The sequence below is a fragment of the Leopardus geoffroyi genome, chromosome E1, assembly GCF_018350155.1.
Source record: "Leopardus geoffroyi isolate Oge1 chromosome E1, O.geoffroyi_Oge1_pat1.0, whole genome shotgun sequence".
NCBI classification, from domain to species: domain Eukaryota; kingdom Metazoa; phylum Chordata; class Mammalia; order Carnivora; family Felidae; genus Leopardus; species Leopardus geoffroyi.
In genome coordinates, this window is record NC_059330.1 from 3268961 (window position 1) to 3507500 (window position 238540).

The 238540-nt window shown below is 51.5% G+C and overlaps 5 protein-coding genes and 1 long non-coding RNA gene across 16 annotated transcripts in view; 2 read left to right on the plus strand and 4 right to left on the minus strand.

The window, feature by feature from the left end:
- CCDC42 (coiled-coil domain containing 42) overlaps positions 1-4297 on the minus strand; it is a 12007-nt gene extending 7710 nt beyond the window's left edge. Inside the window, exons 1-5 of one of the 2 annotated variants that reach the window (XM_045490385.1) lie at positions 4180-4297; positions 3362-3622; positions 2979-3084; positions 2618-2722; positions 918-1115 (exon numbers count right to left, since the gene is read on the minus strand). In XM_045490385.1, coding sequence (XP_045346341.1) covers positions 918-1115; positions 2618-2722; positions 2979-3084; positions 3362-3444 — 492 coding nt within the window. In that variant the 5' untranslated portion in view covers positions 3445-3622; positions 4180-4297. Of the gene's footprint in view, positions 1-917; positions 1116-2617; positions 2723-2978; positions 3085-3361; positions 3689-4179 lie in introns of those variants that run through there. The other variant, XM_045490386.1, reaches the window with a different exon arrangement.
- Positions 4298-26496: 22199 nt separating this feature from the next.
- MFSD6L (major facilitator superfamily domain containing 6 like) lies at positions 26497-29329 on the minus strand. Its single transcript, XM_045490387.1, has one exon. It carries the CDS (start codon positions 28558-28560, stop codon positions 26797-26799), a length of 1764 nt encoding a protein of 587 aa, XP_045346343.1. The 5' UTR covers positions 28561-29329; the 3' UTR covers positions 26497-26796.
- Positions 29330-30714: 1385 nt separating this feature from the next.
- Positions 30715-93163, minus strand: PIK3R6 (phosphoinositide-3-kinase regulatory subunit 6). Of its 3 annotated transcripts, XM_045490388.1 has the most exons (22): positions 92470-93163; positions 89616-89804; positions 88828-88979; positions 72291-72398; positions 63547-63630; positions 63032-63123; positions 62353-62421; positions 61353-61485; positions 60243-60312; positions 58857-59040; positions 56101-56266; positions 55722-55808; positions 53964-54387; positions 53584-53662; positions 52741-52863; positions 49059-49169; positions 47162-47249; positions 46812-46882; positions 46235-46325; positions 44527-44636; positions 31998-32110; positions 30715-31418 (listed from the first exon to the last, which is right to left on the minus strand). In XM_045490388.1, exons 4-22 carry the CDS (start codon positions 72301-72303, stop codon positions 31265-31267), a joined length of 2262 nt encoding a protein of 753 aa, XP_045346344.1. In that variant the 5' UTR covers positions 72304-72398; positions 88828-88979; positions 89616-89804; positions 92470-93163; the 3' UTR covers positions 30715-31264. The 3 variants fall into 3 exon arrangements, with proteins under 3 accessions (XP_045346344.1, XP_045346345.1, XP_045346346.1); XM_045490389.1 differs by lacking the exons at positions 72291-72398; positions 88828-88979; positions 89616-89804; positions 92470-93163 and adding an exon at positions 65030-68032; XM_045490390.1 differs by lacking the exons at positions 63547-63630; positions 72291-72398; positions 88828-88979; positions 89616-89804; positions 92470-93163 and having other exon boundaries at positions 61353-61519.
- A 5439-nt stretch (positions 93164-98602) lies between these two features.
- On the minus strand, positions 98603-169649 carry PIK3R5 (phosphoinositide-3-kinase regulatory subunit 5). 5 transcript variants are annotated; one of them, XM_045490396.1, is made up of 19 exons: positions 169272-169649; positions 123591-123706; positions 121730-121830; positions 119405-119473; positions 118414-118552; positions 109949-110018; positions 107142-107316; positions 106564-106717; positions 105919-106002; positions 104918-105641; positions 104653-104803; positions 104281-104388; positions 103957-104082; positions 103748-103841; positions 103578-103654; positions 101300-101393; positions 101142-101224; positions 100590-100702; positions 98603-100474 (listed from the first exon to the last, which is right to left on the minus strand). In XM_045490396.1, the coding sequence occupies exons 2-19, from the start codon at positions 123691-123693 to the stop codon at positions 100327-100329; spliced, it is 2613 nt and encodes an 870-aa protein (XP_045346352.1). In that variant the 5' UTR covers positions 123694-123706; positions 169272-169649; the 3' UTR covers positions 98603-100326. The 5 variants fall into 5 exon arrangements, with proteins under 5 accessions (XP_045346352.1, XP_045346348.1, XP_045346349.1 ...); XM_045490392.1 differs by having other exon boundaries at positions 103957-104085; positions 169272-169647; XM_045490393.1 differs by lacking the exon at positions 169272-169649 and adding an exon at positions 168485-168784 and having other exon boundaries at positions 103957-104085.
- Positions 128360-147378, plus strand: LOC123604382. The gene is made up of 3 exons (XR_006715310.1): positions 128360-128791; positions 145612-145615; positions 147368-147378. It is a non-coding gene; the product is annotated as an uncharacterized LOC123604382 (long non-coding RNA).
- A 25639-nt stretch (positions 169650-195288) lies between the features above and the next one.
- NTN1 (netrin 1) overlaps positions 195289-238540 on the plus strand; it is a 192933-nt gene continuing 149681 nt past the window's right edge. The window contains exons 1-2 of one of the 4 annotated variants that reach the window (XM_045490402.1): positions 195289-195406; positions 212205-213286. In XM_045490402.1, the coding sequence (XP_045346358.1) occupies positions 212269-213286 (1018 nt within the window). In that variant the 5' untranslated portion in view covers positions 195289-195406; positions 212205-212268. Of the gene's footprint in view, positions 195407-211367; positions 211471-211575; positions 211736-212204; positions 213287-238540 lie in introns of those variants that run through there. The other 3 variants (XM_045490404.1, XM_045490403.1, XM_045490405.1) reach the window with 3 other exon arrangements.

The following is a 238540-nucleotide window of genomic DNA, read 5'->3' on the forward strand; positions in this document are numbered from 1 at the left end:
GGCTGTAGAAAGAGGGACAGGCTGGTGACCAGGAATAAGGCTGTGTTGAACTCCTCCGGATGAGGGATTGAGGTAACTTGGGGGTCTGGATGGGGAAGGGACAGGGGCCAGATTCCAGAAATATTTCCGGAGGCAGGAGAGGCCAGATCTGCTGATTGATGGCTGCAGGGAGGGGGGAGGGGAGGGGTGAGGATGAGTCCTATCTTATCATTTATCTGCTGCTTTGATATGTGGACTTCCCTCACTACCCGCCCCCCCGGGACGAACTGAACCATTTACTACACAACGGATCCACCTCAGAATGGAGGGCGTAACACAGATCTGGGCCTCACGCACAGATAAATTAGTTCTACATGGAAGCTGCTGGAACTTTAAAAAGCGGAGCATCCTTTGCCTCCCGGCTCTGCCCTCAGGACCCGGATCCACAACCCCCACGGAGGACACACTGCAGGACTGGCTCCCTCTGGGGAGGGGGCCCTGCCTGCTGCTGTTACCAGGGGGGCGTGGGGAGACCGGCGGCCTGGGAGGCATCCATGGGAGGTCTTGGGTGGGGGGGGGGGATGCCCAGGGAGAAAAGTGGAGGACCACTGAAGGAAGGGGCTGGGCGGAGGAGCCCGGGAGGAGGCTGAGGAGGAAGGCCCAGAGGCGGGAGGAAAGTAGGAGACAGGAGGGGAGCCCCTGTTCGAGGAGGAGGTCGGGGAGCCCCGTGCAGGCGGGTGGTGGCCTCTGTAGCTCTGTGCTGGGTTGGCATCTGCTACCTCCTCCCCCTCGTCTCCACTCGGGTCTACAAAACGCACCCGGGGGCGAGGGCAGGGAGGGTTGGGCTCGGGCCACATCCCCGCCGCAGGCAAAGCTTATCACACACACACACACACACACACACACACCCCTCCCCAGCCGCTCCCGCCCCCCCTCACCTCCGACTGCTCCACCACCCTCTCCAGGTACTTGTTGAAGACGGAGAACTCCTGCACCTTGGTGCTCAGCCGCTGGTGCTGCAGCCGCAGGGCCCCCATCTCCTGCTTGACCTTGGCCAGCTCGCGCACCCGCTGCCTCTTCAGCTCGCGCTCCTTGTTGGCTTTCTTCAGGGCGCGGATCCGTTTCTGGTCGTTCTCCTGGGTGGGAGGGGAGGGGGGGGGACGGGAAGAGGGGAGGTGGCACCTGTCACACCCTGGCGCTGCCCTTCCCCCGGCGAGGCCCTCGCCCCTCTCTTGGAAACGCTGGGGGTCCAAGCCTAGGGGGCTGGGGTAGGAGGCAGGCTGGGCGGGGCCAGGCCGCGCTCCCATAGCTCGCACTGAGGCCCAGGAGGTGGTGCCCTTAAAGGCAGACACGAGGCTCAGCTCTGGCCATCGGGCTGACCCCCCTTCTCCTTCATCCCTCAAAGTCCAACCCCCCCCCCCCCAGAGATCAGGGGCCACACCCACCCCTCCCAGTGCCCCCGTGTGGCTCCTTTCCCTCCTCGGGGGCTCCCGGGATTCCACACGGATGGAAGGTGTTTGGAAGCAGGTGAAGGCACGCGTGACATTTGCCCTGTGCCCCGGGAGCCCCCCAGAGGATCAAGGGTCCCCTAAAGCAGCGGCTCTCAAGTCCAGCTGCGTATCACAATCCCCTGGGGAGCTTTTTATTTTATTTTCATATTTTTTAAATGTTTATTTCATTTTGAGACAGAGAGAGCACAAAGGGGGGAAGGGCAGAGAGAGAGAGAGGGAGACACAGAATGGGAAGCAGGCTCCAGGCTCGGAGCTGTCAGCCCAGAGCCCGACGCGGGGCTCGAACTCACGAACCACGAGATCATGAGCTGAGCCAAAGTTAACCAACCGAGTTGCCCAGGATCCCCCTCGTCCCCCCGGGGTTGCAAGCAGACACACACCCAGGGGTCCATATTTGTAACAATTTTTTTTTTTAGGATTCCCACGCTGTGGAGCCTCTGGCAGCCATTTGGAGGACCTCTCACCCCCAAATCTCCTGCCGCCCCAACCACACGCCACTAGCTTTTCTCTGGCCAGTGGGAAGGACTGGACCCCCGGGAGATACACGCAGGCCGCCAGCTTCTTTGCCACGTGGATTACACACAGAGCAAGACTGGAAATGCTTAAGAGCAGGGGTCCCCCGTGGGATCACCCCTGGGAGCTGGGCCAGGCCCCTCAGGGCCCCATCAGTGCTGGCTGGAGCTGGTCTGGACAAATCCGGATGGTTAAATCCTCCTCTGAGGACGGATGGAGAGGAATTGGATTGTGATGCCTGGGCCTGGTCCTTCAACCAACCCCTGCCTGGTCTTTCAGTACAAGGACGGAGGGGTGGCTGAGTGGCGGGGAATGAAATTCTACCTGGTTCCCCTTTGTATCCCCATGTGCCTCACCCTGACCGTGGCACGCTCGTTTATTCGTCATCATCCACCCATCCATCCATGCATTCATTCATTCGTTCACTGGAGACACTGCGTGTACCAGGGAAACAAGAAATTACGAACAGTATTGAGGACGCGCAGGGAGAAGCCCCAGGCGTCGCTGAGCCTCAAAGAGACATTTAACCGGGGTGACGAGTGGGCAAGAGCAAGGAGAAGGAGGAGGAGGAGGAGGCCAGTTTGCGAGGGTGGGTTCCCCCCGGCCCCTCACACCTGGATGAACTGCTCGAACTTCTGGATGTGAGCCTTCAGCTGGGCCTCCTTGGTACCCAGCTCCTCCCAACGCAGATTCAGGGTTTCCATCCGGCGCCGAAACGTCTTGGGGGTTGGGGAGGGCAGAGAGGTCAAGAGGGCCCCTCCCCCCGCCCCGCCCCTCCCTCCCGGGCGCCTCTGTCCCCAGGCCTGCCCGCCCAGGGACACTGCTCCCCTGGAGGCTCAGGTCCTTCCTCTCTCCTCCCTGGGAACACAGAAGCTTCACCAGGACTCCCAGCTCTGGCCGCCCACACAGAGGAGGACTGTCCCGGGGCTCTGAGCCCCGGGGCCCTTGCTGCCCTCGGCGCCTCCAGCCCCCCACCTCCTTCTTCTCCTCCATAGCAGTGTGCATGATCTTGGCCTCTTTCTTCTTCTCCAGGAGCCGGATGGATGGGGACTCCGACTGCTCCTCAATGTTGGGGAACTTCCTGCCCAAGACATGGGCAAGACAGGCCGGTGGGTTCCGAGCGCCTGGGGCGGGCCGGGGCTGGCGGTAACCCGTGGACACGGAGGGGGAAGGGGGTCCTGTCCCCCACGGGAGTGAAAGGGACGGTGTGTTGAGAGGGGACAGGGCTGTGTTGGCACCTGGGAAGCACGCTGGGGCAGGGCGATGAGGACTGGGGGGGGGGGGGGGGGGCGCAGGGTTGTAGGAAGTGGAGGGGACGGGCTGGGAGGTGGGGCGTGGGGGGTGTGGGGGGCACTCACTGCAGCAGCTGTAGTAGCCTCTCCCCATACTGTAGCCGGAAGTACTCGGCCAGCTCGTCCTCCTCCATGATGCCCAGGCTCATGCTGGTGGCGACCCGATGGGCCAGGCGGCCGGATCCTCGCAGTGAACCGGTGGCTCGGGGTGGCTCGGGGGGGGGGGGGGGGGGGGGCGGTAGCTGGGCTCTTGCTTCTCCCTTCCTCCTGCTTGTCAGGGTCCCCCGGAGGGTGGGTGTCCGAGACCCGGGAAAGACGGCTGGACACCTGCGGTGGGCAGCTCAGGATGATGTATTGGGAAGTGAAGGGAGATCTGGTTACCTAGCAACGGATCTCCTGGTTCTGTGGACCACCCACTGGAACTCAGGCTTTGCTCTCTGACCCTTGTCCCCTCTGACCCCAGTCTTGCTGGAATCCCGCCCCCCTGCTCCTGCATTTACCCCCCAGGAGCTTGGGGACGAAGTTAGGACTGAATAGTTGCTGGTGTCCAGGCCTGGGAGGGAGGGTCTGGGTGGCCATGGCCCAAGAGGGGGTTTTGGTAGAGGGGTGTCCTTGGGGGTTCAGGTGTGTGTGTGGGGGGGGGGGGGTGAGGGAGGGACTGGAGCTGGGACAAATGGCCCAGAAGAAAAGGAGGCAGGGGTGGGGGCCTACAGGAGGGTGGGAGGAGGCCCGAGCTTGAGAACCAAGTGGTGGGCGAGGGAGGGATGCGCGTGGGGATAGGCGGGGAGCCTGGGGACCAAGGAGGCCCACTGGGGGTGGGGGGGTGGGGAGGCGGGCGCCGAGGAGTCCGGGGCGGGGTGGGGGTGGGGGGTGACGGCGGCGACCTCGAGTCGTTGCTGCGGGACACGGTTCCCGGTTCCGCACTGTCCCCTCTGCTCCCCGCCGGCGCCTCCGGGTCTGGGGACTGGGGTCCCTCCAGGGAAGGGCGGCGCCCCCCAGTGGGCGAGCCCTCCCCGCGGCACTGCCGGTCCTCTGGTGCCCCCTGCTGGCCGCCTGACGCCGCACCTTTTCCGGCTCCCCAGCGCCCTTGGCGCTGACCGCTGGCGGGGGGGGGGGGGGGGGGGGGGGGGGGGGGGCGGGGCGGGGATGAGGGGGAACACGACGGCACCCCCACCCCCACCAGCCTCTCAGCCAATACGGGTTCTCACCAGGAACGCCCCCAAAGAAACAGGCCCACAGCAGGATGACAAGAGCGCCAGTGAGGACGGGACGCTTCGCAAAAGGGGACGCTTCTCTCTTTGTTTATTCCTAGAGCCCAGCACGGTCTTCCTTTGGGGTTTACCCTCTTTCCCCCTCCTCGAGGGCTGCCTGTTTCTCGAGTCACCTGTTTGCCCTGGTATATGGGCACGTGCCTGGTTGCATCTATGGCATCAGGTGGCCCAGGGCCAGGTCGGCGCCTACAGGCAGCTGCTAAGGCATCCTCTCCTGCGCGTGCACCCCGCCTGTCTGGGAGCCCTTTTGGTTGCTTCCTCTGTACCTCGCACGGGGATCTTCCTCTCCACTACCCATCCCTCTTTGGGCTCCCCCTGCCCTTCCAGGGGCCTTGGGGAAGATGCAGGGCTGTCTGGGATTCACAGATTCCTTGCCTGGGTGAGCCCAGCTTCCCCTCCCCCCTGCCCCCAGCCCTCGTCCATCTTGATGTTTGCCTTTGAGGCATCTGGCAGGATCTCCTGTTGGCTTTAGGTTGTTGGAAAACAATTAGGCATTTCTGTGTTTTTGGTCAGGTCCCATCCTCCCTCTGAGACAATTAACTGCTTAAAAAGGAGAAGAGGAAAATATCAGGAGAAAAAAAAAAAAAAAAAAAAAGATCTAGGTTAATGTCTTAAAAAATGTTATCCCGCCAGGCAGAACAGCATAGTGCTGGGTGCACAATCAAGCTCTGGATGGGAAGAAAACACTTTTTGTCTACGTTGTATTCCATTCCACGTGTGTCTTAGGTTCCCTATAAGTGGAATCACACGGGCGAATTGTATTAAATAGGTTTCAAAATGGTTGTTACAGAAGAACTTGTATGGGTCAAGTATATTTTTGTTAGTTGCTGTAATAAACAATGGCTTAACAAGGTCAACTTTGCCCAGTGCTCCCCCCCCCCCCCCCCCCGCGTTGAGATGATCCTGTGTCTTTTATCTTTCGCTCTGTGAATACAGTGTCTCACACTGATTGATTTTCACATGTTCCACCTACCTTGCATCCCCAGGGATCAATCCCACTTGGTCTTGGGGTATCCTATGTTTGAAGAGTTGTTGAATTCAGTTTGCTCGTATTTTATGGAGGACTTTGACATCTGTGTGCATCAGAGACACTGGCCTGTAGTGTTCTTGTGGTGTCTTTGCCTGACTTTGGTATCTGTGTGATGCTGGCCTCGTAAAATGAGTTTGGAAGTGTTCCCTTGCCTTCTATTTCTTGGAAGAGTTTGAGATGGTTTGGTATTTCTTTGAATATTTGGTAGAATTCAACCGTGAAACCATGAGGGTCTTGGGCTTTTCTTTCCAATTTTCCGCTTTCTCTCCAGCTGCTTTTGGGGAAGGGTGCTTTTTCCGGATGCTCCCCTCCTCCCCAGTCTCCGTCCTCTCTCTGCCCACAAAATGGGTTCCCTACCTTTCGGGGCTTCTCGCTCCCCAAGTTCAGCTCTTCGTGTCGCGTACCTGCTGAATTCTGTGGTTCGGGTTGTGCAGATTGTTGTGTTAATCTTCCAGTCGGTTTTCTAGGTGTGTAGGATGGTTCAGTGTTGGTCTGGCTGGATTTCATCAACGCAAGACACACGAAGAGCCTCCAAGATGTTCCGCCATCTTGGCTCCTCCCTTGGCTTTTCTTTGTTTGGAGGTTTTAAATGGTTTTTTCTCCCGCCTGCAAGTTTATTTATTTTGAGAGAAAAGGTGTGAACAGAGCAGGGGCAGAGAGAGAGGGAGAGAGAGAATCCCAAGGAGGCTCCGTGTTGTCAGCACAGAGCCCGATACAGGGCTGGATCCCACGAACCGGGAGATCATGACCTGAGCTGAAACCCAGAGTCGGATGCGTAAGGGACTGAACCACCCAGGTGCCCCCGTGTCTATTTTTTGTTGATTCACTCTTGGTAAGTTGTATGTTTCGAGCAATTTATCCATTTCTGGGCTATCCAGTTTAGATACATGTAATTGTTCATAATAGGCCATTATCTTTTTTCTTTCTTTTTTTTTTTTTTAATTTTTAATGTTTATTTTTTAGAGAGAGAGAGAGAGAGCGAGCAGAGAGGCAGGGAGACAGAATCCGAAGCAGGCTCCAGGCTCTGAGCTGTCAGCACAGAGCCCGACGCGGGGCTCGAACTCACAGACCACGAGACCATGACCTGAGCCAAAGTCGGAGGCTCCACCGACTGAGCCACCCAGGCGCCCGTGATAATCTTTAAGTTTCCTTTTGATTTCTTCTTTGACCTAGTGGTTGTTCAAGAGTCTGCAAATTAAGTTACACATGGCTATTCAACTTAAATGTAAAAGTAAGAGACGTAGCAGGATATCCAGTGAAGGTGGCATGGCTCTGTTTTCTGCGTCTGCCAGAATATAGCCTTGATTCAGTGAGATGCGTAAGCCACATGTATGTCTCCGGACACTCTGTAAGTTTAAGTTCTGACCAGAAGCATTTGGAGCCTTCATTTCCCCGCATCCTCACCAACACCGTATATTACCAATCTTTGAATTGTTTGCCAGTCGGGTGAAAACGATACTCCGTTGTTGTTTTAAATTAATTTCCTCTAATTTTTGGTGAGGCTATGCACCTTTTCATACACAGAGCCATTTCTCCTTCTGTGCGTTTCTTACTTGCATTTGATGCACATTGTTGTGTTGTATTTTCATTGGCTTACAGGATATAATCTATATGAAAAATTTCAGACATATTGATTATATAGGCTGTATCAACTCTGGATAGCGATCTTACATTTTGGATGCTCTTTTCCACCAATCCTAATATTTTCGAGTCAGTTGGATTGGCATTCGATAAAACAAGAGGCAGGGAAGGCAACGAAGGGCCCAGCTGGCCAACGGCTAGTAACCCAAGCTGACTTACAAATCACCAGGAGAATGAGCTCTACCTTCTTAAGAGCAGACACGGCACCAAGCAGGAGAGGAGGAGACAACCCTGTGCCCCCATCACACGAGGTACAAGATGTGCAGTCCCCAAGAACGTTTTGAGCGCTTAGGCTCAGGGCAGACCCTTTTATTAACAAGCCTAAGTCCACCCCTTTGTGAGTTCATTCGTTGACATTGGACAGACTCTTCCCAAACTTCCGTGAGACCTTACTTGCCTCCTCGGCATGCGGTTTATGGTATCAGGGACGCCGGGAGGGGTCCTGTGATGGAACCAGGCTGGAGTGGGACCTACCCAGCTTGAATAACCGGGTTCTTGGCTCAACCACTCTGGTGGGTACAGAAACCTCAACCTTCTGTAGTCTTCTCCTCTTCCTTGCCATCTTGTTTATGTCTCTCAGTCTCTCCTCTGAATTCGTTGACTTTGGTCATTCAACATCTACTGACTATACACAGTCAATTCCCTCCTGCCATACAATAGCTTCCTCTTAGGACCAATACTGCCCAACATATATACGCAAATATTTTTTCCCAGCTTATTGTTTTTTTTTTTTTTTTAATGTTTATTTATTTTTGAGACAGAGAGAGACAGAGCATGAATGGGGGAGGGGCAGAGAGAGAGGGAGACACAGGATCGGAAGCAGGCTCCAGGCTCTGAGCCATCAGCCCAGAGCCTGATGCGGGGCTTGAACTCACGAACCGTGAGATCCTGACCTGAGCTGAAGTCGGACGCTCAAACGACTGAGCCACCCAGGCGCCCCTATTGGTTGTTTTTTAATGTGCTGGGGGTTTTTTATCATAGAAATTTAAAACATCTATCCAGCCAAATCTGTCGATCATTTTTTTTGGCAGGGGGTGGGGAGGGCTTTGATCTTTTGTTTAAAAAAGTCTTTCAGGGGCAGCTGGGTGGCTCAGTCAGTTGAGCATCCAACTTTGGCCCAGGTCATGATCTCACGGTTCCTGAGTTCGAGCCCTGCGTCGGGCTCTGACAGCTTGGAGCCTGGAGCCTGCTTCAGATTCTGTGTCTCCCTCTCTCTCTCTGCCCCTCCCCGACTTGTGCTCTTGTCTCTCTCTCAAAAATAAATAAACATGAAAAAAATTTTTTTAAATTAAAAAAGTACATTTTCCAAACTCAAAATTATAAGTGTATGCCAACCCATTTACTTTTAGAATTATGCTTATTTTAAAATGTTGTTTGGGGGGGGCACTCGGGTGGCTCAATCAGTTGAGTGTCTGACTCTTGATTTTGGCTCAGGTTGTGATCCCAGGGTTGTGGGATCGAGCCCCATGTTGGGCTCTGTGCTGAGTGTGGAGCCTACTTGAAGTTCCCTCTCCCTCTGCCCCTCTCCCCTGCTAAAATTTAAAAAAATAATGAAATGTTATTATTTTTAAAACAAAAATTTTTAATGTTTATTTATTATTGACAGAGAGAGACAGAGCATGAGTAGGAGAGAGAGAGAGAGAGAGAGTCTAAGTGAGGGAGAGGCAGAGAGAGAGGGAGACACAGAATCCGAAACAGGCTCCAGGCTCTGAGCTGTCAGCACAGAGCCCGATGCGGGGCTTGAACTCACGAACAGTGAGATCATGACCTGAGCTGAAGCGGACACTCAACCAACTGAGCCACCCAGGCGCCCCGAAATGTTATTTTTAACTGTGGTAAGCATGCATCACATAAAATTGACCATCTTGGGGTGCCTGGGTGGCACAGTCAGTTAAGCATCCAACTTTGGCTCAGGTCATGATCTCACGGTTCACGAGTTCAAGCCCTGCATCGGCTCTGAGCTGTCAGCACAGCTGCTTGAGATTCTGGAGCCTGTTTCAGATTCTGTGTCTCCCTCTCTCTCTGCCTCTGCCCCACTCATGCTCTCTTTCTCTCTCTCAAAAATAAATAAAACATTAAAAAAGTCTTTTTGAATTTTTAAAAAATATTGACCATCGTAACCATTTTTAAGTATACCGTTTAGGATTGCTAAGTATCTTCATATTGTGGAGCTACCAACCTCCAGAACGTCTTCATCTTGCAGAACTGAAACTCTGTACCTATTAATCAACATCCCCCCAGTTCCCCCTCCTCCCCAGTCCCTGGCAACCACTAGTCTACCTTCTGTTTCCATGCATTTGACGACTCTAGGGGCCTCAGATAACTGGAATTATACAGCATTGTCCTTTTGTCATTGGCTTATTTCAGTCATCATAATATCCTCAAGGTTCATTTATATTGGAGCATGTGACAGGATTTCCGTCCTTTTCAGGACCAGTAATACTCCATTGTATATATACACCACACTTGATGTCTCCATTCATCTGTTGAGAGACCCTTGACGTGGGTCCACCTTTTGCCAATTGCGAACGAGGCTGCTATGAACACGTTTGTGCAGATACCTCTTTGAGAACACGCTTTCAGTTCTTCTGGGTACATATCCAGAAATGGGGTCGCTGGGTCATATGGTAATTCGATTTCCAATATTTTGAGGAAGCACCGTACTCTTTTCCATAGCGGCCCCACCATTTTACATGTCTACCAGCAGCGCACAAGGGTCCCAATTTCTGCGCATCCTCATCAACTGTTATTTCTGGTTTTTTGACAGTAGCCACCCTGATGGGCTGTGAGGTGATATCTCCTTGTGAAATTATATTATCTTTTAATTAGAGGAGTAATACACGAGTATATTCTCGTTAGACATCATTCAGATGCTACTGATACAGCTGGAGCCCAATTTATCCACCATCCAACCTCGTTTCCCAGATGGACCGTGCACTCAACGAAGACTTATGTTGAGTACCTGTGATGTGGCTGACATTCTTCTAGGTGGGGGGGGGGGGGATAGAGCAGTGAACAATAAAAAGTCCCCATTGTGACAGCGGTTGAGGCAGGAAGCAGGGAATAAACGGACTCTAGTGATGACATCTGGGGCTGTTGTCTTCAGGGCACTTCCCTCGCTACCATCGTGGGTGACCGTGGGTGAGGAGGTGGGACAAAGGAACAGTCAGTGCCCACAGACCCAGCCACGCCCCATAAAAACTCCCCCACTGGGTTGTCTATCCTCCAGGCTCCGTGGACACAGAACCCAGGGTCTAGGAGCGTTTCAAGAGTTTGAACAATGCTCCAAGTTTCAAGAGCTTGAACAATGCTTGAAGCCAGGAAATGATTATTGGCTCTAAAATACAAAAAGGAAGCCACGAAATAAAGAAAAAAATGTTTAATTAAAAGCATACAAATGTAATATTCCAACTTCATGGGTTTTTGACTTCGGCATCCATAAGCATTTCACACATTTGAAAGTAATCTGTGCCTCTGATTTTCTCACTTCTCAAGAATGTCCAATTATGCACAGATTTTTGGAGAAAAATCAAAGCAAATTGCGAACTAAATCGGTTACTCGTTGACAATTGCCGAAGGGAAATTGTAAAGATCTTCTCACTTCCCCCCTCCTCCAAATTGTGTTTAGTGTTGACGGGAGTGCGTTTTAATTTGTTTGCTATGGCGGGGTTTAGGACTTAATTGTTTTGTTCCTTGTAGGGTTGGGTTTCTAAAGATGGGGGGGGGGAGGTTTTGCTTCACAGACTTGTGCAAGGCAGCGGCCTCGTGGAACCCAGGAGAGATTCTGTTACTCTCTTTTGGCAGTTTCTGAGGCTGAGCATGACGGGCACCCACAGTGGAGGTTTCAACTGCGTCTTGCAGCCTCTTGCAGAGAGCTTCTGCCTCTCACTGGCTAGTCACCAGCCAACCCTGATCTTGGAGCCCAGCCCCAAACCTCAGCCTGCTCCGTGGCTTGTCCTTGAAATAGTAAATGACTCCCTGCTGTGTCCTGATGCCCAATTTCCCAACGCTTGTGTTTCTGAGAACAGAATCCCCACTGGTCCAAACCAACAGCCCTGCTTGGCAGTAACTGAAATTGGCCCTTCCCTTCTGACCTTGATGTTCTAGGACTGTGGCCCTCTCCCTAGAGCGGGATGCCGGCCGATGCTCTTGGTCCATCTGTGGGAGCTTCCCCAGGGACCTTGTCACCTAGGAGACACCTACCTGAGTAGGAAGAAGGTTCTCGTGCTGGGATCCAAGTTATGCCACTCACTTTATTATCCTCCTTGCTGGGACCTGTTCATCAAGGACACTTAGCTTTACTTCAAACAAGAATTTCGGTCGTCTTCAAACGTCAAACTTGGTTTTCAAGAGGTAAAATAATTGCCTTTGAATACATACATATGTAATATGAGCATAAAGAACTATGGGGAATGGTAGTCAACAAATTCAGTTACTACCTCTTGGTGCTGATGGAGGGAGGGTTACTAGAAGTTGGTGGAAAGTAACATTTTAGATTGCACACTGGGGACACAGTGTTCGTTGTATTATTCCGGGTACTTTTGTTGTGTCAGAAATATTTAATAATACTTTTCACAAATTTTTTATGTTTATTTATTTTTGAGTGAGAGAGAGAGAGAGAGAGAGAGCGAGCACCAGCTGGGGAGGAGCAGAGAGAGAGGGAGACACAGAGTCAGAAGCAGGCTCCAGGCTCTGAGCTGCCAGCACAGAGCCCGACACGGGGCTCAGACTCATCGTGACCTGAGCCGGAGTCAGACGCTTAACCGACTGAGCCACCTGGGCGCCCCTTTAATAATAAATTGGAAAGGAAATGCTTTTTCTTCTGCTCCCATGGTGGTTAATGGTGTTTGTTATTCTCAACACTTGGTTCTCCTCTTAACCTCCTTTCTGATCACTGATTTTCCCTTTCTCTTGTGAACCTCTGCCAGCGTCCTCCCTCTTCCCCTTGTTCCTTGAAACGTGATTGACGTTCCAGCCTCCAAACTTGACATCCTCTCTTGCTAATAACGCTCTCATTGGGTGTTCCCCCCTTACGCCTCTTTATCTCCTTGGAAACTGCATAGTCTTAAAATACCGATGTCTCTTACCTGCCTCCTCTTCATTTACTGCACAGAATCACAGAATGTTAGGCTAGAACCACTTGAGATCATCTGTTCCAAACTTCTCATCATGTAGAAGAAAAAAAGAAAAAGAGGACGCTTGGAGATTTCCGTTCACTTTCAGCAACAGTAAAGCCAGGATTCCAAATGAGGCTGACTTCACGTTTCCCGTAAGATTGAAAACCAGGAGAAGGTCTTTTCTCCTGGCCCTGGAAATGCTGTTGAGGTGGGAGGGAGGCTGAAGCTTCCCTCAGCTGAACACAAAAACTAAGAGGAAAATATTTATAATTGCACCAAAAAGAATAAAATACCTAGGAATAAACTTAGCCAAGGAGGTAAAAGACTTGTATTCTGAAAACTTAAAACATTGCTGAAAGAAGTTGAAGATAACATAAACAAATGGAAGAATTAGGTTAGAAGAATGAATATTGTTAAGATGTCCACACGACCCGAAGTAAGCTACAGATTCAGCGCAATCCCTCTCTAAATGCCAACAACATTTTTCACAGAACTAGAACAAATAAGACTAAAATTTGTATAAAATTACCAACGACCCCAAATAGCCAAAGCAATCTTGAGAAAGAAAAACAAATCTGGGGGTATCACAATCTCAGATTTTAAGATCTACTACAAGGCTGTAGTAATCAAAAAGTATGGTCCTGGCACAAAAGTAGACACTTTGATCAATAGGACAGAATAGAGAGCCCACAAATAAAACCACACATATATAGCCAATTCATCTATGACATAGGAGGGAAGAATACACAAGGGGGAAAAGGTAGTCTCTTCAGTAAATGGTGCTGGAAACACTGGGCAGCTACATGCAAAAGTATGAAACCGGACCACTTCCTTGCAATAACTTCTCTGACATTGGCCATAGCAACATTTTTTAGAGATATGTCTCCCGGAGCAAGGGAAACAAAATAAAAAAGGAACTATTGTGACCATATCAAAAATAAAAAGATTTTGCACAGCAAAGGAAACCATTAGTAAAACAAAAAAGGCAACCTACTGAATGGGAGATGATATTTGCAAATGATATACCAATACCCCAATAAGGATATACATACCCCAATAAGGGGTTAATATTCCAAATATATAAAGAACTTATACAACTCACCCCCCCCCAAAAAAAAACCCCAATATGATTAAAAAATGAGTAGAGGACCCGTAAAGACTTTTTTTTCCCAAAGAAGACATACAAATGGCCAACAGATACATGAAAAGAGGTCCAACATCACTGATCACCAGCAAAATGAAAATCAAAACCACAATGAGTGGTACCTTACAGGTACCAGAATGGCTAGAATTAAAAAGACAAGAAATTACAAGCATTGGCGAGGATGTGGAGAATAAAGCAACACTCATGCACTGTTGGTGGGAATGTAAATTAGTGCAGCCACCGTGGAAAACAGTATGAAGCTTCCTCAAAAAATTAAAAAGAGAACTACCATATGATCTGACCATTCCATTACTGGGTATTTGCCTAAGGAAAATGAAAACACTAGGGGCTCCTGGGTGGCTCAGTCGGTTAAGTATCTGACTTCAGCTCAGGTCACGATCTCACCGTTCATGAGTTCAAGCCCTGCATGGGACTCTGGGCTGATAGCTTCAGATTCTGTGTCTTCCTCTCTCTCTGCCCCTCCCCTGCTTGTGCTCTCTCTCTCAAAGATAAGTAATAAACATTAAAAAATTTTTAGAAAAAGGAAAACACTAATACAATAACACTAATTTGAGGGGCACCTGGCTGGCTCAGTTGGAAGAGCCTGCAAGTCGATCTTGGGGTCATGAGTTTGAGCCCCATGTTTGGTGTAGAGATTACTTAAATAAATGAATATTAAAAAAAATATATATATATAAACAACCCCCCCAAACCCCACTAATTCAAAAAGATATATGCACCCCCTATGATTATTGCAGCATTATTTATAATTATTTATAAGAACCAAGATACGGAAGCAACCTAAGTGTTCATTGGTAGATGAATGGATAAAGAAGGTGTAAGATTATGTGTATGTGTGTGTGTGTGTGTGTGTGTAATGAGATCATGCCATTTGTGACAATGTGGATGGATCTGGAGGGTATTAGGCTAAGTGAAATAGGTCAGACAGAAAAAGACAAATACCTTAGGATTTCAATCTTATGTAGAATCCAAAAAAAAAAAAAAAAAAAAAAAAAAACAACAACAACACAACAAATGAATAAGCAAACAAATTAAAAAAAAACAGAATCAGACCTATAAGTACAGAGAGCAAACTGACAGTTGCCAGAGGGGAGGTTGAGGAGATGGGCAAATTGGGTGAGTGGGAGATACAGGCTTCCAACGATGGAAGAATGAAGTCACAAAGGTAAGAGGGACAACGTAGGCATATAGTCGGTGGTATTGTCATAGGTTGTATGGTGGCAGATGGTAGCTACACTTGTGAGCACAATATAACACATAAACTTGTCAAATCACTATATTGTACACCTGAAACTCAAGTCACAGTGTGTGTCAACGCTATTCAAATTAAAACAAAAAGTAAATAAAAAATAAAGAGGAGATTAGGGTAAAATAAAGTCATTAAGCTGGGTCCTAGTTGAGGATGATGGTGTTCTTGTAAGAGAGGAGATCAGGACCCAGGTGTGCATAGAGGGGAGACCAAGGGAAGATTCAGGAAGAAGAAGTCTACCTGCAAACCACGAAGAGATGCTTCAGAAGAAGAAACCAACTCTGCCAACACCTTGAACTCAGACGTTATTGCAAATATCTGTTGTTTAATCCAAACAGCAACAAAGCAAAAATCTGAGAGGAAAACCCTAGGGAGGCACAAAGTGATCGGGTGTCTCTATCTCTATATATCTCTCTCTGTCTCTGTCTCTCCCAGCAGTCTAGAGCAGAAGAGGGCTGATACCTAGAATAGGGGTCATAGCCTTTCATTTCTCCTCCTCACATTGCGGTGGGGACATTGCTGCATAGAGAGAACTGGCCTCTTTGTGATGTTGAGTCTACCCACCAAAAAACACGGTATGCTTTTTCATTTGTTCCAGTCTTTTTTTCCTTTTGTCCCTTCAACAGAGTTTTAAAGTTTTCTTTATATGGGTCTTGTATTTGTAAATGTATTCTCCTATATTCTATTATTTTGTTGTTGAAAGAGAAAATTCTAAAAGCTTCCCAAGAAAAAACAGATCACCTACAAGAAACAATACACGTGTTGACATCAGACTTCTTAACATCAAACTGGATGCAAGATAACAATGGAGTGGTATTTTCAAAGGACTTAAGAACTTTTTCGGGGGTGCCAGGTGGCTCAGTTGGTTAAGGGTCTGACTCCTGATTTTGACTCAGATCATGATCTCATGGTTCATGAGTTCAAGCCCCACATTGGGCTCTGCACTGGCGGTGTGGAGCCTGCTTGGAATTCTCTCTCTCCTTCTCTCTCTGCCCCTCCCCTATTCCTGCTCTCTCTCTCTCTCTCTCTCTCTCTCCCAAAATAAATAAACTTTGAAAAAAAAGTACTTTTCAAATCCTAGAATTATTTTATGCATTTTAGCTGTTATTAAACGTGGCCATGAACTAAAGATATTGTCAGGCACATATATCCTCAAGGGGTTTACCGCTTCAAGACCTTCTCTGCTTTTTTTTTTTTAAGTTTGTTTATTTCAGTAACCTCCACACCCAATGTGGGGCTTGAACTCACAACTGCGAGATCAAGAGTCACATGCTCCTCTGAGCCAGTCAGAGGCCCCAAGACTTTCTTCGAAACCATTTAACAAATTATTTTCTTAGTGGCTGCCCTGGGGATTATAATTAGCACTTTAACTGAAAACAATCCAATTTGTATTGATAATAATTTAATTTCAATAGTCGACAAAACTTTTGCTCCAGTATACCTCCAATCCCTAACTCTTTCTTTATGCTATTATTTCATGAAAATTACATCTGTATACATCATAAGCCAATCAATAAAGTTTTATAATTATTGCTTTATGCAGTTATTTTTAAATGAGATGGAAGAAAAGAGTTATAACAAAAATACATTGGTATTATCTTCTATCATTATGTATATAATTACCTTTACTAGTGCTTTTTATTTCTTCACATGTATTCAAGCTACTGTCTAATGCCCCTTCATTTCAGCCTTAAGGACTCCCTTTAGTATATCTGAGCAGATCTTCTAGTGATGAGTTCTCTATATTTGTTTATCTGGAAATATCTTAAGGACAGTTTTGCTAGGTATAGAATTCTTGACTGATGGTCTTTTCTTTTAACACTTCAAAGATATCATTCCACGGCCTTCTGCCTCCATGATTTCTGATAAGAAGTCAGCTGTTAATCTTTCTGAGGTTCTCTTGTACATGAGAAACAGTTTCCCTTTTGCTGCTTTCAAGATTCTTTTTCTCGGTCTTTGACTTTCATCAGTTGGACTGTGATGTGTCCAGGTGTGGATCTATTTGAATTATTTTACTTGGAGTTTGTTAAGCTTCCTGGATGTGTACAATTAATTGTTTTCATCAGATTTGGGATGTTTTTAGTCATTATTTTTTCAACCATTCTTTATTTCCTTTATGCTTCTCTTCTTCTGGGACTCATATTAGGTGCATGTTGCTGTGCTTGATAGTATCTTACAGGTGTCTCCGAGGCTCTGTTCATTTTTCTTTTTTCACTCTTTTCCTTAGACTGGACAATCTCTATTAACTTATCTTCAAGTTTGCGGATTCTTTCTTCAGACAGCCCAAATTTGCTATTAAGTCCCTTTAGCGAATTTTTCATTTCAATAATTGCGCTTTTCAACTCCAGAATTTCTCTTTAATTTTTTTTTTGTAATTGTGTTGTTGTTGCTGTTAATATTCTCTGTTGGTAAGACACCATTGTCATACTTTCCTTTAATTCTTAAGACATGGTGTCCTTTAGTTTTTTTAGACATATTTATAATAGCTGATTTAAAGTGTTTGTCTACTAAATGAAACATCTGTGCCTACTTGGTGATATTGTCAGTTGGCTATTTATTTTCCTGTTCCTTTGCATAGCTTGTAAATTTTTGCCTACAATTAGACATTTAAAATAATATATGGTAACAACTTGAAATCAGATTCCCTCTCCCAAGGTTTATTGTTGTTGCTGGGCTTGTTATTGTTTTTCTTGTGGCTGCCTTTTTGTTTAGCAAATTTCCTGAATGAATTCTGTTGATTCTATATTCCTTGCAGCGTGCAGGCCTTTATTTATTTATTTTCTTAAAGTTCTTATTTTTAAGTCTGGTTTTTGGGGGTTCACTCTTGGTTCAGTATCATTTAGTGGTGAGCCAATGATCCGTCTGAAGATTTCCCTGAATGCCTTGTCTATATGTATCCTGCCCTTTGACAAGGAGAGCTGTGTCCGAAGGAACACATCAAACTTCAGGCAGTTTACGAAACAGCTTTAGCTCTCATATCTTGGGTGCACAGGGCCTGAAAGTCCACCAGAGGTGACTGACTGGGGCCTTCTTCTTTCTGAGGTCTTTCCCAAGCATGCACTCTGTGCAGCCTTCTAGACCCCCAAGAACATATTGGAGCTTTTCAAAGTTCTCAGTGGTTTTCTAGTTGTCCAGAACTTACTTTTAAACTGTTGTTGGTGTTGGCCAGACTCTTGATTCCTCTAACCCAAATCACAACCTTTGGCAGCTGATGTATTGCCACAAGATTGCTCTTGTTTTCGGTAGTGCCCTAGGGATAGTTTTTATTTCCCCCCTGAGCTGAGCCGGGGGTCAAATCAAAGAACCACAGCACCTTGGCAACGAAGGTTTCCCAGGTAGCTGCTAAAGTGGACAAAATGTTGACTGTGCTCTAGGGATGCAGCTTTTACAGAACTCCAAAAGAGTCAGTCTTCTCCGTTAGCTTTGAGACTGTTGACTTTTCATGACTACTGGGCCACCAAGCTGCGGAGGGAGAAAGGATAAGAATAACCCCAAGTTGAAGTGTGACAGGCACCACTGCCTTACTGAAGTTCAGTAATTTCTCTTGGATAGATGATTCCCAGTTCATTCGGTGGCTTTGGTACCTTTCCAGAATGCTGAGATGGTTGATTTTAGTTGTTTTGTTAGTATTTTTGTTGTTTTTATGGGAGAGTGGTTCGCCAAGGTCCTCACTTTACCATTCCAGAAGTCAATCTCCCTTGAAAGCATTTTCATTGATTTATTTTTATTATCTTGATTATTTTTTTTTATTTTTAGAGAAAGAGTGTGAGCAGGGGAGAGGAACAGAGGGGAGGAGATAGAGATAGGGAGGGGGAGAGGGAGGGAGGAAGGGAAGGAGGGAGAGGGAGAGGGAGAGAGGGAGAGGGAGAGAGAGAGAGAGAGAGAGAGAGAGAGAGAGAGAGAATGAATCCCAAGTACACTCCATGCTTGGCGTGGAGCCTGACGCAAGGCTCGATCCTACAACCCTGGGACCATGACCTGAGCTGAAATCAAGAGTAGCATGCTCAATTGCCTGAGCCACCCAGGCACCCCTTGAAAGTATTTTTAAAAGAGAAGTATTTCTGCAAGATGAGGAATGAACGCAGGACAAAGCAATGAGATATACAAAGTAAAGGAGGGAACATAACTTAGAAAAGTATAATGTTACTTAAATTGGTAATGTGTCCCTCCTGAAAAAAAATGTGTATATTACAGACAACTTAGAAGTAATGCCCTAGATCAGAACCATGGCTGGGAAAAGGGATCTGGGATCTGGTGGGAGTTAGGAAAGACTTGACAGTGATGGAACCTGTCCTGTTTAAGGAAACATCTAGAGCTGTCAAGGTTAAGAAACCTACAGGGGAAAGGATAAATATAAGTAAGGGTCAAGGGTTAACTAGAGGAAAAAATATATATAACATAGTATTTCCTACAGAATAATTTTATCTTGTCAATAGGAAGCAAAAAAATCCAAACTTTCCAAACTTTCCTATTGAAGAAAGGAAATTTTGAACTATTGCGAATATGAAAAGGAGTAGAAAGGAGGTACAATAAATAGAAAACACAAAGCGAGACAGCAGAAATATGCCCTAAAATAAAGTTAATAGGTGCAAGTGAGGATGAGTCAAACTCACAGATCAGAACACAGAGAATTTCTGAGTAGATATAAGAACAAGATACAATAATATATTGTTGGCAAGGATCATGTAAACAAAGCTGGAAAACCAAGGTTAAAAAATCCTGGCACATTAAGAAAAGAACTTAACTCCAACCAGGGTAGCAATTTTAACATCAGAAGGAAAAAAAGAGTTTAGGGTGAAAATAAGGGACACATGGGGACTCCAGGGTGGCTCAGTTGGTTGAGTGTCTGCTTCGATCAGGTCATGATCTCGCGGTTTGTGAGTTTGAGCCCTCACTGTGTGGAATAATTGTCAGCATGGAGCCTGCTTTGGATCCTATGTCCCCCTCCTCTCTCTGGCCCTCTCCCACTTGTGCTTTCTCTCTCTCTCTTGAAAATTAAAAAAAAAAAAAACATTTTAAAAAAGAGGGGCACCTGGGTGGCTCAGTTGGTTAACTATCCAACTTCAGGTCATGATCTCACAGTTCGTGACTTTGAGCCCTGCATTGGGCTCTGTGCTGACAGCTCAGAGCCTGGAGCCTGCTTCACATTCTGTGTCTCCCTCTCTCTCTGCCCCTCCCCTGAGTGCACTCTGTCTGTCTGTCTTTCTCTCAAAAATAAATATTTAAAAAATATTTTTAAAAAGAAGGGACAAATGGAGAGGTTATATACTAATAAGGAATAATAAATCCAAATGAAATAACAAACAGAAGCATATATACCTCCATCAATGTAGCCTTAAAATATATAAAGCAATAAATAGCTAACACGGGGAAATGGATACATCAATAATTATATTTGGAGGTCTTAGCACACTCTTTCAGAATATGATACAGCAAGCAGACCCAAAATAAGCATGATAGAACATTTGATTAATACAATTAATAATCTTGAGCTAACACACACACACACACACACACACACACCTCTCTTTATACCTAACAAAAAAAAATCTGCATATGTTACAAAGTATGACCTTCGTTTCATTTTCCAACTCTAATGGAATAAATTTACAATTTAGTAAAAATAGAACAATTACAAATCCCATATTCCTAGGAAAAAATGAAAACTGCCTTTAGGCTGAAGGGGAAATGACAAGGGAAATCGTGAAATACTTAGAACTAAATTACGATGTCAAAGTTTGTGCTGAGTTGCAATGTCAACATTTGTACTAAAGCAATACCTAAGGGAAATTAAAATTTTTGACATTTATCGGAAAACAAGAAATACGGAGAACAAAAGAGGTGAGTGTGTAACTCAAGGTGGCAAAAAGCAACAGAGCAAACCTACAGAGATGAGAAGAAAGGAAGCAACAAAGCTAATGGCAGTAATGAAAGGAGAGAACAAAAACAATGGAGAAAATTAGCAAAACCTAAAGCAGGTCCTTTGAAAAGTCTAAACACAAATTTCTGATAAGAGTAGCTAAGCAAAAAGCACTGTGCTCAGCTAAGTATGGCTTGTTCATGCTTGTCAACTTATGGTTGCCAGACAGTTGTTTCTACTCTAAGGAAAGAAGAGGAGGAGGTGGAGCCTACAGAAGAGGAGGAGCCTATAGAGGAGGTGGGGCCCATAAAGGAGGTGGAGCCTATAGAGGGGGTGGAGCCTATTGAGGAGGTGGAACCTACAGAAGAGGGGGAGTCTATAGAGGAGGTGGAGCCCCTAGAGGAGGTGGAGCCCCTAGAGGAGGTGGAGCCTACAGAGGAGGTGGAGCCTACAGAGGAGGCGGAGCCTATGCCCAGGAAAGCAAATACTTGCCCAGACTTCCCGTGGAGATTTCCACCTGCAAGGGAATCTGGGAAGGTAAGCGTTTCACTTGAACACAGCTGCTGCCAGGAACACGGTTTGGGTGGAGGAGAGAGAGGAATGGGCGGTGAGTAGGCAAACTACAGTCACTTGGAAACTTTGGTAAAAAGGATACAGGAAAACATAAAATGGCATATAAGCTAATAGAGAACCGTATCAACGCTCGTTTATAGGAAAACTCGTTCTCCTGACTGCTGGCTACACTTCTACCATTTGTTGCCCAGACAAGTCTTATCTTATACAAGTTGTTCCATAAAATGGGAAATATAAAAGGTAAGGCTGGGATGACCATAAGGACAAAACTGGCCAAGAAAAGTGAAAGAGAAGAAAAGCAAAGGGAACATTAATGCAAAAGTCTTAAAGTATCGGTCAGCCAAATCCAAGACTGTATTTAAAAAAAAAACACACATAATTTCTCAGGATCAAATAGGGCTCATCTAAGAGTCCATGGGTTAGTTAGGGGTGTCTGGGTGGCTCAGTTGGTGAAGTGTCTGGCTCTTGGTTTGGGCTCAGGTCATGATCTCATGGTTTGTGAGTTCAAGCCCCGCATCGGGCCCTGTGCTGACAGCATGGAGTCTGTTTGGGATTCTCTCTCCCTTCCTCTCTCTGCACCTCCTTTGCTCACTCTCTCTGTCTCTCTCAAAATAAATAAATCAGCCAAAAAAAAAATTCATGGTTAGTTAAAAATCAAGAGTATTTTGATGTAAAATTCACCACACAAATGGACTAGAGATGAAAAAAATCACATGACCTTCTCAGGAGATGCGGGAAATTCTTGATAAAGTTTGCGATGAAAATGTTACAAACACCAGGAAGAAGAGGGAAGTTTTTTTTTTTTTTAACTTAGTAAAACCTTCAGTAAATATCATACTTAAAACTTTAGACGCATTTTTTTTCAAGATGCAAACATGGTTCCTTTCCCATTACTGTCCAATATGGTATTAGAAGTCCTTGCTTCTAAGTCCACACACTTCCTGCCTAGACAGTTGCAATGGTCTGTCCAAAACAGACAGCCCAGACCCCAAAAGCTCCCCCAACTCAGACCCACTGTTCACAATGCAACTGACAAGAGAGGGTCAAAAACTTTCAGCGCACCCCCCGTGGCTGGTAAAACCTTCCTAGAAAGAGCATGATGTCCAGAGAAAGGACCATGGGATTTGCCGTGGTTGGATCCGCACTCACTCCATGCCTCACCATCTAATGGTCCTGACGCCAGGCAGCTAAATCAGCTAACCTCTCCCAGCCTCGGTTTCCCCTGCTGTAAAATGGGCATTAGTGTTGTGAGAATTACAAGCATTACCATGTGCAGAGAGAGCCCAGAGAGAGAAGGCACAGTTCCCTTAGGTAGGCATTCAGGGCATCCACAATCTGGATCCCACCCATATCTCCAACCTTATTTTCCATGACTCTTCATGCAAAATCCACCTGGATTCCCGTCGCGTCCCTGCCTCCGATCCTTGCTCCCTGGCAGGGAATCAACTCTCCACTTCTCTGAGCCAGCATCGAGATTGAGAGGGCGGCTCAAACAGACCTAGCTTTGAACTCTCGCCTTTCGGAACCTTAGTTAACTTCACCTGTAAAATGAGTTAAGGCTCTGACTCAACGGGAAAATCTCTGCTGAGCTCTTAGCACAGATTCTCAGGACACTTGCCAGTCTGGGGGTGGGAGCCCAGATTTGTCCCTGAGCACCCCCTCGGCTGCGTTGCAAAGGTCACACAGAAAACTACCAACGTTGGTATTTTCCAAAGCATCTTCCGGGAAATACTAGTTCTGTACGATAGTGATTGGCGTTACCTGGAAGAAGGTTGTGATACCACGTGGGTAAGGGGAATTACAGGCCCAACAGAGCGAAACGAGTTTGTTGACTACAGGGCTCTACGGAGCCTTGATTGCTAATATGTATTGCGAGTTTCTAAAGGGTGATACTAATTTCCATCATTTTCCCAACTAGGTAGCTACAGAATGCTTTTGAATGCTCACCCGGGCCCCCCACACTAGGATTAAGTGTTCTGCAAAACTCGCTTGGAACATAATGGTCGAAGTAAGCCTGAGCGTAAAGGTTAATGGCTCATTCAATATTTGCTTTCCTCTTTGATGGAAACAGGATACGTTAGAAGTCAGTGGCTGTGGGAGCCATAAGTCTGGGAGCTAAGAATTTCATTTTCTGTTGGCTTTAGGAAGCTTCACTGGCCTACTGGAGAGTTGATGGAGTAAAAGCCGTGACTCGAGTCTTTAGGACTCGGTCCTTCCTTCGGTGTGCCTCACGCCGTGAGGGTGTGAGTCACCTTCGGGGTGACTCATGCCTGCTTCATGGTCCCCACGAGGGTTCCTTCTGAGTGGCCCCAGCACTCAACTATCCCATCTGCCCCAGACTTCCGAGGTACCACTTGAACTTCTCACTTGGTATCGTATCTAACGTGTCCTACCTTGCTCTGCTCGTGCACGTGTGTTCTGTTAGACCTTCTGGCTGGCCTTGTCCCTGGTTCCTGGGAGGTGGACTTAAGTCCTTGGAATTTTCCTGGTTATAGTCATGCCTCTGTTCCTCATGACGGGCTGCTCAGAATGCACCTGTGTTTATGCTAACGGGGGGCACCAGGATAGGGGCAGGCCATGCCAGAAAGACCAACCGCGTGGTTAGGAGTTTGGGGCTTTGGGCTATATGAAGTCAGCCTGACTTCTGGGGACGAGAGGAGAACTGAAGACCGAGATTCAAAGAATCATACCTCCGTAAAGAAGCCCCAGTAAAAACCACAGACGGGGCTGGGGAAGGACGTGACCCTCCAAGTTAGGAGCCTTCCAGAACTCACCCCATACATCTTCTCTTCTGGATGATTCTGAGTTGCATTCTTTGGCTATAAGACTGTAATCATGAAGTATGGCACTTGGTCCTGAGTTCCAAGAATCGTTCTAGTGAAATATTGAACGTGGGGGGGGGGGGGTGGCGGTGGGAAGCTCCAAATTTGCAGCCAGTTGGTCAGAAGTGAGGGTGGCCTTGGGGGGGGGGGTCTGAAGTGAATTGGGGGCAGCGGTGTGCCCTTAACCGGTGAAATTTGGCCTAACTTGGGGGAAGCTGGTGTCAGAAGTCTCTGCAATGGTGCTGAGTGGAAGGTGCTAGACGTAAAAAAATGCATCCCATAGTCTTTAAAAATGCAAACCAGGGGCGCCTGGGTGGCTCAGTCGGTTGAGCGAGTGTCCGTCTTTGGCTCAAGCTATGACCTCGGGGCTCCTAGGTTCAAGCCCCGTGCCGGGCTCTGTGCTGGCAGCTCAGAGCCTGGAGCCTGTTGTGGATTCTGTGTGTCCTTCTCTCTCTGCCCCTCCCCTGCTCACTCTCTCAAAAATTAATAAACATTAAAAAAAATTAAAAGTGCCATTACCAGTTCATTGAAAAAAATCAAAAACACAAACCAATATATAGTGACGGAAAACAGCTCAGTGGCTATTTAGGACCAGGATGGAGGAAATTTTGGGGGTGATGGATATGCTATCTTGAATGTGGTGATGGTTTCATAGGTGTATATATGCATATATGTCAACACGTATCAAATTGTACCATTTAAATGTGTGCATTTAATTATATGTAAATAGTACTTTAATAAAGCTAATTAAAAAAAAAAAAGCTCAGCATAGTCCTCACCTGTCATGACCCTCTCCAGAACCTTCCATGATTTACCCAAGTGTACAGAATCCAGACCTTCTGTGATCCGGCCCTAAGATATCTTCCCGGCCTCGCCTGTCAGCTCCGCACTACACAAATTATATTATTTCTTGCTATTCCCCCCAAGTAGACCCCATGCGTTTGCCACCTCGGTCACTTTGTCTGTTCCCTCTGCCTAGAATGCCCTTCCCTGAGTTACCACCTTCCCCGTGTAATCTTTTAGATCCTTAATAAACCATCACATCACTCAGCCTCCTCCTCTCCTCTTTTCTTCTCCTTCTTTCTTCAGGCTAAGCCACACTTAACTAACTTAACTCCTTTCTTAAGCCAGGTCCTGGTTCCTCACCTTTTGTTTACATTAGGGAGAACAAACCTGTCAAGTTTTTATTTTGGTATTACTGTGTGTTCTGTCTACGGAGTAAGTTCCGTCTACCGCCCAGATTTCAAGTGATAGCTGCCTTCAATCTTCACATTGAATTTCCCTCCTTCCCCCCCCCCCTTTTTTTTAATTTTTAAATGTTTTTATTTATTTTTGAGACAGAGCATGAGCAGGGGAGGGGCAGAGAGAAAGAGGGAGACACAGAATCCGAAAAAGGCTCCAGGCTCTGAGCCGTCAGCACAGGGCCGGACGCGGGGCCCGAACTCACAGACTGTGAGATCATGACCTGAGCCGAAGTCGGACGCCCAACCGACTGAGCCACCCAGGCGCCCCAGGCAGAGGTAACTTTTTGCTGGTTATTGATACCCTAAAGCTTTTTAGGGAAAATTTTAAGAGAATAAATTCCCTGGAACCATGTCTGACCCAGTGAACCATCGTGTGTTTCCCCCCTTCTCCAGCTATGAGACTTTTTTTTTTTTTTTTTGCATTTGTAAAATGAGACGCTTCTAAATCTGATATCCCGCACTTACCTGATTATATAAGGTGGAAGAATTGGTCTCTGGCGTCTGGCTTCTGGAATAAGGGGCCCTGTCCTGGGGGGGTTGGGAGGGTTTGAGAAGGTACCCCATCTAGTGGCTACCCACGGGCACAGCGGGGACCATCCGTGGCACTCTCACCCTACAGGGGCTGCCGCACCTGTTCCCACATGCCGACAATCTCCGTGGACTCTCGCGAGGTGCGGCATGTAAGATAGGCGTCCGAAGATGTGACATTGCCCTTGCTCTGATGGAAGTCTGGAAGGCAATTCTAGGGATCCTACCCCTGGGGACACACACGTTTGAGAGTAAGGATGAAAACGGACTAACCTGCATCCGCTCTCCCCCAGCACATATTACGTTTCCCGTCACCTCCCCTTATCGGAAACCTAAGTGCCTGGCTGTGAGTGTGGGCGCCTGTGTCTGGATGCGGACTTCTGTTTTTTTGTTCTCGTTCTTACCTGCTCTTACCGCCCTCCCCGAACAATCTTCTAGATCCTTAAACCATCACATCACTCAGCCTCTGTGTGGACGCAGGCTCGTGCTTTCAGGACCCACGGGAACACACGTGACTCACGAAAGCCAGCAGCCCCCCTCGGCCAACTGAATCCTGTGGGTCCCCTTAGCTCTTCCTGGCACCTGCCAGTTTGAGCACGCCAGTGTGGCTGAAATCAATGGCACTGGGGTCAGTACCAGTAAAGCTCTTTGCTAACCTTACACAGCAAAATACAATGAATAAGTGAACACTAAGGGCACATTTTTGTGTGTGTGTGTTTTTTTTTTTTTTTTTTTTAGCAAATGTATTCTTCCTCCATTATTAAAAAAAAAAGATTGAACGGCCAAAAGTTAAATCTCCCCTTACCACAAAAGTAAAGAGAATCATGCATCGAGGTGATCCCGTGGGACTTCTGCACACACACTCGTTTTCTCTCTCCAGGCGCCCTGCAGCCCCAGGACCTTGTCCTCGGCAGGTGAGTTTTGTCCACCCCCCCCCCCCCCGCCCCCCAGCCTTGGGCACCTTCCCCGATCAGGGCATCGTGACCTGCCTCTCAGTCCTCCTAGCCTGAATGCTCCTCCCTCATGGCCTTCACGAGCCAGTCCCGTTCCGTCCCCTGCTCAGAGTCGCTCGTGTCGCTGGCCTCCACGACCAGCAGTTTCGAATAGTTGATTCTCTGCTCTTGGGGCAGTGTCCGCTGGACGGACAGGAACAGGGCCAGCCAGAGCAACAGGCCCACGCAGCAGGCCTGGTACAGAAAAGACAGGCTGAAGGACATCACCACGAAGCCCCCCGCAAAGCTGCCCAGGCTGGACCCTCCCCCGTACAAGTGGCCTTGGAACATGGCACTCAGGGGCCTCTCCATTCCCGGAGAGGCCAGGTGCTCGACCGAGGCCTTCACCGCCCAGCCCAGAGCCCCACTGCTGATGGCGCTCAAGGTCTGAGCGGGGAGGACGGACCACCAGTTCCAGAGGAAGGCGTAGTAGAGTAGCTGCCCGGCCAGACAGCCCAGCCCTAGCCCCACGGTGCCCACCCTGGTCAGTTTCCTAAGCACTGTCGCTCTGAACGGATGGACCACAATCTCCCCCAGCCAGCCCAGCGCCACCGAGAAACCCATGACCAGCTCGCCGCTCCCGTGGTCCTTCATGTGCCAGAACAGAAAGTTCTGTACCGTGCTGGTGGCGGCTCCTATCAGGAAGACAGTGAGGGCCAGGAGGGTGAGGCGGGGGTCGCCGGCCACCAGAGACAGCGCCTTGACTGTTTGGTAGCTGGGCTCCCGCCGCCTGCACGTGGGGACGGGAAAGGCGATGCTCACCAGTAAAGCCAGCGTGCCGACCAGTGAGTAGCCATAAAAGTGCAACACACCCCGGGGGCCATTTGTCACCAGGGAGCAGTCCAGCCGTCCCACCAAGGCTGCGATGCCACAGGCCCCCGTGGACAGGCCCAGCAGCCTCCAGATCCACAGGCTTCTGTAGCGGTCCGTGGCGTCCACACAATCCAGGTACTCGTAAAGGCTGTCGTCTGCCACCCGCTCCAGAGGGGCCGTCAGCAGCTCCCAGAACACCATGGACCCCAGGGAGAGGAAGAAGGTCCACCGCAGCCCTTCCGAGGACAGGCCAAGGGCCCGGGCGTGGCCCTCGGCTGCCGACCAGTTGGCTGGGCTTCCCAGCGCTGCACCTCCAGCAAGCAAAGGGAGGGCGGTCCCGCCCACCTTAAAAGCCCCTTCCCGAGAGGGAGCTTTCACCCCCGAAGTGACAGGATGGACAGCTAGGGACGTGGTCCTCGCTCCCTCCACGGAGCCCACGGCGTGGCCAGGAGGACGACCGGACGGCTCGTGGACACTTCCCGCGGGTCCTTTCCCCACGCCAGAGGCCTCCACGGTCCCAGGACTGCTCTTGGATGCGGGGCTGGGCGCCCCCGGCGGCTGGTTCGAGGCGAAGGTCCCGGTCAGCGCGGCCCCCGGTGGCGGCGCGGTGGGGGTGGCGCCGTCGCTGGCGTTACAGGAACCCGACCGCAGATCTTTGTCCAGCGGCGGCACCAGGACCAGCAGCAGGCTGGCCCCCACCGAGCCGAGCAGCGAGCCCATCAGAAGCACCCTCCTCTTCTGGTAGCTTTTGGCCAGGAAGGCACAGAAGGGACCCCAGAAGGCTGCGATCAGGTGCTTGGTCCCCATCAGGATGCCCACCCAGGGCGCGGCCAGGCCCAGCTGCCTCAGGTAGAGGGTCAGGAACGGAGTCACGCAGGCGTCCCGGACCCCGCACACCAGGTGGAAGAGCCTGGCCACCCCCAGAGCCCTGCTGACGTCCCACTGGGGGTTGGCGCTCATGGCTGCCCGGCTCCGTCAGTCCCGGGCGGGCGGGGGGCGGAGCTGGGCGCGGGGCGGGCGCGGGGTCACGGCCATGGGCCGGGAGGGGGGCGCGGGACGCGGGGCGAGCGGGGAGCCCCCTCCGGCCTCGGGCGGCGCCGCGGTCACCGGGTCAACGGCCGCCACGCCCACCCACCCCCTCCACGTCCGGCCACCGCCCCGGAAGTAGCCCCGCCCCCTGACGCCGCACCTGGGGGGCGGGGCCGGCGCACCTGCGCGCCGCACCTGCCGGGCCCGCAGCCCCTCCCGCCGTCCGCGTGTGAGTGAGGGTGGCGGCCAGTGGCCGGCCCCGGGTCCCCCGAGAACCTGAGTCAGTTCTCTGAGTCGCTTCAGGCGAGGAAAACTGGGGGCCGGTGGGGGGCGGGGATGCGATTCACGATAGGACCTACCTGTTACCCTCAGGGACCGTCCCTGTCCACCCTCACTGACAAATCCCACCCGCTCCGCAGACTCGCGCTCCCCTCCCCTGCTTTATTTTTCTCCGCAGCACGCATCACCACCCAGCGCACTACCGGTTTCTATTTCGCGTGTTTCTCTCGTTTCTTGTCTGGGTCCATCAGAGGCAGAACTCCAGGAAGGCAGCTATTTTCGTCCCCAGGGCACAGAGCTGTTTCCTTGGATGCCAGCTGCCCCGGGGGACAGACACTATTGGTGACACGGTCTCTTCAGTGCGGACAACCCCCAGAGAGCAGGGCTGGGTCTTGGGGTAGCCCCCTGCCCCCCACGCAGGCAGCCGTCCCGGCCCCTGGAACAGTATGTACTTAGTGGTTAGTTTCAATCCACATCTCAGGGAGCTCAGTTGTCCAATTTGAGGGCACACCTCCCAGAGGCGGTGAGCTAACATTTGGGGCGGCAAATACAAACAGGTCAACAATCTTAGATCAACAGAAGTGTTTTCATTAATTGGCCTGATAGATGCTGGCAGAATTTCACTGATGACATTAGTGGTGTCTGAGTCCCATGGACTGGTTATCATTTTGCTGGAGGCCTTTCGTCTCTGGGCAAGCATTTATAAGAATCTAGAGAGTCAGGTTGTCCTGCCCTTTGACATGGTATTGTGGGCTTTACTCCCAAGTGGTCCAATGTCCACCTACTGATTCGGTGACCCTTTCATGCAAGGTTTGCTCAGAGCACCTAATTTGGCTGGGGTGGGGGTTGAGGGGGGTGGCGATTTGCCCACACAGGTCAGAATGTGTAGGGGACTTTGGTCTATGACTTGCTTTCGTTGTGAGCTGGTGGATTCTTGCAGGAGGGGCCCAGAGATCTCACCCAATTCGAACAGCTGGTAAACTCGCAAATGTTTACTTGAAGATCCTAGTAATCGCGAATGCCAAAACTGATACAAATCAGCTGATACAAGTCAGCATCCCTCACGCCAACAGCCACAGGTAAACCCACTCAAATCCAGTGATATCGGTCATTTCTGGTTTGAAACCCCCTCAGTCTCAGGCTTGCCCCTAATCCCTCTCTCCCCGGGTTCTGCAGGGGGGCAACTACAGTGGAATATCTCACATCCATCCACTCCTTGGTCTTCATCGATCCAGAGCTGGAAGGCACTCTGCCATGCTGGTGTCCCTTGGACCCACCTGCCTAGACCCCCAGGCAGCCCCTCTTGCAAGGGGTCTCGCAGACTTGCCCCCCACTGCTGGGGCGATGAGGCCAAAAGTAAAGTGCCTTCCTCTCTACTCTTGGATCCCCTCCTCCCACCATCCCCTGGGGCCCTGCCCAGGCAAGAGAGATGACCTCAGGTCCATGCTTTTATGTTTTCTCTGTTACTTTTCTTCCCACCCTACACCTAGTCCCGAGGGTGAAGAAACTGGTCTGTGTCACCGAACTTCCCTATTTTGCATCTGGATACACGTTTTAGAACTCAGGGCGCCTGGGTGGCTCAGTCGGTTAAGCGTCCGACTTCTGCTCAGGTCATGATCTTGTGGTTTGTCAGTTCGAGCCCCACATGGGGCTCTGTGCTGAGCTCAGAGCCCGGAGCCTGCTTGGGATCGTGTGTCTCTCTCTCTCTGCTCCTCCCCCGCTCATGCTCCCTCTCTCTAAAATATAAACAGTGAAAAGATTTTTTTTTGAATCCAGATGTCGCTAGGTATTAGATAAAAGCAAAAATACTTTAGTGTGTTTATTGGAACTGACAATTTCCTCTCACTCGGGAGAGACACCTGCCTGGGAATGCAGGACGAGGAGGTGGCTGGAAGGAAGAAAAGGAACAGACTCTCAGAAGGGAGAGGCTGCAATTATCTTTGCCTGCTTCCCATCCCCCACCCGCCCCCCCAGGCCACAGGGCCCTGGCCGACATAGCATCTCTCACTGGGGGTGGTTTAAGGGCCGAGGGGGGATCTTGAGCCGCACAAGTGGGAATTGAAGATCAGTGGAGGCGTGGACATTTGTGCACGGAGCCGGGTCTTGCTTGCGTGTGTGCAGCTTTGCTGGGACCTTCCTGGGGCCTGTGTGTGGGCCCTGCTCCATCACCTGCCACGGCCCAGTAAGCGCCCTATGCTCCGGTCACTCGCTGGCTCCTACTCACAGCCAGAAGCCACCCAGGGCAGCCAGGCCTCATTCCGGCGGCTGGTGTGAGTGTTTGGAGGCTGGTGGGGTAGTGTATCCGTACTCTTGGGCCTGGGCTCTCAGACTCGGCGCTTCTGCTGCCCCTGCGGGCTCACTGGACGATGCCGGAGAACGTGTTGATGGGCATTAGAAGGGGCTTGGGCTTGGCTTTGGTCCCTTCCACCTCCTGCCCGTGTGAACCGAGCTGTGATGCCTCGGACTTGTGGGCCCCGGAACATGGCTCTGGGCAGGGAGAGACCTCGAATCTGTGGGTGGAGAGAGGCCAGCTCAGGAGACCCATCTCTGGGGTCAAATCTTCCCCGGGGGGGGTTTGAAGGTAGTCCCTCTATTATAGATTATACAGAGGAGGCCTCATGGAAAGAGGAGGGAGTCAGGACAAGGAAAGAGCATCCTGGGCGGGGTGGGGGTGGGGGGGTGGACACCGAGAGAGGAGGCGTGCCTGCGCAGTCACTCGGTGTATGCCTTCCTTACCCAAATACACCGCCCCAGGGGAAACCTCTAAGCAGCCCCAGGTTAACCTTTGTGGGAGGGACTGTGCCGACACAGGGGGTCAGATCTGTGGCCGCAGACCAAGTGTATGTAGAGAAATCTCCGGAAACTTAAATAGCAGGGGCTGGCCAGAGTCAGCCATTCATTAGTTCTTCTCCCTGGATTCATAGGAAGTCACAGGGCAGTGGCCTAAGTCCATCCCACCAGGGACACCTGCCTGGCCACAGGGTCTGCCTGCGACAGGTGTCCCGGGCTAGAGGCAGGAGATAAGAGGGGCCGGCTGCCGCTCACGTGTGCCCCGTGGGGCATGCAGGGGTGGCGAGGCCCGGCCTCACCTGACCACGTCCTTGAATGTTCGCCGACTGTCCTTGTCCAGGAGCAGCGTCAGGAGCCTCTGGTCCTGGCTCTGGATCTGGATGTTGGCCGTCCGGAAGGTGTTTGTCACCATCTGCAAACAAAGAGAGCTCGTGTGAGTGTCACCTTTGTGACAGATGGGCTTGCCAACACCTCCTACCCTCTCCGGTGTTTTTGTTCAGTGCACGGGTCCCCAACTCTCTTCCTGCAAGTGACTTGGAGCAGTGACAGTATTCTGCAGAAACAGTGTCTGGGCTGCCCCGGCCCCCAGGTGTCGCGTCATTTCTGCAGTTGTCCTAAATTTCGACAACCTAGATCTTGCCAAGTTATCAAGATACCTGAGACCTCCATAGAACGGGTGCGTATATTACATGTGCAATTTTGGCGGGGGGGGTGGGGGTGGGGTGGGGAATATTTCAGGGATTTTAGGAGTCCTGACCGCTGTCCTCAGAGTTGAATTACATATGAAATGATTTCCCTGGGGCCGAGATAGAGGGTCTAGGAAGCGGCCACCTACCCTCATGACGCAGACCAGCCCTGTATCTGTTTGCACCATGGAACTGTCTAGGGACCAGGCACAGGTGGGAAAGCATCTATTCCCTGCACAGGAAACCTGGGGCAAAGGGCTTCCTGCCTTCTATGCTCCAAAGCCCTGCGTGGCTTCTCTAGAAAGTACCCAGGACCAAAGGAAAGCAGCCAGCAGGCTCAAATCCCCTGACCCGAGGGGCTGCCCGGAGGGAGGGGACCTCTCGGGAGAGGATTGGGAGCATCTTGCGTTCCAGGTGGGGCCTTCAGAGGGACTTTCCGGGTGGCTGGCCCACTCTATATGCAGACAGCAGCTTTGGGGGGCTTGTCCCCCCCTCCAACATTCTGGACCTCTAGAGTTCATCTTGCTCAAGAACTCTCAACCCTGGAAATCACCTTTCCAAAACAAAATTAGAGATTCCTACTGACGTGGTCTGGACTTGAGCCCAGGCACAGGCATTTTTAAAAAAAATTTTTTTTTCAACGTTTATTCATTTTTGGGACAGAGAGAGACAGAGCATGAACGGGGGAGGGGCAGAGAGAGAGGGAGACACAGAATCGGAAACAGGCTCCAGGCTCTGAGCCAACAGCCCAGAGCCCGACGCGGGGCTCGAACTCACGGACCGCGAGATCGTGACCTGGCTGAAGTCGGACGCCTAACCGACTGCGCCACCCAGGCGCCCCCAGGCATCTTTAATAAACTCCCTTTTGCAGGCAGGATGGAGACCGTGGAGCTAATCCAGCTTTTCCCTGTGTTAGAGCAGAGGTACAAGCAACAGCCGAAACTGGGTGGAGGTGGGGGTGGGGGTGGGGAGTCAGGCACATCTGGGCATTTCGGCCGAACATTCGTCGGAGTGGGGGTAGGACACTGACCAGGATGCTAGCTGGACAACCATGAGCATTGGGATGTCATCCGTGACCTTCCAGAAGTATCTGGAGAGACTGCGGGGAGGTTAAATTCCTGCGTGGGCTGGGGGGTGGGGAAAGCCAGATGCATTACGATGGCTTAGGGGACCCCGCTTGAACTGACCCCAGCTGGTGAGGGAGAAGACTGAGGTCTGGAGGGATTGACCGTCACCTTCTGAAGCTTTCACAGTAGTAGGCGTGGGAACCAGCTCCCTGACTCCCCACTCAGTGCTCTTTCTCTGCGTCAGGCTGTTCTAGGTATCTCCCAGCAGGATCTGGGCCTGCCTGACCTTGCCCCCCAGATAGCCAGCGGCGGTCTCCGGGCCTCCTTCCACCTGCCTGCCTTGCACACAGAGGCCTTCATTTCCCCCTTGTGGTCTGCGTGCCTCCCCACACCCGACCCTGCCTGGCTTTGGCCCTGTGACGACCACGGGGCTTCTGGATTTCATTCTATGGATGCGTTGAAAGGGCGAGACTCCGTATTGCAAAAGGTCTCAGCCTCAGCTCGTTAGGGGCTGAGCAAAATGCTGCTATTCACGGTTCACTGTCAGGGGCTTCCTGCCTCCCATGCCCCCAAAGCCCCAATTCTGCCATTCCTGCCTTATTTCCCACCGCTTTCCTCTATCAAACTTCCCAGCCAGCCCAATGAGTCTCATTGCTGCCCCTTAAACTCACCAATCCAGCCACAGTGCCCTTGCCCTGCTGTTCTCCAAGCGGAGAACACCCTCCCTCCAGCTCACCGCGAAGCTCCCCTACCACGCGGTGTTCGTCTAGCCGTGCGTGCAGAACACATAACTGACCGGCCTGGGTTCCAAGAGCAAAGCAAAGCACCTGGCGCTTCCTCCAGCAAATCAGTGCGGGGGTAAAAGGAAACACGAAGGGGTGGTAAGTTTAGAGTCTCAAAAAGCCTACAGGCAGGTTGTTTCAAGAGGTCATGAGACATAGGAACTGTTAGGGGTGCCTGGGTGGCTCAGTCGGTTAAGTGTGGGACTTCCGATTTCAGCTCAGGTCACGATGTCACTGTTTGTGAGTCCAAACCCCGAGTGGGGCTCTGCACTGACAGCTCAGAGCCTGCTTGGGATTCTCTCTCCCTGTTCCTCCCTCGCCTGTTCTCTCTTAAAAAAAACAACAACAACAAACCAAAACAAAAAACAAAAAAACTTAAAGAAAAAGAAACCCTTGTAGGGAACGGACTTGGGAAGAGGAAATACAGGAGTATTTCCTACTTGCAGCCTACTTGAGGCTTAGGTACAGAGCTGTCCAATAGGAAGGAGGTGTCCCCTCAGCTCACGTGACCTCTCAGCCAATCAGAGCTCTCCTACGGTAGACCTGTTGGCGCAGAGAAAATGCGCGCATGCGGGTTAGGGATGAGGTCCTGGAGAGGTGGGGACAGACTAGCGGGCTCAGTAGAGAGCACCTGGGGGGGGGGGGGGCAGGCAGTTCGCACTGAGTGCTGGGGAGGATGGGGAGGATCGGGACCAGGGCACTCACAGTCCATGGCTGTACAGCGATCATGCCCCTTACAGTGTTGCCCATGCCCCCATGGCTGTGACCCCAGGGCCGTGTGGGCGCACAGAGAGGGGCACCTAGCTTACCCAGGAGCGGGGTGGGGGGGGGAGGGGTGAGCGTCAGGGAGGGCCTCCTGGGGGAGAGGACCCCTGAGTTTCCTTTTGAAGGAGAAATAGGAGCTATGGAAAGAGGACGGGGAAGAGAAAGGTAGGAACAGGTTTCGGACCAGGCACGGCACACGAGCAGGACACAGAGGTGTGTCTGCAGGGACTTTTGCACGTGCTGTGCGGCAAAGGGTCCGCAGACACAGGCCGGAATTGCTTATGGAGCCGAAGGGAGCCATGCTACGCAACACTGAAGAACTTTCCTGCCCTTCAGTCATACAGCCTGGGAAATGACAGAGGGGTTTTAAGCATAGGCAGGTCCGAGTTTTATATTATTGATTTCTTTTAAGTTCATTTCTTTATCTTGAGAGAGAGAGAGAGCATGAGCAGGGGAGGGGCAGAGAGAGAGAGGGAGAGAGAGCATCGCCAGCAGGCTCCGTGCTGTCAGCGCAGAGCCCCACTCGGGGCTTGAACTCACAACGGTGAGGCGATGATCGGAGCTAAAATCAAAGAGTTGGTGGCTTAACCAACTGAGCCACCCAGGTGCCCCTCGTTTAGAAATACCGCTCAGGCGGAGATGTGGAGGTGGACTTAAGGAGTATTGCGGTGGCATCAGCTAGGAGGCTACTGTGTTTGTCCCGCAAAAGGGGATGATGGAGGTCTGGACCGAGGGTGACCAAACCCGTCCTGGTGTGCCCGGGGCTCTCCGGGAGTTAGCACAGAAGGCCACGCACCCCAGGAAGCAGTCCTGAGTCCCGGGCAAATTCGCGTGGTTTGTCAACCTAAGTGGCTCCAAAGGAGGGAGATGAGGAGAAGGAGAAAGTTCGAGAAGTGTTAAGAGAGAAAACCAGCAGGACAGGGGAAAGCGAGGGAGACGAGGCATCTGAGGGGACTCCCAGAATCCTGGCAGAGGTGATGGGTTAATGACGGTACCATTAAATGAGAGGCCGGCCATAGCGGGGAGAAATGACATGAAAATCATTCTTAGCACATATACAGCTCTTTCTTGGTCACATACTCTTTTGAGAGCTTTACATGTGACAGTCATTCCTTCCCCACAACAACTGGGTAAGGTCTATTTTATATTATATTATCTACTCTTATTATTACCTATTATCTATTACCAATACCATTATTATTGTCCCCATTTACAGATGATGAGATTGAGACATAGGCAGCCTGATTAACTTGCCTGAAGTCACATAGCTGGTAAATGGCAGAACCGAGTTCTGTACCCAAGCAGCCTTGGTCCGGCTCTGGAGAGCTCTTAGCCAAAGTCCTGGCTTTGTTTTTGTTTTTTTCAAAATTTTTTAATGTTTATTTATTTTTGACAGAGAGAGAGACAGAGCATGACCGGGGGAGGTCAGAGAGAGAGGGAGACACAGAATCCAAAGCAGGTTCCAGGCTCTGAGCTGTCAGCACAGAGCCTGACGCGGGGCTCGAACTCACGGACCACGAGGTCAAGACCTGAGCCAAAGTCAGATGCTCAACCAACCGAGCCACCCAGGTGCCCCCTGGCTTTGGTTTTGAATATCTTGTGTTTGGGGAGTTGTGGGACATCCAGTTCATGCTGAGTTGAGTGTAGGGTTGGAAACTCAGGGCGCGACTATCAGGAGATACAGATTTGGGAGTCCTTAATACATCGGACTCAGACCACACATGTGGGTTAGCTAGTCCAGGGAATGAGAAAAGAAGTGGGCCATGGATAGAAGTTGAGAATAGTAGTTATTTAAGAAACTGGTTTAGGGGCGCCTGGGTGGCGCAGTCGGTTAAGTGTCCGACTTCAGCCAGGTCACGATCTCGCGGTCCGTGAGTTCGAGCCCCGCGTCAGGCTCTGGGCTGATGGCTCAGAGCCTGGAGCCTGTTTCCGATTCTGTGTCTCCCTCTCTCTCTGCCCCTCCCCCATTCATGCTCTGTCTCTCTCTGTCCCAAAAATAAATAAACGTTGAAAAAAAAAAATTAAGAAACTGGTTTAGGAAAAGAGCCCAGGGAAAGAGGCCAAAAAGTCACGGTCAGATATGTAGAACTTTGAGAAAGTGGTGTCTCCAAATTCACAGATTTAGGGAATTTAAAGACTCGGAGAACAGGGCATCAGTTCTGGTGGTGGAACTCATTAAAAATTGATCAAAGTGGGGGGCAACTGGGTGGCTCAGTTGATTGAGCGCCCAACTCGTGGTTTCGGCTCAGGTCGTGATCGCAATGGTTCATGGGTTCCAGCCCCACGTTGAGCTCTGCGCTGATATGTGGAGTCTGCTTAGGATTCTCTCTCTCTCTCTGCCTCTCCCCTGCTCATGCTCTCTCTTTCTCTTTCTCTCCTCTCCAATAGATAAATTAAGTAATTAATTTAAATAATTGATCAAAGGAATAAAAACCTAGAAAAATTGCCTATGACAGTGTTGGAAGCCAGCTTTATTGGCATATCAACATATAAGTGGGACTTTAAATAAATATTTTTTCAATTTAAAGGTAATCATGACAGAAAAAGTAGCATATATAGCTTGCAAATTGTCAGAGGGGGAAAATAAGCTAACAGAGCTTAAGTCCCTCCCTCTCCCCAAACAGCAAAAGCATTACAAAAATCAGAAAGCACAACATAAGACAGCAGAAAAAGATCAAATAGTGCGTAAAATTAGTGTTGATGGATTAAACTATAAATCGGTAAAAAGCACAGACTTTCAGACTGAGTCAGAACAAACTCCCAACTGTATGCTATTTACAAGAGGCATATCTAAAATAAAATAAAAATGTTTTAAAAGTGAAGGATGGGGTGCCTGGATGGCTCAGTCCGTTAAGCATCCAGCTCTAGATTTTGGCTCAGGTCATGATCTCACGCATGGGTTCGAACCCCACATCAGGCTCTGTGCTGACAGTGTGGAGGTTGCTTGGGATCCTCTCTCTCCTTCTCTCTCTACCCCTCCTCTGCTCACTCTCTTGTGCTCTCAAAGTAAACAAGTAAACTTTAAACAATTTTTTTAAATAAAGGGATGAGGATTTCTGATTTCAAAATGGCAGAGTGTATATTTTCTTGTTCCTTTCCTCTTATAATTTGCCCCAAAACAAGGAGCTGCAGAATGTCCATCGATGGATGAATGGATAAAGAAGATGTGGTATATACATCCAATGGAATATTCCTTGGTGATCAAAAAGAATGAAATCTTGCCATTTGCAACTACATGGATGTAACTAGAGGGTATTATGCTAAGTGAAATCAGTCAGTCAGAGAAAGACAAATATCATAGGACTTCACTCCTATTTTGTGGTAAGACACAAAACAGATGAACATAAGGGAAGGGAAGCAAAAATAATATAAAAACAAGGAGGGGGACAAAACGTAAGAGACTCTTACATACAGAGAACAAACTGAGGGTTGCTGGCGGAGTTGTGGGTGGGGGGATGGGCTAAATGGGGGAGGAGCATTAGGGAAGACACTTGTTGGGATGAGCACTGAATGTTATACATAGAGGGTGAATCACTGGAGTCTACTTCTGAAATCATTAGAGCACTACATGCTAACTAACTTGGGTGTAAATTAAAAAACAAACAAACAAACAAACAAACAGGTGTGTTTTTCATGAAACTAGAAGACACCCAAAACCCTAAAACATGACATTTGAGGACAGAGAGAGGAAGGTCCAACACAAGGATCAAAACTCTGGAAAGCTTCTGAACGGGAGGCCACATATCCCTGAGATAGTGGTGATGAGATAGAGCCCGAATAAAGGGAACACACTGGAAGTTCTACAAGCAACGGTTAGATAGTTTCAAGTGCCCACTTCCAGCCTGAGCAGCCAAGCAACGAAACTCTCCCCCTGCCACAGACACCACAGAAGATGGACCAGAGAGACTCTGGACTTGGGGACACCACAGTTGGAGGAGGACGGTGTGAACACCATCCGTGTACTGTTGTCCAGGTAGATGGGCTACATGAATGTCTGCTCACTGAATGGTGAGACCCCTAATCCCCTTGCCTGACCCAGCCCCAGAGTACAGACACCAGCAGGCCTACTCCCCTTTAGCCCCCAAGGCAAGAGTCTGAAGGACCCTTTTCTGGGAAAACAAGACTGTCCTAACAATGAGACTTGAACATACTGACATTTGGGTTTCCCCAGGGAAAGGTCTATGGCCTTCGGAATGCCCACCATTGACTCAACTTTTTAGTACCTCAGTCTTTTTTTCCCCCCCAATCTTTTTTTTTTGAAGTTTATTTATTTATTTTTAGCAATCTCTACACCCAACGTGGGGCTTGAACTCATGATCCAGAGATCAAGAGTTGTAGGGTCTTCTGACTGACCCAGCCAGGTTCCCCTAGTGCCCCACTCTTAAATTTGAACATCAGCCAAGGATCACCAGATTTTTGGAGACAGCATTTAATGTTAAAAAGAATACTAATAAAATGAAGAAAGAAAGAAGAGAGACCCAAACAAACAGAAGGAATTTACAGGAAATAAATACAATCTAGGGGGCAGAAGAAAATTTCAAATAAACCACAGTTAATTAATATCTTCAGAGAAAGCAGATACTGCATCGATGACACAAGAATCAAATGATATTAAAAAATGAATAACCAGAGGGGCGCCTGGCCGGCTCAGCTGGTAGAGAGTGCGACTCTTGATCTTAGGGTTGTGAGTTTGAGCCTGAGCCCCACGTTGGGTATAGAAATTACTTCAAAATAAAATCTTTAAAAAAAAAGAAGAATCAGAAAACAAGAAAAAAATCTTGAAGTTTAAACATTCAGTAAGTGAGTTTGAAGAAAACTCTCAAAACTTGAAGAAAGAAAGAGAAGGATGGTGAGACAGAAAAGATTAGAAAATCAGAGTATCCCTCTAGATCTAACACCCAGCTCTCTGTAGTTCCAGAAAGAAATAACAAAGAAACAGAGGAAGGAAATAATTTTTAAAAACTACATTAGAAAATATGTTAGCACCAAAAGATGTGTTTAGATGATGTCTTTTTTTTTTTTAATTTTTTTAATGTTTGTTTAGTTTTGAGAGACAGAGAGAGACAGCATGAGCGGGGGAGGGGCAGAGAGAGAGAGGGAGACATAGAACATGAAGCAGGCCCAAGGCTCTGAGCTGCTAGCACAGAGCCTGACGCAGACGGGGCTCGAACTCACGAGCTGTGAGATCATGACCTGAGCCAAAGTCGGATGCTTAACCGACTGAGCCACCCAGGTGCCCCTAGATGATGTCTTTTATTTATTATTTATTTTTTTATTTTTTTTTTAAATTTTTTTTTTAACGTTTATTTATTTTTGGGACAGAGAGAGACAGAGCATGAACGGGGGAGGGGCAGAGAGAGAGGGAGACACAGAATCGGAAACAGGCTCCAGGCTCTGAGCCATCAGCCCAGAGCCCGACGCGGGGCTCGAACTCACGGACCGCGAGATCGTGACCTGGCTGAAGTCGGACGCTCAACCGACTGCGCCACCCAGGCGCCCCAAGATGATGTCTTTTAAAGATCCACAATAACGGGGCGCCTGGGTGGCGCAGTCGGTTGAGCGTCTGGCTTCAGCTCAGGTCATGATCTCACAGTTTATGAGCTCGAGCCCCGCATCGGGCTCTGTGCTGACAGCTCAGAGCCTGGAACCTGCTTCTGGTTCTGTGTCTCCCTCTCTCTCTGCTCCTCCCCCACTCATGCTCTGTCTCTCTCTTTCAAAAATAAATAAAAACATTAAAAAAAATTTAAAGATCCACAATAATGAATGAAAACGATTCCACCAAGGCATATGCTTGTGATATTCCAGAACCTTTTATGAAATGAAGCCTCAGAAGCTTCTAGAAAGGGAGAGAAAGGAACAGCACAAGAAGTTATCATATTTTTCAGCAGCAGTGCCAGAAACTAGAACATTCAGGTTTGAACAAACTGAGATCCCATTGACAAAATCAAAACCATACTGGGAATGTGAACCAACCTTTCCTATTTTGGATAGATGAAGTAGACAAAAAAATGTTTAATTGCAGATTAGAGTAATATGGTGTGTCTGACCTAATAATTATGTGCCATATTTTGCATTCTGTAGACAAAAAAACACACGTGTCTCCCTTCAGTTATCACAGGATATTTAAAAATTGATCATGGACCGCGCAGTGAGGCTAATGCCATAAGTTCTAAAGTTGAAGTTGTGTGGGTCAGAGGCTTTGGTTGTCTCGGGGGAATTTAGTAATCTCAGGAATCAAGGGGCTTGGGTGTCAATAGCCATGGGTGCGGGAGACAACCATGGGCTCATATGAGGCAGGGATTGGGAACTGAGATCCCCCCAACCCCAGCCCAAGGACTCTTGAACACTATGCTCTCAGCAAAACACTCTATTAGAAAAAAAATTGCAGCCTGTGCTATGAATGAGGAGGACAAATATTCCCTGGGAATTCTTAGCCACAAGTCTGTCCTTAGGTGGATCTGGGGTCTGGGAATTTCTGAGCCAAGAAATTAACTCAAAATATGGGCTTGGGCTGATAATATCCCGGGGGCCCGTGGCTAAGGCAAATACAGAATTTCTCTAGAGGGTCGCGTTTTCCACCCAGATTTCCCACAGACAAAGCCCCAACAGGTAGGAAACACACCTGGAAAACATACCTCCAGTTGAGGAAACATACAAAGAATTAAGCTGCCACGGGGTTCAGTGGACCCAGTAAACGCAGGGATTAAACTCCCGATAAGTACAGATAATGTAATTATATACATCAGACTATAAAGTGAAAATCTTTAAAATGAGCAAAGAAAAAAATAAATAAAATGAGCAAAGAAACATAAGAAGGAAAAAAACTGTATTATTAAAGGAATAAGCGTGTCATTTTGATTCTTATTTTTTTAATGTTTATTTATTTATTTTGAAAAAGAGGGTGGGAAAGGGTAAGGGCAGAGAGAGAGAGAGAGAGAGAGAGGGAGAGAGAGAGGATCTGTGCTAACAGCAGAGAGCCTGATGTGGGGCTTGACCCCACGAACTGTAAGATCATGACCTGAGCTGAAGTCAGACACTTAACTGACTGAGCCACCCAGACGCCCCTCATTTTCATTGATTCTCTCCCCACCTGCATGTTTTAACATCTCTGAAATTAGGAACTATTTTGCAACCCAGGTGATAAGAAAGCATTGCTTGTACTTCAGGAAACATTGTCTCCTTCTGATCGGTGTGTACAATTATGGTCTCTCTTCAACTTGATGAAACATAATGTTTGAAGAAGAATCAGGTGCCCTTAATGTGTGATCATAGCAGGGGCAGAAATCATCAAAGGAAAGTAACTGGTAGTTTTTGCTTCATCAAAATATAAATCTATTTTAGGTAAAAAACAAAGAAACAAACCCATAACACCAAAAGACAAACTTGAGAAAAAAATATTTCTTAAAACACATGACAAGGGCGTTTGGTGGCTCAGTCAGTTAAGCACCCGACTCCTGTCCGCTCAGGTCATGACTTCATGGTTTGTGAGATCGACCCCTGCATCAGGCTCCGCACTGTCAGCTGGGATTCTCTCTCTCCTTCTCTCTGCCCCTCCCTTGCTCTCTCTCTCTCTCTCTCAAAATAAATAAACATTTACAAAAATATGACATAAGGGGTTAATATTCTCATATCATAAAATAGAGACCACAATAGTAACATCACATGAGAACATAAACAGAAAATACACAAATGAAGAAATAGAAATTATCACTGTGTAGAAGAAACTCTTCAACTTAATTGGTAGTCAAAGACACACAAATGGAAATAATGAAAATCCTGACAAATTTACAAGGAGGAAAACATTAGTCCACGTGTTAATTGTGCAGCAAAATTGACCCTCTCAAACATCATGGAGGGCAATACATCAAAATATATCAAAAGTCCTAACATATGGATGCCATTTGACTGAGTGAGCTCACTTTTAGACATTTTTAAAAAAGGTTTAACTGTGATTTTTAGTACCTATTTATCCCTATGCATGTTCCTTGCAGTATTGCTTACAATTATTATAATTATATAACTATATAATTATCGCTTATAATACGCAAACACGAGAACTCACCTAAATGTATTATAAGCAAATCAGTTAAATAACCACACGGACCCATATAGCCATCAGAGGAGAAATATCGACCGTAACATATTTAGTGACATGAACAAGATCTCGCCCAGGCAGACTCACAAAGCCTTAGTATATTTTGGAATAGAAACGTCAAGTTTTTTACTCCGTACTTTGATAGTACGTAGCGATCCATTAAGTTAAAGACATACAGAAAAGAGGCTGGGTGTTTGCACCTCGAAATAGTAACAGTCATTCCTTTCTAGAAAATGGGACTAGAAGTAGATTTGCTTCTTTGTGGGGTGTTTTGTTTTTTGTTTGTTTGTTTGTTTTTTGCATTTCCCCCAAATCACTGAACTTTTCTTTACAGGTTAAAACATTACTTTTTTTTAAGTTTATTGATTTATTTTGAGAGAGAGAGAGAGAGAGCAAGCAGGGGAGAGGGTAGAGAGAGGGAGACACAGAGAATCCCAAGCAGGCTCTCTACTGTCAGCACAGAGCCCGACGCGGGATCTCAAACCCTGAGATCAGGACCTGAGCCAAAGTCTGATGCTTCACAGACTGAGCCCCTCAGGCGCCCCTAAAACGTTATTTTTAAAGGGGAAGATAAACATTGAGGACCAGAAAGACAGCTTTGGTCTCAGCGACCACGGAGGCGACTTTGCCACAGTGGGGAGGGTGTTACCCACATGATAGCGGGGAGGAGAGTTTTTGGCGGGAGACTGAAAACTAGGATGGAAAAGACCAGAGCATGTCTCCAGGCCACGAGGGAGGAGCGGTAGAGAAGGTCCACGCTGGAGGAAAGGAACTAGCATAGCTGAATAATGAATAAAAGCCCAGAAGACAGGCAAGAGAAGGGCGTTGGGGTACGAGGGCAGGGGTCTGCTCCTATGGACGCAGGATTTATTCCAGAAGCACTCAGCCACTGAGCATACGAACTGAGTAGCGACTTGATGCCTGGGAGCGGAGCGGGGCTGAGAACAGGGTTCAGGTGTAATCCTGGGATCCACAGCCCAGCTGAGTGGGGAAGTGAAGTCCAGAGAGGCCATGAGACGGGGGAGAGTGGGTGGGTGCTGGGTCTCTATCAATAAGGGAGTCCAAATCAATAAGTATCAATCAGGGCAAAGGGCAGCAGTCGGGGCGATGAGGTTAAGGAGCCGGATCGATGTGGTTCAAGGTTGGGCTGTTGCTGCTTAGGAGTCTGGATGCTGGGGAGCGCTCGGGAGGCCAGACCTGGGCACGTCCTCGGTCCTTCAAGGGCCAGCGGGGGGGGGGGGGCTTGACTCTTCCCGGGCCTCAGTTACACCAGCCGGTGCTCCCCGGTACTCCACACACCAGGGGAGAGCAAATTCTCTCCAAGGGGAAGACCCAGTCCGACAGCAAAGGCTCAGAAGCCATCTCCCCTTCTCCGAACAACCCGGCCCGGGCCACCTACCTCGTTCGAGTATCCCATGCTGCCCAGTACTTACAGAGAAGGACCTTCCCGCCAAGTTGGAGGACTTGATGACCTCCGTCACGCTGACGTTCAGGCACGTGTGGTCTGTCACGGGAACAGCAGGTGGCGGGGCGGGCCCAGAAACTGGGGGGAACAAGATGGGAAGCAGGTGGCTGTAATGGGCCCCCCTACTTCCTGACTGCGCCTTGGTCCCAACCGCGTTTCAGTTCCTTCCTGAACATCCACTGCCTTTCCCTGGGGGACCCACAGGGTATCCTCTGTCACGGCAGCCACCTCCCCATGCCTTTCTGCACCCCCTCTCGCACCCCTTTTCCATGGGAGAAGGTGCGGTGGACCCTTCCTGAAGCCCCCGGCACGCGATCAATGGGAGGAGCGCCAGTTAGCGTGGGGGTGGGCGGGTGGGGGGATGCTGGTGAAGGAAATGAGGGAAATACAACTTAACAATTAGAGCGAACACGATAGTTTTCTAGACGCACTTGAATGAGGACTTCATCTTCACTTGAGAAATGAAAGGACCGGTAGAGAGGTCACGAGGAACTTGCCCAAGGTCACACAGATGGGAAATGGCAAAGCCGGACCTTGAGGCCAGCCCCCATCCCGACCCAGAATCTGTGCTCTTGACCCACTATGACCACCTCTCGGCTAAGAGCTATCCCCAGGGTCACGTGTCTCCCTTGCGGTGTTAAGGGTGCACGAGTGGGGGGCGCCTGGGGGGCTCCGTCGGTTGAATGTCAGACTTCAGCTCAGGTCATGATCTCATGGTTCATGAGTTGGAGCCCGGCATCGGGCTCTGTGCTGATGGCTCGGAGCCTGGAGCCTGCTTCGGATTCTGTGTCTCCCTCTCTCTCTGCCCCTCCCCTGCTCACACGCTGTCTCTCTTTCTCAAAAATAAACTAAACATTAAAGAAAAAAAAGATGCATAAATAAAGGTGGTCTTGCTGGGTCCCCTGCTTCCTTTGCCTGAAAGCCAGCACCCGGATGGCCTGGGTGTGAATCCGGGCTCTGACCCTTCCTCACGGACGTGACCTGGCCTCCAGCATTTCCCCGCCTTCAGTTACGTCTCTGGTAAAAAGCGGCTGGTATTAACAATGCCGATCTCACAGGATTCGGAGAGTCGATGTGTTTGACACAGAACGTTGCCCGGCCTCTGATCAATGGGTTCGGTGACGTCCTCACTCAGGTCACCGAACTTTTCCTTCTTCCAGAAGACCAGGGGGCTAACGGAACAACTCATGATTATCCTTCACTCTCGGCATTTACACTGGTATCTTTTTAACATCTCTATTTTAGATTTGGAGCGTTAGATAAACTATCTTATTATCTATTAGACACGTAGCTATTATTAGGTAATTAGCTAGAATTAGAGAGTTTGGGCCGGTGGTGCCTTTGGTGAACTGGGGATTACCTGCCCCCGGTGGAGTGACATTCAGAAGAAAACATCTCCAGACGCAACAGAGGCAGGAGGGCGGCAGGACCCCCTCTGTGTGGCCCCTCTGCCTTCCAGCTGCAGGGCAGGACCGAGGCCAATGCTGTCGCATGTCCCCCCGATGGTGAGGGCAGATACCATGCCGCACCCGGGCACCCGGTGCTCAGCCCTGCACGACCTCAGGATTGGGTGGGAGGCCCGATTCCTCTGGGTCACCTCATCTACCGTCACTCACCCCTTTTTCCTTCTCCCCCCACCCATCCCCTTCTCGTGCCTTCTCTCTCCAGCTCCTTACCTTCAGTGTCACTGGCTGCAAAGGTCTTCAGGACCAGCCCAGTGGCCCGCAGGGAAACGGCGACCTCTTGGGCCCGGTGGCTGAGCAGGGCCTGGAGAAGGGATGAGGGCACCAAGGGGGTCCTTAAAACATCCCTGTCCCCCTGGGCATCCTCGTGTCAACAGTCCTGCTTCCCACCCCTGCCCTGACTGAGATTCTTCTCTGTGTCACCAATGTCCAAGGCAGGGCTGGCGGAGAGAGGCTGAGAGCACTCTTGGTCCCAGGGAGCATGGTCAGCCTCCCAAGCCCGAAGGGACATGTCTCCCATGCCATCAGTTCAAGCATCTGGTCAGCTAGGGAGGAAGGCATCCTCGAGCAACAGGACAGCCCCTTGTCCCTTAAATCACGTGGCCTCCTCGGCTGCGGGCGAGGCCGGTGGTAATCCGCTCATCCCTGCAAAACTCTCCAAAGGCTGGGGAAACTCGGGCAGGAGGTTCTGGCTCTGTCTGCTCCCACCAGCCTGTCCCTGATGCCTGCTTCCAACCCTGTGCCTCCCACCTCCTCCTGAGCAGCCCCCCGCCCCCCACGAACCACTCACCTTCTGGTAGCAAATGTTGAGCTCAGCCCCTGGGCCCTCGGCTGCGCCCCTCCTCCTGGGTGAAAAGCCATCTGAGGGAGGAGGAGGGAAGAGGCTGAATCCAGTAGGAGGCTCCTGCCCCTCCCGCCTCACCCAGGCCGAGCGGAGCTGCTGAATTGTGACAGCATCTCTCCTTGGATGGAAAGGAAGCATCTCGAGGGTTCCAGTCCAGGCAAGCTTGGAGGAGCCAAGGGCACCCCGGTGTTTGGTGGAGGTGGGGGGGGGGCATTAGGTGAGAGGCGGGAGGACGTTCCGGAAACAGGGCTTGGCCGGAGATGCGTCAGTGAGCTCTGGGAAGGGAGGATGCTCACCTTTGGGGGGCTTGGTGTCTTGAATCTTCACCTTGAGCTCAGTGAGAAAAATGTCCTCTGCAGGGTGTTGGCTCAGGTCCCTGAAGATCTGGAGGGAGGGAGGAGGTGTGGATGGTTGGAGAGCTTCTGGAAGGAAGCAGGGCCGGGGCCCCCACTGTCCAGGCAGTGACTTCCCAGACCTGCCTGTCCACAGGTGTCCAGTGATGTAATATATTTACAAATAGGGGAAGCCGCTGGTATCAGAACCCAAGCCGTCCTCGACGGTCTGCAACCACGACGGTCTAACGCGGAAGGAACAGGGCACACAATTCACACAGGGGCGGGGCCGTGTGAGAAAATCTCTTGTGGACGCCAGAAGGGCCAGAGAGGGGGACCCCATTCCTGACTTGCAAGGCGAGACCAGCCAGGACGGAAGGGCTCGAGGGAGCTGAGCCATTCTGGGTTGGGGCTGGAAATCTGGGGCTGGAGGGGCGTCCCTGGGACCCTGATGGGTCAAGACAGGAAGCAGACCCTGCCACCGTCACAAACACAGGAAAAAACAGGACCGTGTGCGGGCCCCATCCCGACATTTTTCCAATCAAAAGATTACTCAGAATTAAGAACGATCCAGATGCCCAATCACAGAACCACTCCCGGCCTCCTGACAGCTTCTGAGCCAGGGCACAGCCCTGCTTTGGGGGCTTCTCCCCCAAATCACCTGACTTGAGCCCAAAGCCACGTTATAAGTGCCTTCTAACAGCCTCTGCCCACGGTTGTCCATGCCGTGCACTGCTCCACGATGCCGGCCTGGCCAGAACCAGCAAACCCAGGTCTGCTCCAGGGGCCTCTGGCCAAAGGGCAGCGACGGGATGCCTAACCTTTCAATTTATTTGCGCGGCTGAGATGTTTACTCCCTTTACCAGCCTGAGAGGTTTACTCCCATCTGTTCGACTTGGGTTGTTTCGTTTTGCCTTTTGGAAACCAGCGACAGGAGCTAATTGCCTCATTTAGGTCAAAAAGGGGGAAGGTCATGAAGAAAATTTCCACCACGGGATGCAGAGTGAGGGACGAGAATCCAGAATGAGAGAGGAAGCAGCAGAGGCCGCCTCCCGAAATCTCAGGTTGAGGGGGACGGTCCCGGAGGCGGCGGGAACAGACCGGAAGGGCATGCATCATGGGGTTTTGCCTGAACTGGTGGAGGGGGGGGGCTTCATGTCTGCTGGGGAGGTGTGCATGCATGTGTAGGCATGGACAGAAGCTTTGGGGACACCTAATGGTCTCCACTTTCCCCCCAGCGGAGTGGGTGGCCAAGCCACTTGCTGAGAGTGAGGACTCGAGGAAAGCAGGGAAGGCGGGAACAGCCACTGCGGCAGGGAAAGGAGCAGGCTGGACACCGCGGGTGTGTCCGTGTCCGGCCAGAGGGCTCCGGCTTATTTTTTAGCAGGTGCTCAGGGGCCCCGAGCTTAGCAAGAGCTGAGGCGCACTTCAGCGCTGCCCTGGGCTCGGGTTTTGCTGGGAGGGGAGACAGAGAGGAAGCGAGGACGCAGGGGTGGGGGTGGGGGGGAGAAGGGGAGGGGGCCTCGCAGGGGGGGCAGTGTGTGATCAGAGACTGGACAGTGAGCGTTGAGGATTTCTGAGATGAAGCGATTGCTGGTGAGAACTTTCGCAGCAGCCCTATGGCCAGCCCTCCGCGGGGTCAAGGCCTAAAGCATCTTTCCACGCGAAGATGTACTTCTGCTCAGGCCGGATGTCTGTGAAGTTAATGATTATCCGATTCGTCCAAAGATTGGAAAGACACGGTTAGCAACCAGGAGCGTCTGGGTGGGTCTGTGACGTGTGCCCTGCTAACCCGTGTCTCCCCAGAGCCGGAGTGTTTTGGCGGTGGGGTCCCGGGGGGCGGGGGGAGGGCCATACTTGCCTTGACTGTGTAGATTTGGAAGTAGATGGGTTGGGTGCCCATGCGAAGGTAGTAGGTGATGACATCCAGGATGAAGGGGTCCACGGTCCGGGATGTGTCCAGGGAGGGAGGCTGTGAGGGGGGCAGGGAAGGCCTTCAGCCGCCACCCTCCGGGCTATGGTGGGAGGTGCTGTTTTTGGAACGGAGAAGCTCCAAGGCTCCCGTGTCCCCTCCGTGAGGCACCAAACCCAACTGGTCCCTCAACGCAGTCCAGGCCCTGCTGACCACCTGATGTCTACTCCTCAGGCAAATATACCTGTCCAGGGTCCCGGCCCCCCAGGGCCTCCGATGCATTCCACTTTGCACAAAGACACAGGGGGCGCCTCTAGCTGGAAGGGAAGGAGCTGGACGCTTGGGGTAAGGACCAGATGCTTGAGAACATAGCCAATGATCACAGGGGCTGCACTGAGTTCCAGGTTTGGATTAGGCGTTCACTGGCCAGGTGACCTTGGGCCCGAGAGGCGAGGTGATTTGCTGCCTCCTTTAGCTCTTGTCGTATTCAAGTATTATATCATTATCTATCGATCGATCGATCTGTCTATCGATCTATCTATCTCTCACACTGTTTCCAGTCTCTTCACGTGGAAACTGCGTTTGGACTAAGTGTGGGGGCCATACAAACTGCTAATTATTAGGGCAAAGCAAGCAGGGGGACCCCTGATTTCTACATGTGTCCTGGCATGGGGGAGGGGAAAAAGGTACCAACCAAAGAGCAGAAGTGAGACCCGCATCAGATGTTCCTCCCCTAACAGCCTCCAAGTCTTATTTATTGATTAAAAAATGTTTTAATGTTTATTTATTTCTGAGAGAGAGAGAGAGAGAGAGAGAGACAAAGCATAAGCAGGGGAGGGGAAGAGAGAGAGGGAGACGCAGAATCTGAAGCAGGCTCCAGGCTCCGAGCTGTCAGCACAGAGCCCGACGCGGGGCTTGAACTCACAGACCGTGAGATCATGACCTGAGCTGAAGTTGGACGCTCAACCGACTGAGCCACCCAGGTGCCCCAAGTGTTTTTATTTTGGGGGAGATAGAATGAGCAGGAGCAAAGCAGGGGCAGAGAGAAAGCGTGAGAGAGAGAGAGAGAGAGAGAGAGAGAGAGAATCCCAAGCAGGCTCTGCACTGTAAGCACAGAGCCCGACGCAGGGCTCGAACCCACAAACCATGAGATCATGACCTGAGCCAAAATCAAGAGTCAGATGCTCAACCAACCGAGCCACCCAGGTGCCCCTGATAGCCTCCAAGTTTTGAGGAAAAGGTATTTCAATACTCGGCTAACCAGTCTTCTGTGTATGCACAAAGACACTTTTCGGGTAAGCAATAATTCAGGAAACAGGCCCCTCCCTACATTTTTACTAGAAGGTATAAGAAAGAACCCCAAACAATCAGACAATAAAATGACACAAAGATCTCAGTGAAGTGTCAACTTAGAATATAAGGTACCTAGGAGTATTTGGGGGGGCTCAGTCAGTTAAGTGTCAAACTTCAGCTCAGGTCATGCTCTCGTGGTTCGTGGGTTCGAGCCCCGCATCGGGCTCTGTGCTGACGGCTCGGAGCCTGGAGCCTGCTTCGGATTCCGTGCCTCCCTCTCTCTCTGCCCCTCCCCTGTTTGCACTCTCTTTCAAAAATAAATAAACATTAAAAAAAAAACTTAAAGAAAATAAGGTAGCTAAACTCCATAGACTCCTTCATACAACAGCAAGTGCTACCCAAATATAAGGGGAAAGAGACACCACCCACAACTACCAAAAAAAAAAGCCATCAAACGTAAGGAGCAGATTCAGCAAGAAAAACACGCTAAAAGTGTAGCTATCCTGAGGGACATACAAGACTTTTGTAAATAAAGATAAATCCTGTGCTCCCACAGGGAGTAACTTAACACGCTAAAGAGGCTAAGTCTCTTCCAAATTTCAATCAAACTCCCAAGGTGGTGGGGGGGTGGGGTGGATTAAAAAAAAAAACTTGACAAAATTCTAATATTTATCTGGAACCAAATATAGTCTGAAACTTCTTCCGGAAGAAGAGTAATGAAGTCGGTTTATCCTGCCTGCTATTAAAATATGAAAGTACTAATGTGTCCGGAAATGAATGGATCAGCAAGAAAGAATAAAAATTTGGTAAACGAGAAAAGTGGCATTTCAGACTGATGGGGCAAGATGGCTTGTGCTATAAATAGCTTTAGGACAACTGGCTACACATTTGGAAAAAAGACATTCGCATGCTTCACACAAAGCACTGAAACCAGTCGCGGGCACGTTCATTTAAATGTGAAAACCAAGGCATTAAAAGAGTTACAGTAAATTGTCAGGGAATATTTATCTACTCTTGGATGTAATTTAATCAGCAGAGGAGAACCTTCAAAGCAGGACTCCAAAGGCAGGTCTCTCAAAGGATAAAAGTTCTGAGTATGACATAAAAATATTAAACTTCTCGGGGCGCCCGGGGGGCTCAGTCGGTGGAGCGTCCGCCTCTTGGTTTCGGCTCAGGTCATAGCTCACGGTTTGTGAGTTCGAGCCCCGCATCGGGCTCCGTGCTGACGGCTCGGAGCCTGGAGCCTGCTTCGGACTCTGTGTCTCCCTCTCTCTCTGCCCCTCTCCTGCTCATGCTCTCTCTGTCTCTCATAAATAAATAAACATTAAAAAAATTAATAAAGAAAAAAAGAAAAAATATATCAAACTTCTGTAAGTCAGAAAACACTGCTGATGAAATTCACAGGCAAATAACAGAGTGGAAAAAAACGTCGGCAACACCTGACGGCTAAAAGGTTAAGATTCTCTTAGTAGTAGGGGCACCTGCCTGGCTCACTCAGTGCGTAGAGCCAGCGACCCTTAATCTCAGGGTTGTGAGTTCGAGCCCCACGTTGGGGGGTGGGGTGGAGTTTACTTGAAAAAAAAAAAAAAAGAGATTCTCCTAATATATGAAGATCTTTTCAAGTCACTGGAAGATGAACTCACGAGCCGTCTACCTGGAATCAAGCTGTCCGGTTCCGGGTGGGAGTCCACCTCTTGCCTTTTTACTTTGGACAAGTTCCCTAATCTCGTGCCTCAGTAGTTTGGTCTGTAAAGTGGGGAGATGGCGGGGCGCCTGGGTGGCGCAGTCGGTTAAGCGTCCGACTTCAGCCAGGTCACGATCTCGCGGTCCGGGAGTTCGAGCCCCGCGTCGGGCTCTGGGCGGATGGCTCAGAGCCTGGAGCCTGTTTCCGATTCTGTGTCTCCCTCTCTCTCTGCCCCTCCCCCGTTCATGCTCTCTCTCTGTCCCCAAAATAAATAAACGTTGAAAAAAAAAAAAAGTGGGGAGATGGCTACACTCGCACCTGCCGACAAGAGTGCCTACTTGGTAGGGCCGTGGAGTGTGAGTGCCCTTGAACAGCGCCTGGCACCCGTAAGCGCTCAGGAAACACGGGCTATTACACTCATGGAGAGGCCGTCCCAGGAAGCACCTTGGCCTACACACTAAGGAAAGAATGTTTTGCTCGATGGTCTGCCCGGTGTTCCACCCTAAGCAGGTGCCTGGGGGAATTTCAACCACCAGCTTCCATGCTTCCTTCTGGCCTCATCCCACCCCGGGGCGCCCTGGGGCTGACTCTTGAGGTCAAGGGTCAAGGGTAACATCTGAAATGCCCCCCCTCCCGCCCTCGCTGCCCCCTTACCATCTCTGCCAGCTTGTGGATGGCCGGGCACAGTGTGTTCACGGTGCTCTCATACCACGGGTCTGCGCGGCCCAGGAATGTGGCCAGCTCTCTGAGCTCCGAATGTCTGCATGATGCCTGTTTCTGGGGACAAGGGGACGGGGCAGACCCATCAGGCCGGGTCTCTGGCCAGAGGGTCCCCTCCGCAAACTGGCCTTGGGATTATGGTCCGATCACTGAACCTCTTGGGGCCTCGGTTTCTCTGCCATGTGAAGCCTATTAGGTCTTACACCTCAGAGGAAGCTGGTAAACCCTTAACTGAGGACCGCTTGCTGGGGACATTGAACGATGATCTTCAGCCTTGGAAGCAGAGAGACAAATACTGCTTGGAATTGAATGCTCCCCACTAAGCAAGCAGAGCGGGGCAATCGAATAATCGAAAAGCCGCCAAGGCGAGTCTGGCCCCCAATAGATCAAAGGGCTCCCACTGCCCGAAGCTTCTTTTCATGGGATCCCAGGAAGCATGCTGTGCGTGCGTGCGTGCGTGTGAGCCCCTGTTTGAGGAGAGGCTTGCAATAAATTCCACCAGGAAAGCAAAACAAAACTCAACACTGGGCAGGCTGCCCGCCCCCCCCTGCCCCCCCCTCCCCACCGAGGGGACACTGAGCCTCCGGGGCCTGCGTCTGTGGCTTCCGGGACACAGACCCACAAGGGCTCCCCCAGCCCCGCATCCTAAGGAAGGGTGATCCTAGTCCCTGGGGCCAGGGATGGGGCTAAAGCGTGTCCCCTGCCCAGCCCCTGAGGCAGGGGACGCCCCTCCCACGTCCTCCCCGACGTGCCTCCCCCCCTCCCCTGCCCAGCCACCTCGGGTGCCAGCACGGGGATGTAGTACAGCTGCAGACTGAGCCTGGGGGTGAGGCAGCACTTCTGGGTCTCTCGTTTCCTAGCAAAGGGGGCGGAACACAGGGGTCAGGGCAGGGGTTTGCGCTTCCAACGTTCCACTTCCTGGTTCTGCTCTGTATTCTCTCTTGGCCTGTGAGCGACCTACTCAATCTCTCGGCACCCGTTTTCTCATCTGCAGAATGGGCGCAGTGTGGTGACGAGGACCGCTGGGCTCGCCAGAACGTAAAGCGCCGAGCTGGTGAGCGCAGTGCCCCCTGGCGGCGGCGGCGAGCTGGGTCTGACGCAGCCCCGCCCCCCGCCCCGCCCCGCCCCGCCCCGCCCCGCCCCCCTCCGGGCCCTACCTGAGGCTGTGGTAGGCCTGGGCCAGGCGCCCCAGCATCCTGTCGTCCCCCAGCACCAGCACCCTGGCCGTGTGAAGCCGCGACACACCGGGCAGTAGCTCCCCGTCCCCACTGGGTCTGCCCGTCCTGCGGTGTAGACCCGGGGGCCCGTCCCAGCACGCGGGCATCAAGACGTCCGGGAGCCGCACCCGCTTCTTGACGCCGCCTTTGCGCTGCAGCCTGGCGCGCTCCATCTCGGGGCTGCCGGGTAGGGGCAGCTCGTCAGCCCCCGGAGGAAGGTCCCGCTCGATGCCGCTGTCTGTGGACAGCATGGACACCCGGGCCAGCTCCTGGTCCGGCCAGAGGCCCTGCAGATCCAAGGCCTCCAAGTCGGCGCTGAGGCACAGCTGGGATCGCGGGCGCAGGAAGAGCACCAGTTCCTTCCCTGGGATGCGGGGAGCGGGGAGGAGAGGTCAGAGGAGGCTGGCAGGGCCTCACCCCTGCAAGGCCTGGGCTCCCGTGTTTCTCAAACACCGTTCAGCTGGACAGAAGCCCCATAAGGTGCCCCGCGAAGGAACAAAGGTCCTGCGGTGAACAGAGATGGCGAAGCCCGCATATTCCTGACACCTCGGGTTGAGTACATGTACTCAAGGCTCTGAGAAGTCCTGCAGTAGTCAGCTACACTCGGTACCTTCCCCTTCGCTGACCCTGGAGCCCTCTTTATTAGCTTCCTCCTATCCTCTTACTGCCTGTGGCTTCCCCTGGGACACAGAGAGCAGACCCTGCCTACTCCAGGAAAGACTTCTAGGCTTTTCTTTCTTTCTTTCCTTCTTTCTTTCTTTCGAGAAATGTTTTTTTAATTTTTATTATTTTTTTTAATGTTTATTTATTTTTGACACAGAGAGAGACAGAGCATGAGCAGGGGAGGGGAAGAGAGAGAGGGAGACACAGAATCTAAAGCAGGCTCCAGGCTCTGAGCTGTCAGCTCAGAGCCCCACGCGGGGCTCGAACTCACAAACGGTGAGATCATGATCTGAGCTGAAGTCCGACGTTTAACCGCTGAGCCACCCAGGTGCCCCTAGGCTTTTCTAATCTACTTTCATTTTATTACCCATGAGGAAACTGAGGCCCAGAGAGAACACAGAGTCAGTCTAGGATGACCCAGCCCATGCAAGGAGGGACTTGGGCCTAGTTCACCAGCCAGCATTTCTCCCCAACCCCCACCACCCATCCCCACCTCTCTTGAGAAGAGCCAGGGACAGTGTGAGGGGAAGGCCAGTGTGGACAGAAGTGTGAGGCAAGCAGATCTCTCTGGAAAGACCCCTCCAGCTCCTGGAACTGTAACTTGTGTGTGACTGCCTCCTTCTTGGGGACATTCATTGTCTGTCGGCATCAGCTTGGGCATGTGGCACTTTCTAGGTGAGGCCAGTGGCTAAGGCACCGAGCTCTTCTGGCATAGAGAAAATGCGTTCCTCCAGACGTGCAGAACAGCTCAGGGAGCAAGGCGCACACACGTGAACACACACACACACACACACACACACACACACACACACACACAGATGTGCACACACACACGCAAGGACATAAATAGATACACACACGTGATACACGCAGTCACGCAGACACAGACCTATAGGCCCATGAAAGCACAGTTGCACGCACACACACACACAAAGACACGCGAAAGCACACACACACAGTGAGAAACACACACACACACACACACACACACTCATTTCCCTTCAGCTCTGCAGGGAGGAGGTGTGAGGCACTTACAGAGCTGTTCTTCATCCGTCCACAGGTGGAAGGTGATGTGGGGGCTGGGCAGAGGGATGTTTGGCTGCGGGAACTGCAGGGGGTCGCCTGAAAGAAGGGGGGGGGGCGGGCTGTGGGATTCTCCTCTGCTTTCCCCTGCGGCTCCTGGAGGGCCTGGGGGGCGTGCAGAGACCCTCTCTCCCCCATATGGTCCCGTCCAGGCTTCCTCTCTGCCTGCTTAGCCCGGGACCGTCCAAGTTCCCCCGGGCGGCCCTCGGTCCCCAGGCCCCCCAGGAGCCGCGCAGGCCCGCCCGCCTCAGCCACGCGCGGCAGGTGCAGCGCTGCTCTCCGGCGCCCCCCTGCGGGCCCTCGCCGGGCCTCGCCGCCCCCGCCCGCTTACCGCCGCAGCGCCCCCTGGCGGCCGCCTCCGGCCCCAGCAGCGAGCAGTAAATCTCCTCCAGCCTCTCCAGGTGTCCCTCCCGGCTCGGGCTGGGCTCGCTGGCCATCTGCTCCACGGCTGCCACCACGGCGTGGAAGTAGCGCTCCAGGGCCTGGCGAGGGCTGGCCTGTCGGGGAGGGGCGCCAGAGCCTGGGTCCCGGCCCAGCCCCCCCCCCCCCCCCAACCCCGGGCTCCGAGGTTGCCCGATGCTGCCCACACCTGCGCGTCCTCTCTGTCCCCCACACGGGTCTGTCCCGCAACGGCGGGACCCCAGAGGGGCAGGGAGGGCCTCCCTCGGGTCAGTCTTCTGCCCCCGCCTGGATGTAAACTCCAGGAAGGCAGTCTGTTTACAGCGGCATCCGCAGCGCCTAGAACACGCCCTGGCGCATGGTGGGTGCTCCCTAAATAGTTGCTGTATGGTTATTTTCTCGCCCTTGTTCTTTCAATCAGCTCACTTTGGTTCCCAGCTATTTCAGAAGGACAATTTATGTTGGTAATCTATATAAAAAGGCTAGAGTCACACGTCCCACTTAGAAAAATAACCAAGATGAATATAATCATCACAAACCACTATTTTTAAGTGCCAGCCTGCCAAGGCTTTATGGCTGGAAGCTTGCCTTCTCTTTTTAAAAAGAGAAGTTAGGGGCGCCCGGGGGGGCTCAGTCGGTTTAAGCCTCCGACTTCAGCTCAGGTCATGACCTCGCGGTTGTGGGTTCGAGCCCCGCGTCGGGCTCTGCGCTGACGGCTCAGAGCCTGGAGCCTGCTTCCAATTCTGTGTCTCCCTCTCTTTCTGCCCCTCCCCTGCTCACACTCTGTCTCTGTCTCTCTCTCTCCCCCTCTCAAAAATAAATACACTTAAAAAAAAAGAAAAAGGGAAGTGAGTGTTAAAGAAGTTAAACAAGCTGAGCCTTTCTCCTTAATGGGCATGGATGGGAACAGGTTTTGAAAGCTTCTCACTGGGCAATCCCATGCTCTTCAGCTCCTCCCTCCCGTGGTGCAGCTCTGAAACCCTGAGAAGAGCCCTGCATTATGTTTTCTGTCTTCCCTCACCACCCCCCCTGCCCCGGCACCAGCCAATCCCATCCCACAGCTCAGCAGGTGCAGGGCTCCAATGAGTCCACAGGCAGGCGCACCAGGGCTTGTTTTCCTCTCTGGTCTGTGCTGGGGGGGGGGTCTGCTGAGTGGGATCCTAACTTCCTGATTAAGGGAGGGAGGGTCATTCTGGGTGGCTAGGGCCCCAATAAACACTTGTGGAGCGAACAGATAATGCAACGAGAAGATGACCGAATCAGAGTTAGAAGGGGCCATCGGGTCCATTTCATCTCGTTGCTTAATTTATAAATACACTAATACTCATTGAGCACCCACGACATGCCAGACCCTATGCTAGATGCTGGGATACAGCTGTGAACAAAACGGATAAAAATTCCTGTTCCCAGGGAGTTTATATTATAGTGTATGTCTCTCTCTCCACCCCCCCCCCCATGATAATAAACAAGAGAAGTAAAATTTATAGTACGATAAATTGCAGAGAAGAAGGATGTGAAATTGGGGGCAGGGGCTGACATTTTAGATAATGTGATCAGGGAAGTCTCACCGACAGGTGACTTTTGAGTAAAGTCCTAAAGGAAGTGAGAGAGCGAGCCATGTGGATATCTGAGAGAATGTTCCAAGCATCGGAAACGGCATGTGCAAAGGCCCTGGGGTGTAAGCATGCCTGGCATGTTTGAGGGACAGTAGGGAGACCTATGTAGCTGGAGCAGAGAGGAAGAGAGGGAAAGTACAGATGATGGAATCAGATGGAATCAGATGGAATCAGAGAGGAAGCGAGGAGGTGGGACAGATCTCGAGGGTCTTGTAGGCCATTGAGATGTCTTTGGCTTTGATTCCATGCGCAACAGTGTGATAAATGCCATGATGGCTCCCCGGATTCCCACCTTCAAGACTGAGGCACTCATTAGCCCCGCTGCTGGGAGCATTAGCAACCGTCAGCTGTCAGCTGAGTCCCTTTCCATAGTCAGCCTCCGGCAAAAAAAAAAAAAAAAAAAAAAATGCCACTCTCCACGGTCATGTCCCTTCCTGAGGACCGTCCACGTCCAATAATTAATAGGTGCGGGAGTATTGAGGCCCGGCCTCTCACCCCAATTCGGGACAACTGTATACAGAGTTTGGTATCTCCTGCTAAAAAAGGGTGGTGGGGCTGTGGGGCCGGGAGGCGGTGGAACGGAAGTTTGAGGTCGGAGAGATCTGGGTTCAAATCCTGACCCAGTCACTTTGTACCTGTGTGACCATGGGCAGGTTATCAACCTCTCTGTGCCCCAGTTTTAATGATTCTACCCATTTCACAATGTTGTGGACACGTGCTGAGCCTTTTTTAAATGTGATACATGTAAAAGTGTCTAACGCCGTGCCTGGGACACCACAGACATTCAGTCGACAGCACCTGTCCGGGTTATCGTCGTCTGTATTATTAAGGAAATAGACCAAAACGTTGACTGGGAATACATCTGGGTGGGCGGGTGTGAGCGATTTTTCTTTCCTCTTTCGGCCTGCGTGCATTCCCGCCCCGGATTTTCCTTAATGAGTGCGTACTCCTTCCGCACTGAGGGGGCAAGGGTGGGCTGAACCGGGGAGAAGGAGAGCAGACGGGGAGGAGAGCTGGCGTGTGCGCGCAGGGCCCCGGGCGCAGCCAAGGAGGGCTGGGGCGGGGCGGTTACCTGCAGCTTCCTCTGCAGAGCGCCTGCGTGGCAGGCGTCCCCCAGGGCGGCCTGCAGGGCGTGGGCGACCACGTGGCGCATGCAGGCCTCGGGCGTCTGCTGCGCCTGCGCCGCCTCGAGCTCCAGCAGCAGCGCGCTGCACACGGACGGGGACACCAGCTCGGGGTCCACGAAGAGGAATGCTCTGAGGGCAGAGGTGGGGGGGGGGGGGTTGCTGCAGAGGATGGCTGCGGCGGGGAGAGCGCCTGGAAGGGCAGCGTGGAGCCCTGCAGCCCCCGAGTATGTTGTTCCTCCAAAAACAGGAGCCTCGGATTCCAAAGTCTATGGGGGTTGGGGCGCCTGGGTGGCTCAGTCGGTTGAGGGTCAGACTCTTGATGTCGGCTCAGGTCATGATCTCGCGGTTGGTGGGGTGGCGCCCCGCCTCGGGCTCTGCGCTGACGGCTTGGGATTCTCTCTCTCCCTCTCTCTCTGCGCTGCCCTCTCTCAAAAATAAATAAACTTAAAAAAGAAGTCTCTGGGGGGACAGCAATAGGGAGGAGTGGGGACTGTGGCAAATCAGAGAGCAGGCAGGAACAGCTGGCCCCCGTTGGGTGCCCCCCTAGTCTCGTGTCCAGGTAAATCCCAAGCTAAATCCTGTCCCCCACCCCCTCAGCTCTGTGGTCCACTGACGACATCGCCCTCCAGGAGGGACCCTAATTCCTTCCTGCCCAAGCGGACTCTGGACCCTGAGTGAGCCCCGCCTCCTCCCATCACCCTATCATGCCAAGCCTGCTCTCCCTCCCACCCCTGCTCTCCTTCCTGGCTCCCGGCTCCTCTGGGTCTCTCCACCTCACCTCCCTGCACCCCCCATGAACACAGCCTCAAGCCACCCCTTCCAGGGCCGGGTCAGCAGCGGCACCCCCAACTTCACCGGCCCCTCTTCCCCACACCAACAGCAGACATTTCCTCAATCTTATCCGAAGGGCCAGGCACAGACGGAAAGCCCCAGATTTCACGGTGTGACTGTGGCCTGGACCGTAAGCAGCCGGGAGCCACCTCTGGCCGGCTGGCTGGCTGGCCGGCTGATGCTGCATCATGGCCAAGGGCGGGACGGAGGTGGAACGACAGAACTCCAGACTGGCCCAATGCTCGTATCACCTTCTGCATGTGAGCGGGAGGGCTCTGAGCCAGCCCCAGAGGACAGACCCACCACCCTGCTTCCTGTGATCTCCAGAGAAGGCGGGCCCCGCCCACCCTTGCAAATACACTCCGCCCCGGGACAAATGCCATGGACAGGAAACTCTGCTGGGGTTCCTCCCCACCCAGCCTTGTCCCCCTCAGTGAGCAGTCATGGCGTCCCAACACCTGGAGGGGACGGAAGCCAGCATGCTGTCAGGGGTCACTCACCTCTCCTGGTAGGGGTACAGCTCACTCGTCAGGTTCTGCTCAGCAATGACCAGCCTTTGGTACAGTGTCCCTGCAAAGCAGACCGCATCAGCCAACCGGCTTCTGGTCTCTGACCCCCATTTCGCACCCTCCATAGAAGGTGCTGGGACTTTTGAGCTCCAGGAACCTCGGAGGAAAAGCAAGACCGTGGATGTAGCTGCACTGCAGCTCTTATCTGAGACGGCTCTCACCTGGGACAGGTCTCACCTGGGACAGCTCCTACCTGGGACAGGTGTCACCTGGGACAGCTCCTACCTGGGACAGGTCTCACCTGGGACAGCTCCTACCTGGGACAGGTCCTACCTGGGACAGGTCTCACTTGGGACAGCTCCTATCTGGGACAGGTCTCACCTGGGACAGGTCCTACCTGGGACAGGTCCTACCTGGGACAGGTCTCACCTGGGACAGCTCCTACCTGGGACAGGTCTCACCTGGGACAGCTCCTATCTGGGACAGGTCCTACCTGGGACAGGTCTCACCTGGGACAGCTCCTACCTGGGACAGGTCCTACCTGGGACAGGTCTCACTTGGGACAGCTCCTATCTGGGACAGGTCTCACCTGGGACAGGTCCTACCTGGGACAGGTCTCACCTGGGACAGCTCCTATCTGGGACAGGTCCTACCTGGGACAGGTCTCACCTGGGACAGCTCCTATCTGGGACAGGTCTCACCTGGGACAGGTCCTACCTGGGACAGGTCCTACCTGGGACAGGTCTCACCTGGGACAGCTCCTACCTGGGACAGGTCTCACCTGGGACAGCTCCTATCTGGGACAGGTCCTACCTGGGACAGGTCTCACCTGGGACAGCTCCTATCTGGGACAGCTCTCACCTGGGACAGGCCTCACCTGGGACAGCTCCTACCTGGGACAGCTCTCACCTGGGACAGGCCTCACCTGGGACAGCTCCTACCTGGGACAGCTCTCACCTGGGACAGGCCTCACCTGGGACAGCTCCTACCTGGGACAGCTCTCACCTGGGACAGGCCTCACCTGGGACAGCTCCTACCTGGGACAGCTCTCACCTGGGACAGGTCTCACCTGGGACAGCTCCTACCTGGGACAGCTCTCACCTGGGACAGCGGTCTCGGTTTTCAGCCTTATGGCGCAGTCCAAGGCGACCGTGCAGTAGGGGGCGGGCAGAGTTAGCAACCTTGTGCAAAAGGTGTACGTTCTCCGGTAGAGCTCCTCCGTGATGCCCGTGGCCTGGGTGGGAGGGAGGAGTTGGGCGCCCAGAGCCCTAGGTCACAAAGGGTGCTGGGTGGGTGGGAGGGTGGGGTGGAGAGGAGGAAAGGCAGGTCTGACAGCCAGACCTGGGCTCACACCTCCCTCCCAAACGAACACCCCTAGTCTCTTCGCCCGGCACCTGAAAGACACCTCTCCGACACCCCACTCAAACTCGCCCCGAAGGGGATCCATCTCACCCTGTCCTGCTAGCAAATCCCCTCCCCTCCCCTGCCCTCCCCTCTGCTTGTCCGGGCAGCACATCCCTGCGGGGCTCTAGGCTGAAAAGTTGGAGTCTTGTCTCCAGCCTGCTGGGCGCGATATCCCACAGGCATGACGCTCCCAGTGCAGTGGCCACGGGGCTCCGCTTCCTCCTGCGCCTTCTGCCTTGGCCCCAGCCCAGCCCCCTCCTGCCCCTGGATCCCGGCAGCCCCCGAACTGTTCTCTCTGCCCCTCATCTCCCTCGCTGCCCTCTCCCACCCCCTGCGATCGTACACAGCTCCTGATCGCTCTTGTCGAGACATTTTCTCCGTGGCTTGTCCCTTTCCTAAGCAGGGGTCAGTGATGGCCCCCGGGGGCGCAGGGGAGCAATCCCGAGGACCCCATTCCGGCATTCGAGGCTCTCCTGCCTCCCACGCACTGCTTTCCCAACTTCCTCCCCAGTAGCCCGCTTTGTGTATTAGGGGCAGGGCACCGCGAGTGTGGGGAGGACGGTTTGGGGCAGGCCACCCAAGAGTTCTCCGAGGCGCGCCCAGGCAGAGACTGCGTGTCTCCTGCGGGAGAGGACAGTGTCTGGCCCTGCCACGTGTGGGTTGCCACGACCGCCCTGACCCTCGGCGTCACGCTCACCTTAGCGAGCACATACATTAGCGTGTGCAGCAAAGGAATGATCGCGTGCCGGATGTCCTCGCTTTCTGCCTGGAAAACAGGAGATCGCAGGGCATTTACTGGTCTGGGGGCCCGGGGGAGGGGGCATGGGGTGGTGTGGAGGGTCACTTTCGGCGGTCCAAGAACGATTTTGAAAACGTCACCCTAAGGGAAGGAGGGGAGCCCCGGAGGCGGGGCTTGCCCTGCGCCTGGGGGCGGGGATGGGAGGTGCCAGGCCACCCCCCCCCCCCACTCTTCCCCTTGCAATGCAGGAGAGAGCCAGAGTGGATATTATTTTTTTATTCAATGTTAATAAAAAATCATGTCAAAAAAAAAAAAAAAAGAAGAAGAAAGAAAAGGTCATAAGAAATAGGCATTTATGTTTATCGATATTCTGTCTCTCTGCCAGTGGGGGCTTTTCCATTTACGGTCCTGGGGGAACAGGCTAAGTCAAGTGAAGTAATGAGAGTCAGGATCAAGAAAATCTCACTGACAGAAGCGTGCAGGAGGGAGACACGGCTGGCAAACATCATGCTGACAGCCCACAAGTGACCGGAGTCTGGGGGACGCGGCTCTGATGGCCCCGAGGCCCCAGCTGGCTGGGACTCTCCCTCTCCCTCTCTCCTACCCCCGCCCGCCTCCCCGAAGCCCCAGAACCCACCTTCTCCAGTTCTCTGAGCAGAATGCGGACCAGAGCCGGACTCTTTCCAGGATCTCGCTCGACCTTCTTATGCAGGGACCATCTCCACATGCCTGGCCGGGAGAAAGGGGAGCCCGGCACACGTAGGTGGGGCAGGGGGCTCTTAGCGGGGGACCCCCGGAGCGGGACCCTGCGCCCTGGAGCCCCAGACCGTGACTCTGAGCAGCCACGAGTCTGACCCCTCAGCTGGGCATCTGGCTCTGGGGCCACGTGGCTGGACTTCTCACCCGTGGAATTCTGCTCTGCTGATATTTGAGGACAGGGGGCTCTCAGGGCGGAAAGGCAGGCAGAGGGACACTAGGGGGACACAGCTGTATGCCTGTGGCTTAGGGACCGGCGATGTTTGTAGGTCTGCGCCCGGGGCCACGTTTCTGGGAGTCTGGCGGGCGCAGAGGGTCGAGGGGAATTTGGTTCGCCAGGGGGGTTGGGCAGGTGGTTGGGAGAGATCGTGGCAGAGGCCGCCTGCTGGCTTTTACCTTGGTTGCTCTGCAGGGCCGGGGCCTGGGCGCCGAGCTCCCGGAGCACGGCCTGCACACTCCGTTGGAGGTCCAGCTCGGCATCTGGGCGGCAGGGGCGGGCGAGCATTGAGGCCAGGAGCTTTGGGGCCCCCGGCGTCCCCCTCCCCCCCACCCCTGCACTCCCTGAGACCGTCTTCAGCCACCCTTCTCCAAGCCCCAAGAGGTGCCCCGAAGTGGCCAGCTCGGAGCAGACAGCGGGCACACGGGCCCGAAACACAGCCTTTCAGTCACCATCTCCGTGCGCTCCGTAAAACCAGAGTGCTGTCAGTGTGCCCCCGGCGGTACACGGGATGGTTTTATAGGGCCCTCAGATGATCCTAAAACAATCAAATCGCTAGGCTGTTATTTTAATGTGTGCTCGAAAAAAAAAATTTTTTTTAATGTTTCTTTATTTTGAGAGAGAGCGCGAGCGAGCAGGGGAGGGGCAGAGAGAGAGAGAGAGAGAGAGAGAGGAGAGAGAGAGAGAACCCCAAGCAGGCCAGCGCAGAGCCCAACATGGGGCTCGAACCCACAAACCACGAGATCATGACCGGAGCCGGAATCGAGACTCAGACTCTCAACCGACCGAGACACCCAGGCGCCCCTGAAAAACAATATTTCTAAGGGGTTCCTCAATCGATACATGAAGTGAAAATTTAAAGCCAACCGAAAGAAACGGGTCAGATAAATGCTGGGGCAGGAGGTGACCGTGCCCCTGATCGAGTGAACTCAGGCTCTAAGTCACCTTCCCCACCCCCACCCCCCATCTTGGCCCCGGTCCTGCCTTCCGCCTGCCTGTGGACTGGTTTTAGCAGAACCCTCTCAGCAGGAACCTGCACCCTCGGTGTCTCCTCCCAGGGATCTCCCATCCACTGGCCCCCTCGCCGTCCACTGGCTACCACCCCCCCAGCCGTTTGTCTCTTTGGGGGGCCGAGCCCAATCTCCGTCCCCTGTTGAAATGGCCTCAGAGCCAGTCCTCACCATCTGAACAAGTGAGGTTCACTGGTAACGGGGAGGAGGCCCCTGGCCCATCTCCCACTACGGGGAGGTTAGCTGGGCTCTGTGCGGGCAGCCCGTCGCCCGCTGTGGGGCCACTACGGGGAGCCGTGGGCCCTCACAGGCTCCTCCTCGGACACTGGGGCCCTTCTCCGTGCCTGACTTCCACGCAGGGGTCCCCCAGCCGCCCAGCTGAGCCCTTCTCCTTCTCCTTCCCTCGGAGCCAGATGTCGGTCCGCACCCTCTCCCTTTCCTCGGTCCCCGCGTGGCCACCCTGCTTCTCGAAGGCTCCGGACTAACACAGGAAGCCCAAGAGACGCTCTCCACACCACAGAGCCCTCTTTACCAGCAGCTCCCGACAAGAGATCGAATTTACAGGCAAGCGTGTGCGTTCTTGGGTTCTCAGACGCTGCAAACCACACGCGTGTCTGGGGTTCCTCTTTTGCCTGCTTGTCAGGAAACTTACAGTCAGACTGGGGCCCAGCGTCACAAATCAGCTCATGTCAGGGGTCAGGGACCTCTCCTCCCACATCCTCTTCCTGCTCTTGGTTTACATCCTACTGAACATAGATCTTAATTGCCTCGAGCGCCTTGGGAAGCAAGCAGGATCGAGATCACAATTTTCAGAAACCAGCGCGTTGCAGTTCAGGAGTCAGAACGGGGTTAGCCGAGGACCCGGGGTGAGCCGGGGCTTGGGGACCGGCCCCTCCAAGGCTCTGGCGTGAGCTCTGTTAAGTCGGCCACCTGGCTTCTCCAAAACCCTCACCTTCTACCTGCCTCTCCCCTGTCGCCCTGGGGCACATCGAGGCCCGTTCTGGAGCCTTCCCTGAGGCTGAGAACGGGCACTGGCTGTTACACCCCACACCTGGCCACCCAGCCACCCTGCTGGGCACTGAAGCATCCCCCCACACTGGCCAGGATCACGAAGCCTGGCACGAAGGCTGGCCGCAAGCTGTCTTCCCATCTACCGGTCTCCACCTTGCATGAAGATTTAAGGAGTCAGTGCAGGCTGAGTTATGAAAACATTATGTTATGTCTACTTCCTTCCTTCCTCCTTCTCCACCCGCCTCACCAAGGACCACACAGGCTGGGAACCGTGCACGCGGTGATCTCCCCCCTGCCCCCTCACTCAAAGGGCAGTCAAGCCTTTGTCTTCTGAGCCCTGGGTTCCTCCGCTTTGCAAAGGGAGTTCAGCTTTTATGTTTCAGAGAAAAAATAGAGAAGTTGCCAGTAGCCCCAGGAGACAACCCCAAATAAAGTGTGTTTTCGAAAGTCTGGGCAGCCAGAACAAACTCTCGGGCTTTGGTCCACATCTGGCTTGCAGACGTGTTTTGTTTGGGCTTGCAGAGGGTCTCGAAAGGAAAGGAGAAAAAAGGAATCAGCTGCCGACATTGACAAATCAGGAGATTTTGCATAAAAGTTGGGTTTCTGGCATCTCTTGAAAGCCCGTTGACATCAGGCACGCATTCTCCTCACATGGGGGCAATCGATGGGCCACAGCTATTCTGGTTCCTCACAGTGCCTCCCCTCCCGGTTTCCCCCATCCACACCCTCTACCCGGCCCCTGAGTTTGAGACCCCTGTCAAGGGGACGGAGACGATGAGCTGGATTATCTCAGAGGGGTGGGGGTGAAGGCTGATGCTTTTAGTCCTAGAGGAGAGTGATAACCCAAAGGGAAGCAGAGAGGCTAGAGTCCCCTGGATTGGGAGAGCCCAGACCAGGGCTGGCTGGGACACAGCTCACCGGGGGTGGCAAAGATCTCGGCTGAAGGCAGGTGAGCACGAACCTCTGACCTTGAGGGTCACTGCTGTGGTCTCCTGGGTCACCTTTGCCAGCACTCAAGAATGTCCCCAAAGGAACCCCCTCTCTCCCTATGCACCATGCAAGCCTAGCCAACCTGCTCAGGGGGCTGCAGCTACAGAGGACTGAAGACCACGGACTTTTCCATCATGAAGACTTTGTAACCCCTGGGCTTACAAGATCACAGAGAGGGGGAACCACCCCCAAGTGAACGACATTGGAATTTGTACTGGCCGTGGCAAAGGAGAGCTTGAAGCTGGATTTGATTGCATTAAGCAAAAGAAAGAAATGGAGTATTTCTTGTCCCTGAAGCGTCTCAAGGTTGTTCATATACGACATGCACGTCTACCATCATTCTTGACTCAGAACGGCCAATAAATAAATAAACATTCCGAATTATTATCCTTCCCTCCATCCAGGAATGTGGGATATTGTCACGTTACTATTAATATCTGACATTTAAATAGCACTTGAAAGGAATACACACAGAAAGTCGTACGCAGGCATGGCAAGACGATGTCATGTGTTCATCAAACCAATCTCATGTTTGTCGCGGGTAGACGGGAAGACTACATTTCCCAGAGTCCCCTGCAGTTATGGGAGCCATGTGCTGAGTCCTGTCCAATGGAATACGGCAGACACAACATATGACACATTCACGCCTGGTCCTGAAATCCTCTGCACTAGCCTCCACCTCTCTCTTCCCATTCCGTGGTGACCTTGGAAGACATGTTCAAGGTGGCAGTACCACAAGAAGGAGGGAGAACTCAGTCCCCGGAAGACCGGAGCCCACGCTGGATGGCGGTGTGCGAAATAAGCATTTGTTGTGCTAACCCACTGACATTGGGGTTATTTGTTACGGCGGCTAGCATTCTCTGACTGACCCGTGTACTTGCAGAGCATTTTCTGGCATATTACCTCATTGAATTCTCAGCAGAACCCTGGGGGTTTGCCCTGCAAATACTCTTCTCTCTGTTTTTTAGATTCCAGGTCGAGAGCTCTTACCCTTGCCCCCATATTGCCTCTCCAAGCACAGAGGTCAGGCCCAGAGGGATTGGAGAGGCTCTCATCCCATGTTACAGACGGGAAAATGAGGCTCTGAGGGGAGAGGTGATTTACATAAGGCCACAGAAATGCGGGCACAGAGCTTTCTCTTTGACAAAGCCTCTTCTTCTAAAGCTGCACTCTTACGTGTGTCCATCCACCTGCTTACCCGGAAAAGGGAGAGGAGGAAATTCCCAGGTGAGACTATGAACGTATGTCTTATCTATGAGTGTCTGGGCTTTGAGTGCTGAAAATCAATATGCTGGATAAAGTCGCCCCCACAAAGATTCCCAGCTCTCAAACCAGGGTAGGTGTTGTGAGGCTAAGGAGCCAATAGGGAGGGATGGAGAGGTAGGGTCACAGGGTCCTGGCCCCAGTAGGACTCCCTTAGCTCAAGGTCCACTCTTCAATTTCTGGCCATTCTAGCCTTCTGTGATCCCAAACAGAATCACATCTCTCCCAAACGCTTCATGGAATGTTTTCCTTTCCTCCCCTTCCCAATCTAGGCTTCACAGGAGAATCACTCAGAAAGCTTTAAAAAACACGAATGTACAGGGCGCCTGGGTGGCTCAGTGGGTTGAGCATCTAACTCTTGATCTCATGTTTCATGAGATCAAGTCACACATTGGGCTCTGAGCTGACTGTATGGAGACTGATTGGGATTCTCTCTCTTCCTCTCTCTCTCTCTGCTCCTCCCCTGCTCTCTCTTTCTCTCTCTCTCTCTCTGCTCCTCCCCTGTGTGTGTGCTCTCTCTCTCTCTCTCAAAATAAAATAAAATAAAATAAACTTTAAAAAACCTCACTAATATACAGCTCACCCGAAACCAATTTAAATCAGATATCAGAGTATGAGAACTAATGTTTGTTTGTTTGTTTTTTAATAGCTCCCCAGGACACTCTAATGTATCATCAGGATGTGAATTACTGTCTTAAGTAAATCTCTAAAGTGATAAGCTTAGAGTTCTGGGTAATTGACCTGTTAGTCAAGAAAGGAGTCAAGTGCTAAAATGCTCAGGCTTCACAGAGGACAATCATCCCTGCATTAAGAATGAAGGTCACAGGGTCAGAATGGCTCCTTCCTGGCTGTCACGGTGGCAGAAGGAGATGCAAAGGAAATAATTGGAGAAAGTTGAAAGTTGTCATTGTTAGCTTGTTTTGCAATAGGTGTGGTGTCTGTTCAGAAATGTAACTGTGTGTGTGTGTGGGGGGGGCGACTGGAAGGCTCAGTCTGTTAAGTGTCCGACTTCAGCTCAGGTCATGATCTCACGGTCCGTGAGTTCGAGCCCCGCATTGGGCTCTGTGCTGATGGCTCAGAGCCTGGAGTCTGCTTCAGATTCTGTGTCTCCCTCTCTCTCTGCCCCTCCCCCACTCATGCTCTGTCTCTCTGTCTCTCTCTCAAAAATAAATAAACATTAAAAAAATAAAAAATAAAAAGAGAAGAAACGTAACCCTGGGAGCTGGGCAGTAGACATCAGTGCTCGAGGTCCAGCCATGACATGAAGAAAATCTTCCAAGATTTTTCCAAGCAGACCAGTCTTTGTCTTCTGCAAGTTACCCCACACCTACTTGTCATCGTTAATTTTATGTGTCAACTTGACCAGGGCCACAAGGGGCCCAGATATCTGGTCAAACATTCTTCTGGGTGTCTCTACGAGGGTGTTTTTGGATGAGGCAAACATTTAAATCAGTAGACTGAGTGGGCAGGTGGCTCTCCCTAACGTGGGTGGGCCTCGTCCAATCAGTAGAAGGCCTGAATAGAACAAAAGGCTGACACCCTCCACCCGCCCCCAAATAGCCTTCATGGTAACGTGAATAAATCTTCATAATAAATATAATGAATCTCCTTATAATAAATATATATCATAACTCTCATATAATAAATATAATAAATCTTATAATAAATCTCACGCTAGAGGTGCCTGGGTGGCTCAGTGGGTTAAGCATCTGACTCTGGATTTCGGCTCAGGTCGTGATCTCATGGTTTGTGGGACTGAGCCCCATGGCGGGTTCTGTACTGACAGCATGGAGCCTGCTTGGGACTCTCTCTCTCTCTCTCTCTCTCTCTCTGTCCTTCTCCCCTCTCTAAACAGATAGATAGATAGATAGATAGATAAATGTTAAAAAAATAAATCTCATTCCATATATGTGTGTATATCCTACGGGGGCTGTTTCTGTGGAGAAAACCTTGCTAACACAGCCACAGAGGACCACGGCATCCATCCGCATCAGGAGGAGTGGACATGTCCCTCCAGACGAAAGGGTGACAGGCAACCTCAGGTCACTCGGGACACACAAAATTATCACCCAAGTGGTTGAATTTGCGACTCCCAAGGGACGTTTCCTCCAACTAGGGCGCTGGAAAGAATTGCCCTATTCTGCCTTCTGGGCATCAGCCGCCAGAATCAGCACCCCCTCCCTGGACGGAGAGGGAGAACTCACCAACAGAGTCTTTCTGGGCCCCTCTCTTTGAAAACTAACCCCAGGGCCCGTTACTTCACGCCGGGTGAGCCATAAAACAGTCGAGGACAGCCCAGTTCACCGGTGGCCCTGTTCAGACGGGGGACTCCTGAGGCAGGTTAGTTCCGTGCAGGGGAATGTCACTTAGCAGCTCGGTTTCCATTTCAGAGGGTGACTTTTCCCCCACCTTGACCCCGGAGCTGGGGTCTGTTCTCCCAGATCCCACGAGTCCCCGCACGCTGACCACGTGGACCTCGCGGACCGGCCTCCCCACCGGGGACTCAGGACTCGCCTGAAAAGCCCCGGTGCTCCCACAGCTCCGTCTGGACGTCTCAGCTTACTGAAATCTGCCCTCAGCACCCAGACGCACCATTAGCTGGAGTCATGTGGCTCCCACTTCTCTTTTATGCCCATGCCCGGGACCCCCTGGCCCCCACGTGGAACAAGGGCTCAGATCGTTCAAAAATGGGTTGCATTCTTGGCCCTGTTTGCAGGGATGGCCAAATGACAGTAACGCGGGCGCCTTGGAGCGTTGCCTTCTGCATGCCTCTAAAGAAATACCTTCCCTTTCAGGGGCCCCTCTTCTGAACGCTAGGATGAGAGAACCCCTTAGGGCTACAGGAAGGTGGGGCAAGTTCTAGGCATCTGTAATTTGGGAAGACAGCCGGGACAACTTCAGTTCTGATCGTGACGGCGAGACGCCCCTGGGGAGCTCCCGGGGCCAGCCTCCTAACTGGGGGATGTTTTCTTTCCCCCATTTGATTCGGGGGCGGCCATCTGTCACATCTTCGGTGGAGGCTGCCGGTGGTCTCGCCCGCCCAGCAGCCCTCGCTGCTCATTGCACTCCAGGCGCCCTGCTTCGCCTTGGCCTGGAGCAGACACAAAACCAAGCTGGCCAGTGGACTCTCTCTCCCTCTGGGTGAGCCCCGTGCAGGTGATGGCCGGCAGGCAGGAACGCGGGAAGGGCACTCTTTGTGTTTGGGAAATTAAACCAGCCACATGCGTTTCTACTGCTTGTATCCAAAGGAACTTCACTGGCACACCTCTCTTCCTAAAACGCAGCATGGCGTGCATCTAATGTTCTACGTAAAGCCAGTGCAAAGTAAGTTGGTTTTGAAATGTTGAGATTTTTCGGGGCGCCTGGGTGGCTCAGTCGTTTGAGCGTCCAGCCTTGGCTCAGGTCACGATCTCACAGCTCGGGAGTTCGAGCCCCGCGTCGGGCTCCGGGCTGACAGCTCGGAGCCTGGAGCCTGCTTCTGCTTCTGTGTCTCCTTCTCTCTCTGCCCCTGACCCACTGGCATTCTGTCTCTGTCTCTCTCAAAAATAAGTGAACATTTAAAAAAAATTTTGAAAAAAGAAATATTGAGATTTTCACACTGCTGGCTCCCCTCTGCCACCCTCTGGACCGGGCAAACCCCAGCTAGTGAAAGATAACCCGGAATATTGCAACACAGGGATTTGCGGGCTTGCTCGATTCAGCCCGAGCCTCTTCCGGCTGTGGGAGACTCTGACGGTGACGGGGTGTGGAAAGGATGCGTGTCTTAGGGATAATAACGACCCGTGGAACTGCACTTGCCTTGGCTGTGCCTTCCCCTTCCCTGGGATAGGGGTCTTCTGGGGCATTAGCGTCTAAGCCTCGTGAGAAGTGCTCTGTGATTTCCTGGGTGACCATTAGGGGATCCGTATCTTGAGGGAAAGGTCATCCCTCGTCCCAGGTTGACAAAGTGTGAAGAGCGTGGGCTTTGCCATGAGCTAGACCTTGGTTCCGATCCTGGCTCTGCCACTTATTAGCTGTGCAGCTTTGAGTAAATGACCTAACCTCTCTGGGCCTCTGTTCCCCTTTTCCATAAAACAGGGACAAGGGCATTGATATTGTCCCGCACAGAACCCTTCTGACGACTGCCCGGGGAAATCCACAGCGAAATCGTTAAGGGCACGGCGCTGGAGCTAGCCTGCTGGGGTCAAGTCCTGGTCTGACTGTACAAAGCTATGTGGCCTTGGGAGCAATACCTGTCCCCGCTGGGCCTCACTTTCTCTTTCTGTAAAATGGGGGCAGCGATAACATCTATCTCAGGGGGCCTTTACGAGGACTCCGTGAGTTAATACTTGTCAAGGGCTTTTGTCGCGACTTGATAGATTGTAACTGCTACCGAGGCGTTTGGTAAATGAACCCAAGCGTCTGGCGATAGATCTTGGCTATTGTCATTGTCCTCCTCAGTGTCCAGCTCAGTGACCTGCAAGGAGCCGGGGCTCGTACAAGGGCGTGGAGGTCCGCTTCTCAAGATGTTCTCACACGGGGGCGGCTGAGATGGGGGTCTGAGATGGCAGCCCCAGGGGGGCACTGTCACCTGCCAGGGAGGTCTTCCCCTGCGAGGCAGCCGGACGCACTCGACCCCTCCCCCCCCCCCCCAACCCGGTCACACTGACCTGAGCTCTCCATGGGAGCCCGGGGTACGTGTGAAGAGGATGTGGTCGTCTCAGCAGCAGAGTGGAAAGTGAGGTGGTTGTTTTTCCGCACAGACGTGGTTCTGCAAACTAAGAGGCAGTTAGCGTAAGTGGTTGGAAGGTTACAGAAAGTGCGTCTGGGGGAACGGAGGGGCTCCTGGGGGACCCAGGCTCCCAGCATGTCGGAGGAAAGGCTACGTTTATTTAAGAAATTCCTCTGCGGTGCTGGCTCTGAGCCTGGCACTCTTCTAAACACTGAAAAATGACCAACGTTTAAACATTTGCATTGACCTTAGGAGGTGGGTACTATTTTCTCTCCATTCTATAGGCAGGGACGTTGAAGCACAGTGAGGTTAAGTAACTATGGAAGGTTTGGGCGCCTGGGTGGCTCAGTTGGTTAAGCATCCGGCTTCTGCTCAGGTGGCGATTTCACGGTTCATGAGTTTGAGCCCCACATCGGGCCTTCTGCTGTCAGCACAGAGCCCGCTTTGGGTCCTCTGTCTCCCTCTCTCTCTGCCCCTCCCCAGCTAGCACTCTCTCTCTCTAAAAAAAAAAAAGAGACTACAGAAGGTCAAATAGCTTTACCAGCTCAGTAAAGGACTGAGCACTGGACTCAGACTATCTGGTTCGAGCCTGTGCCCTCAGTCACGACCCCCACCCACCCCACCGTGACCGCAGTGGGTGACCCCCCCAAACCCTGCTTCCCAGAGCAACAAACTCCACAACTAAGTGAACTACACAATAAATGAATGAAAACATACCTGGGAAAGCTAATTTGGAGAGAGAGAACAATAAGTAAATATTAGGAATGGTAAAGGCCATATATATACAATGAAATGAAATTATAATGCACTCTGAATAATTTTAGCCTACTGATAATCACAGAATGAGTATTAAAACGTGTTATACCATTGGCAATGTTTAGAAAGAAAACACACATACATATCATATATGCATATATATATGTATATCATATACATATATCATACATCATGATGTATATCATATACATGTATCATACATGTATATGATGTATACATATATCATATATATATATATATATATATATATATATGATATATGTAGCAAAACAAAATTCTGAACCCTATATATCACACCTGGTTTTCTAGGAAAATAAAAATGACCCAAAGGCTCCAGAAGAATTAGGAAAACTACTTATGTTAGTGATCAGTGAGCAAATAAAGAAAGTTGTCCAAGAACCAGTTCTTAAAAAGTGATATATATCTCAGATGGTTCCTCTGATAAGTTCTCTCAAACCAGCAAAGAAAAATGTTATGCCGTGACAACTGTTTGAAAGCATAAAGAAAGAAGGAAAGAGTCTCTGAAAAAGCCAAGTTATCCCTGATAACAAAATCTAATAAAGATAGTTTCAAAAGTAGACGAAGCACTCCACACCCACTGGGATAGGTATTTAGGGGTGCCTGGGTGTGGGTGGCTCAGTCGGTTAAGCGTCAGACTTCGGCTCAGGTCATGATCTCATGGTTCGTGGGTTCAAGCCCCGCGTCGGGCTCTGTGCTGACAGCTCAGAGCCTGGAGCCTGCTTGGGAACCTGTGTCTCCCTCTCTCTCTGCCCCTCCTCCACTCACGCCGTCTCTCAAAAATAAATAAACATTATAAAAAAAGAAAATAACTGATACTATCAAGTGTCAGTAAGGACGTGGAGAAATTAGAACCCCTGGTGCCCTGCAGGTTGGAATTCAAAATAGTACAGCTGTGGTAGAAAACAGTACAGTGATTCCTCAAAAAGTTAAACACAGATTTACCATACGCCCCACAAATTCCACTTCTAGGTAAATACCCAAAAGAATTGAAAATAGGGATTGTAACAGATACTTGCACACCAATGTTCATAGCAGCATCATTCAAAATAGCCAAAAATTGGATACACTTCAAATGTCCGTCAACAGATGAACGGGTAAACAAAATGTGGTCTATCCATACAATGGAAAATTATTCAACCTTAAAATGGAATGCAATTTGGATACATGCTACAACATAGATGAGCCTTGAAAATATCATCCTGGGTGCAATAAGTCAGGCCAAAAGGACAAATATTATATGATTCTGTTTACATGAGGCACCCACAATAGGGAAATCTACAGAGACAGAAAGTGTAACGGAGGTTATCAGGAGCTATGGGGAAGGAGGAACAGGGAATTATTATTCAATGGGTACAGAGTATCTGTTTGGGATGTTGAAAAAGTTCTGGAAATGGACAGTGGTCATTGTACAACATTGTGAATGTACTTAATGACACTGAATTGTACACTTTAAAATGGTTAAAATGGAAAATTTTATGGTATGTATATTTTGCTACAATAAACAGATATCAAAAATATAAAATAAATATTGCTAATGAATTCACTGAATTCAAATTATAATGTATTCTGAATAATTCTAGCCCAGAAAGGAATATTAAAATGTGATTACATATCGGCAACAATTAGAAAAGATTAAACATTGGCAATGATTGGAAAAGATAAAAATATCAACTCTTGATGAGGATGTGGAAAAATTTTGCTCTGCCGTAGGGAGTTGGTGAGAATGGAAATTGGTATAGCTTCTCTGGAGGGTAGCTGGCCAATAAGTATCAAAATTCAAAATGTGCACACTCTTTGCCTAAGCCACTCCACCGCTAGGAATTATCCTAAGGAAATAACTGGCCGAGTGAATAAGGATTGTGTACAACAATGGTCATTGAAACATTGTTTATAAGGGAGAAAAAGAGAAGAAACTTAGAGGCCCGACTACAGAGTATCAATTAAGCAAATTAAAGTAGTCTGTGCAATGGAATACACAGTAGACATAAAAATGATGATGTAGGGGCGCCTGGGTGGCGCAGTCGGTTAGGCGTCCGACTTCAGCCAGGTCACGATCTCGCGGTCCGTGAGTTCGAGCCCCGCATCAGGCTCTGGGCTGATGGCTCAGAGCCTGGAGCCTGTTTCCGATTCTGTGTCTCCCTCTCTCTCTGCCCCTCCCCCGTTCATGCTCTGTCTCTCTCTGTCCCAAAAATGAATAAACATTGAAAAAAAAATTTTTTTTTAAATGATGATGTATATCTACATTTACTTACTTGAAAAGATTTTCAGAAGTATCCATTGAATTTTTTTTCATGTTTATTTATTTATTTTTGAGAGAATCCCAAGCAGGCTCCGGGCTGTCAGCACAGAGCCCGACACGGGGGCTCAGTCTTACAAACCATGAGATCATGACCTGAGTCAAAATCAAGAGTCGGATGCTCCACTGACTGAGCCACCCAGGGGCCCCTGGAAGTACTTGTTTTAAACACCAGGTAACAAAACAGTTAACACATTCCTAACACATTAATTTTAAAAAGAATACTTCTAAATTTGCTCAGATGTATGGTAAGAAGTCAAGAAAAAGTAAACATCAAAATGGGACATTGGAGGTCCTCGTTCTGGTTAAACACAGAGTAAGTACACTCCACTGTAACTCTCCAACTCAATACAACTAAGAACTCTGAATAGTATGCGTGCGATCGCTATCTGAGGATTCTGAAAGGTAAACGGTAGCAGGCAGAATGGGGAAGAAAACCAGTACTTGAAGCAAGAATAATCTGGCAATGAGTTTCCTGCACTCCCCCCACCCTCCCCATTATACACTGGCCTAGACACAAAGGCCTCCTAAAACTCACAAGTGCACACTTAGGGCAGACAGAAAGAGCTGGAAGGAAGCCTCCCTTCCTGCTGTGAGGAGCAAAGAAAGGGTCCCCAAAGGATTGGAGAGATGGGGGAATTTACTTTTTCTTTTGCATTTTGTTCTGCGATAGCCCCCAGGAAATCTTGAAATAGCAGTAGCAGCAACAGTGATGGCCATGGGGGCCATGCAGATATCTAAAATTCTGAAAAAGGGAAATTATTCCCTCTGACTAGAGGAACTATAGTTCCAAGGGCATGGGAAGAATCCTTAATACTTTTATTCCCCCCTCTATCACAGGAACAAAACCCAGAAATAACAAATAGAAGATAAATAATAAAATGGTAGACATGAATAAAAATATATCAATAGTTATATTAGATGTAAATGGTCTAAACACACCAATTAAAAGACAGAGATTATCTGGGGGCGCCTTGGTGGCTCAGTTGGTTAAGTGTCTGACTTCGGCCCAGGTCATGATTTCACGGTTTGTGAGTTCGAGCCCCGTGTCGGGCTCTGTGCTGACAGCTCAGAGCCTGGAGCCTGTTTCAGATTCTGTGTCTCCCTCTCTCTCTGCCCCTCTCCCGTTCACTCTCTGTCTCTCTCTCAGAAAATAAACATTAAACATTTTTTAAAAATTAAAAAATAAAAGACAGAGATTGTCAGCATTTAAAAAGAAACAGAAAACAGGGGCTCCTGGGTGGCTTAGTCAGTTAAGCCTCCAACTTCAGCTCAGGTCATGATCTCACGGTTCGTGGGTTCGAGCCCCACATCAGGCTCCGTGCTGACAGCTCAGAGACTGGAGTCTACTTTGGATTCTGTGTCTCCCTCTCTTCTCTCTCTGTCTCTCCTTTGCTATCTCTGTCTCAAAAATAAATAAAATAAAGTAAATAATAATAAATAATAAATAAATAAAAATAAAATTAAAAAAAGAAACAACTCTATGCTGTTTGCAAAGTTCACTTCAAATATAATGTCATAGGTAAGCTAAAAGCAAAAGAATACAAAAAATACTACCTGACTATTAATGAAAAGAACACTGAAGTAGCTGAATTAATATGAGACAAAGTCGATTTCAGAGCAAGGAAAATCATAATGATAAAAACATAATGATAAAAGACACATAATGATAAAAGGGTCAGTTCATGAAGAAGATATAACAATGCTAAATATGTTTGCACCTAAAAACAGGGCTTCAAAATACATAAAGGAAAAACGAATAAAACTAAAGGATAAGTAGGCAAATCCACGATTAGTGGGAGATGTTAACAATCCTTTCTCAGTAATTGATAGCACAAGCCCACGGAAAATCAGGAAGGACACAGAAAGAGCAAATAATACTATCAACCAACTGAATATAACCAGCATTTATGGAACAGTATACACGACAATAGCAGAATATGAATTCCTTTCAAGTGCATGTGAAATATTCACCCAGATAGACAATACCCTTGGTCATTAAACAAACCTTAACAACTTGAAAATAATTGAATTATATAAAGTAAGTTTGCTGATCATAATGAAATTAAACTTGAAATCACTAACATGAAGATAACTAGAAAATATCCAAATATTGAGATATTAAACAACACATTTGTAAATAACCCATATCCCCCCCCCCCCCAAATATGAGGGACTACTTCGCAACTCATTTTAGGAGTCTAGTGCTCTCCTGATATCAGAACCAGACAAAGAAGCACAAGAAATGGAAACAGACCAATATCCTTATAAACATATATGAAGAAAATTCTCAACAAAATATTAGTACACTGAGACTAGCAATATATAAAAAGAATAATGCATAACAACCTGATGGGGTTTGTCCCAGGAAGGCAAGACTGATTCAATATTTGAAAATCAATCAGTGTAATATACTATATTAAAGGTTAAAAAAAGAATAACCATATGCTTCTGTTAATTGATGCAGTAAAAACATTTGACAAATCTTAACATTTATGATTAAAACTTAAGAGTAAATTAGGAATTTAAGGGAACTTCCTTAATCTGACAAAGGGCCTTTAACCAAAAAACCCCACAGCAAACATACGTAATAGTAAAAAAAAAGTGAATGTTTTCCGTGAAAGGTTAGGAAAAGGCAAGGACACTCTCACCACTTCTATTCGACAAATCAACACAATACTGGAAGTCAGTGTAATAAGACAAAGGAAAAAGAAAAGGAAGTAGAAGAAGGTAGGAAAAGAGGTATACAGATTGGAAAGGAAGAGATAAAACTATTTGCAAACAATACGACCCTACTCACAGGTAACAGGTGTACAAAGAACACCCTAAGAATCTACACGGAAATCTCCTAGAACTAATAAGTGAGGGGGCGCCTGGGTGGCGCAGTCGGTTAAGCGTCCGACTTCAGCCAGGTCACGATCTCGAGGTCTGTGAGCTAATAAGTGAGTTTGCCAGTCACAGGATATAATGTCAGCATACAACCTCGGGCAATGTATGTATACTAAAAACAATTAGAAACCGAAATTTGAACCACAATGCCATTTAAAATTGCTCCCAAAGGAAAAAAAAAAAAAAAAAAAAAAGAAAGAGAAATACTTAGGTATAAAGCTAACAAAACACAAATAGGATCTGTATGGTGAAAATCACAAAATGCTGAAGAAAGAAATCGAAGAACACTGAAAATAAATACAGACACACACAGTTTATGATGTGGAACATCCAGTATAGTTGAGATGTCCATTCTCCCCAACTGATTTTTAGATTTAATGTAATTCCAATAAGAATACCATATTTCTAAAAAACAAAATTTTTAATGTTTATTTATTTTTTTTTCTTTTTTTTTTTTTTTTAATTTTTTTTTAACGTTTATTTATTTTTGAGACAGAGAGAGACAGAGCATGAATGGGGGAGGGGCAGAGAGAGAGGGAGACACAGAATCTGAAACAGGCTCCAGGCTCTGAGCTGTCAGCACAGAGCCCGACGCGGGGCTCGAACTCACGGACCGTGAGATCATGACCTGAGCCGAAGTCAGACGCTTAATCGACCAAGCCACCCAGGCGCCCCAAATGTTTATTTATTTTTGAAAAAAACAGAGCGCAAGTGGGGGAGGGGTAGAGAGAGAGGGAGACACAGAATCCAAAGCAGGCTCCAGGCTCTGAGCTGACCACACAGAGCCCGACGCGGGGCTCGAACCCACGAACCATGAGATCGTGACCCAAGCTGAAACCAAGCGTCAGACACTCAGCTGACTAAGCCACCTCTGCGCCTCTCAGCAGATTTCTTTTGTAGATAGAAGATAAGCAGATTCTAAAATTTATAAAGAACTGAACTAGCCAAACAATTTTGAGAAAAAAAAGTTTGAGGACTCATCTCTCTATTTGAAGGAGTACTATGAAGTTATAAGTGAGGGAGGAGACACAGATGGAAGGAACAGAATCGAGCCTCCAGAAATAGACCCACGTAAAAAGAGCCAATTGATTTTTTACAAAGTTGCAAAGCCAAGTCGACGGGGGAAGGCTAAGTCTTTTCAACAAATGATCTGGAACAATTGATCATCAATAGGCAAAAAAAAAAAAAAAAAAAAAGGTATCTTAACTTAAATCTCACAACTCAAACCAAGGTAAACTCAAAATGTTTCACAGATCTGAATGTAAAAGGCAAAACTATAAAGGTTCAGAAGAAAACATAGGGAGAAGTCTTTGTGCCCTTGGGTTAGAGAGAATTCTGAGATATGATACCAAAAGCATGATCCATAAGGGAAAAAACTGATAAACTGGACTTGGCCAAAATTAAAAACTTTGGCTTTGCGAAAAGGGCCTTTAAGAAAATGTAAAGACAAAGTATACAGTTGGAGAAGATGTTTTCAGATCGCATATCTGACAAAGAATTTGTATCCAGGATGTATAAAGAACTCTCAAACCTTGACAGTAGGAAAACAAATGATACCCCCGAAAGGGAAAAATATTTAAACAGGCAGTTCATCCAAAAAGTTATGGGGATGGCAAGAAAGCACAACAAAACAACACAAAAATCATGTTACTAGTCATCAGGGAACGCAGATTAAAACTGGGAGACACAAACATACACCATTGGAATGGCTACAATTTAGTCACAGGCAATACAAAGCGCTGGAGAATAGGGGCGCCTGGGGGGGGGGGCTCAGTCGGTTGAGCGTCCAACTTCGGCTCAGGTCACGATCTCACGGTCTGTGAGTTCGAGTCCCGCGTCGGGCTCTGTGCTGATGTCTCAGAGCCCGGAGCTGCTTCCGATTCGGTGTCTCCCTCTGTCTCTCTGCCCCTCCCCTGCTCGTGCTCTGTCTTTCTCTCTTTCTCAAAGGTCAATAAACATTAAATTTTTTTTTTTAATTAAAAAAAGACATTCGTTTTGATATACAAGTGCTTTGGATTACAAGCGTGTTTCCAGAACGAGTTATGCTCGCAAACCAAGGTTTTACCGTACTATCTTTGACTTTATTGGTATTACGTAACAGCTGCTGCACAGGAGCGAGCTAACGTACACGCACGTTGTGATCCCTAACGAGAAAAACGGTCACCCGTGAGCCCGCCACCCAACTCGGGAAGACCTGCTGTCACATTGCCCTGCGCGTAACGCAAAAGCAGGGTAACAACAAAATGGTAAGACTCCTAAAATAATTGCTCCTCTGGCCCGTCCCTTCCTGGGTGCCCGTGTGACCCATCCCTGACTGCTCTGACTTCAGCCTCCTTTGTGCCCCAAAGTGCCAGAAACGTCCAGCTCTTTCGTGACAACATTTTGATAAAGGCTGGGTGTGTCGACCAGTCATGTCGTTCGTTCTCTCTGAAGATGGTCTGTGGCATGTTTTTGTGGGCGACAGGAGACGTCGCAGTCTGAAGGGAATGTGAAATATCAGACCTGAAGATCCAGTCGTGAATCTAAGCGTGTGGCTGTTCCCGGGGTGCCTGCAGTCTGGGGAGGGGGTGGCGGAGCTGGGGTGGCCTGAGGCGCTGCCCGATGGGGGACGGGGCGGACCCTGCCCCCAAAGCCACTGATGCAGGGAAGCCGAGGGAGGCTTCCCAAGTGGGGCCCGGGGAGCTGGATTCCCAGGTCGCCCTCTGTTAGTGGTGAAAACTGACCATGATGACCTCTGCCCCAACCCACCGGGTCCAAGCTACTGTCACCGCTTGCTGAGATTGTGGCCATGCCCCCAAAAAGTCCCCGTGCTTCCCCGCTCTCCCCTACAACCCAGTCCGTGACTAAAGCCCTCCAGTGGCATCTCTTAGATCTTAGAACACCCCACACCCCTCGCCCTGCCTAAATCTGGCCTCATCTGGCCCCCGTGCACCTCTCCACCTTTATCTCTCCCCCCTCTCCCTCTGGCTCACCTGGCTCTCACTTCGGGGCTCATTATGTTCCTCGCACCTGCCAGACCCAGACCTACCTCAGGGCCTTTGCACACCTCTGCCTAGAATGCCTTTCCCCACAGCTAGGTACTTCTCAATATTCAGGTCTCCCTAAAAAATTTTTTTTTTTAACATTTATTCATTTTTGAGAGACAGAGCGTGAGCGGGGGAGGGCAGAGAGAGAGGGAGACACAGAATCCGAAGCAAGGCTCCAGGCTCCGAGCCGTCAGCACGGAGCCCGACGCGGGGCTCGAACCCAGGAACCGTGAGATCGTGACCTGAGCTGAAATCAGACGCTCAACTGACTGAGCCCCTCAGGCTCCCCTAGATCTCATTTAAAATTTTTTTTTTCAACGTTTATTTATTTTTGGGACAGAGAGAGACAGAGCATGAACGGGGGAGGGGCAGAGAGAGAGGGAGACACAGAATTGGAAACAGGCTCCAGGCTCTGAGCCATCAGCCCAGAGCCCGACGCGGGGCTCGAACTCACGGACCGCGAGATCGTGACCTGGCTGAAGTCGGACGCCCAACCGACTGTGCCACCCAGGCGCCCCTTAGATCTCATTTTAAATGTCCCTTAAAGAGGGAGGTCGCTCTAGCTAAACTAAACTCCTCCCCCCACCCCAGGCGATACTCCAGCGCACTCTCATTGCACTCACAGCATTTATCGGTATCAGGCATCTTCCCATGTAATGATTAATTTTCTCGGCTACTCGTTGGAATGTGCTGCCGTATCTATCTATCCCCTGCCGCAGGCCCAGCACCTCGGGGCCGCGCTGGCACCCGGGAGACAAGGCATAAATATTTTGGAGAGCAAAGGTGAGGTATCTTGCCAAAAGTCACATGGCTGATGAATGATGAAACCAGGACTAGAGCCCAGATCTCAGCTGGGGGTGTGAGGCCACGGGCCACCCCCCCCTTACACTCTCCACCCCTTCCTCCCCACCCCCACCCCTCGCAGGACACCTGCCGCCCCAGGGAAGGTAGAATGAACACACAGACAAGCTTCTGTCCAGGTGGCGTCAGCCGGGAAGGAACCCCGGGCAGCCTGGAAGGAAAAGACATCCCAGAGATAGAGACGACAAGGGGGTACGTGTGTCTCAGGACTCACGGTGCGAAGCCGGGGCTATTCTGGGCTGACTTTTAATGGGAAATGAACTTGGAAGAAGCGTGACCAATGAATGGGTGCCAGAAAACCGCCTTATCCATTTTCCTGTTCGCTCATTTGCTGACTCATTCACCACACATTTATTCGGGGCTTATATGTCCTTCTGCAGGCGCTGGAGAGGCTTTGTGTCTCTGTAATGGATTTCCTGTCCTTTGGGGGCTGTTGACCATAGTGGGGGGGCGGGGGGAGCCCTCAGGGGACAGGCGACCAGACAGGAAATGGAAATATGCAGAACCCGGGTCATTCTCAAAATGCATCAACATCACCTTTGTCTCCACTTGGGCCGACATGCATTTCTTAGGAAATGAGGCTTGCCGCTTTCAGCCCCCAAACATGCCTCTGAAGGTTTTGTAGATGCATCTCACGGGAGCTCATTGCATATGGTCACACGGTGGAGATTTCGGGAGCTGTCGGTGGGCGACAGAAGCCTCCACCCCGTCCTGAATGGCTCATACTTTCTGACTCCTCAGATGGGATTCTGTCTCAGCACTGGGGGCTGTTCTTTGCTCCTAGTGGGTGAGTGGGGGCTGTTATCCGGCCCACCGGCCCACTGGGCTTTGGGTAATTTACCCCGCCAGGGAGGGCGAGGGTTTGCGATTCATCTTTAATTTTTTTAGTGTTTATTTATTTTTGAGAGAGAGAGAGACAGCGTGCAAAGGGGTGTGTGGGGGGGCACAGAGACAGTGGGAGACACAGAATCCGAAGCAGGCTCCAGGCTCTGAGCTGTCAGCACAGAGCCCGATGTGGGGCTCGAACCCACCAACTGTGAGATCATGCCCTGAGCCGAAGTCGGACGCTTAACCGACAGAGCCACCCAGGCGCCCCAACGATGTTTCTTTCGAATTCCCAGCAAAGGGTCCCCTGTGTTGGCAGCAACCTGTCCCGGCCCTCTGCACCCTTCCAGAAGGCTGGGATGCCACATAAGCACAGGCGATGGTTTTGGAGGTAAAACACAAAAACAAAGCCTGAGAAACAGATCTATGAACAGAGAGCGAAGCTTCCAACCACAGACATGGAACCTCTATTTGGGCGGCTCAGAGGCCCTCTTGGCTGTCTTCCTAGTTCCTGGCAGGGTCTGGAGTGATGGCATTGCGGAGCAAATCAAAGAGCATCTATGGAACACCCACGTGTCCTGTCCGGGCAACAGCGATTGGACAAGGGCCGGGGAGTTCAGAGATGAATGAAGGAGACGAGGTCCTTGCCCATCAGACTGTGGGGCCCCACCACTCCGTGACTTCTTAAGGACAGCAGTGTGGCCCTGGCCACCACACTCCTGGCCCACCACCAGCACACTGACGCCCTCACGGACCCGTATTCACAACATGCCTGACAACGAACCCATTTCACAGATTCGCACTGGGGCCCTGGAGGCATGCCCTGCCTACTATAGCAATACAATTCACCCTTCAATTAAAAACCACGCCGATGGTAAATCCAAAAGGTACAACCCGCTCTCCAGTGAAAAGCAAACATCCTCACTCCTCCTCTGGGCCACCGGCTCCTCTCACCCGCTCCCCAGAAGAAACCATAGCTCTAGAAAATTTGCATCTGTGGCCTTTTTCAAAAAAAGGCCGTATTTCACATAAAAATCGAGATTCTCAGCTTTCCATAGAGGCAGAGCCCAAGCGGGAGAGGGGCCGAGAGAGAGGGAGACACAGAATCTGAAGCAGGCTCCAGGCTCTGAGCCGTCAGCACAGAGCCCGACGCGGGGCTCGAGCCCATAAACTGTGCGATCGTGACCTGAGCCGAGGTCGGACACTTAACCGACGGAGCCACCAGATGCCCCTTGAGATGCCCAGCTTTTACATAAAAGGAATAACTTGGAGATCTGGCCACAGCCAGCCCACGGTTCTTCAGGGCAGCTACTCACGGGTGTCGAATGGCTGCTGTCCCCGTGCAGAGGGCCAGGAACCCTCCCCCCACCCCCTCCGCCGTGCCTGTGAGCTTGTCTGGGGCATCATTCGTGCCCCTGCCTGGCCCCTGGAGGTGGGCAGCAAGCAATCCCCCAGCTTTGCTGTGGCTCCAGTCCTAACGCTCCAAGAGGAGTTATTATGTGAGCTGGGCACCGGGGTTGCCCACGGTGCCCCTGTGAGTCAGTCAACAAACATCCACGGTGCCAAGCACCATACATTACATCCTGTTTCCTTTAATGCTGGGTCCCCTTTACCGGATGCTGCTTCTATCAATAGGGAGCCCTTGCTAAATATCCTTGAATGACAGACCATCAAGGCACTCGTAGGACAGGGTCACCGTCCCCAACCTCTCTCAGGCTAGGGAGCAGAAACTAGTCTGTGGGGACTGGCTGGTTGGACAAAGGGTACAGGAAATGAAGATGATGCTTAGGATGCTGGCCAAAGAGACCCAGGCTCAGTGCCCTGAAACCAGTGGGAAGGGGGATGCAGGCTCAGTGCCCTGAAACCAGTGGGAAGGGGGATGCAGGCTCAGCGCCCTGAAACCAGTGGGAAGGGGGATGCAGGCTCAGCGCCCTGAAACCAGTGGGAAGGGGGACCCAGGCTCAGCACCCTGAAACCAGTGGGAGGGGGGACCCAGGCTCAGCGCCCTGAAACCAGTGGGAGGGGGGACCCAGGCTCAGCGCCCTGAAACCAGTGGGAAGGGGGACCTAGGCTCAGCGCCCTGAAACCAGTGGGAAGGGGGATGCAGGCTCAGCACCCTGAAACCAGTGGGAAGGGGGACCTAGGCTCAGCGCCCTGAAACCAGTGGGAAGGGGGACCTAGGCTCAGCGCCCTGAAACCAGTGGGAAGGGGGACCCAGGCTCAGCGCCCTGAAACTGGTGGGAGGGGGGACCCAGGCTCAGCGCCCTGAAACCAGTCAGGAAGATTCCCAGCAGCTGGCGTGGGCAGCATGGAAAGCGGCCGAGGGGTGGATCCCGAACACCTGGGAGGAGCCTCCCCACCCCATCCCTGCAGGCCCTCCCACCCTGCCCTGCACACAGCGTTCATTCATTTCATTCATTATTTCTTTTGCTCCGTTGTTATGGAGACCAGCAGCGTGCCAGAGACCATCCTACAGGCACAAGGTAAGAAAGCCGGGCCTTCAGCGGGAGACCCAATAAACGCCTTCATTCACTCACTCATTCATTCGTTCAGCCCCTTCTGTACGTTAGACCCGGTTCCAGGTCCTGGGGATTTGGCAATAATTTAAGATAGGCAAAAACACCTGCTGTCATAAAGGCTACGATCTAATGGGCATGTAGGGAGTGTGCAAGGGGACACCCAGGAAACTCGAAAACTGAGCTGTATATTAGCTGATGGCCACTGCTGTAATGATAAGGCCGGGAAGGGGGGGGGATGGGCGGGAGCGAGTGGGGCCATATCTGCCCAAGACGGGGTCCAGGTGACGGGATAAGCCAGGCCAGGTGCCGAGGTGCAGGGACAGTGTGGCCACCGCGTGGAGGGAAGGGGACGGCGGGAGGGGGCTGGGAGGCAATCCTTCACGGGTGTGTTTTTGTGCACACGCCTTGTGAGCTTTTGTGCCGGGTCATCCGAGAAGGTACGTATCGTGCACAGCCTGGGAGGACCACGGCAGTGTCTCCCTGCTGGGGACACGGGGGCAGATTTACTTGCCGTCCAGCAGGGTAGCAGCAATGTCCCCTTCCCGGGCAGAACTGGCACTTTGCCTGCTGCCCGCTGTGAAAGCCGGTCAGGGCTCCTTGGCTGATGGTGCACAGCACCCCCTTCCATGCTGCGCCCCCCTGGGACTTGGGGGACGAGGGGGACCCATCAACCTGACGCTCATGTGCTTGTGGGGCCACAAGTAATTGAGGCCTTCGCCTCAGACTCCAGAGTCTCCCGTTTCCTGCTGGTGACAGCGCGACAGGCTGACTTAAACAGTTACGAGGAGGGTGAAATCTTGGACGCTTCACGGGGCTCGGCGACGTAGGGACAAGATCAGAGGCAAAGAAGGAATGAATGGGTGAATGGATGAATGAATGAATGAACGAATGGCGTGGGATTCAGAGCGTACTCGTCCTTAAACGTAGAACTTCAGCAGTAAACGGCCCCCAGGCCAGGTGCAGACACACAGCTGGTCACTGCCATGGGGTAAAAACACGTCTGAGGACCAACCACAGAACTGCAGAGGTGGCCACGGGGATAAGTCAGCGGGACCCCGTTTCCTGCCGCTGTTACTGCTCGAGACTGGTGCCAGGCAAGGAGGGGGAGACTTCCAGGAACAGGCCCGGCTGGGGGGTCAGAGTTCCCAGCAGTGAAGATCCCGGCTGCTGACCTGCCCACCCCGGCGCCCCAACCCCGCCCTGCGGGCTCCTCGTCCAGACCGTTTGCACGGAACCCTCCATCCAGCCCTCCCTGCGGCCATCCCTTCGGGCTTAAAGGCCAAGAACAAAGACACAGAGTTTCCCAAGGTCGCAGCTCTGCCCCCCACCTGTCGTCTGCCCCCCCCCCCCACTCTGGCACAGGGACAAGGGACCCCCTCCCTCTGCCACTGACCCACTTCCCCCTCCTCCTGCCGGCGCTGACTCACAAACCCCTGAGTTTTGGGGGCAGATGCTATTTCCAGTGTTCTGACCTTCTCTCTCCATGGAGACAGTCATACTTGCCTGGCTCTTTGGTTGAGAGCATGTGATTCGTGGGCTCACAGTAGGAATGCCGAGCTCTGAGGGGACCCCTCGACCCTCAACCCTCATCCTACGAGGCCCGCTCGGGCTGTCCAGGTTCCCGAGGCGCCGGGGACGTGGGGGCCCTGCTCTCTGCTGTTCGTTCCCTGGGGATGGGGCAGGCCTGTTTCCCTTGCTGTGTCTGCCACTGGCCGGGGAGGAAACACCTGGATGTGAGAGAGACAGTCTGGAGGAGGCGAGGAGGAGAGCATTGTTCTGGGGGGGGGGCGGGTGGCGCAGGGAGCCCGGGAGGAGTCTGACGGGGCGTGGGTGTAGACCAGGAAACCCCTGGGGACCAGATTCGCGCCCACCATGTCGGCCAAGAAGCAGGTCCTGGTGAGGGGCTATGTGGCAGTGTGGCTGGGCTGGTGGCACTTGGTGCCAGACTGCCTGGATCCCAGTCCTCTCTCTGGCTGTCACAACTTGGGCTGCCTGCTTAGAACCTTTGTGCCTCAGTTTCCCTGTCTTTAGAGGAGAGCTAGGCATAGCACCTGCCTCGTCGGATTACTGCAAGGACAAAATAAGATGATCCTCGGGGCGCCCGGGGGGCTCGGTCGGTGGAGCATCCGACTCTTGGTTTCGGCTCAGGTCATGATCTCGCGGTTCGTGAGTTCAAGCCCCGCGGAGGGCTCTGGGCTGACAGCTCAGAGCCTGGAGCCTGCCTCACATTCTGTGTCTCCCTCTCTTTCTGCCCCTTCCCTGCTCATGCTGTGTCTCTCTCTCTCTCAAAATAAATAAATAAACATTTAAAAACTGACCCTCTATGAACTCTTCTCTTCAGCAGCCAAATGGACTCACCAGTTGTGTTTCGCCGTAAAACCCCCTGCTTTGCACCTGCTCTCCTGCTATGGGTTTGCACACTTTGTTCTCAACTGGGATGCCTGCTGCCTCACACCTCTGCACACAGACCCTCCCTGACCCTCAAGGCTCGGGTGCGGCCTCCTGTAAAGCCCCCTGGAGCCCCTGCCCCGAGGTCACCTGCGTACGTGCCTCCGCTCGCCTCGGGGCCTTGCGCACTTTGCTTTCCGTCGTCACTTACTTGTGCTGCGTCTTAAGGCCCCACCAGCTGGCCAACTTCTTGAGCACCGGGACCTGGCCTTGCTCGGCCTCTGGCCCCGACTGCACAGCTAGAAGACGCTCGATCGTGCGTGTGGACAGAAGCAACCGGACCAGCATGATCGTCACCTGGCTCCCCAGGAGGGACAGACACACGATGTCCCAGAAGGGGTGTAGACGGGACCAGAAGGCCGACTCGGGGGCCAGTGCCTTGCTCACCTGCCCTGTTGTCTTTGGCAAGACGCCGCATCTCTCTGAGCTATAAAACGGGCATTAAAATACGTATCCGGCCCACCTCTGACGGCACACGAGAGTCCGGTGGGACGATGCGTGTGCTCTCCTGCCCCGGGCGTGTGGAACCAGTTATAATATTGATACTTACAGGATCCAGAGAAGAAAGGAGGGGGTCCCCTCGCCGGGTCCTGGGTGAAAGGATCTTAACTTGGCAGAGTGATCCTGGGGGCCACCGCCTCTGGTAACCCTTCTCAGCAAGGCTGGGCCTCACGTACAGAAGAGCCAGGGGCGTCTCGGCCCCTCCAGGGCGCCCTGCCTTCCTCCTCCTTCCTCCTGGCCCCTCCACCTGCTCTGCCCGGATCTGCCTCTCCCGGCTTCCTCCCTGGACACCTTACCCCAGCCAGCACCTACCTTAGCTCGGCTGGAGCTCGGTTCCCTAAGTCTTTCTGCCGACTGGCTCCCCCCCCCGCCCCGTCTGTGCAGGGAGGCTGCCCGCCCCAGAGAACCCGATGGCTCAGAGGGGCCCCAACGGGTGTCTCTGGTCCCCGCTGCAGCCTGCAGATCTGCAGAGAAAGGCCCAGTGTGGCACAGGCCCGACTCTGTCCCTCCTCTTCCTTCCCCTTCCCCGTGGCCCTCAAAGCTCCTCCCAGAACACATCCTGCTGTGAGGCTGCCTTCTGCAGAAGCTTTGTGGTCCCCCGCGGTCACTGGAGGCTCTTCCTTTCGATGGGGCAGGAGGGGGGAGCCTCCATAGAGTCCCCCTGTGGTGCTGACTGGGCTGTGATGCCGGGGACCCTGAGCTCCCTCCAGAGCTCCATACACGCCAGCTGCCATCGACGCCCGGAGACTGGCAGCCAGAGGGCCACCTAACACTTTCAGTTCAAGGTGCATGAACTGAGCCTTTCTCCCCCGCTCCCACCAAGCCCACCGGTCTGCTCCTCACCTCAGAATCAGAAACTTGGGGGGGGGGCATCCTCAACGCCTCCCTCTCTCTCCCCTGTTCCATCTAAATGCAACCAAGTCCCACGTCATAAACTGTCCCCTTTTCCTGCCCCCACGACTGCCACCATCGCCCTCCTCCCGAGTGACCGTAGAAGCCTGATCCACAACCGCATCACAGCCAAGAGCCCCTCTCTGGTGCTGAAACACAAATCAGATCACATTACGCCCGCAGTACAGCCTTCAATGGCTCCCTGTTACCTTTAGGAGAAAGGCCAGACTCCACCTCGCGATTTGCACGGCTCCTCTTGACCCGGTGGCTCCTTGATCCCCAAGCCCAGGCCGTGACCCCTCCCAGGAGTCCTGATCGCCGGCAGTTCTGTGATGGTCCAGGTGGCCCCTGGGCTCCAGGCCTGCACGTGTGCTGTGGGCTCCCTTTCTGTCCTCCTCCTGGCTCCAGCAGAGAAGAGGAAAAACGTAGGTCGGAGAGGAAGGAGGAAAGTGGGGGTGCCTGGCAGCTGGGAAAGGAGACGGGGTCCAGGACACGGTGGTCAGCGGTGTCAAAGACTGCGGAGAGGACGCGGATGAAGGGAGCGACAAAAGCAGCTGCTGACCTGGGCACTTAGGAGAGAGCAGCGGGGGGGAGCGGATCACCTCCAAGGTGTGGACTTGCTGGCTGGCCCGTTGTAGTCTTTCTTTTTCTCGCAATTTGAAGCCAAGCAGTATTTTGGGAAATCCACACATTTCTAGACCTTCGAGAAGCTCACAGATGCTCTGCTATCGTCTGGTTTGGCCTAATGGTAAATGTCTCTGGAGAGAGACAGATCGCAGACAGCATGGCCTGAACACTTGGGTTCAGCCGTGCCTGCAACCCTCATGCGTAGATCTGCTGCTGATTGTTGGACTATGTGATCCCATAAATTCTCCCTCCTCCCCTTTTTGAGTAAGACGGTTTGACTTGGATTCTGTTACTTGGGTTCCTCCTTTGCGGCCAAAGAAGTCACTGATATTTTTTCTGCAAGGGTTTGCATGGCCTCTGCTCCATCACCCTCGCTTTGCAGAAGAGAGCATTTGAGAAACAGCAACAGCAAAAAAGAGCCCAGACGTTTCGATCATCTACTCCACGACTCAATCTTCCTGCCCTATCTGTTGTTTTTCTGTACCCCCTCCTGTGACTGGAGTGATAGTCTATCTCCTATCTTTGTATTTGAGTTCTTAGGTCATGTGTCTGCCCCATCTGTCTACCCTTCCCCCACAAGTTCTGGGGAAGCAGAGGCTAGGTCTTATGCATTATCCTACCCCTCACGGGATAAGAGAGTGCTAAGAGAATGTTTGGCTCATTAAATACAACAAATGGAGAGATGGATGGATGGATGGATGGATGAGTGCATGGATGTTGGATGGGGGATGCATAAGGGAAATGGGTAAGTCCAGGACAGGATAAAGGACCAGGGACTCTGCCCCTGCAGGTCTGGTACTCAGCAGCAGCCAGGCAGTGTGGTGGTCACAGTGGGCAGCCTCCTCGCCTTATCAGCTTTGGCTTAACTGAATCGGAAATCACAAGTCGACGTTGTGGCTGGCTGCACCCTCCTCTTTCCACAGCTGCTGTCTCGGCAGCCACACTGGGTGTGGCAGCCACAGGTTGCTTGGTGACCGTGGACGGCCCCAGAGCTGTCCCCTGCAAGGATGGGCTGAGGCTTCTTCATGGGTCATGGACATCCAGGAACAGGAAAGAAGGAAGAGAAGGGAGAGACGGAAGACTGAGGGTTGCTAGCTGCCCCCTGAACCATCCTACCATCCCCAAGGCAGGGGCGGGGCGGGGGCGGGGGGACTGCCCCTTTGATCCCAGGGACGCCTGGCCTCTTAGGGGGGGATTCTGCTTTCCAGGTGCTGAGGCCAGGCTTCCCATCTGCACCAATGTCTCCGGAAGAGCCCTTCCAGTCCCTTCTGTTCAGGCAAACACTTCCTGTTATTTTCCCACCCATTACTAAGCAGCCAAGACCTTTACACAAATTAAAATTTTAACCCATAAACAAATTCAATGAAATCCTCCTGACACTGTGGCAGCAGAGGCACCGGCCCCGGGATCAGGGCACCCTGGAGGACCAAGGGTATTGGAGTCAGGTGAGATTATTGGCTTTGGACGCAAGAAGCCCAGGTCACTTGTGCCCTCGCCCCACCTTCCGGGGCAATGGTCTCGGGAGCCTCCGGCAGCAAATGCAGAATTCACCATCTTGCCCTTTTCTTTTCTTTTCTTTTTTTTAAAATTTTTTAACGTTTATTTATTTTTGAGACAGAGAGAGCCAGAGCATGAACGGGGGAGGGGCAGAGAGAGAGGGAGACACAGAATCTGAAACAGGCTCCAGGTTCTGAGTGGTCAGTACAGAGCCTGACGCGGGGCTCGAACTCACGGACCGCGAGATCATGACCTGAGCCGAGGTCGGACTTTCAACCGACTGAGCCACCCAGGCGCCCCACCATCTTGCCCTTTTCTAAGGAATCCACCCACAGAAAATCCTAATGAGCGAAGTAAATCTCACTGAGGATCACAGGGGCGGGGTGGGGGGAGATAGGAGAGGCATGTACGTTACACGTCTCTTAGCAAACGATGGAAAAAACCTCTGTGGATATTTCTGTCGTCCAGACACCCTTTGTCCACACCAAGCCGCCGGACTGGAGGGCTGGGGTGGGATCAGAAGGGCTCTTCTGCTCTCTCCTCTCTCCCCAAGTGACTCTGAGTCAGAGTCATGCATTGCTGGTTTCTCCGGCCCAGACTTTTTCACAAAGGGAAGTCCTCTCAGGGTCGGATTCGGAGAGGGGTGCCTGGGTGGCTCAGTTGGTTAAGCGTCCGGCTCTTGATTTCGGCTCAGGTCGTGATCTCACGGTTTGTGGGTTCGAGCCCTGCATCAGGCTCTGTGCTGACGGTGCTCTCTCTCTCTCTCTCTCTGCCTCCCCCATCCCCCCCACTCGTGCTTTCTCTCAAAAATAGATAAACATTAAAAAAAAAAAGGAAGTGCTTTCAGAGCACTTCCAACCCCACGTGTTTTAGAAACACATCTAACTTCACGTATACAGCTACTGCAGGATCTAGCGCGGTTCGGGAGCGGGGGTTCACCTAAGTGGTCGGGAGGGCGCTTGAGCCAGGGGGAGCCCAGTCCAGCTCCAGGGAGCACTGCGGGCCGAGCCAACTGGAAGCCTGGCCCACGGTCCTCGGCTTCCATCCCTCCTCGAGGAAGACCCAGGCATCGGCGTGGCTGGTACCCACTTGACGGGCACCTCTGCTTCTAGTGGATTCCCTCCAGCCCTCACGGCCACAGCCCCGGGAAACAGGGACTGCGGGACGACCTCGTGCTCTGAAGGAGTGGTTCGCCGAGTGTGGTCCCTGAACCAGCAGCATCGGTATCCCCTGGGAGCTTGTGACCACCTAGTAGCATCTGCTGCGGGTGCAGAGAGGGAGGAAGAATCAGGAAGAATCAGGGGGAGTTAGGATAGTGGGGGGACGGTTAGTAGAAAAAGAGCTCCGGGCCCCGTCTTCCCAGTATCCGTTTCCTCTCCACCCGGTGATAATCCCTGTTGAAGGCCTGGGGTGATTGCACAAACTGATCTTCCACTGGCTTTGTTTACTCGGAGATCATGAGAGGTGTGGACCCAAGGATCAGCCGCTTTCTTTTCTTAAATTTAAGTGTCTGTATTTTCTGGCCCCAGTAACATATTGACATGGGTCAACATTCAGAGAAAAACCTGCCCACTCCCTCTCGGGCAAGCCATTTGGGGAAGAAAACTTCCCTCCCCAGGATTCTCTTGGCAGGTGCACCGGTCGCCCCTCCCAGACTCCTCTGGGGTGGGGGGAGGGGCAGGGAGACCCTGCCGTGGGGGCGGGGCCTGCTCTCCGCGCTCCTCCCCTCCCCTGTTCTCCGGTGGGGGCTGGAGGAGCCTAGCTGGGGAGCAGGTCTGCAAGCTCCCCGGAAGTGAGGGGGGCGGCGTGGAGCCTCTTGAATGTATGAGGTACTTAGCACAGTCGCTGTGTCTTCTCGCAAAAGAATTCCCACTAGGAACAGGGACTGGCTGGCAGGTCGAGAAAGCTGGGGGCGTCAAGAAGGCTGGGGATGACCAGGATCGTTGAGAAAACTCGAAGACTCCCTTCATGACTCATGCAAACTGCCTGGCACCCACGCGCGCACCCGTACTCGCACCCGGGCGCACAGATACACCCCAAAATGGGGACCTGGCTGGGCTCTGTTGTAACATTGCCGTAGCTGCACGGGCCCCTTCTCCTGCCTGGGTCTCAGTTTCCTCCTCTGTAACCGAGGGATTGCAGCGCGCATTTGCAAGGCCCTTGCCAGCTTCCTCACCGCCCCCCCCCCCCAACGACCCCCGACAATCCTGGTGGGGTAGGGCTGCTCCCTCCCCTCCCAACTCCCCCTCTCCGGAGGTCTCTGAGGACCCCCTTGAGACAGCCCTTTGGCCTGGAGTGCATTCACATAAGGCCTCCCTCCTGACTGCCTCCCCCTCCCTGCGCAGGGGAAGGCACAGACTGGCCCGGGGCCCTGCCCACCTGCTCAGACCTCAGCTTCCCTCTCCTGCTCCCCAACCCCACCCATCCCCATTGGCGGGGGTGCCTGCAGACCGTGGCTTCCATGTTGGAAGCGCCAGAGCTCCTCCAAAATTCCATTACAATGAAGCCAACCCTCTGGGATATCTGCCTAAACTTAATTTTTCTGGGCCTCAGACACGAGCGGCTTGGGGGAGTAGCATAGCTTAGTGGTTAAGAGCAGGGACTCTGGGGCCCGTGGACGTGGGCTTGAAGCCTGGCTTCCCCTTTCCCGGGTCTCTGTGACCTTGGGCAAGTTCCTTAACTTCTCTGTCTAGTTTCTTCCTCTGTAAAATGGATATAATAGTACCCACCTCATGGGGCTGTTGGGAGACAGAAGCTTGGTAACAGAAGCACGTAGGGGTGCCTGAGTGGCTTCATCCGTTAAGCGTCTTACTTTCGGCTCAGGTCATGATCTCGCGGTTTGGGAGTTTGAGCCCCGCGTCTGGCTCTGTGCTGACAGCTGGGAGCCTGGAACCTGCTTCAGATTTTGTGTCTCCCTCTCTCTCTCTGCTCCTCCCCCACTCGCGCTCTGTCTCCCTCTCTCTCTCAAAAATAAACATTAAAAAAAAAAAAGTATGTAACGCACATGGGTAGTGCTTGGCGGGTATACATACAGTAAGTGCTATAAAGTGTTGACTGATAGGGGCGCCTGGGTGGCTCGCTCAGTCGGTTAAGCGTCCGACTTCGGCTCAGGTCATGATCTCACGGTCCGTGAGTTCGAGCCCTGCGTGGGACTCTGTGCTGACAGCTCGGAGCCCGGAGCCTGCTTCAGATTCTGTCTCTCTCTCTCTCTCTGCCCCTCCCCCACTTGCTCTCTCTCTCTCTCCCCCTTAAAAATAAATATTAAAAAATATTAAAAAAAAAAAGTGTTCGCTGATACCTCCCTTTGTGCTCACTTGACATCCAGTGGTGATTTCCGGGCCAGATTGCAATGACCGCGAGGCTGGGCCTTCCTGCCCTAAATTTCTGCGAGTCCCCTGAACGGGAACTGTTTCTTCCCACTCGCCCTGTGCCAGAGGCACACGTGTGGTCACAGTCGCCTTTCCAGGGACCACACGCTCAGGGCTGCTGGGTGTTATGGACTGAATGTTTGTGTCCACCCAAAATTCGTGTGTTGACCCTCCAACGTGACGGTCATCAGGAGGTGGGGACTTTCGGAGGTAATTGGGGTTGGAGGACGTCGTAAGGAGGGTGGAGCCCCAGCGTCCCAAGGGGAGGAAGAGACACTAGACAGGCAGAGGCACCGTGGGAAGCTGAACGTGTGCAAAGCGGGAAGTGGGCTCTCACCAGACACGGAATCTGCCAGCACCTTGACCTTGGATGTCACAGCCTCCAGACTGGGAGAAATGAGTGTCTGTTGTTTAACCGGCCCCACTCTATGGGCGGCCTGAGCAGCCTGAGACACAGGGGGACTGTGTTGTGGTCTGAGCCAGGATGCAGGTGCACCTGCTTCAAGGAACAGAGAAATAAAGTGGCACGGGTAGGGGACAGTCTGGCACCTGCCTGTCTCTGCCCCCAGAGGGATGGGGAGGACACCCTCTTCCAGGAGAGCCGGCTTCCTTTACCCTGATTTTACTGGGGGGGGGGGGGTTGAGGCCATAGAGGCATTCAGAGATGGGAAGGGAGAGAGAAGCCCCCAGTACTGGACCCCAGAGCTCTCAGTCTTTCAGTAATAAATAAATGTTAAAAAAAAAAAAAAAAAAAAAACACAAAAAAACTAAACTAAACTAAATGATTGAGCAACTGTGCTCCTTGGTGTTTACCCAAAGGAGCTGAAAACATATGTCCACACAAAACTAGCACATAAATGTTTACATCAGCTTTATTCATAATTGCCAAACATTGGCATCAACCAAGATGTCCTCCAGACTGTGAGTAAAGAAATGAACTTGGGTGCATCAATAAAATGGAATATTATTTGGCAACAAAAGGAAATGCGCTGTGAAGCCATGAAAAGACAAGGAGGAACCTTAAATCCATATTGCTAAGTGAATGAAACCAATCTGAAAAGGCTGGTGATGGTACGGTTCCAACTATACGATATTCTGAAATATGTATGAAGTATGGAGGCAGCAAAAAAAAAAAAAAAAAATTGGTTGCCAGTGTAATTAAGAAAAGAATGGTTTGGGGGGGTGCCTCGATGGCTCAGTTGGTTAAGCGCCCAACTCTTGGTTTCAGCTCTGGTCATGATCTGACCAGGTTTCGTGAGTTTGGACCCCGTGTCGGGCTCTGTGGTGGCAGCACGTTGCCTGCTTAGGATTCTCTCTCTCCCTCTCTCTATGCCCTTTTCCTACTTGCACTGTCTCTGTCTCTCAAAATAAATAAATAAACTTTAAAAATTAAAAAAAGAATGGTTTCAATTTCTTTAACCTATATTTGCCTACCTGGGAAATCCATTTCTTTCACAGTGGTATGTCTGAGAAACTTCTCCATCTTATCCAAATCGCCAAATTTATTGGTCAATGTATAGTATCCTTTCATTATATTTTTAGCGTGCATAGGATCTGTAGAGACGTCCTCTTTTTCACGCGCAATATTGCTGATTTGTTCGCTAGAGCCTTATCCACTAGCACGTTGCTTTTCTAATTCATAGATCTCTGCTTTTACACTTCCTTTTTCCTACTTTAGGATTTATACCTTTCTTTCTGTATCTTCTTGAGATGAAGATACTCCCTTTGGTTTCAATCACTTGAAATTTGATACTCTACTTGTGCTTGAAATAATGTGAGTTCTGTTGCTGGGCGGTATCCTATTTCAACAAGATCAAATGTGTTAATCGTGTTGTCCAGATCCTGTGTATCTCTATTCTTTCTTGTCTGTTTTTCTTAAGCCACTGAGAGAAGTGTGACAAAATCCTTCATTATGGTTGTGGAGGCATTAATTCCGTCAATTTTTGCTTTACAGTTTACGTTGATGTTATTGCATGCATACAGATTTATGATCATGATAACTTTGTTGGATTGACTTTTTGACCTTTATAAACTGTTCCTCTTCATTATTTTTTAAAATGCTTCTTGCTGTAAAATCTTCGTCTGACATTAGAATAACATCACCCTTTTGATCTTTTGCTTTCAGACTTTGTGTTCGTATACTTAACATGTGTCTCTTGTGAGCAGCGTATAATTTAAAAAAAAACATCGAACAAGTCTAGATTGAATTTTTTCCAGCATTTTAAAGATGTCATTTCATTGTCTTCTGGCTTCCAATGTTTCTGTTGAGAAGGGAGCTGTTTGTTGATCCTTTGAAGATAAAATATACCCCCCCACTGCTGCCTTTGGTTGTCTTTAAGATTCTCACATTACCGGGGCGCCTGGGTGGCGCAGTCGGTTAAGCGTCCGACTTCAGCCAGGTCACGATCTTGCGGTCCGTGAGTTCGAGCCCCGCGTCAGGCTCTGGGCTGATGGCTCAGAGCCTGGAGCCTGTTTCCGATTCTGTGTCTCCCACTCTCTCTCTGTCCCTCCCCCGTTCATGCTCTGTCTCTCTCTGTCCCCAAAATAAATAAACGTTAAAAAAAAATTTAAAAAAAAAAAAAAAAAAAAAAAGATTCTCACATTACCTTTTTCTTCCCCAGGAGTCTTACAATGAGGTGCCTGTGTGTTTCATGTGTGTGTGTGTTTGGGTTTTGTTTGCTTTTTGCTTTTTGCAAACTACACTCCAGGGGCACCTGGGTGGTTCAGGTGGTTAAGCACCCAACTTTGGCTCAGGTCACAATCTCACAAGTTTGTGGGTTCAAGCCCTGTGTCGGGCTCTGCCCTGACAGTGAGGAACCTGCTTGGGATCTCCTCTCTCCCTCTCTCTCCACTCACATTTTTCTTTCCCTCTCAAAATAAACTTAAAAAAAAATTGAAAAACCAAAACTCCAGCCTTTATGGGATTTCACCAGTTCTTTCGTTAACCTTTCTCTGTTTCTGGATCCAATCCAGGGTACCACATTGCATTTAGCGTTCAGGTTCCCTTTCTCCTTGCTCTAGGAGTTTCTCGGTCCTACCTTGTTTTCATGACCTCCTGGAAGGGTACTAGTCAGATTAGCCCACAGAGGAAGGTCCCGCAGTCTGGGTTTGTCTGGTATTCTCCTCGCGATTCGAATGGGGGCTATGGGACTTTGGAAAGAGTATCAGAAGCGAAGTCCTGGCCTCCAGATGGAGTGAGGGCTGCTGAGTTTATTGGGATCCCTGGGTTAATGGGTGTCGTGGATTTGGGCCGATTTAATTTGGGCAGCACAGACACCTCCCAGGCCGTTAGGGGAGCCCCACCTGGATCAAGGGATCCCTGGATGTCCCGTGGATGCGTGTTGGGTGTGTTAGGCGTGTTTCAGTGTTTGCAGTAGCTAGCTGGGCCAAACCTAGAGCATCTCATGGTTCCTTCTTCCTCCCTCCCCGGGGGTCGGGCTGCGAGCGTGATGCCTACGTATTCCTCCCAAATAACAGGTGTCTTCCCACGACCAGCGATGAGCTCACCTCCTTCCTCTCAGCAGGACGATGAGGCTTAGACGGAAGAGCGTCAGAGAAAATTACAGCACAAATACATTTTCTCCAGCTCCAAAAAGCTACAAGCAACAGCCCCCCAAGAAGCCTGATCGTTGCTGCCTGTGAAGCGGTTTATGCGAACGAAGCAAGTTAATCGTCGTGCGGCGAGAGAACCATGGGTCATCGCGTACAAGACTAACCACGTTTTATTCGAAAATAATATTAAACTGTCTTCATTCTTGGATATCTGTTTATCCTGTAGTAGAACTTGTTCATGCAACAACAAACTATCAAGGGTATACGGTCGGCTGCTCTCTGGAGCCTGGAACATGGACAGGTGGCTGGTTGGGGGCAGGTGGTGGGGGCGGGGGGGGGGGGGACAGCTCTGTTCACTTCCATCAGGCTGTCTTGGCTGGCATTTCAGGGGCTCCCGCGAGCCCACCAGCTTTGGAGCGGGTGAAGCAGGAGGAGGCAACGGAGGGGCTCTGGGCGGGATACAGTCACCTCCCTCCACCCCCACCGTCCAAATCCCGGTCCTCAGCCCTGCCCTCCACCCTATGACCCTAGCGCGCACTTGCTTCCTTCCAAACCGCTCCGACCTGGAGGCTTTAACATATTTGGCTCTCTCGTTCTGCCACCCTCTCCGCCCCCCCACCCCCTGCCCTGCCCCCAGCCAGGCACGAAGCCCCGAAGAGCCAGGCTCTTGATCTACCCGCTCTGGGATCTCGCCCAGGCACCAGAACGGTGCCCGTGAACCTTCTGGGCTGCAAGACTCCGCACATAATGTGCACCAGCCTGAGGAGTGACACGGGAGCGGGGGTCACGGGGTCCCATCTGGGAGAGAAGTCGGCAAAGGCTGGGGACTCCCATGCCACCCTCCTCTTGTCCCCACCAAGGTCGTTCCTCCTTCGGAGGGTAAAACTGACCCCTCCCCACCTCCTCAGTCTTGGTCCTGCTTCAATGATGAATCGGAAAGGCATGAATGAGGACTGTCCCAGGGGCCGTGAGAATGTCCCAGCGCCACACAAGGGGAGCCGGCGCCTAAGGGTGAGGCTGCTAATCTTTCCTGAGCACTGGCCATGAGCCAGCCACGGGCCAGGCACCTTGCGGACAATTTCTTTTCAACCCCCGAAGGTCGAAGGTCGTAGAGCCGAGGAGGTGGAGGCTGGAAGAGGCTAATTAACTTCCTTCTGGTCATTCAGCTAGAAGGTAATTGAGCTGCTCCTGAATCCGTGCCCGTCCTGTCCCCCCAGCTCTCAGACCCAGAAAGGGGCTCGCAAGAGAATGTCTTCTATGTCCTGACAGCAGGCAGGTAAAGGATTAGTGCTGTTTTTCAGAATACCCGGGGAATTTGCGTGCGTGTGTGTGTGTGTGCGTGTGTGTGAGAGAGAGAGAGAGAGAGAGAAGTGGGGGTGGGGTACTGAAGGTCTGGAAAGAAATTCTAATCCTCGTTTCTCCCACCTGAACCGCAGAGTAGAGGGGACTCTGAACCACAGATATAAAGGCTTCCCCAAGTCTTTGACAAAGTGAGGGGGGGCCTGGCCAACGTTGGGAGAGGAGGCCTAAACCACACCCCAGAGCACCAGAGGCTCAGATCTTTCCAGAAAGGATCTCAGACCACACTAGTGGCCGGTGCCTTTGGAGGTCAGCCCCTCCATCCCTCTCCTGTCTACGTGAGGGATCTGAGGGGCTGCGTGGCCAGCCGCGCCCTCCCTAATCCCTGCGTCCTTCCTAAACAGAGCCCCGAGGACCCAGAAACCGCCAAGCCCCTGCCAGCCGCAGGGACCCACAGCAGGACCCAATGCAACAGAGGGCCGTTCAGTTCCCCACAGGGAGCGAGACCCTCACGGCCGCCCCCCTTGCGTGGGGAGGGGCTCCCAGGAGGCTTCCCCGCCCGCTGGTGAGGGCCCCACTAAGGCAGAGCTCCGCTGAACGTCATGATTGGCAGGCAGAGGAGGGAGCAGAGGTCGGGCACGGCCTGGGCCGGCTGGTCGGGGGTCCTCTGGGGTTGGGGGCGGAGGCCGCTCTTCTCGGGCTTGTAGCAGGGCGAGACCTCACACCTGTGGGGCAGGCGGGAGGTAAGGGCAGCCCCCACCCCCGCATCCCTGCAGCTCCTTCCGGGGTCCCAGGGGGTGGTGCAGGAGTGCGCCCCTTCCCTGGACGCCCCCTTCCTACCGGACCACACTCTGCACGATCTTCCTCTCGTCCTGGTCCAGACACACCGCAAAGGAGCAGCCGTTGCAGCCGATGATCTGTATCTTGTCCACTTTGATCTGTGACGTGCTGATCTGGAAGCAAGGCCCCCGTCAGCCCCGATCGCCGGCCCTCTCGAACTCCAGCCCTCGGCAGCTCTGTCCCTCAGGCCTGTCCCCAAGCCCGGCAGCAGCTCTCAGGGGCTGACAGCCTCCATCAGGCCCTGCCTGCCTCCTCCCCGGCCTCCACCCTCCCCGAGTCTGGAAGAAACAAGCCCCGCCACCCTCCCCCCCCCCCCCCCCCCCCCCCGACAAAGCCCACTGCCCCCCTCGCGAGGCCTGGGGTCCCTGACACGGGAGCCTTTGCACGCAGACACGTCCTTCCCCAGGGCCCTCCTTCCTCCCCTGATACCCACGGAGTGCGCACCCCAAACCGCACCTCATCCATTCGCGCATGCGCACACCCTCAGGCACCTGCACACGCCCCGGGCCGTGGCCGCGGGCCGCATGGCCGCGAAGAGAGGGGTGCCCTTACCTGGTTGAAGCCCTTCTTGGACTTGGGGTTCTGCCTCTTCACCACTTCGGTCAGGTTTAGCGTCAGGGCCTCCATGCTGGAGTCTGAGGGGCAGGGGGCGGCTCAGGCCAGGCTCGGGGACCCGCCCCGCCGCCACCTGCACCCCGCCGCCCGCTCACCTAGCTCCTCCGGCTTCCGGCAGGCCTTGCTGAGGTTCACGGACGTGCACACCTTCTCCATGCTGCTCCAGCGGCTTCGGCCACTGATGGCCCCCTGGGAACACAGCGGGGCCGCACCCTCTCAGCCGGGGTCCCCCGGGGCCCGCTACCTGCTCTCGGAAGACGTGGCTCCAGACCCACCGGTGGCACGCGTTCACCCGAGTCTGCTAGCTCGCGCACCAAGAGCCGTCTGACCCCGTATAGACCTCGACGACTCCAAGAAGGAGCGTCAGGTGCCTGGCCCGGTCCACGGATCGGAGGGCTCCGGAGCTCAGAGCATCTCAAAGGGTTATCTCTGTGATGGCTGAGCCCCAAGGGAGGAGGAGAGGGGCCCACGGGCATGAGGCCCCGGCCAGAGCCAGGCTGGAACCCCCCCTCTTGGGGTCTGGGCGTCTCTTTCACCGGGACCTCCGCATTGCCAGATGCAAGTGTGTTTCTCAGTCCTCGGCTCCCCTGACCTCATAGGAGTGCCTGGCTGTGCTCACTGCTGTCTGCAGCCCCCGCCTCACCCACCTGCCCCTGGCCGAGGCCTGTCTGCCTGCCATCACACGGCCCGGGGCTCGGGGTGCCTCCTCCTGGCCCCCCACTCTCCGCCCCACTAGTCTCTCCAAGCACGAGCCTCCCGTGCTCCTTCCCCGAGGCCACCTACACACCCATCTCCCTCCTGCACCTGAGGCCAGGCCCACCCGTGCAACGGCACTTCTCACTTCCTCCTGTCTCTCAAGGGCGCCCAGACTCGACCTGCCCCCAACTCACGGCCTCCCCGCATCGGACCTGGGCCGCTTCTGGTCCCGGAACACTGAGAGCCAGGAGTTTGGGCCTCCCGTTTTCTGATCTGCCCCTACGCCCTGCTGCTCACAGAACCGACCGCCACCCCCATGCAGGCCACCCAACATTTCTTCCCGGACAACCAACTCTGGAGCCTCCTAACTGGCCTTCCCGCATCCCCTGCGGACCCCTCCAAACCGAGGGAGCTTCCAGACCTCAAATCTAATCATGGCACACATCCCCCAGCCGCACCTCCAACTTGAGCCCCTTCAAAGGGTGTCCACGGCTCTTGGGACAAGGACAAATATCAAGGCCCTTGGTATTGTGGCCCTGCCAGCTCCTTTAGCCTCACCCATGCACCGGGTGCTCTGCTCTGGCCCCTCTGGCCTGCCTCAGTGCCCTGTGATGACATGTTCCCTCTCACCACAGGACCTTTGCACATGCCGTTCTCTCTGCCTGGAGAGCATATCCCTCTCTTCTTAGCCTAATTAACTAACTCCTCATTTTCTTTCCAGTGCTGACTCAATGTCCCTTCTCAGGGAAGCCTTGTGTAGCCTTCCTGACCAGGTTGAATGATCCTCTTAAAGGTTCTCAGGGGACCGTGAACCTCTCCTTCACCTGTCACAGTTGTAATTATGTATCATGTGGGATCATCTAAGCAATGTCTACCGCTCCCTCTAGACTTGTGAGCACTTGATGACTCTTGGGAATCCCCCGGTCTGGGGCATGGGAGGTATTCCCCCAACACCCAACACGCAGTGCTCCGTGAGTAGTCAGTCCTTCCTGCCCGCTTCCCTGGCCGCCACACGTAAGCCGCCTCAGCATCATTGTCCCATCAACCCTTTTACCGCCTTGTCACCCCTCACCGCTCTTTGATACTCTCCTGGCCACTTCTGTTGTTTCCTGTCCTGCTCCTCCAGGAAAGTCGCAGAGAAGGCCTAGCCTTCTCTGCTCACCACTGTCTCCCCTCCCCAGCAGAGCTCAGCATGAGTAGGGGCTAAATGAGTATCTTTCGAATGGCGAAAGGAAAGAAAGAAGGAAGGAAAGAGGGTGGGGGGGGGTGTCCCCACTTTGAGGTCAAGGTTCTCGTGGCCTGTACCCCGGGTGTGATGCTCAGAGACCCATGCCACCCCTCCCACCTGCACCCCACAAATCCTATGGTTCCCTTCTGACACGGGTCCCAGCTCCCACACACCCCGCGGGGCACCCCAGCCCTGCAGACCCTCGGCTCTCCCTCTGGACACTGCACCCTTGCCCCTCTCACCCTCGGCCCTGCAGCTGGGAGCTGCCCAGCACATCTGGGGGGTGGGGGCGGGGGGTGGGGGGAGAGAACCCTGGAGGGGAGAAGGATGTCCACCCCCTCCCTCCCCTTCTCCCCGCTGAAAGCCTGGGGCCCAGGAACACAGGGGGCTGCCTCTGGGTGAGGCAGGAGCAGACCCCAGCGGGCCCGGGCCCCCAGCACCGGCCTCACCTTGCTGTAAATAATCTGTAGTGTTAGAGGGATGGCCTCCCGGTCCCCATCGATGCCCAGGCGCTTGCTGCCAGGACCTGTGACACACAGACAGCCTGTCACTCCCTCTCGTCTCGGGGGGGGCCCCTCGCCGGCCCCGTGTCCCCCCCTGGGGCCCAGGCGGCACCCACCCGAAGCCTTGATGGCACGTGTGGCGGCAGAGTGACCCAGCTCCAGGGAGTGGAGGAAGATCTCTGTCATCTTCTCCCCGGTGACGAAGGTCAGCTGCGGAGGGCGCGGGCGGCATCAGAGGGCAGCCCCCGCCGCCCTCGGCTCGAGGCCGCGGGCTGCAAGGGCAGGGGGCGGGGCGGGGGCGCCGGCGTCGGGGGGCGGGGCTCACCTCGGTCTGATAGACCTGCAGCAACACGGGCCGGGCGGCGAAACGGCAGTAGTAGAGCAGCATGTCCGCCAGGATGGGCAGCTGGGCGGAGGAGCCGTCCAGGGGCCGGGACTCAGCCTTCAGAGACTGCTGCGGGTGGGGGGCGGAGCCAGAGTGGCAGGTGGCCGGCAGGACAGAATGCTCGGGATGGGGGGGGGGGGACACCCACAGCCCAGCCTCCGTCCCACCCTTCCCGCTCAATTCCAAGGACCTCCTGGTCCTCCCTGGAGGCTCCAGGCTGGATCCCCCCCCCCCCCCCCCCCCCGCCCCGCGGGGGCCACCGACCTGGCACAGGACCTCCGGCGGCAGGTGCATGAGACCGAGCACGTTGCGCTCGTACCAGGGGTCGAGCATGCCGAGGTAGTGGGAGATATCATTGGTGCTCTCCAGCTCCTGGGGGAGGGTCCAGGGTCAGTCCCTGCGCCACAGCCCTGCGCACCCTCCGCGGCCCCAAGCGGAGCCTCCCCCCACCGGCCCCCGAGAGAAGTCTAACAGCTTTTAGTCTACGTCACGCTGCCAAGGGCCGCCCCCAAGCGCAGGGCAGGGGCCGCTCCTGGGAGCCAGGCTCGCGCAGAACGAGGTGCCCCTCGAGGCCCAGGCGATGGATGGCGCCCACTCTGCGCCCCCACGGCGCGTGGCGCGGGGCTGGGGACGTACTGCAGGGCTGGGTTGCCTGGGGGAGTCCGCGGGGAGTGGGGGCGTCTGGCTCGCAGGGCTGGGGCAGGCGCCGGAGCCCCGCTTGACGGGCACGTAGAAGAACTGGAGTTTGAACAACCGCGTGAGGAGGGGGCGGTTGTTCTCCAGCCGCCTGGCAGAGGAAGAAGGTGGTAAGAAGCGGGGACGCTAAGGGCCCTAAGCCCGCAGCCCGGCCCCCCCCCCCACCTCCCCGCCCCGGCGCCCGCACCCCCGCCCCCGCTCTCACCGCAGATTGCTGTAGGCCCGAGCCACCTTCCCCGAAATCCGATCGGAGCCGAAGACCACGACGCGGAGCGTGGACGCCTTGGGGTCCTCATCCCCGCTCAGGAAGGGGCGCCGGCGCTGGTGGCGGGAGGCGGGGGCCAGGAGCCAGCTGGGCAGCTGGGCGCTGAGCTTGGGCTGCGGCAGAGAGCGGGAGCGCTGGGGCCGGGAGGCCGGCGGCGGCGGGGCCGCGCCGTCCAGGGGGCCGCAGAGGCTCCCCGCCCGCCGCAGGGGCAGGGCTGTGTCCGCGCCGCCCTCCGTGCCCCGGGAGTCCCGCCGCAGCACCAGCTGGCTCGTGCTCTTGAACAGTTTATAGATCCTGTTGAACTTCTGCCCCGGCCGGCGGTGGAGCCGGCGCCCCTGGCCGCCAGGCCTCTTGGGCCACTCCGAGGAGGAGCTGTCCTCGCTGTCCTCCACGTAGCCGCTGTCCACGCCGTCCGAGAGGCCTGACACGAAGGAGGTCAGCAGCTGGCGGGACAGGGTGGGCCCTGAGGCCTGGGACGAGGCAAGGGACAGGGTGGAGTCGTGGAAGACGGCGGAGCTGGTGGAGAGCAGGGAGTCCCTCTGGGCGCAACGCCCTTCCGTTTCCAAGTCGTCGTCGTCGTCGTCGTCCTCCTCCTCCTCCTCGTCCCCCAGGATCCCTGGCTGGAGCAGCTCCTGTTCTTGGAGCAGGATTTCCTGCAGGACGTCTGCAAGGGGAGGCACCGTCTGGGTGTCTGGGCCCTTGCAAGCCCTCTCGCACACCCTGGGGACGGGCGACAGGCTCAGGCCGACTCGCCCGGAGGAGAAGAGGGCGGAAGGGGGGGGGGTTAAAGGCCAGCAGCCCGGGACTTCAGCGCTTCGCCCTGCTCTGCTCAGCTGGCGGGGCCCGGGGGGAAGCGGGTGCACAGATCCGGGAACAGGAAGCGCCCTGGCCGCTTTGGGGGACGGGAGCAGGCACGGCGAGGGCCCCAACCAGGGGCTCACCGAAGCTGTCCTGGTTCCAGTTGTAGGTGTGGCACCTGGCCACCGGGATGGGGATGGTGCAGAGTTTGCCGGGTTTGGCCGTGTCTGTAACGACAGGGGGACAGGCGGTGAGGGCTGCAAGGGTCTCAGACAAGACGCCAGCACGGGCCACACGAGACTCAGTGGGAAGCTGGGACACCTGGCTCGCAGCCCGAGGACCCTCCGTTCAAGCAGCCCAGGTAGGTGCCAGGCCTTTTTACAGGCTGTGCGGATGCGGTCAACTCAGCCTCCGAGCCTCCCCTGACAGGGCCCGAACAGGAGCACGAGGGCACTGTCTCCTCGGGCATGGGTGACGGAAGACCGCGTCCCTTCTCCTGGAAGGGGCGGAGCTGCAGAAAGGATGTTTTCTAGGCTCCTTGGGGGGGAGGCGTGGCCTCCAAAGGGACCCGTGAGGACTGCATCCTTCTGCGTGATCTCTGGTGGGAAAACGAAGCCGCCCGCCCCCAGGTAGCACTCTCTTTCTCTCTTGCCACGGCCGGCCAGCCCTAACACCAGGGTAACGACAGCCGGGGGTCCCCGAAGGACTGTGTGGAGCAGACCCACTGGCCGGCTGGGATGCTCACTTGGCCGTGGGGAAGACGCGCCCCGCTCTCCCAAGAGCCTCACCTAAGACACCAGGGAAGCCGGCTTTCTCTCCCACCGCCTGCAGCTTGGTCCTGAGCCACTGCCGGGCCTCGGCCGCGTCCCCGATGCTGGACGCCAGCTCCTGTGCCTCCGCGGTCTCCGTGAAGATGTCTTCCAGCTCGGCCAGGCTCTTGGACTGAAACCCCAGGGGCAGACGGGCTTGCTGCCGAACCGTGGCTCACCGGCCCCACTCCTCCAGGTCCTGGGGTCTCGCCGACGGCAGCACCCACCGGTCTCCTCCCTGCCTTGTCACCCACCTGCACTCACAGCTGGCCAGGGAGCCGGGCCTCCTGCCCGGGGCCCCTCTTCTCGGGACACGGGCGCCAGAGAAAGGCCCAGACCAGGGCCAGAGCACCGCCAACTTGGAGGGGGGGGGGCGGGGAGTGCTAGTCCCGAGCTCATCGCTGCGGCCCAGAGAGGGGAAGGGGCCGGGCTGGCCCAGGTGGGGGAGGCTGGCGTACCCGGGAGACGGCAGCACCGGGACAGAGCCAGAGAGGGACTCTGCTCTGATGGGAGGGGGGAGTGATGCTAAATAAACCCCAGGGGCCCCGGGCACATACCTGCAGCCTGCAGTGCAGGCCTGGGAGGTCGCAGTGGGCCCCGAAGGTGGCCTGGAAGGCGTGAAGGAGCAGCGTGGTGTAGGCGCTGTGGGGCGAGTGGCCGGGTGCACTCAGCCTGTTGGCCACGGCGAGGAACTCGGCCTGAACCTCCACCGGGTTCAACAACAGCACGGTGCTGGGGACACAGAGACGGGGCTGTGGGGAGGGCAGCACAGCCACACACCTCACGTCTGGCGGTCCTCGGAACTCGCCCGGCAGGGCCTGCGGCCAGGAGCCGGGCCGGGGGCTCAAGGGTCTCAGTTCCGAGGGGAAAGCTTACGGTCTGCTTTTGATAGTTTGCAGCCAGTATTTTCAAAGACCCTTTGCAAGTGGAACTTCTTTTTGAACTTGGGAGAGCCACCTCCCAGGGTCTCACGGGGATGGGACGGGAGCGTGTACCCAGCCACCTGTGCGTGTCCCGTCGCCGGACCCTGGGCTCCGAGCCGGCATTTACGTCATGGAAAATCTCAGCCACGCCCAAGCGAACCCCCAAGGTGTCACTCAGTTAACAGTTAGCCGCAGGTGACTGCTCTCACTTCACCCGCACCGACCGCCCGCCGCTGCATTTTCTCCAAGTGTGTTGGAGCCATCCCGGTTGTCCCAGCTGTAGATGTTTCAGGATGGCCTGTCCGCACGGCTCCCGTCCTCACTGGCCTGCGCGGTGTTTAAACCCGGCGCAGAGAAGCAGGTGCCGTCGGGACCGGGCTCTGCCAGAGCACCCATCGTGCAAGGGGGAAACTAATGTCGGTTTCTCTGTTTGTAAGGAGAAGGGGGCAGGCCTGCATGAGTGACTGGGCCACCCTCCTTCACTGAGTGCTTGATCACTCCTTCCAGAGACCCGTGCTGAGTCCTCGGACGGGACCAGCCGGGCACGTGCTCTCTCCGCCCTCTTGTTCCCTCCTGCCGACGGCGAGACCACCACTCTGTTCTAAGCTCCTCCTGCTAACCTCTTTGGGCCCCAGATCTGACAAATCCCTTTCTCCAGGGGCCGATGTGACACTTGGACATCATAGTATGCTTTACTTCCCGCAATGCCTGGAGCTCGGTAAGTGCAGAGGGGTTGGTGATCAGCCCTGGGGTAAGCGTTGTTTACTCACGACACGGAAGCATTTTTGTATCCTCTCTGCCTCTCCCAAAGCCTGCCTCGGGCTTGTTTTGTTTGTTTTTATTAGGAGGAACTCATAAGTGTTTGCTCTACGGTGTGAATGTGTAGCGAGCCCCTGGCGCTGTGAGAGGGCCGGGGTCTCTGGGCTCTCGAGCATTCGGGTGAAACGGCAGCCACATGCTTGGCCGGCCGGGACCCATGAGTGGATAATGGAATCATTCTGGGGGATCACAATCACAGCTGCCTTTTAAATAAAATAGAATAGACTGAGACACAGCCCATCCTAGGGGGTAGGGGTGAGTTTCACTCTTTAACATTTATTTATTTTTGAGACAGAGAGAGACAGAGCATGAACGGGGGAGGAGCAGAGGGAGAGGGAGACACAGAATCGGAAGCAGGCTCCAGGCTCTGAGCCATCAGCCCAGAGCCTGACATGGGGCTCGAACTCACGGACCGCGAGATCGTGACCTGAGCCAAAGTCGGACGCTCAGCCGACTGAGTCACCCAGGCGCCTCGTGAGTTTCACTTTTTAAAGCTTGTTTCAGCGTGTGTGTGTGTGTGTACAGCAGGCTTTCATATAAAATGCATTTTTTAAGGGGCGCCCAGCTGGCTCGGTTGGTGGAGCACGGCACTCTTGATCTCAGGGTTTTGAGTTCGAGCCCCACGTTGGGTGTGGAGATGACTTAAAAAAATAAATTAATTAAAAAAATAAATAAGGGGCGCCTGGGTGGCGCAGTCGGTTAAGTGTCCGACTTCAGCCAGGTCACGATCTCGCGCTCCGTGAGTTCGAGCCCCGCGTCAGGCTCTGGGCTGATGGCTCAGAGCCTGGAGCCTGTTTCCAATTCTGTGTCTCCCTCTCTCTCTGCCCCTCCCCCGTTCATGCTCTGTCTCTCTCTGTCCCAAAAATAAATAAACGTTGAAAAAAAAAAAATAAATAAAAATAAATAAATAAATAAATAAATTTTAAAAATGCATTTTTTTAATTGTAGGTCCTAGTCAAAATGGTTTGGAAAATGCTATTTATTAATTTTTTTTAAAGTGTATTTATTTTGAGAGAGAGAGAGAGAGACAGAGACAGAATCCCAAGCAGGCTCCGTGCTGTCAGTGCAGAGCCCAACGTGGGGCTCGAACTCTTGGAACCGTGAGATCATGGCCTGAGCCGAGATCAAGAGTCAGACACTTGACCGACTGAGCCACCCAGGCGCCCCGGAAAATGCTGTTTTAGTAACAGGCGGAAATACATCGTAGAAAGCTCGTGGGCTTTTGAGTAGGACCGAGGTTTAAATCCTGGCTCAGACACTCAGTAGCTGTGTGACCTTCGGGAAGTCACTTGGCCTCTCTGACCTCCAGTTTCCTCATCTGAAAACGGGGGGTAGAGCGAGGTTATCCTTGCCCTGTACCTGGCATGATCGATGCGGGTGGTTTTTAATGTTTGTTTCGTTTTTAAGTCTCAGAGCCGTTTAGCAATCTGAGGAAAGCCTCTCAGCCCAGAGAAACAAACCTATGTACCAAACGTCACCAGCTATCCCAAGGGGTTCCTCGTCCTCTTGAAGGCTTTGCTGGTGGCTGGGGATTTGGGGGTGCAGTGATGGAGGGAAAGCCAGATGCACGGGGGGGGGTGGCATGGGTGTGGGAATGTGGGACCCCCCTCGAGAGCACTCACACGGTAGAAGTGCGGTGACTCCTGATGGACAGGCCCTGCTCGGCCCTCACCAGCCGCTGGTAGGAGATTCCTGTTGCCAAAACAAACGAGCGTCAGTAGGTTTATCGTGCCTCGCTGTGACCCCGCACTGGCCAAGGAGGTCGGGGGCCTGGGGACGAGACTCAGGCCCCGTGCAGATCCACTCCTCTGAGACGGTGGGCACAGGGCCCGAGGCTGCGAGGCGGCTGGCCTGCTGTCACCTAGGAGTTCTCTGGCCATCTGGAGGCACGGGGGCCCTCCCAAGGGTGTGCGGGCCCCCAGCTGGGTCTCCAACGGCCCTCCACGCCCCTGCCTGGCTTCCCACGGGCTCTTAGGACAGCTGGGTCTCCCTGACCCTGTCCCTCCCAGGCTGGGTCCTGTCCCTGCCCCTGGCCACAACACCCCCACCCCCAAGCCTTTCTCTCCAGCCTCATCTGCCTCGGCAGCCCAAAGTCTCTCCTTTTCTCCTGCGACCTGACCCAGGTCCGCGGCTGGAAAACAGAGCCTTGACAGTAAGGATTCGGTTGTGTATCCACCACGGTAAGGTTAAACAACACTGGCCCTCCTCACCGACAAGGGCACCAGAAGCAGGGGCTGGGATTCAGGGGGGCAGGCAGCCTCAATGGGGCCCCTGTCAGGGGGCAAGGCCCCTCTGCGACTGGGTGTGGGCCGGGAGGAGGAAGGCAATCCCCCTGGATAGGTGCAAAGCCAAGACCGGGGTCAGAGACAGCTGTAAACAGAAAGGCCACAGTTTTTGTGTCATCAATGGTGGAAAATTACTAGTCATGCTATTCTAATTTAGGACCTAACTGTTTTGATTTGGGGCCTTTTGTTTGATGTTTCTCTTAGGTAACTGTCACATGTTCAGAGGTTGAAGTTATGCTTATTTTGATGGGAAAGTCCCTGAAACAGTGGCTACTGCCATCGGGACCTGGGACACCATCTGGTGGCCACTTGGGTGAGTGACAGAGGCCAGCTCCCCTCCTGGCCCCCTGCAGGCCCCCCAGTGAAATGCTGTAGTGGAGACATCACTCACCCCCCGACAGTCCCCCCCGCACCAGACCTCAGAACACACAGCCAAGTGAGGTCTCTTGACCCTTCCGTACACGTTCCTTTTGCCATGGAAGAAAGCTCAAAGGCCTTGCCTGCACACAAGGAGCCCCTGAGCAAGCCCCACCTGGTTTCACGGAGTCACCGGGACTCAGGTCCTTGGTTCGTTCTACAGAGAGTCTGGAAGAACCCACGGAGATGCCTGCGGGATGGCCTCCAGCTCTGCAGGGCCACCACGCCTGGGGGGAGTGAGGCGTGACCCTGCTGCCCCAGCCGGTGGTCCCCGCCCCCCGACAGGCCCAGTCCGGCTCCGCCGGGCCACTCTTACTAGTGGGTCACACATGGCGGGGACCTGTTCTCATCTCCCCAACACACTTCCCTCTTCTTCACCAAGGGGCACAGGTTGATAGATCACATTTTTTGACCTCCCTTGCAGGTGTTGGGTGGGGGCTTCTGGAAGACCCCATTTGCAACCTCCCTTTCCTCATTTCTGTTAACTGGAACGGGGACATGATGGCCACAGCTCCTGCGGTCATTAGACCAAGAAGTGACACTGAGGGCAATGTTTCCTGCTAAGGATGGTGAAACAGAAAAAAGAAATGATTCTGGAATGTTCAGCCCTGTGCCAACCCTGGGCTGCCTTCCACTGGGATTTTTTTTTTTTTTTTTTTAATGTAAGAAAAAAAAAAAATAAACCCCTTTGAGTTGCCACAACTATTATTCTGGGGTTTCTGTTTTGGGCAACCAGCTTACTTCTAACTCATCACGCCCTGTGGTTTCTGGAACAGCTGCTCCCTCCTTTCCCAACATCTCTCCCCCGTGACTCTGTGATACAAGAAGTCTATCTTTGGCCATGATGTTGTCTTTCGGTTCCAGGATCCTATCCAGAGTCCCACACTGCATGTAGCCTAGCCTCCTCTACCCTGTAATGGTTCCTCAGTTTCTCCTGGGACACCTATGCATTTGGGGTGAGACGTTCTGTGACTAAAACCCCCACCCGCTAGTCAACGATGTTTGACTTTGCTTCAAGGGATCTATGCCTTTTATTCCATCGTCAGAGACTTAAAAAAAGTATGAAATATAAATGTCTATGATCACTAAGATCCCAAGGGAGACTTACTGCCACTGAAGAATATTCAGAATTCACCGGCTACCAGTTGATGGGCAGAGGTGATCGAGCCCAGGTTTGTACCTGCTTTGATAGAAGGTCAAAGGCAGCAGGAGAAATGGCCCAGGGAGGAAAGTGCTTACAAAACGGCGGCTGGGATGGGGCACCTGGGCGGCTCAGTCGGTTAAGCGTCCGACTTTGGCTCAGGTCATGATCTCGTGGTCACAAGTTCAAGCCCCACATCGGGCTCTGTGCTGACAGCTCGGAGCCTGGAGCCTGCTTCTGATTCTGTGTCTCCCTCTCTCTCTGCCCCTCCCCTGCTCGTGTGCTGTTTCTCTCTCTCTCAAAAGTAAATACACATTAAAAAAAAAAATGGCAGCTGGGACAGCGCAGGATTTTCCAGTCACGCACAATGGTCTGCCTGTGCCTCTTGGCATAGAAATAGCTCTCTGCAGGGGCGCCTGGGTGGCTCAGTCGGTTGAGCGTCCGACTTCAGCCAGGTCACGATCTTGCGGTTCGTGAGTTCGAGCCCCGCGTCAGGCTCTGGGCTGATGGCCCAGAGCCTGGAGCCTGCTTCCGATTCTGTGTCTCCCTCTCTCTTTGCCCCAACCCCGTTCATGCTCTGTCTCAAAAATAAAATTTAAAAATGTTAAAAAAAATTAAAAAAAAAAATAGCTCTATGCAGATGTGAGAATACATTGCTGGCATCGAAGGATATGGTTTTGGGAATCAAACAGACATAGCTTCAAGGGAGTGGAGCTCTTGTCAGTTACGTGAGTGTAGGCAATGTCTGGAGTTCAGGTTCATCCTCTGGAAGGTGGGAATAATAGTAAATATCCAGGTCGGGGGGCGGTGGGGGGAGGTTCCTGAGGACAGATGAGACCAACCCAACCATCGCCATCATCATCATCACCATCAACAACGATGGTCCTTCTTTTTTTTAGTGTTGATTTATTTTGAGAGAGAGAGTGAGTTTGAGCAGGGGAGGGCAGAGAGACAGGGAGAGAGAGAGAGAGAGAGAGAGAGAGAGAATTGCAAGCAGGCTCCGAGCTGTCTGTGCAGAGCCCAACACGGGGCTCGATCCCACGACCTGTGAGATCATGACCTGAGCCAAAACCAAGAATTAGACGCTGAACCGACTGAGCCTGAGCTGCCCAGGCGCCCCACGATCCTACTTTTGACCGGGAGGCTCGGAGAGCCCCCGTCACGTGTCCGAGGAAACCAGCTAGTAAGTGACAAAGCATAGGTCATACCACAGCCCGCCCATGTTCCTCCTTCCCTCACACCCGACTTGACAGCAAGAAACATGAAACTTCTGAGTCTCCATTTTCTCAGGTCTGACGTGGGAATAGTACTACTCTTCCCTGCACCCCCTAGGGCTGTGATCGGGGCAGGGGGGGTGCAGCCACCGAGGTCTGTGGGCTTTGAAGGCCACACAGTGACTCACACATACGATGCCCCCTGTCGCCCCCCGGGATTACAGACACATTCTTTGCAGGTGAGCGGTGTGGTCTACACAGCTGGCAGGGGCTTGGAGTAAATATTTGACAAACATGTGGGCTGAATCCAAGGGGCTGCGGTGGGCAGGACCCGGTGGCACTGACGTGAGGTTTCCTGCCACCCCCAGAGTGGAGGCAGCCAGGCCACCCTATTGGGGTGGAGTCAGGAAGAAGGGGGAGGCCCGAAGGCTTGATAACCTGCCCACTTCCTCCACCACCCAGCCACATCAAAGCAGGATCGGCTGTTTCACTCATCGCCACGGCAACTGGCTCCATACGGCTCCTTGGGTGAAGGGTCCATGGTCCCCTGTCATCTTCACCCCGTAACCTGATCAGGACCTGTCTCTCAAGGTACCGCTGCCCTATCCTTACTGCCCTCAGCAATGTGAGATCCACGGAGGCCAGCATTCACCTTCAAATTGCTCTAAGGGAGGAGGCATTATTATACTCCCACTTTACAGATGAGGTTAAAAAAAAAAAAAAAGAAAAAAGCTCCTGTAAATTAAAGAAATGTCTTGCCAAAGGCCTCACAGCTCCAGGATGTGAGGCCACGGTGGCCTCAGACCAAGTACTGGTGACTCTGCTGAGTGGTTCAGCCTCAGCTTCTCCCGTGGCCTCCACTCCGGCCTCCGCCCCACTGCCTCCCTCAGCTGGGGGCGGTGGGGGGGGGGGATTGTGGGTGGGGGCCCTCAGGAATCAGGCAACGATAGTCCCACAGGCCGAAACGAAAATCTCACTAAAGCACTTTCTAAGAAGCCCACTGAAGGGTCATGCAGAGAAGGGTCATTTAGCTTAATTTACTCTTCGCTACTGATGAATCAGGCAGGGCTCAGGTTCTGGAAACGGGAGGCGAACCCGGGGACGTCAGATGAGGGAACTGACTTTTGTTCGGTAGAAAAGGGAACCCCGCAGGGTATGGCGTTATCCTCCTCTATCATCTCAACTAATTTCGTATCTAATTTTGCAAACCTATTCTCGCTTCTATGAGGAACTTGTCTTCAAAACTTTACCTATCTATCTATCTATCTATCTATCTATCTATCTATCATCTATTTTATTTATTTATTTATTTATTTATTTATTTATTTATTTATGGGAGGCAGAAAGTCAGAGAGAGAGAGCAGGGCAGATAGCACGGAGCCTGACGCGGGGCTCGAACTCACAAACTGTGAGATCAGGACCTGAGCCAAAATCAAGAGTTGGATGCTCCACCGACTGAGCCACCCAGGCGCCCCCTGTGAGCAACTCCCTCAATCAAGGGTCTCATACCATCCTTTAAGCCACTTCTCCATCTTGCTGGTTCCCTCAGTAACGAGCGCAACGTGTCTTCCACGAAGGCTTACTATACATTTGCGCAAGTTAGGTTTTTGTTTTTTGTTTTTTTTAAACTTGAAAACGACTCTCTGCCGTGAGAAAGAGTTCATGATTTCCTATTTCGGTTCTGCTTTCCCCGGAAGGGGACAAGTTGTGAGCCCAGGCGGCCTGGCATAAACTGCTTCTCTAGGCATCTGCCTTCTCTGCCATCACCAGGACATCGGAGGCGTCACACGGTCCCCGGGCACTGTTGAGGGCAAGGTGCTCAGCAGTGAGTGACTGGGGTTCCCAGGGTCCTCTTGCTTGGAGTCCAAGAACCCTCATTCCATCTCTGCCTCCAGTTCCTCCTCTGCCTGGCTCTCGTCCCCTAGGCGTAGAACCCCGCCGTCCCCAGCATCCGCCCTTCACCCTTCCCAGCCAGCCCTCCACGCCACCTCTGCTCGCTGGGCTGCCCAGAACACAGTCTCTGCTCAGCGGCGTCCCCAAAACATCTCAAGGCATAGCGTGCATTCAGGGGAGAAGAGTCAGCCGGTTCTACCAGAAACTGGGAAGCGGTGTTCCAGCGTGCAAGTGACACAGCCCTCCATCTCCCTTATCCATTTCCAAGTAAGAGTCACTTAGATCTTTGATCAGCGACTGAAGGCCCTGCCAAGGTGTTTGCATTTTAAATCCTTTCTGTCTAAATTAGAGAAGGGAAGAAAAGCTCAACATTCTTGTTGAAGGAATTCTGGCCGTTGGCAAGACGCCCAGAAGCAACACAGATCTGTTGGTCTGGGGGAGCTGTTGGAAAGAAGGGAATGAAAGAGAATGACCCTAAACTGGCTTGTTCACTTAGGGTGCCTTGGAAAGTCAGATTGGCAAGCTGTCTATTCCTCGTGTGCCTGACTACCTTTCCTCACACAGCACCTTCTCCTTGAGGCCTCCCTGATTTCTTCGTTCCTCCACCCAAGCCTCTGGCATGCGGCGAGGTCCCAGGAACAGGTGGGCTTTGGCATTGGCCAAGCCTAACCAGTGCCTGCTCCGAGCCTTCGTAACCACAGACAGCTGACTGGTTGGGCAGGGAGGTCAGGTGATTGGCTGGCAGGAGACAGACAAGCTGATTGGTTGGGAGAAGACCGCCCAGCTGATTGGCTGGGAGGAGAGAGATACACTGATTGGTTAAGAAGACAGAGAAGCTGACTGGTTCGGGGAGGACAGCTCTGCTACTTGATTAGGAGGAGACAAATCAGAGGATTCCAGAAAGAAGTCAGGAGTCCCTCCAAAGGAATTTACACACAAAGCTGCGGTCCTGAGCTTTCTAGGGTCCACGGATTGCTGGGGAATAAGACGTAGTACTCTTGTCCTGTGTGTGTTTAATGTGTAGGAAAAGAATTAAACGCTGCGAGCATTAAATAGGGCCTGATGCATTTTCTCTTAAAAGAAAAGAAAAAAACAAAAATGGGATTATAACATACAGTTTTCGGGGGGCCAGCATTTTTACTCAACAAATTACTCAACATCTTTTGCCCTGGGTAACTCTGTATCTACGTCTTTAGTGGCTGAATAGCTACATAAAAGCTTTGAATTTTATGCTCTCAAATCTGTCAGCCTTTTCTATTTTTTTTTCCTTGGGGGCAGGCATGTTTGGTATCTATTCACTCTAGGTGGTTCATGTAACCTAGTTTTCTTCTATGATATTCATGGTTTTGTTTTCCCCACTTCAACCTTTCATCTACCTGCAACTGATTTTATGTTTGAAATAGAATTATTACAGTTTTTTTGAGATAGAATTATAAGTCATTTTTAATAATAATATTTATTAAATGACTGATTTTATTCATCACTGGTTTCAGGATGCCGCTTCGTCATAGAACAAATCTTTCTATATTTCGCCTGTTTCTAGCCATTCTACGTTGTTCCGTTAACTTATCTATTCTTATACCAATAGCGCACTATTTTAATAATTTAAGCCTTATAGTTATAGTTGTAACAGACCTAGTAAAGGAAATACTCCATTCTTAGACTGTTAAGAGTACATAAATACATGATAAATGCATGAATAAATGCTACCAGAGAGCATTTATTCTCTCACATAGATTTTACTTTGTTAAATCTTAAAAGATATTGTTGGGGGTGCCTGGGTGGCGCAGTCGGTTAAGCGTCCGACTTCAGCCAGGTCACGATCTCGTGGTCTGTGAGTTCGAGCCCCGCGTCAGGCTCTGGGCTGATGGCTCGGAGCCTGGAGCCTGTTTCAGATTCTGTGTCTCCCTCTCTCTCTGCCCCTCCCCCGTTCATGCTCTGTCTCTCTCTGTCCCAAAAATAAATAAACGTTGAAAAAAAAAATTAAAAAAAAAAAAAAAGATATTGTTGGTATTTCTTTTAATCACTGTTACATTTATTTCCACGACACCTGCTGTTACTACAATATTGATTCAATCTGGCAACATGTCTCTTAAATTACGTATCCTTCAGTTAAGTTTGTTTCTCTATGTAGGTTACTCACATCTCTCTTCTTTTGTATTTTTAGTTGCTGTTATAAATTGCTTTCTTTTTTTCCCCCTCAACTATGTTTTCTTACTGGTTAATGACATTATACGGAAAAGCTCTTAGCTACCTGTTTACTAGTTCTGACAGTTCTTTAGGTGATTCTCTTGGCCTTGACAGATAAGCAATTGTTTGATTTCTGCATAATTAAATTATCTTTCCAAAAGAGGAAGTAGTCTTTATTTTTGCCTTTTTGCATAGGCAAAACACTTGTAAGCACAAAGATGAAGGTTATCGACTTAAATGGAAATGCCTCTAGTATTTCGCTGCGGGCTGTTACCTTATTAAGAACACTCCCGTGTATTACTAGTTTCCACGTATTAGAGGGGTTTTAAATATTAGGAACGAATGTCAAATTCTACCAAACGTTTTAGGGGCATCTATTGAGATGTTTATGTGACGTCAGTGTTTGGAGCGACTGCTGTTGATGAATTACTTTATCAGGCCACCTCACAGTAAATCTTACCAATTAGGTTTTCTCTTGCTCTGTAACCGTTTTCTAGGACCTCGTTTTCATGTCTATTATAGCACTTGCAATTTTTCGAGGATTCCTACTTACTTCTCAGACCCCACAGGTGAAAACTTAGCACGAGGCCCTTGTCCACACCTGTCAGGGCACCCATCAACCTGCCTGTTCCTGTCACCCCCCGCTTCCCCGGCCAGGACCCAATCTATGCACACATCATTTCCCTATTTGATCCTGAGGCAAAGAGAACAAGCAAGGGCCTGTCGTCAGTATTGTGGGGGCTTCTCTGTCTGGCCTGGGCAGTCTCAGAGACCCTCTGGCAAAGCAGAGCACAGGCAAAGACCACGTAGTGGGGTCTCCTGGCCTTGAACCCCGAAGGATTCCTCCTTGAGTCACCTCCTGTGTTCACTGCTCTCAGCCATCCGATGCTGCATGCACCAGGAAGGGGAGATCCCGGCCCTGTGCACCTGCCCCCCTCAACACTCACCTGGGGCCTTGAGTTCAGCATCAATGAAGGTGAGCAGCTCTTGGCAGATACTGCAGTAGGGAACAGGCCAGGTCAGGAAGCGGTGGTAGGTTCTGGCTGCTTTCAGGAGGAGATCTGAATCTGGCGGGAAGTGTGGTGTCTGGGATGGAAAGGGAGAGGCAAGCAGAGACGTCTGGGTAAGAGAGAGCTCACCGATATTCTAGAACATACCCTGCTCCTTTCTGATACGTTCCGCAGAAGGCACACTGCTCCTGGCAGCAGTGTGTCCAAGGACGAGGGCAGAAAGAACCGGAAGTTACCCACAGGGCGTGACTTACAGATGGTAAAGATGGCACCCAGAGGCACCTCTACTGTAAGGGCCGTGACTTTACCACACGTAACATCTAATGCACGAGAGCGCCCCTCTGAAAAGCTGTCACCTTGGGGGTCATCCTAAATGGTGCCGTTGCCGCAACTCATCTGGGGTAATGGTCTCTGATGCCTAAACTACCTTTCTTTCAATACTCTCGTTGAGGCAAACGTTTATGCTTTGCATGGATTGGTTCCATGTACGTACGGTCATCTGATGATGCCACTGGTCTGGTGAATACGGGATGATCACACCGGGGGACATGGACTCCTGGGGTACAGAATAAGGTGGACCTAAGATCTCTCAGCAGGAGCTGTTTCCTGGCTCGTGAACAGGCTGTTGACAGCAGTCCCCTCCACAGGAGCCTGGATACACCAGGCGGCATGGCATCCGCACAGACTTATGGAGGCCTTTCAATATGGCCGCTCTGATGCCATCAGAGGCTTTGTATATTTAGCCTGTTTCTAGCCATTCAGGGAGTTATGGGGGCTGCTCTGATGCCAGAGGGTTGACACCCATTTCAAGGGCGTGGCTTGACACACATCCTAAGTTGTCTCCGGAGGTGTGAGGGCTCTGTCCCCATGGAGACCGTCCCTCCCTGTCCCCTCTCACTTCCCCAAGCTAGCCCGCCCCGGAACTTACGCAGAGAACAGTGGAGTAGAAAAGCAGAGCCAGGGGGGCGAGAAGGTCATAGGTGCCCTTCTCCTGGACCTGTGGACGGGACAGGAAAGCAGCGTGAGGCTCATCACAGGTGCAGAACAGAGCAGTGCTTCCTTTTTCTGCACTTTCTTTTTTTTCTTACGTGACAGGCAACGTAACCACAAGGAAACAATGGGGGAAATACAACTTAAAAAAAACCAAACACTCACAATATCCCCCCTCCAAATGAACGCAACCACAGCTAACGTGACAATGCTTATCCTAACACCATTTTTCTCTTTGTACTTGGAAATCATAGCGTGTATGTTTTTACTCCTAATGTTTTTACCCTATAATGTTATAAATGAATTTGTTTTGCTGCATCACCTCTAAGACCACCTTTCCCCCACCCCTGGTGCTCCTGGTTACACATTTCTTTTTCATTTGTGTGGTAAATCTTTTTTCAAACTTGTTGTGTGTCTTTTACTTGTATAGATTTTCTTCTGATGCCCTGGTATTAGAAATGTTTATTTGTCTTTTATGGATTTTTGCTTTTGTGTGCAAACACCATGTAAGATTCATATTTCCTTCCTTTTTTGAAGCTTCATTTTCTTAAATGTAAATCTTCAATCCACTTAGAATTCCGTATGCTGTATGGTATGTGCTAGGAATCTCACTCTGTATTTTTCCAAATGTTTGGTAAGTGTTCGCTAAATCATCTAATAAACCTTGCTGATGCAATTTTTTTGTATATTAAAATCTGTTTATACCTTTGGATAATATCCATCTTTTTATTACCTGTAATAATATTCCTTCTGATAGATCTCTGTAATGTATTATTGTGGACACATGGCATTATTTTCTTGCTACCCTAAATACTTTTGCAATGAAAAACTTGGTGCACGTCACTTTTTCTGTAATTTGGATTATTTATCTAGGTTAGGGTTCAGGAAGTGGAGTCGATGGATCAAAGACTATAAACCTCTTTCTGACCTCTGAAACGTGTTGCCAAGTTGCTTTCCGAAAGGACTGTGCCAGTTATAATACCCTGCGTGTATGAAAGTACGAGTCTCACTATAGCCTTCCCCGCACTGCTTATTACAATGTTTGACCACACTACAGACCCATGTGACTTAGAATTCTTTGGTCCAAATGGTAAAGGTCTCGGCCCCTTCCGGAACTCGTGGGGGTTGAAGATGCAGAGTGGACCCCACCACCGTGCTGTGCCTGGTGGCCTCAGCAGGCTCAAACAGAATTCTCCTTCTCTTGGCCCCGAACAGACCAGGTGCCTGATACACCTGCTGCTGGGCCCCTTCTACAAGACCCTCCCCTCTTGTCACGCGGTAGTTGATATTTGGGCTTATAAGTTAAACACTCCAAAGGTGGCTCAGGCTCTTCTGAGTGGGTGTGCTTGTGGATCAGGGTATAACGGTACCCGGTAAATGACGGTGCCAGAATTGGAACCTTGAGTGTCTTGGTAAGCCAAGACTTCCCAAGGGACAGCTTGAGAAAGTCACGTTTTCCAACACAGTTACATATTTAAAACAAAAATGAAAAAAAAAAAAAAAAATTAAGCACAGAATTCTTTATAAAAGAGCCAGAATCCTCTTTAGGGACTCACAATTATTCTGGAACCCCAGCCCAGCTGAGCCCTTAAACACACTGCTGTTCTAAGTCATCAAAGCCTATTTCTTACAGACCGGCCGTGAGACAAGGTCTGTTTCCCTTTCTAGTCAGTTTTCTCCTCTGTGTCTGTTTTTACGGGTCTTTTCGAGGAAAGGAATTCGGGAGAGCTTCCTCTGTCCTTTCTAGTCAACACTTGGACTTACAAGCCATGTCTGTCTTATTTTTTTTTTTTCTTTTTTTTTTCTTTTTTTTTTTTTTCAACGTTTATTTATTTTTGGGACAGAGAGAGACAGAGCATGAACGGGGGAGGGGCAGAGAGAGAGGGAGACACAGAATCGGAAACAGGCTCCAGGCTCTGAGCCATCAGCCCAGAGCCTGACGCGGGGCTCGAACTCACGGACCGCGAGATCGTGACCTGGCTGAAGTCGGACGCTCAACCGACTGCGCCACCCAGGCGCCCCAAGCCATGTCTGTCTTAAGAAGCAGCTTAATTAAACTCAGATCCGTGGCTCACGAGTCCTCGTCTTCCTGGTGAAAGGACCACAGCCCTTCCTAGAAGCCTTCAACTCACAAGCACCACTGGAACAGAAAGCCCAGGGGCTCCCAGCGCCTTTGCCAAGCCCCTTGGTGGGCCAGGCACCCCAGAACTGACACTCCGTGGGGACCTTTCCCTTGACTCTTCAGTCCCAGGCCGGCCCTCACCTCTCGAGTCTTCTGCAAGATCTGCTCCAGGAGGATAAGGAAGTGGCCCGGATCCCTGCTGACCAGCTCCTGCAGGCTCCAGCAGTTGAGACACAGCCCGGCTGGAAAGGCAGAGAGAGAGAGGCAGGCGTTCAGCTTACATCTGGAGAGAAGTGGGAATCCCTAGGGGCACCCCTGGGGTATTCCTTTCTAAAGAGTCTGAGAAAGCTCTGAATCAACAGTCAACTCTCTCCTTCCTCATCAAGACACAACGACAAGCTTTTTATTCCTGCAGATAATGGCTCAAGAGACAGAGATGGGCTGGGATCCCCCTTAGGGGCCACGAGTCTGCACCCCTTGCCTCTGGAGAGCTACGGTTCTTCCACCAACCCGGCTCCCCTGGTTTCCTATAGGGGGTGCCGGAGCATGCAAGGTGCAGGGAAGGAGGGCAGAGGCAGAGGGCGCTGGAAGAATAAGGGGAGGAGCCACAGCAAGCCCCGCCCCAGGAAGCAAGACCAAGGCTACCACAGCCCTGGGACTTCCCGGGACCGCCTGGCCGCGGAGCCGAGGAAGGCGGAAGCTACATCCATCTACCTTTCGAAAGCTACAGTGAGCACTTGGTCATTCTGTAACTTCCCCAGACTTTTGCCCTCTGTCAGGCTCTGTTTCCCCGCACTCGGCCAGGGTAAACCCCTAGACATGAAAGGCGCGGTCCTAGAGGCCTGTGTGTGCACGCGCACACGGGCGCATGCGTGCAGTGGAGGGGAGAGGAGTAAGGGTGGAAACGGAGCGACCACGAATTTCACGGAGCCCCAGCTCCGGGAGCCTTCATGTGCGGGGGCTCCTTCTAAGGTCGGGGAGGCCCAAGCGGTGCTTTCGTGCGGACATCGGTTCTCAGAAAATTTGCAAAAGTCGGGTCTTTTTTGTGTTCTTTTCTTTCGTGATGTCGTCCCCCTACCTCAATTCTATACGCTTAGGCTTCATCGACACCTAGGCAGGAAGTGAACAGGGAGCAACCTGCCATCTACTGACCACCTAGTGTGTGCCAATAGGATGCTGGGTTCTCACGTGATCTCCACTGAGTCTCCTATCCTCCCTTCAGGAAGAGGTTCCCGTGGTTGCTATTTCACCGACAAGGCAGGTGGAGTTGTGGGAGGTTCAGTGACTGGGGTGAGGTTATAGCAGCCAGTGAGAGGCAGTTTTAATACAGATCTGTTGAATTCCAAAGACAGAGGAAAGCCTCTCAAAGGCGGTGGCATTAGAGCTGAGACCTGGGTGAGAACGAGCCAGCTACGGGCAGCTCTGAGGGAAGAGTTCCAGGCAGCAGGTGCAAAGGTCCTGAGGGAGGGAGGAACCAGGTGTGTTCAAGGAGCAGCGGATATCTATCTCATGGCGTAGTTAGCGAGGCAAGTGAGATACGAGATGTGAAAAATCTTAGAAGCATGAGAAATTATTACAGGCAGGCCCCGGTCTTCAGAGATACAATTGCCCCAGCCTGTATCTGGAAAGATCTAGACACCAAGGGAACCATTCCGGGAAGAGCTATCTACGAAAGCCTAGCTGCTCTGTTGGAATCAGTAGTTGTATTTCTAAGCAGGTTTGATAGCTTCTTCAAGGTTGTACTTCGGCACGTGGGAAGAAAGCTAGATACGGTCCCGGGAGAAGGAATATGTTACAGGAGCACAGACAAACTGCCATATACCGAGGGCCTACTCTCCATCGGGTGCTGTGCCGAGCACCAGCCCACGGGAGGTCCAGCCCACGGGAGGTCCAGGGGCTCGGAACCACAACCTGCCGGCTTCTGTGAGCTGCCCAGCGCTCGCCATGGCCCCTGAGGCTTTCTCGGGCCCCGCGGACCCCACCCCTGCTCCCCCAGACCTACCTGACCAGGAGGTAGAGCAGCGGCTGAGGCTGAGGCCATGCAGGCAGCGCTCCAGGGCATGCTGGATACGGTCCTCCGTGCACGTCGTGGCCCCTGGCTGCATCCTGAGTCATCGCCTGCATGGGGGGGGGGGGGGGGAGGGACAGACACCGGTCAGTCTGGAGAGCCCCAGGCTTAGGGAGCAAATGGCCTAGCAGAGCAGATGGCAGTCCACAGGCACTCCCAGCCCGGCCCGATCAGCCCTGCTGTGGCCCCAATGCCAAGGGCGCGGTGTGGAGGCAGAGAGCCTACAGCTGTTGGAGCCCAACAGCACAGAGATGCAGGCTGCCGGGGGCGGGGAGCTGAGACGGAGGCCCGCCTGGCCCCCCGGGCAGTGGCGAGCATCCCCACGAGTGCCTGGAGCAGCCAGACCCCAGCGGGCAGGGGGACTCCTTGAGAAAAACCAGAATCTTCAAGCCACCGAGGAGGGGCTTTAAGAAAAGGCTGATGAGCAACAGGTGGGGAGCCATGAGAAGCGCCAAACGCTGAGAGCCTCAGCGGGCCCAGCGCGGCTTCTTGGCTAACGTGTGGGGGCTCCTGGGGCCCCGGGAAGCCACGGCAGGTGGTTTAGCACGGTGAATAAACCCGGTTTCTGGCAGCAACAGACTCGGACGCAGAGCGTGACTCTGCTGTTTAGCGGCGCACTTTAGGCAGACTTTTGTTACCTTTTCCCAACCTCAGTTTACTTCTCTGTAAAATGGGGATAACACGGCACTGACCCTGTAGGGCTGTCGGGAAGAATGCCACGGTGGACGTGCCGAGGAAGCTTTCGAGACACGAAGGCTGTCCTGCTATAGCCTTGGCCACACTCACACTCTCCCGTGTTCACCCCTCTCGGGGCGGACCCCGTAGCTGGCCAGTCAGCTCAGGTCCTGGAGGGAAGCTGAGGAAGCAGAGGTCCGGCTCTGTGGAACTGGGGACGGACCAGGAAACCACAAGCAGAAGCACAGAGCTCGGAGCTGAGCCAGGCAAACGAGATGCAAAACCGTGAAGTCCTAACGCGGACCCGGCTGCATGACCAGAACACTAGGTGCGTGGAGGCCCCGCGTCGGCAAATAATCCCCCTACTGCCCCAGCCTGGGAGGAGCCACACGCCGGCCGAAGGGCACACAGCCCCTTTGTGAGCTGTCCAGCGTCACCTCACCTCAGTGAGGTCCCCGGTGGGCCATGCACCATGGGGCTGTCTCCCTCTCTCTGCCCCTCCCCCGTTCATGCTCTGTCTCTCTCTCTCTGTCTCAAAAATAAACAAACGTTAAAAAATAAAAATTAAAAAAAAAACCCCAAAACAAGGATTGGTACTGGCAGCAGGCCAAAGGGGGAGCCCACTCTGGGTCACTGGGAAGCCTCCCGGAAGGGACACTTACACCGGAGGAGGGAGCGGGGAGAGAAGTGAGGGGAAGAACATTCCAGAAAGAAGAGACAGCATCTGGGTGCAGGAAGGAGCCTGCCAAGGACGGAGACCCCGGAGCCGAGGGCCAGGTGCCACCACCTCCTGGCTGTTGAGGCAGCCGACTGAGTTCAGAAAAACTGCCACGGGTGATTCAGGACCATGGACACTGGGTGCTTCGGTTAGCAGCATCTGGAAACCCAAAGTTGTCCCCGGGCCCTCCCGGGGCAACTTTCCCAGTCACCTTTGGGCCCTTTGTCTGCTGACTCCTCTACGGGTAGCCCAGGCAGTGGACCCACGGACACTGGGCCTGACCGGGCCGATTCCAGGCTGTCAGGCCCCTCCCTCGCCTCGATGTGCTGGTCCCCGGCGTGGATGTGCCTCCTGGGGACGAGTATTTGTCATACACCCTCAGCCTTCTACCTTCAGCCCCACTACGACACCCCGTCCAGCTCAGAGCTCTTCAGATTCAGAGCTAACAGAACCTGCCGCAGGAGCTGGAAAATCAGGCACCTTCCAGAGGATGACTTTGGGGGCATGGCTGGCTGGCCCACATGTCCACAAGGGACCCTTTGCCCGAAGGATAATCTCTCCCCGTTAGCGCCAGGGTGGTTTCTTGGAGGCAGTGCAGAGGTCACCCCCCTCACGCCCTTCATTCCACAAAAGGGGAAGCTGACACCCAGAGAGGGTGAGTAAGGGGCAGCCCGGGGGGCAGGAGCCAAAGTTGGAAGAACCAATGTGGATATCAACAGACCACGGCGTCAGGCGGGACTTCTGTATTCCCGAATTGTGGGGACAAAAGGGGATCCATGACCTACCCGCTCCTGTAATAAGAGTCACAGAGAATGGCGGGGACGGCGCCCAGCCACCACCTTGGGGGCCTTGCCGGGAGGGGTCCGTCCAGAACTAACACAGCTGCCTACCTGCCCCTGCCAACACGGGAAGACTGAGGACACGAGGGGCTTATCCAGCATCCCAGACGGCTCTCTTTTGTCGCCCGGGGCCAAGGGCAGAGGGGCGTTAAGAGAATCCCTTATTCAGACTGGATGCTTGCCAGGTGGGGATGTGCTGTTGTGTTCTCCTGTCACCCTACTCGGCCAGCACACCTGCTCCCTGCGAGCCCCGCCAGGGCTGAGAGAAGACGTGAGCTCCTTGGGGGTGGGGATAGGGAGGTACCAGCAACAAAAGCTGGACTTCAGCTGTTTTGTTGATCCTTGACCCTGGAGGGCTCCCACCGGGATGAGGGCAACTTAGCGGTAAGAGGCTGATGGCTGGACCACCTTTGGGGGAGACTGGAGGGAGGGGGGATGGAGCGATGGCTAATCTGTGGCCCAGAGAAGTTAGACAACTTGCCTAAGGTCACACAGTTAGGAGGTGGCAAAGCCAGGATGCGAACCCAGGGAGCCTGGCCTTGACCGCTAAAATGCACCGCCCCCTCGGCAATGTCAGATGCCAGTCGCTGGAAGAAAAATAAACTCAATTCATGTTTCTACACCCAGAAGTGAGGATTCTGTGAACTGTAACACGATCTTGCTTTAAGAAACCTACATTCCTGGGGTCCCTGGGTGGCTTAGTTGGTTAAGCGTCCGACCTCGGCTCAGGTCATGATCTCGCGGTTCATGGGTTCGAGCCCCGGGTCAGGCTCTGTGCCGACAGCTCGGAGCCTGGAGCCTGCTTCCGATTCTGTGTCTCTCTCTCTGCCCCTCCGCCCCTCCCGCACTCACATTCTGTCTCTCTCTCAAAAGTAAATAAACATTAAAAAAAGAAAAAAAGAAACCTACATTTCCAGTTGCTGGGAATCTTGAGCCCACCACGTCTGTCTACACCAGCGGCTCACCCTCTGGAGAGGGGATCAGAACTCACAGAGGCACACTGTCCCTGTTCCGCTGAACTGGGGTCAGCGATCTCTAGCCTGGAGAAGGGCCGAACCACACCAACCGGGTTTAAAGTCCCCTCCGCCCAGTCCCTGCCGCAAGGGACGGCTGGGTTGTGTCACGAGGCAGGAATGAGTCACCCTGCCCTGTTGTGTCCCACTGTGACGATGCAAACACGAGACGTAAATGAACATTCTCGGCCAATGCTGCTTCTGCTGCACACACACCTACCCTCAGGGGTCGGCACCCCGTGTCCCGGGGCCCTCGCTGCACCCCTCCGACGCCTGCTGGCCCACGCCGCCTCCCTCCTCCAGGCCCCTGACTCTCCTACCTCCTGGCCTCAGTGTCCCTGGCTGTTCACTGGAGGCCATCAAGGCCTTCTCCACGGGTGAGCCAGACGTCCCCAGAGGCATCTGGCAGATCTCCCGGTGTGCCTGTCTCCCAGGCACCCTGACGCCATCTAGGGCTTGCCCCACGCTGCTCTAAGAGGCGGGACTTGCCCGGGGCACTGGCTGCTGGGGGTCAAGGGAGGTGTGAGCGCGGCCCGGGGATCCTCAGCCGAGTTGCCCTAGGGGTTGACCCAGCACACGGTGGCTGGCCACCTGGACCTTCAGCACACTCATTTCCGTCCGATGAGTCAGCCGTCAGCCGTTTCTTCTGACTTGTCAGCAGAACCCCAGTGGCTTGGGGGTGGAGATTAAGAGGGAGGAAGGTGGTACCCCCTCCCTCCCCAAGGACGATGCCTCTTGGTTTCAGAGACTCGGCAGGCAAGGCCTGGCTTCCCCTGGCACCTTGCTGAGAGGAGCATCTGTTGTGAAATTCCAGCTGCTGCCAGTAAAGGGAATGTCCGCTCGCCCGCCAGGGGGGGTGGTGTTGAAACCTTCAACTCCCATCTCCAAGTTCCTCTTCTGAGCCGGTAAGGATGAGTCTCTACCGGGGACCCCGGATAGGACAGAGAAGCCTGGAGTTGGGGGGGTAGCCTCAGAGGGCACAGAGGAAGAACTCATCTTCACATGCTGACCTGATCCGATGACGCAAGACACAGGTCATCTTCCCTCATGTGGGGGACCCGGTCAAAGGTCCTGCCTGGGTCCAACGTTCCTGGGGCAGCCCCCACACGGGGCAGGGAGGACAGCTTCTTTTCCCGGGGGATGCCTCAAACGGAGTGGAATAGCACAGGTGGAGGGCCTACGTCTCACTGGGAGACAGGCAGGCACCTCCAGGCACTGGTGGGCACCCCACGCTGCTTCCCTGGTGTTCTGGAACATTCTAGGCCCATGCTTTGAAGCCTTAGTTCCACAGGTGGGAATAAGAGAGGCACCAAGGCATGGGGTCCTGCGCTGACCCCGCCCACTTTGGTCCTGGGTCTCTCCTCCCTCCTTCCCTTCTTCTCGATCCCTGGGGTTTGACCTCCCTTCTCTAGCCCCACTCTCCTCCACGTGACTGTTGACGGCAGAATCTGTTCTGTGACCTAATTTTAAAACCTCCCGTCTCCAAAGCAGGAAGGATACACCTGAAACTAACACTACTGGGCTAAGACAGGGTGAAAAGGAGAGGAGGATGAGATGGGGAGGGGGGATGAGGAAGGACAATACTTCTCTGGGAGTACTTTTAGGTACCACTTTGACTCTTAGAACCAGAGCGATAGTCCACATACGCCAAATTAAATAAATAACTCTAGTCAACTAGGATTGCAAGGAGGGGGGGGCAGGTGGGGTGAAAAACACAAACAAAACAAATTAACCGGACTACATTATAAGTGAGTAACGTAACTGCATTGAAAGGGTGGGGGATGAAAGAATTAAACTGAAGAACGTTGGAAAATAGTATTTTGACTGGATGCTGTAAGGCTGAAGACAAAAAGAACTATGCACATAGTTTTCTAAGTATTCAATCTGTTTGTCGTGTGTTTAAAACCCTGAGACTTCTTTTATGTGTGTGCTGTGACTAAACAAATAAGTAAATCTATCATAGATAATGAGAGCCAGCTTCTCACTGTTGGAGAAACAAGTTACAAATAAGGAAGGAGGGAAATCTAGGGTGAGTCAATCTTACTGGACCGGAGTTGGAGAAATCAGCATGAACTTGTGGTTTTTAATGTATTAACACAGAGATACATACGGAAGTGAAAAAGATGTGTGTATGTTTGCATTATTTGCATTGCAGTGCATACATACTGACATACAGGTGTCTGGGTTAGCATCCGACTCTTGGGTTTCATCTCAGGTCATGATCTCACGATTCAGGAGATCGAGCCCCACACTGGGCTCTGTGCCGACAGCATGGAGCCTGCTTGGGATTCGCTCTCTCCCTTGCTCCCTGTCCCTCCCCCACTCTCTCTTTCTCTCTCTCTCTCTCTCTCTCAAAATAAATAAATAAACATTAAAAAAAGGAAAATGCATACATATATTTTCTAGCTCTGCTGAGAGAGCCAGGAAATGACATCCCAATAACAATGAGCACATCCAGGACCCAGGTCTTGGTTTCTAAATACCATTCTCCACTCAAAGGAACCAGGGCTCCTTAGAGAAATGGCCAATTCTAGGAGCAGGGCAGGAAATACACAAGATCAACCTGGCACATCTTATAGTGCCAGAATATAAGTCATTCCTTGAAAAAGGACGGGAGTGTCAGAAGGATACGGGAGCCAGCTCAAAGGAGCTTCCATCGGCCAAAGCCAGGGCAATTTGAACAACAAAATTAACAATGACAGTGTTGGATTACAATTTGTAGAATGAAATAAATACCCATGAGTGTATACTAATGTTATAAATAAGAGAATATGGAGGGAAAGGAACAGGTCCTCTTTACAAAAGAATTCCAATTAATGTGGATAGAGGGAGAGAAACGCAAAACCACCATTAGGCAAACACCACAGTAATAACTGCCCTCAGTATGGATGCTAAAATCTGTGGATGAAAATCTGAGAGGAGACAGGATATTTGCATAGTCTCAAAGTATCTCCTCTGGGAAATTAATTGATTGCAAGGGAAAAATAGTAATTTCACAGTGGAGAAACCCAGAACTGCCTTAACCTCATGATCCAAGTTAACATTATCAATAATAAGACATATGAAGATCATGCATCCCCTGATACGATGCACTGAGAGGGACATAGGTCACTTCTGTGGGATTCTTACCAAAAATGCATACACACAATAGAATCATGAGAAAAATATCATTCACAACCCAACTGAGAGAAATTCTGTAATATCACCGACCAGTACTCACCAGAATGTCAAGGTCATAAAAGATAAGGAAGCCAGAGGAACTGCCACAGATCGGAGGAAATTGAGGACACAAAAAAACTAGACACAATGTGAGATCCTGGAAGGGACTCTGGAATTAAAAGACGATATTGCAGGGGCGGGGGGGGGGGTGCGGGGAATGGCTAAAATCCAAATGAGGTCCACAGTTTAGCGAACGGTATTGTACCAATGATCATTTCCAAGTTTTGGTAACTTCACCTTGTCATGTAAGTTGTTAACATTAGGGGAGGGGTGAAGGGTCTCCATGGTTCTAAGACCCTTTATGTAGTTACATAGCCTGACGGATCCTTTGAATATCCTTCCGGATGGTTATTCAATGCTTCGCTGTCCTTCATGATCTTGTTTGAAGTTGCTACTTCATGTGTAGTCACACATCCTAGTCATTGGTTGGTCGGCCAGCCCTCACCCCTGACTCAATGTTCCTAAGCTGGGGTGGAGAATCTCTGGGGCTCTTAGAGGACCAAAAGTCCTCAGAGAGGATGCATTTTGATGGCAATCCAGAAGTCAGTATATTTTGGACCACTTGGATGTCACCTATGAGCGAATGTTGCCATAAAAATTTGATGCCCAGTTTGCATTTGTGTCTATCACCAATTTGGTGTCGCCTAAAAGGACAGGGCATGCCAGATGTGTTCTTGGGATCTACTAGAGCTCGAGGTTGAACCCAATGAGTTGATGGAAAATGTTTGGTAAGAGGAGAAAAATTTACATGATCTGTAGAGAAACCAGAAGATAAATTAATGGAAAATATTTAGAGAAGTGCCTGGCACATAATAAGTGTTCGGCAACGGCTATCTATTAGCTATCAGCATGCTTCCCTCACACAGACAATTCTATGGCCCAATTCCAGATGGCGTTGAGATTGGGCCAAGAAACGAAACACCCCCTGGATGACTCTGATGCATGGTCAGGCTTGGAAAGTAACGTTTTCTGGTTTGTTTTCAAAGTCACACACATTCTAGACTATATGACTAGGAAAGCATCCTGGAGATGAGGTGGTGCAACCTTCCCATTCTACGAATGGGAAGACAGAGGCTCTGAGCAGTGAGGAGTCTTCCTCGGATCATAAAGTGGCAAATCTATAGCTAAAATCTGAGCCTAGAACCCAGGAGAGTCATGACACCCTCTTGCTTCGGTGGGAATCTGCTTCCACTGCCAATCTCTGAGTGACCTCAGCTCTTTCCTCAAGGTTATTTTTGGAATCCTTTTGTCAATTTCTTTCAGAGTGATTGTGTAGGTATGGAACTCCTTCATGTGTCAACTCTGTGCATTTAGGTTTTCTGACAATACCATTCATCTTAATCAAGATTGGAAATTTTACTAGAAAAGATTTAGGCCTAGAATTTCTATGTGATTTAAAAACTTGTTTCTGAACCTGTGATTTTAGCCCCTTTCTTAATCTAAACGTTGTAAAATCAGGTGTTAAGATACAAACCTGGATTGGATTTATTTTAAATATTTTTATACTGTATCACCATTCTCTCAATAATCCTTTTTGGACATTTATAATAAATGTAATAACTATGAAAATAGCCGTATTTTGTGGGGGGGGGGGGAGGCAGCAGCTTTAAGTGTGATTTACTTCATTGCTGTTTATTTTTTTATTTCTTTGTTTTTATATCATATCATCTCTAGTTATGAGTTCTTTATTTTGATTCATTTCTTGTTCAGCTGGAGTACTTTGAGTAACTTCAGGATGAGTGTGTGGGTAAGGTAGTTTCCGAGACTTTAGAAGTCACGGTCATTTCATTCATTGAGGCTCACAATGAATTCTACCTTTGCCAATTAAAGAGGTGGCATAATTCATAATCTTTTCGCCTTCAAAGTGTTTATAACCCCCCCAAATAATTGACTGTAAAAAATGGCTACAACAAAGAGAATTAGGTAAGGTGGTCTGGTACAAGTCAAGATAGAAATTAATATTGTTCAAGAAGATAAATAAAAAAAAACAGAAACTGCATTAGGAAAAAGATCCCACCTATAGTCACAAGAAAAAAAAATGAGAGAGAATAGGCTTTACAAATATGCAAGATTTTAATGAAATAAAACTTTGAGGGGACACAAAAGAAGGCAAATAAACGTAAATGCATACCCTGGTATGAGACGGGACAATTCAATGTCAAAGAATTACTTCAAAATGGGCCAGAGCCTCAATGTAAACAGCTTAAACTGTAAAAGTCTCAGAAGAAAACAAAGGAGAATGGCCTCATCATGCTGGATATGTCAATAATTTCTTGGATATGACAACAAAAGTACAAGGAATGAAATAAAAATAAAGTGGATGTACATCAAAATCTAAAACTCTGTGCATTAAAGTCAACAGAGTGAAGAGGCAAACCTAGAGAATGGGAGAAGATATTTGCAAATCATATACCTGATAAGGAGTTATTATCCAGAATATATAAAGAACTCCTACAACTAACTCAGGAACAGCAACAACAACAACCACAAAAACATTTAACAATGGACAAAGGACTTGAAAAAACATTACTCCAAAGAAGACAAACAAATAGCCAAGAGCACATGAAAAGATGTTCCACATCATCAATCAACAGGGAAATGCAAATCCAAACCACAACGAGACCCCACCTCACACCCAGTAAGATGGCTATTATAAACAAAACGAAACAAAATTGTTAGTGAGGAGAAATGGGGACACTGAGCCACGGTTGGCAGGGATGGGGCGGGGGGTGGGGTGGGGATGAGAAATGGTGCTGGTGATTTCTCGAAAAATTAAAAATAGAATTACCCTATGAGCAGCAATCCCACTTCTTACATATATCCAAAAGAACTGAAAGCAGAGACTTGAACAGATGTTTGTACGGCCAAGTGCACAGCGGCGAAAAGGTAGGAGTAACCCAAGTGCCCATCAACAGGTGAACGGACCCACAAAATATGGTCTAGGCAAAAATGGGATGTTATTCAGCCTCAAAAAGGAAGGAAATCGTGCCATGTGCTCCAACGTGGATGAATCTTGAGGGCACTGGGCTAAGTGAAATAAGCCCATCACAAAAAGAAAACTGTACAATCCCACTCAGATGAGGTGCCCAGAGTAGTGAAATTCACAGAGACAGAAAGTTGAATGGCGGTTGTCAGGGGCTGGGGGAGGGGACAAGGGTACGGAGTTTTAGTTCTGCAAGACGAAGCGTGCTGTAGGATATTGCACAACAAGGTGGACGTGCTTAGCATTAGCGAACCACACACTTACGACTGGTCATGATGGTAACCTTTCCTGACACGCATCTCCTACCACAACATTTAAAAAGGAGGAAAGAGGTAATTAACTGACATCTTCACAGTGTTACATAGGGAGGTCAATTCCCTCTACCTTTTCGCCTAGAGAACAGGAAGGAAGGAAAGAGGGAAAGCAGGCAGGCAGACAGGTTGGCTATTACACAGCAGCTGTTCTGCGTCAGAGACCATGCTGGGCACTGCCACTTGATTGCCTAGTTTAACGGTCAAGATCACCCCATGACATAATCACAGTTACCCATGGTTTCTGCAGTTCAGGGAAGAGTCGACCGTGTCTTTGCCCAAGTTCCTGTGGTCACAGTTCCTACAACCTGAGCCAGAGGTACATCCCAGGTGGCCGGACTCTCAAAGCCCACATTCTTTTCTATGCCACGTTCATAGGAAATCATCCCTACCATTTTCTGGACACTCGAAGGGCTGAGCATGTGGTTTTGCCTCTGTGTTATAATTTGAGGCTTTTCAGAGAAGACATCTTGCACACAAATTGCCCGAATTCTTGCGGCCAGTGATTCATTCTCCACGGGTTAGGACTGCCCACTTCGTCTGTCCCTAGCCTACTTTTCGAGACTTAGGATTAGTGGAGGGGCGTGTAGCTAACACACGTGTCTACCACAGCAGCGGCAGGGGCGAGCAGATACTGGAAGGACTCCAGGGCCAGGAAAGGGAAAACCTGAGAAATGGTAGGTGGTGATGGAGGGTGGAGGTGTGTGCAAGGAACGGGGAGGGAACAGGGAGGGAGTAGGGCTGGAGCAGACGTGCAGGAAAAGGGAGAACCATCAAGGAAACACAGATAAGCCTTGGCTGACTTCCCAACCTTGCCCGTGACCTTCTTTACCAAGGAAAGGGCACGGAAATGCTTGGGAAGACCAAAGGTGCGGGTAAGACCAAAAGGAAATAAGAGGAGGGAAGAGAAGGAGTCTTAGCGTCTTTGGTAACACGTGTGCAGCACTAACTCTATGACAGACACTGCTCAGGGCTTGAAGCCCACGATCTAATTTATTCTGAACAATCTTGTGAAACTCTGAACTTACAAAGACGAGAAACATCCTGGTGGCTATATGACTTTCCCAAGGTCGCACAACTAGCCAGTAGCATAGGCAGGACTCATCTGAACTCATTTGAACCCAGTTCTGTCTGACTCCTTTCTTTTTTTTTTTTAATGTTTATTTATTTTTGAGAGAGACAGAGTATGAGCAGGGGAGGGGCAGAGAGAGAGGGAGACACAGAATCCGGAATTCGCCAAGGTATCCACTCCCAGGCTGACCTCTGGGCCCACAGATTGTTTCCATCCCGCCATCTGTCAAACGCAGAGCCTGCCTGGTTTGCCAGCAAATGCTCGCACGGTGACAAAGTGACAGATCAACAGGTAAATGGAAAAACGCAAGAGAAGGCCCATTACACGTGTCTTGGCAGCTTTCTGATTTCTCCGGGTGTGGCAAAACACGGTGGTCGTGACAAACCGCACTCGTTACGGGCTGCTCACTCTTGGCAGGATCCTTCCAGTTTGTAAGACGGAGCGAATGAACGTTTTATCGTCGGGGGCGAAAAGACTGGATGGGGCCCTGTGACTGCCTTTATCGTTGGGATAGACTCGGCACACGGTGGTCTCACCTGTTCTCTCTTCCCTTGACGATGTTTTCCTCCCCCCCCCCCCGCCCCAGGGTCCCCGGCCCCATCTTCTCTCCATTAACCCAACAGCAGGTGACCGCTCTCGGCCACTGGCACATCCACCTTCTTTAGTCTTCTTCTTCCCCCTCTTTTTAAACTCTTGCCAATTATATTAGAAGAATCTGTCACCTCCTCCCTTTCCATCCCATTCATGAATATGGCTTATTGGCACAAGAGAAACTTCTCTAACAAGAAAAGAAATCAACAAGGTTTGTGGACGGAACTGAAATCAGAAACTCGTCCCGATACTTGGCCAGGTGTGGTTTTTACAACTTTTTATGAAACAGACACTGATTTCGAGAGTCCCAGTGAGCTGAGTCTAGAACTCTCTAGGACTCTAAGGGGCTATTTACTGACATTAGAGCAGTAGGCACAGATACAGCCTTTAACTAGTCTCTTTTTTTTATGTTTATTTATTTCTGAGACAGAGAGACAGAGCATGAGTGGGGGAGGGGCAGAGAGAGAGGGAGACACAGAATCTGAAGCGGGTCCCGGGCTCCGGGCTGTCAGCACAGAGCCCGATGCGGGGCTCGAACCCACGAACTGTGACATCATGACCTGAGCCGAAGTCGGTTGCTCAACCGACTGAGCCACCCGAGCGCCCCAAGTCTGTCTCTAGTCTTACTAAATACGCTCACGAAGACACAGGAAAAGGAAGACATATACACACAGCCCACACTGAAAACCAGTATTTAATATGGTTTAATATGGTCTGGCACTGTGTCCAAATCCGATGGAAATGGATTGGGAAAACCCAGGCTTCAGCTCTGGCCAAAATCTCTATGGAAAGTGGGAAGGGCTTGTATCATGGCTAATTAAAGTTTGCCCCCCGCCCCCACCAAGTGGATATGACCCCCTTCTGGAGGCTTGAATGCCTTCTGTCTTCTCCATTAATGAAGACTGGTGGGTCACGCTCGCTGACATGGGGAAGTGTGGACAGGAGACAATTTGGAAGAGGAAAACCAGAGTCCCACTTTGCCCATGTAATATCACATTTTGAGCATCCAGGGTTAAGAGGTGGGTCCACGAAGGATTAGCAAAAGGACGCTGGGAAGGTGAGACCCATGGAACCATGAAATAAGAGAATATGATGTCAAGAAACTCAAGAGTGGTTCAAACAGGGAGAGCAGAATACAGCTGCAACATTCATAAAATCAGGACCGAAAAGTGGCCCCTGGACTTGGTGACATGGAGGTCTTGGTGACCTAGAATAAATACTGGGAGGGCAGGAAGACCCAAAGGAATAGAATGAGGAGAGAAAAGGAGGTGAGAGAGAGCCGACTCCTTTGAGAAGCTTTGCTTGGCTGAGTTTTAGGAGATGCCCCAGTATCCTTCCACTAAGTTCTTTGATTTTTTATTTACCTAGCACAAATTCCTTTCTGCCAAATGTGACCAAAAGGACACTAAGATGCTTCCAATGATGAGTCTTAACGTCCTGTATCTACATCTAAAAAAAAATGAGATAGGGTTACCTGCCAAAGTGTTAACAGAGGTTATCTCTGAGGGGCAAGAGAGGTATCATTGTTTACTTTTTTCGAAAAACGTTTTTATGATAACACATTGTTTTTAGACATTATTTTTTAATCACACAAAGAGTAGGTGTTAAGTATACGAAAAAACAGACAGTGGTTCTGGCAAAGTGGAGTAGATGTTCCTCCTGCTAAGTAAAGCTACAAACCCTGGATATTATATACAAAACTAATATTCGAGACCCTGAAAGCAGAGAGAAGGGAGATGAGCTAAGGACCTTGAGAAAAAGAAGGGGCATGGTGGTGGGTGCCCCGGGTTTTCTTGTTGCCTCCTGTATCCCAGCCTTGGACTCGAAGAACCCACAACCCGGAAACACCAATGGGGACAGACAGAAAAAGCCCCAAGGAGAGCCCGCTCTTTCCAGCCAAAGGACCAGGAGAGGGGCAGCCTGGAAAGACACAAAACTTTTAGATGATAACCATTCTGCTTCCACCAAACATGACAGAAAGAAGTGTGGCACCATAGCCACTAGCAAAGGCCAAATGGGGAGGCTGAACTGCCCCTAGCCAGGCTCTAACGATGTGCCCCACTCCTCCCTCAACCACCAGTGGTGTCTGAGAAAGCCAGACCTTTAATCTTCTCTGCCATCACAACCCCGCCTACGACCCCACAGTGTCAGTGAGGACCACCAGGGGTCCTGGACTTCCTGCCCCAGCAGACAGTCAAGAGTGCCCCCTCCACTCCCTTGACTGGGGTGGTGTCGGAGAAAGCCCAGTGGGAGAGCCAGGACTTTCACTGCTGCCCAGGGGGATGAGGTCACTTCCTCCACCCCATGGTGTCAATGGAGCAATGGGGCTCTCTCGTGCCTCCCAGGCAGGGAGATGTCAATGGCAGCCAGAATTCCCACTCCACCCAGCAGTAACAAGGGCGCCTCTTTTCGTCAATGGAAGCTGCGAGCAGAAACTTACGTCCTCACCTGGTAATAATGAGGCAGCGCTCCCCACTTTCAGGGAAGTGTTAGAGGAAGCCAGCGAAAACAGAGGTTTAAATGAGATCCAGAGCCTCATAACTCTCATAATACCCACAATGCCAGGTTTCAGTGGAAAATAACTTGTCATACCAACAACAAGGAATGAAATGAAACGGATTACATAAACCGAGTGAAAAAAAGGCAATCGGTAGGTGCCAACGCTAAACCCACAGATGTTAAAATTATCTGACAAAGACTTTAAAAAAAACTTTTTTTAACATTTATTTATTTTTGAGAGAGACAGAGACAGGGCATGAGCAGGGGAGGGGCGGAGAGAGAGGGAGTCACAGAATCCGAAGCAGGCTCCAGGCTCCGAGCTGTCAGCACAGAGCTCGACGCGGGGCTCGAACTCACGAGCCACAAGATCATGACCTGAGCCGAAGTCGGACACTTAACCGACTGAGCCACCCAGGCGTCCCATCTGACAAAGATTTTAAAGCAGCTTTGTTAAAAATACTTCGATGGAAGGCGCATATGCACCCCAATGTTTATAACAGTGCTATCGACAATAGCCAAAGTATGGAAAGAGCCCAAGTGTGCATCAATCGGTGAATGGATAAAGAAGATGTGGCATATATATACAATGGGGTATTACTCGGCAATCAAAAAGAAGGAAATCTTGCCATTTGCAACTACGTGGATGGAACTGGAGGGTCTTATGCTAAGTGAAATTAGTCAGAGAAAGACAAAAATCATATGAATTCACTCATATGAGGACTTCAAGAGACAAAACAGATGACCCTAAGGGAAGGGAAACAAAAATAATATAAATACAGGGAGGGGGACAGAACATAAGAGACTCTTAAATATGGAGAATAAACACAGAGTTACTGGAGGGGTTGTGGGAGGGGGGATGAGCTCAATGAGGGAGGGACATTAAGGAATCTACTCCTGAAATCATTGTTGCACCATACGCTAACTAGCTTGGATGTAAATTAAAAAAAAAAAATTTAAAAGAAATTAAAAATAATTAAAAATAATAAAAAATATTTCAATGGACAATTATGAACAAATAAAAAGGAAGAACGTCTTGGCAAAGAAATAGGAGATATGAATACACAGTCATGGAAGTTCTAGAACTTTTGAAAGACAGAATAACTGAAATAAAATCCTCAGTGGATGGGCTCCACAGCAGGTGGAGGGGACAGAGGAAAAAATCAATGAGCTTGAGTCCAGAACAGTAACATTACCCAACCCGAACAACAGAGAGAAAACCAGCCAGAGAAAAATGAACAGAGAGCCTCAGGGACCTATGGTCCAACATGCATGTCGTTTGGAATCCCAGTGGCAGAGGGCAGAGATGGAAAAGTACCCAAATGACAGAAAACTTGCAAATTTGGCAAAATACATAAAACTACAGATTCGAGGGGCGCCTGGGTGGCTCAGTCGGTTAAGCGTCTGACTTCTGCTCAGGTCATGATCTCACGGTCCGTGAGTTCGAGCCCCGCGTCGGCTTCTGTGCTGACAGCTCAGGGCCTGGAGCCTGCTTCGGATTCTGGGTCTCCCTCTCTCTCTGCCTCTCCCCTGCTCATGCTCTGTCTCTGTCTCAAAAATAAATAAAAACATTTTAAAAAAATTTAAAAAAACCCAAAACTACAGATTCGAGAAGCTATGTGAACCCTAAACAGGATAAGGCCAAGAAATACGCACCAAAACACATCGTAGTCAAGCTTCTGGAAACTAGAGACAAGGAAAAAAGTCTTGAAAGCAGCAAGAGAGGAATAGCATTTTCCCTGAGAGGGAAAACACTCAAAGCACAGTGGATTTCTTGTCAGCAGTCACGAGAGCCAAAAGGAACGGAACGGCATTTTTTAAGTGCGCAACGAATGGCCAATCCGGAACCCCACATCCAGAGAAAATATGTTTCAGGAATGAAAAAGAAATTAAGACAACTGGCATATTTACCCTAAAAGAATGGCTGATGGGAATTCTCTAAACAGAAAGAATATGATTTAAAAGAAAAAAGAGGGGGCTTCTGGGTGGCTCAGTCGCTTAAGTGTCCGACTTCAGCTCAGGTCATGATCTCGTGGTTCGTGGATTCGAGCCCCACGTCGGACTCTGTGCTGACAGCTCAGAGCCTGGAGCTTCGGATTCTGGGTCTCCCTCTCTCTCTGCCCCTCCCTGACTCACACTGTCTTTGTCTCTCTCTCAAAAAAAGTGAATAAACATTAAAAAAAATTTTTTTTTAAACATATCAGATGAAGTAGACTTCAGAGCAAAGAGAGTTACCAGGGACCGAAAGTGACACTACAGAATGACAAGAAGATCAAGCCACCAAGAAGACACAGCAATCCTAAATGTTTTCCCCCAAACAATGACACTGCAAACTATGTGAGGTAAAAACTGGTAAAACGGGAAGGAGAACTAGGCAAACCCAGGATTATAACTGGAGATGTCAACCTTCTGTATCGTTTCTGAGCAACGAGGCAGAATATCAGCAAGAACACAGAAAAACTCAATAACACCATCAACCACTAGGATCTAATAACACTTACAGAACACCCCACCCAACGACAGCAAAACACATACACAGTCTTTTCAAGTACCCACGGGACAGATCATATATCCTGGGGCATAAGACCAACCTCAACACATGTAAGAGAACTGAAATCATACAGAGCGTGTTCTCTGACCACAATGGAATCAAACTAGAAAGCAAACAGAAAGATAACACGACAATCTCCAAACACTTAGAAACTAAACACACATCAAGGGGTGCTTGGGTGGCTTAGTCGGTTAAGCGCCCGACTCCAGCCGAAGTCATGATCTCACAGCCCGTGAGTTCGAGCCCCGTGTCAGGCTCTGTGCTGACAGCTCAGAGCCCGGAGCCTGCTTCAGATTATGTGTCTCTCTCTCTCTCTCTCTCTCTGCCCCTCCCCTGCTCATGATCTGTCTCTGTCTCAAAAATAAATAAAAACATTTAAAAAATTAAAAAAAAAAAAGAAACTAAACACATATCTAAAGACTCCATTGGCCAGAGAGGAAGTCTCAGGGGAAATCCAAAAATACATTGAACAGAAAGAAAAGAAATAAACAACATATCAAAGGTGGCGGGACACAGCGAAAGCGATTCTGAGGGGGAAATTTATAGCATGAAACACACACTTTATTTACATATTTTGAGAGAGACAGAGATCTTGTGAGTGGGGGAGGGGCAGAGAGAAAGAGAGAGAATCCAAAGCAGGCTCCGTGCTGTCAGCACAGAGCCTGATGTGGGGCTTGAACTCACAAAATCATGAGATCAAGACCTGAGCCAAAGCCAAGAGTCAGATGCTTAACTGACTGAGCCACCCAGGAGCCTGTATGAAATACACACTTTAGAGCTGGCACATGGCCCAGAGGTTTATACCCCTGGATATTTATCCCAGAGAAATGAGAAGTTATGTTCATCCAAAAACCTGTACGTGAATGCTTATATAAGCGGCTTTATCCATAATAGCCCCAACCTTGAAACAAGCCAGGTGTCCTTCGGTGGGTGAAGAGTTTAACAAACTATGGTACATCTACACCATGGAATACTAGTCAGCAATAAAAAGGAAATAAGTGTTGATATACAGCACACACTGGACGAAATCTCCAGAAGATTACGCTGAATTGAAAAGCCAATCCCCAAGGATCATCTACAGTACGACTCAATGTACGTAACATTTTTGAAATGACAGAAATACACCTATCTGACATAAACACACGTAAATACGCTCACCATCGCTGCTTATCAGGAAAATGGAGATCTGAAACCACGATGAGATTATACTACACCAGAATAGCTAAAATTACCAAGATTAATTATAACAAGGGGGCCAGCAAACAGGAACCACCGTGCATTCTTGGTGCTATCATCATAATGGTGCAACCACTTTGAAAACTGGTTCGGCAGCTTTGTAAGGTTAACAGATACCCACCAAGAAGTGACCCAAGAATGCCACTCGTTTACCCCAAATAAACAAGAATATATATTGACAGAAAGACTTGTACAAAAATGTTCATGGCAGCTTTGTTTATCATGGCCTCAGACCGGAAACAAACTGGTCCGTCCACAGGGGAAGGGGTAAACATAGGTGGTATATACTACTCAGTAATGCAAGAAACCAAAACACAACGTGCTGATACGAGCAACAATATGGACAAAGACCAAAAAACACAGTATGTCTACGAAGCTGGACGCAAAAAGTTGGATGCTCTAATGGCTGCCTTTACAAGAAGTTCTAGAACGAACAGGCAAAACCGATCTATGGTCCAGTAAATAAAAATGGCTGTTGCCTCTGGACGGTACGGGAGAGCCAATCAGGAATGAGCACGAGGAAACTTTCTGGGATGATGGAAAGATTCTCTAGCTTGAAAAGAGCACAGGCTAAATGGGTACACACATTTGTTGGTAACTCATCCCATTGTACAGTAAAATCTGTGTGCCCCACTGTATGAAAACCATACCTCAATAAAGATGTTCTTAAAGACTCATGTAACACAAACCAAATCTTTAGTTTCTCTTAGCCTGCCCATTTATCTGCACCCCATTTTCCTTTGTCAAACACACAGGCATTGGCCACCCGTCTGGCCCGTTACACGTCCGGGTCCTTTTCAATGCCTTGATATGCCCACATAATGCACCTAGAGTTGTCTCCCAAAAAAGTGCATCTGATGGTCACTCCCTCCTTGCCCCTCAAAGCTAATGGCCTTTTCGTTGCCTTAGGACAAAGTTCAACCCCCAACCTGGACTGTAAGACCCTGAGGGGTCTGGGCCCTCCCTCCCTGGCCAGTCTTACACCCTCACGTTCCCTCTCTGCAACGAGTGTCTTTCTGCCTGTGCTCCCTCTGCCTGGAACATTTCCACCACCTTCCCCCGCTTCTGCCGTGGCTAATACGCATTCATCTGTCTTCGTTTATAAGGTCACTTCTTCAGGGAAGGCTTCCTGACTCCCAGGCTGGGTTGGGCGTCCCCCACTTCCCCGACACCTATGTGGTAACTGCTTCCCCTACCAGGCTTTTCAATGGCAACAATGGCCCATCCATTATACATATGGTTCTAACCCCAGTATCTGGTGTAGGGCCCAGGCAGATTCTTCCTGGACAGCTATGTGAGCGTGCAAATGCACTCCGCAAACCAAAAGCCCCACCCAGACATGCGGCCACAATGTTGTGACCATACGAGCAATAGGGGATCTTCCTCAGGCTTTGGGGGAAATCACATCTGTCACCTCCCAGTGAGTCAGTCCTCGGAAGTGTCGAACAGGTCATTCTGGGCCACCCACGGTGTGGCAGGCTATCTCAGAGACCTGCTTCCTCCTGCGTTTCCTCGGCCAGGGTCTGAAGGAAGAGATCGAGGTCAGAACCCAAGCTTTCCAGAAGCTGTTCCTATGGCCACAGAGCACAGGACAACATATGGTGCTATTAGTATGTTTCTTTCTGTACGCTGTTCCCTCCCCTCGCTAGTGAGGCAACCACCTCGGGGAAGGTTGGTGGCAGAAAGGAAAAAAGACCTCTGGGCTCCTGGACAGCTCCTGGCAGGAAGGTTGGACCTCAGAGCTGGATTTCAGCTGAAGTAAGGAGAGTAAAGCAATGGTTATTTTCTTTTTCTTTTCACAAACTTTGATTTGTAGAGCGGTTGTAGGCTTAGAGAAAAGTTGATCAGAGAGTACAGAGTTGCCACATAGTCCCTCCGACCCCCTCATCTCTCCCGCCCACCGTTTCCCCCCATTATGAACACCCTTCATCACTGTGGTACATTGATTAAAACCGATGAACCCGTACTGGAACAACAGCATTAACCCAAGTCCACTGTTTATATGAGGGTTCCGTCTTGGTGTTATAGAGTTCTACAGTGTGATACAGTCGCTAAAATAAAAAATGTCATGTATCTACCACGCCAGCATCATGAAGAATAGTTTTACTGGCCTCAAGTTCCTCTGTGCTCTATCTATTCATCCCTTCTCCTCTCTCCAACCCCCGGCAACCACTGGTCTTTTTTTACTGTCTCTACAGTCTTGCCTTTTCCAGAATGTCACACAGTTGGCATCATACGTGAGTAGACTCATGTCTTCAGACTCGCCGCTTTCACTTCGTAACATGCATCGAAGGTCCCTCCCTGTTGTTTCCTGTCTTACTTCTTTCCGACACTAAATAATAGTCCCCTCTGTGGATGTACTGTCGTTCGTTTATCCGCTCACCTGCTGAAGGGTATCTCGGCTGTTTCCAACTGTTGGCGAGTATGAATTACGGTGCTACAAACCATTTCACGGGCAGGTTTTCGTGTGGGAATAAGTTTTCAACTCGTCTTGGTAAATACCCAGAAGGCCAACCGCCAGATCATATGGCAAGACTTCTTAACTTTCCAAGAAACCGCCAGACTAGTCTTCCAAAGTGGATGCACCATTTTGCTTTCCTACCAGCAATAAGTCCGAGTTCCGGCTGTTCCACATCCCCACCAGCATTTGGTGTTGTCAGTGTTTGGGATTTTAGCCATTCTAACACAGGGGTGGTGGTATCTCATTTTAACTTCCATTTTCCCGGGGCGCCTGGGTGGCTCAGTCGGTTAAGCGTCCGACTTCAGCCAGGTCACGATCTCGCGGTCTGTGGGTTCGAGCCCCGTGTCGGGCTCTGGGCTGATGGCTCAGAGCCTGGAGCCTGTTTCCGATTCTGTGTCTCCCTCTCTCTCTCTGCCCCTCCCCCGTTCATGCTCTGTCTCTCTCTGTCCCAAAAAAATAAATAAACGTTGAAAAAAAAATTTTAACTTTCAATTTACCTAGTGACGTATGATGGGGGCCATCTTTTTATATGCTTATTTGCCATGTGTGTATCTTCCTTGGTGAGCAGTGCAGAACTCACATCTATTTATTTTTAAAGTGAACTTTTCATTCAAGTATAACATCATGGACATACGTACACAGATCATCGGAGTGCAGTTTGATGGGCTTTCGCAAAGTGATCCCACCCACAAAACCAGCACCTGGATGGAGAACCAGACTACCACCACTGGGCGGGTGGGGGGCTCAGTCGGTGGAGCGTCCGACTTCAGCTCAGGTCATGATCTCGCGGTCTGTGGGTTCGAGCCCCGTGTCGGGCTCTGTGCCGACAGCTCAGAGCCTGGAGCCTGCTTCGGATTCTGTGTCTCCCTCACTCTCTCTGCCCCTCCCCTGCTCGTGCTCTCTCTCTCTAAAATAAATAAACATAAAAAAAAAAAAAGCAGACCACTATCGGTATCCTTAGGGACCCCACCTCCATCCGTGCCTCCTCTGGTCACTACACCATTGCCTATTTTTTTTTTTTTTTTTTTAAATTTTATTTTTCAACGTTTATTTATTTTTGGGACAGAGAGAGACAGAGCATGAACGGGGGAGGGTCAGAGAGAGAGGGAGACACAGAATCGGAAACAAAGTCCAGGCTCTGAGCCATCAGCCCAGAGCCTGACGCGGGGCTCGAACTCACGGACCGCGAGATCGTGACCTGGCTGAAGTCGGACGCTCAACCGACTGCGCCACCCAGGCGCCCCGACCATTGCCTATTTTTTAATTGCGTTGTTTATTTTCTCATTGTTGAGTTTGAAGAATTCTTCGCATATTTTTGATACAAGTTCTTTATCAGAGAAACGCTTTGCAAAGACTTTCTTCCAGCCTACGGCTTGTCTTTTCATTCTCTTTACAATGCCTTTACCAGAGCAGAAGTTTTCATTTTCAGTCCAAATCCTCAAATTTTTCTTCCATCGATCACAGTTTTGATGTCACCTCTAAAGACTCAGGGGCCCCTGGGTGGCTCAGCAGGTTAAGCCTCCGACTTTGGCTCAGGTCATGATCTCACGGCTCGTGAGTTCCAACCGTGCATCAGGCTCATTGCCAAATCCAAGGTCATCTGGCTTTTCTCCTATTATCTTCTAGGAGCTTCACAGTTTTGCATTTTACCTTTAGGTATGTGATTTGTTTTGAATTAATTTTGTGAAAGGTTTAAGCTTAACGTCTCAATTCTCTTTTTGCTGTGGATCCTGTGTGCCAGCACCACCTGTGAGAAAGGCTATCCATTTCTCCTTTGTTCTTTGCCAAAGATCAGTTGATAACATCTGTGTGGGTCTGTTTCTGGGCTCTCTATTCCATTCCATTCATCTATTTGTATATTCTTTCACCTGTATCACATCGTTTTGGTTACCACACCTGTATAGTAAGTCTTTTTTTTTTTTTTTTTAATGTTTATTTATTTTTGAGAGAGATGGAGACAGAATGCGAGTGGGAAAGGGGCAGAGAGAGAGGGAGACACAGAATCCGAAGCAGGCTCCGGGCTCCGAGCTGTCAGCACAGAGCCCGATGCGGGGCTCAAACTCGTGAATGACAAGATTATGACCTGGGTCAAAGTCGGACGTGTAACCGACTGAGCCACCCAGGCGCCCCTACAGCTTTATAGTAAGTCTTGAAGTCAGTTCTTCAACTTTGTTCTTTTTCTTCAACATTACGTTAGCTATTCTGATCTTTTTCCTTTCCATATAAACTTTAGAATCAATCTGTTGACATAGACAAAGTAATTTGCTGGGATTTTGATTGGAATGGCATAAAATCTACAGACCAAGTTGGGAAGAACTGCCATATTAACAGTATTGAGTCTGCCTATCCATGAACATGGAATATCTTTCAATTTATTTAGATCTTCTTTGACTTCATTCACCAGGGTTTTGTAGTTTTCCTAATATAGATCCTGTACATATTTTATTAGATTTATTCCTATTTTTTTTTTTTTTAGTGCTCATGTCAGTGGTGTGTATTTTTTATTTCAAATTCCAATAGCTTATTGCTGGTATATAAAAAACAACAGATTTCTTTGTATTAATCTTGCATCTTGCAATCTTCCCATAATCACTTATTAGTTTTTTTTTTTTTTTCCTGTCAATTCTTTAAGATTTTCTACACAGATAATCTGGAACATATTATAGAGAATTGATATCATTTGTTCTTTAAGTGTTTGGTAAATTCACCAGTGAAACCGTCTGGGCCTGGTGCTTTTAGTTTTGGAAAGGTATTATTTATTGATTAAATTTCTTTAATAGATACAGTTCTATTCCAATGGCCAATCCTTGTGTGACCTTTGGTAGATTGTGTCTTTCAGGAATTGGTGTATTTTGTCTAAGTTATCAAATTTGCGGGTACAGAGTTTTTCATAGCGTTCCTTTATTATCTTTTTAATGCCCACAGGATTGGTAGTGCTTTCAACTTTTTAAAATTCAGATATAATCCACATAACAGAAAATCCACCACTTTAAGGTGCATACGTCAATGGGTTTTTAAAAAATTTTTTAAATGTTTTTATTTTATTTCTGAGAGAGAGAGAGAGACAGAGTGTGAGTAGGGGAGGGGCAGAGTGAGAGGGAGACACAGAACCCGAGGCAGGCTCCAGGCTCTGAGTTGTCAACACAGAGCCCGATGTGGGGCTTAAACCCACGAACCACGAGATCATGACCTAAGCCGAAGTCGGTTGCTTAACCGACTGAGCCACCCAGGAGCCCTGAGTGGTTTTTAACATATTCACTATGTTGTACATCCATGACCATGATCTAAATCCAGAACATGTCCATCACTCCAGAAAGAAACCTCATACTTACTAGCAACGACTTCTCCCTCTCCTTATCATCTGGCAACCGCTAATCTACTCTCTGTTTCTATGAATTTCCTTTTTCTGGACATTTCATATAAATGGAATCACAACACATCATCTTTGGCATCTAGCTTTCTTTACTTAGTGTGTTTTCTAGGTTTATCCATGTTGTAGCACGTAACAGTAGTTATTCCTTTTTGTGGCTGAATGGTATTCCACAGTAGGGACATGTCATGGCCGTTTATTAAATACTTCAGTTTATGGACCAACATTCATATTGGATACCTGAAGGCGACCTGCTCCCATCCCAGCCCAGAGCAAAAGAAAAAGATGAGAGGCATTTTCCAGGTAGGTAGTTTTCCCTTCTGCAGGAAGGCCAGTAAGAAATCAACCTAGCCTGGAGTCTCCTCTGTAATGTAAAAGAATCCTGCTTGAAGCTTAAATAAACCATTGCCACCACCGTTAGGTCCTTCTCATGATGGAGTCCCCTCTGCCCACCAGGCACCTGACCAGGCAGGCATGTGTGCATGCCTTCAAGGCAGACCTCCTTTTCCCTCCATTTGCACATATGGAAACTACGGCTGAGAAATAAAGCCACTTTCTCAAGGTCTGCTGGAAGGATGCCAGCTCAGGTCTGCCCAACGTCAAAGCCCTCCTTGGCTGTCATGTGACATGTCGAACTCTCTACCTGACTGCTCTAGCACTGGGAGTTCCTAACCTTTTCGTGCCCTAGACCCACTGGCAATCCGGAAAAGTCTACAGACCCCTCTTCAGAATGACGTTTCGAATGCACCAAACAAAACGCACGGGACCGCAAAGGAAACGAATTGCACCGAGTTACAATGACCAATGTTTTGTGCGTGATATTCAGACTTGCGAAATGGTAATTTATATTTTTCTCAACGCATTAAGTGACAAAATCCAGCCGTGGGTCGGAGGACCATCATCACCTGAAAGTAGCAAAAAGCATACATGACATCTGAGGGACTTCCAACATGAACTGCAAAGTGATACGAACACATCTGGATCCCTCCTGGTGACCCCGTCCCAGGTGCTACCAATATGACTATGGCTTGTTGTCCGCCTTCATAACGGAAAGAAATGCCGAACTTCAGTTAGAGGGGAGTGAAACCAAAGATGGTACTCGTTTCCCATCCAAGTCCTTGGACCCCTGGGCGAGAGTCTCTGCTCCCCAGAGGCTGTGGGACCCACAGGAAGAGAAATATGGGCCAAGGGAGCAGCGAGGTCCTGTCCCTCTCTGGGACCTGTTGTCGTCTCTGGCTGGTCACCGTATCCAAGGGGGCCTGCCGTGGGGAGGGGTCACCCTCCTTGCTCACTCTCCTTCCCCGCTCTAGAATTCCTCCAGTCCTCTCCTCTTCTGGGAACCTCCCTAGGTAGTGTTTCTGTTTCTCCTGCTGGTTCCCCTCTTATCTTGGTCTCCCCGAGCCTCTCTCTCTCAAGACAGTTGAATGCCTTCTTAAAACAACACCCTAGAGAGGTCTGGGGAATTTCGAATCTCTCATTTCAGACTTCTTGTATGACTTCAGAAGGGCAGCCCCTGAGCACGGGTCCCTTGGGAGAGGGGGAAGCCCCGGCTGAACGTGTGCTACAGAAGCACTGAATGAAAACCCAGGGCCGGCCCGGCAAGGGGAGGGGGGGCATGGGGGCCCAGCGGTTCCCTGTGCAGAGAGCCGCCCGTCCTCCCTCCTCGTGGGTAGTGGAGAACGACGGGAGAAGCCACGTAACCTCCCTGAACCTCAGTTTCTTCACCCATAAAAGGGGAGACGGGCATCTTCACGGTGGCAGATCACGGGGTGGGGGCCGGACAACAGGAATGCTTGAGTGCGCCCCCAAACCAACCGCCAGGCATGTTCAGAGTTGGCCCCTCACAAGACGAGTCCCAGGGAAAACTCACCAAGTGGCGAGCACCGGAGTGGTGCTGCTTTTCGGTGCTTTACTAAAGGCTCAGGGCACAAAATGGTCACAGCTTCCCACCCCCACCCCCAAAACCTCCTGCCTTTCTGAAACTCGGCCAGGGAGGGGATGTTTTGGGGCACAGCCAGAGCCCGGACGCAGACCTCCTCACCCCCTTCCCTTTCCTCCTCTATAATCAAGGTGCCCTTGGAGGGCTCCCTCTTATCTCAGCCCCGGTGTCTCCATGGAAAAAGGGACTTCTGGGCCAAGAGGGATAAAGCATTTGCCCTCCCAGCCACATCACCGCCCCCCCCCCCGCCAGCCAAGAGCAGCGGCCTCAGCTGCAGTGGTCCGGGGCCCAGAGACCATTCTGCATGCTGTCTGACCACGGTGATCGAGGTGGGGGGACCACAGGCAGGGGGAGGACAGGTGCAGGGAAGGCCGACTCCACAGGAGCACACGCCCACAGTGACCTACATGTCAGCAAGACAGGGCACCTGTTTCCATGGTTCCCGAGACCTGCCGGCTCCCCACAGCAGGGACTGGGGGTGGGAGGGCAGGGGACAGAAGGCGGGAGGGAGTGACAGAGACAAGAGAGGATGGGCGGCGGAGGAGGAATGGTAAGCAGGGGGCTTGAAGGGCAGGGTTGCCTAGAAATACCCTTCAAGCGGCCTGGGCCTGGGCCTGATGAAAGACAGTCAAAAACAAAAACAGAAAAGCCAAAATGTACACCAGCAGCCCCAGGGTTTCCTGTTTTTCTAACAAATCACCAATGATTTCCAAGAAAAGCAAGCCGCGCTGCGCTCGGGCCCCGGGCACAGCCGCAGAATTTGCACATCTGGCCTGTGCTTCGAGAGCGCCGCGTACCCCCCTGGCACAGGATGTGGCGGAGCCCGGGAGGTCTGCAGCTCCGGGGTGCTCGGGGGCGCGGGCCAGGAGCGCCCCGGGGCCTCGCGGACCCTCCCCGGGGTCACGTGGGTGGGCTGCCCCAGGCCCGTCGATTTCGCGGCGCAGGGGCTCCAGGGAGACCCCGCGGGGCCAGCTTTCCCGAGAGGAGGGCGGGGCGCCCCGCGAGTCCTCGCAAGCGGCCCCCCCCCCCCAACACACGCAAGGTCCGGGGCGCTTTCCGAAGCCCCTGGAGGGATGCGCAGGCCCTGCGGCTGGGCTGAGGCTCCGTCTCCCGGCCCATGACGCTCGCCCCTTCTCACCCCCCTCTCTCCCCCCTGGTGAAGCGCCCCCTGCCCCTGCCGACCCCAGCCCTCTTCCCTCCTCATCAGGAACCAGAGCCTCCTCAGGGACTCCTGCATGGCCCGAGGCCCCAGGACCTGAGCACATGACCCCTTCCCTGCCAGCCCTTCCAGCGAGGAGGGGGCGGGGGCGGGGGGGGGGGGGACCAAGGGTTTGCAGGCGCAGAAATGGAGCGACCTCGCTTCACCCATTCAGGCTGAGGGCAAGGCCCGCAGGGCCCCCCTGCTCCCCCCGCCCCCCGCCCCCCGGGGGCGGGCAGAGTCGTGGATGGAAGGGAGGCAGAGCGATCGTCAGGCTAACACCAGGCACACAGGCGTATCTTTCGCTGAACCACCCGCAAGTGCGCTCCTGGTTGCACACACGATGAGTCACCACCAAATACTAGGCTGAACCGTATCAAACAGCAGCGAGTATCTACTGAGCAAGAACCCCTTAACAGCAAGGGCATTCTTGGCGCGCCCGGGTGGCTCAGTGCGCGGAGTGCCGGGCCCTGGCTCAGGGCACGATCGCGCGGTTCACGAGCTCGAGCCCGGCATCGGGGCTCTCTGCCGTCAGCAAGCGGCCCGCTTCGGATCCCCTGTGTGCCTCTCTCTCTGCCCCTCCCCTGCTTGTACTTTCTCGCTCTCAAAATAAACATTAAAAAAAAAACAAACACAAACAAGGACATTCTCCGACCTGAAGACGCTATAATCACACTGAGCAAAAGAATAAGGATTGTGCAATGGTGTCTGCGGTGCCCCAGGGATGCCCACACTTTGCAGAACACCTGCTCTGTGCCTGACGGCCCACCATCCCCGTGCCTGGGGCTGGGGTGGGGGCAGCTGGGGGACCACCCCACGCTGGGAGTTTTCTCTGGCCAGGCTGCAAAGCAAACGTGTGAAATTCCTCCGCAGCCCGGTGACCAACACAAAATGAGAATTCTCTGATTTATAGTCCAGTCCCCCGGCTGCGCATGTCTTCCCAGCCGAGGCCCCAGACACTGGACCATCCCCATCGGGCCCTGCCCAAAGTCCTGGCCCGCAGAATCCATGAGCAGACCACTACATGTTGGGGTCGTCTGTCACACGGCCATAGTGTCTGGAACATACATCATCCGGTAGGGCCCACACGGTCACAGAGACTGGGAGCCGCTGGACCACGTGGTCGGAAGAGCCCGGATGGAACAGCTAAAAAGCAAGCTGCTCAGAGACGGGTGCCATCCAACCGGGCAACGGAGACCATCGCAAGCAATTCGGAGACGAAAAGGCCCTTGCAGAGGGCGTCCAACCTGAATTCATCTACTCAAATACAAACTCTTTGTATCAAGTGGATGTGACCACAAGGTATTTTGCTGGATGCTGTGGAAGAAACAACCAGGACTAATATACCGCCCTTCATCCCAGATGCTGAGCTTTGCTGATGCCAGCATGGAAGGTGCCACATTCTGGGGACTAGAATGACCACGGCAGCACGTCAGGCATGCTCCTGCCTCAGGACCTTTGCACTCGCTGTCCTCTCTGCTGGGCGTGCTCTTCTCCCAGATGTCTGCTAGGTTCACTCCCTCGCCTCCTCCAGACTTAATGCTATATTCTCAACGAGGACTTCTGGAAAACCCCACCTTTAGCACACCCTGTTTTATTTTTTCCATCTCTTACCACCCACTGACACACCGTTCATGTTACTTTTTTTTTTAATGTTTACTTATTATTTTTGAGAGAGAGAGAGAGAGAGAGAGAGCAAGTGGGGTGGGGCAGAGAGAGAGGGAGGCACGGAATCCAAAGCAGGCTCCAGGCTCCGAGCTGTCCGCACAGAGCCCGACGCGGGGCTGGAACCCACAAACCGCGAGATCATGACCTGAGCCGAAGTCGATGCTTAACGGACCGAGCCCCCCAGGCGCCCCTGTTCATGTTACTTACTGGTCGCACTCACTGCCCGTCCTTTTCCTCCAGCTCCATTCGAATGTAAGGCCACAAGGCTGAATGAATGGACAATGAATGAAAGAGGGAACAAGAAAGGGATTTCAAGGATGATAAAAGGAGACAGGCATAGGATTGCACACACCTAGCTCGACTGAGATACAGGTGCTGCTTTTCTCCTACGAATCATCAAACTGACCCACAGTGAGCCCTCGGGACGGTCGGCTGCTTGACCTGGACGGCGGCCGGGAGGCATCCCTGGGTTCAAATCAAGCCATCTGCCAAATCGTTGTTCCTCGGATCGACTCGCGTCTTAGAAAGTCAAGGAAGCAATGAGGAAAACTACTGTTTCATCTTGTGTCTTTAATTCTGACCAAAAATTAAACAACAACAACAAAAATGTTTGTGAAACAGGAGCCGGAGAAACACGGGGAGAAAAAAAACGACCACGTCGCCCCAAAGTCTGGACTGATGGTGGGAGGAGGCACTAGGCACACCCAGGCACACGTCTTGGATGTTAAGAAAGCGGATGTCTAAGGGATCAGGGATCAGAGAGCGGGGCTTAACATGAAAAGGGTAAACAGTGGAGCCAAATCAGAGAGTCTCACGAAGGAGGAAAGGGGGAGAACATGAGGGGGCCGGCACGATTCCTGGGATACATGCCAGAGACAGAAGGGAGGTCCCCCCCGCCCCCAAAAAGAATGAACACAAAAGAGCAGAAGTGAGCAAGTCAGGAAAGGAAGGCTTGAGAACAATCCGGAAGCCTTCAAAAAGGGCTTGTGGAGTTATTTTCAGATCCCAAGCTGGAGATGAGGTTAGACACTCAGGGCAGACAGAGTTATCATCACAGATGCTCCAGAGAAGGCAGAACTGTTCCACAGCTATTTCCTCCGACTTTTTTCTCAAAGAGAACGGGCATCGTCCTGGAAAGTATGGATTAAAGAGGATTCCGGGGCGCCTGGGGGGCTCAGTCGGTTGAGTGTCCGACTTCAGCTCAGGTCACAATCTCAGGGTTCATGGGTTCAAGCCCCGCATCGGGCTCTGTGCTGATGTCTCGGGACCCGGAACCTGCTTCAGATTCTGTGTCTCCCTCTCTCTGCCCCTCCTCCTGTTTGCCCTCTCTCTTTCAAAAATAAATAAACTTAAACTTAAAAAAAATAAAGACGGGGGGCGCCTGGGTGGCGCAGTCGGTTGAGCGTCCGACTTCAGCCAGGTCACGATCTCGAGGTCCGTGAGTTCGAGCCCCGCGTCAGGCTCTGGGCTGATGGCTCAGAGCCTGGAGCCTGTTTCTGATTCTGTGTCTCCCTCTCTCTCTGCCCCTCCCCCGTTCATGCTCTGTCTCTCTCTGTCCCAAAAATAAATAAAAGTTGAAAAAAAAAAATTTAAAAAAATAAAAAATAAAAAAAATAAAGACGGGCTCCTGGGTGGCTCAGTTAGTTAAGCATCCGACTTCTGCTCAGGTCATGATCTCACGGTTTGTGAGTTCGAGCCCCCCCCCGTCGGGCTCTGTGCTGACAGCTGGGAGCCTGGAGGCTGCTTCCCGTTCCGTGTCTTCCTCTCTCTCTGCCCCTCCCCCTGCTTTCCCTCTGTCTCTGTCTCTCTCTCTCAAAAATAAATAAACATTAAAAAAATTTTAAAGAGGATTCATTTAATCAACAGCAAGCACATTTGGGGGAGGGGGATCCAGAAATCTCCAGGAGCTCAGGGTCAGAGGGGAAGACGGGCTTCTGAGAGGTCACTATGCAAACAGCGGCAAAATCATCACTACCAACGACAAACACGAGACAGAGATCACTAGAAAAACAGGCAAAAGACCTGAATAAATCCTTCATGAAGGAGGCTCTCCAAATGGCCAATAAACACGAAAAGGTGCTCAACTAAAAAACAATTTTTTTAAACATTTTATTTATTTTTGAGAGACACAGCCTGAGCAGGGGAGGGTCAGAGAGAGAGAGGGAGACACAGAATCCGAAGCAGGCTCCTGGCTCCGAGCTGTCAGCACAGAGCCCGATGCGGGGCTCGAACCCACGAACCGCGAGATCGTGACCTGAGCCGAAGTCGGATGCTCAACTAACTGAGCCACCCAGGCGCCCCAGACGTGCTCAGTTTTGTTAGTCAGAAGGGAAATGCAAATTCAAACCACGACCCACCCACCAGGATGGCCCAAATGGAAAACACAGAAAACCCTGTTCGTGAGGACGTGAAGCACCTTGAACCCTCGCGACTGCAGGTGCGCTCGAGCGCAAACCCGTACGGTCGTTTTCCAAGTGGAAAACCGTTTGGCAGGACCCACTAAAGTGCAACCCGTGCGTGCCCCGCGACACAGCAATCCCACTCCCGGATGCACACTCGAAGGATGCGCACCTCAGAGTCCGGAGCAGCGCCTTTCACACTAGACCCTACCCAGTGAGTGAGGCGTCCCAGGGGAGGTGAAGAAGGGTAAGGCGCAACAAAAACCCGGAGGAGGAGGAAGGTCAACTAGCAGCACTTGCCCAAGAGGGTAACTCCACACCAGAATTTTCAGCCTTGGGATCCAGAAGATCCCACCAACAAGGGGGCGGGGGGGAGACCAGGGGAGAAAGGACCACCACCGAGGGAACAGGGTTCTGGAGTCAAATAGAGAGTTTGCTGCTTCAAACGAGCTGAAGATTGCAGATGCCGATAAATACATCTCAGAGTCATAAGGAAACCTGAGTCCGTCAAAGGCAACCGCGGCTAATCGCCTTTGAAGAACTGGAGACAATGAAAGACGGACATGGGAAAGATGGAGAGTGAGACAGACAGACCAAGGCAGAGACGGACGCTAGAAAAGGCCGTCCCAGTTTTAGAGACGAGCAAAGTCGTAGATTCTCGGAAGCCACAGTCTCTGAGCCGGGCAGCCCCCATGCCATCAAGGCAGTTTGGGGGTACTCAGGGAAGGACCCAGAGACCGCCAGGGGCTAGAATGGCTTCACGAACAGAAGACATGAAAACGCACAGAAGTGGCATATCTGGGTTTGAGCGAGTCCTGTGAGAGCCTCATGACAACGTGGAAAAGCACGAACTGCGGGTGACACAGACGGGTGGCTTCAGCTCTGGCTCCATAACTGTCCCCAAAAGGGCCTTGAGGGTCTTTATCTGCAGGGACGGCTCTCTTAAAATGCCAGAGAGCTCTGTCTTTGGCCCTTCAAAGCATGTCATTTTTTAAAGATTACTTTTTTAGGGGCACCTGGGTGGCTCAATGGGTTAAGCATCTGACTTCGGCTCAAGTCGTGACCTCACGGTCCGTGGGTTTGAGCCCCACGTCGGGCTCTGGGCCGACAGCCCAAAGCCTGGAGCCTGTTTCGGATTCTATGTCTCCCTCTCTCTCTGCCCCTCCCCCCCACTTGCTCTCCCAAGCAGGCTCTGCACTGTCAGCACAGAGCCTGACGCAGGGATCGATCTCCCAAACCATGAGATCACGACCTGAGCCGAAATCTAGGACGATCAACCAACTGAGCCACACAGGCGTCCCCAAAGCATGCCATTTTAAAAACTGCGGTGTAATGTGAATAGCATAAAATGTATCATTTTAATCATTTTAAAATACGCAGCTCAGTGGCATTAAGAATATTCACGTTGTCCCATAGCTGCTACCGCCTCCCGTCTCCAGATCTTTATCCTCCCGAGCTGAAGCTCCATACCCATGAAACAAACGCTCAGTCCTCATTCCCCTCTTCCTATTCCCCAGCCCCTGTAGTCCCTACCCTTCCTGCCGTCTCTATGAGTCTGATGACTCTAGGAACCTCATATACGTGGGATCATACTGGATGTGGCCCTTGTGACTGGCTCATTTCACTTAACATGAAGTCTTTAAGGTTCATTCTGTCGTGACATGTCAGAATTCTACTCCTTTTTCAGGCCAAATAATATTCCACTGCATGCATATGCCGCATTTCGTCTGCCCGTTCACCTATAGGTAGACATTATTGATTCACCTTTTGACACAGAATGCCATTTTTTACGAACGGTTTCCAACAGAGCTCAGAAGGCATGTGAGCCACACGACAGAAGGGATAAGGCACCTTTATGTGACAGTGTCGATTCAGAAAGATCTCAAACCGATGGAGTTCAAACACGGATGAGACTCCTGATTGTCCTCGTACAATTCTTTCTTCTATAATAACACGATGTTCAGAAATTTCAGATTACATTTCTCAGATTCTCTTGTTAGCCCAGCATGGCCATGCGGCTACATTCTGGCCCGTGGAATAGAAGTAAATGTTGATGAGTACAATTTCCGAGGCATGCCTTCTTTCTCCTTCCTCCTACTGCTAGCTGGAATGCAGATATGATGGCAATTGCCAGAGCAGCCATTTTGCACCCTGAGATGAGAGCCACATGTGGAGAGAGAAATAAACCCCTCTTATCTACACCACCGCCCTGTTGTGCTTCTCTGATACGACAACAGGCAAACCAATATCCTAACTGTTTCCATCAATACTGAGTTGTCGAAGAAGCAACGTTAGATTTTGGGAGTGGGGGGAGGGCTGTTACTGTTAGATACAGCTGGTAGGATTTTCCCCCAATTTGTGGAGCATGGTTTATGAACTGACCTGAAACGGAGACCGCAAAGCGTACCTCCAAATTCCCTTACAAGGAGACACATCAGAAAAGCTGAAGTCATCCTCCCAGAGAAGAGGTATACATCTTCTATATGGCGTGCCCGCCTCTGGGTACCCCACTTTGGGGGAGCGACAGCAGGGGCTGAATTCTTTAAATTAATTATCCAGACATTCTTCGGAGCAAACGGGGTTGGCCAGCTAGTACGGAAGCAATTCGAGTGGAGTGGGCACGGTTTTGATAAACGTTAGTAGAGATAATCTCTCGCTGGTTGCGTCGGCGGCAGAGTGCAAATGCAGTATGGGCATTACAAAACCGTCCCTCCCAAACCGTCTCATGAACAGCGATGTCTCCAAGGCAAAGCTATGAAGACAACAAAATGATCGGTGACCACCGGGGGTGGGGGGCAGGGGAAAGGGAGAGATAAACAAGAGCACAGAGGAATTCGAGAGCGTTCAAAATGCTCTGCGTAATATCATAATGATGGACGCAGGTCATCACACATTTGCCGAAAACTCACAGAATGTGCCACGCCAGCAGCGAACCCTAAGGTAAACTGTGCATCTGGGGCGGTGATGATATGTCAATACAGGTTCATCCTTGGTTAAAAATGTTCCATTCTGGCGGGTGGTGTTCAGACCGGGGGAGGCTATGCATGGGGTCGGGGGTATATGGGAAAACTCTGTACCTTCCTCCCAATTTTGCTGCAACCTTAAAATTGCTTTAAAGGAATTAAGTCTCTTTTGAGAGAGAGAGAGAGAGAGAGAGCAGGGAAGAGGGGCAGAGCAAGAGAGAGAATCCCAAGCAGGCTCCACACTCAATGTGGAGCCGGACCCGGGGCTCGATCCTGTGACCCCGGGATCATGCTCTAAGCCGAAACCAAGAGCCAGACGCTCAACCGCCTGAGCCGCCCAGGCGCCCCGTGAAGTCTTTACTAAAAATAATAATAATCGTGTTGCCATCTCCGTCCACTGAGCGGGTCGCAGGAGTGACAGTGGGAAGGAATCCCTTATCTGCAAACTCACTGAATGGGGAGGGGGAGGGGCAACACCCGAGGCAGACTGAACCGCGGCCCCCACCCCATCCCTTCCACACTCTCCATACGGGAGCGTTGATGGGGACCCAGCAGCACAGAGCCGTGGCCCAAGGAAGGGCGTTCTCCATGCCTCTCGGGACAGTGGCTGGACCGTCACAGCACGCGGCCTCGGGCAGGGGGCAGGGGGCAGGACGACAGGGGAATGGGGCACTGTTGGCCCCTCCTTCTTCATCCATGGCCTCCAGTACATGGCCATGCGGCCTTGAGGGCTCGCTTCCGACATTTCCCACGGGTCCCCCGGGTGCCGTGTTTTTCCACCTGACTCGGGTACCTTCTAGAAGCTCAAACGGCTCGCATGCCGTGGGCCTGAGCTCCTTAGCCTCACTAGTTCAGAAATGTGTGTCTAGATTCTAGATGCCACCCAAGGCTAGTCCGTCGCAACCCAAGCCCACCTCTGCCTCTCGACACTAGGAGGTTTGATAACCGACTTCTTTAAAGGCGTCTAGATTCCCCCCCCTCCTTTCACATCTTACGGCACCTTACACGCAAACAAACCGCCATCAGGGCACTCTGACCCACGGGCTCGTGTGTGGATGCCACGGCAAACAAACCGCTGTTAGGGCGGGCTTGTGCGTGGATGCCACGGGAGTCCTCTGCATCTGTGCCCTGTGGCTGGGCAGCTCGCGTCTTGCGACCTCTCTCTGATGGCTTCAGAGGGCCAGCTCACCACAGCAAAGAGCCTCGGGGTAAGAGAAGTCAGGTGGCGACGGTGAGCCCCACGCCTGGGTCACCCGCTTGCTGCGGAGGGGGAGCTACAGGATTCCCGTCCCCGGGGCCACCAGAGCCTGGGGCACTTTACCCGTCCGGACGGTGGTGTTGGGTCACAGAGATAGAAAGGGGCCCCCCAGGCTGGCGGGGGGTGTGGGGGGGACCCCAGGGCTGCCACAACTGTCTGAGGAGGCGGGAGGCCAGTGTCAGCCTCCTTGGCCCATTTTTCAGGTGGGCACAGAGAGGGCTCCACCTTGGATGAATCAGGACAGGAGGGTTCTGGCTCCTGGGGCGTCTTCCCCACTGCTCTCTCCTCCCCCCAGAAGGTCCCCATTCCTCTCCAAAGCATTACTCCCGCTCGAAGGGGAAAAAAGAAAAAAGGAAGAAAAAAAGACCCTCGTCCTTGCTTACCCTGACCTGTCACCCTGCTTGTGAGTGACAACAAGTGACAGAAGGGAGTCGCCCGTCACTCTGAAGGTTCCCATTAGGCTACCAAAGCCACATTCGTGAATATGCAAGTTAATAACGCTTACTGGTGATACCTTACTTTCTCCCAGTTTAAAAACTTGACTTCTCGGGGCGCCTGGGCGGCTCCGTCGGCTGAGCGTCCGACTTCGGCTCAGGCCATGATCTCGCGGTTCGTGAGTTCGAGCCCCGCGTTGGGCTTCCTGCCGCCAGCCTGTCAAGGCAGAGCCTGCTTTGGATCCACTGTGCCCCTCTCCGTGCCCCTCCCCTGCTTGCCCTCTCCCCAAAATAAAATGTTAAAAAAAACCCAAAACTTGACTTCTACACTTCCCTCGGCCTCCTCCAGGGTCAGCAGGGCCAGGCACCCTTGGGGATGTTTAAAGAATCCCCAGAAAAACTCCAGGCATCTCTCTGCCTCCCTCCCCGGGAAAGCAGGGCTCCGGATTGCCCCACAGCTGGCCGGACAGCCAGGACAGGCATCCCCTCTGCCTAGTAAACGTGTAAACATCATGTTGCAAACACACACTTACTTCCTCAGGCCCCTGTTGGGGGGGGGGGGGTGGCGGCTCCCCAGGGCCTCCCCACTGTCAGACTTACTTCTGACTGACCTGGAGGGTGAGCAGAGGGCTCCCAGGGGGTGGGGTCTGGGCATGCAGAGTTGGCCAGGGGCTCCTGGGGCCTGAAGGGGCCCAAAGGGAGACGCGTGCCTTGTCCCATAACAAAGACAAGGCCACAGGGGTTTTTTTTTTTTCCTTTTTAATGTGTTATTTATTTATTTATCTTTTTTTAAGACAGAGAGAGAGCATGAGTAGGGGAGAGGCGGAGAGAGAGGAAGAGCAGAAGGCAGGCCGTGGCCCGGAGGCCCACGGGCGGGCGTAAAAGGTGACGACAGCTGAGTGTCCTGGCACAGAGAACGCTGGGGAAGTGAGAGGGGCCAGCCGCACCATGGCACTAGCTGGAGAGCGGAGAACAGGAAGGTGGAGGGGGGGGGGGGGGCCCAGGGGTGGTGACTCCAAGGTTTCAAGTCTAGGAGTGTATTGTCACCAGAACCACGAATGGGGAAGTGTGTGGAGGAAGCCTGCTTTGTGGGCGAGGCGCTGGGCTCTGAACAGGGGCTGAGGTGGGAACAGAGCCAACGGCCGGCGTGGGCTTCGACACACAAAGGTGAGGGAGGTAAACGCGCCCGAGGGGTGGCCAGAAGGGGAGGCGCAGGCGGCGGAGAAAGAGATCCAGGTGAGCCTCTGTGGGGTCTGCGGGGGGACCGCCCAGCTTTGGGATTTGTCTCCTCAAGGCCACTGAACTTCTCAAGTTCAAATGACGTGCTCAGAACAACCAATCTGCCTCCGAGCCGTCGGGCACGGCCACCGTGATTTGGAGAACTGCAGACTTGGGAACGGAGCATCCTCGGTCTCCATTCTCACGGCAGTCGCGTCTACGTATGACACGTACTTCTCTTGAATGCTTCCCTGGACGGGGAACTCGTGACCACAAGGTCACCCGCTCCACGGTTGATGTGTTCTGAATTTGGCTTTGTTGCAATACATGCTACAGAGCCTCCAAAGAGAGACGTTGGGTAGGAGGGGAACGCTGGGTTTATCACTGCAAAGCCGCCAGTGACCTTGGAGGAAGCCAGCCTACGGAGGAGACTGGGTGGAGGGCGACAACACAGTGCCACTGTAGTCCAAAGGATGTGCAGCCGCTTGGAGTCCTGCCGTGAAATGGGCACCGTGACGAAGGGAGAACTCCCACGAGTCCAGTGTCGGAGGGCGGACTGGGGAAAACGCACAGGCTGTCGGAATCTCACAGCCCGTTTGATCCAGAAGGGAACAGGCTCAGACCCGTGGACAGAGGCCGGAACGGGGAGGGGTCATCTCCTCCCCCCACCCTGGGGTATGAACATCACGCCATAGTCCCCCGCCCCCCCCCCCCCGTGTTCTCCTAAGCACAATCACAGACCAAGGAAAACTCTTGACTTTTTGTCTTCTCAGAATGAAACTCCCAAGATGTCAGCACAGAAGTGAATGCAAAACTCACAGGCCTATGAAACACAGGCCCCGAAAAACCCCCCACACAAGGGGCCATCACTCCCCAGGCCAACCCGGAGACGGGGCGGGCTGGCCCCAAGAGCGGATCTGAGTCAGCCGCGCAAGAAGGTGATCCTCGCGCTGGGACCCGATGTGTGTATGTATGACACCGGGTGTCAGGAGAACTCCAGGAACACGAGATACCGCCAAAAGCTCAGGCTACAGCTTGGGATGTGGCCGAGGATCCCGGGCTCCCGCGGTGGCTCCGGGGTCTCCTACCATGGCAGGCTACACTCTCCTGACCACCGAAGCGCCCCTGCTCTGGGGGAAGAGCTGGGAGGCAGGGCTGTGGGGTTTGCGGAGGAACTGTCCAGCTTTGGGATTTGTCTACTCGAGGCCACTGAACTTCTTAAATTCAAATGACGTTCTCAGAACAACCAATCTGTCTACAACCCGTCGGACACGGCCACTGTGATTTGGAGAACTGCAGACTTGGGAACGGAGCATCCTTGGTCTCCATTCTCACGGCAATCGCGTCTACGTATGACATGTATTTCCCTTGAATGCTTCCCCTGATGGGGAACTCATTATCACAAGACCACCTGTTCCATGGTTGGTATGTTCTGAATTTGTCCAAGATCTTCCTTGTCACAAGCTGAGGTCTCCTGAGGTCCCTCTTTCTCCTTCCTGGAGTATGACACCCCCCCCCCCCCGCCCCGAGCAGGTAGTCTCCACCTTCTCCAAAAAACACCGCCCTCCAAACATCTGAAGATAGACATTACTTCTCCCTTGTGTCTTCTTCTTGGAGGAAAACCTCCGGGCTTCTTTTCTCATTTTGTATTACGTCATCACCACCTCTGGTGACCTTTCTCTGTGTGTGAATTCGTTATATCAGCATCCTCGCCGGACCAGAGCAGCTCCGTGTGGAAACAGGCCATCCCGTAGCCAAAGGGCACAGAAAGCAAGGACTCATGGGAGTTAGTGGTGGCCTGGCGGAGGCCAAGAATCAAAGATGGCTCCCAGGCTCCAGCTGGGGACACTGAGGCAGCAGGTCTATGCCTGGAAGGCTGGGGAAGGGACAAGAGGGGAGGAAGGCCTGGGGGCCGGGAAGCCAGGAATGAGCAGCAGAGGAACTAAAAACCAGAGCCTTTCTCCCGACTTTCCGGGAGCAGATCACTTCCTTGCTCTCCCTGGGGGTCCCAGGGTGCAGGAGAAGACGAAACGCCTCCAGGGTATCGCCAGCGCGCTAAAACCCCGACAACAGCAGGACAGCAAAGGAAAGTGCAGGCCAGCCTTACTTGCGAGTATGGATGCAAAAAATCCAAAAGAGAATCCTGGCAGGTCAGACCTAGCACTGTATTAAAAGAAAAACCACCTTGGCCAACTGGAGTTCGTTCCAGAAGTGCAGGGAGGGCTCAAGCTAAGGATATGATGCATCAAGGAAATCTAAGGCCAGGCAAAAGGATACAAGGAAATCCTGGGAGATGCTTAAAGAAGTATTTGGCAGGGGTGCGTGGGTGGCTCAGTCATTAAGCATCCGACTTCGGCTCAGGTCATGACCTCACGGTTCGTGGGTTCGAGCCCCACGTCGGGCTCTGCGCTGACCGCTCAGAGCCTGGAGCCTGCTTCGGAGTCTGTGTCTCCCTCTCTCTCTGCCTCTCCCTCACTTGGACTCTCTCTCTCTCTCTCTCTCAAAAATGAATCAACTTTAAAAAAAATTTAAAAAGAGAAGTATTTGGCAGACGTAACTTCCATTCATGCTTTTAAAAATCCTTAGCAAAATGAGGAACCGGAGAAAACCCCCTTCCCACGTGGCACTTACTTGATGGGGACCACGTATCACAGAGACCAAGCCCCCAGCTCATTCCAGCCCTTGGAAGCTCGAGACGCTGGGAGCATCTGTGGTAACGAAACAGCCGTGGAGGGAACAGCAGAGCTTCTTAAAAGGACACCATGAGCAAAAGTAATACTTTTGCTCGCAGATGGTCTTGAATTTCATCGTCTCGAAGGTGGCTTGAATTCAAGACTTGATGAGACATTCAGAAAGTGATACGCATGGCTGGGGCTCAGTGAACGGTCAGGGAGCTCACCCTCCCACCCCCCACCCTGCACGGGCCACCTTGACACCTCACCAGTGAGTCACCGGTGACCTCCCGTGCAGTTTGCAAGTTTCAATCATCGGTCACCCCTCCCCCACGGCTGACTCCCCGTGTGCAGCGATGCTGGGGGGTTACCCTAAGAAATCGGTGGAAAGAAAGTCCTGTTTTTGAGAACAGGGGTGAATACCCTGGCTTTGCTGGTGAACTACAGAGCTCTGAGAACACCCTGACCTTTTACGCAGAACTCTGGAAGAGAGGGGGAGAGAAACCGTGTGTGTGTGTGTGTGTGAGTGTGAGTGACAATTCTCCTGCCAAGGGTCAAAACGACCAAGCCCAGACCCCAAACGCCTGTGCAGGCTTCGTGGTTCCGGGAAGATGAGTTTGGATGGGGAAGAAGGGTGCGGAGAGTGAACGGACGGCAGACAATCAGGGGTTCCTAACCCTGTAAGTGAGCAGGTTTGGAGAGGGGCGGAGCGGAGGCCCGGCGGACAGCGCGCTTGTTTTCCAAGCGTGGAGGCTTCCTCTGCCGCGGATGCAGAGGACTCTTGCAGGAGCCCCCGGGGACATCCGCGAAGCATGCTCCCCGCTGATGACCGGTGCCCAAGGAAAAGGGAAGCGCCAGTAATAGAACTGATGGCCTTCACGTCCTTGAGCCGGACTCGGAGTCTGGGGTGGGGGCAAGGGAGGAAGAGATAGGGCTGAGGGCTTGAGGCCCTGGTCTACGCCAGACCTTGGGTGGGGTGCCTGACAGTAGGTGCCTCACCGATGCCCCCAGGAGAGGAGCCCCCGCAGCCCTCAGGACGGTTAAAAGGAACGCCTGCAGGGCTCAGTCGGTTAAGCGTCCAACTTCAGCTCAGGTCACGATCTCGCGGTCTGTGAGTTCAAGCCCCGCGTCGGGCTCTGGGCTGATGTCTCGGAGCCTGGAGCCTGCTTCGGATTCTGTGCCTCCCTCTCTCTCTGCCTCTCCCCCACTTGCGCTCTGTCTCTCTCTCAAAAATAAATAAAATGTAGGGGCGCCTGGGTGGCGCAGTCAGTTAAGCGTCCGACTTCAGCCAGGTCACGATCTCGCGGTCCGTGAGTTCGAGCCCCGCGTCGGGCTCTGGGCTGATGGCTCAGAGCCTGGAGCCTGTTTCCGATTCTGTGTCTCCCTCTCTTGCTGCCCCTCCCCCGTTCATGCTCTGTCTCTCTCTGTCCCAAAAATAAATAAACGCTGAAAAAAAAAAATTAAAAAATAAATAAATAAATAAATAAAATGTAAAAAAAAAAAAAAAAAAAAAAAAAGGAACACCCAAGAGGATGCACCCAGGAGCGCTCAGCATGCATCCGCTAACATTAGGTACTACTGTTCTCAGCATCCCTCTTTCCATCTTGTATCTCTCAAGTGTCAACGAGAAAATGACATCGTTAGGGAAACCTTGCCTTCACCCCCCAAATGCGTGGATCAACCTTTATGTAATCTCACAGCCCCCCCCCCGCCCCCATTCTCACGATTGCAATTACACAATGTGTGTGTCTAGTGTCTTGCCCGCCAGACTAATTTCACAAGCGCAAGAACATTGTGTTGTTCAGGGGTCCCCAGAGCCCGGAGCTTTGCCACAGCCGTGTCCATTTATCCAGAAGGCACTGGACTGAAAAGCCCCATCATCCAGAGCCCCACCGCCGGTCTGGAGGCCCTGTGGTTGGACACGGTTCATGCCCCAAAAGTCACGCCCTAGAGGGTATGAACTTCACACCCACAAGCACATCCAAGCTGCCACTGGGGCCTGATCATCTCAGAGAGTCAGCCCAGCCCTGGCACGTTCTAGCGGCGTGGCTGTGGTCCTCCGTGTCCGCATCCGTAACGTTCGGATCGTAGTTTTTGCTACCTCGGAGTGCGGCCGTCCGTGAAGGACCAAAGAACGTGAAATACTCAGTCCAGCGCCCAACACTGCGAACGTACAGCGGAAGGAGACAGGAGCAGAGAGCAAGATGAGCGAGAAGGGGCAGACACGTTGTCCCGAGCAGAGCCAAGGTACGAAAGGGAGTGGCAGGTAGAACCAGCTGACGATTCCCAGGAAATCATCTGACACTGGGAGGACACGCACGGACCGACCCAAGGTCACATGCCTAGCAGTGGAGGAGGAGGCGGGCAGACATAAGGCCAGTCGACTCCATGGGGGGCAGGTCAGGAGCCACCCTCGGCCCTCACACCCCAGCCCTGCCCCCAACAAAGAAACCACACAGAGTCATTTGCCTAGGTCAATAACAGCGCTGACGAGACTCGGGAGGACATGAAAATGAAAAGCACACCCCACCCTCCTGCCCCCCTACACCCTCTGGCCAGCGGGCAACTCCCACTGTCGGGTGTGCGTGGATTTCTTGCCTGTGACACCCTGGGGAGTGAGTTCCACGGTGACAGCTGAACAGCCACGCTGAGCACAGGGGGCTCAGGCGAGCCAGCCCATGAGCTACTGGTCAGACCCCGTGGGCCAGAGTGGTCACTGCTCCGTCAGGAGCGCGCCCGAGGTGCGGGAGGGGGGGACTGGAGGTGGGGCCGGTGCCGCGGGGCGAGGCGGGGGTTGGGAAAGTCTTCCAGGATGATGAGGTCTGAACGCGGAGGGGGAGGAGTCATAGTCCACTGGGCAGTAGAGGAAGCAAAGAAGGGTAACGTGGTGAGAAGGACTAGCACGTGCAAAGGTACAGAGGCCTGCCTGAGCTTCAGGACATAAAGCGGCAGGGTGGGCCAGAGCTGGCTGGTGGGAGGCCTGGCTACCATGCCAAGTGGTATCAGCCTTCTCCGAGGGGTGTGGGGGAGGGGGCAACGGCCGCTCTGAAGGGTTCGCAGTTAAAAATCTTGCTCAGGTTCGTTGCCTTACGTGACCATGGCCGCAGGAGAAAGTCTGGGCCGGGAGCCGGGGAAGGCCGGAGGCTGGGGTCTCCCACTGAGGCCAAACTCTAGAGCCCAAAGCCTAGAACCCCAACTGGTAGACCCACCAGACCCAAGAAGGGCCCAGCGTCTGCTCGGTGTCACCACCAGTCACCCCCTGCTTCCGATTCCTCAGCCCCCACCCTCCTCCTGGGTGCACTTGTCACAGCTGTGTCTCGCTTATCCAGAAGGCACTAGACTGAAAAGCCCCATCATCCAGAGCCCCACCCCCAGTCTGGAGGCCCTGTGGTTGGCCACAGTTCATGCCCCAAAAGTCACGCCCTAGAGGGCACGAACTTCACACCCACAAGCACATCCCAGCTGCCACTGGGGCCTGGTCATCTCAGAGAGTCAGCCCAGCCCTGGCACGTTCTAGCAGCGTGGCCGTGGTCCTCCGTGTCCGCATCCGTAACGTTCGGATCGTAGTTTTTGCTACCTCGGAGTGCGGCCGTGAAGGACCAAAGAACGTGAAATACTCAGTCCAGCGCCCAACACTGCGAACGTACAGCGGAAGGAGACAGGAGCAGAGAGCAAGATGAACGAGAAGGGGCAGACACGTTGTCCCGAGCAGAGCCAAGGTACGAAAGGGAGTGGCAGGTAGAACGAGCTGATGATTCCTAAGACGTTATTACGTAGCGTTCGATGTACTATATGTATGAAAGCGAGCCACACAAGTGACAAGGATTTCCTCTACAGGTGGGTACAGTGAAAAGTTTTGGTGTCCATGAGGTCAAGCTACTGGAAAAATCCACGCAGATTCACTCAGGGGAATGACATAATTCTGTGCGTACCTGGGTATTTCTACAGCATTCCCCCAACCCAAATCTGTAAAACGTACATTGCATTTAACAAGATCTAAGATGACTTCAACGGGTTTTTTAAATAATGATAATAATAATAATAATAATTATTATTATTATTATTATTATTTAGAGAGAGCACAACAGGAGAGAGGGGCAGAGGGAGAGAGAGAAAGAATCCCAAGCAGACTCCACACTCAGTGCGGAGCCCGACACGGGGCTCGATCCCACCACCCCGGGATCATGACCTGAGCCGAAATCAAGAGTTGGACGCTCAACCGACCGAGCCACCCAGGCGCCCCTAAGATGCCCTCAATCGTAAGGTGAGCTGTTATTTTGCGTGCCACTAAGAAAGAAATATTGCTGTCGGCTATGATGGTACGATGCCATAGAAGGTAAGACGGATGTTGATTTCCAAGCTGTTAAAACGTGAACATATATAGTTACGTCTTCAAATCAACGGGATATCCTCATAGGTCATATATGTTTGCTGTGGGGATGTCTCACCTGCAGAAATCAAGTGCAACGTCTCCTTTGCTCCCTTGCACACATCTATACCAGAGGCTCAAAAAGCAAACTGACCACCTCTCTCCCCCCCCCACCCCGAGTGACGGCTCATCACCATCTTGCCCCTCCAGAAGCTTCCTCTCTTAAGGAGCTGATCCAGAGGCTTTCAGCCCACCCACAGCTGAGCCAAACAAGACTTCTGGTTCACAGGGATCCGGCTGGGGTGAGCCTCTTGGAACGAGGGCAGAGTCAGAAAGGCTCAAATACTCAGCTGAGCCCAAGCTGGGGCCCCCAGGCCGTCCAGGCCACGCTGGCTCTCCTCCTCCGACACTCCTCAGCCAGGAGGCCCACGATCCATGTGTGGTCTTAGCATCGTTACCCCTCCAGGACCCCCAAACATGCTTTTCATGCAGTCCCCCCACTCGGCTTCCCCTGATTATTCTTGAAAGAGACAACCAGAGCTGCACGGGAGGGAGGAAGGAGAGGCAGAGATGGGGCGAGAGCATGACCACGCCTCACTTAAGCTGGAGGTCAGGGGGGAGGGGGTGTCTTAAGACCCCATAGTCCTGGCGGCTTATGCTCCAAAAAGCAAGGAACGGTATCCTGAAGCAGGAAGAGAGAGCCTGATTATCTGAAACCTTCTTGTTTTGTCTTCCTGGACCCACACGGCGGCGGGGCAGGCTGGGGAAGGAGGTAAGCCTCTGATCCCCACGCTCGTTGCTGCAGATAAATACCCAGGAAGCAGCTTCCGTGCACGGCTACTCTCCTCACGCTTTTCTCATCTATTTCCCCCCAGCCCCGTGAGGTCGCTATTAGAGCCCATTTTAGAGACAGGACAACCAGTCTGGGAGAGGGGTGGTAAGATACTCCGGGTCGCACAGCAGGGCCTGGCCGGCAACTCAGGTCTCCCTTCCACATCACACGGGGCTCTCAAGCAATGGCTCCAGCGGCATCCTTCAAGGAGCTTGCTCAAATTTTAGAAAAAGACAGATTCCAGACCTGCCCCCAGCGGACCCCCCCCCCCCCGCCCCCCAAAGCTGGGGCTGGGGCCTGGGGCAGGTGTGCTTTAATAAGTTCTGGGAACCCGGGCCCTTACCAGGTGGTCTAGGCCAGGAGCAAGGGGGCAGATCAGAAGTTGCAGCGACGAGCGGAGGGAGGAAGCGAAGGGCAGCCCAGAAGGGGCCTTCCGGGCCCGGCCGACCTGGCCTACTTTTAGCCCTCATTTCGCCAAACCTCCTCTCGGCGCAGAGGCTTGTTAAACTCTTCATACCACATCCTGCTGCTTTCAACTCGCCTTCCTTCTTCCCTCCGAACCATCTCCTTCCTCCTCCTGACCCGAACCTCTTGCCGATGTACCCGGAGCCCCGGGATGGGCCAGCGCGCGCGCGCACGCGCACACACACCTGCACGCACGCACCCGCGGAGCCACGCACGGACACCCGGGTGTAAACACCGCTCGAGCCACCGCGCCGACGGGCGGTGCTCTAGGAGAGCGGCCGGCGCCCGGGCACCTCCGCGACCCCCCGGGACCTGACGGCGGTGCCCGCATTCACCGCAACAGTCCCCAGGCGGGGAGGCGCGCGGGCTCCGCGACCGCCTCCTCGCGCCGGCCCGCGACGGAGGCAGGAGGCCGCGGCCACACGCACCGCCCCGGCCTTCCGCAGTGGCTACCCGGCGGACGCACCCCACCCCGGGACGCCCCTTCTGTCTCCGGGATTACCGGGGCGGCAGGTGCGCGGACCCCGTGCCCACGGAGAGACACCCCGACTGCCCAGCCCGCCCGCCGCCGCCGCCGCCGCCGCCGCCGCGGTCGGAGCGCACGGCTCCCCGACGGTGCGCGGGCCGCCCCCTCTCGCGCCTTCGCCGCCCGGCCGGTCACGCACCTGCAGTCCCCGCCGGGCGCCGAGCCCCTCTCCAGCGGCGACTCCCCGCGGCTCGCGTGCGGTCGGGACCACGGCGCCGGGCAGCAGCCGCGCGGCGAGTCCCAGCATCAGCCCCAGCAGCGCTCCGACGGCGGGGCGGGCCGGGGGCGGGGCCACTCCGGGGGGGGCGGGGCGGGGCGCCCAGCCGGCCTCTAGCGCCCCCTGGCGGCCGGGCGGGCGAGGGGCCGGCGGGCCCCCGCAGCCTGAGTCCCCCTCCTGACCCCGCGCAGCGCGCAGGAGCCGCGGTGCCAGCGACGCGCGCGTCTGCCCTGGAAGGGACGGGCCCCGCGGGCGGGCGGCCACGGCCGGAGGGGCACCCCCGAGGGCCCGCGATCCCCCGGGAGGCAGGTGCGGCCGGTCCCGGGGAGCGGAAGCGGGCCTCGGCCCTGCAGGAGGGGTGGGCGGAGCAGGAGGGGAGGGCTTGGGGTGGGGGCTTCGGGGAAGGAGGAGAAAAGGGAAGCTCCGAAGAGCTGCTTCCTTCTCTCGCTGCGACCCAGCGCCCCACTTCCTCCTGCTACTTCTATTTTCTCTGGGTGCTCTTAACCTTTAAAATGCCTGCGCCCCTGGTGCGCAGACGGGCGCCCGGACCCTCCCCCCCGGGCCTCCCCCTCTTCTGCGAGAAGGCAGGCTTTCTGCCCCGCACCTCCAGTCTCCGGGCTGACCTCCCACCCCCTTTCCTTCGCCAGTGGCTGTCACTTCGGCCATTTCTCAGCCCATGAAGTGGGGAGGGGTCGTCTCCAGAGTCAAGGCCCTCTTTTTGCCTCCTCCCTTTTCCCCCTAGACGACGCTGGCAGGAAAAACGCATCGCGGAATCCCGGGAGTCACTGCACTGCCCCGTGCCTCAGTTTCCCCACTTACAAAATGAGGGTAAGAACGTTGGCTACGGTGCAGGCCGTCCTGGCGAGGAAAGAATGAGCCCTTCGTTTCGGAATTAACAAAGGGCAAGGCTGAAATTCCCACTTCCACTATTGAATGGGACTCTGTGTCACAATAGCTGTTAAAGGCGTTTGAAATTGGCCACAAGCTCGTACGTTGCTGTTGGTCCAAAGCCACAACCCTACCTGAGGCTTTGAGAGACGCGAACACACCAATGACTTTTCTTTTCCTGACTCCCTAAATACCAAGAAAAAGCAACTTCCCCAAAGACATAGAAACAGAAAGTACCCTGGGGCGAACACGGAGGTCGGGTTCCAGAAAGGCGCTCAGAACCTGTCTGGTAGTTCTATGTCTCATTCTCCATCCCAACCCCCTCATACCACCTAGTCTCTCTCTCTCTCTCTCTCTCTCTCTCTCTCTCTCTCTCTCTCTCTCACGCACACACACACACACACACACACAGGAACCAGAACCAGGAAAGACAGGACATGCTTGGAGTCATATGACTTGATAAAGGTGGACGAGGACTCTGGTTTCCCCAATCCCTGCTTTTTCCCCACCACCAAACAGGAGAAGGGGGAATATGGAGACAACCCAGAGGTGGCCAGGTGGGGGGGGGGGGTGCAGAATGGCTTGGAACTGCTCTGGAATCAGGAACCGAGTAGTAAGAATGACACGATGTATGCCAGATTGACATGGTGACCTGTGAGATCACTCTGAAAGTTAGGGCATCCCTGACTTGGCCCATGTCCTTGGTATTCCTAAAACTGAAGGTGGAAAGCTGAAGCAGGGTAGCCTGTGAGAGTTCACTGCCAGGGAGCTGAGCATCCCATGAGGACCACTTAGTCCCTTCCTGCCTCCCCCCGGGCTCTCCTGTTATCCCACCCCTCCCGAGCTCCACCTGTGTCTCCCTGTGCCCAAAGGGCAAGCCACTGACCAGGAGATCTGATCAACACCTGACACCTATTGGCCAGAACTTAGAACTACACCTTCCCACCCTCTTGTGCTGTTGGTGAGAATGCAAACTGGTGCAGCCGCTCTGGAAAACAGTGTGGAGGCTCTTCAAAACATTAAAAACATTAAAAATAGTGCTCTGACCCAGCAATAGCACTGCTAGGAATTTACCCAAGGGATACAGGAGTGCTGATGCACAGGGGCACTTGTACCCCAATGTTTAGAGCAGCATTTCAACAATAGCCAAATTATGGAAAGAGCCCAAATGTCCATCAACTGGTGAATGGATAAAGAAGATGTGGTTTATATCTACAACGGAATACTACTTGGCAACGAGAAAGAATGAAACCTTGCCATGTGCAACAACGTGGATGGAACTGGAGGGTATTATGCTAAGTGAAATAAGTCAGTCAGAGAGAGACAGATGTATGTTTTCACACATATGTGGAATTTGAGAAACTTAACGGAGGACCATGGGGGCAGGGAATGGGAAAAAAGTAATTTCAGACAGAGAGAGAGGCAAACCAAAAGAGACTCTTAAATACAGAGAAAAAACTGAGGGTTGATGGGGGGGCGGGAGATGGGGAAAATGGGTGATGGGCATGGAGGAGGTCACTTGTTGGGATGAGCACTGGGCGTTGTATGTAAGCGATGAATCATGGGAATCTATTCCCCAAACCAAGAGCGCACTGTATATAAGCTGCACGTTAGCTGACTTGACAATAAATTATATTTAGAAAAAAAAGAAAAAGAAAAAAAGAACTATACTTCCCCAAAGCAGCTGGTAAGACTCAAGGTGTCCCTGTCACTCACGAGGCACCTGGTTAGGTACGATTTTGTACCGCTCTTTGTTGTAGCCCCATTAAAAAAATATATGTCTATCTGTAATCTCTCCCCTTCTTCTTGCTGCCTTCCATTTTCAAAGAGTCAACTCCTGTCTCTTTTTACATTTATCCGCAGTGCTCTGAAAAAAATCACCAAGGAAACATTAAAAGCGAGTAAGTAAATAAACTAATGGAGAAGAAACAATGTTTCCTTAACAGGGAGAATCCCAATGACTAAATGTAGCAGGAATGATGGAATTAGAAAATCACCACGTGGCAGACATCACCGTAATAATTTTTGCGGGCAAGAATCATCGATGCACTCTCAGCACGGTGGGCAGAGGTGTGATGATGAGTGGGTTATTTGCTTCGGCTTAAAATAGCTCTCCACGAGACACCTGTTAGCTACAAAGGAAAGAACAGTAACTTGAAGCAGAGACAGCAGGGAGCCTCTACCTTAACCAAATGAGAAATCCTGACAGTATCATTGCAAGGCATAGCAACATCATTAACCTCTTGATTTGATGCGCTGAGAAAAAACACATCATTTCCGCGGCATTCTGGTCAAAGATGCCTTACCTCAATCTGACCGTGAGAAAACAGACTAACCCAAATTGAGGGACATTCTACAAAATCTTCAACAGCGTAAAGGTCAGGAAACAGAAGATTGAGCGACTCACAGATCATCAACACAACAATGAAATGAAATGAGGAGGGCGCGTGGGTGGTTCAGTCGGGGTAAGCATCCGACTCTTGGTTTGGGCTCAGGTCATGATCTCACGCATTGGTGAGTTCGAGCCCCCGCACACGTGGGGCTCCGCACTGACCGTGCAGAGTCTGCTTGGGATTCTCTCTCTCTGTCTCTCTCTGTCTCTCCCTGCTCTCGCTCTCTCTCTCTCAAAATAAATAAACTTTAAAAAAATACAGTGAGGGATTCTGGATGGAATCCTGGACCAGAAAAAAGGACAGTAGTGGGACAATTGGCAACATTTGAATAAAGTCTGTAGATTCATTAATAGTACCGTATCAGTATTAATTTCCTGATTTCAATAATCATACTGTATTATGTTCTTGACTAATATTTGGGGAAACTGGGTGAAAGTTTTATGGGAACTCGATGGTTGCAACTTTTTCTTGTCATTCAAAAATCCTATCAATATATAAACTTAAAACAGCAAAAAAAGAAACGTTGCAAATCTTACACACTTTGAAAAAACTTCCCCTTTCATTTTCCCTATTCTTAAAGCTTAAAAAGGAAACTCTAGACCACTCTTCTCCATGATACAGATGTAAGAATCCGAAAGAAACAGCAAACTGTAGTCAGCCTTTAATGAAAACAGCAATATGCCACAACAAAGTAGGGTTCGTTCGGGAAATGCCAACATCCTTGAGGAAAACCCAAGGGATTCAGACATATTTGATGCCTCAGGTGGACTGGTTTGCCAACAAGCATCTCTGGTCTGCCAAGAGGGGTTTGTGGGTGGCCCCGGGAAGAGTGGACTCCAGGGAAAGTTCCAGAAGGTCAACATAGGAGAAGCTGAGTGTCTGTTGGATTGGCTGCCATTTTAAAATTGAGATCAGACATTTTGGGAGCAGCTGGTGGAGGTGGAGGCAACCTTCACCCCCGACTCCTTCCAAGACTGTCCTTTGGTGTTGCCACCGACGGGAGTGTGGCCGCTGTACCGGTCAGCCTCGTGGGGACGTAGCATCTGAACCTTATGGGAAAGAGTCTCAGGCAGAAGCAAAGGGTCTGTTTCCATTAGGGTCTTCCAACCTAATGGGGGAGCTAGATGGGAGGGACTGGGGAGAAGCATTCTAGAAAGGCAGCTTGGAAGGGAGCTAGAAGACTAGCACAGGGGACTGAAACTCGAGTGTCTTCGAGAGCCAAGAGCTCAAACTTATGGACAGAACCGGTGAGGGGTTCATTTACTACCCAAGGGCGTTTCCTAACAGCCTTGTTTATACTCCATGCCTCCTGAAACAAACCTAGTGGACAGTTCATTCGTTTCGCCCAGTTTGGTAATCCCTTCCCCCCCCCCCCCCCCCCACACACACAAAGTATCCTTCTTACGGTTTCTTTCCCCGGGGGGCATCTCACGCTGTCTTCTCCCAACAGGCACACTTTGCATGCTAAACCTGTAGGAATATCGTTTGCTTCCCTTTTTCCCACATTTGCTAGAGACGTGATTGCAAGAAACATTTCACTCTCGCCTAATTCCGTTATAAGAAGAAGAATTGCATAAATACAAAACCTGGCAACTGATCTTTGACCTTCATGTCTGGGCAACAATAGGGTGCGGAGAAAACAGGGTGTGGAAAGCATGCGAATGAGACCACTAGGGGGCGCCTGGGTGGCTCAGTCGGTTAGGTGTCCCACTCTTGGTCTCTGCTCAGGTGGTGATCTTGAAGTTCGTGGGTTTGAGCCCCGTATTGGGCTCCATGCTGGCAGCACGGAACCTGCCTGGGATTCTCTCTCTCTCCCTCTCTCTCTGCCCCCTCCTCCCCCTCCCTCACTCTCTCAAAATAAATACACTTAAAAAAAAAAAAAAAAGAATGCTAAAGGACCTCCCTTCCCCCACCCCAAGGGGGTGGGGGCAGTCATAGCCCACTGTGGCCATGTGGGAATACAGGACCAGTGTGGTTAGATTTTATAATTAAAAAAAATTTTTTTTTTCAATATATGACATTTATTGTCAAATTGGTTTCCATACAACACCCAGTGCTCATCCTAAAAGGTGCCCTCCTCAATACCCATCACCCACCCTCCCCTCCCTCCCACCCCCCATCGACCCTCAGTTTGTTCTCAGTTAAAAAAAATTTTTTTTAAATGTTTTTATTTACTTTAAGACAGAGAGAGACAGAGCACGAGCAGGGGAGGAGCAGAGAGAGAGGGAGACACAGAATCCGAAACGGGCTCCAGACTCTGAGCTGTCAGCACAGAGCCCGGCACGGGGCTCGAACTCACAGACTGTGAGATCATGACCTGAGCCGAAGTCGGACGCTCAACCGACTGAGCCACCCAGGCGCCCCAGATTTTATAATTTTTAAAGAGAAATCTGAAGTTGGAATGATTAATCTAAAATCTCTTGATGTTTTAAGTGCTGGAAGCTAATCCAAAACAGTGTTTTTGTTTAATGGTTATTTATTTTTGAGAGACAGAGAAAGAGAGAGAGACAGAGCATGAGCAGGGGAGGGTCAGAGAGAGAGGGAGACACAGAATCTGAGGCAGGTTCCAGGCTCCGAGCTGTCAGCACAGAGCCTGACGCGGGGCTCAAACCCACCAACCATGAGATCATGACCTGAGCCGAAGCTGGACGCTTCGCTGACTGAGCCACCCATGTTCCCCCACAACAGTATTTTTAAAACCCCTTGCAGGCCAAACCAGACAGGTCACTACTGACTTCCAGTTTGTGACATTTGTTTTATATTATGCAGGAGGGAGATACACCTGCATAATAAGACCGGAGTTGTTTCTGTTAATGTGAGCTAATTTGTTCCCACTGGCTCGGGAGGCACTTCATTTATGGAAGGAGGGTCACTGTTAACATTTTATTGATGTTGTTCATCATATGAATAGGACATAGGAGTAAAACCATGTAATTATCCTGATAAGATGCGCCCTGTTGAAAATGAGTAGTGACCGGGAATGACAAGGCTTTGTCGAGATGATAAATGTGTCTATCTCTGTCCAAAGACAGATGAGGATCTGGAATAGGGAGCAAATATAGTCCTACATAACAAAAGCATTCCTGCAAAAATGAGGGCCAAAAAGCAAGGATGTCGCCCTGTGGATGATGTCAACAATATTCTGAAATTCAAGGGAAATCAGTGGGTAGAAAAATGAATAAGATAAATAAACTCGCGGAGGAAACATCAAGCTTATCGCTATTTGTAAAAGAAACGATTGTCTACCTGATGAACCGAGCAATGTTTAGAGCCTATGAGAGAGTTCGCTAAGTAGCTGGACACAAAAATGAATACATGACATTCGGTAGTTTTGGCCACTCAGCAATGACCAAAGAGAAAATAGATCTCATTCACCCTGACAAGAAGAACACCTAGGATTTAGAAATCCAAGGGACTCAGAATAGCCAAAACAATCTTGGAAAGAAGTTGGAGGACCCAAACTCCCTGATTTCAAAACTGACCACAAAGCTATCCAGGTAGACATAGAGATCAGTGGAATAAAATTGAGAGTTCAGAAATAAACCCACGCATTTACAATCAATAGATTTAAAAAATTTTTTAATGTTTATTTATTTTTGAGAGGGAGAGAGACAGACAGAGTGTGAGCGGGGGGGGGGGGGGGGCAGAGAGAGAGGGAGACACAGAATCCGAAGCAGGCTCCAGGCTCCGAGATGTCAGCACAGAGCCTGATGTGAGGCTTGAACTCACAAACCGCGAGATCATGACCTGAGCCGAAGTCGGATGCTTAACTGACTAAGCTACCCTGCCGCCGGTACAATCAATTGATTTTTGACGAAGGTGCAAGACAATTCAAAGGAGGAGAGAGTTGTTTCTTCAAAAACGATGCTGGGACAATCGGCTGTCCCTATGGAGAGACTGGGTCTATTACCTCACACCGCACACAGAAATTAACTCAAGATAGAGCAAAGACCTACTTGTCAGAGTTAAAACTGTAAAACCCTTGGCAGAAAGCAGGGGTGAATCTTTGTGACCCCTGAAGTACATGATAGATTTTTAGATCTGACACCAAAAGCAAAAAAAGGCAACAGAAGACAAAATTAGATACGGTGGGCATCACCAAAATTAACAGCTTTTGTGCTTCAGGGACACCATCAAGAGACAAAAGACAACCCACGAAATGGGAGAAAATGTTCGCAGATCATATACATAAGGGGCTTGAATCCAGAATATGTAAAGAACTCCTATAACTCAACAATAAAAAGACAAGTAACCCAATGGAAGAATGGTCAAAAGATATGAGTGCCTATTTCTCCAACGAAAATAAACAAATGACCAACACGCCTGTGAAGAAATGAATGCTTAACACCGTCGGCCATCAGGGAGTTACAAATCAAAGTCACGGTGAAATACCACTTCATACCTGCTGTAATCAAAAAGACAGTTAATAACGAGTATTGACAAGAATGTGGACGAATTGGGGGGCGCCTGGGTGGCGCAGTCGGTTAAGCGTCCGACTTCAGCCAGGTCACGATCTCGCGGTCCGTGAGTTCGAGCCCCGCGTCGGGCTCTGGGCTGATGGCTCAGAGCCTGGAGCCTGTTTCCGATTCTGTGTCTCCCTCTCTCTCTGCCCCTCCCCCGTTCATGCTCTGTCTCTCTCTGTCCCAAAAATAAATAAACGTTGAAAAAAAAAAAAAAAAAAGAATGTGGACGAATTGGAACACCGCTGATGGGAATATAAAATGGCACAGCTGCTTTGAAAGACAGGCCCTCAAAAGGTTAAACATAGAGTTTCCCTCCGATCCCCTCATTCCACTCTGGGGATATACCCAAGACAAGTAAAAACATGTGCATGCAAAAGCTTGTACGTGAATGTTCGTAGCAGGTTTATTCACAATAGCCAAAAAGCAGAAACAACACAGATGTCTGTCAACTGATGAGCGGTAAATAGAATGTAGTATATTCACTCAATGGACCATTATTTGGCCATAAAGAGAAATGAGGTACTGATTCATGCCACAAGATGGATAAACCTTGAAAACATTTTGTTAAGTGAAAGAAGCCAGTTACAAAGGGCCACATACTATGGAATTATCCGTTTATCTGGAATGTTCAGAATAGACAAATCCATAGAGACAAAAAGTAGATTGGCAGTTGCCTAGGGCTGAGATGGTTGGAATAAAAGGAGGAGGGATATATTACCGGGCATGGGGTTTCTTTTTGGGGTGATGAAAACGCTCGAAATGACAATTGTACAACTCTGGATATGATTGAACCATTTAATAGTACATTTGAAGTGGGTGAATTGTATGGTAGGTGAATTATAGCTCAATAAAGCTGTTATTGAAGAAACTATAAACTTTATTATAGGATACAAAAGAAGCCTTGCATAAATGGAAAAACCCCTCATGTTCTTGAATTGGAAAACAACGTTATAAAAGATATTTATTCTTTCCCAGTTGAATATGTACATGTAACACAGCTTCAATCAAAAGCCAAATAAGGCTTTGGGTGAGGGGGCAAGGAGATTGACAAGATGATTTTACATTGAATAGCCAAGAAACTTTTTCAAAGGTTTAGTGATGAGAGGAGTTGCCATATGAGATAGGAAGATGTTCTATAAAAAAATCAGAGTTCCATAAAATCACTATAGTACTGCGTGTAGAAAGTATAAGACCAGTGGGGACAAACTGATCTTTCGGACACAAACACAAGTATCTGAATGAATGTAATATGTGATAAAGAAGATAGGATCAATTATCCAATAAACGGATCAGGACAACTAACCGCGGAAAGAAAAAAATTAACGTGGCTCCGACCTCAAATCTTATACACAAAAAAACTAATTAAAGATCCACATGTAAAAATGAAAATAAAACAAGAGAAGTCAGAAGGGAAAAGGAAGTGTGTATATAATGCTGGAATTTTAGCTGGCTTTTCAAAGCATGATGCCAAAATCAGAACTCAGGAAAAAAAAAAGATTGATTTGAATATTTAAAAAAAAAATTTTTAATGTTTATTTATGATTGAGAGACAGTGCGTGAACAGGGGAGGGGCAGAGAGAGAGGGAGACACGGAATCGGAAGCAGGCTCCAGGCTCCGAGCTGTCAGCACAGAGCCCGACGCGGGGCTCGAACTCACAAACCAGAAGATCATGACCTGAGCCGAAGTCGGACGCTTAATCGACTGAACCACCCAGGCGCCCCGATTTGAATATTTTAAAGCAAAATAACTTCTGTACGTGAAACATGACCATGAACATTAAATCAAAGGGTAGATGGTACACGAGGGCGAGATGTTTGCAATAACAGAGGATTCCATCCTTAATATAAAATATATTTTACATTAAAAAAATTCTATACCCAAAAGAAAAGTGATCTGAGCAGAGAAGTTGACAATTCACCAAACATATACAAGTAGCCATAAGTGTATGAAAAAATGTTCAACTATCAGGGGAAAGGTAAATTAAAACAATGAGATGTAAACTTCCATCTGAAAACTAGGCAAAGTTATGAGAAATTATATTACCCACAGTTTCCAAACGTGTGGAGACCTACTTCTCATAAACTGTACGATTAAGTATAAATTTGGTTTTGTGTATGGAAACATCAAAATACATGTACTATTTAATCCAATAATGCTACTTCTAAACACTTCTCTGAAGGAAAAATAAATCAATTTTGTACGTACAAGAATATTCATCACCAGTTTGCTTATAATTTAAAGCAGTGAAAAATTTATAAGTAACGTGAATATGTAAACATAGAGAATTAGTTTTAAAATGTGCTTAGTCTGTGCAATAGTAAAATGTTATGAACAACTAAATACTAATATTACAGAAGAACATTTAATAAAATGGAAAGGTATCCATGACCTAGGAGGTTTAAAATATAGTTTCAAACCAGTATATAACTTTTTGACCTACAGATTCCATTTCTGGGAATCGATCTTACAACAGTCATGTATGTGAGTGTGTGTGTGTATGTGCGTGTGTGTGTGTGTGTGTGTGTGTGTGTGCGTACATACATAATGTAAGTTCTAGTCATACACACACACACACACACACACACACACACACACAAACAGCAAGAAAGGAGGGAAAAAGAAACAGAAAAAGTGAGAAATACAGAAACCAAGCTAAAATGGTAGAAACAAGCCAAACTGTATCAATTATCATAATGAATGGAAGTGAAACAAAATGACCTCTTAACTGTCAGAGATTGCTGGATTGGATCAAATCCGATTAGTTGCAGTTTAGAAGAGGTAAATCTGAGGTATGAAGACCCAAAAGGGTTGAAAGTAAAAGGCTGAAAAAATAAACACCAAGCAAATACTAACTAAAATAAAGGCAGTTGGTTGTGTTAGTTTCATATTAAAATAGACAAAAGTACTATTAGAGGTAGAGATAGTCATTATGTAGTGATACAGGTTTAATTCACCAGCAGATAGAACGCATCTACACTTGCACAAAACTAATTTTTCAGAATCTAAAAAATACAGCCACGCCTGGGTGGCTTGGTCCGTTGAACATCAGACTCTTGATTTTGGCTCAGGTCATGATCCCAGGATCGTGGGATTGAGCCCCGCATCGGACTCTGTGCTGAATGTGGAACATGCTTGAGATTCTCTCTCCCTCTGCCCCTCTCCTCTGCTAATGCTGTCTCTCTCTCTCTCTCAAATATAAATTAAATAAATATATATATATATATATTTTTTAAAAATCTAAAAAATATATAAAGCAATATTAATGGAACTACACGAAGAAATGGAGAAACCTACCATCATTGTATAGCTTTCAACAAGCCTCTCTGGTTAAGACCGCAAAAAACAGAGCGTAGTAAACCTATAGAAATTTTGATTGAAACCAATGAAATTGCCTTTGATGAATGTATATAGAACCCTACACCCAATAATTGGAAAATATCATGTTCGTATGAGCACACATGCAACAATCATGGAAATTAGTCATGTGCAAGGTCATAAACCAAGTCTTAATAAATATCAAAGAACTGATGTCATACAGACTACATTCCTGCCCGTGGCGCCATTACATTAGATACCAATAACAAAAAAAACCTTGAAAATTACCATAAAATTGGACACTTCTGAATAGCCCCTGGCTCAAAGAAAAAAACCACAATGGGAAAAAATTTTTTTAATATTTAGAGCTGAACGGTGATGAAAATATTACATATCAAAACTCGTGTGATACAATAAAAATAGTGGAAGGAAATTTATAGCCTCTTAAATTTTAGTCTAAGAAAGGAGCAAAGGCGGAAATTAATTAGCTAAGTGCCTACGTTTAGAAGTTAGAAAAAGAAAACAGGAAAAGTCTCTACCCTAACCCCCCCACAAAAAAGGGGAGATTATAAAAACAACTGCCCAAATCAATGAAATAGAAAACAAATATTCAACAGAGAGAACCAAATAAAGCCAATAGATGGTTCTTAAGAAAGACAAATACATATCTGACAAGGATACGTATTCATTAGGGATGAAAAAAGGAGACGTAATCACAGATATAGTGAAGATTATGAAAATAATATAACACAACAAACAACTTTATGATAACACATTTTAAAGCTTAGATGAAAGGAGATTTTTTTTCCTAGAAAAAATAACTTAATAAAGCAAACTCGAGAAGAAATGGAATGCCTACAGTCCCACTGCAGTAAAACATCAAAGTGACAACTTAAAATCTTTTCACAAAGACAATCCCAGCAAACTTCCAAAGAACAGATCATTCTAATCTTATATGAACCCCTTTAGACAACCGAAGGGAGGAGTTGTCCACAACTCATTCTATGAGACCACCATAAGCTAAGCTACATATTCACCTTTGAGAAAGATAGGAGAAGAAAAGAAAAATTATAGGCCAATTTATTTGTGAATCTAGATGCAGGGATATTAAGAGGCCAAAATAGATTATACATTTTGGCCACTTGGGTTTATCCCAGGAATCCATTAGAAAATTCTATGATGTCACTCATCGTATGAACAGTGAAAAAGGAGAAACATCATGTAATTATCTGGTTGGATGCTGAGAAGGCATTTGGTAAAGTCCTCAGTTTATGAAAAAAAGCCAAAAACTTTTAGAAAACTAGAAATAGAACTTCCTTAATCAAAGGGGTGCCTGCGTGGCTCAGTTGGTTAAGCATCCGACTTTGGCTCAGTTCATGATCTCACGGCTTGTGGGTTCGAGCCCCGCATCAGGCTCTGTGCTCAGAGCCTGGAGCCTGCTTCGGATTCTGTGTCTCCCTCTCTCTCTCTGCCCCTCCCCTGCTCACGCTCTGTCTCTCTCTGTCTCTCAAAACTAAACAAACATTAAAAAAAAAAAAAAGAACTTCCTTAATCTGAGATAGAACCTCTACCAAATACCTATCATAAACAATTTTAGTGAGGAAATATTAGAAGTATCCTCCTTAAAATCAAGCACAAACTACAGCATAGATGAACCCTGAAAATTTTATTCTTATTTTAATTTTTTTTTCGACATTTATTTATTTTTGGGACAGAGAGAGACAGAGCATGAACGGGGGAGGGGCAGAGAGAGAGGGAGACACAGAATCGGAAACAGGCTCCAGGCTCTGAGCCATCAGCCCAGAGCCCGACGCGGGGCTCGAACTCACGGACCGCGAGATCGTGACCTGGCTGAAGTCGGACGCTTAACCGACTGTGCCACCCAGGCGCCCCAAAATTTTATTCTAAGTATGTCTTGCTCTCTGAGGTACAGGGGGTGCTTCAGCCCCATCCCCATGTTCTAGAATGCTCTCAGCGATGTCTTATTCTTGAATAGATGTTGGTTGCTCTTCTTGTAAGGGGTCGTAAAGTCAGGAACAACCGTGTTGACACCTTGGTGACTATACCGTGAGAGAAGCAAGTCACAAAGGACCACACACCGTGTGGTTCCATTTATTATGAAATATCCAGAATGGGCAACAAATCCATGGAGACAGAAAGTAAATTGGTTTCAGTAACCAATGTGGTAACCAAGCAACCCAGTAAGTGGTTGCACGGGGGTGGGGCGGTTGGGGGAAATGGCGGAAGAGGGGGGCTGCTGAAGGGTATGGGTTTCTCTTTGGGGTGATGAAAATGTTGATTACAGTAATGGCTGCAGGTCGCTGAATATGCTAAAAACCATTTGACTGCGTGCTTCAAATGCGTGAGTTGTCCAGCACATGCATTTTACCTCCAAAAAACTCTTTTTGAAAGAGCAGAGAATGAACCGAGGGATGTTGACACGAGCAGTCAGTTTGGAATAAAAAGACATCTGGATTCAAAAAAGAAATCAAGGGGCGCCTGGGTGGCTCGGTCGGTTGAGCGTCCGACTTCAGCTCAGGTCACGATCTCACGGTCTGGGAGTTCGAGCCCCGCGTCGGGCTCTGGGCTGACAGCTCAGAGCCTGGAGCCTGTTTCCGATTCTGTGTCTTCCTCTCTCTCTGCTCCTCCCCCGTTCATGCTCTGTCTCTCTCTGTCTCAAAAATAAATAAACGTTAAAAAAAATTTTTAATAAAAAAAAAAAAAAAGAAATCAAGTACAAGACAAGGAGGTACAATATTACCGTTCCATTCCCCATTGTATTAGAGACCGAAGTCCAAGCATTAGGATAACAACAGCACAATGCGAAGGCATCGGGAAGGAAGAAAAAACCCACAGATTTTTTTCCTGACTCTCTCTCTCTCTCTCACACACACAAAAAATAAATAAACATTAAAATTTTTTTATAACAAAAAATATTTAAATCACTTTAAAATGGATAGTTTCTGTTAATGAACAGATACCATAAGGAAAGCGAAAAGACAAACCCCAGACTTGGAGAATGTATTTCCAACGCGTGTAACTGACATGTAACAACCAGAATATATAAGACATTTTCATCGGCAAATTAAAGACAGCATCTGAGTAGAAAATGGGCAAACGACATGAACTTGCCCTTGACGGGAAAAAAAAAAGTGTGGCTAATAGACATATAAGCTGCATCATCTCATTAGTAATCAGCAAATTAAAACCACCAAAGTGGGGATAGTGGTTACCTCTATAGGAAAGCAAGTTATGATCAGAGAGAAGCCTGTGGCAGGCGTGTTAGGGGAGAGGCTAATATTTTATTTCCTGGGGGTCATCACACATTTTGTAATTATGTATTGAGCTGTGTACGTACGCTCGATGCCCTTTCATGAATGCACACGGCATTTCACAATTTTACAAGTTTGAAAAGCTCTTCACAGGTAGGGATCTTTTTTTTCCGTTTTTCTTTACATCAACATTCGAGGCAATGTCATGTGCTTCTGGGACCTGGAAGCCATTGTCTCTCCTGAAGGTGATTCTGCCTCATTCTGTTTGACGCTAGACTATCTCACCGTGCTGTCATGAGTTTGTCTTAAAATGCAACCTCGTGGCTGGCATTTGCTGGCACCTGGGCGGGGCCCCATTGCGCCTTGTGCCCGAAAACCAGCAGGATTTGGAGACTCCAAATTTCGATGTCTCCACTCAAACCACTATGTCAGCCGTGCATCAGCCCAAGACGGACGCCATGGTGGTCACTTTCCCCGCTGTCCCTGATCCTGGCTGTCCTGAATCCCATGACTGCACCGTGGGTCAGCGGCCTCTATCTCCGCAGCAGCACAAGATCTGACTAGCCGTGCCCTTTTTAAAGCAGGGTTCCTTAACCATTTTTATATCAGGGACCCCTTTGGTAGCCCAGCAAAGGCTGTGCACCCTGATTCAGAATGTTTTAAATGTAGAAAGTGAAGCACGTAAGATTACAAAGGAAAACAATTCTGGGGCGCCTGGATGGCTCAGTCGGTTGAGCGCCCGACTTTGGCTCAGGTCGCGATCTCGGGGTTCATGAGTTGGAGCCCCACGCCTGGCTCTGTGCTGACGGCTCAGAGCCTGGAGCTGCTTCGGATTCTGTGTCTCCCTCTCTCTCGGCCCCTCCCCTCCCCTCACTTTCTCTTTCTCTCAAAAATAAATAAACACTAAAAAAAAAAAAAAAAAAAAAAAAGGAAAACAATTCTATTGTATTACAGGTTTTTTTAAAAAGTTTATTTATTTAATTTGAAAGAGAGAGAGAGAGAGAGAAAGGATCCCAAGGAGGCTCCACGCTGAGCAGAGCCCCCACGAGGGGATTGATCCCACAAACCGCGAGACCCTGACTGGAGCCAAAATCAAGAGTCAGACCCTCAAGCGGACACAACCGACTGAGCCACCCAGGCGCCCTTATTACAGTTTCAACATAAATAGAAACAAATCAGAAATCCAGGAACACGTGCTTCCTTACGAACGTGCGAAATAACACGACCCAGTGGCAGATCTAGTGGCTGGCATCACGTCGACGTGGCGATCAACACGGACAGGATTTCAAGTTCTCTGTCGAAACTCTAACGCGCTGTGAGATACCTGCTCCCTGACCGGGGACTGAGGCGAGTGGAAATTAAGACGTGTGTGTTTTGCCCTCTGAAGTCCCGCGCTCCGGATGAAGGCGCCAGAAGGGTGAGTGGAAGCTTGCTCCCACCAGGGGGTGCTGGTATTTAAGAAAGAGGAGTTGGCTCCTCCCGCCAAGAGAGAGTCAAGTGCCCATGACTGTCCCTGGCAGGGCTCAGATGTCATCACCCCAAACTATCTCCTCCTCTCCTTCCTCTACACCCTCACGCGCACGCACCCCGTTGACCGTGCGGGTGCAACTCTTGGTGTGACCGCCCCAGACTCACGCAGAGCCCTCCCGGGGTGGGAGGCTTCTGCCAACATGGCCCCCCCAGCTCTGGGTCAATGGCTGTGGGGATAGTCCAGGCCAGCAAGAACCTGCAGAGATATCGCCGGGTCTGCTTCCAGGCCGACGGCTTGGGGCCCTGCCATCCTCTCTCCTGCACCTGGAGGGCAGCCGGGGCTCACAGCTTCCGAGGCAATGTGAGGAGGGCCGCTAGCCTTCCGGAAAGTTCTCTCCTCCATCTATGCACAGCAGAGGACACGGGCCGCTCTCCCCGCCGTGGGCTCCCACTGATGAGGCGAGCCTGCCTCGAGATCATTTGAGAGGCCATGTGGCGCAGTGATTGAGAAGCAGACTCCAGACCGCAGGGCTGAGACACCCGAGCCCCTCCCCCGGCATCCCTTTCCCTCTCTCTGAAATGGAGATAATAGCAATACTGACCTTATTAGGTGTTAGATGGATTCAATGCCTCGTTACCCAGAAAGCACTTAAAAGAGCCCCCGGCTCACGGGAAATGTCAGAGGAGAGTTGGCTGTCACCGATCATCGGCACGGATTTAATAAACACGACAAAATATTGCGACTGTTCCTTTCTTCCTTGCCTCCACTTACCCAGATGTCCCCTCCAATGCCTTCTCCCCTTCACGACTCTGTTTTTACCTGAGAAATAGGTCTCTTTTCCCTTTCTGAACAGCTTTTTCCTCTGCCCCCCAGACTTGCCTCCCCCTGTCCCTCCCCCCGTCCCACGACCTTCCCTGGACAGAAGAGGAACAAACTGGGGACAGAGCCCAGAGACCTACTTCTGTGTGTCTCCTCCTTGAAGCCTCAGCTAAACGTCCAGGGTCCCTTTGTCTTAAGAGGTAGGATTGGTTATTATGCAAGTGTGGCGAGGCAGGAGAGCTGAAGGTGACTGTCACCGAAGAGACGGGCTGTTACACTTCCCACACCATGCAGGGTCTCCTGGGGAAGCCAAACCTCGAGGCAGAGGCTTTGTTGTGGTTCTTGCGGGACAGAACTGGCCAGGCTGGGCAGGGTACGCAGGCTCAGGACTGGCTAGTTTGAACCGTTCCAGTAGGTTCTGGTGTTTAGGGGGTGTCCCTAATTGTCTGATGCTAGGTCTGGGGTGGTGAGGACCGGTGCGGGGCTGGGGGGGGGGGTCCTTTGCTAGCTAGAATTATCGAGCCCTGGGACAGGCAGGCCCTCCCCCATCCGCCAAACCCCAGAGGCCAGAGCATCGAGAGTCCAGAAAATAAGAAAATATAGCTGATCCTTCCCATAACTGTCAATGTGCTTTCATCAGTCTCTTGACACACGTCCAACCTGTGTGTTCCTGTCATGACTGTGTCTTTTTCTCTTCTCTGGGGACTCTGACAGAGACGTTAAGGGGACAGTCTCTGCGAGTGACGTCACCAAGGTGGCGAAATAGGAGACCCCGGGCTCAGACTCCCCTGATGAAAATCCACAACTGGGCGGCTGTCCACAAACAAACACAGCTCTGGGAGAGCTCAGGAGTCCGCTTAAGAAGCTTCAGTAACACGGGAGGACAAAAAGCTCAAGAACAACCACTCACAAGAGGGCAGGAAGAAGCGCTTCGTTTTGGCTGCATGACCCCATCCCGTGGGCGGGCCCTGCTCAGAGCCAGGAGGGGACATCCCGCCGAGACAGAGCTCCCCTTGACCGGGGAAGGGAGAGAGGGGAGAGCCACCAGCTTGCCCAGCCTTTCAGGGCACTGCATGGAGGGCCCCCTTCAGAGAGACCGGTAAGACTGAGACGAGCAGAGATGGCTAGGAACTGGGGAGAAAAGCAGGGACTGCCAGGATGAGCCACGCAGCGGGAACGGCCATGCAGATGACCCAGCGGCTGCCCCACTGAAGAAGCGAACAGTCAGCCCCGCGGCCACAGACCCCTGTGGATACCACCATTCACCCCACGGGTATTCACATTTATGGACCCCAGTCGCCTGAGTCCCTTTCCACTCTTTTCTCCACCGGGCTCCCGCCAGAGCCCGGGGTCTGCACGGGCAGCCGGCCCAGGTCTCCGCAGCCCTGCGAGTGCAAGACGCCAGCCCGGACCCCGACCGGGGATCCTCGCCACTGTGCGTGCCCTCGGGATTGGCCTCTCTAGCCGTGCACCTGCAGGCCGCTGGCGTGACCCCTGTCCTGTCACCAGCCTCTGCGGCCATGTGCACGCCTGCTGTGTATACACGGAGTCTGCAGGATTTGCTTGCAGCTAGCCCCTCTAAGCGGTGCGCCTGCCTTCTGCCCGCCTGACTCCGGCCATGGGTGTCACTGCCGTGCACCTGCTCAAGGTGAGAGAGCCTGCAGCCACAGGAGTGCACGCCGACAGCCTGGGCCCCCACGATGGCCAGCGTGCCCCGCCGCCCCGGGCACCCACCACCACGGGTATGATTGCAGCTGGCCCCAGCCACCGCACAGGCCGAGGGTGTGCGCGGCACCTGACTGCAGGTGCCACCACCTCCAAGGACCACACAGTTGCGATTGGAGACTCCAGTAGCCTGAGCCGGCAAGGCATCACGAACCCAGAGCAGCCACACCCCCTCACCACTAGACCCAAGGTCACAGAATGTGCCAGCATGCCCCCACCCACAGGTGAAGGTCTCTCCCTTTTCTTATACCACTCACAAAAGTTACCCCGAAGTGGGTTGACTTAAGTATAAGACCTGAAGCTATAAAAATGCTAGAAGAAAGCGTAGGGGGGAAAGCTCCTTGACATTGGCCTTGGCAAGTGTTTTTTGGGTATAGATACTGAAAACCCAAACAACAAAGGGCAAATTCAACAGATGGGACTACATCAAACTAAAAAGCTTTTACACAGTGAAAGAGACCAAGAACCAAATGAAAAGGCAGCCTACAGAATGGGAGAACCTATTTGGATACCATCGACTGATAGGGGGTTAATATCCAAAATACATAAAGAACTCATACAACGAAATAGAAAAACAAACACTCAGATGTAAAAATAGGCAGAGGACTCGAATAGACATTTCTCCAGAGATGTGCAGGAGTCCAATAAGTACATGAAAGGGTTCTCAACATCACCTATCAACAAGGAAATGCACATCAAAACCTCACGGCCAGTGGGTGCCTGGCTGGCTCAGTCAGTGGACTGTGGAACTCTTGATCTCTGGGTTGTGAGTTCGAGCCCCACGCTGGGTGTAAAGATTACTTAAAAATAAAACCTTGGGTGCTCCTGGCTGGCTCAGTCAGTTGAGCATCCGACTCTTGGTTTCAGCTCAGGTCACGATTTCACGGTTCGTGGGTTCAAGCCGTGCCCTGAGCTCTATGCTGGGAGCCCAGAACCTGCTTGGGATCCTCTCTCTCTTTCCCTCTCTCTCTCTCTCTCTCTCTGCCCCTCCCCTTCTTACTCTCTCTTCCTCTCAAAATAAATAAATAAACTTAAAAATAAATCTTTAAAATAAACACCCACAAGCAGCCTCATAGTAACCTGTTAGCATGGCTGTTAACAGAAAAGCAGAAAAGAGAATAAATTCTGTCCAGGACGGGCACTGTCGGTGGGAATGTAAATTGGTGCAGCCACCGTGGAAAGCAGTATGGAGGCTCCTCAAAAAAATTAAAAATAGAACTACCCTACGACCCAGTAACCTCGCTTCTAGGGATACATCCAAAGGGAAGGAAATCACCAGCTTGAAGAGATACATATACACTGCCTTGTTCGCTTCAGTGTCATTCACAATAGCGAAGTCATAGAAATAACTACTGTAGCCATGGACAGACAAACGGATAAATAAAAGTGGTCTATATATACAATGGACTATTATTCAGCCATAAAAAAGGGAGATCCTGCCATTTGCAACAGCACGGATGGGCCATGAGGCCATTACGTCAAGAGAGATGCGGCAGACGGAGGAAAACGAATATCGTTTGGTCTCACCCGCAAGTGTGGAATCTAAAAGCATCAAACTTGCAGATACAGAGAACAGAGCGGTGGTCGCCAGGGGGGCGGGGGGGGGGGGTGGGGGAAATGGGGAGATGTAGGTCCAAGGGTACAAAGTTTCAGTTATAGGATGAATACGTTCCTGGGATCTAAGGTGCAGCCTGGTGGGTAGAGGTAACAATCTTGCACCACAGGCTTGGAAGTTGCTCCAAAAGCAGACCGTTTACTGTTCTCATGCTAATAACGGCCACCGCAAAATAGTAACGATGTGAGGTCACGCCGCTATTAACGACCACCGCGAGGTCAAAGGGGTGATAATTAACCTCACTGTAATCATTTTCCCAATATATATGTGTATCAAAGCCCGGCATAGTACGCCTTAAATTTCTACCGTGTTGTAGGTCAATTATATCTCGGTAAAGCTTCGGGGGAGGGGGATAACAAGAACAAAAAGAAGGATACAGTCTCTGGAGTAAGAGGACTTGGATTCAATGACTGCTCTGTCACTTTGTAGCTGGGGACTTGGGGACAATTACGCTGCCTCTCCATGCCTCAGTTTCCTCACTTATTTTTTATTAAAAAAATTTTTTTTTAATGTTTATTTATTTTTGAGAGACAGAGAGAGACAGGGCGTGAGCAGGGGAGGGGCAGAGAGAGAGGGAGACACAGACTTGGAAGCAGGCTCCAGGCTCCGAGCTGTGGGCACAGAGCCCGACGCGGGGCTTGAACCCACGAACCTCGAGATCGTGAGCTGAACCTTGAGATCATGACCTGAGCTGGAGTCAGATGCTCAACCAACGGAGCCACCCAGGCACCCCTTAGTTTCCTCATTTGTAAAACAGGGCTTACGGTACTTGATTTCATACCACTGTGAACAGTAGCACTGATCCCCGTAAAGCTCTTAGAACAGGCTGGACCCGCGGTGCGGGATCAAGAAATGTTGACTATTACAATTTCTTGATCCCGCCAAGCTGCCTCCTGGTCTCGGGACCTTCCCTGTGCTGTCCTCACCACTCTCTTCACCTGGCTGTCACCTCACCAATCAAGTCTCAGCATGAATGTCACTTCCTCGGCGATGCCAGACTCCCAGCTCTGTTCACCCTAGTCTTTGCTATGGTCCCTTACCTGGTTTCTGTATTTCTTGTAACGCTCCCCCTAGCTGCAGTCGCATAACCGTGTGATTGTCTGTCTTTTCCACCTATGGGAACAGGGACTGTGTGTGCCCAGTTCCCCCTGCACCATGGTGCATGGCATACAGGAGGCGGTCAATGCATGTCTGTGCATTAGATAAGCCACGTAGGTTTACAGCGGCAGGTGTATGGATGTCTGAGCGAGGAGACATTTGGACTGTTGTCTGAAGAGCAGAAATACAGAGTTAAAGGCTTCTGACTCTTTTGTTTGATGGCGGGACGCATTCTGGACCCTTCGGCTGCCCTTTTGCGACCAGAGAGTCTGCAAGGAAATCCTCGAGGTGTCAAAACCTGTGTCCCAGCCGACCAGCTGGCCCCAAGATACCGATCGGCAGAAGGGGTGGAAACGGCTGCCCCGCTCGGGAGAGATCCGGTCTGGGTTTGCTAAACTTAGCCGAATTCCAGGAATACCAGCGGAGAGATTGGGTCATATCATACCTGCCTCTCAAGACAGACAAGCTGAGAGTTGGGGGGAGGGTGGGGGCGGGGAGAGGTGCCATAACCATGGGGAGAAAGGAGAGGCCAGATGCACAGACCGGAAAAAGCCCCAGAGCAGGTGGAGGGGGACATAATTAATGGAGCCCAGCCAACAAGCCTGTACAGGCCAACATGTCGAAACGTTGTTGCAAAGCGCCCGGGTCTCCTGGCCCCATCCCTGAGAGAGCAGAGCAAAGATAGCTGGAGACTGACCAGCCAAGCAAACGGGCGGCAGGAAATTCTCCTAAGCCAGGGGTCTGCTCCAAGGCTCTGGCCCCCGTGGCTAAAATCAGGATTATGTCTGTGCTGATTGACTTCACAGCTGGGTTTTAGGAAACGCCTCAAAAAGACCCCTGGGCTGTGCCTGAGATTGGCAGAGGAGGCCAGCCTCCCTCGGCTGCCCCCCCCCTCCCCTCTTCTGCACAAAGAGCTACATGTAGGGAGGTCCCGGTAGGAAAGGCCCCATCCCACAGCCTCCCTCTCTCTGGTCCTCTCCCTGAGTCCCAGCTCTTGTCCCAGACAAGTGGATTTGCATGGACTAGAGGAAAACAAATGCCTTTTACAGGTTAAGCCCCAGGCTGACCGAGTGTCAGCCTCGCCAGCAATGCCCAAAGCCATTTTGACCCTGGACCAATGGTCCTAGACGCAGATGTTACTGTTGAGCTGAAGGTTTGTGGGGAAGCAGTTTGGCCATCATGGTGATTGGGGGACACTACCACTTGTGAGTAATCGGGGACCACAGGTAGCAGACAGCTGCGATGTACCTAGGGGACAGTCCCGCCCAACGTTTAAGTGTCCCAAGGAACATTCGTAAAGACGAAAAAAAAAATAATAATCCGTGCCGAGTCCAGTTGTATTTTGTCAACGAACACAAAGGATTCGTATTGTTTTGTCTTGATTCACCGTGTTAACATGCACTGTGGGTTAAGCGTCCGACTTCGGCTCAGGTCATGATCTCGCGGTTCGTGGGTTCGAGCCCTGTGTCGGGCTCTGCGCTGACAGCTCAGAGCCTGGAACCTGCTTCGGATTCTGTGTCTCCCTCTCTCTCTGCCCCTTCCCCGCTTGCACTCTGTCTCTCTCTTTTTTCCAAATACAAATAAAAACATTTAAAAAGAGGGAGGAGGCACCTCGGTGGCTCAATCGGTTAAGCGTTTTTAACACACACTAACATTTCCAGGAAGGCAACTTGATCAAAAAACATTGGCCGCTTTGGAAAATCGTATCGTCCGCGGCATCTTGGTGCCCAAGGTTGTTTGAGTTACCCGAGCTACACATCTCGACCAGACCGCATTTGTTCCCGAAGTTTCCTGGTAATTCTACCCTTAGACCGCAACATTCAAATTCTTCCACTAGGTCGTCTAATGTCGCCGTGCCCGAGCACTGACACATCGAAATGTGTGTTACTTTACTTTACGTGACTTCATTTTTATTTCTCCCTCATGTTAGTCTCAGGGTCTTATGGTGGGGGAGGAAGCTGTGTGTGTGGGAAAACTACATCATTATAAGTGTCATTTCAGGATGATCAGGGAGGATGTCATGAACTATTTGTAATAAAAAGGGGGAGGATGCTTCACAGCCTTAGTTCGGTGGCTGGATATGAGCTCAGATACCCAGCAAACATTTTACCCAAGACCATGCAGGTTGGAGAAAACTTTTCCCAGTGACTAGAGAAATTTGCCGCATTATAGGTGACGTCGCTCTCCGTAGCTCGCGGATAAAGGCGGAAACACAGCAGGAGCAAACTATTTGCTGGGTTTATCAAAGCCCCGAGTTAACCAAGCCGGGTGGTACGTCTGCGCCACCTGGTGGGACATGAAAAAACAGCAGGTCTGTGAACCAGGCCTTCTCTAAGTCCAAGCGGCTGGCCAGAGCCAGGGCTGGGATTCGGACCCCGGACGTCTGGTTCCACGGTTGCCGGTCGTAATCACCATGCCACGGCCCTGCCAGTGGTTGCTCTCTGCTTTCATGGCCAAGAAAAAGATGTTAATACGCTAGTGTTGCCTTTGTAGGGGTTGTGGACATCTTCGTGCGTGGGGCAAAGCGTTGGCTTCATTCTTCTGGCAGATCCTGGGCCCCTGAAATAGCTACCTCCCCCCCCCCCCAGCTATGCCCGTAAGCTTCATGAGTGCAGAGCCCGCATTTCCTCATTCACTCCCACATCACCAGTACTTACCCCAGCACCTGATCCGTACCCTGTGCTCAGTACGTCCTTTTGATATACCCTCTGTAATTGAGGTATAATTTGCATACCCTCCAATTCATCCAGTTAAAGAGTGCGGTGGTTATTCAGGGCGCGCCTGGGTGGCTCAGCACTGGCCGTGCAGAGCCTGCTTGGGATTCTCTCTCTCTCTCCCTCCCCCTCTCTCTCTCTGCCACTCCCCCGCTGGCACTGTCTCTGCCTCTCTCAAAAATAAATAAGCTTTAAAAAAAAAGATTAAATGTATACGATGGTTTTGAGTATTTCCCCGGGGCGGTTGCAACCATCATCAGTTTATATCGCCCCCCAAAGAAAGATTACTCTGTTTCCCATTCATTCCCCATGGCCCCCAACCCCCACCAACCCCCAGCCCTAAACAACCACCAACCTCCTTGCTGTCTGTATGGATTTCTCTATTCTGGGCGTGTCCTCATAAATGGAACCCTATGACACACGGCCCTTGGTACCTGGTTTCTTTCACGCAGCATCCCGTCCGCCAAGGTTCATCCAATTTTCAGCATGGATGGGGACTTCGTTCCTTTCCGTGGCCGAATAACATTGCATTATGTGAATCTGCCGCATTTTATTTACCCCTTCATCAGTTAATGGCTGATTTGGGTTATTATTCCTTTGGGGTTATCATGAACAATGGCTGCTCTAAATATTTGTGTACAAGTTTTGGTGCGGACTTGCATTGTCATCGCTCTTGGGTGTATACCTAAGAGTAGAATTGCTAGGTCATATGACAACTGTTATGTTTAACCTCTTGAGGAATTGCCAGGCTGTCTTCCAATGGCTGCACCCTTCCTCCCCCCCTCCCCCATTCCCATCAGGAATGCACGAGGGTTCCAATTTCTTTACATCCTCGCCAAAACTTGTTATTGCCTGTCTTTTTCACTATAGCCTTCCTACTTGGTGTGAAATGCTAGAGACAGAATCCGAAGCAGGCTCCAGGCTCTGAGCTGTCAGCACAGAGCCCGACCCGGGGCTCGAACCCACCCAGGAATGGTGAGATCATGACCTGAGCTGAAGTGGGTCACTCAACCAACTGAGCCACCCAGGCGCCCCTCCCCTGTTTACTCTTAACAACATCCCTTTCTTGCAAAGTTGGACTTGTAAACGAAGGGTTGTGGGTGCTGTATCCTCCAGGATCCTACATCTACCTCCTGCCTGCGTAGATGTGAACAGAGACATTCTTGGACAGGCAAAGACTCAGAAAGGACACCGTCCACCTGTCCTTCCCTCAGGCTTTCTCAAAGCAACATCTCAGTTGCGCCAGAAACTACAGTAGGAAACTCAGGAACAAGGAAGGCGTTTGTATAAAAGAAATAGTGAACAGTGAAAACAAAACCTGAGTTAATTATTAATGCAGCTTGAAATCCCAATATCAATGTCAAAAAAAAAAAAAATAATTTTTTTGAAAGGGAAGACACAGGATTTTACCATTTTGATCACGGCCTGGAGCTAAAAGGATGGTTTGTGCCCGCCAGCCGGCGCCCGGCCGCCGCGGGGAGCTCTGCGCGGGGTCCCCCAGGTGCCGGCCGCGCGTGAACGCGGTCACGACCCTGAACTTGGAGGAGGTAACGCGGGAGAGTTGCTCTAGGCTCTTTCCAGGCCGACTCCTGCTTCTCGCCTGAGGAACTGGCGTTCCTTCAGCCTTCCCTCGGGTCCTCTTAAACTTTCCTGTTTCAGGAGTGTGAATGACACTTCCCCCCCTCGGTTTTAAGTGGCGACGGCTCTGCCTCTGTTTTATCGCCCCGGGTCCTGTCCGCGGTGATTGGGGGAGGCGTGTCAGCTCGCCATCTTGGATCAAGGGCGACAGTACCGGTTTCGCGCGGACCTAAGGCGCGTCCCGAGGTGATGACAGTGGGGGACGGAGTCGCACGTCCTTGGACAAGACTTTCCAACCCTCTCCTCCGCGCCCCCCTCCCCCGCGCGGCCCCAGCACCCGGTCCAAAAATAGCTTCCGCCGACCCCCAGGCCATCCTAAGCCAGAGTGCGTAGGATGAGTGGCTCCCTCTGGGGCATCCGGGGGTCCCCAGCTGTCCCCATCCTGCCCTCCCGTGCTCCGGGCTGCGCGCGGCAGGAGCGGGCGCCGCAGGGCGCGGAGTGGGAGCGCGCGGCCGGGGCCGTGCCCGGGGCGGGCCGGGAGCAGGGTGGCCGCGGGGGTGAGGAGCCGCCCGGGCCCGGCCGGCCTGACACCACCTGGCGGAGTCTCGGGGAAGAGTCTTAAAGGCGCGCGCTCCTCCGCGCCCCTCGCACTCCAGCGGGAGCCGCCGAGAGCTCGCCTCCCTCTCCCGCCCGGCGCCTCGGGAGGTAAGTGCCGTCCGCCCAGCCGGAGTCGGGGCCCCGGGGGGGCGGCCCGGGGCTGCCCCGCGCTCGGGAAGCTGCGGCCGGGGCTGCGGTCGGTGGGGGGTGGGGGGGAGGCGGCGCCCAAGTTTGGGGAAGGCCTCGGAGGGCAGCGCGAGCGGCGCAGCGCCGGGGCCGGGGCCGGGCGCGGGTGGCGGGCGGCTGGGGCCGTCCGGGGGCAACCCGGCCCCCCGCGCCGCCTCGGGGACCCGCACCCGCGCGCGGCGCACGGCCGCGCCTCCGCCCCGCGCTCTGCGCACTTGGCGCGCTCGGCCCGCGGTCCCGGGCGAGCCCCCAGCCGGCCGCAGCCGCGACCCCCGCGCCGCGCCACCCCGCCCGCCGGGTCCCCGCGGCCCGCTCGCCCCGCGGTCGCGCCGGGTCACGCCGGCAGGTCGCGCTCGGCCGCCGGCCAAGCCCGCCCGGGCCCCGCCGCGCCCGCGCCCGCGCCCCGGGCCACCCCGCCCGGCCTCTCGGCGCTGCGCCCCTCGCCTTCCCCATCTCCAGCCGCTCGCTATTTTCACACCTCCCGGTGCCCCGGCCCCGGCGCCCGATTCAGTGCTTAGTAATTAATTTGGCGTTTCAGAATGGTCAGCGGGCTGGATAATGGGCGCATTCATCCCCCGGGCTAATCTGAACAGAGGTGGGAAGAAAGGCTTTCACAGACAGAAAATGCCATTCGCTGAGCGCTCAAAGGGGCTGTCACTCCCAGAATAAATCGCCGCCGCGCCCGCCGGCTTCTCTGGCCATTTCCATACAGCCCCGGCCCCGCGCCGCGGACCCGCCGGCCTCGGCCTCGGCTCCCGGGAATCTCCCTCGAGGGCCTTCGACGGGAAAAGTCGGTTGAGGGCGAGACCCGGGCGGGGGTCGAGGGGAAACGGGGAAGCCGGGGGGCTCGGGTTAAGGCCGCAGGGGACAAAGAGCTTGATTAGAAAATCAAATGCTAAACTAGAAGGAGGCGCTGCTAATTCAAGGCGCGGACGTTGGAGCGGGGCCTTGGGGAGCATCCGTCCCAAAGCCCGCGCGGTTCGCAGGAGAGAAGGACCCCGCGGCCCAGAGGCGCCCGTAGCGTGCCCGGGGTCACGCAGCAAGCTTCTGGATCTCCCAAATTGTGAATGGAATCCAACGCACAAGCCTTAGATCGTAGGGACAGGGCCTGCTGGTGCAATCCCGACCCTCCCCAGACGCTTCACTCTGGGGTCCCCGCGAGATCAGCTCTTTAGCCCCGGGGCCCGCCTTGGCCTCCAGCTCGCCGCTCCTTGCCCGGACCCTACGGTCGGCCTCGGTGCATGGGCTGAGTTCCAGCGGCTTTATCCTCTGACCTCTTCTCGACCCGGGGTCGCCGCGAGTGTTGGGCACCAACGGCCTTCGAGCTCTGAAAGCGGGGGCCTCTCCGTGGGGGCGCCCTCTGCCCTCTGGCGAAGCGGGATCGCGCGCCGCAGCCGCGGCCCTAACCCCGCGGACCGCGCGCCGACAGCGCCCCCAGCCCGGCTGCCGAGCCTCCGGGTGGGCAGGGCTGGCTTGGCTCTATCCAGGGTGAGGCACCAGGCACTCGGTTTTCCTGCTGCTGGGGCTCGCCGTGTGTCCCCCTCGAGGGACAGATTTGGCTCTGGTCACCTCTGCCCGGCGGGACCCTCCCATCAAGGGAAGAGAAGGAGCAGTGACCCCTCTTAAGATCCAACTTCAGCTCCGTCGAGACGCTGGAATGACCAGGGAAGCAGCTGGGGGTGGGGTGGGGCGGGGGGGAGGAGGGGGCCTTTCTGGAATGGCCAGATGCGTGTCCCAGAGCTTATAGCCACGGATCTCACCTCTCCTCACCCGCTTCTGAGTGGAAGTCACTCTTCCCTACTCTGACCCAGTTTCCTTGTCTGCAGAGCAAAGAGGAAATGGGAACAGGCTTGACTCCAAGCGGGGACCCTCAGTGGAAGGATCCCACAGACCACTCACACCCCCAGCCACCAACCAGCTGACGTCTGTCCCAGTTGGTCAGAGGAGCCGGGTTACAGTGCGTTTGTCAGACTCTGGCATCGGCCTTGGGCCGGAACCCCAGAGAGAGCTTCCCTAGGCCTGGGGAGGGGCCCGGAAATCTGCATTTTTGAAAACAAGCTTCCCGAAGCATTTTTGATGCAGGTGGTGTAGGGGCTGTTTTTAGGGACATAGTTTAGGAAACTGGGCTCTGTCCCCGGCTGCCCCCCTCCCTTCCTGGGACCCACGGTTGTGTGGTGTTCTTTATATCTGATCAGCAGTAAAATTGCTTCCTCCTACCCCCACTGGAGGCCCAAAGTGGGAGGGGGGGTCTACTCCTAGGAGATACCTGGGGATCCCCTGAATGTGCGGCCTGCGAGGGAAAGACTGTGGGTGAGCTGAGCACCCCACCAAACGAGGACGGTCGATGTGGGCTGCAGGCCGACTGGACGTTGAACCCCCAAACCTAGGGGCCTTTTCTTACCAACACGCTTTTATCGCAGGACTTAACACAGCAGCCCCGCCCCCCACCAGTACAAATGTGCCCAGAGCCCCCCTCCCCGCCTTGGCAAGGCAAACCCTGTCCACACTAGGGACAGAGAAGCTGCTCCCCAGAGGGGATCCGTGCCAGGAATAACCCAGGTGTGAGCTGTGGCCCGCAACACCCGACACCTGCCCCTTCACCAGGCTGGGGCTCAGAGGAGAGTAGGCGTGAGGGGGGGAAGGGGGAAGGCCCAGAAGAGTGGGAGAAAGCGGGGGGGGGGGAGTAGGAGAAGCTGTTAAAAATGGGGCTGGGGGGGGAGAGGAGGGGACGAGTCCCTATTTATGTAAGCCGTTTGTAGCTGTGGATTGTAAAACTGGGCAGCATTCTTTGGAGTAATTCATAGTGTTTGGACAAGACAAACATTGTTCTGCTTTAAACAAACCTCCAGAAAGGTCAGCCTGGTTCATCCCTTTGCTGCGAGTCTCTGAGACTATCCAGATGATGAGAAAATCAGATCTTAGCTGAGGGGGCCCAGGCAGGAGACAGCTGTCTCCTGAGTCCTTTGGACCCAGGGTGAGGGCACCCAGCCCAGGGAGGGTGCTTGGCTGCCGTTGAAAACGGCTGATTCCCGCTCTGGAGCCAGGAGACGTGGTATGTGTGTGTGTGTGTGTGTGTGTGTGTGTGACAGATTATGGAATTTTGATTCTGCCAAGGATCATCCGAGTCCTAGAGCGAGCCCAACATGACCTGCAAGGCCATGCTCCGTCTGGGCCCCTCTCTGTTCACTCAGCAAGCAGGTTTTCCGTGCCTGCCCTGTGTCGAGCTCCGCGCTAGGCGTCGGGCGTGCAGCAGTGAGCACGGGGGACGACGCGAGCCGTCATGGGTCAGGGTCTGCTACGCCCCCCTCCCCCGGGCCTCCCTAAGAAGAGAAACTTCTCGCGATTTCCCTTCCAGCCGCCCTACGGCCACCACCATCGCGGCCACGAGCCCCCTGGCGGAGACCCAGGGCGCCAGCTCCCGGACCAGCCTGACAGCAAGTGTGGGGCTCCACACGCGTGAGCTGCTGCCGGGATTGTCACTGTGACTGCGATGGCGATGCAGACTGTGGTTGTGCTCGTGGCTGTGGCTGTGGTTGTGGTTGTGATTCTGCCTCTGACAGTGACTATGGTTGCGATGGTGACTGTGGTTAGGGTTGTGAGGGTGATGGAGATGGTGGCTGTGATGGTGACAGTGATGGTGACTATGATGGTGACTCTGGCGGTGACTGTGATTATGGTTGTGATGGTGACAGTGATGGTGATGGTGACTATGGTCATGATGGTGATGGTGACAGTGACTATGGTTGTGAGGGTGACTGTGATGGTGATGGTGACAGTGACGGTGATGGTGACTATGGTCATGATGGTGATGGTGACAGTGACTATGGTTGTGAGGGTGACTGTGATGGTGATGGTGACAGTGACGGTGATGGTGACTATGGTCATGATGGTGATGGTGACAGTGACTATGGTTGTGAGGGTGACTGTGATGGTGATGGTGACAGTGATGGTGATGGTGACTATGGTCATGATGGTGATGGTGACAGTGACTATGGTTGTGAGGGTGACTGTGATGGTGATGGTGACAGTGATGGTGATGGTGACTATGGTCATGATGGTGATGGTGACAGTGACTATGGTTGTGAGGGTGACTGTGATGGTGATGGTGACAGTGATGGTGATGGTGACTATGGTCATGATGGTGATGGTGACAGTGACTATGGTTGTGAGGGTGACTGTGATGGTGACGGTGACAGTGATGGTGATGGTGACTATGGTCATGATGGTGATGGTGACAGTGACTATGGTTGTGAGGGTGACTGTGATGGTGACGGTGACTGTGATGGTGACAGTGATTACAACAGTGATGGTGACTCTGGTGGTGATTCTGGTGGTGACCGTGATTATGGTGATTATGTGATGGTGACTGATTATGTCTGTGATGGTGACAGTGATGTGACTGTGGTTGTGATGGTGACGGTGACTGTGATGGTGGCCGGGTCGTTGTGGCTGTGATCATGATTACGGACTCCACCAACCCCAAGCTGAGATCTCCCCAACCCCAAGCTGAAGTGGTTTCTTTTAACAATACTTATCGTTCGTGCTCATTGACCTACCAGTAATTAGTAAAGTATTGTTAACACCAAGTCCAGACTTTTGTGGTACCAGTGTCACCGTCCCCTACTTGATCTCCAGTGGCCCAGGGCAGTTCGTCATCCTCTCTAGAGGGGGGTGGCCCTGTGGTAACCATGGCGAGGGCAGTTGTACAGGGTTCTTTATAAAAAGTGTATTCGTTTGGAGCTCGGGACATCTCGCGGTCTTTTGTACTCGGTACTCCTGATATACCCACGGAAGAGATGGGAGGGAGGAAGGGAGGGAGGGTGGCAGGCAGGGAGGAGACCGAGAACGCTTCCATCCCTGTTTCTCAGGAGAGGTGACTGCCGCTCCCGGAGGCGAAACGACTTGCCCGCTGACTCAGTCAGCCCAGGCTGCTGTAACAGAACACCACCGGCCGGGAAGGCTTGAGCGATAGACATCTACTTCTCACAAGTTGGAGGCTGGGAAGCCCAAGACCAAGGTGCCGGCCAGTTTGGTTCCCGGTGAAGGCTCTCTTCCTGGTCTGTAGATGACTGCCTTCGCGCTGCATCCTCACACGGCCAGGAGAGAGATCGTGTCTCTCATAAGGACACCGCCTTCATGACCTGATTCCCCCCTAAAGGCCCTACCTCCAGATACCATCACACTGGGGATTAGGGCTTCAACACATGACTTCGGGAGGGACATAATTGCGTAGTCCAAGCACCTACTGTCACGGGGGTGTAGAGCTGAAGGTGTGACTGGAGCACAATCCTAGTGATCTTCTCGGGCCTGCCCTGCTGACCCCTCAAGGAGCTCCTCGCAAGCAGCAACGGGAAGCTGGGTGCCCGCACAGACCCCACAAACCACACACGCAGCCAGAGGCTAGGAGGTCGCTCTGCAGGGTGGGTCGCGTCCATGCAGCCCTGTGTCTACTTTCTGGCATCATTCGCGGGGCTAGTGTGCTGGCTCCTCCTTGCCTGAAGGGCAACATCAGTGAGAGAGAGAGAGGTTCTCTTCCTCCCCCAATCCTACGTTCCTTTAACACCTTGTTGTGGTCGAATAATCTGTGCACTCACCCAATCCGAATCAATGGTCCGTGTCTGTTTTCATCCTGTACTACCTCTTGGAATGAAGTCCCCTAAACTTTCTCCCTGTGTGACGTGTAGACCAGCAATACCTTATTTCACCGACATTTTGGGGGGGGAAATAAGCTATTCTACGTAGTTGATTTTGGCAAGAAACAGAAGCTTACTCCTTTATATATAGAAACTTTTTATGCAATCATTTGTCATGAAAAACATTTTTTCCATCAAATCATGATATTTTCCCCCCACCTAAGTTAGCAGGATCGAATGTAGCAGGTTTTCCCTAGGTGTGGTCGAGTGGGTGACCCATAACCTACTTTGATGACTCCCAGCCATCTTTAGGAACATCATCTCCTGGGCAGTTCACTCAACCTCCCTGCCTCTGTTTCTTCCCTTGGAAGAAGATGCTTTCTGAGGGCTCTTCCCATCCTTCTCCAACTCCGCTGGGCTCCAATACAGCGGCACCCTTGGGAATTTGAGTGGGACCTGTTCTGAATCCCTCAGTGGTGACTGGGATAGACTTCGTAGAGTCACAACGTCCAGTGGTCTCCCATTCTTTCAAGCATCCTAATATGTGGTTCCAGAAGAACCGAAGGTGCCTGACCTCAGTGTATAAACACCTCGAAGTGAAGAGCTTCTGGCTTCCCCGTGGGCTAAGACCCCTCATATTGTGGCTCCTTTTCTCTCAAATGCTCAGGAGACTATCGAAACTTCTTCCCGACTGGGTCCTGAATCATAAAGGGGCTGGAATCCTGGCTTCCAGAAAAGGGGGCTTATGACACCCCAACACACAGCGAGCTCTCGGCAAGCCTATGCAGAAAATGCTCAACTCAGCATTGTGGGAGGGAATGGACAGCGAGATTCTGTCACTGCTCATGAGGAGAAGACCAAAAGCAAGACTTCAGGAACATTTCAGGATCAGACTATTAGTGGTCCCTCTCTTTGTTCCTTTCATTTACCCCAAGCTCACCCTTTAAGATTTGAGGGGGACCCTCTTCATTCTGGCAGCCCTGGGATTTGCTGGTAAATGGCCACGATAACAAACTCCCATAGCCTTGGTGGCTTTCCACAACAGACATCTATCCTCTCACAATTCTAGAGGCTGGAGGTTTGAAGTCAGTATCCCTGGATTGAAATCAAGGGCTGTGCTCCCTCCAGAGGTTCTGGAGGAGAACAAGTCCCTTGTCTTTTTCAATTTCTGGTGGCCGCTGGCATTCTTGGCTTGTGACTGCGTCACTGTCATTTCTGCCTCTGACTTCATGTGGCTTCTCCTCTTGCATCTTGTCAGCTCTCCCTCTGCTTCTCTCTTAGGACATTTGGGATGGCATTTAGGGTCCACCCAGATAATCCACAGCGATCTTCCCATCTCATAGTCTCTAACTGAGTCACGTCAGCAAAGACCTTGTTTTGCCATATAAGGTCACATTCACAGGTCCCAGGGATTACGACACAAGTGGCTTCTTGGGGGGGGGGGCATTTTTCCATAATTCTGTGGGTTTTAGTTGCTTAATTTTAATGAATTTGTAGTGCATTCCTAGTCTGTGCCTGGCAGCGTGTGAAACAGTGGGTCCCCCTCCCTCAAGACGCCCATGGATTAGTCAAGTCAGGGCAACGATGTGGTGTTAAGAACCATGGGAAAAACAACTCCAAGGCCCTAGAGGTACCCAGGATGGGTCCCAAAGTGTTCAGATTCTTTATCAAGCTCTGTAAGACCGTGCATACCCTGGCCTGCCCTCACCTCTCTGACCTCATCTCCTACCACTCTCCATCTCGCTGCCCAAGCCCCCACCAAGCTGGCCTCCTTCTTGTTCCTCATGCAAGTCAAGCTGTGCCTCAGGACTTCCGCACTTGTTTTCTCTGCCTGGAGCACACATTTCGCCCCCCCCTCCCCATACCCCCACAGCTCCCTTCCTCACTTAACTCTCCTCTACTGGATCCTTCTCGGAGAGGCAATCCCCCTCCCCGACCCCAGTACCTTGTGTAAAATGCGTCTTCTTTCCTGACACTCTCCATCCCATCCTCTGCTTTATTCATGTTACCAGATCTTATCACAATCATGTTTCTCTGGTCCAGGCCATCTCCATCTCCGAGGGCATTTTGAGATGTGATGACTAGAACTTTCCAGAAGATCCTAAACTTAAATGCATCCTGTTTCATTTCCAACTCCTTTTCTGAAAATTTATTTAGCTTTTGTGGGGAAGGCTGTGCTTAGTGACACATTGGGCTAAATTTCAAGTGGATCAGAATGGTGTGGGAGAATAGGAGGCTCTTCTAGGGAGGGATGTGTAAATGTGAGGAGCCATTTTTTCAGTGGTGGAAATGACTGGTGTGTGCAGGGAGGTGGGACCTACTGTCATTTAACGGGCAGGGGTCCGGGATGCTAAATGTCCAGCGGTGGCATTAGACCGTTCTGCCCAGTGAGGAATTTTCTGGCCCTAAAGGTGAACAGCACCCCTGTGGGGAAACAATTTTAAGGAAACAGTCTGTATTCTGGCCCTAAAATAGCATTTTTCAACTGTGACTAAAAACCTTTAGCCCTATAATAGTTTTTCAGGCTATTTCTCCCCCAAATACATCACCTTCTGCTAACCATATGTCCCCGGCCCATTTATACTTTCCATTTTTTAATTTTTTAAAGTTTTATTTGAGAGAGAGAAAGAGGAGGAGAGAGAGAGAGAGAGAGAGAGAGAGAGGCAGAGGGAGAAGGAGAGAGAATGCCAAGCAGGCTCCAGACTCAGCGTGGAGCCCAATGTGGGGCTCAATCCTACGACCCTGGGATCATGACCTGAGTCAAAATCAAGAGTCAGACATTCAACCGACTGAGCTACCCAGATGCCCCTGCCTGCACTATCTCTTGAGAGCCTCCCAGTCATTCCCTTCCTCTGGGTAATCACTGCAATGTCACCTCTGGACTTTGAGGTTTCCCTGAGGGGATGTCCTCCAGAGTGTGTGTCAGTGTTGAATGAACTGAACCCCAACTCTGGACTCAAGAGAACCCCCTCCCCCAACGACTTTCTCCACCCACAGGACTCTCTTCTTATTTTCATTCTTTGTTTCCTTCCACCCATGACAAAGCTTCCCACCACGAACCATTTTCCTTATCTTAATAGCGTTCAGGGTGGGACCTTGTCAAAAGCTTCTCGCAAATGAAAATAAACGACAGGGGCTCGGTCCCCTTATCCCCGGGGCATTTTCACCCCTTCAAAGAGCTCTGGTAGATTAAAGGATTTGGGGGATTTGGGGTTTGTATGGGCTTCTGTGCCCAACTGCTGAATCCTCAGCCAAGAAGCCAGGCAATAGGGGAGGCCCGAGCTCAAGATGAGAATCATCCACACCGCTGAGGAAATGGCTAAATCTCCAGGAACCCTACACTCTCTGCAGGCCTGTTCTTCTATGCTCCAAAACTGTTTCCAGAACAGTCCTATCTCCCGAAATTCTGCCAAGGAAAGGGGATCCCTTGAGCAACCCTCCAGGAGGCCCACCGGGAGAGCTGACCTCTAGAAATACGGGGATGCCCCTAATTCTTCCAGGGTGAGGGATCCGGGAGCCAGATCTGGGGATGTCGAGAGTCAAAAGCCAGAAAACCCCTACACTGTCATCTCTCGGGCCAGCTTCTTTCTTTTCACAGCCATCTTTTCAATCAGCCTCCAAAGCCTGTATGGTACCCGCGATGACCCCCATTTCACCGCGAGATGGGCAAAGCAAGGTCACACAGCTGGTCAGGGGTGGCCAGAACTCAAGGTTTGCCTGCCTCCATTTCTTCCTGTTTCTGAGGGAAACACTGTCGAAGCAGGCCACCCTGACCTTTGTGGGGAGCCCGGGCGCCTGCATCAGACTCTTCCGTTGCTGCAGTGTCCAGCCTCCGTCGGGGGTCCCGGGGACCCAATTGTTTCGTGTCTGCCCTCCTAACACAACCAGACACACTCAGAAGCTCAGTCGAGTCAGGTCCCAGCTCATAGTTCAGGCAGACACACATCCCTTCCGCTGTCCAGCCGTAGCTGAGGCCCGTATGTGTCAAAAGCTTATTGTCAGCCAAGCCTGTCTTGCCCGTGGGTGGTGACTGAGACCTCCGGACCCTGGCACCGCCCCGTGTCGGTTCAAATCCCTGCTCGTCTGCTTACCGGTGATGCCGTCTACTTCAGCACAGTAATTTTCTGTAGTTCAGCTTCCTCCTCCGTAAAGAGGAGATGATGAGGCTATCTGCATCCATCCTGCAAGGCTGTTACCAGTATTCCGAGTTAGCCGTTGATGGAATGCTTAGAAGACGGCTTGGCACACAGTAAGCATTCAATAAATGCTTGATTTAGAAAGTAGGACCCGCGGTCATGCCCAGGATGAAGGTCCTTGGTCATCTCACCTCTCCTGAGCCTTTACTCTCAAACCATCAGCCTGGGCCATCCGGTGCCCTCCCCTGCGTCCTCACCGTGTTCACTGATGGCTCCCCCCCCCCCCCAACCTTCACGCTTACCCCCCGAGCCTGGCCCTCACTCACACCACGGGCCTCTTCAGTGGGACGATTCTCCCACACCATACCGCCCAACGCCCAGGACAGGGGGCCGCTGTCCTCCTCCACCTGCAAAGTTCTTTTCAGCTTCTTCGGAGAAACGAAACCCTGCTCCTTTAAGGCCAGAGCCACACACACCTGTTCTAGCTTCCACAGCTCCTTCTTGGAATCCGCCCGCCTCCGCCCCACAATCCAGGGCATGCTCCTCTTTCTTTGAAGACACCAGACCCTGGTTCAGCCTTCATCTCTGCCCCAAGTCCTGAGGCTGGTCCAGTGCGTCTTTAAGACGCAGGTGGACAGGGGCGCCTAGGTGGCTCCGTCGGTTGAGCGTCTGACTTCAGCTCAGGTCATGGTCTCACGGTTCGTGGGTTCGAGCCCCGTGTTGGGCTCTGTGCTGACAGCTCGGAGCCTGGGGCCTGCTTTGGATTCTGTGTCTCCCTTTCTCTCGCTGCCCCTTCCCTGCTCATGCTCTGTCTCTCTCTGTCTCTCAAAAAATAAACGTTAAAAAAAAAAAAAAGATACTCATCCAGCACCTTGACCTCCTTATCTCCAGTCACCTTCCCCTCTGCCTCCCAGCAGAAAGCCCCCTCTTGTCCTCAGCGGGCCTTGTCATCACCCACCTCTGGAATCTTTAATTCAGACTCCAGCTACTCACCACACCTCTTCTGTCTTCCTGAATCTTCTAGACCAGCTCTGTCCAATAGGACTTTCTGTGATGATAGAAGGGATCTTTATTGCCTCTGTCCAAATGAGGGTCAATTGAGGAAGCTTTAACCTCATTTCATTTTATATCTTTCCTTATTTATTTTTTATTACTAAAAATTGTTTTGCAATGTTTAATTATTTTTGAGAGACAGAGAGGGAGACAGAATCCAAAGCAGGATCCAGGCTCTGAGCTGTCAGCACAGAGCCTGACGCGGGGCTCGAACCCACACACCGTGAGATCATGACCTGTGCCGAAGTTGGATGCTTAACCGACTGAGCCCCCCAGGCGCCCCCGTTATTTCATTTTAAATCACTCAAGCTGGAATCGAAATAGCTCCATGTGGTTCCTGGCTGCCGTATTGGACAGCACGGCTCTAGAACCCTGGCCTCCAGTTCCTCCGTCCATGGCCTGTCTTCACTTTTTCTCTCTTTAACTTTACTTCTGTGGCCCATCCCAGCAGCCGCCTTCTTCCCCTTCCGTCCTACCTCCTGGAAAAGACCTGCTACTCCAGATTAATTCAGTGGTTCTGCTTTTTCTAGGTCTACACAAGGGCTGCTGAGCACTGCGGGGTGGGGGGTGGGGTGGGGTGGGGGGTGGCTTTGCCGGTCGGGGCTTTCTTTCTCGCAGATGGTCGCCCACCTCAGCAGGACCTTGAGTTCTGGCCAGCAAGCATCAGCCTGTCCTACATAATGACCCAATCAAGCTTTTACCTATCGTTAAACCTCTAATATTTCTACTTGCTCCCGTGCCCTCAGGAGATGCTGTCGCTCTCTGTTCCGCTGAACCAAGAAGTGGCTGACGGCCACTTCTCCAAGGCTGATTCTATCCGTCTTCAACCTCTCTGCGTCTGTTCCTTCCTATCACCCTTTCTCTTTCCTTCCACGTGTTTGCGCACTTTGTGAACGTTGTCTACCCTTGCTGTCCCTGCTTTCATGACCTGAGGCAGCCTGGCTTCTGTCCCCACCACTCCTCTGCCACTGCCAGCCAAACAGCCAAGGTCACCCACGACTTCCTGGCCGTTCAGTCAACCCAAAGGACTTGTTTCAGGTCTTATCTTGACCGTGAAAGCATGTGGACACTGCTCACCACCCTTCCTTCCTTGAAACACCCCTGTTGATTTCTAGGGCGCCTGAGCCTTCTGGCTTTCCTCCTCCTCCTCCTCCCCCTCCTGCTCCTCCTCCTCTATTTCTAAATTTTCTTGTAAAACGGCCACATTCTCCTCTTCCTAGAAGGATCCTTAGGCTTCCCAGGTAAGGCTGGGCACCAAGAATGGCGTTCCCCCTCCCGATGCATTCCTTCCAGAAACACCTGGGGATTTGCTTTCTCACCCAAGAGCTGCACTGTTGTGTTTTGAACCTCTGTGTGTGCTCTGGACCCTGCTGCTCAAGCCCAACATGCCTTTTCGGGTGTGTATTTATAACCCCCACTGTGAGAAGCTCGCACAACACTTGGACATCTGTTTTTTTCATTTGTCCCCTCGGAGGGCAGTATACTTTAGGGAGGGACACTGACAAATTAGAGGCATTGGGAGAGGCTGCCGAATGGCCAGAAAACTGTCCCGTGGGAAATCGTGAAGCAAACTGGAAACATCGTGCCGAACAGATAAAAATGAAGGATGATAGAGGGCTGACTTCAAAACTTTGAGGAGGCAGAGAGCCTTGGTTTGGGCTTCCGTGTGGGGCTGGAATGGAATCAAGTGTATTAGTGGCAGGGAGGCGGGTTTTGATCGGAGGGAGACAAGTTCTACTGTGTCCCAGAATGTTCTGGACCTCCAGGATACAGACAGTCCTGCCCACCAGGAACTATTAAAGAAGATATGCTCAGTACCTAGTCACTTAGTCACTTAGTCACTTAGTACCCAAGTGACCACAGTAAAAGATCAAAGTGCCCCTGTCCCCCCACCCCAAGACCACGGTGAGAGCCCAGCTATCAACACAGAATAGCTACGCTCCATTTCCAAACTTGCTGCTATGCAGGATCCATCAAGAGCTCTGCAGACGAGGGTGCCCGGCTGGCTCTGTGGGTAGAGCTTGTGACTCTTGATCTTGGGGTCATGAGTTCGAGTCCCACATGGGGTGTAGAGATTACTTAAAAAATACAAAATTAAAAAAAGAAAAACAAACTCTGCAGACAGAAACAGCACAGCAGGAGGAAGGCTTGGAGCCAGCTCCGTGAGCCAGCCCAGTAGATAACCCCAAAATAGACCCAAGTAGTGTGGGCAGTGAGCTGGGCTCCCCGACGTGCCTCTTTCAGACCCGTCCTGGCCGGACTGCCTTTTCCCGACTCGTGTTTTGGTGTGATGCCACCAGCTTCTGTCATGGGCCATCACAGAAACTGTCCCACGGAGCTTGCCGCTATGACCACCATGGTGATGCCGTTGAGGATGTGTGCTCACTATCACATACTGTGTTTCCTTTATGCAACGCCCCCCCCCCCCCCAGGAGAAATGCCTGTCTGACGTTAGCACCATGAATAATTATAATTCTCTTGAGTAATGGGTCTGTTTTTATCACACGGACGCTGGGCATTGTCTAACCGACACGGTCTCCTTTTAATTTTGGCTGCAAGAAAGCTTAGGGACACATTTGTGGCCCACCCACCGGAGGTGAACAGGGCCTTCCAGGGAGGAGTTTAGCTCTATTCCCGTTTCTACTCCTCCCGGTTTTTCTTCCTTCTCTTAGCTCCCCTTCTTAACTTACCACTCAACCTTGAGAACCTGCAGGCAAAACTCAATGCAAATCACCTGGAATCTCACTATCCTGAGATGATGGCAGTGAACCGCGTTGTCTTTTTATGCATCCTTAAGAAATAAAAATAAAAATGAGCTTGTACTGTGCATGGTGTCTTTTGGGGGCATAGTGTGTTATAATTTGCTCCCCCCCCCCCATTTTATAATATGTCATGAACATCTCTCCGTGTAATTAAAAGGCCCTACTTTAAGTTACTGCCAACGTCTGTAAGGATCTACCAACTTAATAGTAACGGCGAACATTGTTACATCCGCTTACCACGCGCCTCGCTTTAGGTATATTCACACAGATGCTTTTATTCACGTACATTACGGGAGTACAATGTGTATGTGCACGTATTATAAGCTACAATCTTCGTATGTGTTAACTCATTTGATGCTCCTAACCCTATGAGATGGATATTTTTGTCCCCTTTGTACAAATGAAGAAAGCAAAACACAGAAGGATGCTAACTTTGCCAAGGCCACACGCTCGGGTTTCAAAGGGCTGCTCCTCATCGCTATGTTGCCTTTCAGAACAGCACTGGGATCTCACAGCCCACAGGCATTAAACCTCTCCTTTCTCTCCTTCCACCCCACTGTCTAATTTATGTTATTTTGTCATGTTGTAAGTACCCTCATAAGTCACCGAGAATCCTCTCTGCCACAAGGCAAGGCAGAAATAAACAGCCTAGGGAGTGGTCAATGGCACGGGGAGAAGGCAGGACTAAAGCGTTCCCCGAGGGCAGAGGATGAACCCCGGGCTTTCGTGCAAGGGAACGCATTTATGTCCCTGGGCTGTGGGTGAAGTCCCATCCCTGGAAGAGCTGGCCTGGGTGGCCCTCTCTCAGGGAGGCTGGGGAAGGCGGTTTTTTTCCCAAGGAGACTGAGCTGGGCCAAATGAGCCCCGAGGCCCCTTCTTCGATTCTCACAGTTTATGAAAATGCCAATAAGACCGAATGTGACACTCGATGGAGAGGATCCAGGAAGCCAGCTCTTGGGCCGGAACCAGGACCCTGGGCTTTCAAAAGTCCAGGTTTATTGCTAGATCATTCATCCAAAAGTAACAAACCAACTGCGACTGAGTTAGAAACTCTCAGCCCGGTGTATTCTTTCCCTCAAAGTGCTTTGGCTACCGCTGCGAGAGTGTCAAAGGAGGCTCTCACTGTCCTCGGTCCTTTTGGTAAGGTGGCAGAGGATGAGGCAAGGAGAAGCTGGGTGGCCCCAAGGATGCCTCCTGAGACGATAATTGGGCGGGCTTATTTGACAAGGAGGAGAGGCAGGAGCCCCCGGTGTCTATTCCTGGATTTGATTGATGTTTACTAGCTGGGAGACGTGGGGCAAGCTTCTTGACCTCGGTTTCCTCATCTGCGAAATGGAGTTAAGACCTACTTTGCAAAGCTGTTGCGAGGCTCCCGTGAGATAGAACAAGGTATACAGCACCCTTGAAAATACAAGCCTGTGGCTGGGGGGACCTGGGGCGGGCTGGGCTGTCCCCAGCCTGAGGCCGGCAGACCCGCCTGGAAGGGGCCTTCCCCTCCGGCCTCCAGCCCAGCACCGCATCCCTGGCATGCGAGGAGCCGCGTTCCCGTTCCGGCAGATAGGCCAACCGCAGGGTGACAACTGTGGTGGTGGGGGGGGGGGCGGCACACGCCAGTAGCCCCTTCTCGCCTGCCCCCGGTTGGGCTTCAGGAAGAAGGGGTGAGCAGGCAGAGGTGACCTCCTCCTCCTCCTCCTTCTCCTCCTCCTCCTCCTTCTCCTCCTCCTCCCCATTCCCGGCTGTCTGCCCACAGGGGCACGGCCCTGTGCGCGGTGCCACCGGGGGCCATCGGGCCGGCTTGGAGGAAGGCCCGACCTCGGCGCAGCAAAGAAAACAAACACAGATGTGTTTGGCTGGGACCAGGAGGGAGCACAGCGTCCCCTCCCTCCCCCCCCCACTCCCCGCCCTCCCGCCGGCGCGCTCCCCCGGGGCGTGGGGCCGGCGGAAACCTGCGGGGCTCCCCGGGGCGGCGCGGGGCCCGGGGTTGAGGCTGACAGTCCCCGGCCCGCCCCTCCTCCCCTCCCCGGGGTGCTCGCCGGGCCCAGCCCCCTCTCCGGGGTTTCCCCGGGCGCTCGCCGCCTCGCTTTCTCTTTGTCTCCGCGGCCCTTCCCCGGGCGCCCCGGTTCCCACCCGCTGGCGCTCGCGCTCGCCCCGCGCCCCGGGCCGCTTCCCTTTAACTTTCTTCTTTCCCGGGGTTAAAACTTTGCTCGCGAGCGGGCGGCTGCTCGCCGACGTTATTGGCCGGCGCCCCGCCCGGCGGCCCCGCCCCCCGCCCCCGCGCTCCCCTCCGCCCCCCACTCCCGGCAGCGGCGGCGGCGGCGGCGGCGGCGGCGGCAGCGGCGGCGGCGGCGGCGGCGGAGCCTTCGGGGGCGTGCGTGCGTGTGTGTGAGTGCGCGCCAGCGAGCGTGAGTGTGTGTGCGCCCCGGGCGCGGGCTGGGCGGCACTCGGAGCGCGGCGGGAGCGGCGGGAGCCGGGCGGCCGCGGCGTCACTCGGGCGAGCGAGGCGGCCGGGGCCGGGGCAGCGGCGGCCGCGCCGGGCATGGAGCTCGCAAGCCCGCGCTGAGGCGGGACGCGCCTGCTGGCCGCGAGCGAGAGGCTCTCCGCCGTGCGGCGCGCGGGCTCCGGGCCGGGGCCGGGCAAACTTTTCTTTCTCTTTTGCCCTCTCCGGAGGTAAAGTCCCGAGCGCGGACTGTGCGGCGGGGACGCGACCCGGGCCGGCCCGGAGGGACCCCGGGGCTGCGGGCGGAAAAAGGGGGCGCGCGGGCCGTGCGGGTCCCCAGCGCTGTGCGGCGGCGCCGGGGCTCGGGGCGCCGGGCGGGCCGGCCGCCGAGGGTGCGGGCGGGCGCGGGCGTGCCCCCCTCGGGCGGCGTGGAGGCGGCGGTGGCCCGGGGAGCCGAGCGTTCAGCCCGCGGCCCCGGCTCGCCGCCCGGGCCGGGGGAGAACGGGCTCGGGGGGCGCGGGGGTGAGGTGGCGGGCGGGGGGGGGGGGAGCCTCCCCCTCCCCCTCCGGGGACCGCGGGCGGCGAGGCGGGCGGGCGGGCGGCCGGCGGGGATGGTGCCGGGGAAGCCGGGCTCGCCGCCCGCCGCGGGGTGGAGGGCGCGGGGCGGGCTGGCTGAGCGCAGCTCCCCTCTCTCCGCAGGCGCCTTCTGCGGCGGGCGGACCGACTCCTCGGCGCGGCGGGGCCGGGGCAGGCTGGACGCGGCATGATGCGCGCAGTGTGGGAGGCGCTGGCGGCGCTGGCGGCGGTGGCGTGCCTGGTGGGCGCGGTGCGCGGCGGGCCCGGGCTCAGCATGTTCTCCGGCCAGGCGGCGCAGCCCGACCCCTGCTCGGACGAGAACGGCCACCCGCGCCGCTGCATCCCCGACTTCGTCAACGCGGCCTTCGGCAAGGACGTGCGCGTGTCCAGCACCTGCGGCCGGCCCCCGGCGCGCTACTGCGTGGTGAGCGAGCGCGGCGAGGAGCGGCTGCGCTCCTGCCACCTTTGCAACGCGTCCGACCCCAAGAAGGCGCACCCGCCCGCCTTCCTGACCGACCTCAACAACCCGCACAACCTGACGTGCTGGCAGTCCGAGAACTACCTGCAGTTCCCGCACAACGTCACGCTCACGCTGTCGCTCGGCAAGAAGTTCGAGGTGACCTACGTGAGCTTGCAGTTCTGCTCGCCGCGGCCCGAGTCCATGGCCATCTACAAGTCCATGGACTACGGGCGCACGTGGGTGCCCTTCCAGTTCTACTCCACGCAGTGCCGCAAGATGTACAACCGGCCGCACCGCGCGCCCATCACCAAGCAGAACGAGCAGGAGGCCGTGTGCACCGACTCGCACACCGACATGCGCCCGCTCTCCGGCGGCCTCATCGCCTTCAGCACGCTGGACGGGCGGCCCTCGGCGCACGACTTCGACAACTCGCCGGTGCTCCAGGACTGGGTCACGGCCACCGACATCCGCGTGGCCTTCAGCCGCCTGCACACGTTCGGCGACGAGAACGAGGACGACTCGGAGCTGGCGCGCGACTCGTACTTCTACGCCGTGTCCGACCTGCAGGTGGGCGGCCGCTGCAAGTGCAACGGCCACGCGGCCCGCTGCGTGCGCGACCGCGACGACAGCCTGGTGTGCGACTGCAGGCACAACACGGCCGGCCCGGAATGCGACCGCTGCAAGCCGTTCCACTACGACCGGCCCTGGCAGCGCGCCACGGCCCGCGAGGCCAACGAGTGCGTGGGTGAGTGGGGCGCCGCGGGGACGCGGGCGGGCGGGCGGGCGGGCTCCCGAGGACCGCCTGCCCCGTGGACGCCGCGCGGGCCGTGGGAGGCGCGTGCCGGGAAGTCCTGGGCCCGGGAGGGCTGAGAGCGGGCTCACGGGCGCGCGTGGCGCTGGCCGGGGACTCTCGGATTTGCGCCCGGCGGGCTCTGGAAGCCAGGAAGGCTGAGAAATACTTCGGGGGGAGAGGGTTTTGCAGGAAGCTTGCCGACCGGTCCCCCTAACTCCGGGCTCAAATGCAAAGCATCCACTGTCTTTAACCTCAGTGTGGCGGGACCCTGGGATCCGCCTCCGCTGTACGCCCCCCCCCCTCCCCCTTTCCCAGGGCTGCAGCTGGGCACCCTGTTGGGAACCCCGGCCCTGTTCCCCGGGGGGTTCCGACTCGGCAATCACAGATCCCTTGGGAGATGGCAAAGGGATTTGCAGTTTGGGGCGAGTTATATCACTCCTGCGTGCTCCATTTGCCTTTCATAGTTTGGGGCAAAAAATATTTTTTTGCCCCTTTTGAACAGCGTATTTGTGTTAGCTGGGATTTAAAGATGAGATTTAAATTAATTACTATCCACAGGTTACAAAGGAGAGTTCAGTAATGATTTTAAAATAATTCAGTCCTGGTCCAGAAAAGTGTACCAAAATGTGTGTGTGTGTGTGTGTCTGTGTGTGTGTGTGTGTGTGTTGTTAGTGTCACAATTAGGTGAAATGAAACAGATTTGAATTAACCAAGGATCCAGCTTCTCTCTTTGTAATGGGGTTTTAAGTCCTGAAAGAAATCTGACAAGGCTTGCACTGGTGAACACTGTTGGGTCAGAAATGAGGCTAAAAAGAGAGAGAGAGAGATCCGTTCTATTTCTGAATTGTACAGCTTTGCTGCAGTAGAAAGTCAGTTTCTCCCCAGCAAAAAAAAAAAAAAAAAAAAAAAAAAGAAAGAAAAAAAGGGAGGGGGGAGGAGGAGAGGAATGCCAGAGGATTCTAGTATGAGATGTAAATTTCCAATTTCCACCTTCTATTTTAATGAAAATTATTTCGCCCCTCAACATGCCATGGGGTGTGCATCTTTTGTGAACCTATAGTTACGCGCCCTCCCCCACCCGCACCCCCCAGCTGCCACTGTGTGATTCTTCTCCCACTGTGGCACATTGCTAAGTTTGCTCGTCCCCACAGACACACGTTTCGGAGTCTGGTTCTGATTAATTGTCATGTTGTTGTCGACTAGTTTGTGCCTCATGACTTGTGGATGCAGATTTTTGAGCAAGCCGGCGCAAAACAGGTCTCAGAGAGCCGGGTGGGCACCGAGGCCCAGTCGGGCGCCCTGGTCTGCAAAGGGTCTTGCCTCCTGTTGCACAGGCTCGGCCTCCATTTTTGCACTGCGTCCCACTTTTGCAGACCCGATTGTTCATGCCCCTCGTTTAAGGGACTTGGGACTGGTTGCCAGATTGAAGAGAGTGCTCAGGCAGGATTCCACAGCCAGCTAGTAGTTTACACCCTGACTTAGTGGTCTTTGAGAATAAAATTCCTTTGATCTGCTCAGTTCCTTCAGAAATGTTGGTTTTTCCCATCCCTTCTCTTTCCCCCTCCCTCTTTTCTTTTCTTCCTTTTGTGCGTAAAAACCCTTTATTGACATTTAAAGGGCCTCCCACGGTTTTGCTATCAGTTTGAGTTCCTGCGTGCAAAGGAAAGGCACCTTCCAGTTGTCGGTGGGCAGGGTGGAAATTGGACAAAAGCAGCTCGCTACACTGAGGCCAGTAAACTGGGTCTTGTGGTAACATTGTACTGGCCTGAAGATTCCCCTTAGCCCGTGGTGTTCACAGTCATCACCTACCCCCAGCTCTGCCAGTGGCTTCGGATGTGGAGACACAAACCGCATTTGTTGTTAACAATGGTCATGCTTTTGGAATAGTCTCTGTAGTTTAGGATTTCGTCTTTTGACCAGAGCCTTGACTATATGCACAAATTGGATTGACTGCTTTTTTTTTTTTTTTTCCTTTAAGCCAAATTGAGCAATCAACATATGAACTAATGTAATTAGTAAGTGTTTTTGTTCAAAAAGTTTAATTAGGCCTGGTAAGGACATCATCTGCATGACAAACAATCAGCTGACAATATTTTCTGGTTTTTAACTGAGGTTATTTTAATTCTCAGTAGTTAAAGTATCTTTAAATCTCGCCGATTATTCAGTCACCTCATAAAAGCAAAGCCAATTCAACGAAGTTCAAGTTATTTATAGTTTCCTTTTTGAATAGATGTTCTGATATCTTGTAGTTATAGCCCCGGGAGTGTCAGGTTGAAGTTCCCATAAAGTCTTAATTGAAATCTTGGTGATTTTTCCATCATTCCACAGAAGAGAAAGCCAGGAAAGACAATTTAGAAGTGATTTACAATTAGAGGTCGAGCTTTTTATGAAAAGGCCCTATAGTGGAGATATGTGAATGAATTAGTATTTGACAGGTGTTCTGAGACACTACAGGGCACTGTGCTAGGGAAAAAAAAAAAAAAAGCATTAATAAATCCTTCAAACACTAACTTTTGTACTATCAGCGGCTCAGATTTTTTTCCCCAACCTAATCCCATCTTGTGAATTTCACACTGTTGACATATCAAGTCAAGGTACCCCGATTATTTACAACGAAGCCAAAGTAAAGAAGGTTGTTTTTTAATTTCAAAAATCAGTATTGATAAAAAAAAAAATGAAGCATCACTGTGTTATTCTGTGTTTGCCTTTATGAAATAATGAGACAGTGATTTATAATAGACTAAAATGGCATCCTTCCCTAGGTTAACCCCCCTGCTCCCCGCCCGCCCCCCCACCAAAACCCTAAAACTTAAGAAAAAGACCCATGGATGTTATTATTTGACTACATGGTTCTAGATGGGGCCGCAGTAATTTCTGGTTGCTAAGAAATGTGTATGTCCTGGGGCGCCTGGGTGGCTCAGTCGGTGGAGCGTCTGACTTCGGCTCAGGTCATGATCTCGCGGTCCGTGAGTTCGAGCCCCGCGTCGGGCTCTGTGCTGACTGCTCGGAGCCTGGAGCCTGTTTCAGATTCTGTGTCTCCCTCTCTCTCTGACCTGCCCCCGTTCATGCTCTGTCTCTCTCTGTCTCAAAAATAAATAAACGTTAAAAAAAAAAAAAAGAAAGAAAAAGAAATGCGTATGTCCTATAGATCTCCTTTGGTCAGCTTTCTTTCTGGTGTTTCAAGGTTGAGTTCTCTCCGGAATAAATGTGAACTTTGTAAAGCCCCATTTTATTTTAAATCCAATTTTGGATTTCTTCTGGAGGAAAGAAACCCCTCAAAACAATATGAAAGACAAGACCATGTATAACGTTACAGCCTCGACAGCCCTCAGTGGAATAACTAAATACTCTCTTCCGCCCATATGTATCGGCAGCATTCACATGGTCTTATACACATGTGCATTTACATTCACTGCGTAAAGAAGCATCCATGCATGGTGGGGGTGTGCGTACGTTCAAGGGAAAATGCATGAACAGTTTTAAACCACCTGGGTTGCTAGGCCCTTTTTCCTCCTCCTTTTTTTTTTTTTTTTTCAAAAGAGCATCTGAAGACCATATTGTGTTTCATAAATTATTGACATCAGTTTTAATCAGTGTCCCCCTGACATCGGAGCTGTGTTAGTATTTAGTGCCTGACGAAGCATGCTGTTTAATCTTACTGTGGGAATGTCACTGTGAACCCCTGCCTGGTTTGTGACAGGGTAAGCTTATGAAAACTTGTTTTGCGACTCACTCTATGGCTTTGCGTTGCCCAGCTGAAACCCAAAACCCACACAAAAGAGGTCTCTGCAAGATGAGCACCGTGCTGGGCTAGCCTCCTATGGTCATGGGTACCTGCAACATAATGCTGGTAATTGTTTAAACATGGCTTTGGCTGGCGGCGGGGTGGGGGGGGGGGTCCCTCATGCTGTAAATGGCTCTCGCACTTTGGCCCACCATCATCCCCAGCAGGAGAGGGGTGTTATATTGGAGGTGTTGCTGTGAGAAATCCAATGCCCCACTAAAGACTCTTGCAAAATCAGAAGGCTAAAATTATGTGCCGCTTAGGCTAGAGCCTGGCACAGAGCCGTAGATCAGTGAATGTTTTTACAGTCTTCGTAATTATTATAATTACCGTCATTATGGTGGTTAACGCTTGAGAGCTTATTTTTTTGCCAAGCACTCGTATTAGTCATTTAATCATTGAGGCTGTGCTAATAATAAGCAGGATGATGGCACTTATTTCACAGATGAGAAAACCATGACCTAGAGACACTAAAATGGTTTACCCAAAGCCATGTAGTTCATAGATGGCGGAGCTAGAAACTTTTTGACCTGACGTTTGTCGCATCGGACCCTTTGTGCTGACTCCATATAGGATGGACGGATGGACAGACGGATGGATGGATGCATGGATAGTTAGTTGGGTCGGTGGTTGGGTGGGGGGCCATTATGTATCCACATACAGGAGAGAAGACGGAACGACCTGTTGCTTCTGGAAGTGGAGATGGTTCCGTGGCTATGTTGATTATGTCGTGCTGTATTAATTGTGCTCATACATATTTAAATGAAGTTGCATGTAAGAAATTGTCCTTCATTTTAGCCATCAGGACGAATGGGAGCTGGCTGTTAGGAATATAAGGGAAGAGACTTTAGATGCTTTCTGGTGGGTCTTGACATCCATAAGCGTTGGTGATGGCCAAGCGTTTTCTTGATTTCCAGGGCCCGCGAGCTCTCTCGGAGGTGGTGGAACAGAGCTCGTGATCAGAAAATCCTCTTTAATAAGGCCTCTTCCTTTTCCCTAGTGCTCATTATCTCCCTTGCTTCTCTGGAACATATGGAAAAAAACCAAGGAAGGGGCCAAGGAGTGTTGTTGGAGAGGGGAGTTTACTGGCGCATCCTGGCCACAAGCATGGTGCGGGTGGGTGCAGCTCACGTATGTTGGTAACGCAGGGCCGACATTTATGTCGGTGGGCCCCACGGCAGCTGGAGGGAGGGTCTCCACTGGGCTTCTCCTGAGTACCTGGTGGGCAAGGAGGCTGCTCCCTCCTCTACTGAGAGACGGGAGACAGACTTGTGTCTGGGTGAACCTTCGAGGGTGGGTCTGTGCATTTCCAGGCTTTGCCAAGAGGCCTTTTTGGCCCTGCCCAGACTCCTCTCTGACCTCCTCCTCCCGTAGAAAAATGAGATCCTCGGAAAAGTATTTGAGACTTTATGTCCAGAGTAAATATTGGAAAGGCAGTGGGTTGAAATTCAGATGTTCCCTGGAAGGAATCCCCCATTTTCTGCTCACAGCTGGTATCGATATTTCCTTCTTGAAATGAGTTGTGCTTTTCATTAAGTAAATTTTTTGTCTTGGGATTAAACCAACATTGTATTCTTAATAGACTTTTATGTTTACACTTCAGATGTCCACTGGGTTGTTCTTCGTGTTATCTCGATGGCTTCTATAGTGTCTGCTATGCACATTGGCCTCACCAAAATAAATGGCTCTCTAGGGAACTGGATTATAAAACAGCCTTATCTGTCGATGCACCAGTAAGGAGATTTTGTGAGTCAGTAGGTTTTTTGGTTTTTTTTTTTCTTCCTTTCAGAAGTGATAATCATACCTTGGGTTTCTGCAATGCCTTTCATTAGAGGGAGACTGCAGGTCTCAGAGGGCTTTTGAAACGCTCAGGATTTAAGCCTAATACTTACAGAGTGGCCCACAGTATTTTGCCTGTCGTCTGGAAAGACACAGTGCCCTTGTGGTCTCTGCAGCCTTGGAAGATGGGGCATCGATCGGTTTGGGCGGCCGAGGGGAATGGCAGAGGTTCCGGTGGCGGTCCAAGGGGACCGTCAGGTTGCACCCTGGAGGACAGACCATAGATCCCTACTGAGTGCCAGGCATCGTACCAGATGCTTCCTGTGTGCCTTGTTTTGATGAAATCGGATTACCGCGTGGAATGGGAGCTTTTCAGAGACGGACGTCCCCGCCACCAAAGGGCAGTGTTTCACAGACACAACGAAGTGTGGAGCGGTCTGCAGGGCACATGGTGGCTTATTCAGTGAGGCCGTTGCATGCGCGGAGAGCAAGGGGGAGTATCGATCATGCTCGTTTCAAAGGCTGGTCACATGGGGGCGCCTGGGTGGCTCAGTCATGATCTCGTGGTTCGTGAGTTCGAGCCCCGCGTCGGGCTCTGTGCTGACAGCTTAGAGCCTGGGGTCTGCTTCGGATTCTGTGTGTGTTTCTCTCTCTGCCCCTTACCCACTCATGCTCTGTCTCCCTCTCTCTCTCTCTCTCTCTCTCTCTTTCTCTCAAAAATAAATTTAAAAAACCCCTTAATAATAACACTAATAATAAGGCTGATCACCTAAGAACCGCATCCTGTTGTAACCAGCTCCGAGGGGCGGTTTTTCTGAACGACACCTGAAATGTCTGAGCTGCCCTGAGACAGTCCTCCAGACACAGTCTATCTCTTCGCCTCCACACTGTCTGTCGTCCTGAGGCTTGACCTGTGTCGCACAGCATAGTGGGTTCAGTATCGCATCGTTGTATTCTTGTTCCAAAAACGCATTCCTATTGGAAACTCAGAATTGGCTTTTAATTGGCCTTCGAAATGTTGTATAACGTGTGTCAATCCCCCCCTCCTCACCTCCCCCCTCTCCCCGCCTCCCCCCAGTTCTTTTGTGCGGGTTCTGCGCTCTGACAGAGAGAAGAAGGGGCTGTGGTCATGGGATGGATGAAATGTGGGATGCCTCTCACCTGGGACTTTCTCTTCCGAGGCTTCAGTGACTGCCCCAGAAGTGGGCTCTGCCTTTGCCCGTGTTCGAGGCATTCCCTGGAGGTCCCCAGGTCTTCTGCCGTTGGGACTGGTGTATTAGCTGTCGTTAGGGTGAAACGAATTCGTGTTACAGTGCGTTTACGCGAGTAGAGGAGATCCAGAAGACCCATATATCTGTAGGTGTGGCGGACGTCCAGGCTGATCCGGGGGGGGGGGGGGGGGTGGCTTTTCAGAGGGCGAAGTAAATTTCTTGCGTGGAAACCCTGAAAGGTAGAAAGCGACACCCTAGTGCGCTACAGCCACTGATAACCAAGGAATCTTCCCGGCCTCAGCCCGGAAGAAGGTGCTGGAAAGTCTGCCTCTTGTGGAGGATTTAGGACTGGCCTGGGTAATGCATGGGAGATATCAGCCCCCTGTGCAGGTAGTCCGAGCTTCAGTGTGGAGCCCATTTGTGCCCTCTTCCGGCTGATGCTATTGATAGATTTTTAGATTTTTTCCTCCCTGGGTGTTTTTCTGCTTACAGATGAGAGAGAGTATTGGTTGTCACGAGCAGTTGTCTGTTCCACGTTCCAAAAGTTCCACGCCTGAGTTCAACAATCTGTAGGGCCATAGGGACCTTTAAATGGGCTGGGTTTGAATAACTGAGTCTTACTTAGGTAACCGGGAAGTGAGAATAGATCTCTCGTAGTTTCCCAGAGCACCTGTGTGTTGCCCTGTGTTCGATACTTGGTGGAGCATCTCAAGTAGATGGACCCCCTCGGCCCGTCTGATTATCACTGGCCAGGGCTTCTGATTTGATCTGTTTCCTGCTTGGAGTGGCCGGGGTGAGGACTCAGCAAAAGCCCTCCTCCCGTTCTGACACCAGGGCAGACATTGCTCATCGATCACAGCACTCTTTTCCTTTAAGGCCAGAAATGGTCATCGGGTATTGGAGTCCTTTATGTTATAACACGCGAGGCAGCTGGTCTTACTTAGGATTAGCCTAGGAGATGAAAACTGTATGACATCTTTGGCCCCAGAAGACCTTCCCCAGCTCCCCGGGCCGGCAGACAAAGAAGTCCCTTGGGAGTGGACGTTTCTAGAGCCGTCAGGGGGCTCTGTTGGGTCTGGGATGTAAAGACATGTGAAGTGGGTGCCCTCCCTGCAGGTGGGATGTACTCTCATTGAGGGGGGGGGGAGGCTGTGCATGAGAAGGGCGAATTCTTGTACACCTGTACTTTAAACCGTGAACACGGTTCAAGGGGAGGAATTTGGGCCAACGCCGCGGATCGGGGGAGGCTCTGAGGCTCTGCAGAGGAAGCAGGGTCTGGATTTGGCTCCTGTCACATGGCAGGACTGGGTCACAGTCCACTGCGACACATTTTCCGCGTGCATTTTTGCTCTGTTGCTGTGTTTTCTGTTCTCGCCAAGAGCGTGGGAGACCAGGTTCTCTGAAAAGAGTGTCCTCCCACAGTGTCTGCCCCTCCCAGGCAGGTTCCCCTGGACTGGACAGGGACAACTCCAGAGGTATCCTGACGGGGCTCAGGGCTCCGGTGCGGTGAGGCTTCCCGGGTTGGGGGGGGGCCCTTCCCACCTGAGAAGCGGGGCCCTCGCCCCCGCCCCCCAAGACACATCTGTGTGGCATTGAGAGACTCTGCCCGGGGCCACTTCCCCCGGTGCTCTGCTTACGCTCCGGCCGGCGTAGAAAGTGCCAGACAATAACGGCTCCAACCCCAGCATGAAAAAGGAAACACATTGTGTTTACAGATACAGGATTTGGCATCAGAAACTTGAAAGTACCTTTGAGTTGGACGCCCCAGGGCAGGGCTGTTGGACACCCTGCCCCGAGTCCCGCGGCCAGCTTGCTTCCTCTGCCCAAAGTCAGCCCTCAGAGGTGGACAGGGTGCTCCCAGCCAACTCTTCCTTCCCAGACCCGGCCCTGTCTCCCTTCCTGGCTCAGACCATGCGAGAACTCGGGGAGAGAGAGTGCCCGGCCGAGAAGGGCGCAAAGCACTGCTCGCTCCAGCCCTTCTGAAGCCGTGTTCCCGGGCCGATGGGCCATCACGATAGCGAGAAATGCTAGGGAAGAATGAGACGGGGCATTTCTCTGTGTTTCTCAGCCCTGTTTACTGTTAGAACCAGGGTGGGAGGGCTGGTGGTTTTTCTTAAGTCCAGGATGCCCGCAGAAGGATATGAGCCACATGTAAGTGACAGGCACGTGCTATTTTCCTGCTCCGTAGGAATGAAGATCGGAGAGCACGGCTTTCTGTCTAAGAATATACGGACTATCAGGGGGCGCCTGGGTGGCTCAGTTGGTCAAGCGTCCGACTCTTGGTCTCAGCTCAGGTCATGATCTCACGGTTCGCAGAGTTCGAGCCCCGCGTCGGGTTCTGTGCTGACAGCTCGGAGCCTGGAGCTGCTTCGGATTCTGTGTCTCCCTCTCTCTCTGCCCCTCCCCCTTAATAAATAAACATGAAAAAAATATATATGGACTGTCAAGATGTATGCGTTAGGGGTAATGGTTGAAAGAACCCACGTCCAGCCTCACACTGCTTGGGGCTTTTGGGTACGTCGCTGAAGCTCTCTGTGCCTTCCATATCCTTGGCGTCCTGGGGGCCCGTGCAAGACCCCCGTGGTAGATGGGGGGCTGGGGAAAGAGAGGAGCCTCTGCATAGGAAGGAGACCCAGAGACAGAGTGCTCGTCCTAGACTTCGGGCTTTTATCACCACACACACGTCCGTCAGCCTCCCTACTGCTGCACTCTCTTCTAAACACCGTACGGACATTACCTCATTTGCCCCCCACAGCAGACTATGACGTGGGTTATGTTATTATTACTCTTCGGGAACTTCCTCTCTCGTCTTTGCCACGCGCACATGCGAATGCGTTTCTGTTGGGCGTGTGTCCAGAGGCAGCATCCCTGGACCCTGGGGGAGGTGTCAGCTCAGCCCCAGGACAAGGTGGTTAGACACCGGCCCAACATTTTGCAGAAGGCGGCCGTACAGATTCACATTTGTGCATAACGTTACAGGTGAGGAAACAGAGGCACCTGGCAGACACAGAGCTTGCCCAGGGTCACGCACGGAGCAGGCGGTGGGGTTGGAATTAGGATCCAGGCGGGGTGGGCCCCAGAGTCTTGCTTTTCACCGCTGTGTCTGGCTGCCTCTCGTCTTTCACCCGCATATATCCAGATCTAAAACCGATGATACTGGGGGCGGGGGGGGGGGGCAAAGGTGCCCTTGGCTTCTCTAGACCTCAGTTTCCTCTTCTGTAAAGTGAGGGGTTGGGGCACGAAGACCGTCTTCAGTTCTGATAGTCTGTGTTCCTGCAGAATGCACCTCCTTCCTGGTCTGTATTACCCACCCCCTCTCTATTCCATTGGTGGGGGGGTGGTCCCTCCAAAGACTGGTCGGGCTCTGAGAGCGAAGGACCTCACTCGGGCCCGCCCCTCAAGACCACCAGGGATTTCTCCTCCTCTGTTCCACTTGGGGAGGGGAAGACGTGGGATGTGTTCCTTCTTGGCCCTCCTGCGTGTCAGCTGGCTGGGCTCCTCTCTTCAGATCGCGCGTGTGCAGCTGGATGGATGTTGACAGAATCAACTCACCTGTGTAACTAGCTCAGCCATCAAGAAATAAAATATTTCCAGAAGGCCTCCGTATGTCCTTCAAATCACCCACCCCACCGTATGCCGCCATCTTGGCTTCTAGCACCCTCGATTTGGTTTTGACCGCTCTTGAACTCCATATAAATGAAATCATCCCATATGTTCCCTTCAGGTACCTGCCTTTTGCTCAGCGTTATTTCCTTGTAAGTAGTCTGAAACATAACGTAAGCCTGGAGTCCTTTTTTGTTTGATGGGATGAGCTCAGCTTCTTGGGGGGACCGATCATCCTGTTTGCTTCGTCTCCTGACCTTTGCTCATGCAAATGATTTCCTCGTGTGTTTTGTAATGTCTGACTGTGAGCTTATCTTTTTGGGAAATTTTGTGGAAATCCCACCGGTCTTAGTTCTGGAGTATCCCTACTGAGTGATTTTACCAGACATCTTAGAGTTTATCATGGGCCCGGGACTGATTTTTCCATTAAGTGAGGAGTATGCATTTTCCTCCAGTCCCTTCCAGGCCTGGATCACTGCTAGTCTTCTAATTGGTCTCCCTCTCCTGTCTACTCTGTCCTCCAGGCCCCTGAACTATTCTTACTGGTAGTTTCTGCTGCCCAACACCCAAATGGATGGCTTCCTCAGTCCCTTGATCTGTTGTCATTGCTCAGTGAAGCCTGCCTTGACTATCCTTCTTAGTAATATTCTAAATCAGGGGAACCTAGATGGCTCAATCTGTTGGGTGTCCAACTTTGGCTCAGGTCTTCACCTTGCCCTTCGTGGGTTCGAGCCCTGCATTGGGCTCTCTGCTCTCAGCTCAGAGCAGGGAGCCTGCTTCACATTCTGTGTATCCTTCTCTCTCTGCCCCTCCCCTGTTTGTGCATGCTCTCTCTCTCTCTCAAATAAGTAAACTATAAAAAATAAATAATATCCTAAAACACTTCATCACCCATCTGTGTTTGTCTCCTTCGCGCGCGCGTGCACGCACACGCTCCTGATCATACCTTGATCGCATCATTACCTTCCTCTGTTTTCTCCTCTTCCCCCCATAACACTTAACCTACCTGCTAACATGCTACTTGATTTACTCCTTTATTATGTTTATGAACTGTCTTTCCATTCTCCCACTTGTTCCGTTGTAACACTTGTTAGAAGGTAAGATTATGGGGGCGCCTGGGTGGCTCAGTCGGTTAAGCGTCCAGCCCTGGCTCAGGTCGTGATCTCGTGGTTCGTGAGTTTGAACCCCGCGTAGGGCTCTGTGCTGACAGCTCAGAGCCTGGAGCCTGCTTCAGATTCTGTGTCTCCTTCTCTCTCTGCCACTTCCCCACTGGCATTCTCTCTCTCTCTCAAAAATAAATAATAAAAACATTAAAAAATTAAAAAAAAAAAAAAAAAAGGAAAGCAAGATTATGCAAGGGCAGGAGTCCTGTCTGAGTTGTTCACAAGAGGCCTGGCCTATAGTAGGTACTCACTAAAGTATTTGTTAGAGGAAAGAATTCAGGGTCTCATTTCTAACTCCTTCCTGGCCTTGTAAGACCCAAGGTCTCATTTCCTTTTTGTGTATGGGTCTTAAAACCCGAGTCCAAAGCCACGAAGGCCTGTTCCCAGGTCAAATGACCAGGCTTTCTTTCCTTTGATCTCTTCTCCTTCTCTTCCAGTTCCACTCACACACATCCCTTGGTCACCACAGTCTCAATGTTTCTCCTAATACTTTGGCTTTCAGATTCTTATTTCCTCCAGCACCTGGGGATTTCCTTTTATTTCTTGTGAGATCTGCTGTGGATTAAATATTTTTTAAAAGTACATTTCATCTAGTATTTCTAGATGTTAGCAGCGGTAGGGGTTCTGCATGAGCTCAGTCCCCCTTGTTGCCAGAACTCGAAGTCATATATTTTAATCTTTCATCCATCTGGAATTAATTGTGACATATGGTGTGAGGTAAGGATCTCTATATTTTTTTTCATCAAATATGTAGCCAGTTATTCAGTGACAATTGTTGGAAAAAAATCATTCTTTCTCAGTGATTTGAGATGCCATATTTATTAAATGCTTAAGTATTCTATACACTTGGATCGGTTTTCTGGATTTTCCATTTTGTTTCACTGATCTGTTTTCCTGCCACTTCCTATCTGTTTGGATAGTGCATTTTGGTGCCTGGTGGCTTCAGTATTTACTGACTTATTCTTTTCACATTGGTTCTTTTTCATTTATTCTCATTGCTGTTCTTACGTATGTATGCACACGTGGGCTTTAGTTGAGTTTGTCAAACTTTGGTACGCATGCCATTGATAATTTGATGACACTGTTCTTTTTTTTTCAACGTTTATTTATTTTTGGGACAGAGAGAGACAGAGCATGAACAGGGGAGGGGCAGAGAGAGAGGGAGACACAGAATCGGAAACAGGCTCCAGGCTCTGAGCCATCAGCCCAGAGCCCGACGCGGGGCTCGAACTCACGGACCGCAAGATCGTGACCTGGCTGAAGTCGGACGCTTAACCGACTGCGCCACCCAGGCGCCCCATTGATGACACTGTTCTTAAACTGAACTTGGTGACAACGGATAGCTTTACACTTTTTAAATTGTAACTGTATCAACTCGACTGTTGTGCTTAATAGATTAGATTATTGAAATGTCTCTATTAGGGTTGTAAGGGTAAGAAATGGGTATGATGTAAATCTGGTTAAAATCACAAATTTTGTTTCCCTTTGTTTCTTCTAGATAAGTTTTTAAAAAGTTTTATTGAGGGGCACCTGGGTGGCTCAGTCGACTGAGCATATGACTTTGGCTCAGGTCATGATCTCGCGGTCTGTGGGTTCGAGCCCTGCGTCGGGCTCTGTGCTGCCGGCCTCTCAGAGCCTGGAGCCTGCTTCAGATTCTGTGTTTACCTCTCTCTCTGCCCCTCCCCTGCTCAGTCTCTGTCTCTGTCTCTGTTTCTGTCTCTCTCTCTCCCAAAAATAAACATTAAAAAATGTTTGTTTTTTTTTTTTTAATTTTATTTTTGGGACAGAGAGAGACAGAGCATGAACGGGGGAGGGGCAGAGAGAGAGGGAGACACAGAATCGGAAACAGGCTCCAGGCTCCGAGCCATCAGCCCAGAGCCTGACGCGGGGCTCGAACTCACGGACCGCGAGATCGTGACCTGGCTGAAGTCAGACGCTTAACCGACTGCGCCACCCAGGCGCCCCTAAAAAATGTTTTTTTTTAAATAAAAAACATTATATTGAGTTATAATTGAAATCAATAAACTGCACAAATTTGAAGAGTGTACTTTGGTTAAGTTTGACACGTGTGTGTACCTATGAAAGCATCACCACGATCAAGGTATAGGACATATCCATCAGCCTCAAATGTTTCCTAATGCTACTTGGTAATTCCTCCCACACTTCCTGCCCCTTTCCACCAGAGCAGTTTCTGTCATTTTATATTAGTTTGCCTTTCTAGAGTTTTATATAAGTGGAGTCATGTGGTATGTCTTCTTCCTTGTCTGGTTTCTTTTAGTCTGCATGATTATTTGGAGATTCATTCATGATGCTATGAGCATCGAGGTTCACTGCTTTTTGTCACTGGTAGTATTCTGTTGTGTGGACACACCCCGACTTGGCCATGCACCTGTGGATGGACATTGGAGTCATGTCCTATTTCTGGCTATTACAGATAAAGCAGGTATGAACATTCCGGGGCATGTTTTTGCAGGCAGAGACACTTTCATCTCTCTTGGGAGTGGAGTTGACTGTATAATACGGTAGGGGTATATTTAAGTTTCTAAGTAGCTGCCAAACTGGTTTCCAGAATGGTTGTACTGCCACTTTCCATTTATACCAGCAGTGTATGAGCGTTCCAGTTTCTCCAATTTCGTTCCTCACCAGCGTTTGATATCGTCAGTCTTTTCAGTATACACGGTGATATGGTCAGACTTCTAGTTTTAGGCATTCTAAGAGGTATATGGTAGATACGTTTATAATTTTAAACCTTAGCCTCTCATTTAAAACATTTCTTTTTAATTTTAAGGAGAGAGATAGAGAAAGAGAGAGAGGGGGAGAGAGAATCCCAAGCAGGTTCTACCCTCAGTACAGAGCTTGATGTGGGGCTCGATCCCACAACCCTGGGAACATGACCTGAGTAGAAATCAAGAGTTGGATGGTCAACCGACTGATCCATGAAGTCACTGCTAGCCTCACACTTCTTAAAAGAAAGTTGATTTCCATATGTTTATAATTCTGATTACTATTAGGACAAAGATTTTTTCCTTCTCCTTTCATTTCCTAACTGGATATTGCTGACATATAGAAAGGTTGATGATTTTTATATAAGTATTTTGCAACCTGTAGGTCTTTAAATTAATAGTGTTTCAGTTAATTCTCTGTTCTTGGATTTTTTCATATTCAACTATAATCCTCAAATCATGACTGTTTTAGTTTTTTTTTCCCCTAATACTTGTACTTTTATTTTTCTTGTCTTATGGCGTTGGATAGAATTCAAAATAACGGTTTATAGGAATGCTGGCATATACCCGTGTGTTGATTCTGACCCGAGTAAGAATGTTTCTAGAGTTTTATCACTGGGTATGTTTTTGTTACTAGTTTTAATATAGATTTTTTTTATTGTGCTTAAAGAAATTATTTCTGTTCCTGATTTACTGGGAAGTTTGCTCCTTTTTGTTGTTGTTGTTTTAAATTAAGAATATGTGGAATATTGGGGCATCTGGGTGGCTCAGTCAGTTGAGTGTTAGACTTCAACTCAGGTCATGATCTTGTGGTTTGTGGGTTTGGGCCCCGCATTGGGCTCTCTGCTGTCAACTCGGAGTCTGCTTTGAATCCTCGGTCCCCTTCTTTCTCCACCCCCACCCCCCCACTCGTTCTCTCTGTCTTTCAAAATAAATAAATTAATTAAATAAGAAGAATATGTGGAATATTAATCCTTTGGATATTAATCAAAATGATCATATACTTTTGCTTTGACTATTAATGTAATGAATTTCATTACTTGCATTCCTAAATTTTTAAAAATAGTTTTATTGAGATATAATTCATATACCATACAATTCACCCATTTAAAGTATACAATTCAATGTTTTTTTTTTTTAATTTTTTTTTTCAACGTTTATCTATTTTTGGGACAGAGAGAGACAGAACATGAACGGGGGAGGGGCAGAGAGAGAGGGAGACACAGAATCGGAAACAGGCTCCAGGCTCTGAGCCATCAGCCCAGAGCCCGACGCGGGGCTAGAACTCACGGACTGCAAGATCGTGACCTGGCTGAAGTCGGACGCTTAACCGACTGCGCCACCCAGGCGCCCCGTACAATTCAATGTTTTTGAGCATGTTTATGGAGTGGTGCAACCATCATTAAAGGTAATTCCAGAACATTCTTTCTCTCAACAAGAGAATCTTGTACCCACTGACCGTCGTTCTCCATTCCCTCCTAACCCACTTAACCCACAACCACCCCAACCCTAGGCAGCCAGTAATCCACTTTCAATCCCTACAGATTTGCCTGTTCTGGACATTTCACACAGAGAGAATCATACCATATGTGGCCCTTCTGACTACTTTCATTTAGCGTAATGTTTTCCTGCTTCTTCCATGTTGTAGCGTGTCAGTACGTCATCCCTTTGTATGGCTGAAGAGTACTCCATTGTATACATATGCCACATTTTATTGACGTGTTCATCGGTTGGCGAACATTTGGGTTGTTTCCACTTTTTGGTTGTTAGGAATGATGCCGCTATGAGAACTGATGTTCAGGTGGATATGTGTATGTGGATATGTGTTCCTGTTTCTCATGGCTTATACCTAAGAGGGACTTGCTGGGTCACATGGTAACTCTTTGTTTAACTTTTTGGAGCACTGCCAGACCATTTTCCAAAGCAGCTGCGCCATTTTACATTCCCACACGCAACAGATGAAGGTTTCGTTTTCTCCACGTTCTTCTTCTTTTGCTTTTTAAAACATTTTATTTGAGAGAGAGAGAGAGAGAGAGAGATAGAGAGAGAGAGAGAATCTTAGGCAGGCTCCATGCTCGGCATGGAGACTGATGTGGGGTTCGATCCCATGACCCAGGGACCATGACCTGAGCTTAATCAAGAGTCTGACGCTCAACTGACTGAGCCACCCAGACACCCCTTCACCATGTTCTTCTTGTGAATACTTACTCTCTTTCTGATTATAACCATTCCGGTGGGTAGGAAGTGGTATCTCATTGTGGTTTCATGATTTTCTAAATTTGAACTGTTCTAGCATTTTGGAAGACGTTTATTTGGTGACAGGTTGTTCTTTGATAATATTTTATTTTTGGTTTTTTTAGATCTCTTCAAAAGTGAGATTTGCCTGAACTTTTTTTCTCTTTATATTGCCTTTTGTATCAGGGCGATTCTAACTTTACATTCTGAAGTGAGAAGTTTCCAGACTTTTCTGTGCTCTGGAATAATTTAAGTAGCATGAGAAATAGCTGTCCCTTGACGATTTGCCCGAATTAGCCCATCTGGGCCCTGTGCCATTGTGGAAGTACTTATTCGATAACCATTTCAATCTCTTCCGTGCTTATATGTTTATTCAGGAATTTTTCATCTGCTTTTTGAGTCAAATCTGGTAATTTGTTTTCCAAGAAAATTATCACTTACCCAGATTAAAAAAAAAAAGTGTTTTTTTTTTTTAATGTTTATTTTTGAGAGAGACAGAGCACGAGTGGGGGAGGAGCAGAGACCGAGGAAGACACAGAATCGGAAGCGGGCTCCAGGCTCTGAGCTGTCAGCACAAGGCCCGACGCAGGGCTCGAACTCACAGACTATGACATCCTGACATCATGACCTGAGCCGCAGTCGGACGCCCAACTGACTGAGCCACCCAGGCACCCCTCACTTACCCAGATTTTTACCATAGTTGTAAATACAGCAATCACTAAAACTATTTTTGAAAATTTCCATATGTGTCTATATCACCTTTCTGATTTCTGATACTGCATATTTATTCTCACTCTCTTCTTGCCTAGGTTTATTGTTTTCTTGATATTTTTTTTTTAAATTTTTTTTTTCAACGTTTATTTATTTTTGGGACAGAGAGAGACAGAGCATGAACGGGGGAGGGGCAGAGAGAGAGGGAGACACAGAACCGGAAACAGGCTCCAGGCTCTGAGCCATCAGCCCAGAGCCCGACGCAGGGCTCGAACTCCCGGACCGCGAGATCGTGACCTGGCTGAAGTCGGACGCTTAACCGACTGCGCCACCCAGGCGCCCCATGTTTTCTTGATATTTTTGAGAGTGACGGTGGTAACACCTAACAATGTCTATTAAATGCTCTCTGTGTGCCAGGCCCCGTGCTGAGTACTGTGTGTGCACTCGGTTTTAAAATCTTGGGGTGCCTGGGCAGCTCAGTCGGTTGAGCATCTGACTCTTGGTTTCCTTTCAGCTCAGGTCATGATGTCACAGTTCGTGAGTTTGAGTCCCGTGTCAGGCTCTGTGCTGACAGCTTGGAGCCTCCTTGGGATTCTGTCTCTCTCCCTCTCTGCCACTCCCCTGCACTCTCTCTCTCTCTGTCTGTCTCCCCAAATAAATAGACTTAAAAAAATAAATAAACCTTAAAAAAAAAAAAAGACCTTGAACTTGCCTGATGTCACACGGTGACAAAGCCCAGGGTGTTAGGCCAACAGGACCCACCTGCTCTCAGAAGCAGGGCTCTTAACTTACTGCTTGGTGCTGTCACTTGGCTTTGAATGTTGTATATTGTTTCCAATTTTCTTTTTTTTAATGTTTATTTATTTTGAGAGAGAGAGAGCGAGGGAGGGGCAGAGAGAGTGGGAGAGAGAGAAACAGAGAGAGAGAGGGGGGTGAAGAGAGAGAATCCCAAGCAGGTTCTGAGATGTCGGTGCAGAGCCCGATGCAGGGCTCGAACCCACAAACCATGAGATCATGACCTGAGCTGAAACCAAGAGTCAGACGCTTAACCCACTGAGCCGCCCAGGTGCCCTTATTTCCAATTTTCTAATTTCCGTTTCATTTCTATTCATTTCTTGTTTTTGCAGCCCTCGAGATATTTTTCGTTAAATGCTCAGTTCAGCTAATATCGCAGTTTTCTGATTCCTGCTTGACAGCGAAACCATCCGAGGCCGTGACTTTTGTCTCCAGCGTGGTTCTCAGTACCCGCCCTTCGTTTCCATTCAGTCTGATCCTGCCACTGTCACTGCTTTGACAATGACAATGTGTCATTGTGACTTTCACCTTCTTTCTGCTCCTGGAGTTATTTATGAATTGGATTTTCATTTCCAGGCAAGTGGGTCCTTAAAATATAGGATTTGTTATTAATGGCCAACTTTATTGCAGCCTGTATAGTTATTAATAATCTCATGTGTCTGTGTGTGTGTGTGTGTGTGTGTGTGTGTGTGTGTGTGTGTAAGATCAGTTCTGGTGATATTCCATAGGAACTGAAGGAGAACTCTGTGTTAGGGCAGACTTCAACATATTAGTTAAATTGATCTCTACTGATTTTTCTTTTTCTCCAGATACTCTGTATGTTTGTTTTTATGTTCGCCTATGGGGAGCAAAAACACAATCTTAGTGGGAGACGCTAACATTATCCATCGCTCTCAGTATTTAACCAATTAGGAGGCAGAGTCGTCCAACCTTTTAAAAAACTGGGGACGTGCAAAGGCGTATGTGGCACATGAACTCCAAGTAAAAGCGGGGGTGTCACGGGGTCGTATCTGAAAGGTCAAGTTCCGAGCAGAATGCTGTGCCCAGGGCAAAGCTGGTTCTTGTATACTGATACCAGGAAAAACGCACGCACCGTACCGTGAACTTCAGTGGGTGTCACCTGGGCCTTGGGCTCCTCCTTAGCGGAAACAGGGAGTTGGCAGATGGTTCCTCAGTCTCTTCTAGTGCTCCCGTTCCATGATGGTGGTTTTGGGGTTCCCCACTAAGTGGTGCCAGGGAGGGAATGACCCTAGAATGAGGAGAGGAAGCAGCACAAAAAACGGGCTGATTCCTGGTCAAAGTGAGAGCGGTTTGAGCTGACAGCTGGGCTGAGTTTATTACTTGGGCTCATTCCTATCCTTACATGAGCATCATTGCCTTTTGTCCGGGCAAAGGAGGTTTGTTGAAACACAAGTCTGTCTACACGGACAAGATGGTGAGGCCGCAAGAACTCACTGACATGAGGCGCCGCCTCCCGTAATGACGTATGACCCCGAAGGCTTAGTTTGGTTCTGGAATATGCCCCCTGCCCCACCCCCAGGAGCCCTGAGCTCCCCGAAACAGTGTTCTGTAGGCGGCTTCCTGTGGGAACGGGCAGGAGAGCCAGCACATGCCTGCCTCTGTTTCTCCTCCTTTTCCTGCCAAGGGGTGATTGATTCATGGGAGGAAGAGGGGGATGCTGAAGACAGGCATGTATTTCATAGAATACACCAGAACCATAAGCGAGGCTTAAAATTAACGAGCTAAGTATCCAATTTAAGAAATTGGAGGAAAAAATTAACAGAATAAGCCAGGAAAAAAGGGGTGGGTGGGTGGGGGGGGGGAGAGATCAAAATAAGATCGGGAGTCAATGAACTAGAACCCAACAGAGATGATCAGCCAGAGCCAAAAGTTGGTTATTTGGAAAGATGAATAAACAAATATCTGGAAAGACTGGTCAAGAGAAAAAGAAGGCACGAAGAAAAACATGAGGAATGAAAAAAAAAGGCATAACTAGAGATCTGGCAGAGACAAAGAAAAGGTAATACCATGAATAATTTTATGCTAATAGATTTGAAAGTGTAACCTCCTAGTTTCTCAATCAAACCCTGGAGTGTTTCCCAGACAGCTGCCCATAGATGATGTACATAAAATCTAACGTGGAACCCGTGAGAAAACAGACAAATTGAACCTCATCAAAATTTAAAACTTGTGCTTCCAAGGACACTACTGAGAAAGTGAAAAGACAACCCTTAGAATGGGAGAAAATATTTGCAAATTATATATCTGATAAGGACCCAGAATATTTAAAGAATATCATCTATAAAAAAAATCTTACAATTCCACGGTATGAAGGCAAACAAACTGAAAAGGAGACATATGCGTGGCCGGTAAAGCATGTGAAAAGAGCTCCCCTCATTTTTTTTTTTTTTAACGTTTATTTATTTTTGGGACAGAGAGAGACAGAGCATGAACGGGGGAGGGGCAGAGAGAGAGGGAGACACAGAATCGGAAACAGGCTCCAGGCTCTGAGCCATCAGCCCAGAGCCCGACGCGGGGCTCGAACTCACGGACCGCGAGATCGTGACCTGGCTGAAGTCGGACGCTTAACCGACTGCGCCACCCAGGCGCCCCAAGAGCTCCCCTCATTAACCAGAGTAAATGTGAACGTCACACTGAGATACCACTTAACACCCACCGGGATGGCTCGTAATCAAAAAGACGATAGCAGGTGTTGAAAAGAATCTGGAGAAATCGGAACCCTCGTGCATACACTGCTGGTGGGAATGAAAAGCGAGGTAGTCGCTTTAGGAAAGAGTTTCTCGAAGGGTTAAACACAGAGTTACCAGGTGACCCACAGTCCTGTTCCCAGGTATATACTCGAGAGAAACAGAAGTACATATACATGCAAAAACCTGTGCACAGATGCTCACAGGGACATTATTCATAACAGCTGGAAAGTGGAAACAGCCCAAATATCCACCAACAGACGAATGGATGAATAAAGTGTGGTATATCCATTCAATGGAATAGCATTCAGCCATGTAAAGGAACGGAGTACCGAGCCATGCTTAAACGTGGACAGATCTTAAACATTTCACGATAATTGAAAGCCAGTCACGTAAGACCATGTACTATATGATTCTGCTTATATGGAATTTCTGGAATGGGCAAATTCATACAGGATGTAGATTAGTGGTTGCCAGAGACTGAAGGGAGGGGTGAATGACGATTTGGGGTTTCTTGTTGGGGATGAAATAATGGTGGTGATGTGCATGGTTTTAGCACAACTGCATGATTGTGCTAAAAACTGTGGAATTGTACACTTTTCAAGGGTAAATTGCATGGTATGCAAATTACATCAATAAAAAAAACTTTTGGGGGGAGCAGGAAAAACTTATTGAAATGTGTATTTCTGAGCTTTTTCCTGGTTTCACGAAGTCACTTCTCTGGGGGTACAGCCTAGAAATCTGCAGATTGGCTAACACTTTCTTTTTTTTTTTTTTTTTTTTTTTAATTTTTTTTTTTTAACGTTTATTTATTTTTGAGACAGAGAGAGACAGAGCATGAACGGGGGAGGGTCAGAGAGAGGGAGACACAGAATCTGAAACAGGCTCCAGGCTCTTAGCTGTCAGCACAGAGCCCGACGCGGGGCTTGAACTCACGGACCGCGAGATCATGACCTGAGCCGAAGTCGGCGGCTTAACCGACTGAGCCACCCAGGCGCCCCAGATTGGCTAACACTTTCAATGAAACCAGCGTGCAGAGAGGTTTAAGAATCTCCGTCCACTTATGGGGCGCCTGCGTGGCTCAGGCAGTTGGGCGCCTGACTCTTGATTTCAGCCCAGGTCATGATCCCAGAGTCATGGGATTGAGCCCCCACCTGCTTAAGGTTCTCTCTCCCTCTGCCCCTCTCCGCGGTTTGTGCGCGCTCTCTAAACTAAGTTTAAAAAAAGAAGAGAAATCCAATTAATCCATGTCAAAAGTGATAGGTGTAGAAAATCACTATTTGGGGAAAAAAAAAATCCCAGTGATAGTTGTTGCAGAGAATCACAATGTGTGCTAAAGTTAGCAAGTGAAGGTACGAGAGACAAAGTTTCCACGGCGTCAGAGTATCTTGCCCCAATTTCCAATGGAAGAGGAGTTACTCTACAGTGAAGATACCAGGCAGACGTCACCTTAACCACGTGATCAGAACTAACGTAACTAGTAACAGGACATATGGCCGTTGTGTGCCACCTGATAGGAGGTGCTGGAGATGTGACATCCCTTCTGTGGGATCTTGCTGAAAATACATAACCTGCACTTAATCGTGACAAAACGTCAGCTAAAACCAAACGAGAGACATTCTACCACGTAACTGGCCCGTACTCTTCCGGAGTAGCAAAGGAAGGCAAGGAAAGTCTGGGGCGACTGGCCCAGACGGGAGAGGAAAGCAGAAACAAGATACGTAAATACAACATCAGCCCCTGGGTTGGATCTGCCCTGGACAAGGAAAGGACATTGGTGGGACAGTTGTCACAGCTTATGAGTGTTATAGATTAGATTTCAGTTTCCTGGGTTGTGGTCATTGTGGGATGGGTATGTTGAGACATTAACAGTGGGGGAAAGCTGGGTAAAGGGTACCCAGGAATTCTTTGCAGTCTTTTGCACCTTTTTTGTGAGTCAAAAATTCAAATTGAAAAATGACAAAGAAATCACTCTCCTAGAGCGTCACGATTCCCAACCTGGAAACCGCTGGGTTAGCAGGAAGAGCCCCGGCTTCAGGATCAGACGGCCCTCAGCCGGACCCCCAGCCAGATCTCGGGCTTCCCAGCCTCAGTTCCTCATCTGGGAAATGGGTTTAATCACGTCGGTGTTCTAGGATGGTTGGAGGGTTGAATGAAGCGATGCACGTAAAATGCCAAGTGTGGCACCTTCACGAAGCAGGGGCTCTGGGAAACGCCAGTCTCCCCTCCACCTCTCACCTCGGAGGGAGGGGATCGGTCCTTTGGGCTGGGCTCTTTGGGCCTGGCAGCTGAGGAAAGGGGCATCACGGGAGAGGGAAGGGGAGAAGCCGCCGGCCTGGGAGCTTTCTCACAAGAGCTTTCTCTTGTTGGCAGGCTGCTTCAAGTCATACCAACTTCAAACAAAAAGGTTTTCAGACACAAAGGAAGGCTCAACCTGGCCAGTGCCAGGCCTGGCTTGGCATTTGAATGCAGAAATCCAAGTCCTCAGAGCTTGCAGACAGACCAGACCATCCTGGCTCCCATTTGCAGAAATGCCAAGGATCTGGGGGCACAGCTCCTCTCCTGGGCTTGTTCTGATTGTTGACTCTGCGGACAAATTAATTAGACTTAAATAAGAGCCAGTTCCCCCACGGTGCGTATTCTGCTGACAGCTGAGACCGGGCAACGGGCCCGAAGGTGGCCCTTCCGTCCACCTGCCTCCCCTTCTGACTCCTCCCCCAACTTTGTGGCATGTGGATACATGTGCCCGGCTGGTGTTCTTAATGGATTATCTTGAAGTCAAACAAAGCAGGTAGTGTACAAAGCAGGCCAGGTACCTTAGGTAGTTTTTCAGGGTGTGTTTTCACATAGCCTCCTCCGTGTTCTGTCACTTGGGTCTCCCACGTGAGCAGAGGGTTGCAGGAGAATGAGCCAAAGTTAAAAAGGCACAGTCATAGGACGTCGGAATGCCCAAGTGCGTTTCAAGCCTGCTTTCCCTGTGATATGGCAGCCTCACCTGTCAGCGCCCACCCTAGAGAAACACACAGGTGCACAGAAAGATACCCTGGGAGTGTCCTGGATTTCTGTGGATCGAGATCTGCCTACCTGTCTGTCTTCTCTTCCTTTTATCTCTCTATAACTATACATTTTTTTAAAACATTTATTTATTTTTGAGAGAGAGAGAGACAGAGCATGAATGAGGGAGGGGCAGAGAGAGAGGGAGACACAGAATCTGAAGCAGGCTCCAGGCTCTGAGCCATCAGCACAGAGCCCGATGCAGGGCTCGAACTCACAAACCGTGAGATCTTGACCTGAGCTGAAATTAGACGCTTAACCAACTGAGCTACCCAGTCACCCAGAAATCAGTGGGTTTTTAAAAATTTTTTAATGTTTACTTATTTTTTATATCCAAACTTTTTTTTTTTTTTAACGTTTTATTTTTGAGACAGAGACAGAGCATGAATGGGGGAGGGGCAGAGAGAGAGGGAGACACAGAATCGGAAGTAGGCTCCAGGCTCTGAGCCATCAGCCCAGAGCCCGACGCGGGGCTCGAACTCACGGACTGTGAGATCGTGACCTGGGCTGAAGTCGGCCGCTTAACCGACTGAGCCACCCAGGCGCCCCAATGTTTACTTATTTTTGAGAGAGAGAGAGAGACAGAGCATGAGCGGGGGAGGGGCAGAGAGAGGGAGACACAGAATCCGAAGCAGGCTCCAGGCTCTGAGCCATCAGCACAGAGCCTGATGCAGGGCTCGAACTGACAAACCGCGAGATCTTGACCTGAGCCGAAGTCAGACGCTCAACCGATGGAGCCACCCAGGTGCCCCAGTCTCTGCCACAGAGCTATAACTGAACTTGCCAGCCTGAATGTGTGTGGCAAGAAATGGCTACGTAAACTGGTAACGTACAATCTAACGCTGCAGGTGAAAACCGTGAACTTAACGTGTGTGCCCCTGGGCAGGATGCCGTGATGGATAGTATGAAACCACTGATGCATCGAAACGAAATCCCATGCCTCGTCTACCACTGGCGCGCAGTGCTCCCCTGAGGGGTCTCCCCTCATCCCTGCACCCCTGCTTTTCAGCTCTGGCGCACAGTAGGCGCTTTTCAGAATAGCATCTGGTTTCGGGAACTTGGTGACCTCACTGGCCTCGCTGATAACGCGTGGGTTATTAATTCACTTCATTAAATTAACGAAGAGCCAGGGGGTTGGTCTGTCTGAGCCCTGAGCTGGGCCCTGTATGTAATTGACAAAATCGGCCTGTGGGCCAAATTCTGCCTGTTGCCTGGTTTGTAAGTAAACTCACATTGGCACGCAGCCACACCCACTTGTTTATGGATTGTGTGTGGCTGCTTTCCGTATAATGGCAGGGCCCTGTGGTTGCGACAGACACCGTGTGGCCTGCACAGCCTCAGATAGTGACTATCTGGCCTTTTCCAGAAAAAGGTTGTTGAACCTTGTCCTCATCCCTTCTCCCAGACCAGCCCCGTTTCTTTCCTTTTTTTTTTTTTAAA

Excerpts from the sequence above, each read along its gene's own strand:
- PIK3R6 (XM_045490388.1), bottom strand. Across the intron at positions 62,422-63,031 it reads TGCTCAGAGAACTGGAGAAG|GCAGAAAGCGAGGACATCCG; the intron begins GTGGGTTCTGGG and ends CCTGTTTTCCAG. Across the intron at positions 53,663-53,963 it reads CAGGCCTACCACAGCCTCAG|GAAACGAGAGACCCAGAAGT; the intron begins GTAGGGCCCGGA and ends CCCCTTTGCTAG.
- MFSD6L (XM_045490387.1), bottom strand. The coding sequence starts at position 28,560 with ATGAGCGCCAACCCCCAGTGGGACGTCAGCAGGGCTCTGGGGGTGGCC.
- PIK3R5 (XM_045490392.1), bottom strand. The coding sequence starts at position 123,693 with ATGCAGCCAGGGGCCACGACGTGCACGGAGGACCGTATCCAGCATGCC. Across the intron at positions 110,019-118,413 it reads TGCTGAACTCAAGGCCCCAG|GAATCTCCTACCAGCGGCTG; the intron begins GTGAGTGTTGAG and ends TTTTGGCAACAG. Across the intron at positions 103,842-103,956 it reads TGCAGGTCTATCAGACCGAG|CTGACCTTCGTCACCGGGGA; the intron begins GTGAGCCCCGCC and ends CGCCCTCCGCAG.